Below are 262169 nucleotides of genomic sequence, written 5' to 3' on the forward strand. Positions count from 1 at the left end.
AGAATGGCTGTCATCTCCTATTGTTCTCGGTGAGACTGAGACTTCACTGCCAATAGTAAAGATGACCACTGCTTTCATTCACCTCATTCTCCATGTCTTCCAGTCTGCCTCCAACATACATAGCCACCATTTTTCCTGAGGGCGGTTTGGTTTCACTTTCGATTGGGAATAATGGAAGGCACTGGTAGTGGCCATTTGGCAAAGTGGTTTTTGTTGTTTTGTTTTTAACTAAAAGGAGCATGTAACCTCAATACTATTCAGAACAACAGGAAAAGGTGGCCATTTTGAAAGAGAGCTGTTCTTGATGAACCTCTCAGAAAATGTTGTCAGCCTCTCAAACTTTCAGTTATGAAAAAATCAAATTGTCATTAATCCTAAATATTTTCAAAAGCTTACCTATTGCATCAGATCCACTCAATATAGAGAGAGCAGGAAGGAAGGAGAAACTAGTTTGGGTTGGTGCATACAGGGAATGTAAGGGGTGCAGATAGGAGGTAGAATTTGAGGGGCATGTATGCAAGGGTGCAGAAAGTAAGGAAAGCCTAGTGAGGAATGTACAAGGGAATGTGAATGCCATGTTTGTGGGGGGGGGGGGAATACATTTCTTTATGTGAAACTTTCTTTCTTTAATCTGGGACCATAAACTCTTAAAAATCAAAACACCCCCCCTTTCACAAAAACCCCTTAATCATGTGGCTATTGCATGGTACCACAGAGGGTACAGTTAAGGTTGCTTGGATGCTCTGGCTGCATTTCTGTACTTTTTAGCATGTTTGAATTTCTTAAGTTTAACCTTTAAGGCTGAATTTCCTGAGTTTCTAACATTTTGCGTTAATTACAATATCCTTAGAAAGTATGTGACACCATTACTTACATTTATTCTTAAACTTAACTCTATTTTCAACATAGTCTTTTGTCTGGGAACATACACTTGACTTTCATTTTATCTAATAGAGTCATGGAAAAATTAAGTTTTTAAAGCCCCACTTTTTGTATATCAGGAGGGTCATTCCTCCTGAGCAGCTTTTTCAAAATTGTACTAAAGTCTTCCATTTACACACCTACCCACTGAATCATCAACTGGCTTGGACACCAGGTTAAAATTCTGTTACATTTGAAGTTTTGCCATTGACTTCAGTGGCAAGATTTGGCCTAATAGTGTGTATCTGTGTAAGTCCTACAACTCAGCTGTTCTGTCCAGTGATCAGCTCTTCTGTACTTTGGGGCCATATTCTGCTCTGTTACAGTAAGGCCAACTAAAGCCAATAAAGCCACTCTTACCAATGTAACTATAAGTAGAATTCGCCCTTGCTAAGGAGGAAAAGCCTTAGGCATCCTTTTAGAGGTTCCGACCATGCTTCCATTAAGAGTTTGTGCCTGTTTGTCCATAGGAGTATGCCACTGACATCAGTGGGAGTAACTTCAGAGCCGTAGACTTAGTTATGGTGTTTTCAGTTTCGGTACTTTCCTTCCAAGGAGTGGTAAAGCATGCAATAGCTGTCACCAAATTTTAAAAGAAGCTAACACCTAAAATAGAACAATGTTCAATGCCTGTTTTGTAAGTGTCTTCTAAGTTTAGGTTCCTACTTTCTCACATTTTGCATTGTCAGAAAAGACTGGAGGTGCAATGGTCTAGACTCTTCCTCCTCCCCCCCCTCGCCCTTTGGCTGCATCATAGAGATGCCGAATGTCCTGAAGGTTCCTCCCAGACCTATATTTACATCTTACTAGTTTTGTTAAAATGTGCGGATAAAAGTATGGACCCTTAGAATAAGTCAAATGAGACTCACTAAAATATGCACTATACACTGATAAAACACAACTGCATTGCTCACATGACAAAAGTGGTCACCTATTTGGAAAAGATTTAAGCTTCAATCTTGGCCCTAAAATAATTTTAAATAGCTTCTAATGGGATCTCCGACTTTCAGTTTAATATCCATACTTGTCAATTTGTATTGGGCCTGGGTTGGGTGAAGAAGAGAGTAGGTACTATAAAATGAGTTAAAACTACAGCCCACTTGTATTTTTGGTTAATATAATGCAGTACAGGTTACTATAATTCTTTGAAAATATATATTTAGTCTTGCAGTTCTGTAAACAATAGGAATGTACATCTTTACAGTGGTAATTTTTTCATGCCTTGATTTTTTTCAAACTTTAACATTGGTGCATTATGTATTTGCATATACTGTCACATTTGTTGATGTCTTATGGTTATCCCATTTCCATAATGCATTTCCAGTACAATAAGAGTTTACTGCTGAATAACTGCAGCAATGAAAATATTGGTGTATAATTTTGAGAAATTTAACTTACAATATAGTCTAATTACACACTAGACAGCAGAATGATGAAGTGTACAAACTGGAAGTTCAGAATAATTTTTTTTTTTTAATCTTGACATCGTGTAACCCAGAGTGTCTGTTCCTCAGATCTTTGGGAGCTCTTGCCTTCCAGGGACAATGATTCTGGAAATACAGTAATCCAAGAATGCTCTGAATAACTTCCTGGGATTTAAATTATCCATTCATTCCCATTTGCAGTGGTTTTCATCTTCATAATCCCAGCTTTCCCTCTCCCTCTAAGTAGCCATTTTGAAACTATAATGATCTATAGCCAGTACCCAAAAGATATGTAATACAAAAAAACTGCACTTCCCTTCAACCCTAACTACTATCCTGAGAATATAGCATCCATGGTACTTCCTTGCCATAGGACCAAGCACATGTCTCTGCATCTCAGTGTCGTATCTGATTCTTCCAATACCATAACCCCATGGCTGAATGCTGAACTGCCAGCCAACCATCCAGTTCAACAGCCTTCAACACTTTAAGATAACTTAATTTTTAATGCATACTTAAGCAGTCTTGTGAAACATAAATATGTTTATAGTATGGTTGAAGATGAGAAGGAGAAATTGCTGTGTGAAGGTACTGCATCCACAGCTAATTTTGGCATTGTATGGTTAAGAAGGCAATAGGTAAAATACAAGACTTAAAAGGAGGGGGACACGTTTAAAAAAAAAAAAAAAAGCTGAAATATTTTGTCTATTAACATCAAGACCTTGTCATCAGATGCGTAAAACTAACATGAAGGTGACCTGCAAAGGATTTTTAAAAGATTGACTTGTGCCATTTTTGCTTCTTTATAATATACAGAAAGCCTGAAAGACTTTCATTTAAAGTTGCTTTTTCTGCTTCTGATGAGTGTTCGTTTTTATGCACTTTTCATGAGAATTGTTTGAAGTGACTTAATTAATTTGTGTAGTTGAGTACTGCTGTAGGGTATAAAAATTACATCTCTTCTATGTTAATCCCAAAAGGAGTTAAGATCTTCGTTATGTTATGCTTTTGGTGCAAATCTACCTTGGAAAGTTTGCTTGTGTTTACAAGCTACAGTGAATTTTGGTTAACTATACAAAGAATTTTTCTTAAAAATGAATAATGGTTAACAAACCAACTGATGCCAAATAGGTTCTTTACATACTGCACTTTTCTAATGATCTGTTTAAAACTTCAGTGGATTAGAAGAATAGACATGGTTACTATATTATACCATGAAATGGTTAAATATTATTGCCAGTGTGACAGAACCATGGAGATACCATGCAGATACACACTACTGGTCATCCATATGACTGCACTTTTAGCCCACCACTGTGGTATCGGAGGGAAAGTAAGAAACAAAGATAATCTAACAGGTCTTGGCTTGTCTTTTGACAGAAAAATGCCACATGCATTCTTAAGCTCTTTTATCACATGCAAGCTTTCAGGCAAAAGTTACTAGCGTTCCAACAGGCAAAAGTTGACCAGACCTTTCTAAATTAAAGGAAGAATTTGTACATCATGAAATGTAAGTAAATTCCTCATCCTACATTTAACATTTTGCTCTATAAACTTAAAGCAGCATTCAAATAAAGGACTTTCATACTAGATATACTTACTGGTAAAATGTTGAAATAGCTGGCTGTGAATCAAACTCAGCAAGAAGTGCCTTGTGAACTCAATAGTGTAAAGCTTTCTTGGTATTATTCTATGAAGCCAAACTTTTGGTTCTGCAAGTGGAGAATTTGGAGTTTGCCTTAAATATAAGCAAGGATATTTTAAGTCTTCATCCTTTTTTTTATGGTCAAAGTATTTTAAAGAATTTTGAACTAGCTTCTGCTGAATTTCTTAATCCATTAAGTCTGCAAAAACTTTAAAACAAAGCAAAAGTATCATCTTGAGTTTCCTGGGGGATTATGTAGGTAGGTAATCAGTTATATAAGTGTGTCTTAATTTAAAAAAAAATTGAAAAATTTCCTTCATGATTTTGTTTAAGCATACGTGTCTTTGCAGTGATTTTTGAGCTTATTTTGATTTGGGGACTAATGAAGACTTCAAGATTCCAGTGTGTGCTAGAAAAGGAGTATTTCTGCTCTTCCATTCCAAACGGTATGTTAGAGGTTTGTATCTTGATTACTGAGAAGGTGAAAGTCACTCCAAAAATTATATTTGTGCTTTAGTGCTTAAAATTTCTTGGATAGGAAGGCGTTTCACTTCTAATTTATGTTCTGGACTCAAAAGTTGATATGTTATTTATCAGCTTGAGCTTATTTGATTAGTTTAATAGTGATGAGGTGGGATATGCTCCTTAGTCCTAATAAATGTCTGGTCACAGAATGATTGCGCATAGTTCTGGATGGAATTTTTTGTTCGAGAAACTTAATTGGGGGGCAAAAGTGAATAATAGTATTTTTTTTAAGTTAATAATCTGTATTGCACCTTTTGCCTATATTTAAGTTATTTTACTTCTGAATTAATTCATACCACTATATCTTTAAAATCTTTCAAAAGAAACCCATTTATTCGCCCTATGTTCTATTTAATTTGCTTTAGAACTTGTTACTGCTACTTGAGGAAAGATGACTTGTGCACGGTTAACAAATCAGTGGTTAAAAGTTAGCACAATATGTAAGCATATAACTTCATTTTTTGTGTGGGAGAACTATGTATACATAGCACAGGTCATTTGACATTAGTGCCGACAAACTTTGTACTATACATACTGTTGTGCTATCTATATGCCACACTTTATGGAAAATATTTTACAAACATTTTAGGACCCGATACAAAGACCACTGAGGTGAATTGGAATCTTTCCATGTATTTCATTGTCACTATCTCTTCTACCTCTCTACCTTGTAAAGCCAGTTGCCTTAGTTACTAAGCATCTAACTGCAGAATACTCAGAGAAAAATTAAATAAAAAATTTAAAACAATAATAAAAATAATCCAGAATGATTTTTCTGTACATAAAAATGACCTGACTTTTAGAGACTAATCTTAGGGTTCAGGATTAGTAGCAAGTATTGTGTCCTGTTAGAAAAAGCTGGGAAACTCCTCTTTCCAGCAGTCTAAACTTCTGTCAACTCTCTGCAATCTTGTAATATCAGACTTTAAACTGGTTGTTGGTTCAGAACTGAACATTGCCAGTCCTAAATCTCAAACCAGTGTAATTTTGTTTGTTTAGCTAATGGGAGTGGAAATGAAAAAGTGACTGAAGCTGCTAAGAGGTTTGGAATGTTAGAATAAGTTTCCATTGGATATATCAATGCCAAGAGGGCAGATGAGTTGGTCAGAGAAAGATAAATATAGTTCATTACATGGCTTTGCAATTTATCACATGGATGTCACTGATATTTTACTATAATTGTTGAGTAAGAGCAACATGTAGCCTTCGTTTTCCAACTCCTGAAGATTTTGTCCTGTGGAAGCCTTCCCTTTATTTATAGATAGTCCTAAAATAAATCTCATTTTATTCTTATCAAAAGGATTTAAAATGTTCAAATATGTACTGCTTTTAGGATCACACGTTGAGATCAAATTAGGGTTCCATCACTCATCCTCATTTCAAATCTTGAAGAGGGGGAAAATCTTGGAATATGAACTGGTATTTTCCTTAGGTATTCAAGCACATTTTTCTGCTTTATTCTCTAGATTTTCCAGAAGGCCTGACGTCTGTTTTATTTGTTGTAACGAAGATTGGGGTTATCAACTCAAGTGTCTTCAACAGCCCAAACTTGAAATCTGTCACCAGTCTAGCTCTAGCAAACAGCGGCATCACAAGAATTGAACCTAGAGCCTTTTACGCTTTCCATAGTCTCACCAAACTCAGTTTATATAAAAATAATCTGACTACAGTTATGGGTTCTTGGCTTTCCAAACCAGGACACTTAGAAAACCTTACAGTGTCTCAGAACATCATTCAGGAAATAGGCCCCCATATGTTGTCTAGTTTCTCTAACCTGACAACCCTTAATTTAGCTAACAACAGAATTCATATGATTGTGGGTGGAAGTTTGAAGAATCTGTCTAAGCTAACTTTTATTGATCTGTCTGGTAATAATTTATCTACCTTAACAAGAAATTTGTTCAGTGGGCTGATGTCTCCAGTAATGAAACTGGGGGACAATCCATGGAACTGTTCCTGTGAACTTCAAGATTTTGGATTTTTTTTGCAAGGTAATATAAAGCGTTATTTCAATCACCCAGAACACTTGGGCAACTCCAAATACATTCAGATAACTGGGAGTCTGTAGCCAGATAGCTAACTGAAGTGTGAAACTTGTTAGAAGTACTTTAGAATGTAAGGTCTGGCTAGTAGTGTTCAGGATTTCACTGTATATATAATAATTTGATACACCTTAAAGTATCCTTACCATAAATTATTTCCTTACTGTATTATTATTTATAGTACTAAGTATCAAAGTTGGGGCTACCCATGTTCCAAGATCATACCATGAAAACATAACAAACCTGAGAGAGAGATCTGAATTGCATAGTGATGGTAATTTGTTTCATAGTGTCAGAAGTATGTAAAAGGGGGATTGTGAGAAACTCTGGTAGTATAATATTGGGTCAGTGTTTGGAACAAAAGATGGTGTTTTCAATGAAAGTTGAATCAATTGCAGAAATATGGTACACAGTTTAAATATTACCTTCTTTCAGTTATTTCATACACTATTCCATACCTTCTGATTACTGGTGGTTCTTGGCCAACAGCTTAGAGAAACAAAATTCTTAAATGTTTGGATGGACTTAATCAGCAAACACTCCGGTGTTCTAATAGTTCAGCTGAATTATGTCTAATGCAGGTGAAAATAGTGTAGTGGATAACAATAGAAACAATGCATTGTATCATCAAAATTCGAGATGGGAAAGACTTACTAGGTGATGTAGACCATCCCCCTTCTGTCAGTGAAGGATTATTTCCTTATGATACACTTGAGATCAGAATCAGAGGCCAAAATGTTAAAACTTGAGTGCATTAAGTTAGGTACCTGAATCATATTTAGTCACTTAAATAAGTGGCCTGGTTTTCAAAGGTGCTAAGCCCCTGCTGCTCTGTGGGTACTTCAGCAAGCAATGGTGAGAGCCCAGGATCTTAAGTAGTCACAGGTTAGTCATGCACATTTGTTTTTACAGAGCTGATGAATGCTTCTGTGTTGGAAGATGCTTCATCTGTGGTGTGTCAGAGCCCACAAGCCCTGAAGGGAATTCCAGTTTGGAACATCTCTGACTTTAACTGCCCACCGAGTCTCATATCACCATCACTTGAGAATTACTTCTATAAAGTTGGATTGCCAGTGATGCTTCTATGTTTAGGTGTGTTACGGTGCAATTTTCAGCATCTTATTTCATACTGTGAAATGAATTTCAAATACAGGCTCTTAAAAGCGCTTCCCATCCTGTCTCTTCACCCCCCCCCCAATTACAGCAAGGGGTTACGCCCACAAAATGTGCACCTCTTTTCAAGAAAGAGGTTGCCTTGTTCAATGGCATGTTAATATGCAAGACAAACCCTGAAAACAGTCACAATTCCATTGCAGAAATAATGACGGTGTTTTTTTTTAATTTCCTTGTCTCTTCAGAAAAAATAATTCCTTTCAAATGTATTTTGAATGTATTTCAGTACTTAATGCTGTAATGTATACATTATTAGTATACTTAATTATGTAGTATAAGGGTACTCATCAAGTAAGAATTGTATTATTCCAGAAACAGATAGTTTGGGTAATAATAAGCCATTTGCCATATTACCCAAAGAGATAATGAATAAAGCATATTTATTATTCCAGATAAAAAGAGGCTGGGGGAAGTTTTTAAAATATGAAACCTGCTGCAGGTGCAACTTAATATTTAATATATTGTGTAAGTTAAAAAGAACATGCAAATAAACCACGTGGAAGATTGGTTCAATAGAGGATGTGCATAAAAGCAGAATTTTATGTTTAAAATAAACTTTAAAAAATATGAATTTTGGTCGGGGAAACTTACAAAAGAAATACATTTTCTTTGCTTTAGATCAGTGGTTCTCAAACTTTTGTACTGGTGACCCCTTTCAAACAGCAAGCCTCTGAGTGTGACCTCCCCCCCTTATAAATTAAAAAAAAATGTTTTAATCTATTTAACACCATTATAAATGCTGGATGAAAAGTGGGCTTTAGGGTAGAGGCTGACCGCTTGCGATCCCCCCATGTAATAAACTCACGACCCCCTGAGGGGTCCTGACCCCCAGTTCGAGAACCCCTGCTTTAGATTATTAGCTTTGGAGAAACAGTTCCATTTGTATTAACACAAATGGATGTACAATAAAACACAAAAACATTCTCAGTAAGTTTTTTTTCAGTTTTGCCACTAAATCAGTGTGTGCATTTATAAACAACATCAATACCATCCTTTCTCAATCTGGAATGAATTGATTATACAATTCAGCTCTGTCTTTAGGAATTTTTTGTCCTTTCCACAAATTCTCCACTAATTTTTATTTGATTTTTTTTGAAAATTGTAACTGCCTATCCGTTTTGATGAATTGTAAGATTATTTGTTTGAACTATTTTTGCAGTGTTTTTTTCATTTCTTTTGCTGCTTCTCCTGCTCTGGAAGGTGAAACAAGATAAAAAGCAAGTGCAGCCAGATAAAGAAGCTACTGTTGAAAATAGCCATGAAACACTAACAGGCCACCTTAACAGGATGACAGAGAGACTGAGGAGCAGAGGACTGTCAGATGAAAATGTACAGACAACTGTGAAAATTGACAAAACCCAACAAAATAGAATGCAGAAAACTCGTGCAAAATCTGCCTCACCAATTATGTTGAGAACTGAGTTTCAACACAGTAGTTCTCAACACCATAGACCAACTGATGAGAACCAGGAGGAACCCAAAACCTCTTATACAGTAATAAATGAACAAGCCTACATGAAAAATGAAGACTGCAACAATGTTATGGAACTGTGGTATTTTAATAGCTTGCAAGATTGCAATAAGAAGGCTATGTGTAGTCACAATGCAAACACTTCACCAACTGAACTAAGCATAGAAACCCCCCAAAAGGATCGTTCGGAACTGTTAAAGCAGTCATTGCAGGACCATGGAATTTCAGAAGTGTGTTGGAATGATGAAATTAAAGGAAGTGGTAATACAGAGAACGCTGAACCTCTGTTGTATTTAAGTGTTGCTAGTACAACTGAAGAGTCACCCAGTGTACCTGGCACTGAACAAAAAGGTGCTGTGAGTAGAAATGTAAATATGAGGCTGTGTTCTTTGAGAAGAGTTCTTACTTGGCCGTATGAAAAATGCAAAAGGTACGAAAGTCAAAACACTTTAAATTATGAGGATTTTTTCAAGGCACATTTCTGTATGCCCACTAGTGATCCTGGTGTCCCAGCAGCAGTCAGGAAAACAGAATTCAAAGATGAACAAAATCAGTATAATCTCCATCTACATACTGTAAAGGAACAAAAGGCAATTCATGATTACAGCAGTGGTAAACCTGAGTTAAAGAGAGAAGCAAAACCAGAAAACAAATTAGTATCTCCACTTAAGAAAGGAGCCAAGCAAATAACCACAATGGAAAATGCATGCATCTCAGTGCCTGGAAGAGGATTCAGAGGCTCTGAGACTGTAAAAAAAAACAAGAATAACAAAGATGTACCTTCGCAGGCTGGATTCTGCAATGACAATCTTGACTCACCAGCATCCTCAGACAAATCTGGTCACACCTCCTCCCCATGTGATAATACATTACTCAAAAATAATGAATACACCTTCATTGATCTTTTGCATGAAGTCGTGGAAAATCGTGGGAGGTGGACCAGGCAGAGGTGGAAACAGACCCATCAAGTGCAAATTGCTAGCCACTCCCCAATGAAATCAACGTAAACTCATTGCACTCCATCAAAAAATGTTCCATGTGCTATGGGCTGCCTGTTTAACCAAAATTGTTGTATAACATTTCAGTCGTGGTGAAACATGCCAGACTTGACAGTACTGGAAGCTGAAATCCTCTATTATACATACTTCAGGAGCAATGCAGACTGCTCCATACTGCCCTTCCAGAATGCCTTATCCATGTTTTGGAAAAGCACCTCTAAGGATGAGAGGGGACTTTTCTCCATGGCCCAGTCAATTAGTGGTGCCAAAAAAGGGTGACACATGTCATCAAGGTTTTTGTGATGTGATCATTTATTTACAAGGAGCTTGACTGAGACCCACCAAACTCATTTCATCTAGGCAATCAAACCGCTTTCAGATGAGTAATGAGTTTTGATCATTAATCATCTAAGGTAAATTTTCCAGAAATGTCCAAGAGATTTACGTACTGAAATAGATATGACTTAGGTACCTAAGTCACTTAGCACTTTTGAAATTTTTATCTCTAGGCTGGTTTTGCACCAGGGATGTAGAAAACTCCAAATCCCATTACTCCCCTCCCTGAAATAACCCATATCGTTACGGTTTTGATTCAAGCATTGCACTAAGTAGGCAAATTTATAAATTAGCCCTAGAATTTTCCAGCTGCCTAGAAACCGATAGTTCATGGCGTATGGAGCCTTTCTGCTCTGGTTATTGACTAGCTCTACTCATTGGCAGAGACCATTAGTAGCCAGGATTGTCAATCTGGCATATTCATGGGCACTAAAAATTAATGTAAAATTTTCAGTTTACTTGCACAAAAAATGAAATAACATGTATCATGTCATGCTAATAGGTTATATCCCCTTAAATGGATTGCTAATTGCGTGTTCTCTCTCTCGCTCTCTCTCTTTACATATATATATATATAAAATAAAAAAAAATCCTTACTACTAATAATGCAAAGATATCTCATGAGCTACAGTGGTATTTTATATGCACCACACAGCCTTTTTGGTAGGCTTTGCTAGGTTTTACACACTGTATTTTCAATTAATAATTTATAATATGACTAATAAACCATGTAACTAGAAATGTTTGTCTACAGTGAGCCATTATATATGGCCGATCTTCTGTAACATTAGATCTTGTTCTGCAGTCTCTCATGGATTTTCATGTAAGTGAGAACTGCTAGTTGTTAGTTTGTTTGCAATTACATCCAACAAGACACCTGCTCCATTTTTATGCTTGTATTTGCTCTGATTTAGGGCTGATGGCAAATCACAAAGAAATTATTCTGCCTGTTTGGATTTGTTTAGAAATATTGTAATTCCTTCTTGTTATACAGCTGGCACCTGCCTTCTCCCCACTCCACAGCCCCCGCCCCCCCCCCTTTTTTTTTTGCGGAGTAAGGATTTTGCTGAGAGTAGATTTAAAGTAAATATGTTTTGCTGTTAGGTTCACAAATACCATTCACTCACTCAAATTTATCAGTCTCTTTTCATTATTTAATAAACATTATTTCTGTTATATTTTACATTTTAATTAATGTAAATTCAGTTTGTTGTAATCTCCAAGAATGTGAATTTAATACAAAAAACATAGGAACCACCATTTGCATGGTGCTTACATGACCCCAAATGTACAATGCATCCTTGTACAAACAATTTATTCATAATGTAAAAGCATTAACTTCCACCAGCATTTATTAAATATGGGTAATCTCTAGCTGTAAACATCTCTTTCCCAAGGCAGGGGTTTTCCTGTGCTGTTGGTTATGGATGAAGTATGGAGTGTCATCTCTGTGTTTTTTGTATTTTGTTTTTTCTAATTCTTTTAAAATGTTACCACTAAGCTTTTTAATGTTAGTTTTGGGAACAGTCTTATTAATTCAGGAGATCACCTGTTTGAACCTGCCTCATGTTTTGTTAATCTGTAATGAATCTTAACATGGATGACTGGTCCAATTAGTGAACCATGTTTTCATGAAGCATAAATACTCTGACAAGTGACAGCTTTTTGTACTCAAGGGAAGCTGAAGTTTTTAACAGAAAAGTCCAATGCATTTCTGAAGATGAACTGTAAGTTCCAACTTTTATTAATTCTAGCAACAAATATTTGGATTTAAATTGTGCTAGGAATTCAGTGGGAAACTAGACTTGTCAGAAATCAAATATTGCATAAATATTTTCAGGCAGTGGTCAAAATGTATTCAGGTGCGATTTCTGTAAAGTAATAAAGTATGAAATGAGAAAGGAATGCTCTTGTGCATAAATGGTGTGTCATGAGCTGAAATTATCAGGAAAAAATAATATTGAATTATTACTGTAAAATGTGAACTCAGAAGTAATCCAAAAGGTTGCATGTCATATTTATGGAAATATTGCAGTTGTAGTGAATTCATTCTTGAGTTTCCCAAGTGTTCTAGGTAGGAAAACCTCTTCTCCTATTCAGGAAAGGCATTCCTGTTAGTCATAGAAGGGGTATATTTTTTTTTTAAGTAGGCCATATACAATTCAATACACAATTACTGTGCTAACGCTTGTAATCTGGGTAATTGTGCACATAAACCATAATGTATCCTTTTATTTGTGGAGCTGTAGTAACTGTCAATTCAAATTTGGCATTTAATTGCCAGCCCAACTTTTTAAAAGGTAGGTTGAGTGTAATCAATTTTTTTAATGAAAGAAGACATACATTTGCAGCTGCCTGAAACTGAAATCTACTTTCCACAAGACACTTTTCCCTCTTCCTTTATAGTTACCCAGAATTACTACAGTAAAGTAAATATCAGAATCAGCCTTCCTCAGAAAAATACACTGAAGATTAGAAATATTTTCAAAGGTGTGTGTGTGTGCGCGTCTAACTAGCTGTATGAAAAAAACATGCAAGTATTAAACCTGACTCTAGCATATTTTTGTTTTGGCTAATAATAGTCATATTTTTACTTGTAATATTTTTGAACAAGTTAAAAGATGAGTTTATAACCAGTGCAAATAAATCCCATGCCTGGAGTTATTCCAATATGTAGTCAGGTTATACAACACAAATGTAATTGTTTATATTCCCAGATGCTGAGAAAATGCCAGCAGTATGCTTTGGGAAGAACATTAATTGGCAGAATTTATATAGCCCAAGATGTGTGCTGGAACAGGGAATGGCTGGTGATATAGAAAACAATTCAGGAAATAAGTTAACATAACATGTTAAGATACATCATCTAAATATTTTCATGTTTAGTGATATGGTATCTGAATGTTTTCTACATCAAATGAGAAAACAAATTTTTCAAGAAAAATGATGTCATATTACAGTATATACAATCCCCATTTATGATACATGGCAACAGCGGTCCACACAGAGATTGGCCAGTTACATAGTGCTCTTTTCCGTTTTACTAGCTGTTACATTGCCTCAAGAGAGTTAAAAATACCCAAAATATTTCCTTAATATTGATTTTCCATATAAGCCATTATTATAGTTGCCATGGGGATGTTATGAGATGAATGGGATTACAAATGGGGCAGGGTAGCGGTCGGCAAGGCAACTGCTCTCTTAAGATATGGTGCACTCTATGAAATATTTGAAAACCCCTGCTCTGTGTGCGCATCAGCTAATAAACTACCTATGAAGAGTGGTGATATTTACTGAATTAATAAATATCATGGTATTCTACAATATGAATGCAGAAACTTTACTAGAAACAATCACCATCTAACTCGTATTATCACAATGTGTCAGTCAGTAGTGTGTATGGCACTTAATGTTGCAGAAAGTTGTACAAATATCAGAGCAATGTTAAAAAGAACCTTTGTTTTTAAATTTTCCATACCCAAGGGCCCTTTTTAATTAAATTACTTTTGTAAGCAGTAATTGATATTAAGGGAGACTAAAACATTGTTACAGAGAAATGAAAAGATGCCAAATACTCCTCTTGACGCATAGCCTATTAATCTATAGTATCCCAATAGATATAGAGCAACTATAGGAAGTAAGTCAGAATACTGCAGGTTTAAAAAGATCCTCAAAAAGAACTTTTTCTAGAATGTGTGTGTGTTTTGTAACTGGATTTTGTGTGTGTAAATAGGTATTTTGGCTCTTGCTAGTTTTCTTCTTCTGATTTTCCTGGAAGTAGCCCAGTCTTGTCCTCCAATCTGTAAATACTGCTCCACGGGGCTAGCAGAATGTGAACATGTCTCGTCACTTCAGGAAGGTAAGCCTTTATTCCTCTCCTGCGTTCCTGTTGCTACCAATTGATAGACGAGAATAGTAGTTAGTGGAATTCTGAAATTACATGTTGCTTTTGAACAGTGGTGTTTTATATTTATAAGAAATAGGTCTAGAAGTAAAAATATATTCACTTGAAAACTATAAAAAGGAAAAAGCAATTGCCATATAAAAGACACATTATCCAGTCCAGGTTGTGATGGAACCTATGAATACAGTAGTAGGCCATATGCCAAGTACAAAAGGATGGATATTTAGGAGAGCAGCACAGCAAGGTCTGTCTTTGAGTAGATCAATTTCAGTCATTGTGGTCTGATCCTCAGCTGTAGTCCTTTGTATTTGTCCAATGTAGTCTCATCCCAGGGCTGGTACCCAACTTAAATTAGAGCAGCCTCTTGTCTTCCTGTAGTTTAATTCCTAACACGTTCTTTATACCTCAGTCTTACCAGGTTTGCCAAACTCCACAGAGAAAATACTATTACGGCACGGAAACCTTAGCAAGATACCACCACTGTCTTTTCAGAATTTCCCCAGGCTTCATTTGCTCTCCATAACTGGATTTCTGTTCTCTTCGCTTGCAAACCTGACCTTTGTTGCAAAAGACATCAGCAGCCTGAGGAGTTTGGATCTCAGCAGTAACTGCCTGCTGAGCTGTGGGATTGAGCCTTTGGCTTTCTCTGGTCTTGGAATCCTCGAGGAGTTGATTCTTACAAACAATGCCTTGGATACGCTGAAAAGTTCTTGGTTCTTGGAGATGACCCTGCTCACCAAACTCCTCCTTTCTGACAACAAAATTACATATCTTCCTCCAAGAACTTTTGAGAGTTTGGCTAAGCTGAACGAACTCATTGTGTCTTCCAATTTCATTCAGTATCTTTCCATGGACACTTTTTATGGGCTAGCATCATTGACCAAACTGGACTTATCAAGCAATGAAATCCTGTTTGTTAATAACGATGTTTTCCAGCCTTTGCAGGCCTTGACGCATCTGTGGTTGTTTAAGAATAAGATGACTGCACTGGCCAGCATGCCAGACTCTCTTACCTCCTTGTCACTTAATGAAAATCCTTGGACCTGCAACTGTCATCTGGTGAGCTCCATGCAGTTACTGAAGGAGAAAGTTCAGACACCCAGTGGCCTAGTTTGCAATAGTCCACCGAGCCTGAGGGGACGCCATATGTTGAGTGTCGGGCCTGAAGTTTGTGCTTTTCCAACTCGCACAGAAAATCTACCACAGGAAAGCACTTCAAAATTTAACTCGCTCTATGGCTTCACAGGTAAACTCTAGCAATGCAACATAGTTTGGAAGCTGTTTGTTTGCATTGTTCATACTTCACATTAATCTAAAGGTGTAAATATTATAAAAAAATCTTCCATTTGTATTTGCTTAGCCTGCTTTGTGAGGCCTTTCTCATGAGCACCCAGTTCGCAGTCCTTGGGCAGGAGAGCCCCAAGCCAGGAATGGGATGCATTGTGGAACAGTGGGGAAGGGGAGCTAATGGCTTGGAAGGGGATGATGCAGATCCTTACTGAAAGTTCAGGGGGTGTGGATGGACTATCAGGTGGAGCTGCAGAGCAGGTGCTTTACAGAGCTGTGTGGTGAAAAACTTGCATGAAATCTGCCTGAATCGTGCTTGGTACTTGTGGATACTATTATTATGATTAAGCACCAAGTTCACATATAAACTTAAAAAATATAGCCATGAACGTGGTCTGACTCTCATCCTGTCTCCTGCAGGAGGACTTTTCTTCAGTTTCGTCATGTGTCTGATTGTCTATTTCATCACAAAACACTGGAAATATAGCAGAGTTGCTAATCAGGCAGAGGATGGACACATCTTACAGAAGGACTCTGTGGAAGAGTTCCCAAGGAGCGTGACCAATGCCCCTTCAGTATCCTCACTTCCTCATAGCTGTGTGATAAAAGCAAGTACAACAAGGGGCTTTCAGAAGGAAAGTGAAGCTGACACAACAGAAAAAGCACTGTGTGACCATTTGAACAACACGTCCAAATCCAGCAGAGAACATTCAGAAACAAGTTCCCCAGTGAAGATGCCTGGAGTGGCCGTGCTGCCGGCTCACAGTCCCACAGGTAAAAAGATCATGACGATCTGTAAGGATGGAATGGAAATTGAAAGATTAACTGAAAGTCCAGACAAAGCCACAAGCCCAGCACTCCAGCAAGTGGGCAGCAAAAATGTGGAGAGAGCAGTTGAAATCCCCAGATGTGTCAGTGCACCGGGCTTACTTCCTAATGTGGAGAAACAACCTTCTCCAAAAAGGGACCATGGTTTGCATTGCTCATCATTCAGCCATGAAAAAACAAGCCCGATGAGGGAGTGGATGGAGAATAGGGAACCTGGTAAGTTCAAATAAAGAGTAACAATGATTACTCGGAAAGAAAAGGAGTACTTGTGGCACCTTAGAGACTAACACCTTTATTTGAGCATAAGCTTTCGTGAGCTATAGCCACAAGTCCTCCTTTTCTTTTTGCGGATACAGACTAACACGGCTGCTACTCTGAAACCAATGATTACTCAGAAATGGTGGTGGGGAGGTTGGGCGTTTGTCACTTTGGAACGGGAAGAGGATAGGCAGCAATAGCTCTCGTGTGCATTTTGCTATAGTAGCCATTGCTCAGAGGCCCATTGCTCTGCAGAGTCTCAAGGGGCCTGCTGTTGAATGAGGTGGCCCATTGTAATGGAGACTGCTGCAAGAAATCTGCTACGACTGCGGAACCAGCAAGAATTCTCAGTGATGGCTACCGTACAATGGGAATGCTGATTCACTGAGCATCTTCATCCACCAGGATTTGTATATTTCCCTATACAGTATTAGGGTAAAGTGCTTTCAGCTCCACTGGTGAGGCATCACTGGAAGAAAATTTTTCGCTTTTAGAATTATGTCCTTATTTAAAAGAACGTGACCTTTTATAAATAAATTATTAAAATATTGCATGGCAATTACATACTTCAATCCCTATAACAAATCTAATGTGCTTTCTGCATTTAGTTCCTGGGTTCCGTTTCCAGTTCAAGTAGGGGGGTGGAGGGGTGCATGTGCTCAGTCCACACACTTGTGAAGCAATGCCTTTTCATCGGTATGCAGAGGTGTTTGTGTATTTCTGTGTTACAATTCAGTGGAGAGAAGTGAGATTTGTGCATATGATTAAAATATGTATTTACAATATAGATAAGTGCAGTATGTCAACTTTGTTCCCTCTGTTTTGCAGCCTTGGTGAAATATTTTGAAACCCAGCGGGAAGGGCAGGCTTTGAGTCCCATTACCTGGTTTTCTGGTTCTCAGTGTTCCCGGACTTTGGTAAACGTAGTTTCTCCAGCAGGAAGTGCTACACATATACAAACAGGCAGAGACCGAATTCACACCACCTCTAACAAGAGAAGTAAATCCTGGAGCCCCTTTCACTTCAGCATCTCCAGTCATTTAACAGAGGCTCATGGAGATAGTGCATCTAGAAGAAATTCTGAGAATGGATTTGAGGCCAACTCGGTGCATTCAAGAAGAGACACAGACTGCGAGACTTTATGTCGAGAACATTTTATAAAGAGTGAGTCCACAGATACTACTGAGGACAGATCCAAAGATCAAGGAATGAAAGAACCAGATTTGCAGAAAGACATCTATCTCAAGAACTGTTGCATTGCACAGAGTGAAAGCAACAATCAGGGAGAGACTACGAACACAGGGGATGTCAACCTCACTCCAGAACCTGAAGCACGAGCCAACTCCCCACTTTCAGATTTAGCCAGCCCTAGAGAATATGCTGGTGCCAGCAACCCAGATAATAAAGGCATTAAGCCTGCAGTGCAGGGCAAATTAGTTAGCCCCTTTCTTGGAAAAGAAGGTATCCATCCCCAGTCTTTCTATAATAATGATAGATTGAGAGAAGAGAGGCCCAGCTGTACAATACCCAGGAGTGAGAAACCTGACAAAGAATCTTCCTTAAAGAATAATAAATTAACAAAAGAGAGATTTTGGAAATACCATACAAATTGCTGCAATGAATTCCAGCCCTGCCCAACTGCTCAGAAAGTATTAAAAGAGCTGAAGACTGCACTTCTGACTTCAAGAGAGCAATTAGATCTGTCCACGCAGGCTCCCCCCTCTGACATGGATCTTCTGAAAGGTAATGATAGACTCACCATTAACCTTTTAGTTAAACTTTCCCAGAGAAGGGAAAAGCAGAGGCCAAAGAAGCAGCCCTGGAAATGACTGGAGATTAGTCACTACCATAAAGTGTAGCCATGCTGCAGTACCGTATAGGCTATGCACTGCTGATTTGGATTAAATTTACACCCAATTTTATGAAGAGGTTTTGCCTTCCGCAGCTAACGAACATCAGTCTGTGGGACTGCTCTTGCGGCAAGGGGGATCTGTGTGAGCTAATGCTAGGAAACAGTCTATGCCCTGTGCTGATGCTTGTGGCTGCTGGCAAATGAAGCATATTGCATAATAAAAGTCCTGGGCAGCAATGAGACTATGCAGGCTCTCTCTGCTTAGCATTATGCCCCAGCTCACCGCTGGCAGCAGTGTGCGCTGCAGGCCAGCAAGTGATTGGATGCCACTTGCCATGTATAATGTCAGGAGCAGCAGAAATCAATTTTAAAATACAAGATTTTAAAAATTTTCATGCCATTCAATAGATGTTTCCCCTTTCTGTTCTCCTTAGATCTGTCCATCAGCTATACAAATGAGTTAACGTTTGTTTTAGCACCTTGAAAATGTAAAGCACCACCACGAAGGGAATTTAGAAGTATTTCACCTGTAAGTGTTTTTAATAAAAGGCAATATATTTTCAGTTATTCAGTATATAATTAATTTTTGGAAATAACTGCCAAATGATGATGGCCAGCAAACAATTTTGTGAAACTCGACTATGAAGTATGCAGGTAAGGATAGCTTCAGTTGTGATCTATTGTAAGACAACAGGGGCTAATCATCACTATATTTCAGCTACAATAATCATCAGCTAGACTCAGGCAGAAAGAGTATTTTAACACACAACTTGAAAGGGTTTTACATCTCCTTCTGAAGCATCTCACTCCATCTACCACCAGAATATTTGTGTCACTGGTTTGTTGCTATGAATTGGGGACATGTATTCAGACACTTGTTACCAACCTGTAGAAACTGTGATAAGGAATTTTTAGCAGAATTTATAATGTGTCGTGGTGTTTTGTATTTAACCTAAATCTTACAGAACAAGAAGTGACCACAACTTTCCTTGCCCAGTATATAAACAGTGAGGAGCCACTAACAAACAAATGGGAAAAGGGAAACAATAGCACTTTGCCAGATGCACACGCTTCCTTTGCTCCTGATGGAATTTGCCATCCAGAGTTGCCTGGAGATGACAGTAAAATTTTTTGTGGACTTCCTCAGACAATAACTCTGCAGCTGGGCCAACAAACCAATATATCTCACCAAGAAGCTGGTGCTGAATGCCAGTCTTTAAGTAAGGCAATTGTTGAATCCATCAATGAATTTCAAGGGAGCACTGAAAAATGCATTGTAAAAGATCAGAGCAGGACGGTGGATAGTTTGGAGCAACTGCAGTTAGGAAATGCCTCTGTAGGTGCCAATAATCTCCTGTCCAGAAGATGTGGGAATGCATGTAATGAACATGTTGCCCAGGACTGGAAGTCTTTGGATGCAGAAACTGATTCGGATGCACTGACACAAACATATAATACTATCAATGAGCATTTTGCAGGAGGTGAAGAAGGTTGTGTTCCTGCATCTCCAAGTATTTTACACAGAGAACTCTGCCATGTTAAATCTCTACAACTCAGCGCTATGGCATCTGTCTATACTTGCCTCCCTCTCAGTGCAGATGAAAGCACCCTGGCGCCTGACTCTGAAACTTCCAGTCCAAATATTAGTAAAGTTCCTTTATTGGACGTTCACAAAGTTGAACGTAAAGGTGTAGCAGACAGAGAGCCCAACTGTTATTTCTCAGATGAGATTATTTCGGAGCAGAAAATGCACATTTCTCCAAGCGAAGAGAAAAGTGTAGGCGGACTGAGAGATGCAAGTACTGATGCTGAATTCATGCTTAATGAAAATGAGGGAGCTCAGTTTGATATAGACCAGGAGAAAACAAAGGCATTTCAATCTGACGGTACTGAGCACAATTCATATGAGTTAGTGAAAGTTAGCTCAAATGACACAGACGGCCAAAAGAATACTAGGGAGCTGTTAGCCCCCCGTGACAATTCGAGGATTGAAAATAAAACCTGGCATAATACTGACAACCGTCCTTGCAGAAGCTGCTTGGGAAATGCCTGTGCTTCTATAGCAGCTGATCGTAATGAATGTGACAATGCAGAATGCAGAAAGGAAACTGGCCCTGAGTCTCTCTGCCAACCTGCTGTATCAAAAGGGAGCAGATCCTTTACAAATCCTTCTCTTACTGTTTATGAAAGTCAAGCAGAAGAAATCAGTGTTGCAGGCTATGATGGTACTTTTTCTCACTCACGCCAGGCCTCCAGGAATACAGGAATTCAGCAATTTACTTGTAATAAAAAGGACAAGTTTCAGCTCCAGAATATACAGGTAAATCCAAAAACAGAGAATGAACCAGATATGAAATATTCTAACTCTAAATACCCCATGTTAGTGGCTGGCAACACAGATGCTAAGCTTTGTGTAGCAGGAGACAACCCCTCTGCCAGTTCATATTTAGAAAGCAGACAGCCCCTGGAGATTGGACTACATTCTAAGACCATTCGTCTGCCAGAGCAGTCTCACAGGTCTCTTCTGCAACAAGGTTCTGCACTTTCCAACCCATGGAAGAAGGAATTAGAGCAAAACTGGAATGAAAGTCCATCAGGAAAACAACTCAAGAAAACATATTGTTCTGTTTTCAGACTACCTACCGAAGGCTCATCTTTTGGGAAACTTTGCCAGAATTTAGACTGTACCATTGAGCCTCCTGATCTGAGCAAGGGAACATTCCCCACTACCCTACTGACACCAAATCCATATTTATTGGGACAAGAAACTGAAATACATGCAAATGGAGGGTCTTGGGCATTCAACCCTCAACTGATGGATAAAGCCACATATTTAAGTTGCCTTTATAATCCAAAGGCACCGAGGAAACAAGCAAATGAACTAAGTGTACTTTCTAATCTCCGCTATTGTAAAATTTCAGCAAAAGTATCCTTTGGTGTGGAGGAGGAGGAATGGAGGTCAGTGTCTCAAAAAAAGGAAAATGACCCAGATCAATTAATGAGTAACCATCAATATGAACCTCCTCCTAAAAAAGAAGTCACCACAGATAGCGACTGATGTAAGTATACTACCTGACTTTGGTAGAGCTTTGCACAGCTAAAATGTAATCAACTTGTAAAATGAATGGGTTTGTGTATGTAAATGAGGACAGTCAAAGATGACTCAAAAATACCACTACTGTATTGGTCTGTAGAGATACACGTAATGCTTTTCTATTACACAGTGATCTTGTACATCACTCTGGCCCTGTGTTTTCAGTCTGTTGTCTGTCTTTCAGAAATGTAGTTTCAAGATACCTGTGTATATAATTTTTGATCTTGAACTAATCAGAAGTGTTAAACATCCCATGAAAAACATTTAGTGGCATGCAAGTTTAGGCCTTACATTTGATGTACTCAGTGTAGTAATGTACCTCAGCCAGGTGCAACCTGTTCATAGATGTTTTGGAATTAACAAAGCTTACCTGCTTTAAAGAAGGAAAGGGTAATGCTTAAAGATCATGGTTTGTTTTTCTTAATTTTTAAACATTTTTGGAAGCCTGTGATTGTAAACGTTTCCACTTAGTTTTTTCCCTCTTTTCCATTGTGGATAGACAATGTTTGAATGTTCTGGAAGATGGACTTTTCTCTTGATTTTTGAACAATGAGTGGTTTCTTTGGGTGACCAAGACTTTACATACTGTATATAGGGGGGAAATATAGGGCAAATTGGGTTGGACCATTTAATATGGATGGTGCGACGAAGCATCTCTTTATCAAATGACTGGGGTAAAATCTTTTTTCTGCACGTAAGGATTAGATATTGCCCTTTGTATCTTTACTTTAAGGATTTTAATATTGTTGGTATTAGATTGATTTGGGCTGACATTTGACTGGAACACAACATTCATACAAAACATTATTAAATTAGGGGAGGGAGTTTTGAAAAGATCTGAATTTTTTAAAAAAAATCACAAAACATATCGCACAATTTTAGAGTGCTGCAAAATGGGTTTGGTGGCCTATCTGCGTTTTGGGATTTTGGAAGGGGATTTCTAATTGACCTCAAAATTACAGCTCACTTCCCCTTTCCAACCCCTTCAAAAACATTTACAAAAGTCTATGCTGTTGCTGCATGCAGCTGTTTCATTGTAACTTTATTTTTTACAGACCAGTGTGAAGCATCTTCACATATATTTGTACAAAAAAAAATCTCCAGTTGGCTGTCTACAGTGTATTTCAGAACATTTCACAAAAGAGGGTCCCATATGTGGAAAAACCTGGAATTGTAATATGTAATTGCTAATAAAAATGCATGCACTTGGGGACCTGGAGGAGTGTGAATTCCCTTCTGGGAAATGAAGATGTGACAGGTTTTTCAGACATATTTTACACACTTAGTCAAAAGGGGTTTTTAATGGGAAGTACATATGTTCTGTACACATTTTTGGCTATTCAAATTTCCCTTTAAATGTTGATCTACAAATTTAGTCCATATTTGCAGTATAAAACAGTAAATGGACATGGAACATGCAAGGAATTAAGTTGGCAGTAAATCTGTAAATGTCATTGCCATCTCTTATTTTGCTTATTTCTGCATTTTCCCCAGAGTCACTGGTTTGTTTGTTAAGCACAAACATACTCTTCAGAAAGTATGTGTGGTGGTGATTTGCTAGAGATTAGCCGCGCTAGTTCAATCAACTTCAGAGACTCTCTCCTTCTCACTCAGTAACTTTTGGACAACTGATGGGTAACCAAACGTGCACAAAACTCGTATCCTGCAGTGTGTCTGGCAATATTTTAGATACGTGTGGTTACCACAGGAGTGCTGCTATCCCCAGTGCCTGCCTTCTGGCTTTCATGGCATGTAATGTTGAGAGTTCCCATCTATACCATCTGACTCTTTTCCATTAATTTTTCTGAAATATCAAGTAACTAGACTTGCCCTACTCAGGCAATTATTCCTGATCACTCCTGGCACATTTCTTAGACCTGAGCTATTGAGGAAAAGCAAATGAACAAGCTATCCTTCTGAAGACATTTGTATTTTCCGAAAGACTGACAATATTACAGCCTTCATTATAGGGTATAAATTATGTATAAGAAAATTAACTGCTTTCTAAAACATAGGTAGGTTACTTCCTCATTAATCATGCAGGCATCTTTCCCTGTTGTACAGTATTTTTAAAGAGATGGCCTTTATATAACTTTGTGCCCGTGGCTGCCAACAACAGAGGTCAATACTGTACTTACTGGCTGTTGGATGAGCTATTGTTTCTTTCCTGAATACTTAGTTTTATGTCTTTCAAATAAGAACAAAAATGAAAATAAATATCTGAAGCAATTCTCTGTAGCCGTGCTGTTTCATGCCTCAGACGCTGGTTTGTGGCCAAGACGCTGTCAGTAGGTTTGTCAGTTTTATATTTACTGTATGTCATACACCATACTGCTGTTTCTTGCTTTCTGAACAACTGAAAAGCATTTGGAGCATTACAACTACATACGAAGGTGGACTTTGCCCACAATCCCCTTCTAAAACAGCGGTTTATAAGTGGACACATAATTTTCCCTTTGATGCCATAACATTTTCAGGACCATTACAAAAATAAAATATTTTGTTTTTACATTAGTCTTGTAACCAATTCTAAAGAAACAGAAAATTAAACATTTGATCTTAGAATTTCATCAGCTGTAGCTAAATATCTACAAGAGATATTTTTTACAACTCGTTAGAATGTTTACCATAAATTTACACCATAGAAATTTGTAAGATTTTAATTTGTAAAAGTGTCATTCTTTTTTAAAATACATGTATATATTAAACAAAATGAAGCATTGTCAAAGTACCACAGAACACAGTTAAGGTTTTTGGTATTATAATAAATCATGCATATTCTATATGTGTTGGTTTGGGGTTTTTTTATGTTAAGCATTATCATTAGTATATTATATTTATAATTTTTGCCAACCTAACTTACTGTTCTGCTACTCAGCTGGGTTAGCCTTAACACGTTGCCTTTTAGCACCCTTAAAATGTGATCTTTCATTTGGACGCGATCACTCAAACAAATACAGTACATCTTTTTTCAGCGTGTGCCGTGAATTCCTGTGCAATTAATTGATCGATCATTCTGAAAACGTACAGTATAATAATCCCTTACTTTATGACCGCACACCCACAAATTTGCATGCAGCAGTAAATAACCCCTAGTACTAAGCGCCTGATTTGTGATGGCTGTTTGGCACTTCCAACTAGATTTTAACATTAAAAACATGCATGGCTACAGGAAGTGCACTTTGTTGCACTGTCCCCACGTAAACTATATATTACTTCTCTCTACTTATAGAATCACTTCCTATTTACACACCTCATCAGCCCAGGGAACCAGGCAAATGAAAAGGAGTGCTCATCTTGCATGTACAATAAGCAGAATATACACAGGTAATATGCCTAGGCTTGGAAGGATTCAGTTTTTATCGGTAAATGTCAGTAAACATCAATTTCAGACAAAACCATATTTCCATCGGTGGTAACAGAAATGTACAGATCGGCAAAAGAAGAAAAGTGCTGCTTGAGAACTTACTACAGTTTGATTTAAGTAGATTTACTTTATCCATAGTGATAGGATATTAATAACTTGTATTTTAACAGCAGCAAAGATTTAACTTTTTGAATCTGAATGTCTACTGTCGTTAAATGATTGTCTGCTCCCTTAGTTGCCTGCAACTGTGAACATTTAAATCAGTAAAAACTTTAAACAATGCTTAAAAACAAACATGGATATTTACCATCAAAATTATTTAAAAAAAAAATCAAATTCTGCCAAGCCTAAGAACAACTAGCAAGGCAGACTGAGTCGAGAGTCTATAGAGTTGACCTGTAACGACTTTTACAAATAGATATTTCTGTGTCTAATTATGGCTTTGTTTCACTATAACCTGAGTAAAAAATAGAGATTGGGAACCCTCCAGAAGTTTGTAATTTAGACTTGGTTTAACATATTCACAGTTTAGAGGATTATCAAAACTATCTGAATCTCTTAAGTCTGCAAAATGACTTGTAAATCTCAAGAGAACAGGTGTGCTTGTGAGACTTCTGTTACTTCCCCTCAGATATCCTGCAAGAACATATTTCTCATGATACTTTGACACTTCTCGTCCCAGTGGGAAATAAATGGGAAGAAGAAAAACCTTTTTCACCCAAACATTTCAAAACTTCAAAAATAGTTATTTTTGAGTTTAGGTCTACAAATGGCTGAAGGTTCAGGGCTGCTTCCTTCACTTGCTGTAGATCCTACAGACCTTTCCTTCTAACTCTGAAAATTAACTCTCTTCACCATTGCGTGGATGAACAATTGAAATCTGAAAACAACCAGAATGTACCCATGGGCGCATATCTAGATACTCCAATGAACGTGTAACCCCCTTCATTGCCCAGCATTAGCCACATCGTGTGTTTATTTGTAGGCTTGTTTTTCTCCAGAGACACACAACATTGTACTGAGGGAACTTCAACCGGGAGATGAAGTTTACTTTCTTCCCTGTGTCTGGGAAACACAAGGCTTGCAACATATTAAACATTGCTGTGTGATTTCCATACACAAGTCTGTCTCATTCCAATTTTGATATGACAATTTAATTGAATTAAGAAACTGTATTAAAAGCTTTTTTGATTGGCAGCACTAACTACACAAAACCTAGTCCAGGTTTTAAAGTTTTCCTACATGAAGCCTATTGATCTGCCTCTTTCTTTTCTATTTTAAGCCTCAACAATCTTTGCAAAGGTGGGAAGATTTCATTTTTAGAAGGAAGGGCTTAAAAACACTTAAGTGCATGGACTACACCCCACGACTGAGGTGTGTGGCTGGAGAGAAAGAAAGCAGTGGTGCTGCCTAGTACAAGCAACTCTAACCACCAGGACCCAGAGATGGGTAAAGTGTAGAGAGAATGCATAACCCAGCAAACATTCCTTCCCACCAGCATGCTCCAGGGAGGGGTGCAGTATGCACACTGGAATTGAGGATGATATAAAATTGGCACTTTAACGTTTCGCATGCCAGAATATATCTTTCCTTGATATCTGCTCATGTCTACAAGCTTTGGTGCGCTCTGCCCTGTGGCAGTAGTCTGAAAAACTGGGCTGAAAAAGCCTTTTTCTTCATTGGCATGTTTCTAGGCCACACCAATGAGAGAGAGTGAGTTTGAACTACAGTGCTTGTTCCCATGATATTAAATTTCAGGGTCAGGAAGGCATTTAAGCAGGGACCTCCAGCCAAAGCTTGCTTTTCCTTTTGTAATGTATTATTTAATATGTGTCAATAGCCACTTGAGAATAGCCTTACAGGCTGAGTGTCTCTACAACGGAAGCTTAGGTGCCATTGGAACACCTAGATGAAATGGTTTACTGACAATAATACAAAATTATCACAGAGTCAGGAGTGGAAGGCAGAGCTGGAGGAATTGTCTCATCCGTAAGGGAAAAATAGGTTTCTATATTGGTTACCCCATGATTGCAAATGCCCGATATTAGGATTTTTCAGGAAATGAATCATAGGTTAACACTTTACTGATGATTCTGGACTTTGGACACAGATATTGCTGGTTTTGCAGAATTCTCTAAGCACTAAATTGTATTTTTACTGGCTGTTTAAAACTGCAATTTTAAACAACACAAACAACTTCTATTGTGTGTGTGTCAGTGGGAACGACTGGCAGATGTTTGTGAAAATAAACAAAGCTGCTGCATCCATTCATCTTTCAATCCCTGGTCAACCAATCAGTGATGTCCAGTGGAACTTCATGACATTGTCATTGTGCTTTACAGGATTTTCACAAAAATCCCTTATGTTTTAATATACTAATTTAAAAGTATATAAAGTCAACATCTTTGTTAGTCACTTGGCATTCAAATAAACCATTTACACATCAACAGTTTAAAGTGTGCAAAAATAGGTGAAAAATACATTGTTCTGCTATAGAAAGTTCTTTACCATTTAGTCAATGCAGTGTTAATAGGAGTTGGCCAGATGGTGCTATACTGACTAGTACTGTAAGGTTATTCTGTACATTCACATCTTTACTGTAGGCAAAAGCTACTTCTACATATAGTTTTACCCGGTTATAAAAGAACTTTGTCTCTGAGGCTCATAACAAAGGTGTTAACATTTTTGGTACCTCAAACGTTGAGGTAGCCTGAACAAAGTCTACTACCGTCAAAGGTTGAGCTTGCAGTTAATCAGTAAATGAGTTAAGGGGAATGACTGGAAAGACCCTTCTCAAACTTAAGATGATTTTGCTGTTAAGAAGTTGCTATTTAAAATAGGGGAGAGATTTTTAGATAAGAGACTTGTCCCCTAATAAGAGCAAAGACCACAATGAGCATAGAAACAGCATAGACAATAAGCGACGGTCTAGCCACAGCAAGACTAAATTCATACTCGTTGCATTATGGCCTTCACAAGACTAAGCTTCAGCGTTATTCAAAAGTGCTCTCGAGCTGCGGCAAAGGAGCATTTAATGCAATTTATGGGGAAACCAAAGGGGAGAGGAGGGAGGTATGTGGATGCGTGTACTGAGGTGGCATTAACCATCTTTGCATCTCCCCTGGGTGAATCTCCCAGCATCCAGGCTAGTTTCTGGGTCAGTTAGAGCAGTTTTAGGGGGAAAACGAAGAACCCGAGAGGTGAATAGCCCGCTTTGCTGAAGCCTCAGCAGCACAGCTGGCCTGGGCTTCCATGGCTGCTGCAAGTGGCCTGCACCATTAAAAATCAGGCCACGTTTACTGAGGTGTCTGAATATGGACATAGGAGACTGACTCTCGGCCCCTAGTCTGCATAAACTCTGTTTTTTTTAATCTTCCTTTTTAAAATTACTAAAGGGCAAGAGCTGGGCTGGGTGTTTGCTCCAGCACTTATTCCATTTTAGTGCTGGGAGAAAGACCACCAGCTACCTTCTGTGTTCCCTGGGCCAGCAGAGGCTGAGCTGTCATCTGTCCAGTTCCCCCGGTGCTAGCCACAGACAAGGTGCAGGTGGCTGCTGGTGTTTTTATGCACCACGTCCTGTAGCCCCTGCAGTGAGAGGGGTTAGACGATGTGGTGCTTAAAACAGCTGTAGCTGCCAGGAGCCATTGTTATGGGGCCATGCCCACTGCTGGGAAATGTTGAGCAGAAACAAGGCAGATTGCAGGCACCTCACCAGACTTCACCTGATGGAGAAATGAGGTCCCAGCTTGGCTCTGGCCAGAATTGAGGGTGCGGGGGGCAGAGTGTCATACTACACAGGGGTACTAAGGGGGCAATAAAAGAAGGGTGTAGGGGGGATGTTGAATTTCAGCAGCATCTTTCAATTGGGCCTCTGTGACTATAGCAGTTGGACACTTAGTGAAGGGCAAGATTTGGTGATACTGTAAAAGGAATTAAAATGAATTTACCAAATTGTCTGTGACCAGTTACAGGGTGGAGGGTTGCAAATGTCCAGTTCTGGACTGGACCGCCCTGTTGATAAGGGACCTCCTGGCCGCCGCAGCGAGCGGCTCTGCATGGCTTCCAGAAGTGGCTGGCATGTCTCTCCAGCTCCTAAGTTCAGGGGCAGCCGGGGGGGCTCTATGCGCTGCCCCCCCGCCCCGAGCGTCCGCTCCACAGCTCTTGATGCCAGGGAACCGTGGCCAATGGGAGCTGCAGGGGCAGCACGCAGAGGTCCCCGGCCCGCTATGCGCCTAGGAGCCAGAGGGACGTCACTGCTTCTGGGAGACTCCTGCTATAAGCGCCGCCTAGCACATGCACCCTGAACCCCCCACAATACCCTGCCTCAGCCCTGAGCCCCCTCCTGCACCCAAAATCCCTCCCAGTGCCCAAACCCTCTGCTCCAGCCCTGAACCCCCTCCTGCATGTCCTGGAGCCCCCAGATTTTCTCTTAGGGCCTAGTCCTGTAATGACATGAGCTCACTGGCATAACCTACCTACATGTGTTACTGTTTGTAGACTTGGCCTCTCAGTTATGAAATGAGGCCTATTGACTAAATTGTGGACCAGAGTTGCAAAGAGACTTGGCCGTTGCCTGTCGAGCACTGCGAGGGTCACTTTTAAGCACCTAGGGAAAAAAAATCACTGGGCATCACAAAGGCTGGTTCGAAGCCTTGGCACTCTAGTACAATGACAGGGAAGAGAGAGGCACCTAGAGTGGAGTCCACAAAAGCAGGCACGCTGAGCAGGCGGTTAGTCAATGGAAGAGGGCAATGAGAAGAGTGCCCTAGACCTGCACCCCTCTCAAGGAGGTCAGTGCCTAAATCTGGGTTGCAACGACGTGTCTAGCGCTGCTGGGAAGCCACAGGTGCGAACCCCCTCCTCCAGGCAGAGATGCTGCTACCCCCCAGATTTAGCCCAGTGATTCGTGCCCTCATCCAGGCTGTGGGAGACCCACATTCCCCAGGGTTAATTCCCCCCCTCTGCTTGGTAGGGAGAAAGGATTTGAACATGGATTTTCCACCTGCCTGGGGAGTGTTCTACCCCCTGAGCTATGGGACACGCTCATGTGGGTTTCCCACCATCTAGCTTGTTAAAGCCTGGTTCACTTGGGATTAAATAAGCATTGGCCCACTGAGCACGCGTGCTTGAGATGCGGGCCTCCCCGCTGAGTGGTGGGAGATCCAAGATCCAGTTCCCTTCCACCAATGACACTAAATAGTTATCCAGCATGGAAGAGCTGCAACCAAAGAGAGAGCTAAAGACACCCCTCTCCCCCCCCCCCACCAATCCCATAGCTCAGTGTCAGAACACACCCCACTCCAAGCCTTGCGCCCCCATCAAGCTGAGGCGGGGATTGAAGCTGTGGGGTCTCCCAGCTTAGATGCGTGTGCTAAGCAATAACGTGGGGGCCAGCAGCACTATGTCCTGTGGCCAGGGAGCCACTCTCCTGGATGCCCTCTGAGCACCTACTAGCTTGGGCGCGGCCCGTGAGCTGAGGGAATGGCTCGCTTCCCCTGGTTTGTGAATAGCGCTGGGGCACAGGCAGCCAGGCCCCCCAGAGTAAGGCAACAGCACCCATGCCCCGAGGCAGAATATTAGGCATGCAGGGTCTTCTACGGTGAAAATTTAGGCACCGAGTGGGTTGAGGCACCAGCTGAGCAGGAGTTTTGTGAGGGCCCAGGGTCACTCTTAGCGCCTACAATGGCAGTTAGTTCGTGGCCTATGGCCTTTTGTCACCAACTGCTTAGGAAAAGCTAGAGTAAAGCATTGTAGCTCAGCCCTAGCACTAATTCCATGGGCCTGCAGTGTTAATTGGCGACAGTGATAGTGACACCCCCCGCCCCACCCCCGGTGTGGCTTTAATGAAGTATTTAGAAGAGAGGTGCTGGCCACATTCGATCCAGCTGGCACTAAAGCTGTACTTATCTTCTAGCTAGGTAAGAGACTCTTCAGTTATCCTAAGCTGTGTGTTAATACAGCAGCCTTGTTTGTAAAACTGCATCTTGCCCCCAGGATACTTTAATCCTCAGCTATGTATGGCTAGACTAGGACGGTTGCCAGTTTATATAATAGTACCTGCCAGACAGAGTTGGTATTTAATATGCAGCGAAGTGGCAAAGTCCCAGGGTGGGTGCGAGCCTGAGGGCCCAGCAGCACTAGCCTGTTGAACCAGGGTTTCCATGTAGCTATGAACACAGATAAATGGCACAGGGATGGTCCTCCCTTGGCCGTTTATGAGACTTTAAAAGAAACAGTGGATTTGGCACAGCCTTTTGACAGAATGATAAATGTCCTTTGTAATGACTGTGGCATGAAGCCCAGTGCCTAAGGCCAAATCACATACTTCCAGCAGGCCTGTAGCTTAAGGGGTTTCTTGCCCCACCTCAGCAGCTTGCTGGAGCTTCCAAGGGCATGATTTGCTACCGTATCAGAACTGGATATGGCTAATCAAGTGAGTGGTGGCTCAATCACCTCTCTCCCTTCCCCATCTCTCTCTTTCCCCATAATGGAAAACAAGGCAGCAAACGCTGAAGAACATTCGGTAGCCTGCAGTGGGACGGATACCATTGAAAACATAAATAAAAAGGCTGCATGATCATTTTCTCTCTTGCCCTGACACTTCCCTGTCCCACTGGGTACAATGTGCCCTGCAGTGTTTAGGGGTGTTTTTCAGCCCAATCCGTCTCCTCAATCAGGTTTCAGTTGTAGGCGCTGCTCACTTCGGACACCTCTGCCAGTACCGACGAAGCCTGCTTCACTAGTTGCGGTATATATTCTTTTAAAAAAAGTTAAAAACAAATAACTGTATGAATCTTCGAGCCTTTTATTTGGCCAGCTGTCCTTTAACTCCGAGGTTTGAGTAGCTTCCTTTCTAAGCAGCTTGAATCCAGGTTGGGAATGACATTTCCTTAGTGCAGTGCGGAGGAATCTGCCAGGGCATTGGAACCCACTGACAATTAATGTTTACTGGACTTTGTCTTTTAAGTAGTCCACCTGGAATCCATTTTTGTCCCCAAGAAATTCATCCCTTTGGGTAAAGTTTATAGTGAATTCCCTTACAATTCCATGCATTAGCAATATGAGAAGACGACCTGGTCAGTGGCAAGGTTGTTTAGAGCTGCGTTTCATCTCTTGTTTCAGGATTGCATGGTCCAGGGTCCAGCTTGTTACTGCAGCTGCTTTTTCGACTGTGGGAGTCATTGGATACATGCGCTAGAGGGTCAGATCGTATTAAATACCTAGGAGACACACAGAACAAGTCCATTAGGGTTACCTGTACGTGGCAGGCACCTAGCTCACGCGTGACTATCATTTCCAGGCACACAGGCTTTCTTGGGGCAAGCTACACAGGACACTCTGCCCTCAGTTACTCCCACATTAACTCTGTTCCCATCAGTGGAGTTACTCCAGATTTACACCAGTATAAATGAGCAGATGTGACGCAGCGCATCTTCAGGGCAGACTGTGTGTATATCTTGCTACACAATTACAAGTACGATCATGGGAGGGGGGTATAATAGGTTCAGCCTTCCCTGGCGCAGCTGCCGCTGACCAGCCGCTGGACACCTGGGCTGTGGTGGAGGCCCTGCTCTGCCCCTTCCCTGAGGCTCCCGCTGCCTCCCGCTGCCTGGTAAGTCTTCCTCCAGTCTACCTCCCCCCAAGCGAGAGGTTCCCGCCGCTCACCACATCCCTCCTCCACGGCAGGGTCCCCAGAGCACGTGAATGACCTGGGTCAGCTAAAATCTCAGCAATATAGCTATTCAGATGACATTTAGCAATTTTCTCCCACAGTTTTACATTGCACTACGAACACTCTGTGTTAAGGTCATACATACACTATATCACTGAGTTCCAGGCGTGTGTCCGGCGGCGGATTAATCAGGACATAGGATAATGTGTTCTGATGGTCATTCATTTCATCTGCAAGGGGTGAAAAATGGAGTCATTATGCACGTGGCTGGAGTGATCACTGGTAACTCTTGGCTGGATTAGACAGGGACCATTTTTTAAATCTCACATGCACCTGAAAATGGGGAACCATAAGGGCTATTGGACATTTCCCAAGTCTTCCCAATGCATTACAATTACAGAAGCAGATGTGCTGAAGAATGTGTGTGAAATGGTGCGCTAAAATCACACTTCCAGCGTGTCTGCCAGGTTAGCCCTATGACAAGTCCTGCTACAACAGTGCTTGGTGGCTCATCTCTCTTTTTGGCTTGGTTTACTTTACCCACTACCAGGCCTTCTTGGTTCATCCAAGCCTGTCTCTAGCTATCCCAATGAAAGCAGCACTTCAAACAATATGTGCAAGACGGGCTCAACCCAGTTTGCTTTTGTACCTGGGTGCCTCCCACCAGACGAGCCAAAGCCTCACTAACATGAAAAACAGCACCACAAAAGCAGGTGGGGACAAACAGGATTGTGAGGCGCATCTTGCCTTTGGAGTCTATAATGCATTAGTGTGAAAAAAGCATTTGAACTTCAGCTTGTGGTAGCATGTTTTAAAGGAGGAGAGCAGGTTCCCTCCCCCTCTGCATAGACCAGGAGACAGGGGGCTGTAAGGTAGCCAGGCGGAATGGCAAGGCTGGTTTACAAGCAGTGCGCCCTGCGACCACTAACTCCTCAGAGCACCAGTTCTCTCTCTGGCGAATAAGAGCCCCCATCCCTAAAGCCAGGATTTAGCTCATAATTTGTGAGCACCCTAATCTGATAGCTGAAGGGCTCCCCTTCTGATCCTGCTCCTGGAATGGGCTGGGTCATGGACCACAGCTGAGCAGTCACTTACTGGCATGGCTGCATTTGAGCTGGGAAGGGGGGGTCATTCCCAATTCACTTAGATGTACCCACGCTAGCTCTGCTTGACCTAGCATGCTAAAAATAGCAGGGTAGCACAAAGGGCCGGTTGTGAGAGCTGCTCAAGTATGTACCTGCCTGGACCATATTCAGCCTGCTAGTCCAAGCTGCCAACCATGCAGACCTGAAAACAAAGAGCTGTGTTTCTCAAACGCTTGGTTCTTTCACCAACAGAAGTTGGTCCAATAAAAGATATTACCTCACCCATTTTCTCTCTTATAGAGTTTCCTGACAACCGCACACCCAGCCTGTCTGGGGCCTCCTTTTCCCCAGGATCCTATGGTCACACTCCAGAGCATGCTGTCCCTCACACACTCCACACAACCCCTACCATCGGTGATCCTTACGCCAAAGCCTCTTGTCTGTCCCCATGAATGAAACAAACATCTTCCAAGACTATAGGTGTTCACCAGAGCAAGGCCCTACGCTTGCCTCATTCGTTCCCCTGGACATTGGGGCTGGCTCCTGTACTTTCAACCATCACTTTTTCAAAGCGCCAGGCTGCTTGAGCACTTGCGAGCAACTGAAACCACTTGATGGCAGCCACCCAGCCCAGGTATTTCAGTGCTGGACAATTTTTAGTGTCTATCTCAGACCATAAGGCATCACTAAGAAAAGTAAAGAACTGGCTATGATGAAGTGGGAATGTTCTTAATGTTTTCTCTGAATACTGTGTGGGTGCCTCAGTTTCCCCTATGCAGTTCTTAAGTATCTAAGTGGTGGGATAAGGGTGTGTGATTGTTGCAGAGTCCTAGAGGGCCAGTGTGATGCTGTCTGCACAGAGAATGGCTGACACCCTGTCTCCTGGCAACTGATGGCCTGGGCCCCTCCTCTGCAAAGGTGCCAACTGAAGGTGTTGGAGAACAAAGAGATCAGGTGGAAAGAGACAAAGGCCAGAGGAGGGGCGGGAAAGTTTCAGTTTGGAGCTGGCTGGGAAAATGGGGGGCAGGGAGGCCAGAGCCCCATCTGGGCCTTCCTCCAAGACCGAGAGGTCCTGTTCTCTGTACCTACAAGCTCTGTGTTAGACCATGTTCCTGTTGTCTAATAAACCTTCTGTTTTACTGGCTGGCTGAGAGTCACGTCTGACTGCGGAGGTGGGGGGCAGGACCCACTGGCTTCCCCAGGAGCCTCGCCTGGGCGGACTCGCTGTGGGAAGCGCAAGGTGGGGCAGGGGATGCTGAATGCTCCAAGGTCAGACCCAGGAAGGTCGAAGCTGTGTGAGCTTCTTGCCCTGGAGACAGTCTGCTCACAGAGAGGAGGCTCCCCCAGGGTCCTGCCTGGCTTCCTAGGGAGTATTTCCAGAGCAGCGCCCGGGGACTCCGTGACACGGGTCTTACCTTGTTTTAATGCAAAAGGAAAAGTAACGTTACTCTTAGTGCACTCTGTGCATCTCACGCACTCCAAAACGCTCTCCAATGCAACTATAATACCCCTCGGCTGTAGGATTTTTACCACATTCTCAGGTTTCCCCTGTTTGTTATTTTAATCCAGTGGCAGGATTTATTTACATGATTATTTTTTTATTCTACCCAAAGAAAACTCATTGTCCTTTTAGAGCATATGGGACTGTAGCAAAGTTAGGTCCTTAATGATGACAGAATTCAGTAGCAAGGCTTTGAGTTACTAGCAAGTTCATCAGGAAATATTCATAGCCATCAACACATGCATATCATAAATTATCTTGTAAAACATAATACTCCATAGAACTAGCCTCATCGATGCTGACAGCAAGATAAGTGCGTGGGTATATTTATTTGCATGGTCTATTTACATCATGTTCATGTTGCACAGCGTAAATATCAGTGTTCTAAATGGTAGCTCCGGCTTGTTTTTAAAGTAACTGAGCAACAAGATCTTGAGTGAAACGAATGCAAGTACATCTCTTCAGCACTCAAGAAAATTATGCTCATAAACGTGTAGCTCCATATGCGTAAATGGGTTTGGGGGCTGTCAAACAACTAACATTTGTCACACAGTCACTGACAAGATGCGTGACGTACAGGGTGGAAAAAGGGATGACAAGTTAATAGAGAGGGAAGTCAAGGGCAGAGTAATGACAGAGACAGTCACATGAAATCACTATAAGGCTTTTCACTGGCCCTTCATCTCTAATATTAGTCTGAAATACTCCATCAGCACAGAAAACCATCTACTGTGCTTATTAGACTTTTGCACAATTTTTGAAATCGTAGTCAAGGTTTTATCTTAGAGAGAATGTTCACTGGTGCCACAGTCTTCTTGGATTGCAATAGCAGACCTTGCCTAGACAGAAGTTATCTCATGCATTTGTTTTCTTCACTTTACTCTTTCTTCTTCTATGCCTGAATCTCCCTACCACCACCCCAGTCTTTTCAATTCTTGTTACATCTCCCTTGGTTTTGATTATTACAATATAATTGATTGTTCCTTTAAAATGTGTTCTCCAGTGGGACTCCAGAAAATACTTTATAAACCAGTTTTTCAGGAAACAGGCCAAGACTTCTATGAGAGCAAGTCAAACAAAATATGAAATAGATTTGCCTGAGCAAAACGGCCAAATGCATGTGCAAAGATGCATGACCACAACGGACAGCAGATGTTTGATTTACAGGGCAGATGTGCCACCTGAATTTACGCACACATAAATACGCTCACAGCAGCTTGTGCACATCTGGTCAGCACAGAAGCATTGCTCAGAATTGCATGTACAAATAGTACGCAATTGTCCTCTCCTGGGATGCTGGGCAAAGTGATGTTGCAGAGTCGGCACCATTGATGCCCTGTGTATGGATGTAATGATAGACTTTCCAGTTACCAATAATCATTGCATCAGTGGCCTCCAGATGGGTACGTGTGTACAGCCCATGGCGCTTGAGGCTAATGGAAATCAGCTAAGCCATAACATTCATGCATTCTCTGCTACTGTGCAGAGCTTTGTGAAAACGAATATCTAGAACAGAGATTGATCTATAAACTGGTTGTAATGACTACACAGGCTAGCTATTCCTATGGCATCACTAATAGCTTGTTTTAAAGACCCTAAGCCACGTAAACACTATGCTGTGCTACAGGCAAAGAGGTCCTTTCACTCCCTCTGCATGAGAGATGGAGACATTGAAACCTCAGCGGTTGAAGGGTTTAATGACGCCCCGCACTGTAGTCCTCCTTCCTGAACCTTCTCATTCATCCCCCCATTCAGAAACAGACCCACGCAACCTGCCTGCCACCCCATCTCCTTCAGGGCTGTCAAGGTCTCCTTACAATGAAAATCCAGGAGCATGTTGGAGCTCCACGTTTCTGCTGGATCTGGGGCTGTGTTGTCTTTTTAACACCTCATACTCCAGGCAATTTGGGAGAAACAACCAGCCTTGAAAATGGCTACAATAGCCACCAGGAGCAGAAAACGGTTGTGCTTTTATTTCCACAGCTTGTGAACAGAGGAGTCTCTGAGGACCCAAAGACAGTTGAGATCTGGACAAAGGGTATTACTTAAAATGGGAGTCTAACACAGGGCCCCATCAGTGGTCCCCCTATTAGTCCCCTCTCTGCCCCTAGGCACACAGACAGCAATAGCCAGGAGCAACTTTCTTTCATCTTCAGCTGGCCAAGAGCCAGCATCCATTCCTCTCAGGTGCATCACAGCTACCTATGCCTCTTAGTTCCAGGGTGGAGCAAAACACCTTGGCTAAGATTAACCTGGAAGGCCACACCTTCAGCTAGCGCACTACACACGGCCACGATGCATAATACAAGTGGGCACCTTTTCAATAGCAGGTCACGCTGTAGTTTCACTGTCTACATTGGCTGCCAATTCACTTTTGCATGGATGAATTCCTGTAAAGCCCTAAGTAACCTACCCTAGTCTGGTCTCCAGCTCTCTGCTCCCCTCTGCCTCAGCATGTCTCCGCTCAGAAGTAACTCTTCAGCTATCTGTCCTGAGGGCAGAGTCAGTGAATGCCAAAGCGCATTCTCAGGAGCAGGTCCCCACCTCTGGGATTCAATTCCACATCATTCCCTCTTTGGGTTTCCCACTAATTGCTGGCCTTGGGGTCTGCTGACTATCTCCATGGTGATGAAGGAAGACGGATCAGTTGCTATGGAGGACTGTGAATCATGCACTCCTTTTTGGGAAGGAACCATTTGTTTGGTACCATTCTAACCTATTTCCAGAATACCACAGCGCTGAGCAACTGATCAATATTTATAGTGTCAGACAGTTTGGTTTTAGCTGATCACATCCAAATGCTTAGCCTTACAGTGAAACGGGAGCAGAAGCATAGTAATGCCATGAGAGCAGGGCGAGAGACATTTAAAACTTCTTACAGCTTGGTCATTACGAATGCACAGTTTGCCATATGACTGGGGAAGGAATGGGCATACCTTTGGTTGAGGCAGGTTCTCCTGCTCCATGGAAGCCGTTTTTCCTAGCAAAACCATGCATTAGACCAAAACACTACTAACCCACCAAGTATATTGCCATATCGTCTTCTCTGGATCAGAGACTCTGTTGTGCTCATCTTGCAGATATATGCTCGCTAGAACAATTTAGAGAGTGTCCAGATATAAACTTGGTCTTCTGACTAAAAACCTATAAGCTTGTAGATAAATATGGAATTCAGATTGGCTGAAGAGCCAAAAAATAATATTAGCATTAACAAATTTTCTGTAGGTATATTTTTAATTTCTCCTGGCTTATCAGGTTATAAGTTGAATTCATAATGCTCTGACCATCGAGGAAGCTACACCTTTACGGGGTAATAAATCAAAGGAGCTTCAGGCAAAAAAATGTCACTGAGACATGGATTAACAAATATGGATGGACTAGCTGGCAATATACTGTAACTGAGTGGGACTTCCATGAAACCACATTTGGGGCCATTTCTCTAAAGAAGCACACAATTTATAGGGAAATGCCAACTTTTCACCTTAAGTGTTGCCTAACGAAGGCCTGAAATTCAAATAGGTAAATTTTTTTTGCTCATCTTTGGGTTTGATTTAAAAGGGCCTTGGCAAAGGATTGATACATAAAGATTTGCTTTATATTTTGTTTTGCTGTAGCCATCAAAATCATATGAACTTTGATGACTGTAATCTGTAGTTAAAATCCCTTCCCACAGGTACCTCTCCTTAAATGCTTAAGCTTCTTTCAGCATGGCCTGTTTTCTACAAAGCTACACAGCATGGGCATGCTTCAGTCAGGAACTGAGTTACTGTTTAACCCAGTATGAAATTCAGCTCCCACTGAGAGATTTGAGTCAGGGGGTAATTGCAAATAAATCCCGTTGGGCTGGAATAAGACTGTCCTCTTGGAGACTAAACAAGGTGCTCAGATGACTAGGTAAAATGTGGGTGCTAACAGAATTTGGTCCTTGCTCCTTTGAGTCAAGTCAAGCATCCACAGATGACTTGGGGCTAACCGTTACGAACACCTGAATGGTTTTGGTTACACTTTGAGCTTCTCCTAGGGGAGTTTTGAAATAAAATAGCAACAAAACCTAGTAGAAAACAGTTCTTAAAAGAAATGATATAAGGCTATTAAATTTTGATCCTGGTACACATATTTTAAAAGAAGATAATGAAATATTTGCATTTCTATAGTGCCGTTCATTGGACGGCCCCAAAGTGCTTTGTAAACTGTCTCAGACTCAATCTTTCTGGCATCTGGAGAAGCGTACAAGTCTGGGGGCTAGTTAAATCCAACACTGAGGCCCATATTCCATAGCTTCAAGTGAGGTCGCAGTTTATCCCCAACCTGTTTTATTCTGCCAAGGGAAAAAAAAAATCTGGGTCCCAAATTCCCAATGGTTTCAACAGACATAAATCGAGTTGCAGTGGCTCACTTTGGAAGGAGGGCTTTTTAAAGAGGCAATTAACAGCTGTAATTTCCTTGAACATTTTCAACAAACAGCAAACAGTCACTGAATTTTGTCTCTCTGTGAGTTTATTGGATCTTCCATTTGTGGTGCAGATAAGAATGGTCCTTTTCCAATCCTCTCCCACAAATAAGTGCTAAAAAAAGACTCAAAATCCGTCTAAGGTGAAAACTGGCAAGAGGGTGTGGGTTAGACTTAATTGGCATGATCTTGTTATGCTGGGTGCAGTGAGTCAAGCTGGACTCCCAGCGAAAAAGAATTACCTTGCAAATATCCAAGGTTTACCCGATTCATCACATCACTGGCTGTTAAATTTGCTACATCCTCTACAGAACATACAGAGAAAAGGTACAGACATAAACAAAAAGAGAAAGAGAAAGAGAGAGAGAGAGAGAGAGAGAGAGAGAGAGAGATCAGCAAGCAGTGATTTGGCAAGTATTAGAGATGAGCTCCTGAGCTTTCATGAAAAAATGGGAAAAAAAAAAATAAAGGAAAGGGAAAAGAAGGCAGATCAATGCATTCTGTCTGTGAGGTCATGGATATTCAAACACCAACAGGTGACATGCTGTGATAATGTATTCAGAGCACTGTACCAAACACGACTGGTCCACTGACACATCACTGGGTCCAAAGGAGCCTTCGACTTCACAACATGTCAGCAGCACATTTCCGCCTCCTCCTCCTTTGTTCCTCTCCAGGTCTTCTAAACATCTAATTTAACAGCTCCCCACTCTCCTCAAGCCTGGAAATGTAGCATTCCAGCTGAACAAGACGGAGAGTCCAGCGGGGCCTAGGTGTTGCAGAGAGCTCTAAACATGGACCCATCCTGCAAACCATGTACGCTGCAGTATCTATATAGTCTAGGATAAGCAGGGTATCAAACTTCAGAAGTTAGCTCTAGTCCCCACCATCCAAAATATCACATCCAATTATTTGGATTTCATTTACACTCTGGGGTGCAGCATCCCACCTTGAGCTGTTATGAGTCTAATGGCTCCCACTGTGTGAGGATCTAGTTTCCCTTCCAGTTTACAAGTATTCACCCACCTGGACATTTGGCTGCACTTCAGAATGAATCTCCAGCGAATGCTAGAGGGTTGTGCAAGCCCATAGGAGCAAGCTGTAGAAATTCACAAGTTCGTAAAAACCCTAGACCTAAGAAAAGGCAGATGTACAAGTGACAACTACCTTCAGTCACTCTGACCTGTGTGACCAGCTCTTGGATAGCCTGTATTTCAAAGTCATTCTGGCCTTTGGTAACTTTACTGGAACAATCTTTCCATTAGGACATATAACTTTCCTGCTTGTCTAATATTAAAAGAAAACATGTTCTCTTGGTTCTCTTATTCTACTACTTGACACACTCTCTTGCTTCCCCTCAGATAATATCCCAGGGCATTATTATACTAAATCCATGTCAGTAAATCTGGATCTGCCTTGAAGGCTCCAGAGCTTACAATGGCCAACAACTGGTGATCATCTACCACAGTAATTCTTTGAGCATTTGCATGTGAAGAGGGGTGGAAACGCCAACATCTATGCTGCAGACTTTGAGCCCTGGCTGAGGGAGGGCTGCTAGTTCAACAGAACAAGCAGCAGAAAGTCTTGGGATATTAACTGTGGGGGAACAGCAGATTGAGAAGAATGTAATGAGGCAATCCTTCAAACCTATCATGCTAAAATGGGAATCTTTGCATTGATTTCATTGGATATTGGATTAGATTCTTCATTATCCGTCTCTCTGCCGCTCTTTAAGGAAACAAACTTGCTGGAGAATGGACGTCGCTCCTAGTTCTAATTCTGGGCTGTCGAGGCTCAGTGATGATCCATAGTGCTGGCATGTTGCCAGTGAGATACTAACTTGGACATCGTTAATCTCTCTTACTGCAAACTCTCCACTCACATACCTCTGTTTCCCATAGACACAATGGCACACAAGCAGATATCCTGCTGTGAGATCTTGTACGCAAGTAAACCAATTGGCAAGGGGATGCCTGCTCCAGTAGACTCTAAATTCAGGTATGGTAGCACTTTGAGTGACAAGGCGTGAAGATGACGACACTGCTGTCTCTGTAGCCACTTGGTTGTTCAACACAATGTCACTACACAGTCACGCAGATGTAGCGGTTTGTCTCCGTGTTTCTCGTAGCACTCTGATTCAGACGATCATAATAATAATATTGTTTGTGCTTGGTGATCACTCAGACTTTACTCTGTAAGGCTCTGACTCTACCAATGATTTCAGCGACGCTCTGCACACAGGCTCAGAATGTGCCAAGTTACAGGACTGGAGCCTAAAGAGCCATCCCCTCTCCTCTTCTTGATTTGATTAGCTACCATGGAAGTGAAATGAACTCATTGTGCCATTGGAACATTGTCCAAAAGCAGGGAGCAGAAGGAGAGAAGGGAGAAATGCTCCACAATTCCACATCCAACCGTAGAACTTCCCAGCTCGTGAAGGGTCCCTCAGAACAATACCTTCTACCTTAACTAGGCTTGTGGAAGTGGCTGGTGCATTGGGCAAATCTTTGTTTCCCTTCAAAGCCCCCACCCCAATTTTTTAAAATTTATTTTTAAGTTCTTTTCCCTCTCTTCCACATGTCTGAAAAGTTGCAATGATGCAAACAACAGAGACCAGAAATCTAAAATCCCTCCCGAAATGTATTGCCAGGCTCACGCCAGCTCCACAATCCCACTGTGCACAACGGTCCTGGCCCAAAGGCTCCAGTTACCCGCTCTTGGTTTGCATTATTTTGTATGAGACTGGAGCTATCTCCTGAAGGGTAGAAGCTTTTGTAGCATGGAGGCAAACAGGCTGTAGCACAGGATGGCTTAAAAGAAAAACAAACAAGCAAACAAGCACGCCATGGGCTAAAGATTTCATCATAACCAAGGGACAGATTATTGTCCAAAAATGGTGAGACACGCTTTTGGGTTAACTGCCAATTAAAATACTTTAGAAGAAATAATCATTGCACTGAGAGATTCTTACATTATGCCATAGTGTTATATCATACAGTACTTGCTTTACTGAGAGTTATGAGATAATTAAAGAATTATTAAGTTATACACACATTGAAGTGAACCACTCAGCTCTATAGCTACAGAAAAAAAATTCTAGGAGAGAATTTGCTGAAGGATTAAAAAAATATAATGATGGGATATTGCGCCAGCCTGAGCTCTTTTCTTCCCTGCTTTGCTAAGGGGATAGAATTCTTAGACAATAGCATTAGCAACTATTACAAATGGATATTTTGGCCAGCTTGATGATAGAGTGGGGGCCAATATTTTCAACCTTTCCTTAGCCAGTCATCAATTTTACAGGCACAAATAATAAATGAGTGAAATTTTGCACTTGTAATTTAGGTCATTTAGACATTTATTTCCCTTGTTATACCTGGTATTTAGATATTTATTGCACCTGCAAATAATTACAGATGTGCGCACAGCTATTTGTGACTGCTGAAATAAAGACCAGTGTCTGAAAACAAGTCCCTTTCCGTCTCAGTGCTGTGGGATTTATAAGGCAAGAGGACTGAAGGTTGATGGGAATGCCAAGTTTGAATGTACTATCCAGAGCTATGAACAAGCTAGAGGATCAGGCTTCATTTTGGAATTATTTTATACCCTGGACGTGTCTGGTTTGGTTCGGATAGATGGTAAGTTACATGATCAGCATGTGAATGGGGCGCAATGCTGGTAAAGCCATTAACTGTAAGCAAGAACGAAACCTACTTACCATATCCAGTTGTAGGTAAACCCAGGTGTTTCATTCGGTTTTTGACAAGCTCTGAAAGCTCTTGCCTCTCCGACCTCCTGTACAGACTCAACCTCTGCTGGCTGATCCACTCCGCTGTTTTGCTTGTGTGCTTGTTTCCTTTCCTACTCAGCCTGCGTGCCCACTGCATGCTTTTACGCCGTAGCAAGGGGTGCTCAGACTGGTCACTCGAGCAGGAGTTCCTGTGATGGCTTGTCTTGATGTTCCAGTGTTCCTTGACATCTTTTGTATCCTCGCAATCCTCGACATTGATTGAGATCTGCGACTGGAAGTCCCAGCAGTACATAAGGGGATGCACTAAATACCTTCCCGTTGAAAACACACTAAACACCTGACTCCACTGGGGTTGGCTGTGCCCAGCTCCTTGTAGGACCAGGTACTTACTTGGACAATGTATTAGTGTGATCAGCTACCATTCTTAAAAAGGGACTCCACCTTGGTCTACCCCTTTACACCAATGGCCAAATAATCAGCATTCCCCAACATTATGCAATATGCATGTTGAGACTGCTACCTCCTGGATCCCTCATGATGCTAGGTGGATCCTGACAATTCGATGGTGACACTTCATTTTCCTACTATCTGGTAGTGTTCTAACATTCACACCAAGGGACTGTTTCCCTATCTCTGAACCCCACCTCCACCCCAAAAACCTCTAATACTAGAATCTATGTAGGTGGTGAACTTGGAATTTAATAATAATAATAATAATAATAATAAATGCATGTAACATCACCGGCACAGAAGTTTTTATGGAATAATGTTATCTCATGATGGCCAAACTGCTGAACTTCCAAGTTTTCCTTTCATCCTCATGACAGATATGACAGCATATATCCATTATAAAATGTGAACCCTAATTGCATGTAGTCATTTATAGTGCCATGGTTTGCAGCATCTCTGACACAGGGATAGATTGGATTGAACTAATTGTCAACCTTCAGCTCCTTGTGGCAGTTTTCTATATGGCTTTCAATTCATATTTACGATTAAACATGTTTCAAAGTTAAGACTGAGTCACTAAACAACTATTCTTATCTGCCCATGCTGGGTATTGCTGAATTTTTCACAGCAATGCGTGATGGATACAGATCGTCATTACCTTGCTGAACATTAAGTAGGGCACTAAATTTTAAAGAAAACCAAAATTGTAACAAAGTTCTCACAGGTTCAATACAAACGTTACTCACCTGAGTTCTGATGTCATGAGGCTGCATTCGAAATAAAACAAAACGAAGATGCAATATGTGTTAGTGGTGAATATGCATCACTGAGTGTCCATCACATCCTAACTCTCTCTTTCTAGTCCTGCAGTCTGAGCCACGGTTTAAGATCTGTTTCAGAGTAACAGCTGTGTTAGTCTGTAGTCGCAAAAAGAAAAGGAGGACTAGTGGCATCTTAGAGACTAACCAATTTATTTGAGCATAAGCATAAATTTGTTAGTCTCTCAGGTGCCACAAGTACTCCTTTACTTTTTGTTTAAGATCTGTAAACCTGTCCACAGACAACACATAATAATTAATCACGGCTTCTATAGCACTTCCCCAGTTCAAAGCATCGCACAGAAGGTCGTTAACCTGTCTGTGGTCACACAATGAGCCAGTGGCAAGACTAGGATCCCACAATTACCCAGCTCCAAACAGCATTCATTACTTTCTATGCCAGTGCTTGCTTCACCTTCACCTTGTGCAGTTACCCAGGCTTGGCAGTGCAGACCACAGAGTATGGGCAATTGGCACAACTTTTACAAACTGGGTGGCCAGGCCTGGTGTTCTTGGTTTAAACTTGGAGTTTTCCTTCTCCTAGGTGGCTGCCTGCCATGTCTGATGAGCCCCACCTACCCTGTTTCTGTGCCAATACTAAATAATATGAAGATTTTTGAAATGGGTATTGTGGTAGCACCTAAGAGCCCCAGCACAGGACAGGATCCCCTTGGGCCAGGGGCCGTACAAACACAAACACCTCTGCCACCAGTGCATATTTGTCTTTTAACACAAACCCTTGTGCTATGTAGAAATTAGAAGAGAAGACCAGGGAATCGGCGAGCCAACCTCCTTTCCAGTAGCTGTTTCACACGGGGCTAGCGCATGCAAATTTATTACACCCTCCCCATTCAATCCCACTGCTTGGGCACCAACCCCAGTCAATCGGGAGCCCCCTTTGGCTGCTGGCAGCCTGGCCCAGCTGGTCCTTTAATAGAAATGTTACTCCATCAGCTGCTCAGATGGGATTTCTCCTCGCCTGGCCAGACATGATTGTACCTATAATGCAGTTCACTAACAGCTATAAGGTCAAAGCTGACAGTGCAAGGGACCAGGCTGACTGACGCCATTGCACACATTTTGGAAGTTCTTCTACATGTTATCCAGTGACTTATCCCTGCTGGGACCTTTCACACCAGGGCTGCAGCCAGTAAGGTTTTCTGCACTCTCTGACCCCTATGTTTCTTACCTCGGAGGTTGAGAACATGTGTGATTCAGTTCTGTAGATCCCAATGGGAATTTCTGCGCTGGAAGAGCAAAGCTTCTGGAAGAGACGGCCATATGTCCGGATCCACAGGTCATCCTCAGTGATTTTCATCTGGCCAACAGGGGAGAAAAATGTCTCTTTGCTCCCACTGAAGGGACCCCTCAGCCACAGGGCAATCCTGTCTTGATAAGGTCCAAAGCTGCAGAGCTTGGATCCTGTTCTAAACTTCTCCAAGGCTCAGGGATGTTGCGATCCAGGGCTTTTGTTTGATCCCACAAGAAGGGCAGGGGGGGTCTGTGAGGTTCCTATCTAACTCTCTTGGGATGGAGGTTGTTGTAAGGTTCAGAGTTAAGGGTAGAGCTTATTTCACATGACATGGAGAAACCAACACACTGGCCCAGTTGCTGTGATTTTTGTCTCTCTCTAGAGGCCAGCCCCCGTGACTAAAACAGTCTGCTGTTCAGTGACAGAAGTTCTTCTTTACTGTGGCTCAAGAGGCCTGTGTTTGGGGGCTGAAAGTCCCAGATTCAGTCCCCACAGAATGTTCACGCACACACCCGCATGCTTGTGTGACCCCACTGCATTACAGCTTGAAAGAGACCAACATCAGCACTTACAGCACAGAGGTAGCCAGAACCCGGCGTAGTGTCAAGGCCCAGCAGCAATCTCGTAATGGTGATCATGTAGTCCTTCACGAACGACTGACAGGAGAAATTCAGAGAGAGATCAGGCCAGAGAAAAGGTTTCACTTGTTCAACTGTTCACTTTAATGTACAAATGTATTGACAGATTGGAAAGAAGGTGAGATTATGTTCTATATTCTCTTCTATTTGCTTCTTATACTGTGCCCACAGCTATGGTATCTGGGCACATTCCAAAGGTGAATTCAGTGATGTGACTAACATCTGTCACATGTGACTCCTTCCTTCTCTCTCTGCCTCTCTTAAGGGGGAAAACGGCATGGGGATTTAAGTTTTATTTGTTTTAACTCATGATGCATTCGGTTTTTAAATGAGTGTCTAAAATACAGGAAACCAACATCATTAACAAGAAGAAAGTAAAATGTGCCCTGAAGAGGGATATAATGTGGACACAATGTAAAGTAGTTTATGCATCCAAATGGCTCAAGGGTCCCTAAACTAGACACTTACCACGTACCACACCATACGCAAAACCTGGGGGATGCCACACAGTTTAAAGGAGCGGTGGAAGCATGTATAGAGCGAGGAGGCTGATGGTAGAAATGGAAGGGCCCTCTTATTAGTGTGAGTGAGGCAGGTGATGGAAGGGTTGGACCTATAGTCCTGTCTATTCTCCAAATATCCCCATTTCTATTTTGCTTTAAATTGGCAGACTTTCCTTTGGGGAAGCTGATAGAAGCAGCTGCCATGTCCTAATTCACCCCACTTGGGCTTTAGCCATCTATCAAACAGAGTCCTGAGGATGAGTGAGATTGCAATGAATGCCTGGGGAACCACTGGGAGGTTTTACCTGAATCCTCTATCACAGAAGACTGAAAGGAAGGGACCCCTGCTGGGGCCTCTAGCTCTTTCCCCCCTGCATTAGGGTAAGACCTCTCTCTGGATGGGGACCCCATCTCGGATAGATAGGGATATGGTGCTGGAATGCCTGTTCAGAACCCCCACCCTAATACACCAGCAGCTGCAAGGCAGAAGCAGCTTAGCCCTCTGAAGCATTCACAGCAATACCACACAACCTGTTGGCCTGTTCTCACCTGATAGAGCAACGTATCCAACATGCTGATGCTGAACACTCTGCCGGCAGCAAACGGGAGCCGGAACATGAATGCCAGGTTGGAGCCATTCTCTCGCTCTTTCTATGGACAGAGAAGAACACGGTGTGAAAGTTTTTACCATTATGTTCACCACTTTTACAAGACTATGATACATTTTGTACAAAGTATGTCTGGTGAGGTATCATTTAAAACTCAATCTGCTGAACATTGTTGTTCTGGTAAAATGTGTGCATCAACATGATTACAAAATTTTACTATACAACATTGCTGTAACATATTCCAAGTTAGAAAAGGAAGCCCAAACCAGTTTTCAGAGACAAAGACACACTGGAACCCCCAAGCAGGTGTTAATGGACTATCACCTGCTTAAGCGGCCATTCTCTGGGGAAGGTGTGAACAAGAATTTTGCATTTCATCACAAGGACAGTTCAAACCTCAAGTCCACAAGAGACTGTTTGTCACCATGACTCAGCAAGGATGTTTCTAGCACAAGAAACTGATTTATAAAGAGGGGAGAAAAATGTTTGACCTCACTCTCCCCCTTCATCTCTGCTCATGACAACAATTCTTAAATAACTGAACTTGGGGCAGGGGGTGGAGTCCTGGCTGGGAGGCTTTTCAGCTGGTACAGATTGCCCTAAGCTTATGGTGAGAAATACCTTTTGCTTTTAAGTTCACTTATTTTAAAATTAAATTAGGCATTTAGCTTGCATTTTATCTTTTTATTTCTTTTGTAACCAGTCCTGACTTTTACACCTCATTACCTATAGTCACTTAAAATCTTTCTTTTCTTTCTTTGTAGCTAATAAATGTGTTTCACTGTTTTATCTAACCAGTGTGTTTAGGATAACAAGGCTGGTATGTATCATTGTCCATTGATGAAATGACAGATTTCCTATGAGCTCGTTTTGACAAGTAATGTACTGGGCAATACAAGATGCACATTTCTGGGACTAGAGAATCTGCTGGGGTTCTTCTGCAGTGTAATTCATGAGTGGCGAGCTAACACCACTCAATGCTGTGTAGCTGGGAGCAAGTTACACGCTGGAGGCTGGGTGTTAACTGGCCAGGAGTGGCTGTTCCCCAGTAAAGCAGTGTAAAAGGCATCCAAGGCCAGAGAACTGAGGAGACACAGCTATTCAGCAGCCCAGATCATACCCTGGGCAACATCATACGTGGAGATGGTGAAAACGATGATGCCAAGGGACTCTTAAAAACCAAGAGGACCTGCTTGCAATGAGCTCAGAGAAACAAGCCACACGACAGCCACCGCCCCTGGGGAGTTCAGCCAGGGCTCTTCCTTCTTTTAAATAATGCCATAACATTGAGATGTTGACAGAGAGATGGTTGACATTTTTTCATCGATTCACTTTTTGGATGAAAAATGGCATTTTGGTCCAAATGAACATTTTCTTCTTAGTAGGAATTCTCCATTTTTCCCCACTACAAAACAAAAACTGAAAACTGGCAAAGTTTTGGTAAAAAAGTTTTTGGTAAAAAGTTTAGACTTGCAGTTTTCAAAAGCCTTTTTTTAACCCAACACTGGTTTTTGAAAACCATAGGTTCGGGAAAAGGGGGGAAAGGGGCCTGTTTGTATTTTTCATTGAAAAAAAAAATTTTTTTCCCCTGAAGGAAATTTTTGGAGAAAAAACAAATTAAAAAAATCCCTACAAAAATAATTGGCCTCCTTCAGGCAGCTCTCGCATTTAGAGTCCCCGAACCAGCAAGGCACAAGCAGCAGCAGCGCTGGTGAAGTGAGAATCATTGAATCACAGAAGATCAGGGTTGGAAGGGACCTCAGGAGGTCATCTAGTCCAACCCCCTGCTCAAAGCAGGACCAACCCCAACTTAATCATCCCAGCCAGGGCTTTGTCAAGCCGGGCCTTAAAAACCTCTAAGGAAGGAGATTCCACCACCTCCCTAGGGAACCCATTTCAGTGCTTCACCACCCTCCTAGTGAAAAAGTTTTTCCCAATATCCGACCTAAACCTCCCCCACTGCAACATGAGACCATTACTCCTTGTTCTGTCATCTGCCACCACGGAAAACAGCCGAGCTCCATCCTCTTTGGAACCCCCCTTCGGGTAGTTGAAGGCTGCTATTACCTTGGAGCCTACACACCAGCCCAAGCTCACAGCTAGCAACAAGCAACGTGTCTGGATGCCATGATCTGACGTTGGATCCCACTCTCCAGAGACAGCTGATAGTTTAGCACCACAACCACCCTTTGGGTCTGCACCCTGGGGGCTCCTGCAGCAACGTCCAGCGGGGATGCATTCCCATTATGCAGGGTGTAATAACTAGCAGATCTATGAGCACAGCGTCACTGGTCAGTTCCTGCCTTGATCATCCCCCCAGCATGGAACACACGGAGGTGAGTTCTGTGTACTAGTTATACATTCTCCTCTCCCATGATCAGTGAAACTTGGGGGTGCAGGGGAGGGTTGGGAGAAAGATTTTTTCCTTAAGCAATATAAGTTTGCAGCATGTACAAATGCAGTCAGAAGACCTGCCTTTCTAGCCCGATGCAGTCAGCATCTCAGATACAATTTCCCTTCAAAGGCAACAGCAGCTATATTGTCTAACTGTCTAACACAACATCCATCACACACCCCCTGTTGGATACCACAGTATAGACAGACAAGGGCCCAGCTCTGGCATTTGCAGACATGGCTATCTTGAAACTGCGTTAACTTAATAATTACCTTTTATTCCCTGGGTGGCAAATTTCTGTCTTAACACTGGGGCCATTCAGATAATTATTAACACCAAACCTCAGATCTTAAGACTACTCCTGGATCCCCTAACAACAGACTCTGAGTGCAGCTCAGAATTAATAAAAGCCGCTATCGAATCTCAGCTGTCCTCAAGTGGTCAGAGAGGGAGTCTTGTATGGAGAGTGTAATAATGGTCAGGCAAGGCTACGGATGGGAGAGAATGAAGCTTCTCATTTCACCACAGGGAACTCTGGGGATCAAAACACTCGTGCATTTAACAGCTTTCCTGAGAGACTGCAGTGTACCTCATGTGCAGGGTCTACCTGCCATAAAATTAATAGAAATGTCATTATATCCGTTTGTTATTTTAAAAGAATAAAAGTCAACGTAAGCTCCTGATACTTACGATTTGCATTGCTGTAATGTTGCTAGACCCCCACCAGTCTAGGGGCTGCACAGACACAGAGTAAGTGTCTGCCCCAAAGAGCTTATAGTCTAATAAACAAGACAGAGCTATTGTCCCCATGGGAAACTGAGGCACAGAGAGGCTAAGTGACTTCCCTAAGGTCACATGGGGAGGCCATAGCAGAGCTGGGAATTGAACTCTGGTCTCCATGTCTTAGCTATAAGACGATCCTCCTTCTCAACAGGGTATGTTTCACGTCAGCCCAGTGACAGCACATTCATTGCTGATGTAATTGCATCCTACCAAGATGGTAATCTCTTGCAGTAAAGCCAGCCTCGCACTTACTCCACCACTGAAGTATGATTGATTCAGCTGGTTCTCCTGTGATGGAGAATCCCTTAGCTTTCTTTGGCATCTTGGTCCATTGCAGAACTTTGGGGGTTTCTGTTTCTCTTGAAGTTTAGGATGTACATGGAGCCCCTGCCCACTTGTCCTGTCCTCTCTAATCCCTGCGCCTTATTTATAACATCAGTGTTCATTTGCAGAGAGTTCGGTCTCTTCTCCGACGGAGAATCTGCCCAATAGTAACTGGATAGATGCTCTATCAGCCACAATGACAGTAAGGTCCAGCAGGACAGCTTATCTATGACAGATCTTTATGAACAGCCCCTAGAGCCCTTTCAGTTCAGAGATTGCCCATAGAGATTGGTCATTATGAGGAAGTTAGGAAAAAACAGAGAGAGATGGGGAGGTGGTAAATATAGTTCAGCGTTGAGTTTATGCTGGTTTTTATTCTCTCTGAATTGGTTCAACCACCCTTAATACACAACACCATGAATGCAGTACAACATACGTGTATGTGTGCGAGCGGGAGAAAAATGAAAATTTTTTACCTTCCCCTCAAGAGAGGGCACTCAGACCAGGCAGTAGTATCAGAGATGTCAACTGTCCTTGTTTTGACTGGCACAAACTCAGCAGAAGACCGTGACAAACTATTATTTCTTTCATTTGTTACAGCAGTCTGACAGGGTCAATGCAGCATCTCAGACACTCACGTGGTCTGGGTCAGTTATTCTTTGAATGTTTCCCCTTCCCATCAGCTGTTATTTCTACCCCACAAAAATGCCTAAGGAATATGTAATATAAACACTGAATGTAGTTTGATGCAGAAGTCTATTCTCGCAGAATTGTTTAACCCACCACCGCAGCGGGAGCATTGTACTGAGTAACTAAAATCAGACTGACAGCAGGGACAGCTTTGAAGAGTGGAGATGCTAGTTGCACTAACTAAGGAAACACAGAGACCCTAAAGGTCAATTGCCTGCATATTTGCGTGTCTTAGATTATCCTGGACGGATGTTCATTAACTATGGTGCCCTGCAGTGCACAGCAGGAGAGCACAGGACTATGAAGAACTGTAAATTAATTACTCATTACATTACCCTTCCTTCAAACACAGGCATGAAGGGAACTCAACAGGCTTCCTGTTAGCAAACACGTCTGGGAGGAAAAGCATAGACCCTCCTCGGGATGAAGGGGCTTCCTTACCTTTTCAAGTTTGGAGAGGGCCAAGGAATAACTGTCCTTTGCTCTGAACTGCATGAACCTCATATTGGATGGGTGGGTCAGCTCAGTGATGATGCTAAGGCTTGGAAACAGCCTGCAATGGAAGGCAGACTCATCAATGTCTGGTGCACGCGCATTCCAAGGGAGGTGGGGAGGAGGAAGCTTTCAGCTTTGAAATGTGGCCAAATAAAGAGTGGAAATGGCCTTGTGCCCCATCCAAGATCTGAAACAGGCTGGGGTGAGAGCACCAAAAGCTGTACAAGCCAGGCCACCCCCCATACCACCTCACTGACCCCCCCCTTTTAATTCTATTTAGTTACTGGAGTGACCAATAGGTGCACACCGACAGCGTGGCTGGCGATGCACAAAGTTGGGGATAGAGTGCAAGGACTTTCTTTATTAATTAGCATGCCTGTGTGCAAGGGCCAGATGCAGGCCATGTCAAACACAGGAGCCCAACTTGGGAACCCAGACCTAATATCCTCTGTAGATGCCTGACCCTGCAAACCCTCGGTGTGCAGAGTCCCCACTCACACCAAGGACAGTTCAACTCACTGCAGAAAGGGCCAGCTAATATAGGCACCTCCCACCACACCCTCTGCCTGGGCCCATTCTGAGTCTTTTGTTTCCATTAAGACAAATTAAAAAACTATAAGAAGAGAGGCAGGTGCAAACCACAGAGCAGAACCCATAGCTGCTTCTTACCGGAACATGGTCTGGACGTTGACAATTGTTTTTGCGTCTGCCATGTAATCCTCCTCTGCACTCATTGTGCTTTCCTTATCCACAACCACCAAGTTGTCAGCATAAATGATCCCACACTGCAGCAAACTGTCTAGGCTGGAACAATCCCCCAAGACAAAAGGTTGTGGGGGGTTAATCCATTGGAAAATAAGATGCTGAATGATCATTTGCAAACATACCCATGTATTTGCACAGAATAAACGCCCCGGCAATCCTGTGCATGCAAAATGCTACTGAAATAACCATAACCATGTCCAGTACAGACTAACAAATCCTAGGAGGGGGAAAAACTTGAGATGAAGCCCAAACTATTGTATAGTTGCAGGGTCTTAAAATGTGACAATCTCCCAACTTTAGCTGTGCCAGTTAGAGAACCCAGAACATCAAATGTATGATATGTCTGCTAGGTAAGAAAGAGTCTAACCTAACTCTAGATGGTTGTGCTCCGATACTACAGTGACGGGCGTCCACATAACTACCCGGACACACCGATAGAAAAGCAGTGCTAGTCTTGGAAGTAGAGATGGAGAAAACCATCTCCGAATTCCCCTGAAGCCCTGGGGAAGTTCAGCTCTGAATCCAAACTTCACTGCTGCTGTCCATGCCTATAACATGGGGATCAGCTAAGTAGGATGGGAGCAGCTACACACCATTGATTAGGCTGTAAGAGGCTGCATGTGAAGCCGATTATTCTTGGTAAATACTGGTCCTTATTGCCAGTGATACTGTGTGCCTGGTACGCAGTATAGCATCCCTTTGCTTATTTAATTTTCCTCTGCAGAATCAGGGCTATTTTCTCCTTTGATTTGCAACACATTGTAAATACGGATAGCTGTAAACAAGACACTTACTTATCGATAGTGCCTTCCATGTAGTAAACCATGGGGAAACAACAGATGGCTTCCAAGAAGTGGTTCTCAGGCCTGGAAGAAGAGAGGCAAACAGCAAGAAGGTTGATAGGGGCATTTTATACTAGTAAGCAAGAGGAAAAGAAATCAGGAGTGAATGCACAGACGTCAATGGTGAAAAACTGATGCGACAGGAGAATCAGGCCATCAGATTTTAGGTATTATATTAAAAATGCTAAAATCACCCATTTAACTCCTCCCATAAATACACAGTATGAAACACCCATTTGAATGCAAGGAAAGATCTGATGCAATGGAAAACAACTTTGGAAGAGTACTTGCTTGTTGTCCAGTAGCAATACAATTGGGTTTAACTCTTTCCGGGACCTATAGTATGCACGGAGAGGGACGATGAAATTATACAGGCCATTCCCAGCAGTCTCTGCTGAAACTATAATCAATTTGTTCTTAAACCCATAGGCCTTGGCATCTTCATAACTGTTGTGCTTGCAACCCTGTGCAGAGACAGAAAAGCACCGTGGCTCAGTGATCAGTCTATAGAGCTGCCCATCTGTCCTGACACTGTTAGGAAAATAAGGATAAAATGGCTGTTTTCTCCCCCAGGAAAGGGGAATCTTCTAACATTCAGACATGGCAAAAGCACTGAGCCAGCTTGGCTCTGAGCTGTGAGCTGCGCAGAAGCTCATGAGCCCCCAGAGTGAGAGAATGATCCTGCAGAGAGTTGATCTAGAGATGATTTGGAATGTATCCAAATTTCAACCTTCCATGTCTGGGCCTGAGGGCTTTGATGGCCCCACATCCCGGCTCACTTTCACTATTTTTCCTTTTTTAAGTTTTGAAAGTGAATTTTGTGCTGCGGGAAGGGATCAGAGTAACCAGTCCTGGAGAGGTTAGCTCTCTACTAACCGGGCCTAACCCAATACCAGCTCTCCCAAACTGCCCCACATATGCCTTGAACCTGACTCGCAGGGATACTCTCCCAAAGGGAGTTCAGTCTTTGGTCTATTCAGTCTTTGGTCTCACAGCTGAGACTTCTAAAAAGGAGGACAGTTATTGTAGTGGATTTAGTGATAAGGACTCCTGCCCATGAGGGACAAGGCCAATGACTTGTTTCATACACCCCTGGTTGACAGAAAGTAACAACTTTCAGCAACAGATGAACTGGGATGTGTCTGAATCAGTGACTTAGATCAGAAACATGAAAGTGCCTTTTTACATGACCAGGAGTACTTGTGGCATCTTAGAGGCTAACCAATTTATTAGAGCATAAGCTTTCGTGGGCCACAGCCCACTTCATCGGATGCACTGAATGGAACATATAGTAAGAAGATATATATATATATACATAAAGAGAAGGTGGAATTTGCCATACAAACTGTAAGAGGCTATTAGCCTGGCTATTAGCCTAATAGCCTCTTACAGTTTGTATGGCAAATTCCACCTTCTCTGTATGTGTGTGTGTGTATATATATATATATATATATACATACACACACACACACACACACATACATATAAAAATAATCTTCTTACTATATGTTCCATTCAATGCATCTGATGAAGTGGGCTGTAGCCAACGAAAGCTTATGCTCTCATAAATTTGTTAGTCTCTAAGGTGCCACAAGTACTCCTGTTCTTTTTGTGGATACAGACTAACACGGCTGCTACTCTGAAACCTGTTTTTATATGACCAGTTCCCAACAATGAAATCAAAGCTGGTTTTGGGGAACCCCCCAGGCATGCCCTGAAGTTCAGATGTTTCCCTTGTGGATCAACGCCTAGAGATCGACAAGCCTCTAACACGTCACTGAGACTAATTCTGAGTTTAAGTTAAAACTAATATGGTTCCCCTACATAGGGCTGGATCCTCAGCTGGTGGGAACCATCTATTCACACCAGCTAAGTATGTGTCCCACAGGTGTCTTCAACCTTACTTTTGCACTCCCGTTAACCTGCTGCTCTAACTTATGCTAGCTGAAAAAGACCAAAATTGGCCAAACTACAGCTGCAGGACTGATGCATGAAGATGTCCTGGCAAGTGGTGTGAGAGCCCATAAGTTGGCTCCATGCCGCTGGAAGATAATGCTTAAATGGGGGTCACTCTGCCAGGCTCAGTTAATCAGGCTTTCAGACTAAATTTCACTGGCAGGGCAATGAAAAGCAGCCGAATTGTACTAGTTTGGCCCCTCCTCAGAATGAGTTAGCTTATATTAAGGAAAAACAAGCAAAGGAAGAACAAAAGTAAAGTCTCACTGGGAGTGAGCACAGTGTCTGCTCTGTAACATGCTGCCTCGCAAAATGGCAGCTGCCACTGAAGACACCAGTTGTCTGGGAACTTCAAGGTGCAATACACAGAAAACAACTGGGTTATCAGTACAGAGCCATGTAATTATTGCTTAAAAGAAAAAGTTTACCACAGAAAACTAGAGAAGCTCCTGCATCTTTCAATAAAATGTTTCCAGCCCTCTCACAGATAACAGTGCAAGGAAAGCAAACGCTTTACAAAGCCACAAAGTAACCACCAGCAGACAGGCAAAGTGTCAAATCACAGCTCCCGCGTGCCTCATTCTGCTACACGGTGGGGTCTGCACAGGACTGGCCTGGCACGTTTCAGATCATGCACTTAAGCTTCTGTCAAAAAGCAGATGTTTTCACATTCTCGTTTTCCCAGGTAAGCATTACACCTATTCCCCTGGCAGCCACTGAAGAGGCTATATGCAGATGTAGGGTCTACTCTCATCCCTATCACTGACCCAGTGTAACTGCACTTCTATCTATCTAAGGTGCATATATGGCCCCCAAAGCCATACTGATCTCCTCACAATCTTTCATGTATTTATCCTCATTCAACCCCTGAGACTAGGGAAAATACTAATGTCCCCATTTTACAGATGGGAAGTTGATACACACATTTAATGACATGCCCAAGGTCACATACAAAATCTGTGGTGGAGCTGGGAATTGAACACCCAGACTTGTGTTCTCACCATTGGAGGCAATAATGCTGCCCTACCTTAGTAAAGTGCTTCAAGCCCCTGCCACAAATGCAAGTGCAAATAACATCACTGGAACCTTTAAATACTGTCACAGCAGCCTCTTACCTTGTCCAACCTCAAGCAGCAGAAAGGGGCTTTTACAGGTAGAAGGTGGCACAAAGTGGGAGAACTCCCAATGTAGGGCGAGTTCGGGGGGTAGCCTTTCACATATCTGCAGAGGAGACAACATGCATCAGGACACGTGTATATTTTTCACACACACAAGGAACACTTATTTGCCCTGGCAAACACATTTGTCCATACACAGACTGTTTAGAAACACTGGAACCTCATGGGTTTATGCAGATCACAGTAAGGATGTTTTATAAATTCTTCCAAAACAGCCTAGGAATTTTTCAAGATAAGTTTATTTGAAAATACTTTTGCCATTTCCAGGCTTGGGGAATATCTTTTAAAGACTTTGTTCTCATGGACAGCCAGAGAACTAAGCAGACTGTGGAAGATAAAGGCATCTAGAACTTTTAACAGCAATGGGCCTGAACCCACATCTTAAATCTAAACATCACAGAATGGCATAGAGTTTCAAGCCCGATACAGATTCACAGTCTCACAGCACATTTGTAGGCAGGTTTTTTTTAAACATAGTGGACATGCTGTAATTTGTGTTCCTGATATAACTGAAGGAATAGAAAGCTTTCAGCTTACAAGTAATTAAAAGTATACGTTAAATTATAAGCCAAATAAATTTGAGTGAGTGTGGACACATGCATCTGCACAAATTGTTTATCTTGTAAGAGCCAACACAGAGAGAAACACACACACACAAACGATTCATTAAAGCAATGTCACAAATGAATGCAATACTGACTGCTACTTTACATTAATATTTTTACAGCTGGAATCAACATTTTACTTCCCTAATGATGGAGAATGCAGAATACAATCCCTTCCCTGCCCCTGAGGTAGCAGAGGAAAGGGAGCTGGTGGGGAAATTCTGCTAAGTCCACAGAGTGCTTCTAGCTCAGTGTGACTTCTTCAGAGGTCAAGGGATGCTTCTCCAAAACTGCAAGCAAGGAACTGGGAATAAGGCAAAACTGCTTCACCGTCAATGTCTGACAAGCTAATGTTTGAACACACTGAACTGACCACATGGTGTTGCTCTAGCACTGTTTTATAAACATATTCATCACTGACATAATTTCTGCTTGGCTCAGCATGTCATTGCTGATAACATTCAATCACAGTTTCCACAGCAATATAGCAGAAGCAGAGTAAAAACTATTCTCGGGAGGTTAATTTATGCTAACAGGATTTTAGTGAAGGGTAAACTAATTTCATTGGGTTTGTTCTTCCACTCCACTGGAAAATGCAAAATACCAAGATGAGCCCTGCTGGCTATTTTAATAGACAGCACAGATCTGAGGACTTTTTTCCGTTCTCGCTGGTGACTCCTGCATTGCACTTCAATACTGGCCTTGCTCTCTTTGAAGTCAAAAGTCCCACTGATTTTGACAGGACCAAGATCAAGGCCTTAGCAATGTGTTATCAATAGTATAATTTAACGTTCATCGTATGGGAGTGCCCAGTGGCCTCAATCAGGAACAAAGCCCCATGGCACCAGGAGCTGTACATACAAATTATTGTTGTATTAAGTGTTAAGCTCTCGTGCCTGTAGCTTTTCAGTAATAAACAAAAGACAGATGCTTTTTTACAGCATCTGCAGGCAACAGCCAGGTGTGCCGAACCTGAAACGGTCCCTGATTCAAAGCTAAGCAGGCTCACTACTCTCCCTTTGTCCATCCCAGGGCAGACTCATGCTTTCTTTGTGTGTTTCACACAGGTGTAAATTAGCAGCTCAAGTATATAAGTAGGAGTCATGAGAAAAATTAACCAAAGGAAAATTTAGGCTGGATAGCAAGAAAAATCCCCTAATGCTGAAGCCTACTGGGCTTTGTCTTCCCTAGGGATGTACCCCCAATTCCCGCCTTCAGCCACTGATGTCACTGCAGTAGTACAAACTCCTAGTGTAAACCAGGAAAGCTGCACTTTATAATGGTGGAGCGTAACTCGGGCTCGGGGGTGGCAAATCCTTAGCATAGCGAAGGCATTAGACTTTGGAATGGTGACCCAAGAGACGTAATAGGGAAACCACTGCCTGGGTCACTGGAACTTAACCCGGAAAAACATTCGACAATACGCTGCGGGGAACAACTGTGCACTGGCTACGAGTCGGAGGAGCCAGATTACCTCTTAGATCTCCACCATCCCTAATTTCTGTTATTCAAGCAGCTGCCACATGAAATCATTTTATTGCTGTACATTTAACTGAGGCGTCCCTTGATGAAAAAGAAAAACCCACACAGAACGCAGCTCAGATTGCAAATTCCCTTAGATCTGATTTTATTGTTCCGTAACTCCAATCCATATAGGCAGGACTGTATGACTGTATTTTAGCTAGGGCCTGTCTAGGCATGATTTCTCGTTCCTTCACCCTGGGGTTGATCGAATTACCCGATGGCATCATAGAGAGTAGCACCCTTCAGCACAGGATCTTTGCTTTTAAAGATGCATGCTCAAAAATTGCAGATTGGTGCTTTTATAGCTCCAATATAGTTTATGCACTACAAATATTTTCTTCTTTGAATAACTGCCTTCTGCAGGGTTTCTTGCACCTTCCTCTGAAACAACTGGTGCAGACCACTGTCAGAAGCAGGCCACTGATCTGAGCTAGTCTGGCAATTCCTGTCTTTCTAAACCTCTCTCCTTTAATTTTTCTTTCTTCTGAACAATCTGCAGTATTTACTGTAGCTCTAACATAGGCTTGTAAATCTTTAATTTCCAGCAATTTCTGCAACTCTCAAACTTTTTTTTAGAGAGAATCTTTAATTCAAAATAAATTGAGATTTAGATGAATATATGTGTGCCCAGTGCCTTGAAGAAGGAAGAGACAAGATCAGTGGTAACTGTTAGATTTAGAGACAGGGTTATGGTAAACCCAGATGGATTGTTTACACCTGATTATTGAGGATTAACAAAAAACTGCAAAGAATGTGTATTTATTGCAAATTGTTGGGAGATGTCTCATTGTATCAACTCAAAGCACAGCTCAGAAGTGCAGCTTGCTTAGGTAGGTACAATAATTCAAATAAATAATAATAGAGGTTATCCCAATACAAATAGTAAATAATAGTCGTAGCAAGCTCACCAACTTTAAACTTCACAGCTCGGGTTTTCAAAGGAACCCAGGGTACTTAGACTGTAAGCAATTTGAGGCAGGTGTCATTTTTGGCATGTGTTTCTATAACAACCACCATCCTGGTCCATGCTCAGGACTCTTTACTCACTACCACAGTAAAAGTAATGAAATAATAATAAATAATAATAATAATGAATTAGTTGAAAGACAATGGTAATTGGACATATAAACCCCTTAAAGTCTTTTGAAAATCCCAACCCCCATAGGAGTTGATTGCTTATGATGATGCAGTGACACTAACATTAAGAGATGATGCTCTCAAATGGCAACTCACTCTACAACAGTAAGTCCTTCGTCATCTGACTGAGTCATCTCATCTTCTGACTGGTCGCTGAGCAGATCACAGGGCAGGAGGGAAGAGCTGTCTGCTAGCTCTAGGACCGGGGCAATGCTGGGCCGTCTGTTACCTGATCCATTTTCAGCTGGCAGGGTCAGCTTGCTGCTGTTAACAGGACGACATTCCGTGTTCTGCAGGTCCATGGCTACTGTACCTGGAAAAGAAGAGGGAGGAAGGACAATATAAATAGCAAAAAATAAATCCAATGGCACTGCAGGGAAGAAAGAACAGGAAGAACATCCAGTCGCACTTTGTATTAAGGTTCTATTTATAAACAGTCTACAAAATCAGCTAATAATGATGAACAGATGGTATAAGCATGTTACAGACATCAGTAGGACATATTATTGATGGTTCTAAGCACATCAGCATAAGGTGTTGCAGATGGTTCTAAGCAACCTATTGACCCATTGGACTCTAAAAATTGGTTACCTCTTTAATTAAGACAGCTATTAATAATTTCTAAATGGAACCTTGATATAAAGGGTAGCCAAACACTTATATCCCAGACACAAGATGGGGAGCTTTCACTAGCTCTGCCGTATCAGTAAGACTGCTTGCACTCATAAAGTTAAGCATGTACTTATGTGTTTTGGATTGGGGCCAGAACCTTGCAGGATTGAGCCCTTATACTGACAGAGGTTTGCTATAGAGCAAAACTGAATCTGTGTTCATCAGGGTAATGATCGGTATTTAAGGTGCTCCCTTCACTGTACGGCTGGGAAATATTTGCACCTCTTAGGCTGTCTGACACATTCACAATGACATCCAAAGCCATCGACAGGCAAGATTTCTATCCTTCATTGGGAATTTATAACATTGGTTTGATTTATAAAAACCTGGGGGGAAAAACATCTGCCAAAACTTGAACCAACCCATTCTGAAAATGTGGAGAACATTTACGCCCGAGTTTATCCTATTCAATTCCAAGGGGACATTGACTCTGAAGCCAAACAATAAACATGTAAACACACTAATGAACAATTTCATTGCTCGGCAGAGCTCACATGTCAGGCAAGGGATGATCAGATTATGGAGCTCTTGGCTGAGGGAAGTCTCATTGTGGTATATCACGGCGACAGAGCTGGATTTTGGGGGTGGGTTGAGGAGGTGTAACATCTTCCCTCAGTTTGACCCATTCTTATTTGTGATTCTAATTGCTATTTTTCAACTCACTGAATTCCCCGGATAGCACAATACATTTTCTTACTATATTTGAACTCAAACAACCCCATACTTGACCGGAACATTTGAGGGCAACCACTGTCTCCCATAGTTTCAAAAATGGGAACGTTCTGTTTGCTTGCATCGTTGCTATAGCAAGTATTTTGCTGCTTACGAACATTCTGGAGTCCTAATAGCTTGGTTCAGAAAAATCACATCATAACATACAATGTGAAATTATCCCCACGTGGCAGCTGCGCCCCTCCTCACGTGGCCTGGTTTCCAAGCAGCTCATCAGCAGATCTTGTGCTCTTTTTGGATGCTGAAGCAGTGACCCCACGATGGAGCAAGCAGCCACTGGCATTATGGGCTATAACTAAGCCTGTGAGTCTGTCACGGAGGTCATGGAAGCCATGGATCCACACACCCCAGAGCACCTGCGGTCCCCTCACCCAAGTTTTAGTTAGGGAAATGCAGTAAAAGTAATGGACAGGTCACAGGCCGTGATTTTTTGTTTACTGCCCCTGACCTGTCCATGACTTTTACTAAAAATACACGTGACTAAAACATAGCCTATAACGAATAGTCTGTGCTAGTCTTTTTCTGAAAAGTCTTAGCTGTAGAACTACAAGGCTTTTAAAAGGTCACCATACTGTTTATCATGGGAGAGATGATCAGAAACACTGAGGGATTTAGGTGCGTAAATCCCACTGAACTTCAAGTCTCTTCAATCCCTTACACACTTACGAATTATACCCTTGCCATCTACATTCCTCATCAAAGAATCCTCAAACATTTGAGAGTCAAAGAAAAAAAAAGTTTAAAACCTCTAATTCTTCTTGCATTCATAAATAAGTTCCACATTCCAAGTTCACTAAACTATGTCCAAGTTCTTGTTAAAATGTGGGTACAGCTTTGGCCACAATAGAAACTGGAGCAGGGATCCAAGGAGAATATTACAAGAATGACTGGAAAAGCGGCTTTTGTTTTAAACATGGATTAGTCAGAGTCAAATGAAAATGTCAGACACCTGGGAATTTAAAAAATACAATGAGAAGTCCCTGGCAAAATACCCATGCCAGACTAATACATCTCATATCCTTTTATGTTTAAGTGGAACACTTTGTATCTTTCCAAATGGCCGGTAAAAACCTATTTGTGTATCTATACAATAGCTTGGGTGGGTCGGATGTAGTCAGGAGCTGAAAAGGAGATCTATACTGCGTACAGTGGCTCAGCTACACTGATCTAGGTATCCTGGCAAACCTCCTGTAGGAGAGGCAGTTTATATCACGCTGCAGCCCTCATGCAGCAGCATCTCGGTGGTGGCTGAAGCGCCACACTGAACACATCCCTCTTACCAAGATCATGGGTTGTTGTGCGTTCAGGTGATTAGTTCACAGTTGTTCACATTGGTAAAACATGGTGCAATCTGCTGACGGAAGGGCCTCAAGATTTTCGGAGTGGTATTATTAACACCACCATCCACCCACACTGTGGACGGCTCTTAAGAGGAGCGTTTGTCCAGAGAACTCCAGGATCATTTTTCTTAACTCTTTCAGTTTTACCTTTACGAATCTCTCTCTTTCCCACGCTGTAATTCATAGCAGCGGGGAGCTGTTAGCCTCACTGATTCATAGCCTCCTGCTGTCTCACAAAGACAATGCACCTCCAGCCCCGGGCTTGCGCCTCTTCCTCACCCATTATAACCCCTGTCAGCTCCATCCATTTTGTAAAATAAGTGTGGCTCAATGTGGGGTGCCAAAACATGCAAAGCCAGAACAAAGCAAGGCCAGAACTTTACTCTGGAATGTTGCCATCTCATTAAATATTCAAAATGGAGAGTCTGGGTGGGATTTTTTAGCCCACATAAGAGAATTAGGCACCCAGTGACTTTCAGTGGGACTTGGGCACTTTTCTTCCTCACATCCTTGAAAAAAATCCCACCTCTTTTCTCCTACCTACTTGGGCCAAGATGTTCAGAAGTGATTCTGGGTTCCTCCATTCTTTGGGTGCCCACCTTGAGACTTTCCGGGGGGGAGGGGTGCTCAGCACTTTCTGAAAATCAGGTGCTTTTAAGGTGTATTGAGTTGGCAAATCAAACTCAGCAATCACTTTTGGAAATCGTGACCATCGGTGTTTCATGAGTCTTTGTCAAACGCAAATATTTTTAAATAGCTACAAAAGTGGTGAATGCCACAGTGAACAAAGTGCAGGAGTTCGGCTTGCTCCCCCTTGTTGCTAGCCAACTAGCTGAATGCTGAGTGACCTACTTGAAGAATATAATTTCTATCTCTCTCTCTCATCTGAGTTTTGAAAAGGCTCCCACTGAGAACAAGCCAAGTAACAAGAACATCAGCCAGTGCTGTTCAGCGAGGAGCTTTGTGTCTTGCTGCTGGGAGAATTTTTGCAAGTTTATGCTCGAGTGTAAATGGATAAATGATTTGTCTGAAATACCATCTCCTGTTGTGCCTGGCTTCTCCCGACAAACCCCCCATTTCAGGCTGCCCAGAGAGAAGCTGGAAAAAAGGATTCATGGCCTTTTGGAGAAAGTGCACCACGCACTTCAGCGCGACCTGCGCCATTTGCCAAGTTATGCAAGATAAACATGATTTAAAATGCAGATAACAGAGCCTATTCTTCTCTCCAAGGCATGGGGTATTTACGGGAGCAAGTAACTTTAATGCTAATGGACATGCTGGGCAATAACACAACTTAGCACCTGCAGGGAGTAATTGCCATCTGAGAATCAAGAAGGGGAGAAGTACCATTATCCCTGTTTTACAGAGTCATAGGTTCTAAGGCCCGAGAGGCCTACTGTGATCATCTAGTCCGAGCTCTATAGCACAGGCCCGAGAACTTCCCCACAATAATTCCTGTTTGACCTAGAGCAGATCTTTTAGAAAAACATCCAGCCTTGATTTTAAAATTGCCAGTGATGGAGAATCCACCACCACCCTTGGTAAGTTGTTGCAATGGTTAATTACTCTCTCTGTTAATTACTCCCACTGCCTGATTTCCAGTCTGAACTTGTCTAGCTTCAACTTCCATTGGATCTTTTTATACCTTTGCCTGTTAGACTGAAAAGCCCATGATCAAATATTTGTTCCCTGTGTAGGTACTCACAGACTGTGGTCAAGTCACCCCTGAACCTTCTCTTTGTTAAACTAAATACTTGAGCTCTTCGAGTCTTATCACTATAAGGCACATTTTCCAGTCCTTTAATGATGCTTGTACCTCTTCTCTGATCCCTTGCCAATTTATCAACAAACTTCTTGAAATGTGGACACCAGAACTGGACCCAAAAATCCAGTAGTGGTTGCATCAGTGCGAAATACAGGTGAAAAACCTTTCTACTCCTATTCAGTCGTCCCCTGTTTATGCATTCAAGGAGTATTTCAGCTATTTTGGCCTCAGCATCACACTGGGAGCTCATGTTCAGCTGATTATCCACCATGACCTCCAAGTCCTTATCCCAGGAACATGTAAGTATGGTCTACGCTCTTTGTTCTAGATGTATATATTTACACATGGCTGTATTAAACCACATATTGTTTGTTTGTGCCCAGTTTACCAAGAGATCAGATCACCCTGTATCTGGTGCCTGTCCTCTTCATTATCTAACACTCCCCCAATTTTTGTGTCATCTGCAAACTTTAGCAGTGATGAGTTTATGTTTTCCTCCAGGTCGTTGAAAAAAAAAAAAGTTAGATAGAGTAGGACCTAGAACAGATTCCTGTGGGACCCCACTGAAAACACACCTAGTTCACCCAGATTCCCTGGTTACAATTACATTTTGAGACCTGTCAGTGAACCAGCATTTAATCCATTTAATGTGTGCCATGTTGATTCTGTATCACTCTAGTTTATTCACCAAAATTGTGTGTGGTAGCAAGTCAGATAAGGAAATCGGGGCTGTCCATAGACACAGCCGACAGTGGCTGGTTCAGGAACAGAATGCTAGGAGGGAACATTTTGGTCAGCTGCGTACAGAGAGCTATGTGGGTAAAGCCATGGGCACCCTACCCTTTTTATTTATAGTTGTATGCAGCGCCTGAGAGCCCCCGTCAGGGAGCAGGACCCCATTGTGCTCAGGGCAGTGCAAACCCAGAACAAAAATACTTTCTTCTGCTGTCATTTTGTTACATCTAGGAGAGGTCGATCCAGCCAAGCCTTTTTCGTTGGGAATAATTCAACATAGTACTTAGCGGTGAATTTTGCTGGCAAGGTTACAGCTCACAGAGACCAGAGAGGAGGATGAATCATAGCAGATACAGCTGAGCCCGCTCAGGCCATGCGGTTGAAAAGCCAGCAGTGACAGAGCCTCACTGCTTTCCGCAGCAAAGGAATGGAGCTTCGTTACTATAAGCCCTGGAACTAGTCAGTGAAATATGGAGGCACAGCCTAAAACCAGAGGGCTACAGGGGACTACTGAAAAGCTGCTGTCTATCACCCTCTGCAATGACAGCAGAGCAGGAGAGCACCTCGCAGGCCAAGTGCAGGGAGTAGCCAAAACAACTGCAAAAGGAGAGCAGACCTTCCCTTCTGCAGGCTGTGGCTGCTGAGCTCTCTGTGACCGATTCACACAGTACCACAGTGCACTCCTTCTGTCACGCTGCAAATCCTATTTACCGTGCAGAGCAATGACCCAGCTCCAGTAGAAATACGTCCGAGGCAAACTAACCCCCGCCTCAGAACTGTCCTGTGCTGCTGCAACTCCAGTCTCGCCCAGGCATGTTCTCGCACTTCACAAGCGAGGCGGGTTTGGTCGAACCCTCCTGAAAGGGACAGCTCTGGGAAGCCAGCACTCCCGCAGACATGAGGCCTGGCCGTCCAACCTGGCAGATCCTGGGGCCTCATGAGACAGGGGATAGAGGCAGAAGTAATGGACAACTCCCACCAGGAATGGCTTCCGCTCCTTGCTAGTGCTTGGGCCCCCGCTCCCCTGGCAATGAGGCTCCAGCAGGAGCCAGGCTGCCAGTGGAGGCATCTCTCATGGCCGTAGAGTAGCAGAGTCTGCTGGTCGCAGCATTAACTCCCAGTGGATGCGTCCCAGGGGCAGCTGGCCGCAATGCCTTCTAGAGAAGCTGGTCCCTGGATCCACCCTTCCTAATTCCCACTGTGCACCCACAAAGGGATCTTTGTAGAGCACGAGGAGCTGCTGCAGAGGGGACAACATGGCCCTAAGTATCCCCTGCATACCTGGGCAGCTTCCCAGATTTCTGTCTCTCCAGTGTGTGGAAGAGAGAGCCCCATGCATCAAAACCTCTACCCAAGCCTTGCAGCTTTTCCCAGCACTCAGTTCGGCTATGAAATAGCTGTGAGCCAGGGTGAGAGCAGGGGCCAGCTGCATGACCAACATAAAACACTTTAATAACCTGCTTATGGCATTTCACTGCTAAGAGCAATTTTAAAACAAACGATCATTCACTAGGGGAAACAACAGGAAAACTACATCCTACTGCTCTGTCCCAGTGGCCTCTCTCTACATTCTCTTACTGTAGAAGCGGATGGCAAGACAAGCTTCTCCTAATGATTTCACTTAGCTGTTTGTTGAGTACCACCGACTACTTTTCCCAGCAAGAGCACGTATGATCCTGCGCTGGCAGGGAGATGACACAGGTGCACTTACAGAGCTTTCCCTCCCCAGTACACTATACTGCTTGCTTTTGCCAGAGGTAGGAACATGAATGCTCAAGAAACCACTTCAGGGGTTCACTCTGTCTGGGGACTGAAGCTGAAGACCAGCAATAGCATGTGCAAAAGGATGAGAGAAAAGAGCTCCCTTTTGCTCGACAGCACGTGGTCTGAGCTATTTCAAAAGGGTGGATACACAGACATCTGCTGTGCAAAGGGCCATGTGGGATTCCATCGCTGGCAATATTTTCAACTGTTTTTTTCTCCCTGCCTCTGTTTTCCTTGTAAGAAGCCAACGAGCCGAGTGCTACTGACTTATTCATTTGTCATCTGCACCACTGCAGAGTATGAGATCCTTCAGTGCAGATTAAAACAAATTTGCCAAAGAGAAATTGGCTCCATTTCTCCAGAGACCAAAAAGGGTGGGGCTGGATTCCCTGCAGAGGGGAAATGGGAGAAAGTTAATTTCCCCTGTGACTCTTCGGCTACTGAACAATAGACAGCAAGGAGGGGGAAGGGAAGTGTCATACAGAAGAGCAGGGAAAGCGGCTATTTCTGCAGCGAAGGGATGTTGGTAATTTGGAAGGTAGAAGGGAAAGGGAGAGAGCGTTCATTAATTACCATAGGTAACAGAACTGTACAGAGCTTGCTGTTTCCTTGGCAGCCTGGATCATTCCTAAGCCCAGAGCTCCCAGTGAAATCGATGAACGTGTAACTCAGGGCAGCATTTGTTTCTACTATATTTTGAAGTAGTACAATATCCTGGATCTGTCATATTGTTATGACTACTTAGAAGTTAGTAGCAGTTAGCACAACCAGGATATGCTTAATAGCATGCACTCTTAGCACTTAAAGCTTTTTGCAAAATTAGCTAAGCCCCAAGCTCTCTAAGAGGTAGGTGGTGTTATCCCATTATATAGATGGTGAAACTGCATCTATGCTTGCAAACTCCATAGCCACAATTCTCCATCAGTACAGCTCCCACCCATGATAGCACCAGCGGAAGCAACAGCGTACATATGGATCTGAGCGGGATTAGACAACAGGGTGATACAAATGCACAAGCACAACTGGAGACCTGTCGATCCTGCAGCCTCCTCTGTTGCTCTCAATGGAAGAGCAGTACTGGAGGTGAGAAAGTGTCTTTGCCAGCAAACAGCGTACGTCAGGGAGGTTAAGTGACTTGGCCGAGGCCACACAGCGCATCAGTGGCAGAGGCAGGAGTATAAACCAGGAATCCTGACTCCCCATTCTGTACTCTAACCATTAGACAGAACTCCCTGAAACCACTGAAAGTAGCCTGACTTTCTCCAGCTTTCACAACAGTTCAAATTCAGGTTTGGGTTTGGGTCTTGGGTGAAGTTTCTGGTTTCATCCAACCCAAAGGAGCTGGATCATTTGTGTTCAGCAGAAAAAGGATCGCAAAGCACTCTCGCTTAGTTGTGAAGGTGTTTCACATCCCAGTAGCCATGTGCTCACTACCAGACATCTACCACTCACAAAACTCCTTTGAGCAGGGGGCCTGGTTTGCTACCACAAAAGGAATTACTCACAGTGGACTCAACAGGAGTTAAACAAAAAACGAACGCCCCATGGAGACTAGAGTGAGGTTTGTGGGAGATACTGTCACTGCTCATTCACACAGCCTGTGCTACTTTCCTCTCTTCCATTGGGAGGGCTAGAAGGACTCACCCATACTTGCAATTATGCTGTGAACAGGCAGCCTGGATGGGCCGTCATAGATCCCTCTCCCGGCAAACCCTTTCTTCTTTTGCTTCTCCTCCTGCTTGAATATGAAGGCAGAGTTCTCCTCCTTGGTGATGTTAATGTAGAAGCAGGTGTCAGACGCTGTCATGATGTGCCGTGGCCCAGGGTTCAGCAGGATGCTCTTGTTCTCTTCCCTCCTGATGCCGATCAAGCAGACGCCATACCTAAGGCAGAAGTACAATGTGGACATTCAAGGCCACTCCCTAGAAAAGACTCTGTTTTCTTTTGCAAAGCTACTGCATGGGCCTCAGTGAACGTTTCCCACCAGCATCACTGACCCAGCGCACGGAAAATGGAAGCAAATGTAAACTCTCCTCTCACTTCGCAACTTTTCAAACCAATGTCGGAGGGAACTGGATTAATCCAGTCCCCACTGCCCTGCTATTTACCAAGAGAGTTAAACGACCTCGACCCGTGAGACCGGTACCAAAAGCCCCAAGGGATCCCCACACCAAGGCTTCGAGGTACTGAACCAGGCTGGCGCTCACTTTTTGTGTGCGTGGAAGGCAGCGTAGGTGAAGCTTTTCCCTTCGTATTCCATGAAGAACTTGCTGTCTCCCATGCGGATGTGGTATACTTCGTTGCCTGAGCAGCGCCCATACATCCTTTGCCACTGCTCCGGGGACTCCTGGCCTTCTCTGTAACCAGAGGAACAGAACCCTGCCTGTTAGGGGCTTGTGCTCAGCTCCACCACCATAGTGCGATCTCACTAGGGTTTTCCCCCCATCACCATGGTATCGGGCAACTTCCTGGAAGGCCAGCATGCTTTCCGAGCCCAAACCAAGTGGGGGAGCCTTGTTTAGGTTAAAGTTGGTCTTGTGGGAATTATGGGCCCAGTCCAGATGGGCCCTTCCAAGGATGTGTCAGTGGGGAAGCTGGTGGCCAGGAAGGGAATTGCAGGGGGGAATTGATGAGCCTGCGCCTTCAAAATCCATGCCTAAAGAGTCAGGCTCGGCAGGCCCTCAGCAGCGAGAGGTGGGTGCTGTGTTTGCCACCCCAGACTAAAGTGAAGGGCATCTGAACACCTCTGCCCCCGACCCAACTGCTCCATGTGTCACGCAGATTATTGACAACAGCCTCCCGGAATGACTGAAGACGACCCAAAGTTTGCTCTGCTGTCATCCTGTCTCACAGGACAGTCTCTGGCCCTTTAACACAAGATCATTCGTTCTCTCAAGGCAGATTTAAGTCAATATAGATCCAGATCTAAACTTTGTAGCTCAGACCCAATCTCTATTTTTAACCCAATGCAAATGTTAAGACGACAACCCCAGAGTGAAGAATGTGCAAAAATCATTCCCGCAAACAGAAGCCAGTTCATGACTAAAACGGCAGCACTCACTGGCCCCTGGATGTATGAACCAGCAGGGTGATGAGCGTGGAGGTTGCTGGGCAGACGCAGTTCAAAGCCAGCATGGCGTATTTGCACTCTTCCTCGCAGACCACATGATCTGAAAGTAAAGAGACAGTGCAATTGTTTCCCACTGAGCAGCACTTTCATTTTTCCGATTTACACACCTCCTACAACGTGTAATGTCCCAAGGATGATCTTCTAGCTAGCCAGTTGCTATGCATGGGAGGATGGCGGGGGAGGGGGTGCACAGCATGCATGGCTATTTGAGGATGCTGGAGATCATTTGTTTTATGTTCCAGTCCCTGTGAAGTCTGCGCAGATTGATTAAGCACAGAAGGGGCCACAGGGAAAAACATCTTGTTTCCAGTATGTACCATAGATGTTTTCAACTAATCAAAAACCCATCCTTGACGACACATGGGGAGCAATGAAAACGAGAATAAATGCAGGGAGGAAAGACAGATTCACAGAATGGAAACCTGACAAGTAAACAGAACCCAATCCAGACACTGCCCACCCCCAAAGGCAGAGTAAGGGGAGAGGGATGAATTTCAAACCCCAGGGTCTGGTCCATATTCATTCTATGAAGGACGAGGTAGCACACTGACAGCCTGATGAGCTGTACTCAATCTCAAGTGTTCTCTTTCAAGAAAAAAAATGGATCATTGTCCAAAAAAATAATAATCTGGTAACATACTTGAATTTAGGCCCAATCCTGCCACTGATCCCACATGGTCATTTGAGGGCAGAGAGATGGCAGAATTCACAGTCCAAATTATGCAAGTTTATCATGGGGATAAACAAACGCTCAGAAAAGAAGAAAAGCTCTCTCACTTCATTGTAATTTCCCTGATCACAGATTCTAAACTGTTCTGTACTTTACAACACTGTCGAACCTACAATCCCATTTTGGGACATTCCCCAGGAAAACACTTAAAAGACAAGGACCATACCTAAAAATACAAACACGACATTTTTAAAAGGTTTTCAGAAACTTTTGGCAAGGTTTAAAAGTTTGGTTGTATTTTGAATTGGTAGATACGTATCTGCCCTTCCTCATAATGGTCCGGGGGACTATTCTGCCAGTGACTTAAATCCTTGACTCACATTAGCATTACTAGATGTAGGAACATAAGAACTGTCATAGTGGGTCAGACCAAAGGTCCTTCTAGCATGGTATCCGGTCTCCAACAATGGCGAGTACCAGAGCTTCAGGAGGTGTGTACAGAACAGGGCAGTTGGAGTGATCCACCCTGTCTTCTGCCAGCTTCTGACAGTCAAAAGGTTTAAGGTCACCAGAAACATGGGGTTGCATCCCTGGACATCTTGGCTAATAGCCATTGATGGACCTGACCATCTCTAGTTATTTTCTTTTAACCCAGTTATATTTTTGGCCATTGCACCATCCCATGGCAATGAGTTCTACGGGTTAATTGTGCATTTATGTGAAAAAGTACTTCCTTTTGTTTTTATTAAACTCACTGCCTATTAATTTCATCTGTTTTTCTTTTGTGGGAATGGGTAAATAACACTTCTTTATTCACTTTCCCCACACCATTCATGGTTTTATAGACCTCTAGCATATGCCGCCTTAAGCGTCTCCTTTCTAATCTGAACAGTTTAATCTTTCCAGTCTCTTTTTGTACAGAAGTTGTTCCATCCCCTTGATCATCTTTGTTGCCCTTCTTTGAACTTCTTCCAGTTCCACGATGTCCTTTTTGAGATGGAGCAACCAGAACTGGACCCAGCAATGAAGATGAGGGCACACCATGAATTTATATAGCGGCATTATGATATTCTCCATCTTATTTTCTATCCCTTTCCTAACAGCTCCTAACTTTCTGTTTGCCTTATCAGTGTTGACTGGCATTTGCCAGTTTGCTGCCCAGTCACCCAGTTCTGGGAGAGCCCTCTCTTCACAGTCAGCTTTGGACTTAATTACCATGAATAATTTTGTAACATCTACAAACTTTGCCTCTTCACTGTTCACCACATTTTCCAATTCATTAATGAATATGTTGAATAGGACTGGTTCAAGTACAGATCCTTGGGGGACTCCCTTGCTTAGCTCTCTACATTATAACACCTGACCATTTATTCCTACCCTTTGTTTCCTTTCTTTTAACCAGTTGCTGATTCATCAGAGGACTTTCCCTCTTCTCCCACGACTAATTAGTTTCCTTAAGAGCCTTTGGTAAGGGACTTTGTCTAAGGCCTTCTAAAAATCCAAGTACATTATATCGATTGGATCACTCTCATCTTCATGCTTGTTGATGCCTTCAAAAGAATTCTAATAAAACGGTGAGGTATGATTTCTCTTTATAAAAGCCACATTGCTTCTTCCAACAAATTCTGTTTATCTACGTGTCTGATAGTTCTGTCCCTGACTATAGTTTCTACCAATTTGCCCAGTCCCTAAGTTAGGCTTTCCAGATCACCTCCAGAGCTCTTTTTTATTAAATTTAATTCCTGTGCTGTAACAGGTAGAGGATGGATATCCTAAAATAGCTGCTAGAAGGACCAAGAAACTAGAGTAGATCAGGGCAGTGGTGACACCAGCAGTGAGAGGTTCAGACTGGTGGCTGGAAGAAACACTGGAACCCATTGGTGGTGAGTAGCAACGAATATTTGGGAACATCTGTAGATTGGTGGCTGTATTCAGCAATAAGTCTCCCCTCGGGGTTCCTGGTGTGAGTAAGGCAGGCGGATCTGGCCTTCCGGGGGAAGCCCATATCTGCTCACACCAAACTCACCCGCAAACTTGACATGAAACTTGTTTTCAGGCTTTAGAATCTGAACGTAGAGGGGGCAGTTGGGCGCAAAATCCTTCACAGCCCAGGCTCTCAGGATGGTCTGATGGTCCTGATGAAAGAGAAAGGCAAGAGCAACGCTATAAGCATCTCTCTGGCAGCTGGGTAGGTTCCAGCACCTCCATGTTTTGGGCTTAATTCACAAGCAATAGTGCCTTGTGATCACAGAGAAACAAGCATGGGCAGGTTCACTGCAAACACCCAACCCTCCCAAGCTGCCCCTCCAGAACAAATGTGGAGTCTGGAAGTGAAACAGGAAAAACAGGAGTTCAGTCTAGGATTTGCACATTTCCTGCAGGGTCCTTTGAATAGCCCAGCCTTAACCTCCTGATATCCCAGATCAGTAACTGATTTGCTATATACACAGAATCTGACAAAGACCATACACACCAGGTACATGTTGGAATCTGAGTCATCCCAATACCAGCACGGAGGGTTACACACCTGCCCACCTCCCCAGGGATCTGATGAGAAGATATGCCTGAAATCTTGGTAAATAATTCAATATGAACATGCATCCAATGAAGTGAGCTGTAGCTCACGAAAGCTCATGCTCAAATAAATTTGTTTGTCTCTAAGGTGCCACAAGTACTCCTTTTCTTTTTGTGGATACAGACTAACACGGCTGCTACTCTGAAACCTGTCCCCACCCCACGTGAGGAGTGCCACCCTATGCTTAACTTGTTCTGTGGCCACTAGTCAAGGGCGGGTTCCTCCCTGGCTAAAGAAACAGACCTAGAAGGGGTCCTAAAGAGACCCTGACTTTCACTCTGCGGGTCACTTCCTCCCACATCAACCTGGTGTGTCCTTCCCCAGGCACCTCTGTTCATTCTCCAACCAGAGGGCAGCAGGCAGACCATGCCTCTCATTTAGCTGGTTCCAGTGACGTATTCAAACCGTATCGTCATTTCCCTCCAGAGTTTGTTAGATGATGCGCTTAAATTCAAGTGATTGAACCCCAGACCTCTTGATCTTAACACACAAGCTTCTACTGCCATCTCTGTTAGCAGCCTTCTCATCAATCTCTGTGTTACCAATTTGTTATTGCAACGGTTTTAGTAAGGTTTGAATTGATTCAGTAATTAAAGAGTACATTTCCATGAAAAATCCACACCCCTGAGAGACGTAGCAATAGTGACCTAACCTTTGGATTACATAGCACTAGGGGCCTCTCAGGGAGGTGGATTACCTACGCCAACAGGAGACCCCTCCAGGCAGTGTAGTCAGTGTCTACACAGAAGCGCTACAGCGGCACAGTTACAGAGGTGCAGCTGTAGTGTTTGAAGTGTAGACATAACCTGACAGGAATCGGATCAGCGCAGAGTTTCACAGAGGAAGTAAAGAGTCACTTGACCAGTCAAACACACCAAACTGCCCAAAGGAAACATGATGCACTTTACGTTTCATTTTAAAAACATACAGAAGAGCAGGCTAGGCAGGGACTGTCTAGAGTCACCTGAGTGTGTCTACAACATGGGAGAGGGGACCACTGTTCCCTCTAAACTGTGCACGCACACACAGATCCTAAACCCCATGCACATGGCGAAACACCACACACACAAAAATTTGCGCAGAAGAAATTTTTTGCGCACACGGCCTGGCAAAAATTAGAGGGAACATTGGAGGGGAGTCACCTGACTCCACAGACAGATGTTCAGGCTATTCCCTGAACCATGGGGAGTGGTTACCCTACGCCTGTTCTCTGTAACGTTACATCTACACTGCAATAACACCCCCCCACACACACACACACACAACACTGGGTCTTGGAGCCTGGATCAGCTGACTCAGGCTCGTGGAGCTGAGGCTGCAGGGCAAAAAGTAGCAGTGTAGATGTTTGGGCTTGGCCTGGAAGCCTGGAAGGGGTTGGGTCTCTGAGCTCAAGCCCAAATGTCTGCACTGCAATTTTCAGCCCCAGCCAGAGTCAGCTGATCCATGCCAGCTGTGCCATGGGTCTTTTATTGAAATGTAGACGTACCTGACCTGAAATCTCCCAGCTCCCTGTTACAAAGGTGCCATGCAGGCCTAGGCACAGGGTAGCAAGGACCTTGGCACAATGATGTTGATTAGAGATGAAATTTCAGCCTTCAGAGGCTCTCTCAATGGGGAACTCTAATGCAGAGACTCTGGATCCATTGAGAGCAGCTCCTCATTTCTGAACGATTTCCACTGACGTTTCTGGTGATTCACACAGGGCCAAACGGTGAAATCTTTATTGTCTCCTTACTCAGGAGTTAGCCTGGCAGGAGAACGCCTTGGGGACCTGGCCCATTGGCAGGTTTTTTCAAGCTCACGTGTTCTCTCTCATGGCCCTCTTCCCCTTCCCTGTGGCCGTGGCAAAGTCACAGTCCTGACCTGATGGCAGCCCACACACTTGCATGGTAACCGTGACTGTAAACTGGTCTGTGACCTCACTGTAAATCCCAGCTAACGCATCTCTCTTGCCCCATGGGAACATAAAGCCAACAAGAGTTCACTACTCGACAGGGACGTTCTGCTCTTCCCACCAGGGGCTACAGCCCATTCAGGCCAATAGTGGGAGCAAAGGTTCAGTCCAGAAAAAAACAAGACAGAGGAGAAACATGTCCTGGAACCAAACAGAACAGTCCGCAACTGAAAAGCTGGTGTAGCTGCAGCTAGCCACACGCGGTCTCCCCAGGCCTGTCTGGAGAAACTGGCCGCACTGCGGCTTTTTTCCAGTTTTATGCATCTCAGTAAATATGCACCAGCCGATGAGACAATCTGACACACAGAGACCATCACGAAAACAGCAAGACCAGCAAATAGGAACATGGGAATCTTTTCAGCAATACGGACACAGCCCCTTGGCACATGCATTAACATGGAAAAACACCGTGGGTGCAGAATGCCACCATATTTTAATGCAGTGGTTCTCGTCCTTTGCCATACTAGGATCCCCTTTGCATACCAGCATTCCCCCACCCCCAAGGACTATCCGTTCCATCCAGCCAGGACCTCTCTCTTATTTAGCACTCGGGGGAGAGCTGAGTGAGTTGTGACCTCCTGATAGCTGTTTATGGCCCATCCCCGCAGGTCGTGATCCCTGGGTTGAGAACCTCTGTTTCAATGCACCCCGCTTTAGATGTGGGTCTGACTCATTCTGGTGGCAGGCATTTGGGTATGGAGTCAGCCCCTGTGGTCAGCCCCTCTGGTCGCACAACTAAATTGGCCCCCAACCTCTCAGATTGCTCTTCCCAACCTCAGTGTCTTGTGTTGTTGTATCATGATCTCTTTGCCACCTGGCCCTTCTTGTGGAAAATCCCACCAGCTGTGATCTAACTTTCCACCTAGTCTCCTTCCCACAGCTTTATCTGGGCACGGTAAGAGACCCCACACTTCAGAACATGCATTTCATGATCACCGTCAGATACCTCAGTTCCTAATTCCAATTTCTTTAGGCCTCTCTTCTTGGGTATTTTTTCCACTGCATGCAGGGTGGGGATGTTTCTAGCTCACACAGTTCAAGGTGATCCCCAAAGCCCCAGCTCTGCCAATCCCAGCTTATGCACCATGAACACAAATGACAAAAGCATCACAAGGCAGCAAAATGTCACCATGGCCTGCCTGGCTGGGGAGCGGTAGACAGCCTGTCGCTAAATGCGCCTGTTGTTTTTGACACTTAGGAGAGAAACATTGGCATTACCATACTGGCTCACACTAGGACTCCCTCCAGTCCAGTATCTCTGTCTTCAAGAGCAGATGCTTCAGAGGAAAGAACAAGAATCCCTGCCCTAGGAAGGGATGGGATAACTTGCCCCAGGCAATGTAAATTAGTATTAGCATTGTAAGTTTGTTAGCACCTATAACCAGAGGTCCAGAGATCAAAACCAGACTCTGCTAACTGCCACCTCCTTTCGGAGGGAGGGTCTTTGGCATGGGTTATGCAGGAGGCCAGACTAGATTATAATGGTCCCCTCTGGCTTTAACAGCTATGAATTGCCAATAAGCCCAGCCCTGTCTTACCGCGGCCGTGCGGTCCGCCTCGTTTCGACTGCTGAGAATGAAACAGGCCTCTCCGTTATCCATCCTGAAAACACAAAGGGTTCTGTGAATCACGCACAGCCAGGGAGCTTGTTCATCTGACATGCAGTCAGCTAGAGAGTCTCCTGGCCTGGTTTCTGGGTGGTCAGAAAAGATGGCACACGTGGGCACTGCTAACGTTTGCTGGGAATCAGCCCTCCTTCCCATCCCTGTCACATTACAAGAAGGAGCAGAGGTAACCTGCAAGAAGGCCATTTCATGCTGCTGTTAGTAAATATGTAGCAAATTAAATACAACAGACTGGGAACAGCAGGGGTGTTATAAAGGGCCTGATCCCAGTTGTACCAGTCAAACCATGTGCATACTGTTCCCTTGGGGACAGTGACTTGATCATGTCTGTGAGCGTCCTGTGGTTACAGGCTGGTTACAGGCAGGGGGACGCCTCCAGGGGATGCTGGGGTTGGTGTGTGTCTGTCACTAGCCAGCACAGAGACAACACGGTTGGTGGCTTGCATAGCTAGAGGCTTTTGGTTTCAGGGAGCTGAGCTACAGCGGGCAGAAATGAGGCTGTTTCACGTGAAGGGCAGGTAGCGGCGAGGTGCCTCACAGCCCTGAGTACCTCTGGGGAGCATCATGCCACCCCCCACAGAGGGAGCCAAGAGGACTGCGAGCAGATGGCTAGCTCTCTGCACAGGCGGGTGTGAATGCCACAGAAAGCCATCCAGTATTTCTCCACGGTTTTATTTCAGCAGTGGGAGGACCTGGCAAGGCTCAGGTAATTAAACAAGGGAGCTTCTGGCTCTGGCAGGCGGCAGACACGAAACACTTGGTGAGCAGTGGAAAGCGGCTCTAATTGCCATCGTCATATCTCTGCATCTGTCTTGTCTAGTTCGACTGCAAAGTTAACTCAGGTGATCAGCACACGGGTCGGAGCAGCCACGCTGCAGAGCCAGACGCGAGTGTGCCCACTGACTGCATCCACACTGCCACTGCGCTCCCTCGTGTGACGCACTAGGACTTCTGGGGCATATCCCAAAGCTCTTAGCTCTGCAGGAAGCTCAGCCGCTCTATGATTCTTTCCCAGTGAATTGTGGGAGAACTTGTCTGGCACATGGGTTGGGGGGAATCTGAGAAGGCACTAGAGGACTATCAGTGCTCAAATGGTTAGCCTGCATTTGCATTGCAAAGAGGGCAGGCTACCATGGGGTTAGCCTATACCCCACAACAGGCCAGCTAGCCTGAATGCAAAGCACCAGCATACTCAGGGGAGAGAGTTTTGTATGAAGACAGGAGACAGATAAGGGGCTATAGCCAAGTAAAAGTTGGAGTTAACTCTGCAGTGAACACATGCCCTAGGTTTGTATAGTGCCTAGCACAAACAGTGCCGGTTCTCGGCCAGCCCTAGGCACTGTCGTAATAAACACGATTAATAATAAACGTGCACCAGGCAGGGCAGCAGGGATGGGTCATTGCTTCTTAACATTCTGCATTGGAAAGCAACTCTGCACCAGGATCCTACCCGGACTTGTCGGACACAGGTGGTTCCTTGAGTCACCAGAGATGAGAGAGTCCATTGTATGGGGAGAGCCACACAGAGCAGCACTGGGCAAAGGGAAAGGCCTGCCGAATGTATATACAAATCTGCACAATTATACATGCTAGAACTTGCCTGCTTGAACTGCGCTAGGAGCCTCTGGAAATGCATTTCCCAGGGCTTGGCTGAACTGAGGATTTTTGCACCGGAGTAACTTTATCAAAGTGCTGCACCAGAGCAAACCCCCAACAGACGTGTCGCGCAGGTGTAAAAAGTGACTTGCACCTGTGTGGCGTACTCTCGTTTCAGGTGTGTCTACACTAGCGGCTTGCCCCGGTGCAACTCCTCTGGGGCAAAACCCCTTAGTGAGGACAAATCTCCAGTCTCCCTTTGTGGCTCTGTGTGGACTGGGGGTGCGGGCGAGGAATGAACCTCACACTTAAAAGACACACAGGTGCCCCTCCACACACATTTTATCCTGGAAGAGTCCTGGCTGTGATAGTTTCTTGTAAGTGCTCTTCCTCCAGAAATGAGCAATCCACGTGAAATGCACAATATTAAATAGCAAGAAGCTTTACCACATTACTGCACCAAGTTCCCCTGCCCCATGCAGCCCTTACTTGTGTGGGGGCCACATCTCGCTCCAGCTAGCAAATGTTTCCTAATAGTTGGACCAGGGGGCTTGGACTTGCACCTCCTCAACTCCACTTCTGCCCTTACTGCTAACTCAAGTGTGCCCTGGGGCAAGTCACCCGAAAAATAAACACAGAATTAATCTACCTCTCAGGGGCACTGCGAGTCACAATTCATATTTGCAAAGTGCTTTGAGATCCTCAGGTCTAGAAGGGCAACTATTATTACCAGTTACTTTACTGGATACAGTTAGAGTTACACAGTTAGTAAAAGCAGGTTCTTTGGGGGGTTTTATTCTCTTTTATTTCTCCAGCTCTTGGGGAGAAGGAGGCATTGGACATCCAGGCTCTTGCATTTCGCAGGAGATGATAAATCTGGGTTTTTGTGGCTCCTGCTGTCAATTTCTAGGACTGGCTGCTGAATCCAGAAATAAGAACAAATTTCAATCCATTATTCTAGGCTCCTTAACAACCAGCTAAGTGTAGAGTTTCTTAAGAGAGTTCTACTGGGGTAGGATTGAATCCAAAAGGAACTAGTAATTGGCAGCCTTTAAAGAATTGTAAAGCCCCAATATTACATTTCCAGTCCACCTCTCAAGGCTTGTTATCCACAAAATGAAGAACACCTAGCTAGAGAGTTCAATTATCTGAAGTCTATTTTTCAGACTTTTGCAGTGATGGCAGAGAAAACTGACATCTGTGGTGCATGAATCTTTCATGACTGTTTAAACTGGGGTCAGACTAACATGCCAGCCTATGAGAGAATGGTGACAGTGATGTTTAAATGTGGGCTTTACTGTTTGCATCAGTTACTGTTATATCTTGAGCAGTCAGTCCTGAAATGGATGGCCTTAATAAGGGCTTGTCTACACTTGAAATGCTTCCGAGGCACAGCTGTGCCATAGTAATGCTTCAGTGTAGACATACCTACACCGACGGGGTCAGGGTGGAGGGCTTGTCCCGTCACCATAGCTAATCCACCTCCCGAGAGATGGTAGCTAGGAAGAGTTCTTCTGGCAACCTAGCACTGTATCCACTGCGGGTTAGGTCAGCTTAACTACGCCGCTCAGTGGTGTAGCTATTTCACACCCCTGAGTGATGTAGTTAAACCAACTTAATTTTCTAGTGTAAACCAGGCCTTAGTAAGCTGCTTTTCTTCATGGCAGCTTTTCACCTTTGTGTCTGGCTGATGTGAATTGTCCAAATTTTTAGGCAATAGCATACAAAATAGCATGCATTTTAACAACGATGGATTGTAGCCACTGCTTGGAGCTTTGCACTGTAATGTCCAGCATTCCTCTTTTAAAAAACTATATAGCTTAGATTGGCTATTGGGGCCACCCACCAGTGAGAGAAGTTTCCCTGCTGGAGTGTTTTGACTCTTTCATGCTTATCAAGGAAGCTGTATAACAGTGTAATCAATGCTACATTACAGATATGCACAGTTCTTGCTCTGAATAACAGAGAACACATATGCTGGTAGCCATAATAGGAGTCTTGGAGAGCTATTCCCCTCCAGTACCTCTGTTGGTCTTGCTAGGATTGGCTCTATACTCACTTTGCTCTCATGAGATCCTGATCTTTCAATGCAGACCCCTGAAGATATATCACTCGCTGAGACCACAGAGGAATCTGAAGGACCCGCCGAACTTGTATATCCATCTCTGTTGGACAAAGTATCACTACGTAGTAATCCTGAAAGAGAAAAGCTAGTGTTTGCTTGTCAGCCTGACAGTAAGATAAGTAAGCTTGGTAAGATAATTTCACTCACCAATTGAGCATGCAATTCTATACAGGTTTCAGCATTACACTATGAATGGTGTGATATCACTTTGCACCAGCGCTGGGATGTCACAAGCATTTGGAAGCACACACAGAGTTTTCCCCAATCATGTTTGCACAATAGCTCTAATGTAAGCACATCTGACAATTGAATTATTAAAAGACTGAACATTTGGCTCAGAAAAGTGGGGCTCTGTGTATTTAGAGAAATTAACAAGACTTAAAAAATGAAATCTATATTGAGCCAAGACTAACAATGACGACAGCGAAATCTTGATTGGTTCTTGAATTAAATGCAAATACAGGGTGCATGTGAGCTACTCTCAATAGTAGTGGGGTGAAAGTTACACCCATTCACTGAAAAACAGTGCTGATTAGACCTGATTATTCCATTAGGAGCTGGGTAAATCATCTGGGGTTCGACAGGCACACATTTTATTTATATAGTATAAGGCATTCAATTCGGTAAACACCTTCCAACATAAAAAACCAACACATTTATATAGGCGTATGCAATGTGCTTGGATACTATAGCAACAAACACTGCAGAAAAACCCGAACTAGCCCCTGTAGAGTGTGTCCACTGTTGTGGCATAGAGGCAGGTATGTACTGCAGGCTGTTGAATCTACCAGGACCACTACAACATATATTTCTTCTGTGATGTTTCCATATACTGATTCAGGCATTCTATATAGTGAATTGAAACCAATTACCAGACCATACTGAGGACTAATCTGGTTGAACTGATGTTTTTTACCTCATATGTGTTCCTGTCACATATCCTTTGCTTCCCTCTTCCATGCGCTAAGTGCCGGGTGGTGCTATCATTACCTTCAGCAACGTCTAGCGGCACCGAGAGCTCAGTAAGGACACTTATTAAACTGCTAACAACGGTTGCCCTGAAATAAGACACCACTGCCTTTACCTGCAGCCGGGGATGGGCGTAGAACTCATTCAGAAAGTCCATCAGGAGGTCAATCTTGAGGGAACTGACACAAAGGACAACGTGTTTCTCCGTCTGTGCTCGGTGGCGGCTGTAATTCCCTCCTGATTTCTGACGTTCCATCCAGAGGTACACAAGCTCCTCAAACTGCAAACAAAGGCAGACAGCTCCTGAGGTGAGACAGACTGTGAGGTGGGCTGAATACATTCAAACATTCAGAACACTTTCATGGTTACAAACTGCACATCCATAGTTATTACGTCCCCTGGTTAGCCACATACACCTGTGCAAGGTTAAGAGAGCTCTGAATAAAGGACAGTTGAGTTTATACATGTACAATGTTGTGTGTAATATACAGGAATGTAATCTGTGTTTAATGCTAGGGTGACGGGCATCATGCAAATGCCTGTAAGAGAGAGAGAATGGAGAAGACACAGATAGGGTAGACAGACTGGACACACACGTGTTAACCTATACACCCTCTTGGAAATGGGTTGCTTCATTTCAAGAAACATTAAATGACAGACATCCTGAGATTTTCTGTAGCGTACATGCCCTGTACAGTGCTAGGCATGCCTGTATTGTCACACATATGGCTACTCAACACACATGGCAAAATGAACTCACATCACAGTATGTGAACGTACAGCACAGCATATACAGAGCATTTCCGATTATGTTGGTGAATCTCTCTTGTGCTGGGGCAATGGTTGAGATTTCTTTTTGCTTATGGCCCTTTGTGACAAAATTCATCCCCACAGCTCTCTCGCATGCCATCTTAGCCATTTCTGGGAGGTACCTGCAAACGGTGACAATGTGCTTTCTAGCTATCCTGCTAGCGTGCGCACACGCACTTCTGACTGTTCCATTTAAGGACAGATGGGAAGGAAATTCATGTTGGCTATTCAATCCCAGAAGAAAACCTTTTCTGAGAGCATTTCCCTATTCCCCTCATCTGACACTAAGCAGTGACAGACAGTGAAAACTGCAGACAACAGGCTGTCATTGTCACATTATGCGGTTGGCTGGTGGAGAAGGAGCACTGGCTGGTTTGCTCCCAGACGTGATGCATCGAACGCCACAGCTCAGCCGTTGGTTGACAGTGCCTCAGAGCAGAAACTAAGTTCCCTCCATGCCCTGGGTTGAGAATTCCTCTGTCTCCTCTGGAAATCTCAAATCATGTTCCTGGTCAACTGGTTAGTCAGGTGGAAATCACCCTGCTGCTGGTCCTTCTCACGAGCCATGACATGCCAGCAACACCGGCATTTCTAATGTAGGCTGAGCGCATCTTTTTCTTCACGACTGTGTCACTTACCTGGAGGGGCAGCACGACGAGGGCAACACAAATCATTATCACCACCAGGAGCTGCGAGGGCCAGATCTTTGGGGTCACATCTCCATAGCCCACGGTGGAGAAGGTGACGATACAGAAGTAGAAGGACTTGAAGAGGGAGAGGTTGTCACCTGCTCTTTCTAAATGCTGGATGCCACAGGTTCTGGAAGGAGGGGGAAAAGGGAGCATGTGTCAATTAGGCTTTCACACGGCACTCCATGAACATCAGGTTCCTGATCCTGCAATGTGTAATGCCCTCCACTCCTACTGGTGCCGTGGGGGAAGAGGGCCCTCTGGTGCTTGCAGGAGAATGCCCTAGAAGAAGCCTTGAACCTACCAGACTCATGGGCAGAATTAATCCCTGGTGTATCACCAGTATGGTCAGTGGGATAAATCTGGCCAGCTTGACAGCACTTCTAGTTTAGAGGTTCGATTTGGCTCAGATAACCCGCCCCCTCAATTAACATGCTCACCAGAACGTTACCCCAAACCCTTGACATCAGGTACCACACTCCAGTAGTGCAATGCCACTTATGTAGGCAGCTTGGAGTCCGAGGCCCTCTGTTTCCGACAGAGTGTTGCCGAAAGGTAAACAGGAAGCTCATTCCATCCTTGATATGACTCAGATGACATTAAGGGCTCTCAATCTCATGACAAACCCTCTGGAACCAAGTAGCTTATCTCCTCAGTAGTCAGTCAGCATCACTTGAGAGGCATGCAGGTTAAAAGTCATCTTGGTGAACAGAAATAATGTAGAAGTGGCCTTGGAATTGAATTCCAGTGCTATCCAACAGGCCAGGAAATACATATAGAGTCACAGAGGGCATGAGCTGCTAAAGGCAAAGTGTACTATGGCTTCTTTTTACGTAAAAAGACCCGTCAGGATGTTTAGACCTATCATACTCATCAGCTTTACTTTGTATCTACTTACAGCTTAACTGGTATGTTACATTCCAGTCCAGATCAGTGGAGATATAAGAAAATGCCAAAAGTCTAATTAGACACTAACTACCTAACAATGGAAAGAGGTCCATGTAGTTCTAAGTGCATGGCGTAAAGGGTTCTGTTAATTAGCAGATGCCTCCATGGCCCATTAGACAAATGGCAATCAAGCAACCATGGTAACCTCCTCCAGATGAATAGCATATTTAGGAAATGCAATGGCCTTAATGTACAAGCCATCGCAGCTGAATTAGTGTCCAACAAATATCTCCCCTTCGAAAATCACCAGTATCTCCCTGGACATGACAGCACTTATTGCCCTGCTCTGAGCCATGTACACTTACATAAGCCAGCCAGGATCCTGGCATGCTCCAATTAACAAGTTTCGGATAAAATCATGTAATTAGAGACAATCATTGGCTCCTAAAACAGGAATTGATCTGCCTGAGGCTAAATGATCAGGAAGACAAAGCAAAGTAAGGAGACTCTCTGAGTCAGTGGAGCGCATCTGATTCTTTTATCAGCCGACAGCACTTCTGAAGATCAGGCTCTAAAAAAGTTAAAAAAACAACAACCCAAAATGCTACAAAAAGGTGTTCTGAACATTGAGGGTCACTTCCAGCTGGTGTAAAGTGGCATAGCTCCATCAAAGTCAAATGCTGATTTACACCAGATCTGGGCCTTAATCCCATAAAACTAAATACTGACCCCATTGATACCAATGATAAAAGCTCCCCTAGAGCTCAATGGACCCACGATTTGGCCCTGTATAATTTGTGATGGATGGAGATAAAAAGGCTTGGGAGCTCAGTTTGGTTTGGGTAAACAGCCCTAAACTATGATGCTTTGATCAATATATAGACCTCTCCAGAACTCTACAGAATCCAACTGGAATCAGACTGGAAAATTCCTGCTGCAGCCATGGGTAGAATCTCCTGCAAGTTTCCAAATCACAGTATAGGGTTTTGGTGCACTCCTCCAATGAAAGCCAATGGGAGCCAGGCAGTTAATCAATCCCAGCACCCACTCAGGGGCATGAGAATTCACCCCTACCCCAAACACTCTATTCTCCGTTGTTCAGGTCAACAGGAAATAGCACCGACAAAGTGCACATGGTAACTTATCAAGTCGGTTTAGTTGACTTTTCCATTAGACCTTTGAGAGCAAGACAGCTTCTGCTATGGAAGCCCCTTCAGCCGTGCTCCCCCTCCCGGTGTCTCTTTGTCCCCAAGAGCACCACGTAGGAGGGACTTTAACCAAGAGGGGGTGAAAACACCATTGAAACACCGTTGCATCCGATGAAGTGAGCTGTAGCTCACGAAAGCTCATGCTCAAATAAATTGGTTAGTCTCTAAGGTGCCACAAGTCCTCCTTTTCTTTTTGCGAATACAGACTAACACGGCTGTTACTCTGAAACCATTGAATCAATGCCACTTTTAGTAAAGAAGCTTCTGTCTCTCCCCCTGCCCCCCACCTCCAACAACAGAAGCAACAGCCAGTTAGCAAATACATGATAGGTTATCTGGACACTGACATCTTTGCCCTCCAGAGGTGAACAATATTTCCTCCCACTGCTTAAAGAGGAAACAAATATTTTTGCATGACGATGAAGAGAAGGGAAAGGAGTCAGAAAAAAAAAAATCAATAGATCAACACTTCTGCCTTTGTGTCTGACTGCTAGCAGCACGGCCACATGATGATTCTAACCACCTAGAAGAGCACTTGGCCTCAGATCATATCCACAGGGAACAGCAGTGTAATTGGTCTATCGTGTATCTTGCCACATGTCATCATCCGAGGGGCCATACTTCAAAGAGTGATTGAAAAACACTCTCTACTGGGCTGACTTGGTTGTGTTACAACAAAAAAAAAAAAACAAAAAACACCCACAACACATCATGCATCCAACAGAGGGTTTTTATTTTCTTAAGTCACATTCCTATGACATGACTGAGTCTGTTTGTCTCATTGCACGTTGGGCTGGAGCTTCATGTCAAATGGGTAGGAAACTCACAGCCTGCTAAGCAGCCTCCCTACACAACTTTCTGCTCCAGAAAGCTGGGCAACCTGCAGCCGGAAGAGGCTCTAACATGATTTTTCCTGCCACAGCAACAGGATAAAAGTAAGTGACACTCACAGAATAAAGTTCGGCCTATCACATTTCAGACCACCACAGTCTACCACCCTCTGTTAGGGCCCGAGTCACGCACATGACTCCTCACTGAGTAAAATGCTAAGCCCATACGTAAGCCTTTGCAGGATCAAGGCCTTAGCCTTTCCCTCCATCTATTTAATCACTGTCTTATGTCACATTATTTATTTCATGAATGAATGTGGCACGCAGCCAGGTCAAGGGTTTAGAAAAACCAAACAAAACTCCTTACCCTGTGAAAACAAGACACAGCAGGGTGCAAATCAGAATCAGCACCTGATTGAACATGGCGGATTGCGTTCTCTGTATCGCTCGGTGCAGGTCATTCTGAAAAAAGGAGAAGTCACACTTGGTGGACGACTAGGATAAATACTTGGATGCAAACCTGCCCCTCCATTACACCTTTGCAACCTTGCTGACTTCCAAAGGGTTGTGAAGGAAGCAAGTCAGGCCAGAATCTGTCCCTTTTAAAAAAGTATCACATGCATTTCTGTAAGGAATAAGTACTGGCCTATTCTGTCCCCAAATCTGAGACACTGCAGAGTGCAGCTCTGAAAATGGCATTGTGAGGCATCACTTCTGAATGCAGCCAAGTTGCGGGGGGGGGGGGGAGAGGGCCAAGTCACAGGTAAGGGCATTAGTGCAAGGGATGGTGCGGAAGAGACCAATGATGAAGAGGATCTAGTGACAGAGACTGGAGCGATCCTGTGCATGGAAGGTGAGGAGGAGGCAGTTAAGGCCTGGAGGTAGCAAGCCTGGGTCATGAGGAGGATGTAGAGATGACAGATGGAGGGAAATGGGAAGATAAATGGGAAAAGCCGTTTCTGTCCTGTTGTAACATTGCAAGCTCTTTGGGGCAGGGACTGTCTACGGGTCTGTGTTTGTACAATGCCTAGCACAGTGGGGCTGAATTCTTGGTTGGCCCTTATGCACAGCCATAATAAACATGAAATAAACAAAAATATAACTAACTAATAATAATAAATAATGCACAGAGAATTGTGCCACATGGCTAAGAGCCAGTTTCAAAGTACCCATTAACATGCAATTTAGAAGCATTCTGTGAACACAGTCTTAAGAATTCATCTGTAGTCCCCATGGGCAGAGCTTTCAGAAGGATTCAGATCTCCCGTAGAACTCAAATCCCATTTAGGGACCTCAGTAAGTGGCCAGATTTTCAGAAAAGTTTCTAAATCTGGTACTAAGGGTCACAATGGGAGCTATTGGGTGCCAGGGTCTTTTAAGCATTTGGCCCCAGTTGTGGGTTCTGTGCACTTGAAAATCTGGCCCTAAGTGTAAATTTGAGTCACCCTCTTGGCAGCATAATCCACAGGACAATAGGTCCTAGAGCACATCAGAGCCCGCTACCTCTTGATTTAAGGTAGCAAGTGGAGAGCATCAAGATACTCTCCAAAGATGGGGCATGGTTAAGGACGTCTGAAATTTACAGTTTCTCTCTCAATATTAGTGTAAAACAAGCATCCAGAAAGCAACAGTAAGGAGACTGCCAGGCTACTCTTCTGGTTACACTGGAAGGGAGCGGGTGATCTTTGGCTACTCACTATCATGTTTTCCAGGGCGTACTTGGCCAGCCAGCAGTTCAGAAAAACTGGAATAAACAAATTCCGTAAAGGGGACCAGAATATCTAGAAAACAATAGTTATTTGCGGGTTTACTTGAAAAACACTCACAAAAATCAATGCTCCTTTATTAAATAAGTCATTAACAGTCAATTAGCAGCCCTACTCCTAAGAATCTAAATTCCAAAGTTTTGGCAGAGGAATAGATGAGGATAATTGGCCTCAAAGGAGTACAGAAACTGCCTGTTACAAAGGTAGGGTCAGAGCCTCAACTGGCCAGAAGCTGGGAATGGGTGACAGGGGATGATCACTTGATGATTACCTGTTGTGTTCATTTTCTCCGAAGCACCTGGCATTGGCCCCTGGCGGAAGACAGGACACTGGGCTAGATGGAACATTGGTCTGACCCAGTATGGCCGTTCCTCTGTTGGTGCAAGTTGGCATAACACTACTGATTTCAATGGAACTACATTGATTCACATCAGTTCAAGTTCCAGACCTTAGAATAGAGCTTTCGTGATCTGCCCCAAGTCGCTGTAGCCGTGACTATACTAGCCAACTGCATGGCTATAATTGAGCAGTATTGCAAACTTGGGGAGATGCAAACACCTGAGACTGGCTGTGCTACATCTTCCAAAGTTGCTGACAGTGGTGGAGCTGAATTATGGCTACCAAGTTTGGCCATGATCCTGCAGTGAGCTCCCTACTGGGACAGGGGTCTTGATTACATCTGCCAGTATCTGAGTAGGTCACAAACAATGCGGTCTCAGGGCTGATGGCAGGCAGACCATCTTCCATACAATCCTAGAGAGTTATGCAACATGTTCACAACCAACCATGGAACCAGGAGAAATGCAGCCAGTCCTGGGTTCTGACATGGAAATGAAACCAGCTGAATTTCATGAAAAGCATTTTGAACCCATCAAGAAACTGGAAAATGTAAACAAAAATGAACATTCTCCACAGAAAGTCATTTGTTACTGAAAAAAAGATTTGGAGGAGAGGACTTGACCTGCTCTTAACATTTCCTGTCATTGGACAGATGCCCATTAATCATGGTTTCATAATGAAAACTTTGTAGCATAGCATTTATTGAAATGTGATTGGTTTAAAAATGTCAAGAGCAAACACTTACTGTGATTATAAAGGGCACCGTGTTGATCATTTCAAGGATGAATGAAATACGAAAAATCTGCTCCCAGATGTTTCCCTGCAGAATGAAAAAAAATTAATCGTTTAATTAAATAATCCCAGAAGAATACTGAAAAGGACAATTTAAAAGGTTCCGATTTGGGTCATTTCCAGTTGTTATGATGTTGTAGCAGCCAGGAGAATGCTGGGTATTTCACGGCAGGCAGAAGCAGCCCTGGTCCTTTTCCCAAAGAACTTATGATGTACATTTTAGATAAGACATGAGGAGCAAGCAGGAAGGTGATGAGATGTGGGAGGTCAGTGGATTATTTCTGAGTGAAGTTTAGTTTATGACACAGTCAGCAAAGACCATTAGGCTATCGCCTCCTTGAAGCAGGACCGTGTCATATTCTGCCAGAACACTGTCGGCACTCACACTGCAACCACGGAAAGGGTGCTAGAAAGAAGAGCAGGAGAACAAAGGGCCAGTGCACTGGCCTTTGACCTTGAATGGAGCAAGTTCTAACCCCGTTTAGAGGCCTCTGGATTTCCAGGGAACCATTCTGCTTTCAGGAGCAATTTTCCCAGCTCTCTGTCTTTTTCAAGGTAACTAGAGCTTTTTAAAAGCCTCCCTAGGGTTGTCCTCCCTCTGTTGCCCTCTGGGGTGGGTGGAGCAATCAAAAAGAATGGGAGACATCTGTTTACAACAGAGCTCTGTTCTGACGAACCATTGTATCCTGCTCACTACCAAGCGTTGAATTCTAACTTGGGAGGCCCCTGATTGTGGACAGACAAGCTTTCCCGGGACTCCTCGGTGTTCTGTTTTAGAGACACTCCAGATTCTCTTTGAGAAGGAGTAAAATGAGAGCACTTCTAGGGTTTTTCCTGGCTGGCCATAGGCAATTTTATACGGATATCTCTTTGGATTCCCCCATTCCAAAATATTCTGGGCTCTGTGCGTCTTTCCTTCATCCAGGTGGGTGCATCGGCAAGAGTCAATGAAGGGCTTAGGTAGGACATGAAATCAAATGTGAGCAAGGGAAAACTCCCTTTCTGCCCAGCTACTGGAATATATTTACTTGAACTTGTGATGCCTCAGAGAAAGATATACAAGAAAAGACAAATAGCCTCTATATTGTCTGAACAATTCCCACAACAGAGGCGAGAAGAGAATTTCTAGGCCTGATTCCCTCTTGCCTCATTTACATTAGCCCAAAGCGGTTGCAAAATGCCACCAAAAATCAATGTCTTGCACCCGCTTTGAACTAGAGGAAGTGATGCACAAAGGGTCAGCAATGGAGAATCAGGCCGCTCCTGTCTCCCTCTCTCTGCAGCCAGTTTGCAGAGCCTTCCCACCAGACACAAGACTGTAGAACCATCTGATTAAAGCGACAGGATTTTAGGGATCAGCTCATCTGCCTACAAGCCTGAGGATGAGAGAGGGCATCCAATGTGCTGCAAATCTTATTGAAAACCCAGATTGGGTTCCCTCTAAAGGACCCATGGCTGAAAAGGCCAGCGCTGATATACCCATCTACACACAGCATGACGAAGCTGCCCAGAAAAATATCACAGGCTAGAAAGATCAAAAGAAAAATGCTCCAGAGGACTCTGAGATGACTGTTATTGAGGCCTTCTTTCTCTGAGGGTAGGAGGAGCCAGAGTGACAGTCCTGTAGGTAGAAGTCTTCTCCTCCTCCACAGAAGAGATGAAGCAAGGAACGGCCCCCACCATGCTGCCCCCAACCCCAGCTGGTCGGAGAACCGCGATGGCTAAGAGGGTATTTCTATCTCAGTGGCTTCTAAGCTGAGGCTGCCACAAAAGGTGGTGGTTATGAGACGGTGCGAAACCAAATGACTCCGCCATTGCACACACCTGACCGGTAGCGCCCGAGGAGACTGGGGGAGAAAGGAAGAATGAAGGTCAATCAACAAAACGAAAAGAAAATCCATGTTGTTTGAAACGTGCCCCATTTGTGCTAGTCTGGAGATGCCTTTGTGGGAAATCTCAGTAAATGATGCAGAGCATAATCCGTCTGCCTGGGCTGTAATGAGAATAGCGGTGAACAGCTATGCCGATGTGCAGAAAACTGGTCCAAGGGGGTTTCAGGCACCTGGCAGAAGGGAGATAAAATAGCTGTTATGAATCTAATAGCTCTGTGGCAAAAGCGGAATTTACAGGCTCAGCCTCACTTCTGAAGGCAAGGAAGATTTAACATCGCAGCTGAGCTCCTGTCACAGGCCAGCTGGCCCTTTATGGGGAGCTAGGCTCAGTCTCGCCTTTGAGGGCTAAGCTACCCACCCGCAGCTGACCCTGACTGGCTGGGATCAGGTGGCTGTTTGGTTATCAGACCCAGCTGGGAAGGAGCCAGGTGATTTCCATACAGGTCTGAGAAAGCTCAGCTGGCGAGACAGCTGCAGGAGGGAGGTTGCCTCCAGGATCTAGCCCTGAAGGGAGAGGGTGTCAGGAGAGAAGGAGGCTCCTGAAGAAGGCCAAGCCCCAGGAAGCTGGCACGAAGGAAGACTGGGAATAAGGATCCAGACTGGGGGGAAGGACTTTGAGGGCGGGGGGAGCCCTGAGGTCAGTGGCTCGGGTAGGGGCTGGGTCCAAAGGGACAGAGCTCTGTGAGACAGCAGAGTGAAAGGTCACCCAGGAGAGTGGAAGGCCCTTTCATTTCCTTTGTTAAGTCCCTTTCCAGGGCTGAGCGGGACAGCTGCCGGACAAAGCCTCCCGAAGGGAAGCTAGACCGGACACCAGGGCGTGCTGTGGGGGCTGACTCTGCCACAGTCCCTTTTACAAAGGTCCGTCCATTGGGAACCACTTCTTCCCAGATCTTCCACCCATTTTGGACCATGTCGATGGTTGTGGCTAGACTCCCCAGAAGCTGGGCATGGAAGACAGGGGACGATCACCCCATGAGTGCCCTGTTCTGTACACTCCCCCTGAAGCTCAGGGATGGGCCACTGTCGGAGACAGGATCCTGGACAAGATGGGCCATGGACTGTCCCCACATGGCAGCTCTTATGTTCTCATGTACTCCACCGAGCACTCACACTGCTCAGTCCTACAAGGGGCAGCACACTCTGGCCTGAAGAAAGCATGGGATTGAAGTCAGTGAGACTCCTTGTGAGCTTAAAGGCAGTCACTTGCTTCCAGGCTTTGCTGGTGAACTACTGACTTGGAGTATTCAGCACCAGACAGGATCAATCCCTGTGACAGGACTCAGCAAGAGAGCTGCTTGGAGGTGTCAGGGGCCAAATGCTGGTAAGCATCTTTTATTTGCTGTATGAAACAAATTGACTTTCCTTCTCTTGCAGGAATATTTCCCTTGTGTGCCTACCGAAGAGTGTTTGTTTCAATTCAGCGAGCTCAGTGATGGGTGAGAGCTAGGAGACTTTCATGCGCATTAGAGATGAGATTCAAGCTGCAGAATTCAGATCCAAGTTTTTAATATTCTGATATTCAATGGGTGCTTGGATCTGAGATTTGTTAGACCTATTAAAAAAAAAAAAAAGACACAGGCCATTTGCAAAATTCAGTCCAGGTTTGAATTTCAAATGCCCACAGTAAAGCTGTGTAGGGAGCGATCTGAGAAGAGCAGCTGCTGCAGAGCGAGAGGGAATGAGAAAGGAAAGACTGCCATCGATTTCAAGGAGTGTTTGATCGGGCCTTAAACTTTAAATCCATTACTTGGAGGGCTCTTACCTTGTAGCTGAGATAGATGAGAAGCATGGTCTCTAGGAAGCTGATTAAAGCTACGCTAACCTGAAAAAAATATAAAAGAATATAATTGCCTGGGTTTGAGCTGAAGCATCATCGAAGAGGTCTGAGGCTATCCAGCCACTTAAATGGTCTCGCCAACTGAACATTCCTACCTCGTTTACAAACAACGAATATGAAAGTTGCCAACCACAGAGGCTGTGGGGACTTTACTGAACCCCAGGAAAATATGGGAGTGGCACAGATTGGGGATAACAATGGGAAATCCGCCATTTCCACTTCACACTTCTTTTGTCAAACTTCAGAGATATCTGCCTGCTCTAGACAGTGCTTGTATCAGTGCAACTATGCTGGCTGGGGGGAGGGGGTGATTATTTTGATTTAACAAATAATAATTATGCTGATACAGTCCCTAGTGTGGAGGCAATTATACCGATACGGCTTATTCCCTTTATACCCATAGAACTGCATCCACACAAGGACCTGTGCTGTTTTAACCGTACTGGTATAGATAAATCAGTGCCACTTCAGGGTTAGACAAATCCGTGGGCTGAAATCCTAGCCCCAAGGATGACAAGAGGAGTTTTACTATCGAGTTTAATGGAGATAGGAGTTTACCTTTTTTAAAAAATTCATCACAGGGAAATTTTTCACCAATAAAATAACTCAGAGTAAAAATAGCCAAACACGTTGGACCCATGAAGCCTTCCCTTCCCCCAGCCGAGAACATCTAAAGATCAGAGATAAAAAGACTGGGGCAGTACGGGGGGGGGGGGGGGGGAATGAACCTTCTCCGAGGTCCTTGATCCCCTGAACCTTATTTGGCTCACTGTAGACCCACATAATCCCAGGCTCTATTGAGCCAGGAGAGTAGAGCTGTGCAAAAAACTCACGGTTTTATCTTCACAAACATTTGCATAAACAGACTCTTATCTTTTCCATCGGCATTTGTAAGTTTCACCTAGGGTCATCTAGCTGCTCACAGCAGAAAAACAATCTATTTCCACTCACCAGTGTCCTCTGTTTATCAGTCTTCAAGGATTTGTTCCAGGAAGAAAGATGCAGAGAGAAACACGGATGACATAAAACAAACCTAGCACAAAATAAATACTGTACGCCTTTTGTGTGATGGATTTTCTGTGACAGCGCCTTAGAGGTTCAGTCACTTACCTGTATTGCCCATAATGGCATTTTTCTATCCACCCATAAGATTGGAGCCCTATAAAAAAAATTCACAGTGGTCCTAAATTGGAATCTGTTCTAAACAAGCCATTCAATGTTTTACCCAACAGGTGTGAAGTCAACATTTACTGATCTATATCTTTAACAAATTCATTATTATTATTCAAAAATGCAAAGTCTGCATCCAGATCTGAATTTCCTCAGAATCATGGGGCTTTAACCCTAGAGTGTGGTTCAGGCCCAGCTAATTCTGTGTCATTCCCTTTTGCAAAACTTCAGTAATAAAACTGTAAACCTGGTGAGACTCACTTCTAGAAATCCCAAACTTAGGCCAGATACATGAATGTGGGATGAGTTTTTGGTGAACCTGAACCAGTGGATGGATTCAGTTGAAAATCATCTAGAACTAAGCAGTTTAAGAGTGAATTCGGGTTTTGAATGAGTTGAATAACTCCTGCAAATTTCAGAGACTCAGGGTGCAAAGGGAATCAAACTGGAGAAGATTGAAGAACCCTCAACTGTAAGTCTTGACATTCACAAAGCTCTGGAACAGAATGTCTGGTGAACTAAATTAGGCTCAGCCACCTAAAACCCTGCATGTTCCAGTAGGAAAGACTGACAGGATCCATTAGCTGGAACCATCAACTGTTCTCACTCCAGGACAACTTTGTCTATTAGACTTGTTTTGCAGAAACTAGACAGAATTTGAACTGCAAACCTGGGTATTAAACCTCTCACCGGCTACGTGCTGGTTCTGACCCTGGACAACACAAACTCGCTTGAGGTGAAATTAATCTCCCATGCACATCCAGTCCTACCCTTGCAAGCAAGAGTGAGCGTGCTGAATTGTATGAGAGTTTTGTTAAACAGATTACTGAGAATACCCTCTGCATGGAGAATTACTCATTTCCAAAAGCAGAACAGTGGATGCTTTTCTAACTGTGCATCTCAATCCCTCTGTTACTGAGATTCATATTCTCTCTCTTCCTTTGTCAGCTGCATCACTATGGACAACCAGTGGCTACAGGTAGCCACAAACATCAGAAATTCATATTACCAGGTTCCCCATCAACTAGTTAGAGTGGAGCAGGATTTAAGTGCTATTAGCAACTTACCAGTTTATTTCTGTAGACGACTGGTTGAAGGTTGAGTAATTCTGCTTTTCGCATCCCCAGCTAAGACAAGAGAAACACAAACTAAGAGGGAGACAATCAGTATGATGCAACAGACCAGCCCAAGGGGCCAGTGAGAGAGAAAGAACACTCCAAGTCAGAGCCTGCCTCTCAACTTCATGAAAGTGACGCAGGTTGATACCAAAGCCATTGTTCCCAAAAGGAGAAAGAGCCTGGAAGCTGCAGAAACGAACTTGGTTGTCGGTGCTGGCTGTGCTTTCAGCTGACGTAATACAGCACAGTCTAGTAATAATAGTAATACCCAGCAATTAGAGTGGTTTTAATCCAGGAGGCCAGAGCCCATTGACTTCACTGAGAGTTGCAGACACTGCACCTATAAAGACCAGCCCCCAGGTGTGGCTAAAGCAGGCAGTTTTGCTGTATCACTCTGGCAGGCTAAAATCAGTCAGTCAATAAAAGCCAACCAACCCCATTTGTTCTAGAGGTCTTTTACCTGAAGTTAAAAGCTCATCCACTAATTCAAATTCTGACCAGTAGCACTAAAACTAACCCTCTGCTCCCAGCTCTCCAGAACAGTTAACCAAGAGCTAAGTTCAAGGGCCGCCACGATGCTAATGAGTGGAAACGGAAATGAATGCGAGTCATTAATTATTCTGTTTGGCACAATGCAGAGTGACGATACTGCACAACCAGGAAACACAAGCGTGGGTGCCGGGTAGCATGGCTCTTCACAATTAAGCATCCTGGACAAGTGGGTTGGGTTGGGTGCGGAGGGAAGACGACTGCAAAGCAACAATGCATGTTTCAGATGGTACCAAATTGGTCTGCACAAGTCTGGAAAGATAAGGTCGCCAAATGGGAAAAGGACTCTGGTATTGATGCTCAAAGTGAGCTACTGACTTACCAAGAGGAATGTTGGCCCAGTAGTTCAGTCACTAGCTGTGCCCATGGGAGAACCAGGTTCAAGTCCCTGCTCTGCCACAGATTTCTTGTGTGACCTTGGGCAACTCACTTGAGTCTCTCTGTGCCTCAGTTCCCCATCTCTACAATGGGGATAATAGCCCTGCCCTACCTGGCAAGGAGGGTGTAAGGCTAAATACACAGAAGATTGAGAAGTGCTTAGATACTACAGGAGAGAGGGTACATAATATAGAAAGACCATTGGAACGCACTTTAAACAAATTTCTCCTGGGGCAAGTCCCATCTAAACCTTGGGCTTTCCTGCATAAAAGCGCCAACGGCTAAAGTTAATTACAAATGTATTTTCTGTTGTTGGAACCCCAGGTCTAGCAGAAGCTAGGCTCATTAATCAGCTAGGTCTTTTATTACTGTTGGACCATCGCCTTGTATTTGTAAAACGTTAAACACGCCAAGCAAGATGCCTTAAGGTGCAAGACACTGATGAACCTCTCTGATGAAGTAGGTTATTTCTGAGGATATTGTTCCTTTTATTATTCTAATGGGGACTTAAAAGACTAGCTAAAAATTTAAAGTACAAGGTTAGGTTGAATAACATTAAAAACTGAAGTCAGAGATAAGTGGGTATAAGGTAAATTTCTTGGATTTGAAGTGCATTGCACTAAGTCTATTTGACATAGTTAAAAGTTTTCAGCAAAACTGAAATGTCTCCTGGAAACGTACTGATTTTGACTCAGCTGTCATTGGGAAAGCAAGCAAGAGCCCCCCCTGAGTAGCCAACAGACCAACAGTTGGGGCACTCACCTAGCATATGAAAGACTGAGCTTGAAGACCCTCCTCTACCTGATTCAGCATAGTAATATGACCCTGGGCTAGAGAGTCCATTTTTCATGTTTATTTATGAAATATTTCAAAAGGTCTCACTTTTGTTCCAATGAGAAATGAAAACAAATGTCAAAACCACAATTTTTTTTGCAAAATGGAATATTGTTCTCCAGCCAGCCCTAGAAAATACCTCCCAAATGCCATTGTCAGCAACACAATAGTAAGGAATCTAGTATCAATGTCCTCCTGTGACATGTCCGCATCTCTAAATATAAAAGCCCTTCATCTCAAACTATGCCATGGGCGGAGTTCTGGAAATAAACATCAATTCATCTGTAAAGCAACAACACCTAGAGAAACATTTAATCAAGCCAGCATCTGTCTGTCACCACCCTCTACATCCAAAACCAATCACCACCTGCCTTGCATCACAGCTTCTTGGGACATTCCTCCCCATGCCCAGAAAAGTCTAACACCAATATTTTCAACCAAGCTACATTTCAATGATGTGCTCTGATGCCTTCTGAAATATACTCATTGCGGTAGATCCTCAGTTGACATAAATTGTCATAGTTCCACCGATGTCCATGAAGCTGAGGTGCTGCCCCTCTATATACAAAGCTCTTTAAACTTCTTCCTGTTGCAGAGGACAGATGTGTCTTTCAACAAGAATTCAGTATTGTTATTTGGTGAGATGCATCCTAAAAAGGTCAGAAGAATTTTAAACGGCCAACAACTTTTGATAGCAATTTATTTTATAAATAATAAAGTAGATGGGTCCAAACTGACTATACAAGAATGAAAGAGTCTTTTGGGTCTTCACTGAAATTCACCCCTGCACATTTTAGGGCATCCTTAGAAACCCCTGAGGGTGGGAGGTGAGTGAGTGGCAGGTGTGATTTCCCCTCTGGGCTCATGTTATTTCTGTTATATAATTATGCTGAGGAATGTCATGAGATAAAATTTTCAGAAGTGACTAACTCTCACTGATGCTTAAATCCCATTGAAAGTTAGTGGGACTTTGGGGCCTAAGTCACAGAAGTATTTTTTAAAATGTTACCCATGGCGACTAAGGGAACGATCAGCAAATCATTAACATGGGCACTGAAACAAATCACAGATCTACTCTCCACTGCCACTGATCCAAAATAAGTTGGCAGAGTAAGGGGGAGCTCAGAGCACCATACCAATGTTCCCCACTGATGGCTGTTATCACTGTAAAATGCAGCATAGCAGAAGATGCCTCTAAATTAATAAACAGGAGATCGCAATAGAGCCCAAGCCATTGAACTTGCATTTCTAGGACAAACCAGCTGCTCCCCAGAACAACTAGCCAGGTAGACAGCAGTGAAAGGCACACACAGAGTATTGAAGCCATGCACTATTACCATGGGAGGATGCAGCCATGCTGACCAACATTTATTGCACACATACTGCACCCCACCACCACAAGGCTGAAGCCTCTCTCCGGACTGGAAAGGAGTTTTGCTGCAAGCAGTCTGGGAAATTGAATGCAAGAATTCAGCCTCTTTCACTGAGTTTTGGTACGTTAAGCCTCACCCCAGTTAATATTCACTCTTCATGCCAGTGGAGGCCTAAAGGTGTTAAGATACCCTTAGATAATGCAAATATATCTGACAATAAAATGCCTCTTTTAAAATCACATTTTGGCATGGACAAACAGAAGGAACTGTATCCACCTAGAAAGAGTGAGAGCATCTTAAAAGGCCAGGTTCTCTATCTGGCTGGGTTTTCACAGGCAAGAGAAGTTGGGATTCATTTTACTCAGAGACATGTGGAGACATTCTCCTTCTTCCAAGAGTCAATTGATTTGCCAGCTTCCTAAGAGAACTGGCCTGATATCAAATCCCCCAGCAACCCAGATGGTGAAATACTGTCAAAAATAAGAGGTATGGTCCAAACATAGGATGTGAATCCAGGAACTTCAGAGTTCTAGTTCTGGCTCCGACATGGACTCTGGTCACTTCACTTTCTGCCTACTCACCTCCTTCACAACAGTTGAGGGATAGGACAGAAGATGGAAAAGTTCTGTGGTAGTGCTAAGTGTCAGGTGTTTCTCCTTTCCCTGCCTTCACACCCAGATAAGTAGCCTGCAGCCTTGGCAAACAGAAGAATCAAAATGCTAATTGACTTCATTCTGTGCTGGGAGAAATTATATACAGATAAAAGGCAAAAAAGGGACACCCGCAAAGAAGACACACATTCAAATACTGGGCAAAGCTGACAAATCTAATCATCTGTCAGTTCAGCTCTTGAAATGACAACACTGATCTCCTCCCAAAAAGACCTAAACAGGATTTAGGGTAAGTGCCTTCAAGGATGTCAACATATAGAAAACGTTTGCAGGCTACGCTGAAGGCTTGAGCATTTGTCCCATGTCTGAAGGCAATTTGACCTGTGAGTCTGCAGCAAGGTAGTCAAGTAATTTTTAAAGCTACAGATGAAAGGGACCCACACTTAGAATATTGTTATTGGCATTGCTAAACTAAAACAGTAAGAAGAAAGTCACAAAGCACTGAACCCCTACACCCCACCTGAAATACATGAAGTAGCATCACTCAAGAGCTGGATACAAAGTAGAGCTGGTCAGAAAATGGAGGGAAGCCCATGGAAAATGCAGAGGTGTCCGTGAATAAATAGAAATCTGAAGTATTTTGATTCTGAAATACCACCATGGTGCCTCATGGGAGTTGCAGTTTCATGGTCCCATTCTCTTCTACAGGCTGAGTTCTCTGGTCAACATCCACCTCCCATGATGCACCATGGGGTCTCCTCTTTTGGGGAGTAGATCTTTTGGGGTAATGCATCACAACAGTCATGTGAACGAAGTCATATACAGGTTGGAGTTCTGTTCCTGGCATTTCTCCTAAAGTTGATGAGCTGCAAACACCATGTCTATGGTCTCACGTCTTCTCTTGAAGCCACATACTCTCAGGTAAGAGCCCTTGTTCAATATGTTGCACAAGGCAATTCAGCAGAATTCTGGCAAGAGTTTTGCCAGCTACTGATAACAAGGAGATGCCCCAATAGTTGTTGCAGGATTATCTGTTGCCTTCCACTTGTACAAGTGGACAATGGATGCATCCTTGTACTCCTAGGGTATAGTTTCATTGATTGAAAAAATTCAGTCAGCTTCAGAACCATGTGTGAGCCTCTGGACGTGTAGACTTCTGCCCATATAGCATCTGCTCCTGGTGCTTTACCATTTGACAGCAGGTCAATCGCTTTCACAGTTTCAGTCAGCGATGGGGGATCAGCAAGAGAGATTTTGATATTGATCTGCAGCAGTCGATCAATTGCCTCCTCATTAATAGATGATTGAGGATTGGGGATCTTGTTAAAGTGTTCTGCCCACCTTTGCAGCATCTTTTCTTTGTCAGTGAGCAGTGTGGTGCCATCGGCACTCAGTATTGGAGATGTACAACTCAAATGAGACTTGTTTCAACTTTTTGATTAAATTTACCAAAACATGTTGCTGTTTTTCAGCCAGCTTGTAGGGCAATCTCCATTTCTGAAACTCAGATGAAAATTTTTCCCAGAGCATTTGGAAAATTGTCTGTGAAAATGTTTCTAAATTTCTCTACCAGCTTTATTTTCCAGTGGGTTGTCCAGGGCTAGTGAACATACAGATTATTATATCATAGAGTTTCAAACAATGAAGCAAGACAAGACCACTTGAAGCATCCACCCTTCATCTTTGCTGTAGTACTAAAATAATTTTCACTATTGCGTCTCCTATTAACCATCTGCAAGGATGGTGACCTGACAGCTAATTGACAAAGTAACACGGTACGCAGGTATCCATAGACACACACAAGAGTTATTTCCCACTGCACAGAGTTCTGTTTGAGACAGTTCTTTATCTTTAGTTGTAAAGCTCACAGCTTTATTTTTCATCTCAGTGCATCACAGACATTTTGGCAGTTCTGATAAGATGACGGAGAGGTGATTTTGTCAAACTATATCAGAAGCATCTAAATGGATTTCAGACAGAACTTCTAGGGGCTCTGGGAAATCAATAGTGCTTCTGAGACTCGGTTTGAAACATTGGCTTACCAAAGGGGCCTCCTGGGATGCGCAATGGCAGCTCTATTGCAAAATCCATTTAGACTAATCGTTCTGTGTTAGTTCAGTTAGACGAACATGTGGAAACGGATCATTTTATGGACTGTGGTCCCAATGCCCAGCCCAACCCTCCAACACAACCACCACCAGCCCCTTCTAGCCCTTCTGCTTTCCCCATGGCATTCTTTGGGACCCATCACTGTCAACAGTAGTATAAGGATAACAAATGTACACTAAAAAATATGCCACAACTTCTGAGAGTTTCAGCGATCCCATAAAAGGCCTAAACAAAATACCCTGCTTTGTTCCCTCTGCAGTTTATGCTAATAATAATAATTGGTTTTAGGAATTCTCAATTCTATCAGACAAATTTGTTAAATTAACTGATTAAAAATGAAGAAAAAACAGAGCAGGAAGAATTAGCAATATTTTGAAATAATGTTTACAATAGGCAGGGAAAAGACAGAAGGTGATAATATCACTCCTCACATATCACTGCTCATTGAATTGTTGTGGGACTCAACCAAGGTGGAGGAACGTGAAATGTTCCTGTTTATGTTCACTACCGCCCTCTAGTGGACAAAACTTGACCTGCTTATACGTATGACCAGCAGGTTCCCTTTGATCAACAAGCTAGCAAAGATTGAAGGCCTGTGATTCTGGAGCGGGACACGAGTTCAGGTTTCCCCATGCCACAGGTGTGTAACTAGCTGGTGATCGTGTCCTGTTTCCAGCCACATCACTGTACCTCAAATTTAAGTTAGCATTCAAGCGTCCAAATGGAAAGGGAGTGAAATAAGTTATCAGATAAGATGAATAGCAACTCAGAAGAGAACACACAACGTGGCTGGAGAAGCAGCACTCTTCACCTTGTAAGAGGAAAAGAAGCAAAAGCAGATGCACGGCTATTGCCCACAGAAATCTCCTCGCCTCTGGATAGAAACCACTCCTTGAGGGGGACAGTTGGTTCGCTATGGACTATTCCCCATTGCAGCAACTAGTGAGACTCAGCACTACAGTGAGGAGAACAGAACATGAGATCCCTTTATCTGGGACTGGACTATGGTGGAACTTCTGAGGGTATCGTCACCCTCACAGCCACTTAATTGCTAGTAAACCAGCTCTAAACATGAAGTGCTGTCTGCAGACCAACAACACTGAAAGATGCTTAGAGACAATCATGATGGGAGCCTAATAAATACCTGATGATGGATTAGACAGATAAAAATCCACCTTACTGCGGCTAATAGACACTCACCATCCTATTCCCTCTGCTGGGTTGTCAAGTAGAACACGTACAATATAGAGAAGACAAGTGAGAAGCTTCAGGGAGAAGTTGAATAGCCGTATCCTTAGGCCTGCAATATAAAAGACAACAGGGTAAGAGGCTAAAAAGAAACAAACATCTTCCTCTGACTGTACTGCAGGGCTTCTGATGTATGATAGATACACAAAAAGATGCACAGTCATTCCGAGCAAAAGAGGGGGGTCATAAGAAAGTTGGAATTGCTGAATCAGACCAGCACGGCACCTAATGCAATATCTGGTCACTCACAGTGGTATTAGGTGCGGCAGAGGAAGACACAAGAAACCCTCCCACTAGGTAGTTATCAGATAACCTACTATCAGGGAAAATTCTCTCATAACTCTCATTAGTTAGAGGCCTGAAGCAAGAGGTTTTATATCCCCTTCCAAACATTTTAACCTTTATTGTTATAACTCTGATTACCCGCAATAATGTCTAATCTGGTTTTAATCACGCTTAGCTCTTGTCCTTAGTTATACCTTGTGGCAGTGTGTTCCACAGGCTGATTGTGTAACAAGTGAAAAAGGATTTCGCTTTGAGCTGATCTGAATTTTACAGCCTTTCCCTTTCAACATTCATTTTTGAAAAAGAATATCCTGACTCCTTGGTGACTATAAAATCTCTTCTGAAGTGTAACTTTGGCCCCGTTCTGCCAGGAGATCCACATGCGAGATGGAGGAATTTTCACTGGGTGCAATGGGAAATCATTATTATGGGACATTTTTTGAAAAGCTGAATTCAACCAGGCATCTAATTTCACAACCACAATCAACTGCAAATGATAGCAACGTATCTAGCTAAGGAACTTATATGGCCCCCATTACCACAGTTTCTTTACCACGCCAGAATCTTAATTGGTTTCTGTATTTATCCCTACAACTCCTCTGAGAGGCAGGAAATCGTTATTATGCCCATACTACAAGTGGGGAACATGCTCAGAGAGACTAGAGTCCAGATTCACAAAGGTATTTAGGCACCTAACTCCAATTTATTTCAATGGGAGTAAGGCACCTTGATACCTTTGAGGATCTCCACCTCACAGAGTAGGGAACTGAACCCATGCCTACTGAGTCCCAAGCTAGCTTCTAACCACTGGACCATCCTTCCTGTAATGGCCTGGATCGTCTGCCTGTGTCAATGGTATAGTTCCACATTCTGGCCCTAGATGTCTGAATAGACTCCTACGTTCTGTTTGCAACCACAGTTGATTGTGCCAGGAATTGGTGATGGACACACAACTAGGGGCCACTGGATATCATTTGGCCCAAAATCTTTAGAAAACACGGTGCCCATAATGGGGAGAGGGAGAACACCGCAGCAGAGGTCCCGTTAATGTTACTGCATCCTTGGAACATCTTTTTCAATTGTATTTAAACACCTATTATCCTTTAAGCATGAGAATGAACGAACACAGTAATTTATGCTGCTTATTATAGCATGCATGGTAGGATGGGTAATGATTGCTTTTCTGGCTATTAGTAGAGCTTGCAGGAGACCAGGAATGCTGTACGAACTTTGCTCGAGGCTTGTAGGGTGCACTCCACATCCTACACAGCTTCAAATAACGAGAAGGCCAACATAAATAAACAAACAAAAAGAGTTGGCTCTTTGCAAACCCCCTCCCCCCAGTATGGAAGAAAGGGATGTGGGCTGTTGAGGTTTTTATCCCCAGAATCAGCTAGCATCCATTTAATAAGACTCATACAACCAAGCTAGGGTCCAGTCTTTGCTCATCACATGGCTCAGTGGTTTGTAGGAGGAGGAACAGAACATTCAAATTGCCACTTTATCAACTCCCTCCTCTTCACAGCCAGTTTAGCAGGCTATTACTCAAATTACCAGTGAGAAATTCAGCACATTTCCATTAAAACCCTCCTCTCCTGGGCACCCGCTCTCATGCTACACACCAGCTATTTAACAAGTATATGACCCACAGAGAACAAAAGAAAGTGTGAAATTATAAAATTAGCTACTAGAGATTCCCTGCGGGCAGCTAATGCCTTCCCTCAGCCAGAAAATAAAAGCCTGATTCTTCGAGTGGAATTAATCTGGGGAGTCAAAGAAAATAGGTGATATTTCTGAGACAGACGAGAGGAATCCATGGCCTGAAATGTTTAGAAGGGAGGGAGCAGCAGCAGCCTGGAGGTTCCTGTCCCTAGACAAGAAAATTCCGGAGGTGGAGCTCACGTAGAGTTCCAACACTGTTGGAAGTTCAATCAGGGAGCCCCAGCCCTATAAACATGCCACTATTTTTAACAAAAATAAATCCAGCTTCATGCTATATTGTATAATGATTTACAGCAGGTCAGTTCATTCTCATCCCACAAGAAGTCGTCCATTGCCAGAACTTCCCAGGAGCAATCAATTATTCTATTTTTGTCACTCACAATCCCATCTGGGACACTTTCTGAGGTCTCACTGGTGATTGGTAAGCAGCAGACATAATAGCTCTTCTGTTTTGATGGAAGTGTCCAGGGCACATTCATTAATGTTTGTGTCAAGTTTAATAAAGGGTAAAAGAGGGCACATGACTCTCGTGAGGGTATGTCTAGACAGCCATCACTGGGTGTCATGGCAGCTCAAGCAGACATACCCGAGCTAGCTTTAAACTAGCTAACTCGGATACCAGAGCAGTGAAGTTGCAGCAGCCTGGCCTGTACAAACCTACCCAAAAACTCTGGGTAATGACTTGTAGGGTTGCCCGCGCTGCATCTCACGCTGTTACAGCTTCACTCTTCCAGTACCTGCCCTAGCCACATTAAAGTTAGTTCAGGTAGGTGGGCGTGACCTGCCCACTTAAACACTATTCTGAGGGTTTAAATAGGATTTAATTAGTGCACCTACCTTGTGCTGTCCTCTCCGCACAGGGGTGAATTTCACCCACACAGAATAGAACCTCATCGAGACAACCTAACATTTGCAGAGCTTCTCTTTGTAACATGGCATTTAAGACAACACACCCACGATGTTAAACCGGGAATCAGGGATGTCCCATGTACTGCTCTTTCACTTGTACAAGAATGTATAGCTTAAAGGGGGGGTGGGAAATACGTGGAAAATCACTTCCTATTAACCTGGGAATCCCTGAAGAAAAGACACGGAAAGACACAGGAGCCCTGAACTGGATAATAACTTGTAGGTGTACACAGCAAGGAGAAACGAGAGCCCCATAATAGCTTTAAAGGATGCAAATTTATTACAAGTTCATAATTAGTTTGTCAAAGATCCACTCAGCAAATGCATTTCAGAGTACTGTAACTGGCTGTATCATATATACAGAATATTGATTTGTGGTTATCATCATGAGTGAATATTAAGTGATGTAATATTGAGGTTCTTGCACATCTGGCTGCCCACATCACCCTCTTCATCTCTGTTATATTATATCTACGAGTGGTCATTACTCACAGTAACTAATTATTAATTATCAGGGGGTAGCCATATTAGTCTGTATCCACAAAAACAATGAGGAGTCTGGTGGTACCTTAAAGACTAAGATTTATTTGGGCATAAGCTTTCGTGGGTAAAAAACCCACTTCTTCAGATGCATGGAGTGAAAATTACAGAAAATCTGTAATTTTCACTCCATGCATCCGAAGAAGTAGGTTTTTTACCCATGAACGCTTATGCCCAAATAATTATCAATTAGTTTCCCATTCTGCTGCCTCTGACTGACATGAAGTCCTCAGCTTTAATAAGAATGAGACAGACGTGGTTATCCTAAACACCTGGAGTAACCAGTTAATTACAAATAGTAAACAGACAGATGGCTGACCCGTGGCTGACACTGGGAGCAATGTTCCCTCTAATTTTTGACAGGACGTGTACGCAAAATATTTCTTATGTGCAAATTTTTGAAGCAGAGTTCAAATTTGTGCGCCATGAGGCAAATGCACCCAAGCGAGTTAAAAAGCTTATACATTTAAAAAGTTTTAATTTGCAATTTGTGACAATAGTTTTACACCATGTTATTTTATAAATGTAATTTTTAAATACTTAGAAAAAGGAAATTTAACTTCCTTTCCCTTTCCTCCCCTTGCCAGCTAGTAGAATCTGGCTGTGTTGATAGATGGTGGGCAACAATGTCAAAAGTTGCCCGTAAATGATATTTCGGCCTGGCTCCGATGTAGTATTTCATTTTTTGAGTGCGCGGTGTTTCGCTGTGCGCGCGGGGTTTAGGATCTCTGTGCGCGCGCACTCACGCACAGCTTAGAGGGAACGGTGGCTGGGAGGGGTATAGCCATCTACGAGACAGTGCCAAGGAGCTTATGTACCAGCTTCCGTGAATATTGTGCCTGCTGACATTAAACCAGATTCCAGCTTCACTGCATGCGCGTGCCCCTTGAGTCACACATACATGTATGTTTCACCCCAATCAGAAGATTGCTCCCATTGTACACATCACTGCGCCACCTTGATGGCACAACCATCAGATGTTGCACTGCCCTGCATGCTGATCGGGTATACGATCAGGGTGAGAAGCAATGCAGAGAATAAAACCGCTTTACATCTTGTCCTGCACCACTGCCCCCCACCTGCAATATTCCCTCTCACTGGAACTTGCCCTGCTCTGTCCAGCCTTTCTAAGCTGCCAAATCTGATATCCCAGTAACAAATGCCTTAGTCTTGGGTCTCCCTCTAAGCTGTGGGCATCATAGAATTTAGTGGCTCACTACTTCTGGGGTAGACAAGCTTTCAAGCTACACTGAGCTCTTCCTCAGGTCTGGGAAAGGTACTTAAGAGTGTCACAGCTAAATACAAGATTGAACAGACAGAATATCTGCTAGTTACTTATGCTAAACTAAGGGACCATTCAAGGTGAACTGCACCATTAACACCCCTGTAGTCATAGGACAAATGTGGGGGGGGGGAGTTAGTGGGTTACACATTGTTGTAATAAGCCATAAATCCAGTGTCTTTAAGACCACGATTTTTATGGTCTAACAGAGTTATGAATTTAAGCTCTCAGGCTTGGATTTTGAAAGTGTTGTGCAGGTTTCCTTTGAGGATGACTGATAGGTCAGATAGAGAGCGATCGCTTTGTGAAAAGTGTTCACCCACAGGTGATAGGGTGGTTTTGTCTTTTATCATTTTCCTCTGAGAGTTCATTCAGGAGCACAGTGATTGTCTGGTTTCACTCACATAGCTGTCCTTGGGGCGTTTGTTTAGTGCATTGGATGAGGTATGCCATATGTTGTGATAGGCATGTGTGGGACCCATGGATCTTGAAAGGTGCGTTATGGGGGATGTTGTTCATTGTAGCAGTGGGGATACATCTGCAGGTTTTGCATCTGTTGTTCTGGCAGGGTCTGGTGCCGTTCTGAATTGGTGTCCTGGTCTGTGGGGAGCTCACTTCTGATGATGAGCTTGGAGAGGCTGAGGGGTTGTTCTGATCAGATAATAGGAAGAGGAAGAGCTTGAAAGCTGTGTAACTCGAAAACGTCTCTCTCTCTCTCAACAACAGAAGTTGGTCCAGTAAAAGATAATTCCTCACCCACCTTGCCCCTAATAGTCTGGAACCGACATGGCTACAACAATACAGCATACTACAGGGGTAGTCATTTCGCTTGTAAATCTAGAGGCGCTGAGCATCACCCCTGTAAAATGCAGCTAGGTGCCATAGTAGTGAACACTCTATAAATGCCGGTGATGCGGACAATAGAAATATAGGGTGCTGCTTTCCTGTCCTCCCTGTGGAATCATGTTCTTCTCAAGAAAGGAAACCCACTCCCACACCAGTCTGCTTTCACAGATGAAACTCGTTAACCCAGCTACATCTAAGGCTAACACGCAAAAAGATAGTCCTCAGTGCTGGGAACCGGCACTCTGAAAAATCGACATCAGGGTACAGAAGAACCCTTGAGGCAGCACTGCCAAGGGTACGGTGCTGAAATGTTGCAACCACTAGATGGCACTTGCTTTCCATCCTAGGACTGATGGAGACTGGTCAATGTGAGCAGCAATTTATTGCTCAAGTTAATAAGTATGCAAAAAAATGTATTATCCTACACATTGTAATCCATCACCTCCATACAAATATTGCTCAAACAGATTTGCTGTGGCTAATAGACCTGAGAGAGAGAGAGAGAATCTCTCTCTTTCTATTTTGTAGCCAGTTAGATTTTTCTTTTTCCCCCCGCTCATTCCTTTCATTTCAGATAACCTAGTTATTATTGTAATTACCCGGAAAATAAAACTGTCATGGAGTGTCTTGGTACAAACACTTACTTGATCTTTGGTTTTTGATGAAGAACAGCTTGAGACGTTCTTTAAAGGTGTTTTCATTTACATAGAACTCAACCTGTACCCTGTGAGCAGAAAGGAAAGAGAACTGAATTAACTGGGGCTGTCGTTAGTAAAGGTTTCATCTCAAAATCTTCCCACCTCTAAATACGTCCCATACCACCAGGTGCTGTTTCTATATTTCTCACCCACCTTTTCCAACAATCCATCCTGTGAACAAGATTTAAATAAGAAACCATTAGAATGCTGCACAGAGCAGTAACCAGATGTTACTCTGGGGCCCGATCCCAAGCCCGATTCTGCTCAATTTATGCTGCTCCTAAAGCACAAAAGGTCTGGAAAGCAGCCAAAACTCCTACGCAAACATTTACAGCCGAAAAATAGAAGATGTGCCAGGGTGTTGCAAGGTCTGGCCTGGGGCTATGCTGAACTATTCTGGCTCCAGGATGGGGAAGCTGCAGATGGCCCTCCTGCTCTGATCAGCTACTGGAAATGAGACCTTGCGGTGACAAAATGCAGCCATGATAATTACCTGCATACACATACTTTAAAAAGCCATAGCAACGCATTAACCTGTAAGACAGACTACGGCCTCTTAAACAAGCTGTGTGGTTAACCCAATCACCCCATGTGGGTACAAGCTGCTCCATCATGTCCCGCAGGACAACAGATTCTAGCTCCTCTAAGCACACAGGAAGAAAGTTCCTCAGCAAGTCAGGATCAAACCGGGAAGATCCATGTTAATACCGAGCGTGGCACCTACAAGCTGCTGCATTCAGAAAATTGGTGTGACCAGTTCCTTATGGCCATCACTTCACAGCAAGTGGGCAGACATGTTCTGCACTCACTTCCAGCGGCCACGTGATCAAGGGGAGCCTCCCACAGGCCACACTGCAGTGGCCTAGTCTGGCAGTCGCAAAGACATGGCTAGCTGAGGTGGAAGCACGCCATGGGCCATACAGGGGAAGGATCCCTAATTGGTGAGATCTCCTCAGCGGGCTCAGATCTGTGTAGTCATGACGATACGCAGCAGCTGAAGATCTGGCCCTTAGTGTTGATAATGGATCAAGTTTTAACGTAACCAGAGAGTTAGGAAAGACCTCCCTGCTGCAGCGTAGACCCTGACTTCCCCAAAGGCATTCTCTGCCCTCCGACAGCCATTTGCGCTCACAGCCCTTTCCTACAGCACCTAGGCAAAGGGAGCGACCGATAACACCTCACTCCTTGGCAACCCGTTAGAGACCCAGCACCATGTCACACATGGCAAGGGCCACAGCACAGAGAAACGGCCGTGGTTGCCTGACAACTGGCAAATGAAACAAAAATGGATGCATTTGTCAACCAAAGTCACCTGGGAATCCAAAAGTTCCCCATAACTTTTAACTTCTTGGGCAAAGGATAGATCACCCCACTCAGAGGAGGCGGTCCCCATTCCTGCCACACCCTACCATTACCTCTATCTGCTCTGGAGCAAACTACAAGTGCCTTCCTCTTGACCAAGCCCTTCCCGCTATCTGAAGCCCTCTGAAATACAGCACAATAAATCTCCCTGTGACGGCAGTTCAACCACAACGGGGGCTGCTGCAGCATCAGTGGGTGAGAGGAATGTGAGAGAGGATCTACAGACCCAACCCCGTGGATTTCGCTGGAGGATTTGCCTATGTGAGGACTGCAGGTTCAGGTAACAATACATCCATGTCTTGTTTTCGAAAAGAAAAACACGTGCCATTTTCAAGTTCCTAAGAGGATACCCACCAGAGAGCTAAAAACTGTTTTTAAAAGGTACTTGCCCATGTTACTTTAGGGCTCCCAGGTGAAAATATTTTATAGTTTAACCAGAAAATTGCACTGTTACCCAAACTAAGTAGAACAGCTGCCTTCTTTGCTGGCCATTGTCAGCTTATTAGCTACATGTTAACTTCATTATGGAAACATAATTAATGTTTAGTCTGATGAGACTGCTCTGCCTAAGAATGGTATGTAAATCTTCAATGAGACTGGCTGGATTCAGTGTTATTATATTGTTGCTTGTTCATCATGTAGTCAGTTATTTTATCTACTATTCAGTCCATTAGGAGGTTATTGCTTCAACTCACTGTATGCCATATTTTAACATGGCATGTTGATAGCGGATCTAATCTTGTTAAAGGCCACCAATGACTTGTTTTCTGTGTAATGTTCCAGGAATAATCCTTCCAAATTCCTGACCAGAACTTTGGAGCAACCAAAGAAACACTGCTTTCCTTGAAAAAAGAAAAGGAGGACTTGTGGCACCTTAGAGACTAACCAATTTATTAGAGCATAAGCTTTCATGAGTTATCTGATGAAGGAAGCTGTAGCTCACGAAAGCTTATGCTCTAATAAATTGGTTAGTCTCTAAGGTGCCACAAGTACTCCTTTTCTTTTTGCGGATACAGACTAACACGGCTGCCACTCTGAAACCTGCTTCCCTTGAGAATTTCTCCCAGGTTTTACACTGAGCCCAGTACAAGCTGGGAAAGGATTTTAGGAACTGAGTGAGTGCAGTGCAAATAGCCATCCAAGATCTGAAGGGCTTCCAGGGACTCAAGAGTCTACAAGAAATTCAAGCCAAAAATTTGGAGCACTGTTGCTTCACACATCACTGACTTCCAAAGTACTACATATAAAATATGAATGTCTTTCTATTTCAGGTAGAGGGTGGTGCCTGGTTTTGCATCGTGACTTTCACCCAGGTAAAACTAGATGAGGCTTGGTTTGTTTCGTTTTCACTTTATTGCAAGATTTACAATATTCAAATCTTCTCCAAATAGCTTCAATTCCATTACAACCTCCCCAACTCATACCTCATCTCTCCTTAACCACCCAGCCTTGCTCTGCATTCTGAGTTTGCTCCTGTACACTCAAAGATGAAAAGATTTAGGGGGTCTTTAACGCTGTCACTGTTGCAACAGAACGAGAGTGGTCATGAGGCGTCAGAGATTCAAAGGAACGTCCTCGTATGTTGAAAGGCAGGGCTTGCCCCTTGTAGCAGCTATGTTCAGCAGGACTGAAGCTGTTAAAAAACAAACCAAGTCTACAAGACGACAAATTACCTCTGTTGCTAAGATACCTGATTTGACCATTCCAGCCAAACCTCCAATTGCTGCCAATTGCCTCTGAATTTTACTTGACATCTGGGTATGTTGATGGTTTATTGTATCAAAGGAATAACAACGCCTGACAGGCAGGGAGTCTCCGGGGGACCTTCATCAGGCTTAAGGCTACAGATGGTGCTCGAAGGCCCTGAGGGGAAGGAGTAGCAATTAACATTAAATAAGGCCCAGATTCACCACAACAGCTACTATTCTACACACAAAACCTCTCAGGCCACCTTCTTCTCCTCTACTACCCCCGACAGATACTTCCTCCAAATCCTGTCACCTGTCCCCACCTATAGACTTGCTTCTTTCTCACTTGGACAGTCCCGGTCCACCCGAGCTCACTCGGGCCTGGCTCAACATCCCGTTTCTAAGTTGTACGGAGAGGAGAACTCAGCAGATTGTTCTGCCTCATGACGAAGGGAGATGGAAGCACAAGTGCATCAAACGCAGAGGTCAAAGTCAGGCAGGTCAATACCTAAGCACCCAGAAGCCGTGGGAAGGAAGGTTTCCCGTCAGTTACATGTGTTATTTCAGAATTTATAAGGCCAAAGTCCAACCCAAAGCCAAGGCTCAAGCAAGGTCTGAATTTTATCCTGGATCCTCTGCCTAAAGATCAAGAAGGCAACTCAGCGAATGCCCTGTACTTCAGCCATTGTTTGTGGCTGACCTTATAGTCACCTGAATAAATGGCACAATGGGGAAAAGGGAGGTGATTTTAATATGAAGTGCAAATCTCATGCCTGGATGCTGGTGCTAAAACTGAGACGGGCTGGCAGAAGTCAGAGTCACAAGCCTAAGAACCAACCTGAGGGTGCAGATCTGGGAATCCATCGCTCTGTTATCCAGGATGTGCAACCAAAACCAGTCCCCTCCCTTGCAATACCTGCATGACAACTGCAACTATTTCCATTTTCATCTGCAAAAGTGAGGGAATTGAAACCCTAGACTTGTTCTAAGATGCCCAAGGCTGTGGGGGAAGCAGAGTTCGACTGCCATAAAAGTATCTAGAGGCCTTTACAGACACTCTTGAAGCACCTCTCTTTGGCATTACTGCAGCTTCCCAGGTTGTAAATTACAGTTAGATTTGCTAATCAGAGCATAAAGGATTTTTCTGTAAATTAGCAATGGCTCTGTGTTTTATATTATAAGCAAGAAGGAGCCCATTAGTTACTATTAAACCTAGCAAAGCAGCCAAGTGCAGTGAATTAGCAATCTCTGTGCTTCACTGCATGCTGTCTTTAGAATAACTGCTATTCTTCTTATTATTATTATTATTATTTTTTAAAACAACAACAAATTACCAGAGATAGTTGAAATATGATTGGGGACTGAAATGAAATGACCCGGGCATGAAAGTGGAGAGCTGCGGTTGTCATGCCATCCTCCACTATCCCATTCCTTTGCACCTATGTAACTGCCTGCACATATGGGGTTAGGTCTCGCCAAAAATTCAAGGCCTGGCACAGCCTGGATGGGAAGATTATTTAAAAGGAAGCCGGGCTATCAGCTTTAACAGCAGGGACAGCTAAATAAATACTTATTAGGCAAGAATGCCGAGCAGCTGAGGCATGGAGAGCAAGAGGGTTTTTTTAGAAAACCTGGTCATGGTTTCAGAATCCCTGTCCAGCCAGGGGGGGTCTACCAAGAAGCGCTGACATTTTGATGTTACTGTCCCCAACCCTTCTGCTGGGAAGTCATGAGACGTACAGGAAGCAAAGGTCACCTTTGGAGTGAATGAGAGATCAGCTCCTCTGAGCTGTTTTCTGGTAAACTCTCTTACTAAGTTAAAACTATTGTTGGTGAATTTAGGACTGTTCAATTCATGTATAAATATAACTTTATGAATGGTAAGATCATCATCCCCAGTTACAGTAGCCAGGATGAAAATGTGGAAGGGATAGAAAAAACCTTACAAACTTCAGGCCACAAGCCGACTAACTTCCTGGGGCCAGGAAGAAACTTCCTTTCCTCTCAGGAATGTTATGCATGATCACTTCACACCTTCCTGTGAATGATTTGGGACTGGCCACTAGCACAGACCGGAGGCCCGAATGGACTGCTGGTCTGGTCTAGGACAGCAGTTCTTTGGCAGTGATTGGGTTATGCCACGTGGAACTAGATAACACAGTGGTAAGTCAGGCCCGGAGGGAGTTAAAGACATCAGCCCTCAAGTTAGACCAAAGCACACTGCTGCTAATCCTGCCACATCCCCAAAGCTACTGCTGAAAAGACTGCATTTAAGGCAAAGCCGGAGGCTTCTGGGTCATCAAGCTACATTCAGCCTCAGACACCAAGTCATTGGGCAAATCACTTCACCTCTCTGTGTCCCTCAGCCAAAGCAGGTGGAAACTGGGGGGAAGAAACCAAGGACCTTACAAGAGAGCAGATGCTGTTTTCCTGACTGAGCTAATTACAGAAGAAACACCCTGCTAGCTTGCCTGTACATACACTTGTGACTACAGTGATGCTGGCAGAGAGACTGCGCAATATGCCGTTTCACTGGCAGTATATTACTGAAAGATGGACTCCATAGCACAGGTGATAACAAACAGACCGCAGCTGGGAGATCTGGCATTCACGCTGCTCATGCTGCAAGGCGGGACGTGCTTACTAAGACAGTTTGCAGCTCTCAGCTTTGGGTGGAATGAGCAACTTGTGGAAAGAAATTTGAACAGACATTTATACCTCATCAGGAGTAAGGGCTGGAAAATTTACAGCATTAAGCAAGGAAATCTATAAGACACACAAAGAGCCAAATGCGCCCGTGCTGTAAGCCCATGGAGCTTCTCCCAGTGTACAGCAGGCCCAAAATATTAATGCCCTGAAAGAAGGCAGGAGGAGAAACGTACAGGGCTAGACGTGACTACAAGCACCATGCACCGCTCATCCTCCACAATCAAAGCTGAGAAGCTGGAGTTTAGAAAGCAAACAGAATTCCTGGAAACTCCAGGCAGTTTGTAGTTTTATAATGGAAAGAAGGATCTGAATTGAACACAGCTGGAATAATAGAAGCTACCTGCAAGCAACTTTGTCATCCTAAAACCCATTTTGCCTGTTTGTCAGTTGCTCACATGTTAGAAATGGAGACAGGGAACAGACCAACAGCCTGCAATGCTCAGATGGTGCAATACAATTCTGAAAAATGTGACATCGCTCCCGATGTAATGGGTTTTTTGAGATGATGAATATAGCAGAACTCCGAGAACCATATGCTGCTAAACAACATGCACACAGAAAAACTGCCAGGAAAAAATATCAGCAAAATTTCTGAAAGTATTTACATCGGCACAGTCTAAATGATGTGTCAGTTCCAAGCAGAAATAAATGAGAAGCTTCGTAAGAAAGCTCAGGCGTGTTAAGATGAATTATTTCCAAAGTTAGACTCACAAAACAATTTATCTGTGTCAGGGCACATTTTTTACAAATAAATCAGATGGCTGGAAATACTCACTACATGGCACGCATGAGCTCACTGCTCTCTGTCTTTGTTAAAACTTGTCATCAAACACGGCAAGCGTCTGGTCTCCAGCTAGGGCACTGATCAATATATGCTAATTCATCAGAGCTGCAGAGAATTAAACACATCTGTACAAAAGAGACGCTTTCCAAAAACATGGCCTGTCTTACAGAAACATTTGCGTTAGTTATGAAGAAACCAGCAGCAACGTCACTCTTAGGTTTCAGACAGATGGCGAGCTGATCTATGGCAGTACTAGTCACTTAAAAATTATGAATATAAACACTGATAGATGAAAGCACTGAATGATTATAGAAGATATTTCTCTATGTGACAAACGACTGTATGTATTCATCAGTTATAAACTGCAACCATACAAAGAAATGCTCTTAAGGCGAGCTAAAACGGCAAGATCTCTGCAGCAGGGACTGTTCTTTCTTTCTTTCTTTCAACAAGACAAAAGAAAGACAGACAAAATCGCAGGGTCTACACACTCTCATTCTTTGGGTCTGGAACCAAATTTTACAGCTGGCTCTGTAATGCTCCTAAGTTCCTGAACCAAAACCCCAAGTGCCCTGGGAAATTACCACTGGCAGTTCGAGTGCCTCTCCATTCTTAAATAAATAGAATAATTAAACTGTATCATTCAACAGCTGAGTTGTTTAGAATTCTCACCGGACCCTTCCCTCCCCCTTTCATGACTGTAGCAGAAGCAGAGAATTTAGAAGTGGGGTAATCATCAGAAAGTTATTGACATAATTATGGGAGACGGGAGGAGGTGTCAGCACCCCAACCTTGCTGGGCAAGAGGAGGAGAAGGCCATCCCAGCAAAGCACACAACCTGGGCTCTGGGATCAGGCAGTACTGAGTGTGTTCAAATATATAAGGGAAATGACAGGGATGAGGTGAAGGGACCCCACACAGTCCTTGGAGGGGAAATGGAGTTAAAACCCATCCCAAATGTCTGCACCCCCTCACACTCTGCAACCAGGGATGGGTGGATTAGCAGGTGCTCCCCCATAAATGCTCGAGCATCACGGGCAGCAGGACCTCAACTCCCTGAAGGTATAAACCTGCTGGGAGGGAGATGGAGAATAGAGGAGGAAACAGTGAAAACAGACTCCCAGAGGTCCACAGATGCACAAACTGCCACTCGCTCCTTCTTGCGACATTCAGCACAAAGTTGACGAGTCTGTTTAGTAAGCATTCAGGTGGGTAAATAAATGAGAGGTGTCACCTCTGCTTGACTTCACTTAAATCCCTTGCAAAGGCAAAGGTCTGCCTCTTGGGCAAATGATCCCCTCCTCCCTGAACCAGGGGGCAAATCCTCACATGGGTACTCTACACACACTCAAGCATGCCAAGGGCAGCAGCCCCAGCAAAGGCATCGAGCTCAGTCTGACCCAGAGCCAGGTATGTCCTGATTTGGAATAATGCAATAGTGGGGTTCGCACAATTCTGAGACACAAATACCGCCAGGCACTGTTTGTGCTCCACATTCAGCAGGCATTTTCAAGCACATCAGCTGTTAGCCGGAGGGCCTGATCGAGGCTCTCAGGCAGCTTCTTTGTTCAAGGAGTCATTTGCACACAGGGGATTGTTCAGAAAGGATTTATTTTGGTGGGCGGGGAAAGCAGAGATATAAACCCACCTCTGCTGCAAATACAGTTCAGGGCAGAATGTCATGGGGTGGGGAGGTTCCCATTACTGCCGCCTCTGGCTGAGAAAAATGATCGAGCCGTCTTTCAGAAAGAAAGAAGGCAAAGCCCAAGATGCAGCAAGGAGGAACGTTTTGCTCCAAGTCATCACGCCCCTTCCACGGACAGGATTTGCCAGGTGGTGGGTGTATTATTGATGCATTCAGAGGGAACCGGGGGCAATCTTCCTGAAGGTGAGTTAGCATGGCAAATAAAGCAGCACGTTATACTCAGGGCGAAAAAACCAGGCCCCGCTGTTAAATCACCTGGTGCTTTCAGGCTAATGCACACATGGATGCCTGCGCTGTCTGGTGCTACCCGTTCAGGTAGGAAGCTGCAGGTCACCTCCTGTAGCTGCAAGCCGGCAGGTTACCATCTAGCAGTTACGTTAAGTGCCCAACTCAAACGAATGGGCTGCCACTGCACAAGGCGAGAGCTTTAAAAGGGAAAAGGTGCAAAGTCCTGTGGGTAGCTCAGTGTAAGTCACCATAAATAGCAGGAGCTGCTAGGCTGCCTTTCCCCTCAGGCTCTGCCCCCTCCTTTCAGCAGACGCCCTCGGGCCCAGTTAAAGAGAGAGCTGAGTGAAAGGGACCAGCTATTGCAGGTGCCTCCCTCTCTGGGCACCCACCTTGAGGTCTGGTAAAGGGGACTGAGGTGCAGAAGGTGCTGGGCACCCTCCTCTACCCCGGGCTGGCTGGGGTAAGTACCTGCAAGGGGCTGACATTTACCCCAGGCAGGGCAACTCCTGCAGCCCGCAGCTAGCAGCATCAGGAAGGCAAACATGGGCCACTGCTCCTGTACGAACCACAGCCGGCATCCGGCAATGGCTGCTTAGAGCCTCCCACGTACAGCACTAAGCAAAGAGAGTAGGCACCATCATCAGTAAAATACCCCCACCAAACCAGTCTCCTCGAACCGTCACTCAGCGATTTGAAGACAACAGGGCAGCTGTGTTCTTCAGGTTAAAAAAGCCTCCTTCTTGCCCTGAGCTACCCATAGGACTTTGCACCAACTCCCCCCTTCCCCCGCAAAAAAACTGAGACACCCAAAATCACTATAGTCATTTTTAAAACTCATGGCTAGCGCTTTGAAAGATTCACCTGATCAACAAAAGCACTGGGAAGCAATGAGAGGACATTAGGGTACCTATATGACAACACCAGACCCTTGGAGCAGTGATTCAGTCCCGGGGTCAGGGGCATGACACCATTGGTACAGTGGCATTGTGCTCACTTACACCATGATGGGATTTTGTCCTTGGACTCTCCTATCTATCTTTACTGATTATTTATCGAAGGCTTGTAGACAGATTTTTTTTTAAAAAATGACACATTTAATTCCTACGTAAATCAGGATCCGACATCATCAACTTGAGCTGGGCATCATGTGGACAAGCACCCCACAACACAGACCTCCTAATGAACCTCAAACTAGACAGACAGTCCCCCTGCCATCGCAAACCCACAGTGTTTACCACCCATGCAATGGCTTTTTGATGTAGATGAATTTAAAGATCTGGATACTCACTTTCTCTTGTTGACCAAGCAGAGTTTGAAACTGAACCCATGGAGATTTTATTTCTGGGAGAAATCTTGCAGCATCTCCCCCAGTCTTTCCAGCCTGGATCCACCCTAGCTGGACTTGTTTTGACCCACTCTGATAATAATCAAAACAAGCCTAGTTAAAAGCCGATTGCTTGAAAGTACTGTAATTACTGTCATTATGCACTTCATAATGCCTGAACAACTTCATTTTCGTAGTACAGGCTTGGTTTCTTTTTGGGTTTTTTTTTTTTTTTGGTACTTTATTAACCTAGGATCACAGGCAATTTGTTCCAAGAAGATGAGCTTCCAACAAAAGACATTTGCGTATCCTAACAAGTACAGATCAAGCTAAAAATGAGCACCGCTCCAATCTCAGGAACTAAAAAGGAGCTGTCTGGATAACTAGGAAAAATAAGCAGTTTCATATCTCTGCAGATCTCTTGTATGATAACGGTATCATCCCTAGATATTTCGGGAGAAGGTGAAACAAAAAAATGTAGCCCTCTTTCCTAAGGAAAAAATGGGGCTGAAAAGTTAACACAAATTAATATGCAACACAAACAATAGCAGGACACCGCACATAAAGCTACAAAGCAGAGCTCTCCCAGGTGAGGTGGGAAAGAGAGGGTTAAAAAGAAGATGCACTGTTCCAGCAAAAACATGAGATCCAGAATTTTTTATTTCCATGAGACTTACATGGATATTTCAGACTGGAAAGTCTGCTTACAAACTCGTCCCACCTCAGGCCCTGCGCCACGACTGACTGGCAGATCTGCACAGCACAACCCTCCTCAGATTCCCTTACTGCAATGACAGCTGGGGATGTTTTGAAAACCTAGAAGGCTCCAAAAACTACTGACCAATCAAAAGAGTGGGTTAATATAATGCCAGCTTGCCTTGGATACTGCTGCCATCCAGATGCTTTTTAAAAAGACAGGGGGAAATTCATTCCTAGAAAACCAGTGGAGCTGCAATGGGGTTCATTTAATCCCTAGTTTATGATGTTTTCAAAATTCAATTTTTATAATACTCTCAGAGGAGGAAAGAAGGTGTTGAGTGTAAAACACAGGACTGGAACTCAGGAGATCTGGCTCTGCCACCAACTTTGTGTGTTACCTTGGGCAAGTTACTTTATCCCACTTTTACAGAGAAGTTTTGTCACTGGGCATTGTGAAGCTTAATTAACATTTGTAAAGCTCTCTGCAGTTCTTGACTGGAAGGTGAGAGGGAATAAATGCAAATAATCATTATTGTACCTTAAAAGACTCTTTTCCCCCTCCCAATTTGGCAAACACTGGAATTTTCTTCTCTCTAGTTCAAGCATTTTTTCATATGCACATGGCTGTTTAATCACACCACCAACTAGCAGTTCACACATCTTTCTGCAACAAATCATCCCATTATCTTACCACTGTCATCCTCTGATATTAGCAACACAGTGAATCCGGGAACTGTGTTGGTTAGTGAACCAACCAGAAAGGGGGAGCAGAGATACATGAGCCTTTGTGAGCGTGTGGGAACATGGGACATAGGCCTGGAAGGGCTCTCCTGTGGCACTGAGTCCAGTCCTGTGCTATCACAGGCAATCCTGATATATCACCCAATTCTGAAACTTATCAAGCTCCACCCTAAAACCAGTTAGGTTTCTTGCCCCCACTTCTACTGAAAGCCTATTCCAGAACCCCAATCCTCTGATGGTTAGAAACCTTCTGATTTCCAGTCTAAATTTACTCATGGCCAGTTTATCCCCATTTGTTCTTGTGCCAACATTGCCCTTTAGCTTCAAGAGCCACCCCCGCCCCTGCTGTCCAGCCTTTCTTCCTCCCTCCATGTATTTATAGAGACTAGAGAGCAATCGTATCTGCTCTCATCCTTTGATTTGCTAGGCTAAACAAGCCAAGCTCTTTCAGTCTCCTTTCATATGAAAGGATCTCCATTCCCTCAGTGTAAGAGGGCCCCAGTACACTGCAGCTTAACCATTATTTAAATGGCTTTATTCTTGTTTCTTCACATGATTGAAGTTTGTTCCCTGGATATATACTAGGTTTGTTTGTTTTCGCTGTAATAATTGTGCTGTTTGCATTCAGTAGGTGAGTTGCTTGCTGTATACGCTGAGGCTTAGCAATGCACTTGTTGCACACATAATGTAAGCCTAGCCTCGAGTTTGCAACTACAGACCAAAACAGAGAGCTTGTTTGAAATGAGATGGTGCCACCCAGCATGAAGCTGCATGGGAGCTTCTTGATATTACCTACATCAGTGGTTCTTAAACTTTTGTACTGGTGACCCCTTTTCACACAGCAAGCCTCTGAGTGCAACCCCCCTTATAAATTAAAAACACTTTTTATGTATTTAACACTATTATAAATTCTGGAGGCAAAGCGGGGTTCGGGGGGGGGGAAGGCTGACAGCTCGTGACCCCCTAAGAAATAACCTCACGACCCCCTGAGCGGTGATGACCCCCAGTTTCAGAACCCCTGACCTACACCATGCTGCAAAGCAACAGCTTGCAACCCTGTTACTTGGGTCACTGTTAGTCAAAGCCAAGCAGCAATCGCGCAGTTCTAAAATGTAAATACTGCAAAACCTGGAATTTATGTCTTCTAAAAGCCGATTTTATGGCTAGAGCCAGGTTGTTTTAGGTGGAAACAAGGATGGAGCAGAAAGAGGGTCAGACCTAGGTGATCTGGAGTTGCAGCTAGCAAGAGATGTTAAGAGTAACAAGAAGGGTTTCTTCAGGTATGTTAGCAACAAGAAGAAAGTCAAGGAAAGTGTGGGCCCCTTACTGAATGAGGGAGGCAACCTAGTGACAGAGGATGTAGAAAAAGCTAATGTACTCAATGCTTTTTTTGCCTCTGCCTTCACGAACAAGGTCAGCTCCCAGACTACTGTACTGGGCAGCACAGCATGGGGAAGAGGTGACCAGACCTCTGTGGAGAAAGAAGTGGTTCGGGACTATTTAGAAAAGCTGGACGAGCACAAGTCCATGGGGCCGGATGCGCTGCATCCAAGAGTGCTAAAGGAGTAGGCGGATGTGATTGCAGAGCCATTGGCCATTATCTTTGAAAACTCATGGCGATCGGGGAAAGTCCCGGACGACTGGAAAAAGGCTAATGTAGTGCCCATCTTTAAAAAAGGGAAGAAGGAGGATCCTGGGAACTACAGGCCAGTCAGCCTCACCTCCGTCCCTGGAAAAATCATGGAGCAGGTCCTCAAGGAATCAATTCTAAAGCACTTAGAGGAGAGGAAAGTGATAAGGAACAGTCAGCATGGATTCACCAAGGGCAAGTCATGCCTGACTAATCTAATTGCCTTCTATAACGAGATAACTGGCTCTGTGGATGAGGGGAAAGCAGTGGACGTGTTGTTCCTTGACTTTAGCAAAGCTTTTGACACGGTCTCCCACAGTATTCTTGCCAGCAAGTTAAAGAAGTATGGGCTGGATGAATGTACTATAAAGGTGGATAGAAAGTTGGCTAGATTGTCGGGCTCAACGGGTAGAGATCAATGGCTCCATGTCTAGCTGGCAGCTGGTATCAAGTGGAGTGCCCCAAGGGTCGGTGCTGGGGCCAATATTTTGTTCAATATCTTCATAAATGATCTGGAGGATGGCGTGGATTGCACTCTCAGCAAGTTTGCAGATGACACTAAACTGGGAGGAGAGGAAGATACGCTGGAGGGTAGGGATAGGCTACAGAGGGCCCTAGACAAATTAGAGGATTGGGCCAAAAGAAATCTGATGAGGTTCAACAAGGACAAGTGCAGAGTCCTGCACTTAGGACGGAAGAATCCCATGCACCGCTACAGACTAGGGACCGAATGGCTCGGCAGCAGTTCTGCAGAAAAGGAACTAGGGGTTACAGTGGACGAGAAGCTGGGTATGAGTCAACAGTGTGCCCTTGTTGCCAAGAAGGCCAATGGCATTTTGGGATGTATATGTAGGGGCATTGCCAGCAGATAGAGGGACGTGATCGTTCCCCTCTATTTGACATTGGTGAGGCCTCATCTGGAGTACTGTGTCCAGTTTTGGGCCCCACACTACAAGAAGGATGTGGAAAAATTGGAAAGAGTCCAGTGGAGGGCAACAAAAGTGATTAGGGGACTGGAACACATAACTTATGAGGAGAGGCTGAGGGAACTGGGATTGTTTAGTCTGCGGAAGAGAAGAATGAGGGGGGATTTGATAGCTGCTTTCAACTACCAGAAATGGGGTTCCAAAGAGGATGGATCTAGACTGTTCTCAGTGGTAGCTGATGACAGAACAAGGAGTAATGGTCTCAAGTTGCAGTGGGGGAGGTTTAGGTTGGATATTAGGAAAAACTTTTTCACTAGGAGGGTGGTGAAACACTGGAATAGGTTACCTAGGGAGGTGGTGGAATCTCCTTCCTTAGATATTTTTAAGGTCAGGCTTGACAAAGCCCTGGCTGCGATGATTTAGTTGGGGATTGGTCCTGCTTTGAGCAGGGGGTTGGACTAGATGACCTCCTGAGGTCCCTTCCAACCCTGATATTCTATGATTCTAGTGTCATTTCCCAAGAGAGGCAGCTCAATCCCACAGAGCTCCATTAGGGAGCGATCTGGTCATGGCTGGCACATCCATCTCCAACAGCAGTGGCTCTATCAAGTGCCAGTATAACCCTCCATGAAGCCCAGCATCATCCGTATGCTCTAACTCTAACAGAGCAGCTGGTATGTTATAGCTGATCCTGTCACTGCTAAACAGTGGCCTCATAATCCCAGTCTAAAAGGGGGCCAAAGAAAGACAGAAACCTCAGGCGTCTCAGACTCCGGCTGGGATCGGATTCTTCCAACCTGAGCAGGTATGTTCATCTAGCACTGGCAGTCTAATTCAAAGGGGAAAACACAAAACATTCCAAGAAATATCACGTGTTTATGTTTGTGAAAGGCCCCAGCTTGGCAGCCTATCACCGGAGGTCCCGTCCCATCACTAACACTCTGTAGAGAAGCTTGCCTTGACCTTCTCCAAAGTGAAAAGATAGTCTCCATGCCTATTTATTATTTGGCTTTGGTGGAGGCAGCCACGGGAAATGCCAATGAGCGTCAACTACAGCGGTGATCTTTGGGATGTAAGCACCACGCCAAGACACTGAACGGGAGATATTGGCTGCTAGCCGTCACAGATCGGCTATGTGCAATTGTAGGCAGTTTCATTATACCATCCCATAGCAGAACAGGAAGGGAGAAAGACAGTACAGAGATAGGAGGAGAGGCACAAGGCGTAAGCTGAAACGTTCAGAACCCACAAGGGGATTGCCAGGGACATAGCCAACTAAGCCAAGTCTTATGCCAAGATGTAGGATTGGAGGAGGACAAGCTGGGAAATTGAGAACAAGAGACACTAACCCAGAGGGAATGGAGTGTAAGGGGGAAGACAGACAGACGCACAAGCCCACGCAATCCCACCTTCAGAGTCTTTTGTTAAACAAGCCTTTCCAAATCCACATTTTAAGACTTAAAAGAAAAAAAAAAGAAGCCTTCAAACCTGGGAGTTTGCCAAAGCTTAAAACACTGTTGCAGACTGCCCACACTTTAAATAAGCAGTAATTGAACAATTATTGAAATAAAGGAGGCTATGTGCTTCAATGAAATTACATCAACTCGCTATGGTACAGCTTCAAATAAAGTGTCACTGAAAAAAAAATTTAAAGGGCAAACTGACAGAAGCAGTGGGACATAGGATACATTTTTATGGGGGTGTATTACAGTAGCACCTAGAGGACCCAACCAAGATGAGAGTCCCATTGTGCTTGGAGCTGTACAATTCTGTAACCAGAGACAGTCTCTGTTCCAATGAGTTTAAAATCTAAATACTCAAGGGTTGGGAGAGGAGACAGTCCCAGAGAGGGGAGTGATTTGCTCACCATCATCACTGGCAAAGTGGGGAATAGAACCCAACTCTCCTGAGCCCAGCCCTGCACCCCATTCAGCAGCCCACGCACCCTCCCCTGTGTCAGGAATACATTCAGCCTTGGTATCTGGAGGCAGCAGAATGCTGCCTTACCTGCCTTCACTATGCCCCCCTTAAAGGCCATGGGAGCCATCAAGGAGAAATACAAGGACCTGACCCTGTAAGCAGATTCTCATGAGCAGTCCTCACTCACACAAACAGCCCCATTGAAGTCACTGTAATGAAATCCATGGGCTTACTTCCACGATGAAGGGTTTGCCGGATCAGGCCTATATCCATTGCCCATTCCCCCCCCCCCCCCGTGCTGGCTGTGCAGCCAAAGAGTGCAGATTCAGGGAGACCTGGGGGCACACAGGGAGAGATCATAAAAATTACTCCATGCCTCCTAAGCTCTGTGTGGGTCCTGCCTAGCTCAGGAGGCCCATGACCTTGCTGTGGTTCAAGTTGTTGCAGACTACTTTGTTCTGCTAGATCAGGTCCTTGGTGCACAAGACTTTTCACTCCCTGAAGCCCCAGAGCGTGACACTTCACATCCCTCTTTCCGTAGTGCCGGTGGCTGCATTTTGCAATTTTAAAAATAATTGAAACAAGTGCGATACCTGGGTTTTCTCTGCTCACCAGTGAGCCTGCAGAGAGTGGCATCTGTGAGGAACTCAGAATCCCTGGCTATATTCTCTCTCTCAATGAACCTTTTCACCCAGCAAATACACTGATGGACATTTCCCAGACCAAAGCCCTTCCCGTCAGTCTGAATGTCTCTACTCCTAGAGGAGTGCCATAAAGAGCCCATAACATAAAGCTTATGCTCAAATAAATTGGTTTGTCTCTAAGGTGCCACAAGTACTCCTTTTCTTCTTATAAAGAGCCCATAACATTTCTCACTGCAGCAGTCTCTCCACTGAATCTCTGGGATGCATTTAAACAGACACACACGCACACTGCAAACTGAACTAAAAGGAAACTTAAGGCTGATGCAAGCATCCAAGCCCAAATCAGCTCATTCAGCCCAAAGAACACAGCTCCACATGGTAACAAACATGCTACAAGCGGGGCTTCAAAAGAGAGCTTTCGGAGGGGACTGTTCCCTGGTGAGGGTACCAGCCTGGGGTTCTAGGAGGTGAGCTCAGTTCTCTGCTCCACATGCGACCTGAGGCAAGTCACTGAGCGTGACATCTTCAAAAACACTTCTGAGCCTAAGCCCCGTTTTAAAAAGTGACACAGGCAATTTACGAGCCTACTGGAAGTCAATGGGAATTTGGCTCTTGAATCCCTACATTGCTTTTGAAAATAGGGCTGAGGCTCATAAATCATTCCGGTGCTTTTGAAAAATGTTACCCATAATCTCTCTGGGCATCATCTCCCTATCTGTACAATAGGGCTAACAGCACTGCCCGAGCCCACAGGGCCTTGTGAAGAGAAATACAATAAATGTTGTGAGGAGCTCAGACAGTCCAATAATGGCAAGCATACAAGTACTATTGCTAGCTCCCAGGCATCACGCAGCGAAAGACAGTGAGTGCTTATTATATTTATACTAGAGTCAGTCTGAATCCAAAAAGCTGAATCCAAAGAGCCTGTCCTTTCAGGAAGCTCAGATACAGAGGCAAACTCTGCAGTTCCAACCCTGGCCTAACCAAAAGCCCCTAACTGGGCTGTGGGTCTGCATCCAGCTCTTCATGGTGAGCTCAGTTCCCTCACTAGTGCATATGCCTTATGTTCCTTGGATTGTAAACTCTTTGGGAGTTGGGACAGTCTTTTTATTCTGTGTTTGTACAGCACCTAGCACAGTGGGATCCTGGTCTATGACTGGGGCTCCTACGTACCACCACAAAACAGATGAATGAACATCATAATAATAAATAATCCTAAAATTCTATAGGGTGAAATCCTGGCAAAATGCCCATGGACCTCAATAGAGCCAGGATTTCACCCCTAGGCTATTGGTTGGCAAAAACACATTCTATAGTCTGCAGAAGTGCCACCCTCTACTAATCGGTTGCAATTGGTATTTGCTCCCCTTCTGCACAAGCAAAAAGATCAGTGTATATTGGCCAATATCAAATCCGGTTAGTTTAAAGAAACAACATAACGTGATTAAATAAACTAGCCTTCATTGTTTTGTTGCATCTGTAGGCTGCTTGTGGGCAGAATCTTATTATAAAGAAAGCTAAAATGCTATAAAAATGCCTTTTATTAAGTGATTTGGGGGGGGAGGGAGGAAGAGACTTTTGGGGGGGGTGCTCAGGGAGCAGAAATTGCTCCTTTAAACTCCAAATCTCCTGAGCCTCATAATTGACAGCTTTGGTGCAGCTCTGCCTGAAGAGTGTGAAAGTAGCTTTCCTTTCATTTTCCCAGCTAACTCCCTTTAGATTTTTTCCTAAATCCAACGATGGCTCCAGCCATCTAGCACGATGAATAATTGGGTTTTGGCAAACGCCCGGGAGTTCTGCAGTACTTCAGAGGAAAGAGTAAATTTCTGTGAACCAAGAGATCAAAGGCTATTAGATGATCAAATAAATGTAAACCAGTGGTACTAAGCAGAAGATTTTGATGTTCTACATTGACTCGCGTGTACTCAGTATTCCAAAGCATTTACAAAGTAATAAGTCAGTTATAGGCAGAGCACTGGCTGAGAACAATGAAGATGTTATACATTTAGGAATTCATCACGCATAGTTTTGGCCATTGCATACTTTTTAGTAAAGGAAAAGAATGTTTGCCAGAATTCAGGGTTACTCTTCTTGGAAAAAACCCTTAGGAGGGGACCTGTTATTTGCACCTGGAAAGGCAGAACGGACCTCACTTCAAGGTCTCATTGGACTCTAACTTGATGGCCCATCTATCTAAGTTTTTATAAGGTCACCCACCACCATGGTATCAATGCCTGTACAGTTTACTGGAATATTTTTGAGCATGTGCAAGCTTCATTAATAGCAAATAGCTTCTATGTTAGAATGCCAGTTTGACAGAGACAAGGGAAATGCTTCACCTTTTGTAAATACCATTGAAAAGTCTGGATGTAATTAATATTGCAGGGTGCCTTTGGAAATACCCACTACAGACACTGATAACTGACCATATACTCATGCCTGGTTTCGTAGAGCAAAGGAAAAGCTATAGATTTGGATTTAGGCTTTGTTGAGGATATAACTTATTACTCTTAAAGTGTTTCTTCTGTATAATAAAGATAAAAACTTAGACTCTAAGCTCTTGGGGCAGGGACCATCTTTTTGTTCTGTGTGTACTGCACCAAGCACAATAGGATGCTAGCTCCTATGTGCTACCGCAGTAGCGACAGTTAGTTATAAAGGAACCATTCTCACCAAAAAACAAATGACACTGTGAAATCGGAACCATGTGGAATGGAAGGAGTAGGGAATTTACAATGTGGAGCTGTCAATTAATAATGTTGCCTAGACGTGAGTTTGGAGACAGGCATGTCCGATGTGTTCCTGGATCTCATTACAGGAATGCCAACAAAAGAGCCACAGACATCAGCAGTCCCACCCTTGCCCAGTAAAGTGGCATAGAAGTGACATAGAATTCTTGTGACCTGATTTTGACTTCATTGTGAGTTGTGGATACTCAGCAAAGGACTTAAGCAATACATGAGCCTTGTGCTGACTTTTTGCCCATGGGTAAGTTTCATCCTTGGTCTTCAGCACTAAGCAGGATTTGGCCCCTAGTATTACATTCAGTGTCTCTTTAAGTTTGGTGCATTCACATGGAATACCTGCATAGATTCAGTCACGAGAGTGCAGCAGCTATTGTCGTCAGGCTCAAAGACTCTATTAAAAGCAGAATAATCCATTACAAGCTGTTAAAATTAAAACTGACCATCGCTGCGTGCAGTAGCTATTACCATAAACACTTGCCTGAGCAAAGAATGTGCAGCCACGAGTCACAAGGAAAACCACATCATCCATTTCTTTTCTATTTGTATATTTTCATAACCTGGAAATGGCATAGGTTCAGTTGTGTGGGAACACAAAGCATTGGCAGTTGAGGGCAGAGAGAAGTCCCGTTTTGGGTGGCTTAGTGTCCAGTCAACGTTCACGTCAAATCCCCAGTAATATTAAGGGGAGTGAAAGGCACACATGAAAAGGGGACTAAAACCCCGGGTTTCTTAAACACAGCTCTTGCATGGCCAAGAAACTCATGCAATTCATGCAGCTGCAAACTTACTGTGAAAGTGAGGAATCCATACTGAAATCTTCTGCATGTGGCCTACAGACACAGAGTAAAAGCATCATAACAAAGGAGACAAACATCAATTATACCATAAGGGTTACCGGGGGAATGGACAGGGCTGAGGGGTACAGACCTGTTAAAGGAAACTAACATAAAACAGACAAAACCAATCATTATAATGGGCCAAATTCAAAGATATGCTATCAAGATCAATGGAGCTGTATGCAATTATCTGGGGTAGAATTTGGCCATGTGTCTCTTAATATCCTGATCAACATACTATTTACTGTGTATTGGATGTTAGGCATCAAAGAATATTCTGTAATGAGATTTTTGTGGGGGGTGTTTACTTTTTTTTTTTTTTTAAAAGGCCCAGCTATACTATATTCCTACGCATGAAAAAAATAAAATGTTATATTTTTTGCAAATTATATTGCTGCACTATTTTAATACGTCACATCTGTTGGGAATAACTTTTTGGTGTTTCTCACAGGTTACACACCGGATTGATCCTGAATGCATCTGTTTTTATTTTACATTCACTGTGCATTAGACAAAAGGAAGACAGACAAGTAACAGAACAAAGAAGAACAATGAGGGTGGTATTAATGGCACTAATGACAGAAAGGGGAGATGGGATAAGAACACAAGGCGCACGAAAGAGAGTAGGAGTCAAAGGAAACATTGAGTTCCAAACAGCCCTCATGGGATTTGAATGTTCATGTACTGTACATTTCCAAAGTGTAGCTGAGTACTACCTGTGCCAGTTTTCAGGTACCCTTCTCTCTTTTTGTAATGGCTAAGTGTCTTGGTTCTGTTCAGAATCCAGATCCATCAAAAGCTCCTATTCCTCAGCACTGTAGGGCACTATAAAAAGTCATTGATCAGAAGGCTCTGCTACATTAATACAAGTCCCCACTATCTTTAATCTGAAGGCAGATCCACACAACTGCCTTTTCTTCCAGAAAACCAGCAGCCTGCACTGGGCTCTTAGGCTCTGGGGATGACAGAGTCTCCAGGCATTCTGTCTGCACCAGCCCAGGGCCTTCAAAAAACCCAAAGCCAAGCTGAATTTGGTTCCAGAGGGCATTCAAACCATTGTGCTGTCTTCACACTTTCTGGGCTGCCATCCCTTGGCCATTAGTTTAATCAAGATTCTGCTTGGTACAATCAGGAATGCTGAAACTGGACCAGCCCCCTGAAGCATGTGTGAAGCAAAACACCATAATCAATCAGTTGCCACAAGGACCTAAAAACTGGTCTGGTTTTGTTTAATACTTCTCAGGAAAAGCTGAGGACCATTAAAATTGACAAACAATTTTACGCTGCTGAGGACTTACTCCATGTACCAAAAATTAAGATTGCTGCAGTTGGGGCCCAATTTTGTTTGCCACAGAACCCAGGCAAGATTCAGCTCCCCAGATCCTTTTGAACATGGTCCTGCAGAGCTCACACTATGGCCTTTTGCTCCATCACTGGCTCCTGGGAACACAAAGTCCCACAAGGAGAGTAGCCTAAATTCAAATAGTCCACTAGCTGAACTTCACATACGCCAGTACCAAGGAAAAGTGCAAAGGTAAAGAGGCGATCTCAGGTAAAGACTCCATGATGGGCTTCCATTAGCACAACTGGGGGATTCCCCAAATAATCCAGTCCCCACACACCACTCATCCCATGTCCCTCACCTGCTGTAAAACAGAGCTGGGATGAATCTCCCCATAAACTGTTCTCCATTTCCTCTTCATTCCCTAGGTGCATGTGTGGGAGGAAATTGAGTTCACTCTGGCTAAATGATCGTTAATTCCGGTAAGGACTGTGGGATCAGGGTAAAATTTCACTGGCTTCATTTCCTTTGAAAGAGACACATCTCACATGGCTGTAGCCCAAGCACCGTGATTGAAAGGGCCTGGATCTGCAGTCATTACTGAAGTCCCTGGTAGATTAGTACAAGTGAGGGAGGAAGGATGGTCTCTTTGATCAGGATGCTATCTTGGACGTGGGGGACCCCGGTTCAATTCTCTGCTCTGCCTCAGACTGTCTGCGTTACCCTGGGCAAGTCACTTTCGGCTTGTCTGTACAGTTAGAATGGGGCAAGCTGGGGTGTAAATCTACCTCACACCAGCCTGCCACACACACACTGTTCCCTAGTGCACTTGGATCTTCTCCATTTCAAAGTGCACTAGGGGACTGTGTGTGTGGCAGTGGGGTCCCCCCAGACAGTGAGGGGTCCCCCCCAGCTTGGCAGGCCAGTGTAAGGTAGATTTACACCCCAAATTGCCCCATGCTGTTCGCAGAGAAACATAAATCCATTGAAGACTGCGAGGTGCTCAGGTACCACAGAGCGGGGGCCAGATGAGTCCCAGGGAGAGAGAGTGAAGGAAATCTTGAGTAAGCAAAGCAGAGCTGAGACCCCTGGGATAAGTGTCAGTGGATACAGACTCCTGATTGGGTCAGGGCTACCAGCTGAGCCACTGGAGCTGGTTAGAAAATGCCAAGGAAAACTCAACATTTTTGTTGACATTTCAAAATATTTCAGCCACCCTGCATCCTGGTAAAGAACCTGCCAATTTGTTTTCATGAAAATTTCAGAAGGAAAAATTTCAAAACAATTTCAACCAGCTCTTCCTGTCACCTGACAAGGGCCAGGCGCATCCAGCAATTCCCAGTAGAGGCCAGACACTACACTGGGGTGCCCTTTTGTAGTACGTGCAGTAGTGTTTGGGTAAGTAGAACATAGTGCTTTGAGCACCAGCACCATGCTATTCGACTCTAGCCTGTACTCTAAATGGGCCAGCGCCCTTCAGATGATTGCAAGTCCTCATGCCAAATGCACAAACCACACACGGATCAATACTCAGAATACACAAGGATTGTTTGTGGATAAAGGAGGAAGCACGTCAGTGTTTGTGTATTACCAGAGGCCACTGAGCCTCTGGCTTGGGCTTCACTACCAACGTATGTTGGTATAACTACACCGCTCCGGGGTGTGGAAAATCCAGACCCATGAGAACTGTAGGTATACCAACCTAACCCCCAGTGGAGAGGGCGCTATGTTGACGGGAGGCCTTCCCTCGCTGACATAGCTACCATCCCCTGGGGAGGTGGATTAACTACACGGACAGGAGAAGCTGTCCCGTCACCACAGCTAGCCTCTTCACTAAGCAGTGCGATGCTGTACACATAGACAAGCCCTCTGTGAGGCAGCAGATGCCACTGTTGGTTGAACGATCCATCTATTGATTCATGCATTCCTTATGATACACAGCGCTAGCTCACAGCTGGTTTGGATAGAAATTACCTCCCAGCCCCACCACCTCCTCTTTCTTCTGGCAACGCATGGTTCCAAGTTTTTTCCCCTAGGCTTAAGCAAGCAAAATTACACAAAACAGACGATTTTATCTGGAGATTGTCTCTGATGTGACCACATATACAAAGTGCTGGACAAAAGCTTGTCTCTCTCACCAACAGAAGTTGGTCCAATAAAAGATATTACCTCACCCACCTTGACTTTCACTGAAGGCTGAATTAGCTGTTTGTGCTTTGGCCTCTAGTAAGATGAGTACCTTGCAAAACTCTACCTATGTGAACTATTTATAATTTAAGTGCGTTAGCCAGAAAGGGGCAGCATTTCTCCTGCCTGGGGCCCAAGTTGGCACTTCTCTGTTAGACAGATTCAAATGAGGTCTTACAAGGACTAAAACTATTTTACAGATAGCATTGTGTGTGTTCTTCGCCAGCAAAAGAACAGACAGCCCATTGGGCTCAGTGCAGCAGGCCAAGGAACCTGCTCTTAAAGGCAAAAGAGAGTCACACATGCAAAGAACATGCAAGGATCATGCCGAATAAAAGATACTTGCATATTCCATTCACTGATTTTTCCATTCTTCCATTCTTGCCAACTGAACCTTGCCACTTCACCCAAGAAATACAGGACACTGATTACAATTCCATCCAAGATTATATACCATTTATGGGCTCTGCTCCACTTCTGGAAACCTTCTACATCATTTCCCTCCAACAACATATGGTCACTGTTTACCATCATCTAATACCAGAGTCCTTTTATCTTATGCACAAACAGCTAATGTCCCACTGAGCCCAATGTGACTGCAACTCACTAGCGCAGGGTGGGCAAACTGCAGCCCACGGGCTGGATCTAGCCCCTCAGGGCTTTGGATCCGGCCCACAGGATTGCCCCCTGGGTGCCATAGGGCCCGCGCCGCTCTCAGAAGCGGCCGGCACCCTGTCCCTGGGGCCCCGGGGGGCAGGGGAAAGGGCTCCATGCGTTTCCCTTGCTTCCAGGCACCACCTCCCAGGAACAGGGAACCTTGGAAAACGGGAGCTTCGGGGGAGGTACCTGGAGGCGTGGCAAGGGCAGTGCGCCAAGCCCTGTGGCCCCCACCCCTTCCCCCAGGGGCCACGCAGCGTCATGGTGCCAGCTGCTTCCCAGAGCGGCACAGCGTGGGGCCAAGGCAGGCAGGGAGCCTGCCCTGGCCCTGGTGCGCACCGCTGCCATCCTGAAGCCACTTTAGGTAAGCAGTGCCGGGCCGGAGCCTGCACCCCAAATCCCTCCTGCACCCCAAATCCCTGCCCTGAGCCCCCTACCTGCACCTCACACCCCTCCTGCACCCCAACTCTCTGCCCTGAGCCCACACTGCGCCCTGCACCCCAACCCCCTGCCCTGAGCTCCCTCCCACAGTCCGCACCCCAATCCCCTTCCCTGAGCCCCCTCATACACTCCACACCCCTCCTTTGCCCCAATCCCTTGCCTTGAGCCCATCCCTGCACACCGCACCCCCTCCCATACCCCGCACTCCCTCCCACACCCCAACCCCCTGCCCTGGCCCCGCATACAATTTTCCCACCCAGATGTGGCCCTTGGCCCAAAAAGTTTGCCCACCCCTACACTAGAGTCTTGGGAGCACACCTAACCAATGCTTAAGGCGGTGGGATGTTCGGATGACCAAGATCTATAAAACCTTAGTGACAGCTCACTGCCTTGTCTGCCATGGAATGGCTACAGCCTCAGTTCAGAACACAGACCAGTAGGCTGCAGGACTGACCCTTGCTACAGTGGCATCCCAGACTCCCTGTGGACTAGGAACCAAGCCTGTGTCTCCACACCGTGGCTCTCCCTTACTTTTGGGCATAAGAATCTTCATGATTCAGGGAGAATGGGCTCAGCAGGAATCCTGGGTTAACTCCTCCTAGATGGTAACCAGAGGTAGGTAGAAAGGACTCATTTTTAATACCTCCTTAGAAGGCTGTGAAGCATCCCAGCAGGTGGCAGGGGAATGAGCTCAGTTCCTTGCAGAGCACTTGAACCCAGGGCATTCAAACCCAACAATGAGAATGCTACAAGCTGAGCTAAATTGCTGCGCATAATTATTAGGAGTTATAGTCACTTACAAGAGAGAGAATAAAACCCGTAGCTGGTGTCAACACTCATTAGTAACCCTAAATGAGGATACAAAATAATTCATGTGTCCCATACGAGCACAGCATGAAAAGGAATTTGAGAGGCATGTCAAATCATCTTCTTTATGCATACCTAATTGTACTGATACTTCGTTCCGGCACAGCACACACAAAGCACTGGCTATTTCAAAGGTAACACACAGCAATGAGGTGGAGTTAGAATACACACCCTAATCTCGGAGTAATACGTTCAGAGCCAGACCTATACCCCCTACTTGCTTGTGTCCAGGATATGGCTCAGTAATACCAGCATCTCTGACGGCCACTGTCGGACTCCTCAGGTGGCCTTTTTAACATGGTCACTGCCTTATTAAGGTTAAATTAAACCACAAGGGGATGTTTCCAGATCTAGGTGCAATAAAATCTCTATATAAACCACGAATCTGTCTTAAGGAATTTTTTTAATGTCATTATCACTTTCCTATAGATGCTGTTTTAAAATAAAGCCCCCAGAGATTTGGATTCATGTATTACAACATGTACCAGAAGAGATGAAGTTTATCCAGCTCTAACTCTGATTCTGTTTCCCAGCTGCTCTGTCATATGTTGTAAGGTTACATCAGTTACTAGGGAAAAAGGATTTTTTTTTCCATGAAGTGATCTTACTAGGACTAAAGAGAATTCTACACAGATCACCTGGTTCTGTATGCTTCAGATGTCTGGGAAATAGCAGCCAGTCAGCCATGCTCTCATGGATTTTTTCTTTCCTCCTCCCTTAGGAGAAAATAAGAGCGATTAAAGGCAGAAAACTATCATTTTTCTTCTCCTGTCTATATTCTACGTCCTGTCAATTTGCACCATTCTACTTGCTGATCACCACAGTGCACCATTAGCTTTGCAAGTCCGTTCTCTTGTTGACATTCTTTCACGGCAAGTTGTGATCATAGCAGCACCCAGAAGCATGCTAGATGCGTTAGATAAGATAAGGTCCCTGCTATGAAGAGCTTACACTATAATATTACATGTGATACAACAAATGAGAGTGACAAACAAAAGACCAGGAAGGGCTGTGGGGAAAGAACTCGGGTTGTAAGTGCTAACATTAGACAGTTACTCAGTTCGGTTATGGGTACCTCTAGATGGCTCCGTTACTGTATAACATGCACACGTGTATGTTAATTAACTGACTTCTGATAGGAGACCAGCAGGAGTGAGTTTTTAGATGGGATCTGAATGAGAAGAGGTGAGTGGCCCGGTGAGCAGGATGGGAGAAGGCGTTCTGGGCATAAGGGGCATCACAGAAGAAGATACTGAGGTGGTTTTGGGAGGAGGAAATGCAAAAGACATCAGGGTTTGTTGTTCAGACAGTACTCAGAGTTTCTGATGAAAGGGATGCTTCAGTGTCCCACGCTACTGGAGTGTCCCCGGAACATACAGCCTATAGAAAAATGGACTTTTTGCTAAGAATTTGGTGCTTTCAAGAAGGTACTCTGCTTCCATCTCCAGAAGAGTCACTTTGTGACTGATCCAAAGCCCGCTGAAGTCAATGGGATGGTGCCCATTGACTCCAGGAGGCTTTGGATTGAGCTCACATCCATGAGAAATTGACAGCACAAGGTTCCCCCATATGGTCCTCCATGGCTCAGAGAGGTGACACCCATGAAAGCTTATGCCCAAATAAATCTGTTAGTGTTTAAGGTGCCACTAGACTCCTCGTTTTTGTGGACTAACATGGCTACCCACTGATACTTCATCCCTCCTTTAGTGCTCTAAACTGCTGCAAGCCCAACACCACAGCCTGGGAGTCTGAAATACAGTGACTCAGGCTATAGGGGAAAAATTAATTCTCTTTGCAGAATTACACTCTCATCAGTTTAGAGAGGAAAAGAAATAGACAATTATTTTTTCCTGAAGGAAGAAAATAAATCCATAAGACGGTGGCGGGGTGGTGGGGGGTAAGGTTAGTTGATATTTTTTAGACATCTTGTCTGTGCAAAAGCAAGAACTGTGCACTGTTCTCTGCTGGTTCCCCTTTCATCATTCTCCATGTGACAATCAATATTGAAAACGTGCTTTATTCCGTTCCCCCTACTGAATAGCTGCCGTACCAAACACACGACAGATCCATCAAGAAATATAACAAAGAGAAGACATAACAATGCCATTTGGGGGAGGTTTAGTGTCACTGAGTTGTGCTTTAGGAGCCATTCCCTCTAGCACAGTTTAGGTTAAAATAACAAAAAAACAGAAAGTTGCATTAAAAAAAAAGAAAAGAGTGAGTCAAAGGGAAAGATAATAGCTTCTTCGGCTAAATGGAATCTAAGGGTTCTAGAAGTGCCCCCTTGTGGTTTAATTTAGCCTTCATGACTCTCCACGCTTGCCAGACATGGGGACCGCTTTTAATTCTGGTGGCAGGAGAGTCACAATTGCTGGTATGAATAGCGGTGATTTTGATCATGCGGGTAATAATCACCGACAAGGCAACAGATGCGGCTGTAACAATTCTTCTAAAGGCAGATATTCCTGATGCGACAGGACGGTGCACTTGACTTAACATCCTCAAGGATCAGGCTGTTGGGTGATGAGGGAGGCAGAGGCTTTAACAGCCCGTGAGTCACAGATGGTGTAAGACCTTGAGTAGCAGACCCCAGGGCTGCTGAATGGGTGTTTCGTCTAGAATGGATCTTCCAGTCTTGCTTTTTGGCTGCTGGGCAGCCAGGGGATTAATCTTTCCACCACACTGCTGCCATATCCCCCAGCTCAGTTCCAATGTATTGAACCAGCAATGCTCGAGGAACTTTTTGAATGGCATGAGATTTTCCAGGCACTTTAGGCACAATGCTGGTGCTTTCAGGGACTGGATGCAGGAAATCAATGGACACTGAGCTCTGGGGTTCCTGATCCAGACTCCACTTGCCTACAGTTTGATAAACCAGCCCACTTCTGCTTCCCTCAAGACACTCAGAGGCCCCCAATATTTCTGCAGGAGAAAAAAAGTCTGCCAGAAATGCTGTACCCTGGTGTGGCACACTCGGGGTTAGAGCGTGAGTTTAGGCACAGCCCTGAACAAGGCTTGGTGCGTGAGCTGCATCACCCCAGGAGTAGCCTCAGACACCCATGTAAGTCACAACTCCTGCCTTGTTTCCTCCCTGCTCTAGAGGCGGATACCAGCAGAAATCACCATTCTCTCCACGTTGGCTCAGCTACTCTGGCAGACAAGCTGGGTGGAGACAATTCTCTCCCCATTCATCTGCTCTGGGCAGGGAGGAAGTGGGTGGCATAATGCCACCTACTCCTGTGTGCCCAGAGGCAAGGTCTATACAGCCAGAGTAGAATTAAATCTTCTCTCTTCCGCCCTTCCCTGGGTATGTTACCAGAGTAATGATCTAACCCTCACATCACGGGGAACCTAAAAGGGAAGCCGTTTGCACTACTGAAAGCTGGGACCACTGAAAGGCAGATGCTGGAATGAGAATGGACACTGAAATGAAAACAAACAGGGAGACAACTGCAAACGCTTGCTGCGCTGACATTTTAGCTGCTTTTGTTAAGTGTGGTCTTCAGCGTTTTCAGTGTCAATGCTTCCGTTCAGAGCACGGCTATTAATGCCATCTGTGCTTTGACTGGAATGACAAAAGCTCCTACGCCCGTGCCTAACTTTAAGTACGTGCATAAGCCGCATTGACTTTTAGCGGAAATCAAGTACATGCTTGAAGCTAAGCACCCACTTAAATGCTTTGCTGAACATGGGCTTTAAAAAGCAGCAATGGCCTATGAGAGTGTAACAACAGGCTGTGGCCTCTAGAATCTCAGGCCTATGGTTTGCCTATGGATTTGAATCCCTCTGCCATCAAGGGCAATGGTCTGTCAGTCTTTTATTTCCCTATTCCCAGAATCTCCAGCAGCAGCCATCAATTTCTTTACATTAAAAAGTAATGCAAGTGCCCAGCTCTGTGGTTCACAGCAGGATAGCAGCTCAGTCCGTGACTAGAACTGAGAAACGGGGGGAGATTAGAGAGGTAACTCAATGGTAAATATTGACACCTCCATATCACTTCTCTTCATAGCACTCATTCTCCCCCTGCCTCCTTGCAACCTTTTTACAACTGTTTTGTATTTTAATATTAAATGTAGCAAGTGCTCAGCCCCGCTTGTGCTGTTAGCAGGAAGCGAGTGGAGAGGAATTCTCTCCGAAGCGAGTTTGATTCTTGGTTTTGGGAAATTTGGGGGCATCAAGCAGGCGTGTTAGTGCTTTTCTGCCTGGGCTAGTGTCACTGCAGTTAATATTATGCTTGTCTTTTATTAGTTGTGTTGTGGTAGCACCTAAAAGCCCCAGTCATGGACCAGAATCCCACTGTCCCAGGTGCTGTACAAATACATAACACAGGCACTTGCCGTATGTAGGTCTCTGGCAATGCCTCTAGCATTTAAGTGGCTGATTTCATTTAATCAAAAGCTGTTGAAAACACTTCATTGCAATGATGCATGATTTGGAGCTGGAGGTAGAAAAGGGAGCACTATCCTGCACTGGAGGGTCATCACTTCAGCCCATTTCCAGGTGATGCTACTACTTCAATAAAGCACATTCCAAAACATCAAGGGGAAGCCACAGGGGTACTGCTGATGGCTGTATTACAAGAGGCTCTATCCCTTCTGAAACGGGGTATCAAAATCCCACAGAGTGGCACAACACTTCTCAAACGCTTTCCAGGCCACTGTCAGGTTGGAGCTCAAAGGTAGCTGTCCAGCAAACGCCTCCTGAAAAACTGTGGCAGCAGCAGTAAATGCTGGCCAAGAATTAAAACGTGATCCCCCCAGGCCTACCAATCCTTCACGGTGCACTGACTGCACTGAGATACCAGTACAGCCCACTAATGTCTCGTTCCATAAATCATTTGTAGCCCATCGCAGTAGCCATCCAAAATCAGTAGGGCTTAAACACACCATTTGAACGGTGAAGTTCTGCAGTGCCTGACACTGTATATTAGGCCCAGCCACCAATTTAGCATTTGCTGCATTGACAAAGTCACTCATCATTCAGTTCCACTCACACACCAGCCCATGCTAATCAAAACTTCTCCCGCAGCACACATTTCCAAAGATACATCACAGTAGACAAAGATCTGTCAAACTAAAATATACACAAATTAATTAACAGGCAACTCCAGGCCGCAAGACCTGGCAAAGAAAAAAAAAAAAAAAACCTAGGGTCCTTGAGTAAAGGGCATTTAGGGACACAGTGTTGGAATTATGCCGGTCAGGAAGCCAGTCAGATTGAACAGCTTTTACGGAGCAGGATTCCCCAGGCAGACCAATCATCAAGCTCATCTAGCTCGAAACTCTGGGCCTGATCCTGAGAGGTACCGAACGCTGAAGTCAATGGAAGCTGAGGGGAATTGCACTTCTTGGGATCAGACCCTAATTTCTCTTCTCCTCAGATCTGCTTAGTTTATTGTGGAAAGGTTTTAGTCTTTATATGATGTATAAACTTTCTGCTGGCTTCTGTTTGTGGATTAATCTCCCCAAACTCCCTTCCTGTAGTAAGCAAACACACTGGGTCAATTATTCTTTGTGATGTTACAGAGACACCCTGATCCACTTCCAAAGGACCCTCTTTGCACAGAAGTTGCAATGATTTTTTCCCAGACAAACAAAGCTTCCTTTATCAGTCCAAGAACTTCTGGCTTCCTGTGGTGCAGATCTCCTAACTCCAAGGCCTTACCTACACTACCAAACATTGTAGCTATAATTCTGCATTGGTGATTGGTCACAACGGTGGAAGCCGAAGAATATCATTGTTACCACTGTGTAAATGCTTAAATTCTGTCTCCACTATTGCTGGCATTGTTGGAGAACTGCAGCGATGAAGTTTGTCAGTGTAGATGCTTTAAAACAGCTGTGGAATGGTCACTCGATTAGCCTCGGTAACTAAAGTAAGCTATTAAGAAGTGAAACATTTTTCACCAAGGAAAGCAGTATTGATCCATTACTGAGATTTCAATAGTTTTCCTCTGATGGATTTCAGTGTACAAGAAAAACAAACCAAAAAAAGACAGAGCATCCAATTGCCCCATACTCAACTGAAGATAATTTTTTAATTTTCTTTAGTGAGTTGGAGGATAGTAAATAATGGCTGAAAGTCATCATGGAGATGACTGGCTGTTGGCCGACATAACAAGCCCTGTCTGATTCCAAAAGTCTAGGTGTTCATCTCTCAATTGGCATTTTTGTGGGCAGTCTCTGAACGAGAGGACAGGAACCCGGATTTCCCTGTTGTTTCTAGAGGTAATTCCTGTGCAACAGGGTTGAGGCACATCAGTGGAGACACATGAACAAAGCCTGAGCTGTTTTTACATGTGTCTCATCAGTCCTTGAGCCTGTGAATTCAGCATCTTTGGCAAATACATTTACATTGACATGACCATTTTCCTGCCCCACACAGCTGAAACACTAGGCTTGCTGTTGTGATGCTCTGAGAAAAAAGTACTTTAATTCATATCAAAAATTGGCCTTTTTAGCACTACTCACAGAGATAATAAACCTAAGTGTAGGGTTTCAGTAAACTAGTACAGCACTCAAAGGAAAACCATAATTTGTTAATGAGAAGCCACATGGAATTTCCCCAGCTGTAAACAGAGACAAATACACATGTATGAAATGATCCAACAAGCTCAGCCATCCTCATTGCAAATTAGATTATACACATTGGCAGTGAGGGTCTCTTCCAGGCCCTCCGTTTGCGTTCATTTTTCCACTGACTTTTTAAAATGCCACAGGGACACATTTATGGGGACAAAAAAGCAGATGATCTGGTTTTCTCCAAATATATTCCTGAGTGATTGATATGCAATGAGAAGACTATAAAATCAGAGGATTTTATCAGCCCGAGCTTCCTGAGGAAGGAGAAAAATGCTCATAATAAACCAAACACAATCGAAAAAAATTGAGAACCCATCTGCCCAGCCCTGAGGCAGATCCATCAGACTGTCAGGGTAAGCCATGACAATTGCCAAGATTTCTCTACTAGATTTGACACATATGCACTTTCACCTAGCTGCTATGCAGCTTTATTTCCAATACAAATCTTGATTTAATGACTCCCCTTCTCTCAGCATTATCAAAGCCTAACTCAAGCCACTGACCAGCACTGTCCAAATTCCAAACAGAGATGGATGCAAATTAAACAAGTTGAAAAAAATCTAACAGGAGTGAAATTATTATACAAACTGCAAGGAAAAACTGACACTTAAATAACCTGAGGGAGTGAATGCTGAATTGTGGAGTCCTCTCACGTGCCACCGAGGTGTGTGCGGGGCAGAAATTATCCATTACAGTTTGTTAATTTTATTTCCAGATTCTTGTATGGCCAGGTGCCCATTTCTGTGAGCCTCACAGAATGACAATGGGCACAGGCCCACGAAGCGAAAGAACATCTTGTTCACAAAATGGCACAGGAACTGAACAGGAATTTGAGTGTAATGGACAGAAAAGTAACTCTCTCTGGGATTGCTTTAGCCACTTTTCTCAGGGCAGATTCTGAGACCACAGATAGATTTAAAAATACGGAAGCAAGACCCTCCTCTCCATCTAAAAAAATAGGTCAACATTAAACTGGAAAAAATACTGGAAAATATTAGGGTTGGTTGAAAATTTCCCATCAAAACTTCCCCCACTATCTGAAAATTAAGTTTTCAGCTAAATAAAAATGTGGATGTAAAAGTGTCTCCTTCTCTCAATTTTTTTTTTCATTTTTCAGCTGAAGTTTTCCAGTTTGGGGCTACAGGGAAGGCTCTTTTCATCCCTTGCAGCTGTCCCAGAAATGAATCACAACTGATTCTCACAGCAGCTCTCCAAAGGTAGGTGTAGCAGAATAATTCTTGTGTGGAAACTGAGGATACAAGAGACTAGCTCAAGCCACTCAGCAAGATGATCCGGGAGGTCTTTTCCCTCTCTAGTTTATAGGATCCTACAACTACCATTAGCCACATCCAGGCCATGCCCAGATGAGCCCTCCAGATAAATGCCCTGAGCAGTAGAATTCAAGGGTGGACTTCTAAATAGCAAGTCTCACAAGTTACAAAAATAAAAATAAAATCCAGCCATGAAGCAAATTAAGTTCTGTCTTGGAATCACCAGAGAGAAAACGATTGTGAAAACAAGGGATTTTTCCTTTGGCTTAAATTCATCAGCTCTCTCAAAGATTTGGAGGGCCAGCGTTATCCAGCGTTGGCGAGGGAACCTTATCCAGCTACTTGCTATTGCCACAGCTGCCATGTTCCGCATTGTGGCCATTATTAGAGTATGGTTTGCAGCCTTGTTGTAGCTGTGTTGGTCCCAGATTATTAGAGAGATAAGGTGGGTGAGGGAATCTCTTTTATTAGACCTGAGCTCTGTGAAACTCAAAAGCTTGTCTCCCCCACCAAAGTTGGTCCAATAAAAGATATTACCTCACCCACCTTGTCTCTTGTTAGAATATAGAATAATTGCTAATTCTACATCAGACACCGCCCACCTTTGGAGATCTGCGGGAAGTAACACTGGGCATTCTTCTATCCCGTGCTTCAAAATCAATTAGCATTGCTGGATAGAATCACCAACTCCTAAACATGCAGACTCAGGGTTGCCAAGATGTCATGGGAGAACATGAATGCGGTTTGAATTTACTGGGTGTCTGTGCAACCCGCCTCCACCCTTCCATAAGTGCAGCCTTACAGCACTATGAGGAAAGAAAAATAGAAGCGCCAATCCGTTGGTCCCATGCCACTCTGGCAGCCAAGCCCAGGTCTCTGCATCTGACTGGAATGCATGAGATCAAAACCTGCCTTTCAGGACACAACAGAGGGAAAAGCTACTTGAAAGGGCCCCAAGGCTTGACAGCTAACTGCTGCCTAGAGTAAGAGGAAGGCATTGTCGCTTCTGAAGCCATTGCTGACAAACATTAAAAGATTAATTTGGAGCTACTGGCTGACATGAGAACCATTTAGTAGATGAAGCCACAAGGGCGGCGAACTCCAAGAGAGGTTGTAAAGAGAGAATGCTGTCCGCGGCATTCCGAATGGCAGCCATGGCAGCCTGGGATTTACTATAAGCTGAAAGACAACAACTAGGTGATTATTAGAACAAAAGGGAACAATAAAACCTCACTTGATGAGGAAAAGTAATTGAACCTCTGCTCACACTGCACAGCAGTGTCTCAATGTCTGGGAGCCTTGTACCATCACTAGTGCACTGGGGTAATTCTGCCCCCCTATTCTGTGGCTATGTGCATGTCTACACGGCGATAAAAGACTCATGGTCTTGGCTGGCTCAGCTCAGCCAGCTCAGGCTCACAGGGCTATAAAACTGCAGGCTTGAGCTGGAGCCCAGGCTCTGAGGCCCCAAAAGCAGGGAGAGCCCTGCCTTAGCAGAACAAATTTGATTCCACAGTTCTGGGGCAGAATCGAGGCAGCAAGGAGAAAAGAAATTCCATGCATCACAGAGCCCAGCTTTGTGGGTGCCTCCACACCCAGGTTTGTGGGGATAGTCAAGATGGGAGCAGCAGCAGTGTCCTAACTTCCATGTCTGCTCTGAACAGGGCTAGTTGACATGATGGTCAAAACATGGCTAGCCCTTGAGTACTTATGCTCCCTCTATTGCAACATCAGTAGTAGCAACACGGGGACATTTCTGTTTAAAAAGGCTAAATAAAGGTAGACACTCCTTCATTTCAGGGCAGGCAATCACTGAACTGTGACTCTGGAGACTTGGATTATATTCCTGGTTCTGGCCAGAAATTACATGTGACCTCAGGCAAGTCACATGAATCTCTCTGTACCTCAGTTGCCTACCTCATAGGGACATTTGGAGGCTAAATTCCTCAGTGTTTTTCAAGTGCTTTGAGATCCTCAGTTGGCAGATGTTACAGAAATGCAACGTAGCAATCATAAACAAACAAATTAATTCCCAATAAATGCGGAGAGGCTCAGAGAGCAGTAATCTGAAAGAACCACTCCTAAGAGTCAAGTATTCAATCCCAGGGATGAATCTATAAAGAAGAAGCACTTCTGCTACGATGCGTCAGTGTCCTCAAGGTTTCTGCTCCAACATCCTGCCCATTGGATACATTTCAGTGGGCTAACTTTGGAGGGTTTGGCTTTCTTTCCATTTAAGAAGGGGGGGAATTGGAACATCTGTAGTATCTTTTTGCAAGCAGACAACATTTGCTCTTGTTCAAGAAGGCTGTTCCCTCCCGCAATACATTTTCTTACTACTCTGGAGGTTCTCCACGCCCCTAGAGATGCTCCAAGACACACTTTGGTAAATTCGTTGCCCTAAAAAAGCACTTCTCCTGCAGAACAACTGCTCTCCAATTTACCGCCTTCATTTCAAAGAAGAAATTTACACCTTGGTATCCCTGGTACTTTCAAAGATAAGAGAACACTAGTGCTAGTTTCAGAACCATGCCAGTCAGGAGGTCGTAAAACTCCCAGTGCTTCTAGGCATACAAAGGTTGTGGGAATTCTGCTCCAATGTGTGTGGGGGAAGGGAGCGGGGGGAACAGCACATGAAATGGTGTTGCTTTCATCAGACTGCAGACTGCCTACAGCTGAAAAACCCATTTTCTTAAAGCATTAGATGGCCCATGGACCTCACCACATTCTGAGCCAGTAGTTTGTCCAAAAGAATAGCTTGGTGTGGAACAGAAGACAACATAAAAGAAAGGAAAGAGGAGGATGAGGGAAACGCCTACAAGGAGGGGATGTAGAAAACAGTCCTTTGGGGGCATAATTTTATTGTCTCTCAGATTCCCCACAAAGATGTTCATTAGAGACTTCCTTAGTACCCAGCCCACCCAGATCCATGGGGTGTGGGCTGGCGAGAGGATTTGGCCCTATGGAAGGGGCTTTACAAGTGAAAAGTTACACAGCTGCCATGAAATGAGGCTTTGTTTGAGATATGTACTTTTCAAAGGGCATTCTGATTCACACGTCTCTGTGCAAGAGACCCCATTTTGGTGCACCACTCCCTGGCCAGAAATGCATAGCCTCAGATACACAGCTATCATTTTGGACAGTCACATGCCTCTCCAGTCTAGTGGAACTGTACACCACCAGGAAGTGTAACTAGCTAGGTTTACATCAGTCAAGTACGCAGACAATTAATGGAACAAAATGAGAATTCTCTGATCATTTTGAGAAGTGTCAGACAACAATCTTAGCACCAGCATCAAAACACATCAATACAAAGTACTGGGGGCAAGACAAGGCCACATTACTGCCACAAAAAGCTGACATTTAGATATTTAAGAAGCGGTCAGAAATTTGCCCTTTTCCTTGGGATTCAGTCATAAATGTAAATTACTACTCAAAATATTTCATGTTAATTCATTTTTACAAACAGCATTGTGCAAGATAGCTAAGCAAAAAATTATGCTGCCCAATGCTCTAGGAATGGTTTTGAATTACTTTGCAGAAATGTCTGGTTCTCCAGGGGTTATACGAACTTGCCAGTGTTGTCTTCAATACTTCAATTCATTACCAGATTCTGTTTACCAGACAAAAGCCGCAATATAGAAAATGGCACTATTATTGTGCTTACCTTGCGGGGTTTTTAATTGACACATTGCCTTTATCATAGTTATACCAAGAGGAGGGGGAGACTGATCCCAGAACGGAATCCACTGTCCAGTAGTCAGGGCACTAGCTTAGGGTTTGAGTTCAAGTCCCTGCTCTGCCACAGATGTCTTGTGTGACCTTGAGCAAGTCCCTTAGCCTCTGCCTCAGTTCCCCCTCTGTAAAATGGGGATAGCGGAACTTCCTTACCTCACACTAAAGCAGGATAAATGGATTTAATATTGTGAGGTACACAGACCCTATAGTATTAGGGGCCATATAAGTACTAACATAGATAAATCACTGAGCCTAGATCCAAATCCTCAGGAAAGAAAGTTCAGAACCAAGGTTTGGCCACATATATTTGAATATCCCATATTGTTCTCATGCAATGAAGTACATAATGAGAGGATGCACAGGCTATGCTATATGGAAATGTGCCCATTAACTAGACAGCAATGAGATGGATGTTAGATGAAAGCCAGACTCATAACCAAGAATCATTTCATAGATACCATAAACCATTGTATTGTATATGCTTGTTAACAGCAGGTGATGAAATCCTTCATCTTATTTACTAACTGCTCTTAGTGTGAATTACTATGGCTGTCATCTCTCTCTGCTTACAGCCAGAAACTTAGACCATCTGCTGTTCATTACCACCTACCCAGTGTATACACAGATATTGTAACCAGACTTTAGACACCAAGCATCGTCTTCATTTGTGAGACAGGCCTACCTTCAACATAGCAGACACTGTTATTCTGGGCCCAAAGTCTGGCCTTCCTATGGTCTCCAGTACAGCTCCTGCCCAGAACGACTCGGGTGAGACATGTGGGGAGTAATTAATCAAGCATCTGAACTAAACCTACACTGATCATAACCCGGACACCTGGGTTACTCTGTCCGGAATGACCAAGTCGCAGAGAACCTGTGAAATGTCAACTCCTCAGAGTTTGACAAAGCCTGGAACTTGGCCGCCCCTTTTCTCCCGTATGCCTGGCTTGTAGCACTAACTGTTCATAGATTCATTCTGATTGGCTACAAGTATTATCACTGTCTGCTGGTGTCATACCCATCTTTTAACTGCCTACGCCATATAGGTCTGACAGCACATGGTTTAGATTCTACGTGGCAAGCATGCACCAGCAAATTCGTTAAGGGTGACTAAGAAAGTTTTCACTCTCTTCAATTTTCCCAGTGGAACTGGATCAAGCAGAATTTTATAAAAGCCGTCTCACCCACTGTGGAAAAAATGGTCTGTAAGTCCATCATTAACATGCAGCCTGAAAACAGAAGAATGCATATGAACACTAGAACAGCTCTTAATCCTTTGCAGCAGCAGATGCAAAATGCTTATAAACTTCTGCAGCACTCTATGGCCCCCAATCCTGAGATGTCTGATTGCCTGACTATTCATCTTCACAACATTGTGAGGCATTTTACAGATGGGAAACTGAGGCACAGAGACACTAAATAACATGCCCACAGTCATGCAGGAAGTCTGTGGTAGAACTGGAAACTGAATTTGGGAATCCCAAATCCCAGACTACCACCATAACCATTGGGCTGTCCTTCCTCTCCAAGCTCCCTTTGCCAATATCCCTGTAAGGTGGAGAAATACTTTTCAGAGGTGGAAACTGAGCTGCAGAGAGGAATAGCGGCTTGGTCCAAGTTCACTCAGTGAGTCCATTTCAGAGCCAGGAAAAGAACCCAGATTTTCTGATTCCCCCTGCAGGGGTTTAGCCACACAACGAAGTCCTCACTCCTGGCATTGCATCTGGGAAGATTAGAAACTTTCACAAGGGAAGAGTCAGTGACAGAACCTGACAGAGAGGAGGTGCATGAAAGTCTGACACCATTAGGAATTAACTCCTATACAAGAGCTTAATTTTACAATGGTAAATTAAAAATATTTTCAAGTGAGATGGAGTTGAGCTGCTAAATTCAGTTCTGGATCAGGAACTGGAGGGAAAACATGCACCCATATACACCACTCATGCCCCCCAAATTCAGAGCTGTTTGGATCTGGGCTTTGGGATCAACCCATTGTTTGCTTATATAGGTCTAAAAAGCTCCATAGATACCGTTCTTTGTTCCGGGCAACCATAACATAAGGCTGATATGTTCAGCACAACAGTCACATCATACAATACAACATAAAGTGTGGTGCACCTGACCTGCACACAGAAATATCCACCAGTCATAAATTTCAGCTCTTCCAATGCTCAGCCCATGCCCTCCCCCACAGCCTGGAGAAAAAGATGGCCTTTGTAGAGTGCTCACAGGTTAACAGATCTGAACTCTGGAGAACCAAGGGGGGAAGCAAGTTCCAAAACAGAAATCTCACAGATAAAACTTCGCCAGCAGCTTGAGCATTGCTGCTGATCTCAGCTGGGGCGATCTGGCCCAAGGGGAGAGGCGATTTCTCAGGTAACCAAGGCCAAATCAATTTTGTAGGTTACACACTATGGGAACCTACTTAAATTCCTGCTATGGAGACCGCACGAAGGAAGCAGGCTACAGCATTCTGTGCTCACTTCAGTTTCTGAGCAGCCTTGCATTGCATAAAATCTAATCTAGAGGTATATGAACATTGCATTGCATGAAATCTAATCTAGAGGTGGAACAAACCTGTGTGACCATCCCTGCATCAGAGAAGGGCTGCAGGGTTCTTGTCTGACAGATATATTTAAAAAAGCACATTAAAAAGCCATCTTTGTCACAGCCTTGATCCATCACCGTGCTAGACCCAGCTCCAAAATCCCATTCAGGGCTGTGATTCCAACATCCACATTCCCCAAACTCAGGAGGGTGGGTTCAGACCAGTCTCCCATTGCCTCAAAGCCGAAAAGATGAGGGCATGGGGGGAAGGGAGGTGAAATGCCAAAGACACGGGAAGAGAGAAATGATTCTACCAGCCAGATGCAGCTCAGTGAACATGACTCAGGAAAGCCAAAGCAAATGTGTATGGTGAACTCTTACCAAACACAGGGTCAGAGCCAGGATACACAACACCTCCTGACTCAGTTTCAATCCTCTGGGGGTTCCAAAGAGTAACTATTGTATGGGTCTCTGTCCCCAAGGTGTCGATCCCAAAGTGTCTTGATACAGTTGGATGTGAACCCTGTAACGTAACAAGATACTTGCTGCTCTAAGTGCCCGTCTCTAGGGAGCTCAGCAGCTGACATAACTGTGTGACACACCTGTTCCCTATCTCCAGCTTTTGTGAGACTCTGTAAGGGGCAGGAGAGGGAGCAGGATTCTACCTGTCAGTTGCTGGTGATCCTGTTTCTCTTTTCTGCACCCAATGCCCTAGGCTGATATTAAAAAAGCCGAAGAATCCATTTAATATATTGCAAATAGAGTTCAATCTTACAAGACCACATTTGCCGGAGAAAACCTTCTGCTCAAGAAATGATAAAAAAAAAGACTAGCTCTGGGGGTTATTACCCAAAAAAGGGAATTTTAATACTGACTGTGACATGGAAGTGTGTTTGACAGCAGGTGGAAAACACACACACACCTACTCAGCAGCTTGGTTGTTAATATAAAAGGGCTTTAATCGACTTTGCAGTCACAGTGAACCTCTCCGCTGGTCTAATTGCATTTGGGAGCTTGCAGAGAAGTACAAGTCATTTGTTAATGCCTGGCTGCCCCCCTCGGGGAGGAATCACCACTGGCTGTTTAGAAATTACGCTTCCCAAACACTCTGGGATGGTTCTCCCTTCCGCTGAAGTGCTTGATCTTTAAGGGATGTCGAGGTTAGACTGTTGCTATTTTCCTCAGTGGAGTGCTGGGAAGATGCCAGCCAGGAATCTAACTGTTTTGCTCACGGTGGCAAGTGGCCAAAGCAAAGCTCCATTTATTTGTTATTTTTTGTTTGAAAAGAAAAAACAAGCAAATTTTCACTTAGAATTTAGCTTTTGTTAGAAAAGGGGGTTTAAACAATGGCTCCGAGTCCTCGGGTTCAATTCACAGCTACTTCTGCTCAGCCCTTTGTCCTTTTCAAGCTAATAAACTGAGCTCTCTCCAGTGTTCCATGGAGAGAGAAGGGAGGGTATTTCAGAAGGGGCCTTAAACACTAGCTATTCTGCATGCACATTTTTGATCTCTTAAGATTGCCTCAGGGCAACTGGCCAAAAATTCTCCTCTTTCCCAGCTGCATGCACAGGGTAGGATTCTGTTGCAAAATTGCTTTTTTGTATTAAAAAAAAATCCATGTATCTGGTATGTCAGGGAAATCAGCAGCACATGAAATGGGAAGGTACATCCAAGTGCAAGTATTTTTATGTCCTACAGCCTGCCAGCAGCTGCCTACCAAACACAGCCACCTTAAGCCTGCCCCAATGCAGTTAGGTATTTAAAGCATGAACTAGGTTGGATTCTTCCTGTGGCTTCTCAGTGTTCCTTCTTGTCATATGTTCCCTTCCGTGAAGTCCTCCCTGCACCATTAACTCCACTCAATACAGGAAAGAATGGCTGCAGCTGAATCTGTTTAAAGTTCCCCATTTTGGTTCCCACATTCAATAGCCAAGCTCCACAAAACCCTGTTTCTAGGAACAGTTAAAGTCATGTGTCCTAGACAGAGCCAGATTCTGCACTCTGTTCCACCCTGCTGGGCTCAGGGAGGTTGCCCAGGCTGGAATACAATCAGCCCAGATCAGCCCTTTGAGACATAGAAATAACCCCAATGGCTCTCCTATGTACTAGGGCATGAACTGAGCCAATCCTTCGATGTCCCAACGAAAAGTGCTCCGAGTTCTGTACACCCGGGAAAATACAGGTCTCCCGCTTCTTCACTTTTAGATGTTCAAATATCAAACACCTGAAGAATGTATTATTTTGAAACAAGCCCACCTCCATTTTTCTGCACTGGATCCCGAGCCACCATGTTGTTATGGCTGAAATCACTGAAATGTGAAATATTCAGAGAAAAATAAAGCCTACGAGTCTAAGCCACGGGCTTCAGTCTCACAGTGAACTAATCTGCACCCCTGGGAACAGTCTGTAATATTTTTGTTTTTAACTTCCACCACCACTTTATTATTTCAGCCCAGACTCCCAGCAACAATTCTCATAGCTCAGTTTAGCGGGACTGCCAGAGATTGGGCAGCGTCTGGCTTTGGAGGAGATGGAATATCTTAAATCAGCCATTCACCACTTCAAAGCAATCTTCCCTCTTTGTTACCTGTAAGCGGCAACAGTGATGCGTAAAACTCCTGATTCAGACTGCCAACTTAGTTATCAGGAAGTGGCACACACAGGAAGGAAGCAAATCAGGGACAGAATTCAGGAAGCCATGGTCAGTACAAGCTCTGAGGGCTAGGCCAGGGTTCAAGAGATCAATCCATTCTTCCCATAGGCTATGAGCAGTTTCCAGCTAATACTTTGCGCTCTACATCTAACCTACAGAATGTCAAAATCATCTCTTAGTTCACTTCAGTGGAACTGCAGCTGAGCCCTTGTTTATATTGAGATTTGAGCCCCTGTGATTGGCATTGGTGCAGGGACCCCATGCCTACCTTAGCGGACTGCAGAAGTGCACCAGCTGCAAGCCCACTGATGAGGCCTACAAGGGGAATTGGGTCCAACATGTTTTCTTGTTGTTACCCCTCCCACTGCCCAGAGGCAGCACTCCCACAGATATCCTCTGGAATGTTGATACATGTGATGGTCTCCTCTAGAACCCCTGCAGTTTCATTAATTCTGCAATGGCTCTTTCCCCCCCCCCAATGGGACACTGGATCTCCCCCACACACACACACATTCCTTCCTTGTGACAGGTTTGCCCCAAAGGGGGGTGTGGAGTTCGTATCACACAAGGAAGGAAGGGTTGGATATCTGGTCTTGGCTCCCAGCCCTGGGCCAAGAGTGCTGGGTAGGTGGAGCATTGAGTCCCAGAGCCTGGCAGAGGGAGGATGCCCCTTGTACTTCTCAGTCGGTATCTTTCTGGCTGATTCACAGCAGATGGGCTCCTAAGGGCGTTCCAGCAGTAAGTGCAAGGCCCTTTAAGGACACAATACAGCTGTAACCCAAGAGCCCCACCACCACTGGGAAGAATAAGCTGGCAGGCATGAACAGCCACAGAGAGTGAAGCTAGCTGCGTTGACAGCTCTGCCAACACAGAATCAGACCTACCCTTCTAGGCATTTAGGTGTACTTCCCACAGGACTATGTATCATGCCGAGCTTGTAAGCACCTTTGATGAAGGGGGCATAAGACAAGCAAACTGGCAGAGGGGAAAAACGATCCTCGTTGCACCACGGAGGGCGTGGAAGAACGGTGCTAAATGAAGTGAGGCTCAGATGGCTACCGCGTGCTGAGACCACAGAAGCATGCCTGCTGTGGTTCTAATCTACCTGCATGCTGCCTATTTGCAACTTCCCAGATATTTGAGACCATGCCTCACCAAGTCAGATGGCAAAGACCCGCTAGATCACCAGGTGGAGGGCACACGTTCCCCTGAGAGGGAATGTATACAGGGAAGCCAAGACTTGCGCTCGAGCTCAGCCAGAAAGCCAGCTGCTGAGCACTCCATTCCGGACCCTTGGGAGTGCAGTGTCCACACAGCGCAGTTCTCTATGGTATCCCCCACCCGCTCATGCCACCGGTGAGAGGAGCACACCGATTCCAATGCCTTGCTTCGAGGGTACGTTCCTTTCTCCGTCTGTTCCAACTGGGACCACGTCAGCTAATTCCACAAGTGTTGCTATTTCCCCCCTTGCCCAGTGACATATGGGGAAAGGCTGCTTCTGAAATGGCTAATTTCTCCCAAGCAAATGCCAAACAAGTAAAACCTGACATGGGCAGAAGCTTTCCTACTGTGACTCATTTGCTTTGGAAGGCTGAACTAGAAAAAGCACAAAATTACACACTGGGAAATACAGTACATGATCAAAAGTGAGATAACCCGTTTGTGCTGATGGGGTGAAAGGCTGAAAATAAAGGGAGAATAAAAGGAATACAACACAGAACAAACAGAACAGAAAGTGAGGGACCACATCTGCATCTTTACCATAATCAGGAAACACTATGGAGGAAGAAGCCAGGAACTGAATAATGCAAGTGCAATATAGAACAATATTCTGACCCGTCTAAGAAATGGCTCATAGCTCCATGCACAGAGCAGCTGTGTGCTTACAGAAAGAGGCTGCAGCATTTGTATATGCAAGTGCTTTGATTATTTTCATGTGTGATCGTACATAAATTATTCCTCAGATGTGGGATCATGCATCTCTGATTCTAGTTCAAAATATGGTGCATAGGAACAAAGCACAATATTGTGTTATCACCGTAAAATAAGCTTCATTTTTATACTGCACAGATAATGTGCAGTGCAAGTTAACAGTTGTGGGTAGCAGCACTGGAGGTCTCAGTGCTGCCTTTCAGATCTGCTTTTCCTAGTCAAAGAGACTATAAAATTTTCAAAAGCAACTGGCTTTCTCCTGATCCTGCTGCCTAATTCACAATTGAACATTAGGGGTTGAGGTGGGTTTTTGACATGTCTACCAAAAGCAATGCACTCCGCCACCCCCAAGAGCCGCTGACTGCACGGATTTGTTCCTTATATTTAAATAAAAATGTGCCACCACCCACACCCCTCTAAACCTCATGCACCACTGCAGCCCTGCAATACCTTTGTCCGACATCACTCCCCAAGGATCCCATCCTCCGAGCTGGTAACAAGGGGCTGACCCCATGGACATCCTCTGTCGTTGCTGGTGGGACAGTTTTTACATGTGAATTGATCTCGGATGGGGAATTCTTCAGCTTGGCTCTTGCCATTCTAAGAGCTTTGGATGCCTCCTACTTCCTCCTCTTTTCCCCCAGATCTCTCTCATACATAGCAATCTTCATACTGCCTGCAGTTCAGAGCTGTCGGCATGTACCACCTCCTTCCTCTAGTCACTCTCCCCACCCGCAGCTGCTCAGTGGAACAATCCTGCCCTGTAGATTTATCTTGGTAGCGAGGGAAATTAAGGAAAAGTCTATGGTCGTGCTGCTGTTATGAATCGCGTGCCATGCAGTAAAACAGCAGAGATGACAAGAGATTCATAATGCAGGAGCCTGTATAATGGTTTCACTTCATAAATAAAAAACATCATTTGTTTAGTGCAGTATATCCTTTGCCTTGGCTGGCTGATTATTAAAATGACGGGATTGGTTTTATGACTGCACCCAAGACAGCAGTGGCTTGTGGGGCAAGGGATCACAGAAATTATTCTCCCTTCCCGTAGGTGGGAGATGTTATTTCCCTCTCCCTCCCCCCAGTTTCTTTTTGTAAAATGTCCGAGTGTGAATTTAATGCTGGTAAATGACAATCTCAGAGGCTGAGTCCTCACACAGCACAGGCTTCCCCCACATTGCCCTGTTTACACACTTTAATCCGGACTCAAAAGGAGCACCTGTGTGGGTGAAGGGGAAGTCCATTCAACACGGGCCATTAAGTCCTTGGTCTGGCTACTGAGAATGCTACCATTCATTAGCACCCATCGTAGTGGTCATTTTGGTGATGTGGGCACTATCCCCATGAAACTGGACTTTCACCCATCAACCCCACTGCTCCTTGTCCCTTGAGCTACCATCAGTTGCAAACAGCTTTCAGACACTACTGGTTTAGGCTGGATTCAAACCAGTGACTTTTAAAGTAACTGGCTCTTCATCCCACTACCAATGTAACCTGTGTTTCTTTGGTTAAAATACAACTTTGTTAGACAAGTTCTCCAAGAATGCAGAAAAGTAAATAAATCTTAATTACTAATAAAAATGTCACTCACATTTTAGTTATCATCCAGGAGGTTCCCACTGATATTCCTCACTTCAGATCAGTTTGCAACACATCAAACAGGGGCAGGAGGGCCTAGTTGCCTTCAGGATTCTGTTAAACAACTCTAGCCAGGTTCATGCAGAATTTATATATTCAGGCCAGCCAAGCGTGCAGTGGGAGTTTCAGCACGAAGGACAGCACCGAGGGAGCCTATTGACCATTTATATGCTATTTACTTTAAACAAATATTTAAGATGATATGTGAGAACAAGTCTGAGGCCCTACCATATCCTGTGTGTTGCTAAGCTGCTATCAAGATTCCACAAGCTAAGCAAGGTTAATGAGAGTCAAGTACTTGGATGGAAGACCTCCTAGGAAGACTTAGGTGCTGTATGAAATATCCTTGAGAGATTAGATGGTGGTCTACCTTCCCAGTCGGTGCGGTGCCACTGTGACATTGGCGCATTGTACTACAAGAGTTGTAGTAGAACTTTCTGGAGAAGACTTAAAACCAACTTGTGGTCACTACAGCTTCCACTTCATTTTTCATTCATCCACTGTCTTGGCCAAATTCCCACTCTGGTAATTCCACTGGGGTCACCTAAAATTCCTTTTGCCATTTCAGTGTTATAGCAAGTTATTCTATACTCCCTGCCCTGAAACCATTGTGCCCTGTGCTGTTTCACTGCAAAAAGCTGGATTGGTTGCATTGGCAGTCAAAATTATGCCTCCTCCACAGGAGGGTTGAGCAGCTTAGTCCAGTCATATCTGAAAAGATGAGGAGAGAGCTTGAGACGGGAGAACACTGCAGAGGCAATCTTTCCTCACTCACCTGGAATGACAGGAGGAACGGGTAGTGCCGGAGAGCTGCAGTGTGGAGCTCTGGTGGGGATTATATTTCTTTTGTCGCTGCAGGAGATTTGCAGGGCTGGTAGAAATATTTCAAAAGAAAGTTGAGCTCCTAAATAATCAAGAGTTTTCACAATAAGGTGTCTGCTTTCCCCAGAAAAGTTTGATGTTGAATCAAAAATCTAAAACCCCAACAAACTGAATCTTGGTGTTTTGACAGAGGGTTTTGGTTTGCTGTTTTTCAATGAAAAGTCAAAAATGTGTTGGGGGGACATTTTCCAGCCAGCTCCAGTTATTGGATTTGATCTGAGAATAATAAAGGGGTGTTGATCTATACGTTACTTTTGAAATACTGACCAGAGCACCCACCACTGTGGATTTGCACCAACCTACAACAGATTCAAATAAAACCATGAGAAAAATGCAGACTAACCCTCCTTCACTTACGTAAGTGAAATATTAAACTTAAACCCTGATTGTTATTCCTATTATTTTGAGGTGCAGAGAGGCTCTTTACCTAAGATACAAAGGGATGTACATGGCATAGCTGGGACGAGAGCTCGAACCCAGTTCCCTGCTCCGACGATGAGACCACATCCCCATTCCTTAAGGGGACATCACTATTAAGCATATTCTATAAAAGTTTTTCCCCCCCAACATAAAATAGATACAAAAGCAATGCCAATTACTGATGTGCCAGCTCTTAAACAGCCCCATATACACCTTGATTATCCTTACACAGTAATACTTTGCAACCAAGCCTTGCAATTGGTTTCTTACAGTCAAACTATTCACTCATTCCTTACATTAATTGATTACATATTCATAAGCATGAACACAATTGGTGATATACAGCTTTAAGCAAGCACCTAACATCAGTGGGACTTTTGCTGCAGTTTGTGATTTTGACAGGAAATCGTGCAAACTTCAAGAGCAAGGTAACTGGCAAAACAGGAAGCTGTTCAGACTGCTTGAAAGGGCAGATGCTGGGCTGCGGGAGCATGGGCTTCCCTTCCTCCCCATGAGCAGGAGCTGCTTCTGCCTGGGGGAGGCTTGGGGTTAGCGTCTGGCTACACTGCAAACCAGGGATTTAATGCTTAATTACTACTTTGCAAGCCCACTACAAACTGCTGATTTCTCATTTCAACATTTGCATTACCCTGAGACCACTGCTGAGTGGCAGACTGGAGAAAAAGAAATGGAATTGTTCAGAAAAAGTCATGATGGGTATAACAGTTGCTGAAAATGTGACTGAAAAGAAAGGATTTCTCATTAGATTCAACTGACTCCATGGCAAATGCACCTTTAATATTTTGCTTTTGTTTAAGTAGTTTCCAATATTGGCTGTCAAAACTCCTTTTGTGCAGCCATTCAACATATTAATAATAAATGTGATCATGCATGTTAGAGCTATTCAATGGAACAAGAGGGCTTTAAAAATTACTATAATAAATGCATTTGGTATTTATTGAAAGCTGTTAGAATGGAGAAATTCTCTAAAAATCAGCAAGTTCAAAATAAATCTTTTAAAAATATGGAGCTCTAAGTAAGCTATATAGCCCATAGGAAAACTTTAAGCAATAACAAAGAACTTTCCTTTATACACTACATTTTGCTAGAAAACTTTTATGCAACTGAATTCATTAGTATTTAACTTATGGACATTTATTTTGTTCTTATGTGTGCTTCTCCATGGAGGAAGGTTGGGTTCTTTGTCCAAAATAAATAGATATTACAAACACTTAAAGAGATACTCTAATTATGACTCATTAGAATAACTTATCTGAAACTAAAAACTGGCCTCACGCCTCAATTTGAATGTAAACTCAATTGAACAGCCGGAGAATTGGATGGTTTTCCCCACCCGAGCCCCATTGCTATACTAAAATCTTCCCTTGGCTCTGCTCAGAGACACGTGCCTGGCTAGCTAGAAACGTGCTCTGTACAAAGGTCAGTATGGGTGACAACTCTGGTTTGGAAACATCAACAAGAAAATGGAGCCCCGGAAGCCACTTTTCTTTTGCAGCCTTGGGTCAGTGAATGCATCCAAGACACAAGCACAGCTCTGACCAGATCAGAGGCTTAGCCTTGGAAGGAGGGACGAAAAGTAAAATTAAAACATTTATACGCAGTTTAAAATAACTAATTTGGGGAGAAAAAATAATCAGCAAATCTTAAGATTCAGGCTGACCTCCAACAAGTCACCTGAGAAAAACAAACTCCTAATCTGTCGCATAGGACTGCTGGTCTGGGCACTGGGAAGGGGACTGGCAGCTGCCAAGAGTAGTGCAGAGTTCCAGTGAGATTAATTTGGAATGCATTGTGGTTTGTAGCAAGAATCCCCTGCAGCAGTGCAGAAAAATCCAGTCTGGATTTTTACCTACAACAGTCACAGCAGTGAAACATGCTGGCTAACTCAGGACTTCATCCAATGCCCACTGAAGTCACCAAAAAGATTCCCATTGGTTACAATGGACTTCAGATCAAATCCAACGTCTGCAGATCTCCCTTTATATGATCATTCATATGGAATGAGGCAGACAGACATAGTCATTTGAATAGTCTCATACCATTCCTGCTCTCACATTTTAAGAGTATTATTATGTCTTCACCCACACACAGCAATCTACATTTACAAAAAGTCAGCCCAGAACAGCTAGCTGGTTTCATAACATAGGGTCTACAAAAGAATCCATCACTGTCGACTCATGTTCATACTGTCACTTCCTGAATATGCTACATACACAGCCATTGCAGTCAGTCTTCTTTGCATTGGCATCGTATTCATGGAGAAGGTTTTGCCTTGCTTGGCTGCCCAGCTGCAAAACTGCACACTATTTCACTTAACTGCAAGCTCTTCAGCACAGGAAATGCAACTTACCTATGTTTGCAAAGTGCCTCAAATTTAACAGTAACGTTCAAATACTTAATCACATCAGAGATTACTAAAAATATTTCAAAAACTGGCCTCAATCTCTCTGTGCTACCCATTGGCTCGAGAATTTTGCAACAAGTACATACCATACTGCACTGGCCATTTATTGACCAGGTATAGTGTCCTGAACTTTCAGAATATATTTTGCAATGAGTTTTTCAAGCTGTTTATGAAAGCCAGTGTGCAGCCCTGCAAAAATAACTACAGACTCTTATCATTTGTGCTCCAGCTACTTGCTGGCTGGGTTCTTCAAGCAAGTTTGCAAAAAAGGAACTGTGTAAAAGCACATGGTATGGGCAGAGAAGAACAGGCTTGTTGGCTGAACTTGCAGAAAGCTTCCTACTCAGCATGACAGCATTTCTGTGTCTACTTCGCAATAACTTTTGAACGCCACATCTGATCAATTCCAAAATTTCAGGAAATGTTCTAGGCACCAATGGCCAGAACTCCATTCATTTGGGGTTTGTTTGTTTTTTTGGGGGGGGACGTGGAGGGGGAAGGGCACGAGATCAGAAAACTGAAAAAGTGGAAAATGGGGGGCATATGGAACAGTCGTTGCTTCAAGCGCCTCTGCAATTGTCTGTATATCAAACACAACTGGTGGATGGCACCACTAACACCCCCGGCACCAATCCCAGTCTGAAATGGCTGCAGCAGCCCTTCCCACGGCCCCATGTCTTGCTATGCAGCGTGGGGGAGGAGTGTCCCCCGCTGCCAATCCCAGTCTGAAATGGCTGCAGCTCCCCTTCCCACGGCCCCATGTCTTGCTATGCAGCATGGGGGAGGAGCGTCCCCCGCTGCCAATCCCAGCCATTTCAGACTGGGCGCTGCGCCAGGGGAGCAGAGGGACCGGGCAACCCCCCCCCCACGCCCGCTGCTTGCTCCTGCCAGCACGGGACTGCAACGCCCAGCTCCGGAGGGCAGCAGCAAGCCCCCAGGCATGCTCACGGGGAAGGAGACAGGAGGCAGAGCTGATCGGTGCCTCCACGCAGCTCCAGGCCCCTCTGGTTACTCGGCAGCAACAGCCAGGCTGGGCACCCCGCCAGCAGCGTGACTTGGTCCGACCCGTGGGGACCACATGAGCCCTGAGGTTGGCGCTGACATCCTGCCTATGCCAAGACCTCCGGCGCAGGGGCAGCCCTAACTCTGCCCAGGCAGACACAGCCCAGCTCACGCCATGACTGGCCCGGTGCATACATGAGTACACGAGTAGGAAATTGTTTTATTTCACTAACTACAAATTCTCTGCTTTTTTTTTTTTAATTTTAAACGGTCAAAAAAACAAACAAAAAAAATTGCAAAGTGTAAAAGCCACACAAAAAAAGGGGGGGGGAGCAAACATTTTTTTTGCTTGGGGTGGCAAAAAACCCAGAGCCGGCTGTTTCTACTAGGGTGGAAAGAAGGTTCTCTGGCAGTAAGAAGCCTGCGAACATTAAGAAACCAAACTTTAGGCTGAGCTACTAGGAAAATCGACATCCAGACAATGGAAATCTTCAGGGAGTGCTTGGACTTCCCAAGATCCTTACTAAATAAATCAAGACTTATCACAGTAGTAATGCAAGCATTCTCTGGCTTTCAGCAATCAGGCTAATGACTACTTAGAGTTCCACACACTCTCTGGCATCGCTGTAACCCCTGACCTTGAGCTGGTTACCAGCAGTATGATAAAATAACTCCAGATGAATTACTCTTCTGTGTAACAACATTTTTCCTCGTGGTTACAACAAATGAAGCACAGCAGCAACTGACAGGAAAAGTGATGCACAACGTAGTCAGAAACGTGCAATTCATCAGCAGCACATTGTAAAAGGTTGAACCTGCTGAAAAGCACAATTTGCAGAGATGCCTAACTATTGCACTTACCTCTCGCTGGAGAATGTGTTATCAATAGGCAACATCCTCAAATGTGCTAAGGACCCACAAAGTCTCCTCAGAATCTGACCCATTTGGCACAAGAATCCTGGATTCATGCAATTATTTTTTTAAACAGCTATAGGGCTCTGTCCTCCAATGGATGCCATGCATAAATGGAAGAACATGCATCAGTGTGCTTCTTAGATTACTGTGGAAATATTTTCTCTCCTTGGAATATATTATTGTTTTTAGGAAAATAGCAGCCTCTGCAACATCCAGAATGGAAGTATTCTTCACCCCTGTTTGCTGCACCAGGAGACTGTTCTCTTTCTTGACGCTGGTACGTGTGCCACTTGAGTGGATATGACAGAGTTACTAGTAGCATGTATTTTCATATACACAAGACACAAAATTATGACAAGCCGGGTCTTTAAGGACATTGCGGTTTGCATTTGGAGAGACAACCTAACAACAGAAAAGTTACTGTTGGTGTCTATTAATGTGAAGCTCCGCCACTGACAGAAATGAGTCAGCGTTCTCCTTGAGAGATCCTTCATTCAGGTGTGATGATTTATGGGAGGTGGGTGTGTTTTGTGTTTTAAAGTACAAACCTCGGTGTGTTCTCTTGTGTAGTAGAAGGAAAGATCACTAGGAAGTTCTCGGTTACTTGAAATAAAAATAGGATCTCCTAGACATAGCCTTCGTGCAATTTTCCACCTCCTGCTGGAGCATCAAGAAACTGCAACAAGACAGCACTAACTACATTCTAACCACAGATCTACCACCTTCTGGCCAAACTAAAATCTCTGCCCATCTCTCTGACATCTCTTTGTGGACATTTAATAGCCAGCACAAGCTCACCGTGGCTAAAACTAGGCGCTATGATACCCCAAATAAATAACAAACAACACTACTACCATTTCTGCAGCATACTATCTCCTTCTGCCGTACCGGGAACATCAGCTAGTCAACTCAATCTGTATCATAATACTCTATAAGTCAGCATTATACCACCTCCTATTGCAGCATCAGGGAACTGCCACAAATTCATATGATTTGCCGCAACGCAGGATGTGTGTGTGGCATGCCACAGAAACAGAGAATTTCCATGGCCTTTGATGTTACTGGAAGTTGCGTGGCTACTCAGCTGAAGCCAGCTGGTGAATGTGACTTTAAGAGAGACTTTATTGCTTAGATGCTGGCAATATTTATTGGCAGAGAAATTTAACTTACTGCTGTGAATATCTGATGGGGAAGGAACCGCTCACAAGATTCTGCAGAACATATAGCCTGCAATAAAGAAACTGGCAGTGTGAGAAAGGATTGATATAAATCAATGCAAAAGGAATTTAAAATAAAGCAATGTCGTAAAGTTGCAGGTTGTAAATGTCCCCGCATGCACTGGATGCATGCAGAGCAATTGTTGGGACAGAAGGTTGAAAGCCGTTATTGAAGAGAGAGCTCCCACAGAGCACAAGACATATCCTCTTCATTTCTCCTCACTCTCCTCCCCCCCATTCTTCACTCACACAAGACGTGCCAGACACCAGGATCACAGCTTCGTAAATTCATTGGCCCCGGCTACTTACTCCCCACAGCAGGATGGAGCATTCGGGCATATCTAACTTGGCCAATTTCTCCAGAATTCTGTTGGAGGAAAAATTATGGCTGGTATTTACGGCTGTGAAGAAATTTGCTAATGGGAGCAAGTGGCTGCAGCGAGTAGTTTAATTAGTATCCACACATCATTTAAGATGCAAGTCAATTCTAAGGGAAACGAGTATGCAGGAATAAAAATATTTACCTCATTCTGTATCAGCGTCTTAGCAAGGATTTCATCATACTCTTGCAGCGGAGAGAATCAAACTGCCTCCTGCTCCAAAGGAGTCCCTTAGCAAGTGTACACATGCGTAGCTTAAGAATTGCTTCTGTCCCCTGGCTCTAGCAGGGTGAGCTGTGGAATAAGGTGGGGAATGAGAAAATCTTCTTCGTATACGTGGTAAAGAACAATCCTGCCAAGACTAGGTATGGAGGGGCATGGAGGAGGGAGAAGAGAGAATGCCCAGGATTGACATGGTGTGGAGTCATAGGGGCTGGAACTTGGGGTGCTACCGCACCCCCTGGCTTGAAATAGGGGGAACAACCCAAATACATGGTTTTCCCCTTCTGCACCCCCCACTACCAAAATTGTTCCAGCACCACTGTGTGGAGTGCTATCAAGCGTACGGACATGAACCTTGGGGTGGTGTCATAACCCACACTTCGCAGCCATGAATGCATTGGGGCAGCTGGCAACATGCCATGCAGAAGAGGAGAAGGCAAAACCAGAGTCACATAGATTTGCCTTCATCCCAGTCCTAGGGTGCCACTGAGAGGCGTTACCGGAGCAGACTAGCAAGACAGGAGCTCCAATGCCCCAGGTTATGAGTGTTCACATAACAGCAGCAGGAGGTCACTCAAACAGCCTGACACCCACAGTACAGGGAGCAGTACAGGGAGTTTTCACAAAGGACCTTTCAGCTGCCGTGTGAGCTATGCAAATCTCCCCAAACTGGTAGCAAACAAACATGTATTTGAGTATGACATACAACAAAGTTTGGGGAATTGAGCAGAAGGAGTGAGATAAGAAACTAAAATCCCCAGACAGAATAGCTAACCAATGATTCTCAACAGGACAAACAGAATCCTGCTACTGCCATGGGTTTCACACAGACACAAAAATCCTCCAGGATAAGTAAGGCAAATGACAAAACTTTATAGCTTTTTATTTTATTTAAAGTGAATTTATGACACCACCGTGGGTTCGGCTCTGGTGGCTAGTTTCAAGCTCAGAGTGAAAGTCACCTCTGCTACTTGCTTCAGATTTAGAGTCTCTAGGAACACAAAGCCCAAGGATAGTGACCACACAGACACAGATTCATAGATACTAAGGTCAGAAGGGACCATTATGATCATCTAGTCTGACCTCCTGCACAATGCAGGCCACAGAATGTCACCCACCCACTCCTGCGAAAAACCTCACCTCTGTCTGAGCTATTGAAGTCCTCAAATTGTGGTTTAAAGACTTCAAGGAGCAGAGAATCCTCCAGCAAGTGACCCATGCCCCATGCTACAGAGGAAGGCGAAAAACCTCCAGGGCCTCTTCCAATCTGCCCTGGGGGAAAATTCCTTCCCGAACCCAAATATGGGGATCAGCTAAACCCTGAGCATATGAGCAAGATTCACCAGCCAGATACTACAGAAAATTCTTTCCTGGGTAACTCAGATCCCACCCCATCTAACATCCCATTACAGGCCATTAGGCCTATTTACCATGAATATTTAAAGATCAATTAATTACCAAAATCATGTTCACATTTACAAGGTCTACTCTGTTTTACAAGTTTTATTAAAGTTACAGTTAAAGTTATGATCACCCAAGCATATAGAAACGCTAATCTTGTGGCATAGGGTCACAATTCTAAAACCCGTAATCTTGTGGCATAAGGTCATTCTTTGGTCACTTAGCTTAAGAAATGCTTGACATAAGTAAGGACTAGTACGGCTAAGTTAAAATCTTACAAGCCTGAGCCTGTAGGCCTTGCATTTCAGCCATTCTTACTTAGATACATAGTTGGCCTCGGCACTACTGATCAATCTTATTCTTCTATAATCCTACAATTTAACTCTATTTAGCACTCAGTGATTATATAGGACGTAGCAGGCTAGTTAATCATAAATGAACAATAAACTAAAATCACTGGCTATGGCTTTGACCCAGTTTCCTCCCAGCTCCAGGCAAGTTTAGGGCATTGTTTTGGTTTGTTATTTGAAGTACTGCATGTGAACTGCATTTAAATATAAGCTACGCTTTATAGCTTGTATTCACGAGGCATTGCCATGGCCTTTTACGATGCTGTGTTACTACAGCTAGGTCCAAACACCACTGAAGTCTACAGAAACACTTTCATTGACGTCAATGGCCTTTGGGTCAGACCCTTCCTGTGTCCCTGGCAGGCAGTCTTGAGCTGAATCCATGTCTTGGCCGCTTACCTGAATCCCAAATTTGTATCACAGTAGCATCCAGAGTCCCAGTCAGAAATGGGTCCCTCCCATGCTGCGCTCTGTACAAAGATGAACGAAGAGCCAGTCCCCTCTTCGACATGCTGGGATAGTAATGCATATAATACTACTAGACCACAAGAGTGAAGGAAAGGAAAGACAAGGGTAACTGTACTGGGCTTGTGGGGGGTAAACTAAGGTACAAGGGTGACTGGCATCTGGTGGGTGTTAGCCTGTGGCTCAAGGAAATAGAAAAAGCAATTACACCAGGGGTGTGTTCTGGTTCTTAACACATTGTGCAATGAGCAGACGCAGAAAGGGAGGCACAGACAATACGCCCAAGGCAGTTAAGTCACATCGTTAGCCAGCTAAGAATTCCCGAACAGTTGCATTTTTAAAGGGCTCTTCTCTCTTTAAATTAAAGAATATATATACACTTTAATGGCTGAAAGTGCAGCTTCCCCGCAGTGCTCTGCCGATCATCATGCCGGGCTCACGAGCATGCATATTATGCTCTCTGCTGCATTTGTCCCCACGTGTTCAGTTCTCCCAGCAAGCTGCCAAGGCTCAGTAAATTTCTTTTGCACAACAGGCCAGTAGAAATTCACTGTAAACCAGAGGGGTCTCTTCCCATTGTGATTTGCCCTCTGAGTATGGGCCTTTTCCCTCACATTTGCCATCTAAAAATTATCACCCCCCACACTAAGGGCTGACTGATTTTACCGGTTGTAATTATGCTCTCAAATAATATCCCACTGTTTCCTCATCAGCGAACATGGGAGATAATTGTTTTTATCCACCTCTGCGGAGCCCTTTAAGATCTATGGGTGGGAAATTCTGTATGAAGTGCAAAGTATTATTATTCAAATGTCATTAAAAACATTTCAGGGGAAAGTACAGAACCTTAGGAGACAGCGATTAACCTGAATGGTTGTTGCTAAAAATATGAACCATATTGGAGACTTGGGTTTCCATTTAGCAGCCTACAATGGTTCTGTTTACTGCACAGTTAAATGCCAGGGCCTATATCTAGGCGCCCTTTGGAAGAACAATCACCTCTAGTGATTTGCACTCTATAGTGATTACCCTCCTGTAGGGATACAGCTGTAAACCATCTGTGGGGGAGAAGCTAGTCATGTCACTTAACGCCCTTCTGAAACACAATCAGATACTGTGGTGATGAGAGTGGTATAAGACGCTAAATAGAACAGAATTGGTAACTTGATGATAATAGTAATCTCCCACTATTCTGAGGCCCTTTGAGATCTTTGGATGAATAGCACCACACAAGTATAAAGGCGTTCAAGACAGACCTATATGCAAGTGGCAACTTAATTGGCTAAATGGCATTCGTTCACTTGCCCTATGTACTTTCCTGCAGCTTATCCTGACAGCACAATTGCAAAGCCCTCAGAGAGCAACTTTAAAGAGAAAGCACCTGGTTCTTGCCAGTTGTAATGGGGTGCTACTTTCTGAATCCTGCTTTCAAGTGCTATAGTGTTCCATTACATTTAGTTGAGTACATCTGATCAGTGGATTTTCAGTTACAGTTTTAAAATGATGTATCAGTGAATAAAGGTTTACATTTCCTGCAGGAATACCACAAAAGAGTCATCTGAGAAGACAGCATCAATACTGAATGAGCAAACCACAATTGAAAGTTATTACAAGAAATGGCAGAAGAATTAGTGACTCGGCCCTTTTGAAAAAGTTTATAGCATCTGTTGCCCATTCTGGCTCTTCCACTTATGAGCTAGGGCAGCAGGAGCTGTCAGGGTCACCCCCAACTAGTTCCACAGAACCACGTGTGGTAAGAGCTTTCCCACAAGGTGCTGAGCATCAGGGAGAGTGAATCAAAGCAGTACCAACAATGGGAGGTGGGGGGAGTTATACAGACAGAGAAAAAAGGGCTGGGTCGGGCTAACATAAGACTTATCTCATGAGCCTCACTGGAGCTCCCTCCAGGCAGAGAGGTCTAGCAAACTAGGCTTGAGTCTGGGAATCAGGAACTCCCAAACTCTGTTTCCAGCTCTGCTGCTAACTCAGTGGATGGCCTTCAGCAAGTCACTTCCCCTCTCCGGGCCTCAGTTTCCCCCAGCCCAGGCACCATTCTTATCTACCTCATGGGGGTGCTGGAAGCAATAATTCAATGATGTATGTGAAGTGCTTTGAGGCGATAGAGGGGCAGGCGCCCATTGCTGTTTCCAAGGGCTGAAGTATTAACACCAGAATGCTGCATAAAAAGAGGCTACATTTCACCATGATATATGATGTGTTGGCCAAATAACCACTAACATCCGTCTTCCCCTCAGGTGCCAGGGAGTTCCACAGACTGACCTCCAAGGGTGACACCTTGAGATCACTGCAATTAGCACTGCACTAATGCTGAGGAGTCCCCGTCATGGGCCAGGGCCCCACTGTGTTAGGTGCTGTATAAAGACCTCCCCAGCCTTCATTAGCCCACCACTGTCAACCTGCATAGACAGGAGTATGTGCAAGTTCCCCCAAGCGTCACATGCGTTTGGCCAGAAACAAAACACTTCAACCAAGAACAAAATACTGGATCAGAGAAACCTGGAGAGAACCCCAAAGAGGTCAGGAAGACTGAGTCATTTTCCCTAATGCTTTTCAAGCTACATTTATTCAAAAGCATTTGGGAAAAAAATCCCATTCACTGCAACAGCCATTTGATCTTGTATTGGCATTACGCATATCGCAAGTTAGTGCTAATGAAAAATATATGAGCCATTGCAGCCTGGATTCTGTGCAAAGATTGCCTCTGGATCCAGATCAGTTCTCTTCCGCTCTCCTGAGACTGCAGTTTGTGATGGCTATGCTGCTATTTTACTCACTGAGAGAGAATCCGGGCTCCTAATCCACAGATTCATGTTCAGTGTTCTACAATGTCAGATCTTCCCCGGAACGTCCAGCACTCCAGTTTCCAACCATGGGGAGGAGAGCAGAAAAAAAACCTGTGAGAAACTGACATTCACCCTTTCTCTGCTTGTGCCCCCAGAACATTTCATTGATCGCAGCAGCAGCGCCAGTGGGAATTGATATCAGTACAATGTTAATGGGCAACACAGCAAGGAGGTATCAGCAGAGAAAGGGTCAATGTCAATTTCTCGCAGATTGTCTCTCTTTCTTCCCCTCCCTCCCCTTAAAAACTGGAGCACTGGAAGGTTTGGGAAAGACCTGACATTTTAGAAAACCTGGAAGAGGTTGCAGGGTTTATTTAGTGATAGCAAAGGGAGCAGGAAATTAAAGCAGGCCTCTGAAGAATTGGGTTGATGAGTAGGGGTAATTACATAAAGTGAGAAAACGTATACAGAGTGTGCAGATAAGCAGGAGGGGAGGGTGTGTCTGCCAGAAGCAGAGCTTCTGATTTCAGGTGCATCTTGCTACTTAGTCAGAGTTCTCCACACAGGTATCTTATGCTGTTTCAGGACTTTTGCTTGGCGGGGGAAAGAACATCCCATTTACAAAACATAGGGTTTTCCTAGCAATCCAGTAATACAACTGCGTTTTTTACAACTTCATTCATGTCAACAATATCCTAGCACATTGTACAACATCCAATAAATATCATCATGGAGCTAAAGTAGTAAAATAGCAGAGACGGCGCATGCGTAGGCAGTTTCTGCAAGGAAGCAAAGATGTTCTGAGCCAGGATTTGAAAGGAAATGGAGAGTCTATGAGGCGAAGTGACATAGAGAGGCTGTTCTGGGCACAGGAGTTGCAAAGGAGAAGATTCTCACTCTGTCGGTGCTAAGGCTCTGTCATGGGACAGAAGAGGTGAAGTTAGCAGAACAGAGGGAGCAGCGAGGGATAGGCTGAAGAGTGAATCTACGCTGGCAATCGAAGAGTCCCAAAGGGACAGACAACATGATGGTAAAAACTAGAACATTGTCCACCACTCAGTTTCCACCAGGGCAACCAATGTGCCTCAGTATACACCCAGGGGGATCAAATCTTTCGGCAAAATGACAATTCAGTCTCCAGATCTAATCAGGCATTTCTGCTGAGGCCACCTATGCAAAAGAGAGCCAGTTAGTGCTTTCCGTGATGTCAAGATCGGTCCTGTTCGAAAACATGCCAAGACCCCCAAACCCATCTTCCCTGGCTCCCTGAACAGTCATTGGAGGGGCCAGGTTGAGCTCTGCAAGCTCACAGCTCATGTGGTTTTATGAATGTACCAAAGACAATCCTCGTCACGGGGTGCTCTGAGAGGCTCCCCAAATGTATTCCTTAGAAGAGGGCCTCGCCTCCCTTCCCATGCATAACTGAGAGCAGGACTGGACCTCATTAAAGGCACTGGTGCTGCAGAAGCTAACAGATGACTGAATTTAGCTATCGCGGGTGTAGTATATGCTCCACTTTCTAAAACAGCTCCCCATCTAGCAGGAAAGTTAGAGAGAAGTCATTATATAATGGAGACACGAGTGCCCTGGGTATTGAATAAATTATGAACACACAACCGTCATCACACCCATTACAAATGCATTTGTGCCTTCTGGAGTCTGGCTCAACAACAATGCACATAAAAGCTGTGAAATAAGTATACAGGGCTTGGACTTGTTTAAAAAAAGTCATTTTGGGGGAAAAAAATAGACAAGACCCAGCTTATGCGCTAGATAAATATCCACTACAAACTCATGGTGACCCAGCCAATAGCTTCCTACTTTAATAATGCATTTGACATAATGCCACAGAAAACACTCAGATCTCAGGGCTTTGCAGTGAGTCAGCAAAGATCTTCCAAATTTTTCTTAACAAAGCCGCTGACAGATTAAAGTTGCAGGAGGGAAAAAATAAATAAAAGGAATGATATCCAGGCGACTGTCAGAACAGACATCTTGCTGCACAGAGGAAAACAAAGAGCCTCTGGGTAAAGCCTCAGTATACATCTGCAAGGGAAATAAAAAATATATTCTCTGTGCTATCACACAACTAATGCAAAGCAGTCAAACATTGCCAGTTCAGCACAGTTACAGGAGAGCAAATAGAAGTCTCATTAACAAATGAGAAGGATTTAATTATGTGGAGATGGGGACTCCATCAAGATAGATAGGTGAATCTTTGCATGCAGCTTTGTAAACAGGTTCTCAGTACCTCTGGCCTAAATGGCGCCATGAAACTGAAGAGCAGAACGGTGATTAACAGGGGAGATAGCTTGATCTCCGGTGAAGGGCAGGATAAAAAAAAAAAAGCACATTTATAAGGATTAACTGTGTTTCATAGAAAGAATTGTCAATATAAAAACAAACCAAAAAGGTCCAGGGCTGGATCTTCAAGGTAGGTAAATTGCCAAAGTTCCCCTGAGCTCCATAGAGCTCCTCCAATTTACACCAGTTTAAGATCTGGCTCCAGTGTGTAAGCCACAGGGTGGATAGCGCTCAGCCAGCTAAACAAATACAAAGATGCTTTTTCATCTTTCTCCCTTAGGACACAGGACAATAGTCATGAGACTTAGCACGACTATCGATTTTAAATTTTCAAAGCACTTTGTAAACATGAATAATAAATAAGCAATCGGTCTTCTCCACATCACTTCTCACTCCTGCCAGTGAGGCAAGTACCATCTGTAATTGAGAGCGAGAGAAACCTGAGACAGAGAGGTGCAGGGGCAGATCCTCAAGTGGTGTAAATTGCCATAGCTCCACGGAAGTCAAAGTTTCGCCTGGGAGTTGAAGTTAATGGAGCTATGAAAATTTCCTCCCACTGAAGATCCCTGAACAACTTGCTCTCCCATCAGTGGCAGCACCAGGAGCAGAATGCAGGACCATTCACAGGGGCTCCTCATAGCAGAATGTGCAGAAAGTCCCACCCAGCTGATGTGGGAGTTGTAGAAAAGTCACAAATCTGTAGTACAAAATGCCCAAAACCAAGACACAATGTAGCCCTCCAAACAGGGCTTCAGTGGGACATAGGTGGCAGCCATCCGCTGGCTCTCTGCACAGAGGTGGATTCCTTCCTTTGAGCAAATCCTCTGTGCTGGTTGAGAATACACCCCTGTGACAGAGACCCCCTTGGGAGTACTGAAACTACCTCTGAGCTCATTTTCCCTGCCAGCGTGGGACTCCAGAACCCTGCCTTGTTGAGACAGACATGCTAGCCTGCTGCAACACAGACCCAGGGTCTGACCCATGCCCCCAAAGCTGCAGACTTTAACTGAAAACCACTTGGCAGGTACTCCTGTCTCCAGCATCCAGACACCCAGCTCCCAGTGGGATCCAAACCCCAAATAAATCCGTTTTACGCTGTAGAAAGCTTATACAGGTAAACTCATAAATTGTCTGCCCTCTGTAACACTGATAGAGAGATATGCACAGCTGTTTGCTCCTCCAGGTATTAATCACTTACTCTGGGTTAATTAATAAATAAAAGTGATTTTATTAAGTATAAAAAGTAGGATTTAAGTGGTTTCAAGTAATAACAAAGTCAGTTACCAAGTAAAATAAAACAAAACACACAAGTCTAAGCCTAATACATTTAAGAAACTGAATACAGGTAAATCTCACCCTCAGAGATCTTCCAATAAGCTTCTTTCACAGACTAAAAGAATGAGGAGTACTTATGGCACCTTAGAGACTAACAAATTTATTTGGGCATAAGCTTTCGTTGGCTAAAACCCACTTCATCAGATGCATGGAGTGGAAAATACAGAAGGAAGAGAGAGAGAGAGAGAGAGAGAGAGATACACACACACACACACAGAGCGCATGAAAAGATGGGGGTTGCCTTACCAACTCTAATGAGACAAATCAATTAAGGTGGGCTATTTTCAGCAGAAGAGAAAAAACTTTTGTACTGATAATCAGGATGGCCCCTTTCAAACATTTCACAAGAAGGTGTGAGTAACAGTAGGGTGTCTACATTTGGATCAGAGGCAGTCTCTTCCCGGAGGAGCTTGCACTCCTAACAGATAAGACAGAGACAGGTTTGAAAGGGGAAAAGTCACAGGGATGGAAGGGACTTCCCCAGGTATCCCAGTGGCAGAGCTGGGGATAGAACTAAGATCTCATCACTTCCAGGCCAGTGCCCTGCCTACCCACGGGACCACTCTAGTGGCCCAGCCCAGGCAGTGAGCCACCATGGGTAGAAATGCTGGTAGTACAACTGGGGCCCGCGCTCCCCGGGGCAAGCCCAGGCTGCCTCACCCTGCTGAGCGCTCTGCGGCCATGGGTGTCTTTCTGACACTGCAAGCGATGGTGGGAAACGTTTGCAATATTTGCCTGTGTGTAGACAAAGGCAAAGGGACAAAGCAGCTTTGGGAAGGTCAGCCTTTGCGCCTTGTTCACTTTCAGATTATTCTCATATCTTTTTGTTTTAAACACTGACCTGGAGGAAAAACACCCTTCTGGAGGAATTCTATCGAACTGAATAGGGATGAAATCTATAGGGTATTATCGACATTTAATGGGATAGCCTTAAAAACTAGAGAATTATTCCGCTAAACTCTTTGTGTTTTTTAAAACCATTCCAATAAAATATAAATGTGACCTTTAAAACCTGCATGTAGATCCTCAGATGCTGTAAACTGGGCAAAGCTGCATTGGCTTCCAATGGAGCAACATCCATTTACACCACAGGTCTGGAGCAGACCCCTGGACTTTTCATGTGTCATATTTGTCAGTCAATACAATAGGAGTTTTGGGTGATGCTTTTGGCAACTCACACAGGGCCCTGCAGTTGTTGATTTTATGGGCCAAACAGCTGTGACCACTTTACACTGAAGTAGAATCCTATATTTTCTGTGCACCATCACATGGTCGGAGGGGATCTTTCTGGAAACACCACAGCAGCTCCTGTGAGCTTTGTGAACCCTTCTTAATTTGAGTCTAATATCAACCTTGAATATTTGGGACTTTGCAGTATGAAAAATAAAAGTGCATTTCAGCTCACCATCCGCACAGATCCTCTCTTCATGGGACACACAGACCATTAGCAACCACATCTGTGAGCAGAACGCTGACTCTCTGAACGCCCTGCGGAGCCAAAACGCCATTGAAACTGAAATGATGCTCAGTCCATTTCTCTCTCCGCCCTCCATGCACGCTCTGCAAGCTGTGCAGCCCTGCGAACAGCTCATTGATGGGACGCAGGAGCACACATTCCCTCTTATGAACTAACATTACCTTGTTAGTTTATAAGGTGCCACAGGACTCTTTGCTGCTTTTACAGATCCAGACTAACAGAGCCACCCCTCTGATACAGATTCTATAAGACACTCTACACACATTCCCAAGTGCACCATGTATTATTCTGATTTGCAAGCCTGAGGCAGCTCTCAAGAGCCTGAACAAGTACATACTATAATTTGCCCACATTGGTGCACAGCAAAAACTTCTTCATAATTATCACCTGCAATCTGAGTGGCAAGTTCTCCCACTCCCTCATATTTCCATGACTCTGTACATCCCAACAGATCACAATGGCACTCCTTCCCAAAGGCAACTGGACTGAGCAGCAGCCAATCAGTTAACTGGCCCTAACTACTATTAGGGAGCAATTCACAGCCATCCGTGCAATATAAGTTCTTTATACTAAGCACTTCTATAGCACCTTTCCGCCAAGGGTCTGAATGCACTTTGAAAACATTAACTAATTAATATTTACAATACCTCTGTGAGGGATCTACAGAAGAAGCTTTACTTCACTCGCAACTTAACTGCAACCACGTCTGGGGTGGAACATAGATGCGGTTTAACAGCACACCACTTGCAGCACTGCTAGAACACACTTTATGATAAGCAGGGGAGAATACCATATCCAATGGAACAAATGCAGAAGAAATGTAGGGAGGCAGAACAGACTTATCCAAGTTAGAACTTGGCCAGGACCACAGGGTTGACATTCGTATTTTATTGGAAAGTGCCAAAGAACATCAAATGACCATAAAGGGGCAGGACCTGGCTTTTGTTCAGATAGGACAATACCTAGCACATGAAAAGCCTAGAGGCAGTCTTGGTGTGCCCCACACTGGTGCAATTAGTCCTTGTTATCCTTAGAAAATCTACCTGGAATTTCAAAGGTCCAACAGTCACACATCCTGCTAATCATTAGGAGGTAATAAAACATTATAACTGACTTTGCAGTTCTGTAAAGCTTTTCACCCAAGGCTCGTCCAGGATTTTGTAAACACGAATTAAGCCCCGCATCTCCCCTTCCTGGCAGGTACCTTGGACTTATCGCCAGTGTTTACAGGGGGTGACCTGAGACACAGAGAGAATAAAGAATGAAGCCTACACAGCAAGCCGATAGCTCAAAAGTGAAGAGAAAACAGGAGTTGATCTCCCAGCTTCTTCTTCCAACCACTAGGCCTCAATGTCTACTGATCTAATTAAACCTGAATCTTTAAATACAAAAATAAATAAATCAGAAAACAAAAGGAGGTTTTACAATGCTCTCCAAAGGTACACCCAATATCTAGTAACACAGCTCCTAGGGGACTGCTGTAATAGAAGGGGAAAATCCTCCAGCCTTGCAGAGTGACTCCACCAGAGGTTTCAGGGTATGGCACCTACAGCTCTGCTGTAACAACCTATGGTACCATGGATACAACGCAGCGACCGTGTGCATTTATAGACCCCCAAAGCGCCATCTGTGCTTCCCACTTCCTTTCAGAAGAATAGCACAACAGCAAGGCCATCTAGTGGCAGCTGAGGGGAAAGTGGTGTTGTGCACATCACCCATATATGTTAGCAGTGACAGCAGCTTTGAATGACAGATACCCTTCGAGACCGATGAACTCGTAACAGCACTAACCTTACTAGCTCATCAAATGGATCTTGTGGGACATGTGCTACAAACCTGGTCTAACCCACCCTTCCGTAATGTGCTGGCACCTCTATCAACTAAGTTTTTTGCAGTGTTGTTGTGGCCATGTTGGTAACTGGATAGGACAGAGACAAGGTGTGGGAGATCCTGAAGAAGAGCTCTGTGAAACTCAGAAGCTTGTCTCCACCACCACCAGAAGTGGGGCCAATAAAAGATATTACCTCACCAGCCTTGTTATTCTGCTCCTAGGGCAGCCAGCAGATGGTACTCATGCATTACAGAGCTAGCATTGGCTTGGGGAGAAGGATTTCTGCTCTCTCCCGTCCCCCAGGCACACATCCCAGCTTGTCTCAGCTCATGTAACAAACAGCAAGAGCTGTAAATATCTAGCATATTGGGCTGCGGCATTAAGACTTCTCACACGGCCTCTCTCATTAACTCTTATGACACTTTGCATATTCCAGGATGCCAGCTAAGTGACTGCTTAGGAGGATATGAATGAAGGCTAATCAGATCTTTAGGGGTGATTAATATCAGCTGTAACAAGTATGCAATTGACACAGGCAGTTTGTTTGAAACTAATAAATAGCCCATTAAAGCTAAAGGGCAGAGCTGGTGGGAAAAAATAATTTCATGAAGAGTTTCAAAATATCAAAGTGGTTTCCATTTTGCAGAGGACACATTTTCCATTGTTTAATTAAATCTTCTACAGTGATTTTCAACAAAAAAATTTATCATATTTTAAATCAAAAATAAGGTTTCTGGGGGTCTTTTAAATTAAACTAAGAACCAGATTTTCAGGTATGATTTTGATTACAGTGCTTGTAGAAGTTTCGGAGGGAGTCACAAGAAATGGAAAACTTATCTTGATAACTTTTCTTGAAAAGTTGCTTTTCTGCAAACAGGCCAATTTTCAAAGACAGGAGATGGATCACTTGATGGTTGCCTGTTCTGTTCATTCCCTCCGGGGGCACCTGGCACTGGCCACTGTCAGAAGACAGGACACTGGGCTGGATGGACCTTTGGTCTGACCCAGTAGGGCCGTTCTTATGTCCTTATATTAAAAAAATGTAATCAACTCTAGTAATTGGAGTTAGACACGTGTATTGGGACACAGAATCTTCAGCTTCCTTTCCAACCACCACCCGCCCTCCCCAGCTCACTAGGTCAAGAGTCCCTGTGCCATTCTAGTTGCTCTTTACTATCCATTCCCCATTTCTATAGTAATTCTTTTTTAAATGACAGTATATAAGATACAGAAAGCAGCAAATCCTTGCAAAGAAAAACCCACAGCATTCCACAGAAGTGACCCATAAACATTCCAGTTTGCAATAGTTTTATTAGCACGTTTTGTGGCTGATCATTTAGGGTTATTTCAAGGACAGAGCCGTACAATGAGTTGTGATTGATTTTTAAGCACAACTCACCTTTTTACATCAGTGGAGAAATTCAGCATTAAGATCAATAGCATAATATGGCCCAATTTTCTGCTACAGGTTGTAAAACAAAAAGGCATTTAATGTCTGTAACTTGCTGGATGCCTCTAAAAAAATCTCAAGCAAGGCCCAATCCGGCAATGAACTTGGAACAAAGGGACCCTGCATAGTCAGCTCACTGCAGGCTCGGGGCCAGAGGAATTAAAGGGCAAAAACAGAGTTTGGGTTTTTTGTAATATTACTGTAGCCACATAAATCATTATCATCAATATGTAATTACAATGGACCTTACTTATAATATGTATAAGAGTAGCAGCCGTGTTAGTCTGTATCCGCAAAAGGAAAAGGAGTACTTGTGGCACCTTAGAGACTAACCAATTTATTAGAGCATAAGCTTTCGTGGGCTACAGCCCACTTCATCGGATGCATAGAAAGGAACATATAGTAAGAAGATATATATATATATATACACACACATACACACACACAGATAAATTGGAAGTTGCCATACAAACTGTGAGAGGCTAATTAGTTAAGATGAGCGATTATCAGCAGGAGAAAAAAAACTTTTGTAGTGATAATCAAGATGGCCCATTTAGACAGTTGACAAGAAGATGTGAGGATACTTAATTTAGGGAAATAGTTACACATAGACTCATTACACATATTAAATCTATTTCCATAGAAGTTAAGTGGGGTTAGTACCATTGAAAACAATGAGGCATCCTATGGGCACAAGGATCTGTGTGTGCTGCTTTGTTTACAGGATCAAGGCCACAGTTCTCTTGTCACGTCAACCATTTATTTATTTGTGTTCCATTATTCGCCTAACATCTGGCTGTGGGAAAAGCGAGCAACATGAAAGAAAGCTGTAAAAGATGTTAAAGTTTGCTCTGGTTTCTTGACAAGCTGTTTAAAAAAAAAACCCCAGCTATCACCAATACTGGGTTACGCCCTCGCTTTGACACACCAACGTTCATGCATTAAAATGTGGCCACATCCAGTGTGCATGTCTCGAAGCACTGCCATCTCTTAAAAAGAAACCCAGGTTTACACACTGTGAAAATGTATCTGGCACAAAAGGTTTTGCACCCACAAAGTTAAGAGGGTTTGGGAAACAACTGAACATGTTCTGATCTTGCTTTTTCCACAATCACTACAATTCGTCCCCAAGACAAATGGACTCCTCTCCCCCCAAAGATTTCTATTGATTATTTTGTTTATGTTAATGAAGTCAAATCCCTCTAGATTTATGTAGCATGCACACACAGAGCAAATTTATCCCTGGGGGTGCCGATTTCAGTTCAATTCAGCAGGCCAAATTCCCCACCCCCACACTGGCAGGCACTGGGAAGAATTTTATCTTTCATAGAGCCGTAGGAGAGAAGCTGCACATTACAAACAGACTGGACAACCATTTTCCGAGCTCATGCAACCCTGGGGTTTCCTGCAGCAGAAAGGCTCAGCAATCTGTCAATGAGAAGGCTGCCTTGGAACTCATTTCGTTAACCGATCCAGCCGTTTTACTGGACTCTTTCTTTCCCCCGCAAGTTCTGCCCTGGCCACATCTGGGAAGTCCATTGAGAAGTCTCCCCAGGCCTTAACTCTCAGCAGAGCTCTCTCCCTGATTCACTAATGCCAATTCACCAACTCACAGGGCCACAAAAATCTTCGTTCTCAATTCAACCACCTCAGGCCATTTCAATGTTCCCAAGGTGGGGTGCTGCTATCAGCAAAACAATGTCTGCTGCCCCCATTTGGTCAGTTGGCACGCCTTGCCCATCTGTTAGCATGGCTTTTTGCCTTTCCACAAAACTGAATGCCATTTGGACAAAGACAGTTCTGACTTGGGCAGCTTGTATGACATGCATCACAGTCATGTCTTCTGCAGGAGGTCCTTCCCATGCGCTACCTCCTCTCACTCCTTCACGCCTGCTGTCATTGACATGAGACGCCATCCATAGTGGGGAAAAGGTCAGGAGCATTTCTGACTGCCAGCAGAGAGCTGTTTTGAAGCAGGGGAATGGGAAGAAACACATGGGCCCCGGACACGCTCCACCCAAATGCCTTCTTTCCTTGCGTCCATTTTAAAATATGCATCAAAGTACAGACATACGTAATCCATCTTACTCAGATCCAGCACCGTACGTTACTTTTGGGAGCACCATTTGGCTCACGCTCTGTTTTTCACTTTAATTCCACAAGCCAAATTTAAACCGATTGGTGACTAGCCTTCCTTGCATCACAGTCCCGCCATCTGGAACTCCTTCATAAGAGCTGTCAAGGGGAGTCTCCCTCTGTGTTAAAGGGCAAGCTTTTGCTTTAAAAAAAAATTGCGTTGATCACTGAGTTTTGTTCTCTCCCCCAACTTTGCTCAACTCATGTTATTGGGAAACAACATGCAAAGGGCTTCAGGACCAGCAGACCCTGCTCTGGATACATCTGTGAATGGAACCCTTTGGGCATGTGAATCCTTTTTGCAGCACTACAATGCTCCCAGTCAGAAAGCATTGTCCCCCGCACCAAAACACATTTACAAATAAAGAGAGATATCTCCTGTTTGAGACCAAAACTCGCTTGTCTCAGTTTTGGCACACTAGCCCTAGACAGCCAACCTCTCAACAGACGTTGGGCAATTCTAAGATGCCACACGTGGAGTGAAAACAACCCAAACAAAATGACTAGATTGAGCTTTAAAAGCATTTTGGGGAAAGACGTAAAGGCAGAAATGTTAGCATCAGCTCCGAAAGAGGATTATGAGGTCTAATAGCCCCTCATTTTATCATATATTAATCACACAACACTTTCAATGATGGGGTAGTTATAATCTCTCTCCCCATGGGGAACTTCTCAGCTCATGTTAATATTTGCATACAGACTTTTTGAGATGGCAACAACAACAAATTAAACCTGGCCTGGGCAGAGACTGGAAATGTTTTCCCGACAAGGGATAACCCCCAACCTGCTAATTAGACCATAACAGAGATGAAGTAATTTATGTACATAACAGTGAACTTCAGTAGAGTGATAGGTGAAATGGCAGGTGTGGGAAACATACATACGTACTTCAGAAATCTCTCTCAATTCTTATACTACACCGGTCATTGCACCAATAGAGAAGGACTTAGTGTAGTTCATTCTGCAGATATTCTAATTCATATGTAGCCCCATCCTGGAGGATGCCCAGAGTTCTGGCAACATGCATTGCATTTCACTTTATGAAGAGTATGATAGGGAGGCAGCATGGAGTAATATGGGCCAGGACCCCGGACAAGGAAACAGGAGACCTGTGCTCTATTATCTGTTCTGTCATCTTTCCATGCAGCTTTGAGCAAGTCATTTAACCATTCTGTGCCTCAGTTTCCCCAAAACAAAGGAAACAAAGGAATTACATTTACCTGTCTTTGCAAGAGAGGTTGAAATGCAACAATGAAAAGCATTTGCAAGCCACACACACCTGGCCAGATCCCAGCTACCATATGTACAGGGAAGAATGAAATGCACAAGCTTTTCATTCTCTCCCAGTCAGGTGTGTAACCACCAGAGCTGTGCAATGCTCACTGGTTTGGATGTGTCCCAGATTCCACCACCTGGATGCACTGGACTAATCACCCAAAAGGGATTCGCTTATCAAAACTCAGCAGAGCTCTAAACACAACCCAGCTCCCTGCAAATATTTGGAAGGAGAGGGCCTGTATCCCCCTTTTTTTTTTTTTTAATTGCTATTTAAAAACAGCCACACAGAGCTGGACTGGCTTTGTATCACATCTTATGAGATGCAATATTATTGCATAGGACGCTGTTATATGCCATTTCTCAACACAACCCTCAATTTGATGCTGATTACTGAACAGTGCAAATTAAATACTGAAAAGCTAAAGTCACCTCATGGCTGCAAGACCCTCAGAGTCATCCCATCTATTATGAATTATCTGAATTACAATAGCACCGAGGGGCCCTAGCAAAGGATATGGGTCCCACTGTGCTTGAGGCTGTACTAACAAGCATGGGATGTGGACGGTCTCATGACTGGGCACAATCTAGACCAGGGGTGGCCAACCTGGGGCTCCGGAGCCACATGCGGATCTTCAGAGGTTAATACGCGGCTCCTTGTCTAGGCACCAACTCCGAGGCTGGATCAACCAATGTGCCAGGGGGTGCTCAATGCTCAACCCTGGCTCTGCCACGGGCCCTGCCCCCACTCCACCCCTTCCCACCCCCTCTCCTGAGCCTGCCATGCCCTTGCTCCTCCCCTTCCCCCCCAGAGCCTCCTGCACGCCACGAAACAGCTAATCAGGAGGTGCGGGGAGGGAGGGGGAGGCGCTGATCGGCGGGGCGGCCGATGGGCGGGAGGTGCTGGGAGCAGGGGGGTGAGCTGATGGGGGGCTGCTTAAGTATTACTGTGGCTCTTTGGCAATGTACATTGTTAAATTCTGACTCCTTCTATGGCTCAGGTTGGCCACCCCTCATCTAGATTCATGAAAACACACAGTGTATGAACAAAATCAGCAGCTATGGGGAACATGAGACAATTTGTGAAAATTGAACTCCAGGGATTTTCAGTAACTTCTGAGACCAGGAGCAAGGTGCCACTCCAAGACCTTGTCTACACTTGAAACAGTTTGCCACTGTTGCTGTACTGGCATAGTTATGCCAGCAAATCCTTCTAGTGTAACATACCTAAGACCAGTGACCGAGCGCTTTTGCCGGGATGGCTTTTACCAGTTCCCCGAATGAAATAAGCTATATCAGCAAAAGGATTTTTTTTGCCAGTGTCATCTAGCACCTGCAGTTCTCTCTCAGGGACAACGACAGGGTTACCAGTGACCAGTCAGCTTTCACAGAGCATGGTACATTTATTCTAGGACACAAGCACCACAGGGAAAACATCTCGCAAACCAGTAGTCAGCCTAGTTGCATGCTAGCTTACCACGCATCACCCCACTTCCACATGGAGACCCTGGCAGGTTCCATTTCTTCAGACCCATCCAGCAGGGTTTTGCCCTCTTAGTTACAATCACATGTCAGTTTTTGGATCAAAAATGAGGGATGCTCAGCCAGTTCAGGCTGCCTCTTTATATCATAAGCCTCTTGAACCTGGTCTGCATCAGTCTATGCAATTGCCTCAGGTAGTGGTATTTCTTCTGAATTTTTTCCTGGTCCCAAAATGTGCAGTAATTCCCACGGCCTTTGATTTTACTTCTTGAGAGAAGCTTGGTAACCCTCCCCCACGGAGCTAGCACATGATCCCAGGCTCAAACATTTATAGATACAAAAGTTTATGACTAATCCTGGTGCCTACGATGTCTGGCCCATCCCAATATAATTGTGCTTTTTTTTTAAGTCTCCACACGTCCAAGGCCTTGCATCTGCCACATAAAGCACTTGTTGCCATATTAATATTGCTCACTGGAGAGGCTACAAGGCATGTCCGATGCACAATAGAAGCTAAACTGCAACTGGAGCAAGACTACTGTCTCACAAAGGTTGTTAAAACAAAGCCCACCTCAGTCACAACCTGTTTGAAAAGCAGCTTCTCCCAATAAGGTGGGAGCGGAGACCAAGATAACACCCCATAACCAATCATGTATATTCTCTTCATGGAGTGCTTTCAAATATACGAATGAAAAGCATTATGGGCAAAACCATGACACACCAACCCACACTGAGTAAGCTGTGATTATTCCCAGTGAAATAAATGGGACTACTTGCTGAGGAAGGGACTATTCAGGTTGAGTAGGGGTATCAGAGAAAGTGCTAAATGTTATTATTCCTGGAGGCGTACAGAGGAGAAAGTTAGCTGCTCTACCAGAAGAGAAGCTGATGTAATCTCAGTAGGTTATCTCCCAAGAACCTCCAATATTTCAGGGGCTATCCACTGCTTAACATTTAAATGCATGCACATCCAACTGAAGTTGTGTAAAGCTACAACCAAAACCAGAAAGAGGTTTCAAGATGGCAGTGAGTCAGGCACGCTATAATAAAAATTGCAATCTTCCTACAAATTCAGGGAGCTTAATTGGACAGATATGTCATGTTCGCATCAATCTCAAGAGGGCTCTGCCACGATAAGAAAGAACAGAGAGAGAAATAATTTCTAACAAAAATTACAACTGCAGCAGTAGATATGAAATATGGTTAAGTAAACTGACCTTGTTAAGGGACAGAGACAGAGCAATTATATATGCGACAGGTGCCATATGATCAGAGCAGTGGTGCCTCGCAGGTGAGGCCGGACATAATATCGGGAGACCTAAAATGTCAAGCTGTAGCTTAGCTACTAAAACAGTGACAGCAGGGACAAATTTTGAAGATTAAAAATTTAATCAAATAACTGTGCTCAGTGTGAGGGCAAGTGAGTAAATGTTTATACAGGGAGGAGGGATGCACAAAACAAATGTGAGCATGGGGGATTTTTAAGCTGCCCACACTCTGAGTCAGCTAACAGCATTGACATCACTACAGAGAAAAGCATTTGCTTCCAGCCGCAGCAAACAACTACTCTTTTGTTTAGTTATTCCTAGAATGTAAGAGCAATGGAGCATATTCTGGGAGCTAGTCAAGAGGATAAAGGAGACATTTAAATAGAAGGAACCTGAGGCATGTTTAGGAGAACAGTCGAAGTAAGGGGACCGTGCACAAGGCCAGTTAACAAATAAATGGCATTCATGAGCATATTTGCGGCTGGCAACAGGACCCCTACAGCTGCCTGTAACAGCTCCATAGAAAGAAAAGGGAGCTGATTCACCACTGCTTTATTCCAATTTTATATTGGTGCAACTGCAGTGATATCAAGGGAGTTTCCAGTTTCACCTTTGTGGAGCTTCATTTAAATTAATAGTGTCAGACTGGAGTAATGTCACAGGGAAGTAAACCCAGGATTTCAGAAGTGCTCATCCTTAAAATCTGAAAAGGAATGAGCAGCAAAGTTTGGCGTAACAGAAGCTTATTATTTATATGAGAGTAGAATAGAGAGGCTGCAGCCAATCAGTGCCCATCATGCAGCCCACTGCTCAGACACATAAGAAACAGTTCCTGCCCCCGAAACCAGCTTGCAGTCTAAGTAAATAAGACAGAAAAAAAGAGAGGGAAGTGATTTGCCCATGGTCACACAGACTGGCAGCCATGAATAGAACCCAGATGTCCTAACTCGCAGTGTCCTATCCACTAGACCACACTGTCTTTGCTGGGTTTTAAAAAATTATTTCAAGCTAGAAAATCTTTAGGGAAATAGCAGTTTGTAGGACAGCTGGAAGGAGAACACACTTTACCAAATACCAATATTGACAATAGCAGCTTTTCCCCTTCCCCATTCCCCCAACCAATGTAGCAACCTGCATAGAACTTGAGGGATGAGCACATGCTGAAGGAGGGAAGAATTTGGAGGAGGCACCAGGAAGTCAGTCTGTGTTCACATGGTTGGAATGCTAGCTACAGTTCCAGCATCTGTGTAAATAGTTCTCTTAATAAGGTGCCAGTTCAGTTTTAGAAACATGGAGTCCTTTAATGTTATCACAGTACATAAAACAGCCAAGATTTTTTTTAAATGGTCTCCTTACTATATAGAAAGGAAGTGAAAGAATTTGTCAAATGGGAGATTGTTTTGTAACCCACATACCAACATAACAAACCAAAGAGGCAAAACTGTAATTAGAGTGGTTAATGAGAAGGCGGAATGCTGGAACTGGAAGCTGGAGTGCAGCCCTGAAGGTGCACATCTGCCAGAACCTAATTGCTTGAGCCCCAGCACCTCTTTCTTTACAAATTAAGCCCTGGTAATGGCCTCTCTGACTCAACATCTCCACTCCAAATAGGTCTTTGCTCCTTTGCCTTTGAAGACTGCTCTCCCTCCACTGCTTTATCATTTCACCCTGGGAGTGGATCACTGATGTCATCCATTGAACTCACTGCATGCTCACAATTTACACTACTTCACTGAACCACCAGGAGATGCACATACCACTGCCAAGGGGCCAATTTAGCTTATTACTGTAGCCCTCATCCTTCTTCCACACATGTCCTGCCTGCTGGTGGTTATCCTCGCTTGGCATGGCTTAGAGTAGATTTTAACCTCTTTGAGGCAGGGACCATTCTTACTTGCACTACAGTATTGCAGAAGCACAGTAACGGGGCATGGCTCCTCTCCCGCCTTCTTCCCCACAGAACTGCACAGACTCCAACAGCTGTGTCTTCATCGAACCCTTTAATCGTCAGCTGCCTCCACCATTTCCACAGCAGTCTATTTACAGCACAAACAGCCCTGTCCCCAGGACTGATGGGGGACAGAGGTCTCCCGCCGCTGAGGCCTCCATGTAACTAGCCCTCCCCTTCTTGGGCACTTCCTTCTTGCCTCTTTATCAGCCTTGGGCTGATGGGCTAATTAGCTCCTTATCCCAGCCAGACTGATTGTCTAATTACCCCACCAGTTTTCTCTGGGGAACTAATTAACATCTGGGTGATCAGCGTGCAGGGTCACCTATTCCCTTCCTGCACACTGTCACAGGCACCTACCAGGATTGTGGCCCCCCTGGGCTTGACACTGTACAATCCAAGTTTGGCACACCTATGGGGTGCTGCAAAAACAGATGGACAAACACGAGAAAAACATTTCGTATGGGGAGCCTGGGAGAGACCAGGTGTCCCTTCCTCCCAATCAAAAGAGGTGATTAACCTACAAGAGTGAGACAATTGTCTGAAACACACATGTACATACATGTGTGTGCAATGTTACACATAACAAACACTCTCTGACGGCAAGGATGATGGACGTAAAATATTGTTGCACAGTAGGAAAACATAGCTCCTAATATTTCGATACATAAGCTGAAGTCAATGCTTTGGGCAACATGCAAAATCAAGCCTGATGCAATTGCTTTAGAAAATACCCTAATCCTGATAATTCTCTGGTCTGTACAGGGAGTACCTCTCCACTCTTATAAGCAGGAGGTGCTCTCAAGATGCCAGTTCCTAGACTTCCATTCTGTCTGTCAGTGAGCAGCTTGACCAGTAACTGCTTCCAGAAAAGGAGATCAAAAGAAAAACAAAGATCACTCACTTTAATGAAAGCGACTGAAAAGGAGAGCTGTGTGGGAAGCAGAATTTCCATTTTGTGCGAAATTTTGCAATTTTAAAATTTGTTTTCATTTTGTAATTAGAGCAAAAAAGATGAATTTTGAAATTTCCCATTAAATGAAATTTTTTAACAAAATATTTGCTTTGGGTGAATTGAAATGTTTCATTTCACTTTCAACTGTTTAATTGTTTTAATTTTTTATCATATAAAATAAATTTCAAAACAAAATATCAGACATGAAAAACCAGAATGTTTCGATCTCATCAAAATGTTTTTAAAATACATTTCAACCAGCTTCACTTACCAGCTAAGGGTGCTATTCTGGCTCCATTGAAGTCCATAAGAGGTCTGCCACTGACTTCAGGAAGGATTTCACCCTAAAACTCTGAACGATATTTCCATAGGATTTGGTGGGCATTGCAGCTACTGTGGAAAGCTGATCTGATGGACTCTCGTTACCTTTGCCCAGTAGTACACATGCTGTGAGCCTTCCCTGCCCCAGATAACCCCCCTTCTGGGCACCACTCCATTTCTTGCATGGAGGAGGGGGTTTTATGACATCTTAGTCTCACATTCTCCAGGATTTATTTATCTCCACGTTTACCGCACTGTTTCACTCCTCTGCTGGACTCCACAACTAATGGTGTGAGTTGGTATTTAGAGCAGAGAATAATTCTCTCAAATGCTGGAGAACTCTCTAAGGTAACTTCTGCATAGCATGGCTTGACCCGATCTGGCAGCTGGCCTAATTTAAAAGGTTGAGATACAAAATTATCCAAGTACCAGAAAAGCAATCTTTCAGATTCTGAACTGCTAACAGAGTGTTCCTGTACATCCTTGACAGCTCCAAGGCTTTAATCCTATGCTACTTTGAATGAGTCTTTCACAATGTTATTCTGCATTCATCCAGTGTTTTTGTTTTTAAATAAAATCTTATTCTGGGGGACTGGATCGCATAGGAGCTTGGCAAATGGCTACTGAGCCTTTTACATGAGGATCACCAGCACTAATTTAGACAAAATCAGCTGGTAAAGGTTAGAGTCTCACCCTCAGATCAATATACATGGCTCATAGGAAACGAAGTGATGTTTTCAGTCCCAGGCTTAGCAGAAAGGTGTCTCTGCCACTGAAGCCACCACCATTCATAGCATCAGGACTGAGCCTCCAAGCAGGGACCACAGGCTCAGGTGCATGGAATTGCCCTGTCATTTTTCCAGGCGTTTGTGGAGTCACGTTGCTGGGACAGGACAAGGGGAAGCTGTTTCAAGGCCAGAAGAGACCATTCAGTCACCTAGTCTGACCTTCTGTACAACACAGGCTATTACATTGCACCCAGATACCCCTATACTGAGTCTAGTGACTGCAGTTAGACCAAAGCATTTCAGTCCTTGGGAGACTAAGCAGTTGCGTGCCACAGGCAGGAAACAGGCGAGACCAAGGTGCAGCAATGCCCGAGGCCTGTGTGATGGCAGGGAATTGATTAGGTGAGATGGCTGCCCGCCTCTGGAGTTAAAGTGTGCTTTTCAGTCTTCAGGAGATTGAGTTAGAACATAAGCCACGTTACAATAGGCCGTGTGTTGAATGCAACAATAAAATTACAACTAATGCTCCCAAGAAAAGAAAGGAATCACTTTATGGGTATCACGTCCCATTCAGTACACTGAGTACAGCACTTAATGTTACACTAAATTATAGTGTAATGTTTAGTTTGGGTACTTTGTAAGAGAAGAAAGAATGTTACAGGATAAGAAATGTATTATTGCATTAAAATCCATAATATACTTGCAAATTAACAGCTCCTGTCCAAGAAGCAAATATGTATATGCAATAATGACATACATAATAGGAGAAGTACCTGATTTCAGGAGATAATAATGTGCTCCCTAACTTCATTTTTTTCTCAGTAAAGAACCTGGATTACTGTTTTATGATTTACAGAGAATCTGTCCGATTACAGTAGCCTTTCCTAACTGAGCACCCCTGCCTCAGTTTCCCTCTCTTCCAGGCCCCTCAATAAACACTGCGCAGGCTTTTCTCTCTTGGCCAATAATAACCTCTGTAATTATCCTATGCCATTCGAAACAAAGTCCTTAAAGTCCAAATCAAAGTTCAAATCTTCATCCTTCCCTGCTCTTCATCAAGCCTCTGCCAAGCCCTTCTGCCTGGAGTCTTTCCCTGCTGTGGCAGCCTGTTTGAGTCATTTACTCCGCCTGGGGAGGCGAGTTAGCTATATCCATCTTTCTTTAAGAGGCCAGCCACCCTGTGAGAGTAGCCATTAGGCTATTGGTACTGTGCCTTTAAGAACTCATGAAGTAAACTACCAAGCAAAAGTAGAACTTGCTGCTGTTTTGAAGACTGTTGATAATCTCCAGTCCCTGAACAGAGCAATCCTCTTTATCCTGCTACAACAGCAAACACCAAAGAAAGCTCTCTTCATTCTATTACAAGTTGTGTGAACTCTCTGCTACTTTTCATAACAGACTTTACCACAGCTTTCCAGGCAGCAGGAGTTTCCCATATAAACTGATGGCATGATCTGGCCCTAATGATGATAATGACAACAGCCTTCAACACATTTCAAGGCTCCTTTGACAGATAAGGTGCACTTGAAGCACAACTACACCGTAAAATGACACAGGTAGTATGTTCTGGGTACCTCAGATAGCGTTAAGATAGTGAAAGGCCAGCTGAGAAACTCCTTCAAAGGAAAACCCCTCCAAATCAGCATTCTAGACAAAAGCATAGCACAAGAGAGGCAAAACGGTCATGGAGAAATCATGCACAAGACCAAAACCCAGGAACTCTGGAGTTTAATCCTAGTCCTGCCAGTGACTCACTTTGCAACCTTAGGTAGGTCACTACCCTCTCTGTGCCTCAGTTTCCCCTGTCTCTAAAGCAGAGATAATGACCCAACACACAGATATACTATGAGGATTAATTCTCTTATGTGTCTACTGACGTTATAAAATGCAAAGTGTGTTGCTTTAATTTACTGTGAAAGTGTTTGATAATTGTTTACTAGATTTCTGCCAAGCAAATCAGAAAGTTACACCCAGTCCAGCATTCTAAAGCTGTTCGATAATTTACTGTAACTGCTACTAATCAAATTTAAATTAATAAGAAGTCCTTGTATATAGTGCAGCAGAAGAGATTCTTAGTACAACACCACATTTGCTATGCAAAGTAATAGCAATGTCTTTGATATTGATCCAGCTTGGTGCCCCTGGAATCAGAGGCAACCGCAGCATGGAAATGGAAAGCTGTAGTAGCTTCAGCATGGAATAAGTTCTCTTTTCTCCTGATAAGTGGCGCTGGAATCAGTTTTAGACAAGTGGAATATTAATCCTTTGATTATTATTAGCTGGGCTTCCTAGAAACACTAGGCCTCTGATTCAAATTATTTGTCCTCCTACCCCTCTACACATGTATGCACCGGAACCAGGTACAAGGGCTGCATGCTCCTCTGCAGAGGGAGGGGATTTGGTTATTTCCTTTAGGGCCAGATTGTGTCTCATCCCATCATGGCTGCACAGAGGAGTAAGGGAGAATCAGACCCATGCGCACACACACCCCCTGCATGACTGTAGTGGGGCTCCCCACATCTTCAATCTAGGGGGGAGTAGGGTGGAAGTTCAGGTGCTGCATAACGGCTCCTCACCTCCCTTGAACAGGTGGTTAGGGAGGAACCAGGGTCTTGGTTGTCACTCCCAACACACCAGCCAGCAGATCCGAACAGCGCAGTAGGTGGGGGAGTAAGTGCCACCCTTTTCAGGGCTGCAACAAATTCCTTTTCCTGAGAACAAGTTGGGGGCAGGATAGACCTACGAGTTAGAGTGAAATGGGGAGAAGGAAGTGGCGTTGCACCTTGGACTATTCCAGTTAGTAAGAGAAAAGTCTAAGTTAGAGCTACTGCCACCAAATTGCCTTGCATACCACCAGTAGCATAACTCTACGAGAGTCCCGGGATGAAATTCTACCCCTACTGAAGTCAATGGCAAAACTTCCATTGACTTCAATGGCGCCAGGATTTCACACACTGTTGAAAGGGCAAATGCCCAGGTTTGTCCTTGACACTGTTTGTGGATATGGCCTTGCGCCCGGGATTCTTTTATGGCACAAGAGAAGCCTTTCACACCTGGCCATTATAGATCTGTGCAGTGACCTTATGTGCAACCATTTAAGCTTCATTTTATGGGGTAGGTTCCATGGCTATGTTTCATGCCTCGAGGATGAAATGTGCCACCATCCACTATTCTTTGTAAGCAAGTTAAACTGCTGTCATTCAGACTGCATCAGCTCTGACAAGCCCCAGGAAGAAAGTCACATCTTTAACAGGAGTGTGCACAGCTGGAACCATTGATTATACTCTCAATGGACTGTAATCACATGCCTAAATCAATCAAGGAAGTCTGGCATTATTTAACTACTATGCTGCATTTGACCTTGGGGAGTACAGCACCAGTCTAAAAGATTTCTTTGCTGTCAGTTTTCATTCCAATAGTTTCGGTACGCACAGTGATAGCTGCAGGACACTTTGCTACATTAAACTCTCCAATTAAAATATTCTTTGTATGTTAGATAAAAACCAAGGACAATAAAATCCCAGCGTTGTTCATGCAACATAGATTAGTTTTTACTGAAATCAGACATACAATAACCATTAAAAATTACATATGACAGCAATGTTACTGCACAAGGTTGCCACCTGACTCCTTAGTACTTCTAGCACCATAAGTGTCCTTTGTCCGTATCTGATCTTTATCACTTTACTTCTATGACTGTATTATTTTCCTTTGGCCCTTCAACCTATCAGATCTATGGGCGGGGCCAGATCCTCATCTGATATAAGTTCAACAGAACTAGCCAGTTTATCCCAGCTGAGGAGCTAGCCTTCTGTCTTCCAATATTCTACATCTAGACCTAGATCTCAGTTATATGTGACATTAGATTTTCATTGGGGGGAAAACAAATTTAACATAAATTATAAAAACTAAAATAATGCTAGACGTACTGAGAAAATACACCATGGAAAGAGGGACATTTGAGCCCTAGCCTAACTGAAAATCAATATTCTTCCTTTTCCGCATGGTATATGATGTATACACAGTATCTCTCAAAGGACAACTTCCACTCACTCCACTGGACTTGGTGTTGCGCTTATTCTCAGTTTCTGGCCCTTGCTAGTAAAAAAAGTGCGAACAATATTCATGAAAAGAATAATGGTATCTTGTTTGTAAGAATTTTATATATAATATGAGCAAATGGTACTTCTATTATTCATCCATTAGCTTAATAAATTTTACTAATATTCCTACAGATAACAACTGCTTTCCTAATCTAAGGGAAATCTGGCATATTCAGTATGTATGTAGAAAATATCAACTAAAATGTTTTTGAAATGGCATTTTCAATTAACACTTCAAGTCAATAATTACCACCTGAACCCTTCACAACAATTTATAAAGTAAATAGCAATTAAGAATGCCATGTATTCATTAAAAATCTACAAACAAAACAAAAATATCCTTTTTCTGAAGCTGTCCCGAACTGTTATACACCTGCTTAGGAGAGAATCACAATGACTTATTGAGCAATTTTAGCCTCATTTAGTTTGTATGTGTACATAACACATAGACTGCAGTGGCAGTCAGAGATTCTGTGCCCAGTATGAGATCTTGAAATGACTTGTGACTCCATTAGAAAGAATAACCTGTAGCCCATATTAAATGTACTAATAGCTTTGTATTTACTCCGGATAACAGCACAATTATCCCTTGTCACCACCATGCACTTCTCTCAGAGGAAGATTAATGGTGAGGGGTGCAAGATTAGCATGTTAAATGAGGCACAGTTAAGAACCACATTGCTGGAGTTTGAGAAGGAGCTGGCAAAAGCTGGGAGCCCTGATATCAAAACACGGATAATAATACAAGCAATAGAAAACATCACAAGTGGGAGCAGGGTGTAGAAGAGAGGACTGGCAATTCTGGGAGACTGAGCCCCACCGGGTAAGGGCAGCTTTGAAGACTGAAATTGAGGCAGAACTGAATGGGAACACAGATATTAAGTTAAATGTGCATCTCTAATATGGACACAGAGAAGGGTAAAAGAAAGCTCGATAGTAAAAAGTTTACCATGTGAACTTAGCACTGTGCAACATAGAAATATGGAGGGGCATCTATTTGATCCAAAGGCAACATTCCTGGCCTTCCATGACTCCATCCTAAGCTCTCAATTATTATTAATTACTTGTATTTTAGTAGCACCTGCAGGTTCCATTGTGCCAGGCAGAGTCAGAAAGAGTCCCAGCTCCAATCTAAATAGACAGACAAAGGGTAGGCACAGACAGGGCAAGTGATTTGTCATGATGCAGGTTAACGTCAGAACTGAGAGCCCAAGATTCCCAAATCCCTGGCCTGTGTGCTATCTGATCCACCATCCTGCCCTAATAGTCTAGGCATACCACAAAATGTGCAGTATTTCTCACAACGAGATTTTTTTTTAAAATGTGTCTTAACTTTTATTTCTGAGACACACTGCGCCAGGTGAATACAGCTGCTGAGATCACCTTCTCTCCATTCCCACCACAGACAATAGCGCTGTACCTTGTACTCTTTGTTGGATACAGCAAATTAATGTATGCCCTGAGTATTACTTACAGCAAGATAGGCAATAAGTGTATTTTTGGAAGTTCCCTGACTGCTTTTGGAAGTTCCTTGCCATTTGCTTTATAGTTAGAGCCATGTTGAGGAATCCATTTGCAACACAGATGCACTCATAACACAGTTTGATTTTGCCTGTGTTGGTGGTACAAAGAATGCTATGAAAAGTCATAATGCAGCCATCCAAAACTCATCCAATAAAGACTTCTGACCATACCATCAGAAATTCCTTTTGCATCTTTAAAAGGATGCTAAAATTAAAGTTACAGTTTGACTAACTCTAACTGCTTTGTGGCTTGTTGTTGCCAAGAAGGCCAATGGCATATTGGGCTGTATTAGTAGGAGTATTGCCAGCCGATCGAGGGAAGTGATTATTCTCCTCTATTCGGCACTGGTGAGGCCACACCTGGAGTATTCTGTCCAGTTTTGGTCCCTGCACTACAGAAGGGATGTGGACAAATTAGAGAGAGTCCAGCAGAGGGCAACAAAAATGATTAGGGGGCTGGGGCACATGACTTACAGAGGCTGAGGGAACTGGGCTTGTTTAGTCTGCAGAAGAGAAGAGTGAGGGGAGATTTGATAGCAGCCTTCAACTATCTGAAGGGGGGCTCCAAAAAGGATAGAGCTTGGCTGTTCTCAGTGGTGGCAGATGACAGAACAAGGAGCAATGGTCTCAAGTTGCAGTGGGAGAGGTCTAGGTTGGATATTAGGAAACACTATTTCACTAGGAGGGTGGTGAAGCACTGGAATGGGTTACCTAGGGAGGTGGTGGAATCTCCATCCTTAGAGGTTTTTAAAGCTCTGCTCGACAAAGCCCTGGCCGGGATGATTTTGTTGGTGTTGGTCCTGCTTTGAGCAGGGGATTGGACTAGATGACCTCCTGAGGTCTCTTCCAACCCTAATATTCTATTATTCTATTTTGCTACCAGATGTATCAGAAGCTTGTTCACAAGACTTTGGAAACATTAAGAAATATAAGCCATACACCACTTCACTTAAACTGGAAATATCAGGCAGTTTATTATTACTAATCAGACTTGCTTAATTCTTTTCAGTATTAGTCCCTTGCTAGATTACTGTCAGCCTAAGAACCTTCTCAACGATGTAAGGATTTAGGATAATATAATCTCAGTTATTAATAAATGTTCTAAACTTTCCTTTCCAGGTATTTAAATTGCTTCTCTTAGCTTTTTTCCAAGCTACTGGTTTTCCCTGGTGAAATACAAACCTTGACATTATTGAAAGCATTGGTGTCTCAATGCACAGTTGCCCTTCATTCTTCCCTTTAATTTCTCTCTCTTTGGGGAGGCTAGCCTGCCAGGTGACCTCCTACAGTTCCAACTTCTACAATGTGCTGCCTGGTACGTTTGATAAAATGCATCATTCAGAAACAGCTGGAAATCAAACTTCAGTCTTAAGTGCAGTGATAGATACAAGCAATGCGCTCAACTTATTTGTATTTCATTACATGACAGCTGTTGAAAGTATTTGACTAGTTACTAGATAGCAGATAACTTTTGGCTTAGTGGGAGTAGAGTCATTTTAATCTCATGCTGTGTGATCTCGCCACTCTATGACACTATTTTTCCGTAAGAGGTAGACAGCACAATGTGATTTGAACTATATCCGAAGTTCAAGAAAATATGATCTTACTGTTAATTCTGTCATTTGTATTATTTTGTATTGGTATAGGAACAGGATTTAGGGGTCTCAAATGAGACTGAGGGCCCACTGTGTTAGGCACTGTACCAACATGTTATAAGAGACCAGCTCTCCCCTGAAGAATTCATCATCTAGAGAAGAGGCAGGAGAGAGGGAGGGTGAGCCTCACTTTTCAGGTGGGGACTGAGGCAGACAGAGGTGAAGTGAATTGCCCCAAAGGTCACGCAGGAGGAGGCAGAGCTGGAAATTGTACCTAGATCTCCTGAGTCACAGTCCAGGGCCTTCACCCTAAGAGCATCCTGCCTCTTTTAATAAAAAAGGACACTAACCAATGAGGAAGAGGGTGCATAGTCTGAAGTATTGTTAAAGTGTAGCTTTGTAAGCACCGTTCAGTACTGTGTCATCACAGAAATAAATGTCATTAACTTCAGGATACATTTCAGTATTTTCAAAGAAGCATTCATATTCTCTAAATAAGTCACAGAAATTTGCCAGTGTGCCTAGTGACAATCATATATATACAGGATAGCTTTAGCTACAGAGAAAGTGAGTGAGGATTCAGAGCAATTGGTGAAGGATAAGGAATTGTGCAGTACTATACAGCATTACACTGAATGATGCATTCAAGAAGAAAATAATTTCCTTGTTAGGGATAACTTGCAAAACTGCAGAGTGCAAGAGGTAGATCTTATAGTGATACGGTGTCCCTGTAGCCAGATAAAGGAATTTATTTATAAACATAATCTGGCCCATGATTTAGACATAGCACTTAGTGACAAATTTAAAAGCTGGAATGTGGATAATCCCAAGAAAGGAGGAAGAAAATGCATCGCAGACCCATTAACCTGGAAGAACAAATGAGAAGAGTTTACCTGTGGTTAAATCCCTCTGAGCACTGCTATTTCTTGGTTATGCAGCAGGAGAATCTCAGATGCAAAGCAGAAGATGCTGAAATCTTTACATAGATGGCACTGCATACCTTCCACACATGAGCTGTTAGAAAAATCCTTGCAAATACCAAAAGGATTCTTGGCTGATAATTAGATTCAGAAAAATACACTTAATCAAAGTGACACCCTTACTTCTTGCTACTATAAAATGGGCCTTGTGGCTCTCTGCATTGATTTTCTGAAAATATCTGCTGGCTGTTTAACTTGGGCAAAGAACGTGATCCTTATGGACCTGCTTTCCAGACACAGTTCTGATTTTTTTTTTCTTTTTCCCACTCCCCCAGCTGACCGCTCTGCCCAGGGTAAAACTGACAAAGAGTGGGGTGTTGGAGGCCAAACACTGATATAGTCAAGAGTACAAAGATACAGAGGGAAGCTCTTGTGGCATATATCCATATTTATCAGTTCCACAGATGTGCTTTCTCAGCTGACTTTAATCAGTAAAAATCAATTTCACTTTAGAACCAGAAACTTTCATTATAAATTCCTGTCTTACATCAACAATGGATTGTTACACTCAGTCCCTGCTCCTCTCCTCCAGCACCCCAGCTGACCATGCTCCTACAGGCACATGCTTGCAATATCATCTAACAGAGGATTCCAAGTAAAGCGGCGTCAGAACTTTATCATGTTGCCAAGTTAGTTAAAAGGCAGCAAAACATAAGCAATGAGCATCCCCCTCCCGATTTCACTTCAACTCCCATCAGGTTTTGTCCTTTTGGCATTGGCTCAGATATAAATGAGCTCAATAACATTTGTTTTATTGCACAGCTTTATTATATTCTGATTGCTTTGACTGCCTGCATGGCAACAGAGTATCAGTGAACCATAAAACAGCGGACTTGCCATGCCAGATCAGACCAAGGGTCTGTTTACTCCAGTAACCTGTCTCTGACAGTAGCAAACATCAAATCCCTCAGAATAAAGTGCAAGTGGGCAATTAGGGCCTGACCCAAAATCTATTAAGGTCAGTGGACGGGCCTTCTTAGAGCAACCTACCCAAAGAGGAAAATTCTTACCTATGCCTGTTAGCGGTTGGCTTGTACCCAGAAGCATGGAGATTGTGTCCCTTCTAAATGAAATTTAATCCTATGTTAGGAATTATGGATGTCCTAATTATATATATATATGTCTAGTCCTGCTTTTGAATCCCACTAATCTATAGGCCACAATGATACTCTGTGGCAATGAGTTCCACAGATTAATTATGAGTCGTGTGAAAAAGCATTTCCTTTTTTCCATTTTAAATTTGTTGCTTTTCATTAAGTATCCGCTTGCCTTGTGCAGGAGGAGAAATAATATATAGGAGCACTCAATTCTGTACGATTCATTATTTTCTCTACTTTCATAATGTTTCTTCTTATTTATTTCCTGCTTGATTTATCCCCATCCTCTATCAAGGCTTACTAGAATTCTATTTTGCAATTACAGTTTCAACCAGTTTACCTGTTTGAAGGCTTATTGTGTAGTGTTTGCATCTTCAACCCCACATCTCTTTTTAAAAATAGGTACAACATTTGCTACCCTTCAATTCAGTAGTTGATTTCAATGAGAGTTTGCATATATTTGTTATCAGCTCAGTCATTTCATTCCAAAATTCCTGCAGAATTTTTGGACGCCATCTCTGCTCCTACTGCTCTTTAATTTAGCTACTTAGTTATTTGCTCTGACACCTTCTCTTCTGGTGCCTCAATCTCATCTTTCTTACCTAAATCCAGTGTAGGTGTCTCCCCAACATCCTCTGTGGTGAAGATGGTTCAATAATTCTCCAGCCAACAGAAATGCTTTCTAATAAGACAGAAAGCTAATCGCTGGCTTCCTTTCTGAGGCAGGGTATTCGTAGCCCTTTCAAGTTGATGCTGCTCGATAGGTGTGCATCATTTTTTGAAAACATTAACACTCTGGGGGAGCTTCCAAAAAGGCAGATACAACACTAATTCTTTTACTTTGCTCTTTTAAATAAATCAGATAGTTTGTTCCATTGAGAGTTTGCTATTCACACTCCAACTCTAAGACCCGGATTGTGGCCTGCATACATCATTATTTAAATTGTCCACAATGGCCTGGGCTGTTCTCACAGGGACTTTTCATCTGATATAAAACACCACATTCCTGTCAAAATTATACCAAAGCATTTCAAGGCATATTTCTGAACTGCTTGATATTTATGACAGGTTTCAGAGTAACAGCCGTGTTAGTCTGTATTCGCAAAAAGAAAAGGAGTACTTGTGGCACCTTAGAGACTAACCAATTTATCTGAGCATAAGCTTTCGTGAGCTACAGCTCACTTTGAAGTGATAAATTACAGCTCACTTATGCTCAGATAAATTGGTTAGTCTCTAAGGTGCCACAAGTACTCCCTTTCTTTTTGATATTTATGAGTAAGTATAGGAATGCCAAAAATGTTTCCCCACTTTGCTCTGCTAGTCTAACTCAGCTAAACATTAACCTGGTTTGGAACAGGCTAATTTACTAGTCAAAATTACTCTAGAGAGCTCGATTCATCTCCAAGATACTATGATCATCAGTCCCTTGAACTGTACTTGGTCCAGGAGAGTAGAATTTTCAAAAGTGTTCTGCAGGGATCTAACTGCTGCCGCAGAAATCAATAAGAGCATTGACTTGACCCTTGTTACGTGAGCATGGATTATTGACATGAGCAAGGATGACAGGACTGGACACTATCAAAGAAGTTAAATATTTCCAAATACAGTGTAGAGTTTTCAGTACTGGCAGGTTGAGGTGGAAAGCCAAACAACTGGATAGAACAGCACCAAAAGCAAGTGAATTAAACAAAGAAACAAAGCTAATGGGTTTGCCAAGTTAATACAGACACATCACTCTCAAGCGAGCAGCTTCATACTAAAACTCAAGCTAACTTCTAAATCCGAGACACCTGTATCCAGACTAAAGCAGAGACTAATGACCAGTGCCAAATGAGAATAAAGAATAAACACAAAATCTGCAGTGACTCAAAAATTAAGCAAAAAGAAAAGGAGTCCTTGTGGCACCTTAGAGACTAACCAATTTATTTGAGCATGAGCTTTCATGAGAGCTGTAGCTCACAAAAGCTCATGCTCAAATAAATTGGTTAGTCTCTAAGGTGCCACAAGTACTCCTTTTCTTTTTGCGAATACAGACTAACACGGCTGTTACTCTGAAACCTGTCAAAAATTAAGATATTTCACATCCATTACAATGATTTAAAGATGGACAACAGTAGAACTGTAATGTTCATCCTTATAAAAATCACTGTCGTATTTTTTAAATTCAGATATTTTATTGTGTGACAGTCTATTTCCAATCAAATTCCCATTTTCCCTGAATAAAGCCATCTTAATGGACATGATACATCTACATCAGTTTTAAGTAGTGACTTCTAAGGGCTTTTCAAAACATTGTGAATCAAGCATTCATTCTTGAGAATTACCAGTTCTTCTTATGCAGCTATTATGTGATGGATATTGTTTTAACTGGTTCTTTAAAATATAATTTATGAATTATATCTATTACACACCAGCACACACCCTTTCCCTTTTTGACCTCCAAAATATAGCTTTATAAATTTAATCTACAGGTTTGAAAGAAAGCTTAAACACTGTTAGAAAGAGATTTTAATTCCCAACTTCAGACATTAATAAGTTAATTTTATTGCCAGATAGTTTCACTTGTTAAGTACTCCAGGTATTCCAAGCGGCATTGTGACATGACTGCATGGTTGTCTTTAAAAAGGTACACCCCAGTTATTCATAACTATCCAAGAGTTAATAACCCAGCAAGGTAAGATTTGCTTCACCATGACAGGGCTAGCTATTTAGGCATTCAACTAATTTGTGGGAAACAACCTAGAATATTGTAGTTTATCTCTTGGCATTATAGCTTCTTGGTTCTTTTTCCATAAATATGTTTCACTGGAAGGCAATTCCTTATTCATTTGTTTTCACTGATATCCTAAAGGAGATCCCTTAAGTCTTTTCTTCTTTTGATTTACCTTTGCAGACCTGTTAATCAATCACTGCGAGTGGGGAGGAAAAGGAAGCTTTCAAATAAAATCCAAAAGGCCATATCCCAAGCCAGTCCAAGAAGCAAACAATTTTGCAACATCTCCAGCAGTCCTTTGCAATCGCTCAGTTCAAATTAGCATCATCGCTGCAGACAGAGCCTGGGAGTTAAGTGCAGCCAGCACTGTACTCTTAAATAAATGCAAACTCTTCAACCCAAACCACAATTTCTTAATAACCACATGGCCTCCAAATCCATACACCGTGGGATCTCCACCCACAGTGAATCACAGAATATCAGGGTTGGGAGGGACCTCAGGAGGTCATCTAGTCCAACCCCCTGCTCAAAGCAGGACCAATCCCCAATTTTTGCCCCAGATCCCAAATAGCTCCCTCAAGGATTGAACTCACAACCCTGGGTTTAGCAGGCCAATGCTCAAACCACAAGCTATCCCACTAGTTTTTTAGCACCTGAGGGAGCTCCCGGAACCTTCGCGCGTCTCCATTAGATCCCGCACGGAATCCCACTCCCAGTGGGTCAAAGAAAAGAACACCCCCCACACCCCTACCCCCACTGCCCAGTTAATCCCCCTTCGCCTGCAGCCGGCCGCTGCCCCTTAAGAGTCCCTGTGATGGGAACGTGCCTTCAGCACCCTGGAGAGTTCCCTGGGCGCAGCCAGCGGGGCAGCACCTAGGCGAGCCGCCTGAGAGCAGCCAGCACCCCCCACCCCCTCACACCCCCCCCCACACACATGCCCTTTGGGCCAGCATCCTCTCCTCCAGCACCCCCCAAGCCCAATGAGCTTTGGCAATGCTCCCTCTGCCCCCCGCCCCTCTCTACCCTATGGGCCAGCAACACCCCAGTCCTACTCCCTCTTGGAACCCCATCCCCTGGGGGCTAATATGCCCTGCCCACCCTATACTCTCTGTGCCAGCCCCCTGCCTCCTCGTCCCTGACACCCCCTGTTCTCCCCCGTGCCCTGGGGGCTGACACCGCCTGTCCCCCCCGTGCCCTGGGGGCTGACACCACCTGTTCCCCCCGTGCCCTGGGGGCTGACGCCCCCTGTCCCCCCCGTGCCCTGGGGGCTGACACCCCCTTTCCCCCCCCGTGCCCTGGGGGCTGACATCCCCTGTTCCCCTGCCCTGGGGGCTGACACCGCCTGTCCCCCCCGTGCCCTGGGGGCTGACGCCCCCTGTTCCCCTGCCCTGGGGGCTGACACCCCCTGCCCCCCCGTGCCCTGGGGGCTGACGCCCCCTGTCCCCCCCCCGTGCCCTGGGGGCTGACACCCCCTGTTCCCCTGCCCTGGCGGCTGACGCCCCCTGTCCCCCCCCCCGTGCCCTGGGGGCCTCCCCTACCTGTCGTCGTTCTGGAAGGCCTGGTCCCCCAGCAGCAGGTCCCGGAACCGGTAGCGGGGCGGCAGGGGCAGCACCTCGGACTCCAGCTCGTTCATCTTCAGGGAGGCGATGTCCAGGATGACCCCGCTTCTGCTGCCGCCGCAGCCCCCGCAGCCGCCCGGCGACGAGAGCCTGCCGGAGAGAAGGGGACGGATGGAGCCGGGCGGGAGCCTCTGCCCCAGCAGCCCCCGGCCCGGGGATCACCGGGCAACTAGCCCCCTCCCAGCCCCGCCGGGACACTCGCCTGCCCGGCCCGCGGGAGCCCGCCTCGCTCAGCAGCCCCGGGAGGAGCCGGGACAGCCGCGATGTAGGACTGGACGTGGGGAGGGGGGAGATCTGGGGGCGCAGGCTTCCCCCAGCCCCCCGCTCGGCACGGCACCGCGGGGAGGGAGAGGGAAGTGGCGGCTTCCGCTCGGGTCTGTGTGGCTATGCCCGGCCCCCCACCTCCTCCCCCGGCACGGCGAGCAGGGCAGGGCTTCAGGGGACGGGAAAAGCCCAGCAAAGCCCGCCGGCAAAGCCAGGGCAGCGCGCTCCTAGGGAAGGGGCGGCTGGGGGAGCCAGAGCTGCCGCGTGGGAAACCGAGGTGCACTTTCCCCGCTGGCGACGCTGGCCCTTCAACCCCTCGAGCAAACCAGCATCCAACTAACAGGCCTGGGCCAGTCCTCCGGCCATCAGCCACATGCCCCGGCTAGCAGGGTGTATTCCCCCAGCTCCTGGCAGCCCGCTGCCTTGGAGAAGGGGCCGGGGGCGGGGGCGGGGGGCTGCCCTGCGATTGTCTGGAGGCCGGATCAAAAGCTGGGGTTCTGGCGATACTCTGAAGGAAAGTGCTCCAGCTAGCGACAGTGTGTCTGCAGGATCCCTGCAGCCTACACGAGCGCTCGTCCCTCCAGCTCCAAAAGGCTGAGGAGAAAAAAAAAAAAAAGAAAGAAACCCGGCTATTTTAAAACAAACTTTAGGGATAAAAGGAGGGGAATTCAATCGCTCTCCATTCCGCTGTGAGCTACTAATTGCCTGTTAAAGAGTTTGAGTGGAGGACACTACACGAATGGTTAAACCAAGCCAAAATTGTTCCCAGATTTTAAAAAATCATGTCTATGATGTCATGTCTATATAAGCTGTGTGACAGTGTCCCTTTAAATCAGCTCTCCGAGGAAGTCACTCTATGCCAGCATTGGTGTAACTCAGGCTTCGCGGGAAGGCTGGAGGAACAGGAGAGCCTTAGAACTCTATGGAGGGAGAAGTGGCAATGGCTTGGCAGGAAGTTCCTGTCCCTCTCATCCAACATGCTATTTTAGGGCTCAAAAATGACAAAGGCTGAATGACTCCTGTATTGTGACTTAGGTTTAAAGGGCCTGATTCAACACACCCAGAAGTTAATAGAGAAACTCCCACTGACTTTGAATCAGGTCCTTAGACCACAACATGCATGGCCGATAGGAATACAGTGACAGAACCTCAGAGCATGATTCCAAATTGGTATTTACAAGAAGACAGCTGGGATGGCGGCCAGGTGGCAGAAAAGCATTCCAAGGTCCTTCACACCATCTCACACTTGTTTTACACCAGTAGTAACTCATAATCCTCTAAGATAACTTGCCAGTTGACTAAGTTATAGAACTGCAACGCACCGCAGTTCTTAAGGGTGTAGAGGAGCAAGTGGCATACAACATTGCTGCTGAATGCAGCCCAAGAAGCTAACTGAACTCATTCCTCAGCACTTTGGATCAGCATCTTCCTCACTGCATTTACCACAGTCAGTCCTATCCCTTAATTCTATAATCAGGGGCTGTCCGACTCTTTTTTCCTGCCGCACACACAATGAAAGCCAAAGTCTGCACTGATTGGCACTCCATGCAATCCCTTGGGCCTCAGTAAGGAAATATAGGGGTATAAATCAATTCAGAATTTGGCCTTGTATATTGAAATAGGTTGAAGTGAGAAGTTGAGCCAAATTCCACTGAAATCAAGGAGTCCCTCTGGGTTTACACTGGTGTCAGAGCAGAAGTTGTTCCAACTTCTTTGATCTTACAATGTAAGGAGAGATCTAATTATAATTTAATGGCAAAGCCCCAAGCTGAGGCTTTCCTGCAAGAAGAATTTAGCTCTGGTGTTCTGCAAGTTGCTTTTATTTGGCCACATCCTATCTATATTTAATAATTATAGGGTGAAATCCTGGCCCCAGTGATGTTGGATCATATTAAAGAAGTTCTGTATTAAAATCACAAATGAGTTTGATTCCCCATAGTTTAAATTCCAGGGTATTACTAATTAAGAGGTCTCTTGGTTTTTGGTGCTGTTTCTCTCCCTCTATTTGTGAAACTTGCAAGCTGCTAACTGTGTTAGTACATTCTAAGACCAAGTCTGTTCTCAAAGCAATTCACAGAGAGAGAGACTCAAAGCAATACTCAAACAACAGAAACAGCACCCAGAGACTCCCCGCCCTTTTGTTGTATTAACAATTGTGATTAAAATAGAGATAGAGGATGGATGTGGATGGATGCTTGGTGTGGATAATAACTGAATGATCAGGGAGGTGCCAGCCTAAGAATCCAGTGTCCATTGACTGAAGAAGGCGTCAAGTGGAAATAACCAGAGGACCCCCCCCACCCCCGGAGGGCAGACTGGAATCCACCCAACAGCCTCAAGAATGGGAGAACCAAAGAACAAGCAGCACGGAGCCGTCAGGAATGTGCTATCTGCTGATTGATTCAGCAACAGCAGGATGAAGCAATTCCCATAGACTGGCATAGGAAGAAATTCCTATAAAAAGAGACTCTAAAAAGTGAGAACTTGGGGTCTGATTCTGCAAACCAACTTCCAGGAGCATCAGATGAGCATCTGACAAGGCCCTGCTCCCTCCTCATGTCCAGGCCACCTGGCCAGTGGCTTGGCATAAGCAACTCTAAGGCTGGTAACTATGATAACAACCTTGCAGAACCTGTGTGTGTGTGTGTGTAGGAATGTATGAATAAATATGAGATTGAATGGAATGTTATAGCTGTAACTAACTGCTTACTATGATTCTTTCTGTATTTACAATAAATTTTGCCTTTTTCCCTTTAATAAGATCCTGCTGGTTTTTAATTTATTGGTATAACAGTGAGACCAATAGCAAAACTCCCATTGACTTCAGTGGGGCCAGGATTTCGCCCCTAGAATGGATGCTAAGGGAAATACTAGGGTTATTGATTTTTTTCATCTCTGCATAGGATAGTGTACACATAAAACTAGAGGAGTCAAAGCTCTCTCTTCAGTCGTGGACGATTACAATTCCACTTGCAGGGCATTTCCTCTTTCAAAGGGTGAAATCTATTGAACAACAAGTTCCTGTTTAAAAGAAGATCCCATTCCCTTCCCTAGAGGGCATATAAACTGTTAAGGCTCCAAGACCACACACAGATATACACAGTGCCATGCAGAAAGGGAGCATTCCACTAATTAGTTTCCAGTGGGCAAATAAAAGCCCCAATCCTGCAAATACTTTATGCACATATGTACTCCCATTGAGTTCAACTGAAATATATGAACTCAGGGAATTACTCACATGTGTAAAGTTACTTATGTGTGCAAGTGGTTGCAGTTCTGAGCTGGTGCAGAATTTACTCATAGAATCATAGACATTAAGGTCAGAAGGGACCGTTATGATCATCTAGTCTAACCTCCTGCACAATGCAGGCCATAGAATCTCACCCACCCACTCCTGCAACAAACCTCTCACCTATGTCTGAGCTATTGAAGTCCTCAAATCATGGTTTAAAGACTTCAAGGTGCAGAGAATCCTCCTGGGGGAATTCTGCACCACTGTGCATGCATAGAATTTATGTCCCCCGCATATTTCTTTGCTTCCCTGCAGAAAACCGGCTTTCTGACAGGGAAGCAAAGGGAAGCCACAAGAGCGGTCATTGTGACCCTCCCCAGCAGTATGTTTTGGGTACCAGGTCAGCCAGCAGAGATGTAAATCACTGAGAGGCAGTGGGAGGGACTGGGGAAGACCCGGCTGGTGGCTCCGACCCTGCGCCAGGCTCAGCTGCTAGTCCTGGCTGGGCTGGGGAGGACGGGACTTCCTCTTCCACTACACGGCATCTGGGGCAAGGTCAGACCCACCCCCAGATTTCTCCCCCAGCTGCAGGAAGCTCTGCAAACTCCCTCCCCACCTCCCACTTCCTGCACCCATCACTCCTCAGTTGCAGGGGGAGGGATCCCTGAACAGGGAGCTGCTCCCCCATCTGCCCAACCTCCATGCAGCCAGACCCCCTCATACCCAGACCCTGCTGTCAAACCTCACCCCAGCACTCAGAACCGCCCCCCCTTGAGAAGCCCCACTCCCTCTGCACCTGGACCACCCTGACAAGCCACCCGCACCCGGATCCCTATCCCACCAAGCCCCAACCAGCTGCACCTGGATCCCCATCCTACTGAGCCCCACTCCCCCAGCATCTGGACCCCCTGTCAAGCTCTATCCCCCCCCAACCCAAACACCCCCCACACTGAGCCCCAACCACTTTCACCTGGACCCCCTGCAGAGTCCCATTACCATTGCACCCAGAACCCCACAACAAGCCCCTGCGCATCCAAATCACTCCCTGGCAAGCTGTGTGCATCTCACTGTTGGAGAGAGTGCTACTAACACAATACAAGAGCTTTCTAGACCCCGGGATAACCCTGTCAAGGTCCACTGCATAACATTCATAAGAATAAGAAATTTATAATGCCAGTCTCTCCAGCAAGTTGGGAATTCCATGATGTTGGGATGTCACAAAATAGTCAAATCGTGTTCCAAGCTCTAGTGGATCAAAGTGCCATAGCCAAGAACATTTATTGCCTAGTAGTCAAACAGCAGTGGAAAACAACTTAACATGATTTATTGTGGTTTAATTTCAATCCTTGCTTCCAGAACCATGTGCAAGTTAAAATTTGCATGCAGTGTAAGGAGTTATAACAACATGGATTAATGAGGTATAATTTTGCTCCGACTCACACAGTCGGTTTACTCCCCAGCAGTGATAACCTCACACAAAGACTGGGGATAGAGTTCAGCTTGAGGTCTTGGGAGCAGGGAGATGGCTGGACTGAAGCTAATGTGATCAGAGAGAAATTAATCTGTTTTATTGTAGATCTGGAGCTAGACACAGTCAGTCATTCTCTTGTATTTGTAAACATGATCTTTTAGAGTCTGATTTAAGAGGAAGCTGACTGTTGCATCAGCCTTGGTTTTCGTCAATAAAATTTTTCACATATGGGCTGGCAGAAATCCTGCTCTTCTCCTGCTGTATTTGAACACAGGGCACACATAGCAGCTATGCTGCTGACAGCACCATCATCAGAGACTGAAAATACATACAAAAGGACCACACGCATCCCCTGCAGGACTCCAATGACTTCTCTGGAGCTGAGCCAAGGATATTCTGGCCCACAGAGTGTTCATCCGATGCATCTGTGTGCCAACGGGAGCCCTTAAAGTGCTGTCAAAGTAGCACTGAGCTTGTCAGGACCCAATAGTCCAATTTTGTTTGTAGGAAAACGTCTCAGGGCTCAGACAGTTGTTTGAAATACATTTTAAAAGCCATCGATTCTTTTGGGGCACAGGAAGTTTTTTGATCCAGATGTTGCACTGACTGGTAACAAGGGATGAAGGCAAGGGTAGTGAAACAAGAACAAGGAATCCTTGACACCGTCTCAGTCAATCCTTTGCATGCTGTGAACCACATGCAGAGTGATGTGCACTCATGCTCCAGAGCATAAACCAATCACAAGCTGCCTAAGCTCAGGAAGGAACTTCCTCTCTTGACAGATGCCATAATTGTCCATTACACGGCTTCTTGCACTTACCTTGAAGCATCAGGTACCAGCCATCATCAGAGAGAGAACACCACACTATATGGGCTACTGGTCTGATCCAGTCTGGCAATTCCTATTTTATCTACACAATAAACAGACCCACCTCCTAAAAGGGGCTGACCATCTCCATCTCCACGGATGTCCATGAACATTGCTGGTTGCTTAGCACCTCTCAGTATCATGCCCATTGTTAGGACATGCTTCTAAATCCTTAACAGCAATGTAGGGCCTGGGGATCCTGCAAAGTGTCAAGTGCCCTCTCCTCACTGCTGTTAAATATGCACTTCTGGGTCCACCTGACAAGATTTAAAGTGGGAGCAGAAAGCTCCGAGCACCTCACTGGACTGCCCCCCTCCACAAGAGCCAGAGGATAAACAGAACAGAGGCTGTTACCTCCTTCTAATAACAATCTGGACTTGAGTCTGATGCACCTGCCTAAACAACCCTCTGTTATGACCCTGTTTAGTTTGGGAACTCAGAGGAACAAAACCAGTGTTGTGTGGGAAACCAATGCTCAGCACAGAGGCTTAACCAGCCTTATCTCACTGGGACAGCACGTACCATCCTCTAGCCAAGGGAAAGGGGCCTTGCTCCCTCTCCCCTCCACCAGCTTCAGTCCAAGAAGTCTGTGTGCATCTGATCGAAAGTGAGCTCCCAACACCTGATCTCATTAACCCAACCCAGCTCTACTTGGCCAAAGCAGAACCACTGTCTTCGGCTTCATTCCACTGTGCATGCTGTAAAGCCATGGCACATTGCGGGGTGTCTGTTGTCACCCTCTAATGACTGGCTGTAGCCTACAGAGAGACAAGGCTAATCACTCGTGACTGATGGTGGAGCAGTAGGGATGTCCGAGTTTGGAGCCAGACTGCTTGGCCTCCATCCCTGCTGATGACAGACACGTCTCTGTGTCTGCAGCACAAAGCACTGTTACCGTTGAATTCGCTGGTTTGGCTGGCAGAGAAGCTATGCTAGGAGCTGCCTGCTAGGCGTAATAGGTACATTCATCAGAGGTCTGCCTAGTGGGGTGGGATGTAAGGGGTTCACACCCCCATTCACAAACTGCCCTTCTTGTGTCATTCCAGGACCTGTGTCCCAGCAGCTGCTGACTCTACAGGGCAACGTGTCCAGATTCCCCTCAAACAGCAGGAGAATATTCTCTTTGGACTGCCTTTCGCCGGCTGCAAGCAGCCTCTGCAGGCCCCAGCCCACTGACAGCACAGAACAGCTCACTCGGCTGTCGGCCCACCCTTGACCCTCTCCGTTCCCTGTGCAGAGAGCATCTCTTTCATGTCAGCAGGGTAAGCAGAGATATGATCTCGGGGGGCTCTCCCAAAATGGACAGACCTGGCTTTAGGACACGGCAGCTGTTAGAAGCCCAAGACACCCACCCACCCCTCTTTTAATCAAGTGGCTGTGGAAGGGTTAATTTGCAGGGCAGAAGGCCGTCTTCCACCTTAGTCTTTTTAGAAGGAAATACTAGGCTGAACCCTGAGATAGGGCGTCCTTCCAAGGCTCTGCTTCCCTTTGGCTGGCCTCCCATTGCCCCTCACAGCCATGGCCTTTCAAGATGGCTTCTCAGACAGCCCGCTTGCTATGGCAGCCCTCCCCACACTCTGACACCTCCTGGTGACTGGTTTGCTCACGGTCCCAATTTCAGCCAGTGTGTTCACTAGACAAACGGGCCCTCCAGCTTTTTCCCTCAGTCAGAAAGCAGCCATGTCAGTGGGACCAGAGATCACTCAGGCCATTCTGATCCCACACAGCAGCAGGGCTTCACCGTCACCTTTCACAGAATCATAGAAGATCAGGGTAGGAAGGGACCTCAGGAGGTCATCTAGTCTAACCCCCTGCTCAAAGCAGGGCCAACAGCAACTAAATCATCCCAGCCAAGGCTTTGTCAAGCCAGGCCTTAAAAACCTCTAAGGATGGAGATTCACACTTCCGGTCTTTGTTTCCAACCACTTCCATTCAGGAAGGGTGGGTCTTGTGGTCAGTGCACAGACCTGCGGTTCAAGGGACTCACATTCAGTCCCAAGCTCTGCCAGTCCATCCGTGTCAGCTTGGGGGAATCTCTTCTTCACCCTGGATCTCAATTTCGCCCCATATGTAAAATGAGGATGATACTGCCCTATCCCAAGAGAGGTGTTTGTGGGGCACTCTGGTATTGCAACAATGGGCCCAACATCCTGCGAGTACCTATAAAGAGATTCACACCAACGCACCAGCCCTGTCCTCTCCCCATATGCGTATTCTGATTTTCAAAGATGCTGAACAATGCCAACTCCTCTTGAAGTCACCTGAGCTGCGGATGTTCAGCACCTTGGTACACTAAGCCAGGTGAGTCTTGGACTTACTGGAGTGGCTTCCTTTTTGATCTCTCTTCTCCATCGTCACAGCAGAGGCATCTCTCACTTCCCACTTACTCCTCGCTCTCACTTCTTGGTAAGAACAGATCCTCCAGGTGCTGGGCTCTCTCAAAAAGTCATCATCGGCCCTGGCCTCTCTGATGAACAATAAGCTATTCAGGAAATTCTGCCTCCCCGCCTTTAATTTTCTGTGCGTTTTAAAGAATACGTACAAATCACCATCATTCCTGGCTTCTCCTCCCACAGCTCTTACGGTTACCTGGTTACAGTTGCTTTTCCCCTTCCTTTTCAGTGACATCCCTGTGGGGGTCTCTCAGTGGCCAAGTGCGGAGGGGAGACAGCACCCTCCTCCTGTGTAAGTGACACACATTGGCTAAAACCATCAATGCAGGCTCCTTGGCAGTGAATGGAGCAATGAGCAGGCATGCCAGAAAGCAGTGGGGGTACACTAGCCCAAACAAGAAAGGGGTGGGGGGTAGGGGCAGAGAAGCTTGAGAAAAGCAACACACACACACACACACACACACACACACACTTCATGAATGGAAAAGTCAAGTGTGAAAGCTAGACTAGCCCCTTGGGCAGCTATAGCTTAGCCTCAGCATGTCACCTAGACAGACACTGACCTTGGCAGCTTTATGGGAGTGAGATTTCCACAGGGATCACTGCTCAGTGAATAATTCCTTACAATCATTTTGGGCACAAAGAGGTTTCCTCTGTCACTGTCTTGGCAGGACATATTCTTCCACCTCCCTTTTTATTGTTCAGAATGAAAACTCCAGTCTCTACTCGCACTGAGCTTCTCCCGTAGCTGCCCCACAGCAGGCTGGAGCCCGGAGTTTCCACTGTAGCCGTCCCCCAGCAGCTAGGTGCATTGGACTTCTATAGCGGTCCCACAACACACCCGAGCACTGAAGTACAGGAATTAATTCCACGCTCTTATCCTCACTGCCTGATTCTCCTCACAGCTTCCAGTGCCAGGCAGGGCTGTATTACACAACCCTGTGTGCCGACAGGTGCAGCTGTTTGTTTGGGGGAGAGACAAAAATTGCTTCTTCCCTACCAGTTTCTCTTTGAAGATCCAGCGTTCGCCTCTTCTCCCATCACCCAGCAAGCGCTCGACAAAACACAGCGCGGACAACATGAAAACACAGAGGCCGTCTGAGCATCAGGTGCGTCAGCAGAAAGGCAGTCTGGGCTCAGACAGCTCTCTTGTATGTAGCGCACACAGAAGTCAAGCCCATCACTGGCTCTCGCATGCTGCTGGAGCCGGAGCACGGAATGCTGCGTGGAATGCTCCAGGCTCCCAGCAGCCATATGGAGTTCATTTGCATGGTACAAAGCTTCGAGTCCACATGGCCCAGATCCAAGAGTCACGCAGTGGTCAGTCAGCCTCCCACACAGATGCCTGTTCGCCTGTGTGTGCTCAGAAGGGCTGTTCTGATGAAGGCAGTGTGGCCAGCGACACTGTCCCTGCTGGTCAGAACTTATATGCAAACCACGGAGATGTATCAGAGGCCAATACCTGTGGCTACCAAAATAAGACAAAATAAAAGGGAAGGAAAGTCTCCTCTCCTGTGCTGTACTCTCCCTTGAGTCAGTTTACGGTATTAAGAAACTACCTAGAGCTGAACAGCACAGGAATTTTAAAACCACGCTGATATATTACATACTAGAATGGAAACGAAATCTAGCACCCTCTCAGGAAACATTTTCTTGTCTATCAGGTAATTAAAACAATTGTGGCTTTTCTGCCTTCTGCCCAATGAGTAAAACCTGTTTTTTGTTAAAAGGGGGGGTGTGTAAAGGCACTGATTGAAAGTGGGGTGTGCCTGATGATGATGTTCCTGCAGAGAAGTCCACCAGTGCCTTGATGCTAATACCGCTACCAGCACCCTATTAGAGGAGGTCTTCAAATATTTAAAGAGCCATAATTAGGAGAGAATATAAAAAGCTACTGAGCTGAGCACATTACTCACTTCATGGTAAGTAATGCACTCATTTGTCATGGCTACCTACTGACCAAGTGATAAGGTAATTTACTGCACTGTTGCAGCAGTTAGGATCCTCCTAGATACTTAAACAGCCCCGTCACCATTGTATCCAAGCATCTCCAAAGCACTTAGGGATTTGGCCTCCCAACACCCCTTTGTGGGAGGAATGGCTCACCGTGCCATTTACAGATAGGGATGCGAGGTACCAACCAGAGACTTGTCCAAAGAAATCTTTGGTGAAGCAAGGAATTGAAGCCCAGATCTCCAAGATCCCAGCCTAGTGCTTTAACCCCAAAGGCATCCTTCCTCCCCAACTCACTGCTAAATCACTTCTAATGACAAAATGCACTTCCATGGCATCTTTCATCTAGGGATTTACAGGGCCATCACCACAGCAGTAAGAGTGCCTCATCTCAAAGTCCTTCATAAAGCTATTAATCAAATCTCCCAGCAGGTGAAAGGAGCACGTCAGTATTATTATCCCCATTTTTCCTAGAGAGACATTAAACCACAGTGATATTAAGCGTCTTTCCTGGTGCCCATTCCCCGCCAGGTCACAAAGCAAGTCCTCTACGTAGCCTGGAATAGAAACCAGGAGTCCTGAATCCCAGTTTCCGCCTCTGCCTATTGCACATTACAGTCCCTCTTGCCCTGTTTCAAAGAGAAGGAAAAAAAATACCCTTTGCCCAGTTTTCCATAAGAAAGCACAATATTAAAAAGGTGACAGATCTGTTTTCTATGTGCCCCACAATTCCCAGCTCGGCTAAGGGACAGTCCATGCATAGTGGCAGCAGACTGGACTCTTCTCTTTAAGAATAAACAGCTCTTAAACAATTATGTAAAGCCTCCTGAAAAGTAAACAACTCTGTGTTTTAGTCTATGCTCGGAAGCCTTTCTTGGTAGGAAACCACTAAAAGAAAGTGTGCCGGGTTCCGTCACAGAGACCCGCTTGGGACTATCACCTGATGTGCTGAAATTACCTCTGAGCCCATTTTACCTTCCAGGTTGGGACTCCAGAACCCTGCCATGTTGAGACAGACATGCTGCAACATAGACCTAGGGTCTGGGCCGTGCCCCTAAAGCTGCAGACTTTAACTAAAAACAGCTCAGCAGGTTACCTCTCTCGAGCACCTAGACACCCAACTCCCAATGGGATCCAAACCCCAAATAAATCTGTTTTACTCCATATAAAGCTTGTACAGGGTAAATTCATAAACTGTTCCCCCTCTGTATCACTGATAGAAAGATGTGCACAGCTCCCCCAAGTATTAATCACTTACTCTGGGTTTATTAATAAACAAAAGTGATGTTATTAAGTATAAAAAGTAGGATTTAAGTGGTTTCAAGTAATAACAGCCAGAACAAAGTAAATCACAAAGCAAAATAAAACAAAACAAGCAAGTCTAAGCCTAATACATTAAGAAACGGATTACAGGTAATATCTCACCCTTGAAGAGGTTCCAATAAGCTTCTTTCACAGACTCAACTCCTTCCTAGTCTGGGCCCAATCCTTTCCCCTGGTACAGTCTTTGTTAGATCCAACAGACTTCTCAGGTGGTAAGCCAGGATTTTCTCTTGACTGGCCACCACCTTTGTCCTGCTCCACCCCCTTTTATAGCTAGGGTTGGCACAAGGCAGGAATCTTTTGTCTGTACTTGTCCCCACCCCTGCCTCATCAATGGAAAAGTACAAGGATTAAAATGGATTCCAGCATCATGTGACATGATGGTCACATGTCACTGTAAGACCCCCTAGTCTCCATTCTTCCTGGGTTGGCCCACATGTACACAGGAAGGTTTGCAGATAAATAAACCATTTACAACCAATTGTCTGGGTCAATGGGAGCCATCAAGATTCTAAACCATCATTAATGGCCCACACTTTGCATAATTACAATAGGACCTCAGAGTTATACTTCATATTTCTAGCTTCAGATACAAGACTGATACATGCATACAAATAGGAGGAATATATTCAGTAGGTTATAACCTTTGTTATGATACCTTACAAGAGACCTTTTGCATAAAGCATATTCCAGTTACACACTCATAAGCATATTTCCATAAAACATATGGAGTGCAACATCACAGAAAGATCTAATGGTTAACACAGGGAACTAGAAATTGGGATTCCTGGATTCAATTTCCAGCCTTGCTGATTTTCTGGAGTCGTAGTTTGAATTCTCAGCCTCTTTGCTTTTGTGGCTCAGGCCCGGAATGTTATTTGAATATAGCTGGGGAAGGGAGGAAGGAGTTGTGGTTAATTTCTTCCATTAGCGAGATGGAGCCTGTCATAAATATAAAGGGAAGGGTAAACCCCTTTAAAATCCCTCCTGGCCAGAGGAAAACTCCTCTTACCTGTAAAGGGTTAAGAAGCTAAAGGTAACCTCGCTGGCACCTGACCAAAATGACCAATGAGGAGACAAGATACTTTCAAAAGCTGGGAGGAGGGAGAGAAACAAAGGGTCTGTCTTTATGCTGCCTTTGCCGGGGATAGACCAGGAATGGAGTCTTAGAACTTTTAGTAAGTAATCTAGCTAGGTACGTGTTAGATTATGATTTCTTTAAATGGCTGAGAAAAGAATTGTGCTGAATAGAATAACTATTTCTGTCTGTGTATCTTTTTTGTAACTTAAGTTTTTGCCTAGAGGGGTTCTCTATGTTTTGAATCTAATTACCCTGTAAGGTATCTACCATCCTGATTTTACAGAGGGGATTTCTTTACTTCTGTTTACTCCTATTTCTATTAAAAGTCTTCTTGTAAGAAAACTGAATGCTTTTTCATTGTTCTCAGATCCAAAGGTTTGGGTCTGTGGTCACCTATGCAAATTGGTGAGGCTTTTTATCCAACATTTCCCAGGAAAGGGGGGGTGCAAGTGTTGGGAGGATTGTTCATTGTTCTTAAGATCCAAGGGTCTGGGTCTGTAGTCACCTAGGCAAATTGGTGAGGCTTTTTACCAAACCTTGTCCAGGAAGTGGGGTGCAAGGTTTTGGGAAGTATTTGGGGGGAAAGATGTTTCCAAACAGCTCTTCCCTAGTAACCAGTATTTGTTTGGTGGTGGTAGCGGCCAATCCAAGGACAAAGGGTGGAATATTTTGTACCTTGGGGAACTTTTTGACCTAAGCTGGTAAAGATAAGCTTAGGAGGTTTTCATGCAGGTCCAGCCTTGCTGACCTGAGAGGTGGTTCCAGAGAGGATGGTTCTAGACTATTCTCAGTGGTGGAAGAGGACAGGACAAGGAGTAATGGTCTCAAGTTGCATTGGGGAGGTTTAGGTTGGATATTAGGAAAAACTTTTTCACTAGGAGGGTGGTGAAACACTGGAATGCGTTGCCTAGGGAGGTGGTGGAATCTCCTTCCTTAGAAGTTTTTAAGGTCAGGCTTGACAAAGCCCTGGCTGGGATGATTTAATTGGGGATTGGTCCTGCTTTTGAGCAGGGGTTTGGACTAGATGATCTCCTGAGGTCCCTTCCAACCCTGATATTCTATGATTCTATGATTTTCTGGAGTTGTAGTTTGAATTCTCAGCCTCTTTGCTTTTGTGGCTCAGGCCCGGAATGTTATCTGAATATATCTGGGGAAGGGAGGAAGGAGTCGTGGTTAATTTCTTCCATTAGCGAGATGGAGCCAAATGACTGAACCTGAACTTTTCCACTCTGCATATTTTACATAGATTTTACGTGACCCTATTGGGGTGGCGCCCAAAGGTCCCAATCAGGATTGAGCTCCCATCATGTTGGGTGCTGCCCAAAATACGGCCCTCCCCCAGAGAGCCTGCAACCTAACAGTGAAACCGATGCCCAAGGACACATACCGGCGCAGCAGATGGGAACAACCTCAGGTCTCCTGACTCCCAGCCCAGTGCGTTATCCATTGGACTACACCGCTTCCTCAGTGTACTGTTAAATAATCAGCCAAACCTCCATCCCCCAACCTCCCAGGAAAGTTAATGACAGAGCGAAGCAAGTGCCTAATACAGTTGATCAGAATGACAGGCAGACAATAGAGCATAATGGTTCATTCGCAATCATTATAGTCTATTGTGTAAATATGCAAATACAGTGCAATTCAGTTTAACTGATCAATTTCTGCACCCTTATTTTCCTATGGCCACATTCCTTAATATGTTTGTCCTTCACCCTCCTGGGTCAGATTGGAAGGGACTTCTCCAATCTTCTCGCTTTTGCAGCTGAGTGGAACTCAACTGGAGTGGAGATAGCTTGCAGGGATGCTAATTAGAGCCAATTAAAACTTGACTGACCTGCCCTGGCACTAAAACGTTCCTGGCAGAATTCGCTCTGTCCTTGAAAGGTCAAGATCGGGTTCTGTGTACGTGACTTGGGAAGCTCATTGTGCCACAGATCTGCATACAAGGATCATTCTGGTATAACACTCGGGGTGGAATCTGCCCACACAGATCCATAAAATCAACTTTTCTGCCATATAATAAAGAGCACTCATCCCCCCCCCCCCACTGGACCCACACCAGCAAACAGCATAAGAGATCCAGCCACCAACCCCTGGTTTAAAAGGGAAGCATCGGTGGCAACATGTTTCTCAGGAGAAGACTTTGACTTTGGGATTCATTCCCAAAAAGAGCCTTCTGGACAGGCTGCAAAGACCATTTATTTCTCTAGGCCTTGCAGCAGGAAGAGGGAGAGCGTTTCGGAGAGGGGTTCGGGGGGTTTGTGACAATCTGGCTGGCAGACTGGTTTGCTGGGGTTTGTAGCGGGGCGGATTACAGGTAATATCTCGCCCTGTAATGACAAGGAGCAGATAGAACTTCAGGCCACAATTTTCAGCAGTGACTTGGGATTCCAGGTGCTTCGACTGTGAGGGACCCCGGTGCAAGACACCTTAAAAAGGGGTCTGATTTTCAGATGGTGCGAGCTCCTGCCCTGAGGTCCCTTTGAGATGTCCCAAGGTGGGCAGCTAAAAATGGAAGCACCCATAATCACTAATCCTTTGAACATCCCAACCGTAAAAAGTCCTTTTGTTGGTTAACGATAGTGAAATAAAAATACACACAGTCCACAGCTCATGTATTTAGGCAACTCATGTATAAGAAGGTGACTAATGAAATGCACCATATATTAGCACCAACACAGACTCAGCGGCATAGCTTTGTCTATCCTAGGTGTCTTTTTCACTCTGAAATTTCCCAACAGGGGCAGTACCAGTGTAGACCACCTCTAAATCTGAATCCTTCCCACAACATCACACACTGCTTAGGGTATGAATAAGGCTCCACCATCCCTGCCTATCCTGAAGGCTGCACCTTGAAGCAAGCAAAAAGGCTTGTGTGTTCCCATGACCCTGACAGCTAGTAGTTTTAACTCTGGGTAGGGCCACTCAATCCAGACCGGTCAAAGGGGGAACCAGAGGAAAAGCAGTCCACTAATCCTCCATGCTGGGGGTTGAGCAATAGGCCAACAACCGGTGTTCCCTCTAAGGTGCACGGCTGCAGGAAATGCCCACCCCAGAAGCCACGAGTACCACTTAAGTGTTAAAATAAATCTGCTTTTTATGAGCCTAGCCGCTGAAATGCAGGCTGCCCTGTGCACAGCACTGTGGCTCTAGGCCTTTTTTGAGCAGCTAGAGACCTGTGCCGTGCACGTAGCCCTCTTGCACAGGGCAAGGGGCCTTCGTTCTCAGCATGGGGTCCGGATCGTAATGAAGCCAATAGGTTTGTACAAGCTCATTTTCAAAATAAAGAGCAGATTCCCAAGGAACCTTGTGAAGGCAAATTCTGAAAAGGATTCACATTGCTGAAACTGAAAGACAAGCCGCAATTTGCCACGTTCCTCACCAACAAACTCTTCTCCAGATCCAGTTTAACCCTAGAGAAGATTTTGATAGCTGCCAGACCCTCTGAAAATCACCCAGGTCCAGAACTGAAATGCTGCCAGGCCTTTTGTTAGAGGGGTGCTAGCATGCACTGCTCTAATAACAGGATTAAGTTCCATGCCAATCAACTGCTAATGAATTTAAGCTCTAAACAGATGATTAAAGTAAAAAGACAGCAATTCGCATGTCAGAAGCTTCTGATAGAGCCTTGGCACAAAGATCAACCTTTATGCTGCCACTACCTGCACAAGAGGATAAAGGGGATATAAATCCTATTAGCGATACAGCAATTTCCCACCAGGCCTGGCTCTCCTCGACCTTCCTATTTACATCCATTTTTCTGACTGGTCCCATAGAATCATAGACTATCAGGGTTGGAAGGGACCTCAGGAGATCATCTAATCCAACCCCCTGCTCAAAGCAGGACCAATCCCCAATTTTTGCCCCAGATGCCTAAATGGCCCCCTCAAGGATTGAACTCACAACCCTGGGTTTAGCAGGCCAATGCTCAAACCACTGAGCTCTTTCAGCAGTGTTTACAAACACATCTCAAAATGGAGTTTCCTGGTCCCTTGGGTCATTTATTCCATGGGAACTAAGAGCACGTCTGACTTCCCACAGCACAGAAAGCATCTTGCCTGTGCCTTGCTTTTTCGAGTGGGGTAAGTTGCTCCAGGAATATCTGCCAATGCAGAGTATTACTCAACACACCCAGAGAAGCTATGAAGTGCCAATTCCTGTGACTGTTGTGCTGGGAAAACCCTTCTCTCTCTGTAACCACATCTAGGTGGGGGCAAGGAGCACCATGCCAATGCCTCAGAGTTGCAGGTCCAGCGTGTGCGACCTGTTCCAGTAAGCAAAGGGCACTGAAAGTCAGCAAATAATAGAGGGAAATGGGAGGGGGAAGTGCTTTCCCTGACCAGACACGTGTGTTCAGCTTTACAGCAAGGAACAAAGCTGGGAAGAGGTGGGAGGCCGGCTTTCTAACCTACATATAAGCCCAGGAAGTTGCCAGAGAAGAATGAATGAGTCAGTCATTCCAGCATCCTCTTGGGCTGATTTAAAGGCAGCACCGATGGGCTTCAAAGAGAATCTCAGGCAGCCCTTGAAGGCCAGGGTGGAAGACGTCACTGTCATGGAGAACTGGGAGAGCGTAAAACGTTATTGTGGGCCATAACCACACTGAGCAGGGGCAGCCTCCTACTTTGCTGTTCTTCTGCTGAAGCTGCTGCAGGACCATTCTGGAGCCCAACAATACCCAACATCTGGAACTCAGCACATTTAACGCTATGGAACCGATATGGTGAAAGTAACTCAATACAAGGGAAACCCCAGAAGTCCTTTCCCAGAGATATACATGTGTGTTAGGATGTATTCCGTTTTCAGCCTCAGCAGTTCCACCTACTGGTGAGCTCACTGCAATGTGAATATCAAATGGCTCAGGTGATCGCAAGCATGACTGAGAAAACCAACTCACAATTCCTCTTTATCTCTGCTTTACAAGCACACTTCAGCAATGACTGGCCTTGTACTTTTATGGTGTTCTCAACAGCTAATCCCCTATGTTGCAATTATTTCTGAAGCAAGAAAAGGCCAAGATTCCATTCCAAGAACTGAGATCCCAGCTGCCAGCCAAAGGAAGAGAAGCTGACAAATCTTCCTTTATTTTTTTAAATAAAGGTGAAAGCAGGTAATTATGTCCGGAATAGTTAGTTACTAACAAGTAACAGAGTTTAATTCGGTGCAAGTTCTACCAGATGGACTTTGCCCTACTCAGAAAATGGAAAACTTAAAGACCACTGAGTGTGCCTTCATCCCAACTATAGATACCATTCTGCGGTGTTTATTACATAATCTATGCAAGACCAGCTGCACTGTGTCCCAGAATGTGACACACCTCAGTAGGAGCAGGATGGCTTCCTAGGGAATTTCTTTACCTCACTGAACAGCTCAGACATCACAGCAGAGGGACAAGGCACACTTTTAAAACTATCCTTCACTAGCATGCATGCAAGACCCTATAAAACAGCTGCTTTGTCCCACCTAACACTCAGGCCCTTGGCACAGCACTGACTCCAAGTTAGATAAATATTCAACTAAAATACAAAGTACTGGAAGCTGCGTGGTCTAATGAACTGGGTACCAGAGCGTCTATTCCAAGACCCTCACCCAGTAATTTCTTCATCAAGTCCATAATTTCTGGTTGAGCTACAGCAGATCTTTCAGAAGGATACTCATTCTTGACTTAAAGACTCAAGTGATGGCAGAATCTCAACTACAGCTAGGAGAGCAGGCAAACAGCTTCCTCGGGGTCCATAATTAGCCTTGCCTGGATGACCTAGGAAATTCCTAATGAGACATGGAGCATTTTACCTGAAGGACACTACTTTGAACCCTGCCACGGTCACGAATGAACAAAAGGCATAATCATCTACTGGCTGCTTGATGATCTACGTGAAATAAATTTAGTGGGTTCCTGTCCGGTTCATGGTGGCCAAGTGGAGAAGGCCAACCACAGCCAGCATTAATAGGCACAACCATCAACAGAGACCAAAGAATGGAAGAACATACAACCAAACTGCCTTCTGGCTCCTAGAAGCAGACCTCTGAATGAGGGTAAAGCACAGTGGAAGGACACTGCTGCATCTCCTCTGCTGATACGAAGGGTTGTTTGATCAGCTAAACTCACTTCACAAAACCAAACCAAACCAAAAGAGGGGAAAAACCTACCACATGTTTTAATCTAATCCTGGGAAGCCAGGACCATTGTAGTCAATAGCACCATTCTCAGAGGTGCAGTTTCAGTCATTCTTAAAGACCTCTCTTATTGCCAGTCTGGGACCTAATTCTCAAGCTGTTACTTTGGAACAGTTGACTCAGTCAGTACAGCTGCACGCCTCCCCAAAACACCCTGCTCCCCAAACTAATGTTTAGTATCTAAACCAGCCCAATTGTATCCTTCCTGACTACACATAGTTCTACCTAATGTACTCCAAATATAAACAGAAGCATCCAGTATTCCCAGAGACGTATCAGCAAAATCTTCAGGACGGACTGACATATCTTCGGTAAGAGAGGCTAAAAATATGTGAGAAGACATGAAAAAAGCCACATACGTCTTATGCAAAGATACAACTTTCCTAAACAGCTTCTCCAGCAGAAACAGCCTTGGCTTCACCACCTGTCACAAGTGTCGTCTTGCTCCTCCTCTTTCTTTTGAAATAAACCATATGCACTGGAGGTAGTATAGAGAAAAGCCAACTCTCCAGATGCTTGAGTCACCGTCTCTCTCTGGTTCTATACTTGTGCAGGTTATTTTTGTGTGAGCCTTTTCTTATGGCTGCTAAGTCCTCGTCACTACTTATCCGAGTTCCCTTACATGGTCAAGAAGGAGAAAAGAGTTTCTAACCCAGAGGAGACAGTGCACTGCCCTGGCTGGCTGACTGCCTTGCTGTACAAATATTCACAACATTTCCCGTGAGACAGGAAGGCAAAATTTAAGTTACTTATGCCCTCTGGGTGCCAAGAATTGCTGAGCAGGATGTTGCTGGGCTGGACATATTTTGCAAATTAAAGCATACTTACAATTAACTCCTTGCTTTCTCTTTGGAGGAATCTTGCAGGGCAAATACCTTGGGAAGTATTGCAGTGGAATGGGGTTCTAATCCCATTACTGTTGCACAAAGAGGAACAAAAAAAATTGATAAAGACACACACGCACCCAGAGCGGCATGCAGGATAACATTTGGGACAGACATTGTGAGAGAGGGGAATGACCAATTTCCTCACTTGCTCTTATTTTCCCCTACATTTCAAGACAATGGGGAAGAATTTGGGCAGGTGCCTGCTATTGACCTTAATGGGGATGGCATAGCCAAAGTCCATTTTGACAGGAGTGTGTTGACACAGGATTACATGGTTTAGATAAAGGCTCAAGAAGACAAAGTATTCCTGGTCTAACTCTGTCATGTAAATAAAGGAGATGGTGAATGCAAAGGATCATTCCCTTGCTGTTCTAACATAAATAAGAGGGCTGGGGCGGTGGGGGGGGAAGAGGTGCCCTGCCAGTGTTTGATCTCTGTACACAGATACCCAGGAGCATTTATGCCAGGGAATTTAAGAGAAACCTAAAACTCAGGAGGGGGAAGACAGGCATGTTAGGCCAGGAGGCTGCCCTCTGCTCCTAAAACATCTTCCGTCTTTCATTCCCCTGCACACAGAAGTGGTAACGAATCTACGGCCACCACGGCAGACAAATACACCACAGCATGAGACAGGGAGAATGAAACCAAAGACCCTTGGCTCCTAAAGTAAAAGAATGCAAGGTAAGCTCTTTGAGGTAGGACCGTCCTTTGTGCAGCACCTAAGACCAGACAGTCCTTGCCCATGACAGGAGCTCCTACATGCTGGAAGCCGCATGGAAGCTATTTAAATATACCATAATGGAGCTCAAACTCAATATATACCCCAAATGGGAAAAAAACCTACAGGACTCAAACCCAAAAAAACACGCCACCATGGCTAAACAGCAGAGTAAAAGAGTTACAGGCAAAAAGGCATCCTTTAGAAATTGGAAATCAAACCCTAGTGAGGAAATAGAAAGGAGCATACACTCTGGCAAGTTAAGCAGAAGTATACTGAGGCAGGCCAAAAAGAAATTTAAAGAGCAACTATCAAAAGGCCAAATAAAAATGCAGTTACTTTTTGTAAGTCCATCAGAAGCAGGAAGCTGGCCAAACAGTCAGTGGGGCACTGGACAACGGAGGTGCTAAAGGAGCACTCAAGGAAGACAAGGCCATTGTAGAGAAGCTAAATGAATTAATTGCATTGGTCTTCACTGCCAAGGATGTGAGGGAGATTCTCCCATCTGAGCCATTCGTTTTAGGAGACAAATCTCAGGAACTGTCCCAGATTGAGGTGTCATTAGAGGAGGTTTTGGAACAAATTGATAAATTAAACAATAAGAAGTCACCAGGAGCAGATGGTGTTCACTCAAGAGTTCTGAAGGAACTCAAATGTGAAATTGCAGAACTACTAACTGTGGTATGTAACTTATCACTTAAATCAGCCTCTGGACCAGGTGACTGGAGGATAGCTAATGTAATGCCCATTTTTTAAAAAAGGCTCCAGAGACAACCCTGGCAATTACAGGCCGGTAAGCCTGACTTTAGTATCAGGCAAATTTGTGGGAACTACAGGAAAGAACAGTATTGTCAGACACATAGATTAACACAATATATTGGGGAAGAGTCGACATGACTTTTGTATAGGGAAATCATGCCTCACAGGCCAGTTGATATACTGCTCTTTGTATTTCAGAAAGCCTTTGACAAGGTCCCACCTCAAAGGCTTTTAAGCAGAGAAAGCCATCAAGGGACGAGAGGGAAGGTCCTCTCATGGATAAGTAACTGGTTAAAAGGTAGGAAACGAAGGGTAGAAATAAATGGTTAATTTTCACAATGGAAAGTGGTAAATAGCAGGGTCTCCCAAGGAACTGTACTGGAAACTGTGCTGTTCAACATAGTCATAAATTATCTGGGAAAGGGGATAAATAGTGAAGTGGCAACGTTTGCAGTCGATACTAAATTACTCAGGATAGTTAAGTCCAAAGCTGACTGCGGAAAGGGATCTCACAGAACTGAGTGACTGGACAACAGAATGCCAGATGAAATTCAACACTGATAAGTGCAAAGTAAGGCACATTGGAAAAAATCATCCCAACTATACATACAAAATGATGGGTTCTAAATTAGCTGTTACTACTCAAGAAAGATCTTGGAGTCATTGTGGATAATTCTCAGAAAACCTCTGCTCAGTGTGCAGTGGCAGTCAAAAAAGCGAACAGAATGTTAGAAACCATTAGGAAAGGGATAAATCAGAAGATATCATAATGCCACTATATAAATCTTTGGTACAGCTACACCTTGAATACTGCATGGACTTCTGATCACCCCATCTCAAAAGATATATTAAAATTGGAAAAGGTACAGAGAAGGGCAACAGAAATGATTAGGCATATGGAACAGTTTCCATATTAGTAGAGATTAAAGAACTGGGACTGTTCAGTTTAGAAAAGAGACGACTAAGGGGGAATATGATAGAGGTCTATACAGTCTCAAATAGGGTAGAGAAAGTGCATCAGAAAGTGTTATTTACCTGTTCCCATAACACAAGAACCAGGAATCTCTCAATGAAATTTTGAGCATGTTTAAAACAAACATAAGGAAATACTTCTTCACATAACACACAGTCAACCTGTGGAACTCATGGATGTTGTGAAGGCCAAAAGTATAACTAGGTTAAAAAAAATTAGATAAGCTCATGGAGGATAGATCCATCAGTGGCTATTAGCCCAGGTGGTCAGGGATGCATCCCCATGCTCTAGATGTTCCTAAAGCTCTGACTGCCAGAAGCTGGGTGACAGGGGATGGATCACTAAATACATTTCCCTGTTCTCATCATTCCCTCTGAAGCATTTGACACTGGCCACTGTTTGAAGACAGGATACTGGGCTAGACGGACCATTTGTCTGGCTCACTATGGTCATTCTTATGTGCTACTGCAATACAAACAGCAGCAAATGATTCCATCTCTTGAGGTACAAGTCTTATCAGTGGCAAGTAATGTTAGGATTTAAGTCTTCCATAAATTGCAGCCACTAGAGGGGCATCCCAATCTCTCTCTCACACAGAACCCAGCTGCAAATTTAGGAATCTGTTTTTGCTAAAGGCAAGATAGCCAATCAGCCATCCTGACAGGTCAGAGAGCCACAGGGAAAAACAAGAGTCACTTGCAAAAGAGAAAACCAATTTAACTGGGCCTTCAGAGGGTTAGAAGCAGAGAAAGACATTTTTTCTTCCAGAGAATGAAAAAAAAAACCCACACATTTTACTGGCTTTGTTAACATTTTAAACGATGAAGCTGCAAGAGGAAGCCGAGCTACCATGGATTTGCCGAGACACACATGGTGTGGAGAAGGAGGGGAAGTATTTCTCCTTTTCTAATACATGATGGGTATCCTACCCTCATCAGATATTACTGTTATGTGAGAGACAAAAATGGGGAGAGCGAATTAATGAGTCGTTCACATGATCCAGAGTTCAGACCCATTTACAAATTACTCGCTCAGTTGGTGGTTTGAAAATTAATGACTTCTTATTTAATATTTTTTCTTCTTCCCCCATTTAACCTTTTAGGAGTGAAAGAAAATCTCCTTGACTTGTTATGAGCAGATGTGGCTCTGAAGAAATCCATCCTCACTAATGATAAACCAGTAGGCACAACACATCCAGATTTCCTTGTCCAATTAGAATGAATTTATATGCAAGCTTAATGTGCCTAATTACCCCTGTCATCGGATGAGTATAAGGCAATTTGAATAGCAATGCCAGTAAATATTTGTATTGATGTTATCAGAATGGATCTACCAGGAAAAAGTAGAATGCATCAAGAACAAGCTTCAGTTTCAGTGAACATATTTACTACTGCACACACACAGAGTGGCCTCCTCTAACTGTTTCATAGGTGAGCGATTTTCAGCATTTATATCATAGCCCCTCTGTGTTACAACGTATACCTTGGCATAAAAATTGTTCCAAGCAAAAACCTGGCACAGGAACTCATTGGCAAAAAGGCTGCATTCCCCTTCCCCCTCCCCCTTCCCCTCCCCTGTGGATTTTAACAGCTGCTGTTCTCTTAAATTGTGGGGAGGCCCCCAAAAAGAAAGTTACTTTGGCTTTTGGGGATGTTCTGTGTTCCTCGTATATTGTAGCTCAAACAGCGCCCTTAAATAAAGTACAGCAGGCCATTAGCTCACAATATGGACCAAAGCTTTTAATTCCCCATTCAGTATTGACTGTGACACACAGTAATAGCAACTTTCTCTATAATGACTCCAAGAACAGATTTAATATGAAGGATCCCTAGACACTCTTTCCTACTTCATCTGTATGTAACAGTCTGCCGGAATAGCTTGTCTGAGCACTGAAGTAGAGGAGTATGGATTCTTATAATCTAAGCTAAGAGTCCCCAGTAGAATAAATCACACTGTGCATTTTATGAGAAGGAGCTGAAAGTTCTTCATAACCTTCGTTATGCAAATTGTCTACATAGGCATTAGCAGGATGGTTAAAATCCATGGGTTTTTAAAAGTCAAGGTATACACCATCCCCTCACTAACTGCAGTGAGCTCTGCTCCGGCCTTAAAAATAACCCCCTATCCCTACATGGGAGTTTATAGAAACAGTCTGCAATCTGTTTGTTACAGAGCATTCCAGCCCCCTCCTTCCCCTCTTTTTTTTTTTTTTAATCCCATTCAGAGGCAAGAAATGTCCTCATTCTGCCCTAAGCCAACAACAGCCAAGGAGCTGACAGCTAAGACTGAAACTCTGTTGCTAACTGATAGCACTGGACCCGATTCTGCCCTCCCTTACACCTACACGACCCCCTGGAGGTCAGTGGTGTAACTGCAGGCAAGAAGGTTACACAGGGGTAATGAAGGATAGAATTTGTCAGCTGATCTGTGATTGGAGCCCTTAGGCGCTACCCTCATACAAATAATATTTGTCCCACTGCCTCTACAGCTAGTAGGGTCTTTTTTCACAAGGACTTAGAACCTGGGTGATATTTCCATGTAACCAGATGCAATTCCTATGTGAATATCACCTGTGTTCTTCATACCACTGGAACAACTCCTGCCCTCAATTTAACCCATACAATGCCTCTGGCTCGATTTACCTGCTGGTTTCAATAGGATTTCACAGGCATAATGGAGGGCAGGATTTGGTGCACTACATCTAAACTCCCTTGGATTTCAAGCTTTTGTTTTCATGTGTGTGGACAGTGCTCAGTCCATTCTAAGTGCTACCAGAATACAAATCCCAACTATTAATCCTCACCAGATGCAATTCTGAGGCTCAGAGGAACAAAATAAGCATGATGTCTCCATCTTTCACCCTGATTCTTAGTGTTAAGTACATGAATGCCCACTGCAAACAGCAACTTTCCATTCCTCTAGCTCCTTTCACCCTGAAGTGCTTTCCTGACTGTTCTGTATGAGGGATCACTTCTCCAGCCATTGAAAGGCAGCCACCTCTGCTGTGGAACATGGCATCTGTTTATATATTTAAAAATCAAAAATATTCCTATGTCTAACATATAAACATAAGACTGCAAATCTCTGCTTTAAATAGAAAACAACTCAGCCTTAGCTATGGGGCAGCAACCAATGCCTTCACAACATTAACACTAAAGGCAGAAAGGTGGAAAGGGATGAGGGCATTTTCTACAATTGAGGACACTTTTGCAGCCCAGGGCAATGGTTGGGAACCAAGAAGCAGTTAGAGATCCCTTGCATTGCAACCCTAAGTGCGTCCTGCATGTCCCTCAGGACATGCATGTCTGAGGGCAGGTTGTTGCAGAGAAAGTGCTTATTGTTTTTGGTAGGGGGTGTTAGTTTTTCTGCCTCCTCTTGCAAACCACATGAGTCTGGCTCAGCAAATGCTCAAATTAAAAGACAACAAACCAAACAAACTAAATACACCCCCAGCAGGGGTTTGCAGCAGTCCTTACAAAGAAGAGGGGCTCACTCCAAGGAGGTCACCTGTGCTGCTGGAGAGCTCGGGGCAGTGTTTCTCCATGACCAGTCCGTGAACCGGCACCGGTCCCTCAGATCTCCCTGCCACAGTTTAGCAAGGCAGCAAGCCGGTCCCTGGTATCAAAGAGGTTGAGCTAGAGAACCAGGCATGGCTCTAGGGCTAGCAGGGGTCTCTCTGAGTCCTGATGTGACTTCCCGGGTTCACTGCTCACCCATCTCCCGAGTGTCCAAAGCAGAAGGGAAACGGGGTGGGAGGGGAGCGGCACACAGAACCGTAGGAACTGCAAGGGACATCTAGTCTGACGCCCTGCCAAGGGGCAGGATGCATTAAAGAGGCTACCTGTGAGAGCTGCCATCATCGAAGACGAAGGTCTGGTTAGTGTAGCACTCGGCACACACAGACACCCCCCCGGCTGCCAGGGCTTGCCCATCTTGCTGCTGAGCCGTTGACTTGTAGACCCCCTGAAGGCTCCTCTCTTCCCCTGAGAAAGGCATCTGCAGAGCGGTGAGGGTGCCCGGTCAGGCGACACGGAGCCAAGCATGGGAGTGCTGTGTGGCTGGAGGCTGCCCAGGGCTACTGTTTACAAGGAGAGTCCGGCTCCAGGCGAGCCATTGCCACTGGTCACTCACACACCTTACCCCCTCGCCTGGTAGATTTTCATGGTTCAGGCAGTGCCTGGGGCTGCAGCTCTTACGGTCCTGGTGTCTTCCCAGCCTGGGTTTCTCCTCGCGAAGCAACAAGTAGCATAAAGTTGAGCCTCATTTAAATTAAAAAATGGACAAAAAAACAACGCAGGGATCAGGTTGATTTCACTGCCTTAAATGCAATAGATGATCCAAATATTTGCTCCCAAGCTTGTCTCCCCTTTCCCCTGGGGTGTTTGGGAGAGCTGTAGGCTCGGCAACGAGAGAAAGTCCATTGCAAGCAGTTGCTCTCACCAGACAAAGCTGGAAAGGAGGCAGGAGATACCAGTTTGCTCCTTTTTCCCTGAAATATTTGTGTGTGTTTTTTTAACAAAATTGATTTTTCTCCCCTCCTGTTTTCACAGCTTTTTCAGATGCATTTCTCTCCTGCACGATGGCACCATCTGCGGGCCACTGTGAGAATCACATAGGCAACAAAGCCAGCATCCCTTTGCCATCTCTGCCATGCAAAGTGCCGTGGCCTTTCCCAGCTCAGGATATTTCCTTTTAAATATATTAACATAGGTTTCTGATCAATCATCCCCCCGACCATGGTGGTTTTTATTAGCTGCCTTCTCTGAGGGGGTGGAGAGTAACCTGTTGTAGCCCTGGCCCCTGCCTCCGGGATAGAGGTTGCTGAGGGGACAGGAAAGGAAGAGGACTGCAGAAATCAGCTCTCTTTTTCCCTCCTTTCTGGAGAGTGCGGAACTGCTATCACCGGGACTGCTTATGGTTCTCCCTGGGGAGCTATGCAAGATCATCCACCGAATTAATGGTGTCTCCATGCCACTCCACACTGTCCTGAGAAAGGTATATTTTTATTTAGAGCCTAGCCTAGCATTTTGGTTAACACTCTGTCCCCATTTCCCCTCCCCCCCAGGGCAAAAAGCTGCTAGACTCCTGAAAAGTGTCTCTGCCTTGCTGTGGGATGTAGACAGAGGATTCCTTTTTGAATTATGTGCTTTGTGTGAACACACGAAAAAGAAACCCTGGAAACCAAGCTACTTTTGATCAGGAAAGGGTTAAAGGTTCCAATGTAAGGGCACCTTCCCTCCAGTCGAAGTTCAGACTAACATGAATCCAATGCCCAGTCTGACATACTGACACTCATTGAGCAAAGCCACCTTTGAGAAGTTGCTCTGTCTAATTGGCTTCAAATCCAAGGGCATTTAGATGTAGTCAGCCAAATCCTGCCCTCATTATGCCTGTGAGACCCGACTGAAATCGGCGGGTAGCTGCAGCCAGTGGTACTGTATATGTGCAGTTGAGGGCAGCTGTTTTTCCAATGGTATGAAGAACATGGATATGAACACAGGAATTGCAGCTGGTTACGTGGTAATATCACTCAGATTCTAAGTCCTGGGGAAAAGGGACCCTACTACTGTAGATACTGCTGGGGGACAAATATTATTTGTATTAAGGTAGCACCTAAGGGCTCCAATCACAGATCAGATAGGCGATGTACAAGCAGAAATCAACAAGAGGGTTCTTTCCCCAAAGAGCCTACAGTCAGACTCATCCCTTACCTTAAGAGCATGGGAAGTCTCACAGCTGGACCTGAGCAGCTGCCAGCAAAAGAACCTTCCCAGTGCTGCCAGCCGCGAAAGGCACTTGCTCCAGTGCTTGCTTACCAGGTGTCAGAGTGAAGTGCAGGGAGCTGTCTGGAATGGCACCTGGAGACAACAGGGAATAATGTGGCTGTGCACGGAGGAAGATGGCTGCAGGGAATCATTGCTGTCAAGGGGCAGGGAGTCCCAAAGCCAGGGGAGTGAGAGAGACAAGCTGTCAGAGAAGGGAGAGGGTGTCAGGGCATTTGAAGAGGTGAGAGACAGAGACAGCTCTAAAAGGAGGGGGGTGTTGTCTAGTGGTCGGAGCAGGGGACAGGGAAACAGGATGGCCAGGGTCCATTCTGTCTCAACACAAACAAGTCCCTTCACTTTCCCGTGCCAATTTCCCTCCCAGTAAGAAAGGGGCTAACGCTACTTCAGTTACTCTCCCAGGAGTGTGGGGGAGTTCACAACTGTAGGATCATTGGGTGCACAATTAGAGGGCGAGCAATGTCCACTCCAAACCATAGCTTATTTATAATAAGGAAAAAAGCCCACACAAACGTAGAATGGCTCGACAACCACTAAAGTACCAAAGCAGCTTAAACAACAGCCCCCTCCCCGCCCCCCACTTCCCAGTACAGTTACACCCAAAGAGGAAAAGGCTGAGGCAGAATTAGGCCTCTGAGCATGCTCTGTCCATACTGTCAGGCCAGGAGGGAGCAAGTTCAAGAGTTGGGGGTCTGCTGCTGCAAATGCCCTGCAAACCCTGCCTCACCCATGTCACCTGATGGACTGCCAGCTAAAGCATTGCAACCCATTGCACCTGCGGCAATGTCCCAAGGTGAAGGCCACAGGAAAGTCCCAAAGCACATAGGGCCTGTCATTGCTTGTAGATTTGTGCCAGGTACCAAAGATGTCTGGCTTCAGGAGACATCCAACTAATGTTCTGGGAAAGAATGTCTGGGAAGCAACTGCAGCCCCCCACAAACCTACCTGCGTTGCCTTCATGAGGGTAGTCTGGGACCATGTACTCACGGCCATCTTGTCCAGCTTCAGAGCATCCACTTCCCATCAAGAGTGACACGTCGTCATCCTCACTCCTGCGTTTTCTCAGGAGGCAGCCGTCCCGTACTCCCAACATGCATCAGCCACTGGCCCCAGGGGAAAACGCCCACGCAAATGCTCTTGGGTGTATGAGTCTTGCTGGGACTGTACATTGTCTCTCTCTAATTTGGGCCAGAAAGGAAAAGGCATCACAACTTCTCTTCTTCCTCCTTCCTGTCTGTATGGGCTCTCTGACACTAGGAATAATGAGAGAGAGAGAGAGAGACGTGATTAATGCTCCATGGCCAGTTCAGCCATGTGACACTTCCTGCCCCGTCATGCTTTTACACGTCTTTCCCGGTGCTTTGCTAATAGCAACAATATTCTTCACTCACCAATTGCCTCACATTATCAAGTGCCAACTGCTAATGTGCTGATCTGTAAGGAGAGGAGGTGGGTAACGTAACGGCTTATTAACATGCAAGGTGATAACACAGAAGTGGAGGCGGAATTATTTAAAATGGCTACAGTGGGGGTGGTTAGGTGAACAAGAACTAATGGCTGGAAACTAGGGAAAAAAAGAAGAAAAACCCAGAGAACTCTTGCACTCAGATGTTGACTCTCAAGTCATCATGTCAGTTACACAGTGGAATGATCTCCCATGGCAGGTGCTTAGGTACTATAGAGAAACCTTACACAGATCCTGGAGCCAGCAGCTCTAACTGGATTCAGATACAGTTTAAGTAAAGCATTTAGAACCTGATCCAATTCCTGTTGAAGTCAATGGAAAGGCTCCCACTGGCTTCAGGGGGAGTTGGATCAGGCCATTTGTGTAGGCGGTTAGAGGCTTGTGCTGCGGTAGACAGACTGGATGATCCAGGTGGTGTGGTCTGGTTCTCCCTGTTACGAATTACCCCAGAATCATTTTTGACTGCGAAAAATCCCATGTTACAGAGACAGGATTCTTGGTCCCGTGGACAGGATGCTGGCTTAGGAGACCTGGGTTCTCTTCCCAGTTCTGCCACTGGGTTGCTGAGATACCCTGCACAAGTAATTTCCCTGCTCCGAGCCTCAGTTTCCCCATCTGTAAAATGGGGATAATGATGCTGACCTCCCTGATAAAGTGCTTTGAGATGTGTGGACAAGAACTATAAAAAAGCTAAGCATTATTCTTCCTCATTCTGAGCCTCTCTCGCGGTCATCTGGGTATTCTCTCCCACTCTGCTCTTCTTTAAGGCTGTAAAGTGCATTAGGGCTTGTGTGAAAGATGCTCCAGCAGGGTAGGCTGTGTTGTTTTGCAGTGAAAGAGCAAACTTCCTTCCTGCTTTTCGTTTTCTGGCATCTTCTTGTTTCACGTTGCGGGCTCACACCCAGACGCCATCTCGCTCCCAGCTTTCAGCATGCGCTGATGCTAGGCACAGCCCATTCCATTAACATCTTTAGCCTTGCAGCAAGAATTGGCTGCCACCCAGACCTCAGAAGACATAATTTAGATAAGGAATCCGAAGGGAAATCACCCACTGACCTATACGAGATGATTACACAACGAGAAGCGCTAATAGGATTTTAGTGCATCCAGTCCACACTAGCGATGCTCTGAATCCGAGTCGCAGAATATTGTTAGTGCATGGGTGTGCCCCCGACCTGTGGCTGGCTACGTTCCCTCTAATTTTTGACAGGCCGCATGTGCAAAAAAATTCTTCTGCGCAAGTTTCTGTGCGCGCGGTGTTTCGCCGTGTGCACCGGGTTTAGGATCGGTGTGCGCGCCGTGAATGTCACTCACACATCGGACTCAGCAGCCACCAGAGAACTCACTGGCCCATGCACCATTGTACACAGCCCAGCCCCTGTGGAGAGCCGTGCGTTTCTGCCGTGCAACTGGGCGGGGGGGGATAGATTCAGCTTGGCTCGCAAGGTGGTTTGAGGAAGGGAGGCAGTGGGCGTGGGGTGGTATTTAAAGTCTTATGCTGGGGAAGTGCCGTGAAAATGGGCACCATCTCTGCACTATCAAGATGCTAGAGGAGACGGCTCCCGTCCAGGAACAGCTTTATTTCTGTCAGTGCAGTGAAGGAGTCGAGCATGTGTTGTGTGGAAATGCACCTCAGACCCCTCCTTCCCCACCCAAAGGGATCCAGGGAGGGAACATTCTCGGGAAAGGGTCCCAAGCCAAAACCCATCCAAAATCCCAGATCCCCGTTTTGCAGCATGAGCCCAGCACTTTGTGAGGGCTGCTTCAGAGGAGCCTTGGTTCCCCTCACCACCTCGACTCCCCTCACCACCTCAAGTCAGACTGGCCTCTTCCCACCCCTGGATGTGCAGTGAATCCTGATACTCCACATCCCTCCCTACATTCCCTATATGCCCCAAGCAGCTCTGCCATGCCACCTGCAGGGGTTCGGTGTCAGAACATTGCCGGGGGGGGGCTTACGAACAGGGAGATGGTTAGTGTGCTCATACACAGATATAGGGTAACAATGGGTGGAGAATGCCTGTTCCAAACGAATGGGAAGGGAAGCTGTGACTTGCCCAGTTAGGCCTGTATTAGAGGGAGAGACGACAAGCCCTGCAGGCTGGGGGCTGAATTATTCCTACAAATAAACCTTCCAGGGGACTCATCTGAGCAATCCAAATCCACCGCCCTAAACAAGACAAGGAACAGGGGAGGGAAAAGATGAATGACAAAATCCCACAGGAAAAGAAGATAATGACACCACCATGAAAAGAGAGGACATAGCCCCGGGGACAAGGTTAGGATCAGGGCAGGGAACCCTCTCTGGTGCAGGGTAAGGGTGGAGGTCATACGGCTGCCTGGGTTAGGGTTAGGGTCAGGGCCAGCAGAGCTGACAGGGCGATGGTTCCCTGGGGCAGGATTAAGGTGTCAGGACTTGTAGGGCTCTGAGATCAGGGCATGTCTCCGTAAGACTTTGTACAGGGTAATGGGCTCTGCTTCTGACTGGCACCTTGGGGCACGACCAACATAACAAACAAAACCAATTTACCAAGCAGACAATAGGAAATGATTAATTTCAAAGAACGGACTCTGCAAAAATATGCAACCTACAAAGAAAAGTCTCCTTGTCATGGAAATGATTATTATTTTAAATTATAACATTTAGAACCATCTGTAGAGGATTGTGTCCTGATTGTGTATTAACATGTTAATGGCAATCTGCATGATTAATTTCAGCCAGTAGGACATTTATGTTAAAATAGAAGCAGTCAATCAATCATTTTGTGCATTTTAATGGTGCTTTGGAAGCTTTGCCAAAATGTAGGTGAAGTTTAGATTGTCAATATCCTATTTCAGTTGGAAACACGTGACATACAGTAGGGATGAGACTCCCACATATACAATAAATACTTTTGTTATAGGCTGGAAGAACAGGGTCAAATTCTGTTCTCAGATGGTTACAGTGGCCTCCTTGTGAAATTCCAGTGAAATTAGGCTTTGAGCCTAGAAACATTTGTTAACTGGAGCAGTGTTTACTGCTGAGATCAATCTCCTAATGAAGTATTTGCAGGATTGGGCTCTTAGGTTTCATCGAATTTAAAGCCAGAGGGACCACCAGATCATCTAGTCTGACCTCCTGTTTAACACAGGCCTCCAACACCACCCAGATCCCCCTAATACTGAGCCAAATAACGAGATAGACCAAAGCAGTTCAGTCCCTAGGAGACCAAACTGTTACGCATCCCAGGCCGAGACAAGGAGACACCAAGGAGCACCAAAGCCTGAGGCCACTACAGGGGCAGAGAACTGATTAGGTGAAATATGCCCAAATGAGCCATGCAGGCGATCCATGCCGCATGCTGCACAGAAGACGAAAAACCCCCACGGTCCCTGCCAATCTGACCTGTAGGAAAATCCCTTCCCAACTCCAAATCTGGTGATCAGTGTGACCCTGAGCATGCTGGCAAGATGCACCACCCAAGCACCTAAGAAAGAGGATTATGAGCTCCTTTGGACAATCACCTACCTTTTCATTTGTTCTGTAAGCACTATGCACAGTAAATATTAAAAGTGACAGCCCTGGTCCTGCAAGCTGCTCTGCCTGGGCAGATCCCTGCACCCAAACTCACGGACTTCAGTGAGGCTCCATACAGATGCAAGGGCCACCTGTTCGGAGTCTGTAGCAGTGCTGCGACCAAAGTCAACAGGAGCCCCATGTGCACATCATCGAAGGGCAGAACTGACCCACAAAGTCCACTTGCCAGAAGGAGGGTCGTGCCCATAACACCAAACATGGTGTATGCAAGTCAGTCCCCCGCCCATGACAGGACTTGCCCGTAACCATGCTTGACCATGATTCTGAAAATTAAAAGCCAGGGGACTTCCCAGAACCAGTCTCTAGCCTTCAAAGAAGCCTGCTAAGTGACAGTAAGTCAGCTAGCTAATCAATTTACTCCAGGAATCGAATCTCTACAGGAGAAGCCACTTGCTTTACAATGAGAGCCATGGGACTTCATATTAGCAGCTGCCCATCTACCCACTCCTCCTTTGGACAGTTCAGCTTCTGTCTTGCTCAGACATACCTTGTGGTTTGCTTGATATCCTTCCCACCCATCCCCCATTCCCTTAGAATCAGTTTTTTTCTCCACAGTCAAAACTTTTCTACACCAATTTTGGCTCTTATAAAATAACATGGTTTTGTTACGGCAACTAACTTGGACAGAATAGGTCTAAAATTGACAGTAACTGAAAACCACGGCATGCATTCTTGAGTGATTCCATGACACTGCTCTTTCAAAGTGTGAAGAGGAGTGATTTATTGGTAAATTTTTATATCCTGACTTCTAATTGTTTGGCCAATTACCATTGTACCCTCCGTTAATAGTCCTATAGTTACTTGTTATTTCTGTAGTTGTTTATACGCAAGAGTTTGATTTTAATTTAAAATAAAATTATAGACTGAAATCAATCATTTGTGGCTTCATTTAGTTGGGAAGTGTAGTTATTTAGGAAAAGGGGCTGGAAATCAGGACTTCTAGGTTCACATCTCAGCTTTACCACTGACTCACTGAGCAATTTTGGGCAAGACACGAACTCTCTGTGCCTCAGTTTGCCTCCATTTCAAATGGAGATGAACTCTATGAATTAAGATCAGAAGGGCCATTTATATCACCTTGTCTGACCTCTTGTAGACCACAGGCCATTAAATAACTCATGTTTGGCTAACGAATAACTTCCAGAAAGGCATCCAAACTTAAATTTAAGACATCAAGGAGTGGAGAACCCACCAATTCATTTGTTAGTTATTCCAGTGGTTAATTACCCTTACAGTTTGCGCCTCATTTCTAATTTGAATTTGTCTGGCTTTGGCTTCCAGCCATTGGTTCTTGTCATGCCTTTCTCCACTCGATTACAGAACGCTTGGCATTTGCTCCCTATGAAGGAATTTATACACTGACATCAAGTCACTTCTCCATCTTCTTTTTGATAAACTGATTGAGCTCTATAATCTCTCACTCCGTGGCATTTTCTCCAGACTTCGAATAATTTCTGTGGCTCTTTTCTGCACCCGTCCAATTTTTAACATCCTTTTTAAAGTGTGGACACAGCACTGGACACAGTATTCCAGTATCGGTCTCACCAATATTGTACACCAAAATAAAATCACCTCCCAGCTCATTCTGACTAGTCCCCCATTTAGACGTCCAATGATCGTATTAGCCCTCTTTGCCACAGCATCACTTTGGGAGCTCAGGTTGAGTTGTGTGACATACTATGGCCCCCTAAATCCTTTTCAGAGTCTCTGCTTTCCAGGATACAGTCCTCCATTCTACAGGCTTGGTCTGTATTTCATGTTTCTATCTAGATGTATAACTTTGCATTTGGCTACATTAAAACACATTTTGTTTGAATGGGCCCAGTTTACCAAGCAATCCTGACCTCTCTGTCTGATTGTCCTGTCCTCAGAATCATTTACCATTCCTCCAAGCTTTGCATCATCAACAAAGATTATTTATCAGCAGTGACTTTATAATTACATCCAGATCATTGTGAAAAGGTTGAATAGCATCCGGCCCTGTGTAACCGCACTATATGTTTAGAGTTCCATCAGTTAGCCAGTTCTTAATCCAGTTAACAATGTGCTCTATTGATATTGTGTAGTACTCTTTTTCTAATCAGAATGTTGTGTGGTACTAAGTCAAACCCATTACAAAAGTCTATGTATACTACATTTACAGTTACCTTTATTAGCCAAACTTGTAATCTCAAAGAACAAAAACAGATTTCTTTGACAAGACCTCTTTGCCATAAAATCTTGTAGACTGGCATTAATTGCATACCTATCCTATGATTCTTTGTCAACTGATTCCTGTATAAGTATTTCCATTTATTTTGCCCCAGACAGTTGGCAGACGGTTACCCAGGCCATCCCACTGCTCTTTCTGAATATTGGCACAACATTATCACTCTTCCAGCCTTCTGGAATTTCCCTGCTATTCCAAGATTTGGTCAAAATTAACATCAGTGGACTAGAGATCTTCTGAGCCAACTCTTTGAGGACTCTTGGATACCAGTTATTTGGGCCTGCCAATTTAAACATGTTTATCCCTAGTAGATGTTGTTTAACACCCTCCTAAATTACTAATGGACTGGAAAGCACTTCATCTTCACACTACCCATTACATATTACAATACTTACCTACTTCACAAGTAGGTAGGCTTACTTAATGTTTGTAAAGCACTCTGAAAGCCCAAGATGAAAGGACTACTGAATGTGCACATTACTATCATTACCCTGTTTAAATAATTTTAAGATCCTCTGGGCTTTGGAATGTATTTATCTCTGGCCATAATGACCCCTATACTTATAGAGTCCAAGTATGACTCTCAAAGTCATTTCATTAAAATTAGAAAACTCAGATGAGAGCAGGCAAAATGTATGTGGTGAAAACACAGTTCAAAGTCTTTACAGAAACTGTTCAAGCTGAGGCATAATATTGGATGCATTCAGCTGCATCATTGTAAAAGCTCTTTGAAACAGTAATGATGGTACAGCTTCTTGTTTCTGAGCAATAAGCATCTCATTAATAAAATAAAAAACAGGTCACTTGTCGTATTTACTTTACCCACTCCATGCTGAGCCTCCTTCTTTCAATTTGTTGCCATTTCCACATCTGTGCATCTCTTTTCCATCAGAAAAGATCTGCTCCCTCACGCCTTGAAAGATGGCGTTTAAACAAAGGCTGCTTTGCAGCCTCACAGTTACATTTTGCTTCCTCAGCTTCGGGGTAGTAATTCATACTTTGTCACAACTCACTACTGACCCAAGTTTTTGGTAAAAATCAAAAGCATTTTAGCAAATACGCAGAGGGAAAGGACAACAATTCTAAGTCCAGGCAAACCAGCAGATCATAAAAAACCATGGAAATCCATCAGACAGCACCGCACAGTGGTAGACAGACTATCCCAGGGTACGTATGAGAAGAGCAAAATCGGATTTGGAATTAAATGGCTCCAGCTGGTAGGAACAGAAGCAGCCAAAGTTGGGACCTTTGGACACTCCAGTCAAAACTGCAGAACATTCTGTGACTTTCTCTGTCCTATGCTATTTGCTCCCCCTCCCCCCAACCCCCGACGGTTCAGCTCAACTCTACACCGGCCCCTCCTACCCTCTCTTCCCCGCCCTGTCCCCCTCACCCCACCCTTCCTTCCCTTTTCCTCACCCACATAAATGAACTTATCTTCGCACCCCCTCTGTGAGCCAGGGAGGTGATATTATCGTGATTTTACAGATGAGGAGTTAGGCACAGAGCGATGCCCGCCAAAACTGTCAGAAGTCTCCACTAATTTTGGTGCCCCATTTGAGACACTTGGGGCCAGATTTTTCAGCATGCTTCACATTCCATCGCACTCTGTAGGTTCAAAGCACAGTTTCCAGTCACGTCACATGCCGCTGTGACTGCTCAGAAATCTGACCCCAGGTATCCCAAAGTGGGTCTCTGAAAACGAGGAACACAAGCAGTGTCAACTGAGAAAAGCTTTGGTTTAAATGCCTTGCCCAACATCACACAGGTAGTATCTGGCTGAGGTGGGAATAGAATTCAGTTCTCCAACTGCCTAAATAACTAGACCATCTTTCTCTTGCAACAATTCCCTGCCTTGTTCACTGCACAAACTTCTGTAACCAATGAGGCAGGAGTCCTATATACAATAGCCTCCTTCACTAAATAACTCGGATTCATTTCCTGAGCACCAGCCATTCTGTGCACTGAACGAGGCAGCGGTCTTGTGGGAGGGGGGAGAATAGTATGTGATCACATAAGACTCTCTCATAATGCATAAGTACTGAATTATGGTGACACAGGTAACCTTAATTCTGACATTTCCTAGTTTTTGAGTGCTTGGACTTTGCAACCTTTATGTTCTTTAACAGTAGCTTTTTAATTTCATTTTTCAGATTTAAAAAAAAAAAATCTCAAAAAACAAAAGGCCTCACTTGGAACCATACCGACCCTCAAGTGGGTCATCAGCAGAGTTTGGACCTTTAGACCCCACCACCCTGTCTTCTCCTTCTGTCCTTGCTCCTACAACATACCCTTGCAGCCTCTCTCTGCCCCATCCTTCCTCCCCAGCCTGACTCTGTCCTCCCTCAATCTGCCCCCCCAAGTTTGTCTGAGCCCCTTCCCCCAGACCCATTGCAGCTTGTCTCTGCCCATCCTCTCCAGACTGCCCTTGCCCCACCTCACCCCTCAGCATTCCAGTCTGGCTTCTTGTCCTTGGAACCATTGAGAGCGCAGGAGAGAGCCAGTCTCTCTCCTCTCCATTGCTATGCTCAGCATCCTGGTGGTAGCCAGGAGGCCCAAATACACGGAAAAAAGCCGGCTTGGCTGGAGCATGCTCAGTGCAGACAGAATCTTGCTCTAGTGAGCATGTCTGAACGGAGATTTTTCCAAAGTTTTTAACTTGACTAACTTGGGATGGATTTTCATAGGGTTGGCAAAAGGCACATCCCTGACACCAGGGTGACGCCCGACCCCCCACTCTGCCAGATTTCAGGTCCCTGCTCCGATACCTGGAGCTATAGCTTCTCAAGAAAATAGTTGTAAGACATTTTTTAGCATGGGCAAAACCTTGTGTTTTCCCCTAACCTTGTTTTTGGAAATGGCTGAACTACTTTTATTTTTATTTTTCTGCTGAAACTAATATCATCACCTTCAGGCAGACCCCTCCTATGGAAACCTCCAGCCCAAGCAGTTATAGTTTAGCAAAATTATAGGCAACTAAAAAGTGTGGGGTAATGGAAGGTGTTAGGACACTGCAACTATAGGCATCACTACCTGCTCCCCCAAAAGTAATAGCCTAAACCCTAATGTAACTGATAGTGTTCTGGTTATTGCAGTATTTTGTATGTGGGATTGGGGGAGTAATGTCAGAACGTGACTGAGAAGTGTTCTCCAGTTTGCCTACCATCCTGGCTACAGTCAAAGGTACGGTGCCAGGCACCATATTGGGTTGCACTGGTGTTTCAAACTATGTGTCTCTGGAGACTGGTAGCCAGGAGCTGGAATGGAGAACCAGCAATAAAAAACTAAGGCAACCATCCCCACCCTCCACCCAGCACTGAGTTGAGAGGTGAAAAAACACACCTCAGCTTCTTCCTTGCGTGTCTCTCGTTTATGTCCACACATGCTGCTTGGCTGCTGGTGACCCATAAAGTGGTTTCTTGTTTTCTCAGCCCCCTTCTGTTGATTGCCCAGCTCTTGGTCTGAAAGAGAGGCTGTCCCAAAAAGGGGATCTTCTGCTGACCCAGCTTCAGAAGGAGGCATCCCTGGATACTAACCAACTCCAGCTCAAGAAGCAGAATGAGGTCAAGGACAGACACAGGAGACAAAACTCTCCAACACCCCGCCACTCATCCCTGCACACTATGGGGGCCCAAGAGAGAGGGAATCTGTATCCCTGAGGGGTTTATTCGAAAGCCAGTCTCTGCCTGGCCAGTGCTGTATTAAGGTAAAGAGCCTCTGCCCCTACAGCAGCAACACCCAGAAAGAGAATCTCCAGCTGAGTATTTCTCTTTGAAAATAATAAACTTCTGACAAATCTATGAAAGACTTTAATTAAAAACCAAAGTGCTTAACAGCACATTGGCCCTACTGGAGGCCCAGAGGGCAGGGAGCCATTGTCTTGCTGACCATGGTTATCCTGCTATTTTGCTGACTTTGAAAAACACCCTCAGGAAGGGCTGGCTGTTACACTAGGCTATAAAAACAGTCAGCCCAGCTGGACATAAATGGCAATTAGCAGCAGTGGGCTAAAGTTATGAGATGTTGTATATTACGGATAAACATGTTCTCTCTTGACAATTGAGAAGCAGGCTGTACATGTCCAAGTAACGCTTTCCTGGCCTGAATCCCCTGCTAAGTGGAAAAAGGTTAGTGGCAAGGAGATTGTTGTAGGTACATCCTGCACGTGGTCTGCATTAGGAAATGAACGCCGTCAGCTGCTAGCACCTCCGCAAACTTCTTCCCCTGGTTGATGGACGAAAGGGTGACCTGGCTTCGCCTTGGCGATGACCATGAAATACCTGCAGCGGTTCACAAGCTCTTCCCAGCAGAGCAACGTTCAACTGTGAGTGAGAAAACAAGAGCTTTCCTAGTTCTGCTGGACCCCACAGGCATGTGCTAGCAAATAAAATCCTAAGAGGCAACAATATCACCTCACTCATGCACATACGTTCATTCCCCTGCAGCTTCACCATTGCCATTCCACTGCTGGTCATTTCCTAGGGGAGCAGCACTGTTTGGCAATTCCAGGTTCCACTTTTCCAAAGTAGATGAGGTCTCTGTCTTGGTCTTGGGTTTGGCTTCACAAAAGCAATCAGTTATTATGCCGTCTCCACTCTTTGGACTCAGAGCTCTCTATGCTCAGCAAAGGCCTCTGAACCCCAAGTCTATAACACAACTGGCTGCCTGCACGCATGTGAAGCCCCTTCTAGGCTATGGGGCAGGACAGGGAGTTGCCCAGCAGCAGCAAACCAATGGACAACAAACTGTCTAGTAGGCAATAACAACCTTCTAGTTAGAGCAAGGGAAATGTTTAGACACCTTTGTACAATTAACCTTTCTGCAGTGCTTCAAGGACACAATGCTAATGTGGGTGCCAAGGACTGCTCTTCTCTAAGGTAGACAGGCTCACTTAGCACCTTGGTCTCACTTCTATGATCTGTGTATTTTTAAAAGACAGATTTTAGCTCCCTCTGAGAAGATGTGTCATAAATTGCAAAGAACGCTGATGACTGACAATATTGGCAAACCTGTTCCAGGAGGAGATGGAAGAGAACCCAAAACAAATACATAAAGGTGAGTATAACTTTTCTATACAATGACTAGTAAGAATTTCTTATCATACAGTAAAAATCCATGGGGCACAGTAAATCACATTTAGTTTAGCAAGCTAATGTTATAACTATTTTGGACACACTTGTGGAGCTATTTAATTTTGCAAAATAAATTGAAGAGTTCAATGAGATATTGTAATTGCTGAGTTTGGGAATTCCCAAGCCCCCTGCGCCTTAAAACGTACTGAATATTCTCACATGGAAGCCACAGTAAAATTGGTCTAAAATAATACCTGTTGCCAACTTTTATCTTTGTGCAGGCACAAGAAGTGGAGGAGTCATACCCCAGCAGCTTCTGTGAATAGCAGACTATCCATGCAGGCCCAGGACTTGGTATCAGAGGCCTCCAAAAACGTTGCAGTCCCCTTAGAAATCACCTCGGGAATGTGTGGGCCAAATGAGGGATGTAGAGTTAAAAATTTAGCAAGCTCTCAGCAGAGGCGACATGCAGTTCCCTTTAATAAATAAAGTCTTTGCCAGCCTGGTGGTCTAATGGCGACATTACAGGGCTCTGACTGATGCCTGGCATGAACAGTCACTGAGAAACGCTTGTTTTGTTTAAAGCGGACTCTTGCCGACCCTCATGTTCTCGAGCTCCATCTCGGCTCTTACCAAGTGTGTGGTCTCACCCAAGACACAGCAGCCAGTACAGCAGCTTTGCAGCCCCACCGGTGGAAGCGGAAGTGTAGACACGGGACAGGTGGGTTTGGGTATTTTTACCACTGACACACCTAGCCCTGTCATGAGCCTGGTTAAAATACCTGGTAAAAATGTGCAGTCCGGCCACACTACAGTTACCACTGACAGAGCTGAACCCCCAGGGAGTTGACAGGTGTACAGAACCTTTGTGTAAATGTAGCCAGGACAACAGGAGAACCGTTCAGTTAATATGGCAATGACATAGTTCAGTCCCATCCACACAATTAAGACCAAACACTGTTCTAACATGGCCCAGGTACAACAGTGTTGTAGCCCAGGGCTTATTCACGCAGACCCCAATAAGTACACAGTGGTGCGATGTGTTTCCTTTAGTCTTGAAAGCTTTACACCCATTTCCCATTAAATTACGCACTGGTTTTCTAATTCTTCTTTTGACTTCAGTCAAACTGCATCTGGCCCTTTGTAGGTAAATGTTGCACAGTTGGTTGATCAGTTCAGGAAACTGGAACAAACCACTTCTGCTTGCAAGCTTTGGCTACCTGGACACTATTTACTTTTGGTTGGTGTGGATCCTAAGCCCAGAAAGTTCAACTGGTGTATAAATATCAACTGAAACGTTGTTTCTCTTCTTAGGAACTTTCAGCTAAATGAATTTGAGACAGGTGTCCAAGCCGTGCTGTTACCTGTCTGCTGTAGATGCAGCTTTACAGAACCAGTGTTTCCTAAAATGATTTCAAATGTATTTGCTGTGCTAACCTCATTTCCTTCTCCTTCAGCTCCTCATTATTAATGTAATAACTAACTGGCTCTATAGTTTTATTTTTAGCTTCAGGTAAGGATCGTGTTCCTGCTAAAAAAGAATGACCCAGTTAGATATATGGCTGTTGCAAAAGAGCAAGCTTTGGATGCAGGTTCTCTACATCAGCTGTTCCCAGACCTAGAGCAGTTAAATATTCAAGGTAGGATCAAGATGGCTTTTTCCTAATGTATTAGCTTGGTTTTTCTGATCTCTTGCTAGGTAGGACTAGACCTAATTAAACTCATGTTCTGCTTCCTTCCCAGACATTATAGCTTAGTGCTAGTTTTAGCAATACCCTGCATGTGTAAAGTACCTTTCAGTGGATCTCAGACACCTCTATATTGATACAGATTAGGGAACTGAGGCATAGAGGCTTGTCCAACAAAACTGGACAAGCCAATGGCAAAGCAGAATCCAAGCATCTTCCCTGCTCTCTACATTTTGTTCATCCTACAAGATGTCCTTGGGTGGAACTGGTACTCGTTTAACAGGAAGTGACAGGTTGTCCTGGAGGGGGAGTGACATTAACAGCACTTTTAATTTCTTACTGGGTTTGTTTAACCAAAAGGATGGTAATTTAACTTTACCCACATTGACAGTCTTGCAATAAATCCACTTGTTTGCTTGTAATACCACTATCAAAAAAGTTATGGTCTTTTGAGCTTGTTACTCTCATAATTAAAGTGTGGTTAGAATCTTTTTATATAAATATACATAAAACATAATTACTGTATAAAGTTCGTACTCATAAAAGTGAGAGCAGCTAGAGCCAGAGATAGGTCGAATGTTACCTACACTGCTCTGACAGGTGTCTACAATTTTTAGTCTGAGGCTTCTACTGCCTAAAGACAGACAATTCTGCCAAATTAAATAATGGTTTTGCAACGTGGACTAGCACAGAACCACTTTGCTCACTCATACTGACTCGTGAGCTGCACTGGGATTTGAAGCCACATCTCTGGAAAGAGTTGAGTGAATCGGCAGTTCCATTTGGAGTGAGTGAAGGAAATAACATTGCTAATTTAAAATATTTCAGCTTCACTTTGATTCACTTTCAGGTGTAGAATACTTACACCACCTTTAGAAAGAGTCTGTGAACATCATTAAGTAAAGCACTCTGACATGCAAGATATTAATACAGACCCTTGTGTTGCAGTGTAGTTCATAAAAATCTTCAGAGTGCAACCAGAGCACAATATACAGCCACAAATATTTTCAGTCCACATAAAACAAAACCAGCTTCCTTCTTAAGAGCTACAAACATTGAGACTCATGGCTCTTTTGGATGAAAATTAGTAGAAATTCTCTCGAGCCTGAATAGATTGGTTTTCTACCTCAAAAATCACACCAAACAAGTCAAGTAGCTGCACAGAGAAGATATCTGCTCTTGGGAACCTAGCGGCCATTCCCTTTCAGCTTGGTACAGTGGGACCCAGAAGCACAATGTGTCCCATAGAGCTGATGTGTGAGGGCACTATTGTCCTCTTGTGGGCTGAAGATGCCAGGGTTGCTCAGCGGCTAATCATTTCATTGACTGTTCTGTGGCTTAGCTGCCCAAGAAGAGGCCTAGGTTTTGGAAACCCACTATCATGTGTGTGCAGGTGCAGCCAGCCACCAGCGACGGGAGCTGTATTGCATGCAGCCAGCATTCTTTAGTCACTGTAGGACAATAATTTCTAAAACGGATCACTGTAAATTGGGTGAATCGCTCAGAGCCATTTATGGGATTTGCCTGCTGTCCACCACAGCAATGGCATGAGCCTTGCCTGCTAGTATTCTGAGGCTGTGGGCTCCATTATGCGTTAAAGCCCACACTAAAGGGGTTAGTGGAGGAGCAGCTAGGGCTGCTGCAATGAAACCAGGGTTCTTGCTTGCATCGTTCCTTGCTCTGTAATGAAGCCTCACAATTGCACTTCAGATGAAACCCCCTCTGGTATTAAGAGTCCCCAGGGCCTGGGAGCATCATGAGCCATTTCGCAGCCGGCTGGAAGAACTTGCTCTGCCTTCTCCACTGCAGAAGCAGTCGCCCCTCCTGAAGGCAACACCCCAGAGGTAACTAACCCCTTCTCAGCATGCCTCTGAATCTACTATAGAGGAGGATATGCTTCCCTCCAACCCAGCAGCAGGCTTGAGGAAATCTGCGCCTTGTGAACTGATGCTCCTAGAGCTACCTGTCAGAAGTACACATAAATAGCCAAGTAAAGCATCAGGACCACGTGCTATTAGCCCTCTCCCCTGGGCTAGGCACTGTTTCCTGAGCCTAGCTCAGCAAACACTGGGCCCCGTCCTGAGAGATGCTGAGCTCCGGCTGCAAGGTGCTAACACCCTCAGCAGCCGCTGAAGGAGCCCAACCCCTTCCAGAATCACACCCACCTTTTTGTTTGAAGAACTAATCCTGGCATCACCCTAGCCCTAGAACTCTCCTAAGAGAGTGGCCTCTGTCCTCTTCCTCTCCCCGCCCCCCTCAACGTGAATTTAGTGCCCATGACAGGATTAATAGTCATGACAAGACCCAGGGCAGTAGTATCTACCAGCTCAGCCCTGCTCCACCCCTTCTGGAAAGGGGTTGTGGATCTGGCCCTCTGACTTTACTTACAACTGATCACAGCAGCATAAAATGTGATTGTGTTTCAGATCGCAGTCCAAGTCTGAAATACTAGACACCGTTCCTTTTCCTTGCACCAACCCTGAGCCACACACTGAGCCATGGTGGTGCAACATCCCTTGCACCGACACTGAGCCAAGGTGGGGTGAAAAAGGCACAGCTGTCCGCCAGGCTAGTGCAGAGCACAGAGATGGCGAGGCTAATGTTATCTGAACTCTCAAGAGCCAGATTTTGACTACTACACCAGGTTCACTCCATGCAAACCGGCTGCTCCGGCATCCCACTGACACAGCGGAGATGGAGTGCACTGTGGGGTGCCCAAGGGCCTCCCCACCGGGAGCAGAGCCAGCGTAGCTAGTTGTATGCCACCCCCCAACACAGGCAACGTGTCCGAGGGGAACGGCTGGGGCATTCCTACGTCCTAGCTGCCAGAGCGCCCCGAGGGGCTAGTGCAGCTGAGGCACAAAGACAGAGCAGTCGCTGAAGCTGCTTCCCCCCCGCCGGGGGAGTTGCATTGTCTTCTCCCCTCCATCCCTGCACTAGACTTAGCCCAACATAGGGGTTAATTCTCTGGGTCTGCCCTCTGGCTGAGCTCTCTAAAATGTGTCTGTGGTTTAGTTACCCCAGGGGGTGCCCAGTATTCGTGAGGGTTGCGTTCCTGAAAAGGGCGATGGATACCGGGGAATTTTTCCCCATAAGAAATAATGGCCTGCCCCCTCCTCCATTCCCAGCCTGCCTTTTCCCGCCCAGTTCTGCCCCCTCCTCTGAGCACACCCCATCTCCGCTCCTCTCCCTCCCTTCCAGCGCCTTCTGCAGGCCGGGGGAAGCACCCAAAGAAAAGCCATGCAAAAGGCAAAGCAAGGGATGTGTGGATCAGGACCAGTGTGAATCAGAACATGTTCCCCTACTGATGAGCAATGGATACGCGAAACGATGGATAAGGGGGAAGACGTATACTCATAGCTCATAGTGGTGCATGATCACAATTTTGCTGCCACCTCACTGGAGGTTCCACGTCTGCTTCCAGAGCTGGGGTTCACATTGGCTTCAGGAGGTGAGCAGCTTTCCAGAAACAAACCTCACTCATTTACAACGCAGCCCAGCTCAGATCCACATAGCAGCCAGCAGGATTCATCCAGTGTTCAGGACAGATCCTGACCCTTTCTTTAAGGACCGATATGATGATTGAAGGGGAAACTGGGAAGCCAAATGCAGCCCTGCACACCTGGCTTCTCAGGAAGACGTGGAGATGGATTTCCTAGCTGTGTTTAAATTTGAAATATAATCGGGATACGGCACAATGGAAGCCCAGGTCAAAGGGTTACCGTTAACATTGCTTGTCCACGGAATGTTTATGAATCACATTCTGTGGTGCTTGCATGCAGCTTTCTGAGAAGGGTCAAAGATTAGTTAGTTTTGTAAAACATTCTGAAGGCGAAGAGCGTGGTTGTGATAATAAAGAAACTGCCTCCCTCTAGTTCAAACAAGTAGGTCATTCCCTCACCCTAGCTGTCCAACTTGGTTATGCCTCATGCAGTGTGGCGGGGACAGGTTTTTTTCTTTTCTATGTACGGGAAGAGAAACAGATAAAACTGTGGGAGGCAACGGTGAGGATGAGTCAGAGGCAGCAGGGAACGAGTGAAAGTAATTTTCTGGGGAACTAATTAATGCTGTTGGAAAAATTCAGATTTCGAGCATGGCTCAGTTCTTTGGAACTGAATAACGATTCATATAGGGATGGTTTCGTTAACCTCACTAATTACAGTGTAATTAATTCCTGTGGGGGTTTACGGTGAAGCTTACCCAGATACCATATTGTCTTTTCCCCTCTCACAAGGAAAGAGCCCTCTGAAGGAGGAAAGCGATTTGACCATCGTGTTTGACAAGAGAGGGACACGCCATCATCATGCAAAGGGATTGGCGGGGGGCGGGAAGCCAGATGAGCTCTTGGCGCTAATAGCGGTACAAAGCTTGTCACTAACTCCGAGCTTAATGCTGAGGCTTTGCTAGAAGGAAAGGCCTCGAACGGTTCCTTAGCTGGGCACAGCAGGGCTTCCAATTTCAGCTAACTAATGAGTGCAGCAGCGATCCAAGGAGTCCTTTTCTGCCTCCCTAGGCATGTGTCTTACAACATGAAGTTCCAAAGCACCATTTACCTGCAGGCTGTTGATGAAGGAGAATGGGGGACAGGACGCTCATATTTCTCCTGAGAGAGGAAGATTTGTTTCCTCAAAGTCATACTCCATGCCTGGACAACAGCCCGGGGCATTCAGTCAGGTTAATCACGTTCGCGAAAGTGACTGTGAAGCAGGTAGAGATTTTCTGCAGGGAGAAGAACCTCTGCTGCTGTCCCAGCACCAGTTCCATGCTATGCCAATACTGAAGGTTAGCTTCCCCCTGCTACACGTTAGCCAGCAGCCCCCACCCGGCAGGGACCCGTATAGAGAGACGGATAGATATTAGCAAACATTGGTAGTGATACATTAGGTTTTTTGTTCCTGAAACATCTCCCTGCTTTTAAAAAAAATCTGGCTCTCCGCTGAATCAGAATAGCATTGTACCATAATAAAGCCAAGCATGTTAAATAGTTGTTTGTATAAAAAACATGAGGGGGCATTTTTCCTTGCTAAAAATTAAACAGAAGGGGGGGGGCTCTTGAAGAGCTCCAGTCAGTATTATTTATTAGCTGTATCACAGCAGCACCAAGAGGCCCATGCCAAGATCAGAGGTTCAACATACCAGATGCTGAAGAGAAATTAAGTAACTTGACCGAGATCACACAAATTTGTGACAGATCTGGGAACCAAGCCCAGAACTTGAGGATCAAGTCCAGAGCTTTAACCACATGGCTCTTCTTCCAGCCAAACAGCTACACTCCATACATGAGGAGATACATTGCAAAAGAAACTGCTACCACCACATCCTGGCATGATGATCAAAGCATGAACTCTTTAAATGGAGGCTCAAGAAGACCCTGTGCTCTACAGTCCCCATGCCTTATGGAATTCCCCTAAGCACAAAAGGTTTAAGTAACTCTTTGAAGGCACCATCCCAGCTTATCCATTCTGCTGCTGCTCTCTTTCCTCCTCTCCGGCTTACACTACCATCCCACAAAACCATACTTCATCATTAGTGTTCAGTGCAGTACAGGATGCTTGGAAAGTTCTCAGCTCCTAGATGGTCATTTTCAGCACAGCCACACCTCCATCAGGATGACTGGTCTTGGTATTTCCAAAGGGTCTGCAACAAGAAGAGGCTGTAGGATATTACAGAGTCTCTATTCAAAAAACTATGGGCCAGATCCGCAACCTGCGAGAACTGACAACCCTCAGCTCAGGTCAATGGAGCCATGACTGTTCACAGCAACTGAGGACCTGGGCCTTCAGAGATAACTTTGCATTCTCTCCCTGCCATTATTTGTTCTGGGCAACTACTGGAATAAGTGGCTCCTGTGTGATATTCCCAAATTGGCTATAAAGTCCCTCACCTGAAACATACTTTTCAGCTGCGTGTTATCACTGTGTTGAAAACTCTTATCACAGTCAACGTGGTGTCAAGGTGATTGTACGTCTGTTCTAAAATAGATCGCATCATTGTAATGGAGTGAGTCAGGATGGTGCTTCAATCTCACCCTGTTTTAAACGGCCACTGGTGGCCAGGCCATGTTCCCATGCAGATCATGTTTATGAGAGTTCATATTTGGCCCTTACAAGTAGCATCCAAAAGCTGGTGCACTGTGCCAGGCTGTTCCAGTGAGTGGATCCCCAGAAAGGCCCAAAGAGCGATGGCACCCAGAGCATGAAGTTTCCTCCAACACCTGCAAGGGTCCACCTGGAACCAGGCTGAGGCAGGATGATGTGCTAGGGGAACGCTGCGCGGCCACCACCCACGCTGCACTTGTTCTGGACAGAAAAGACTCCCCGACTCTTGTATTACGGGTCTTTCCTGATCACTAACATGAATGACCCATGTGCAACATGGGATTATTTTAAAATCCAGTGTGGATCCAGTCAGCTCCAGAGAGTGAGTTTCTTTGTTTGGAGCTAGTGTTAGGCCATCTACAGGCTGTAGTTAATTTTCTAATCTGTGGATTGGAGGGTCATTAACCCACAGGGTTTCCGGAATGATTCATATTAACAAACCCAGGCTGTAAATACAATTGAGTGAGTGCGAGGGCAGTTAATTGAGCAGCAAAGGCCGATTTAAATAATCAATGCGGCATCGATTTACCTCCACTTGTTGGCATCCAGGTCAAATGCTTCCACGGTGGTCACATGAGTGACACCATCAACCCCCCCGCCCCCGATGGCCAGTAGGTATCCATTGGCTGCGGCAGCTTTCACCTAAACACAAATCCCCAGATTTCAGAACTGAGGGTAAAAGGAACAAGCCAGAAGGGGCTTAAAACTAATCTGGTCTCATGGTGCTGAAGAGCTCTAGAATATTTTCACACTGTGGGCAAAAATAAATGGAAAGGGAGGGGATGAGACCCTGAAAACTGGGCTGTTTCCATCTGTAGAGACTCTTAACAGCTGTTGATCTTGTGCATTACGCTGGTCAGTGCTATGCCCAGAATCCGCACAGCAGTGCTCTCCGGCTCTGTTGGTATATTCGAGCCCCTCTGCCCAGAAAGAAAAGAAATCATCCAAAAGCAGGCCTGGCAATTTGAAAAGGAAAACAAAACAGGCTTGGCATTGACTAGGAGCGAATGGAGTTTAATATCCCAAACCACTCAGCTCATGGAAAAAGGATCAGAAGTAACAAGGGCAGGGACTGGGATGGAGGAAAAGAGGCAGAATCTACTAGAGATCCGCCCGCAGTGCCTGTGTAATCTGACATCTCTATTAAGATGATCAGCAGTGAAATAGTTATCAGAACTACTGGCATTCAGCTCCATTGAGCGGAATAGGGCAGTTCTTCCATCTCTTAGCGCGATCATATCTATTTGCAGCCTCAGCAAAGCAGCCCTGCTTCTTCACAGACAGGTGGGCAGACCCTCTTGGTTTTGAAAAGGGAAGCTTAAATTCTGCAGAAGCTGATGAGAAGCCACCAGACAATACCACTGAATGTCTGCCCAGCCCATCTTCTGAGCACACAGTGATGACTCTGGATGCAGAGATTCCTCTTCCCATCCCATCCCTCACTTTTCAGAGGTTTTTTTTTTTTAAATAATCAAATTCCAGCTGTTGTGTAGCTCTGTAGTCGTGCAGAGATTATGCTTCTCTGCAGGTGGCACTTTCAAACACAATTAACATGCAACGAGCAGACAAAGCTCAGAACGTGCTCATGAGGGTGATGCACTGTCTAATTTTCAGAACGACAAGGCCGCTCACCTTCGCTAAAATACATTAATCAGAGTTTTACTTCATCATTGCATATGTTTGCCTTCAGCAAGGGAAAGGCAGAAGAGAAAATACACCGGAACAAATATCCTTTCCCCAGCAGGAAGAAACCAAAAGGTAACCTCATTTGGATGAGGTAACTAATACAAAAGAAATTTATAAATTATTAAATTCACAATATTGTTTGCTGCTTCTTCCTGGGCACTGTACTCCATATCCAACTGTTCAGTTGTGGTTCCCATTGGGAACACACTCTATCTGCCCTATGTGTCCCAAACTGGCTGATGATTGATCTCCGAATGAAATTTGAGGACTTGGAGGTTTATCTGCACCCTGAATTATTTGGGTCCGGGTTACCTGAGCCGTCATGTCTCCAGATTCAATGGGAGAGAAGAAGGTGCTCTTGGTGAGGGGCAACCGACTCTGGAATTCATTCCTCCAGCCCAGATCTGGAGACCTTCAGGTCATGCTGCACACCCTGTCTGTTTCTCCAGCCTTTTCCTGAGGAGGAGGGTATGTCTGGCAGGGTGGATGGAGAAGGAAGGGCATCGGAGTTGGGTAACATTGTAACGTTAACCCAAGACCACCGGCACAAAACTGAACCAATCTAATGGGCTGGAAACAGCGTTCTGGTTCTGACTTTCTGCGTGGTCTTGAGCAAGTCAGTTCCCTGCTCTGTGCCTTGGTTTCTCCATCTGTTGCGCTTAGGTTCCTATACTGTCCCAGCACAGTGATATCCACACCCCACCTGTGATGTGGGAGTAATAATGAACTAGACCCCCATTGCAAAGCACTACAGGATCCTTGGATGGAAGCTTGAGGAGTGTAAAAGACTGTTCGCATGCAATACCTTATTCCTCTTTGATTTCATGGGCATCATCGGTGACCATTCATTGGTGACTGGATCAAACCGCTCAGCACTGCAGAGCTCCGTGAAGTCATCGTGGCCACTGACAGTGTAGATTTTCCCTTGAAGCATAGCACAGCCAAAATTCTCTCTGTAGGTGCCCAAGGGAGGGCAAGAAGACCATGCATCCTCCTCTGGATTGTAACGTTCCACTGGGAGAGAAACCAGAAGAAAGATGCCCAGGAAAGAGCCACAAGATCCTGGGTTCTAATCCCAACTCTGGCCCTTGTGTCCTTTGGTAAATCTTAGATGTACTTCTGGGAGCTTGGGCCAATCTCTCAATCACTCTGTGTCCCAGTTTCCCCACTATCTAATAGGGAAAATAAAATTTGCTTACCTCACAGGAACACTCAGAGGACTGAGTCAATAATGGCTGCAAAATGCTTTGAAGATTAAAAGCACCCAGCTGCTAAGCTTTGTTACTGACGCACAAGAAGTTAAAAAAAATCCACACACCCCCAGGGATCAGACAGCTAGGAGGCTGCCCGCCTGGGCCTCCGTTAAACGGATTGAACAGTGGAAAGGATTCATAATTGGGGAGCAGCAAAGGGTGGCCAGGTCTGAGCATGGGCAACATGGAACCATCTCTGACTCCATGCTGGAGGTGTCACTGGAGGGAAAGTGGGGGTGGCGCCGGGGGCTCTGCTTGCTTGGGCCAGCTTCCTCATTCTCTCCAGGTGGCGGAGGGCTCCCTCTGCTTTTGGGGGGAAGGGCAGGGAGGCAGAGCAGTGGAGAGAGACTAAATTGCCATAGAGCCCCAAGGCCGAATATATTGGTGTGGGCATCAATGGGAATCATACACTCCTCTGAGACGGGGCTCATTGCTCTGCCAACTTAGCTCTGTTACCTGAATACAGCGGAGACTGGCCATCCGAGCCCCCGATAGCATAGACGTAGCCATCTAACACTGCCATCCCTAAGCCCATGGGTGCCATCTTGCACCACCTGTTCCCACGAGGATCATACCTAAAACAAGGGGGAGGCAGTCAGGAGTGCGGGAGAATGCCCCAGACTGTCCCAGGTACGGCACATGAGAGCTTCTTTCTGGGCTAAGTTACGAGCAGGGTGTCTGGAATTCAGCCTGTCTCTATACAAGGCCCCCTGAGAACAGGATACACACGTTTCCACTCACAATCCCTATCAGACAAGCCCTGTTTGCCCTCCTCTGTCCTTTGGCTGGGGGATCTGTGCCCTTTCAGAAATCAAAACAGGAGAATTTAGTGCTGGCGAAAGGTGTCAGATTGAAGAGCCCAGGAGACCTAAGCCCTCTGCCTACAGAACAGGTTCCGACCAGCACCCAGACAGGAGAGCAGACTGCTGGCCATCTTGTGAATTACAAACCAGAATCCTCCATGTCCCAGCTCCCCTGATTGGCGGAGATTGGGTGCCTCATGGCTGTGGAGGACATCGAGTCAACATTGACACCTCTCTCCATATTAAACAAAAGCTCTCTAGCCAAGACGGCAACTTCAGTGGCTGTAACAATCCCAGTTGTTCACTATGAACTCAGACATTGGCAGCCCTACAGAGCACAGTCCATGAAAGTTATGTCCCTCCGCACACGGGTTCCGATACTTTTCCACAGTGCTGAGGTGTACCATCCCATCACGGCCTCCTACACAGTACAGATAGCCGCCCAGCTCTGCTACGCCCATGTCTCGTTTGCCTTTGCTCAGGCGGGCCACGCCACATCTCCATTCCTGTGTCATGGGGTCATACCTTGTGCAGGGAGAAGAAGAAAGTTTTGTTTTTGTTTTTTAAAGGTGACAAGGTGGCAAACGTCTCACATGCCATGCAAGGAAATGTGGGGTTAGAAACGATACATTAGACACTAATTAGTGGCCGCGTTTGCACTCCATTTTCAGGTGGGAGTGAGTCCCTTGCACTGACTATTCTGAGCATTGTGTAGGTGCCTGCACAGAATGGGAATTCAAGAGGAAGGATCGCCTTGGGATTAAGGCCCTAGACTGGGAGTCAGAAGATGCGAGTTCAATTCCCAGCTCTGCCACAGACTCCCTGTGACACCTTGGGCAAGTCCCTTCATCTCTCCGTGCCTCAGTTTTACATCTGAAAAACTGAATTGGTGAGAATGAGGAATTTGGTACAGCTTGTGAAGGGCTTGGGTACTGTGCTGATTAGGAGGTGGTCACAAGTATACATGGAGCAGCCAGTCAGTAGGTGACCATCTCTCTGCTATGCATACAGCAATGCTTTCCACAGGGAATATAATGTTTGTTTTAATGTGCTGGGTATATCACTCTCCCTAACAGTACACCTATAATGCAGGTAGTGTTGCCTAGTGGTCAGGCCCGGGTATATTACTTAACCTTTCTGTGCCTCAGTTTCCCCATCTGTAAAATGAGGGATATGATACTGATTTCCTTTGTAAACTGCTTTGAGATCTGTTGATGAAAAGCCCTTTATAAGAGCTAGGTAGTATTATTATCATCAACAAAGCTCAGTTTTATTAATTTAAAAATTCTTAATTTAAGAAATGATCCTGTATTTAAAAGAAGATACGTACATAGAATATAGATTTAATAGCATATGGTATGGATCTAATTTAAGGCAATGGAGGAGGAAATTAGGGTGCAAAGTGGGATGTTTGGTATGTTGTGGAAATTAACATAAGAAGTGGAAAGCTCTCACTGTATATCACTAGGTGGGCTGGTTTTTTGGCAAACTGATATCTCGGAAAGGAGACAGCTCATCAGGAATAAACTCACCTTAGGGTTTTGCAGCCTTGGAAAGACAACAACACATTTCTAACATGCTAGCACTCTCTCAATTCTACTTATATTTAGCAAGGTTTCAGAAGCTGAATGTAGCACTTATGGAATGAGCAGAGGGCTTAAAGTAGTCTTTACCAAGCAGTAACTGGTTGTCAAAGCTGTCATTAAACTCAAGCAGTAACTGCAGCCACCAAAGATATAGGGGAGATTCTCTATTCCCAAGAACCCTGTATGCAAAGTGTAGTTAAATGCGAGGGATGTGGTTATAAAAGCATGTTGTCAGCTCAGCTCTAGCCACTCATTAAACAGAAGAAATATCTCCTTTGCATATTACAAATCTCAAACTCACTTGTCTTTCATATGTCAGCATTTTTTTATTAATGATGAAGACTTTTTTTTTAAAAAAAGTCTTCAATTTCCATTAAAAATAATTCTAAAGATAGCAAGAGAAAGACAAATTTTGTACAAATTCAATTAATTAAGCCATCTCCTTCCACTGTCTCCCAACCCAGCTGGAGAATTGTGTTCAGAATTGTTTAGAGAGGGAGCGTTACAGTTTTAAGTAAGGACCTTACACCTTTGCTGACAACAAGTGAAATCATTTTTCACGGCCTAGTTTACTTATCACCACTGTTTTAAACATAGCGAACAGCTTCAGACATGTCGCTTTCTACTCCATTCCACTTACTGGTTCTTATCCACTAGCAACATGCTGCAAAGTTTGGGCTGTAAGCACTACAGGGGAAAATTTATTGATTTTTAATGATCTATACTCCCTGTGTGACTTTGGGAAGTCGCTTAGTTTCTCTGTGGCTCAGCTCCCCATGGGTAAATGGCAATAGCCCTTTCTCCCCCCCCCCCCCCCCCACTTTGTCTGTCTTGTCTATTTCAATTGTCAATTCTTTGGAGCACGGACTGTCTATTACTATGTGCATACATGTGGGCCCCCAATCTCAGCTGAGTGCTCTAAGCACTATTGTAATACAAATAGATAAAAAGGTGCAGTGTAGACATACCCGAGGTGCAAAGGGATTGCTCCAACACCGCAGCATATTAACGGCCTACCCATCTGTCGTTAGTGGATGCTAACTCAGTCACAGAAATAAAGCGAAACAGAGTAAAGGCTTTAGAGTTCCAGGGCAATTACATAACGCAGCTAACACCTTCCTGCCTGAGGCAAAACAGCTTTCAAATATTACATCAAAATCCCATTTTGCAGGAGCAGCATTCTAGGAGACATTGTTTCCACTTCCCCTAATCCTAAGAACCACCACATGTCTCAGGCCTTTAGTTAACTTGTGGGAATCGAGATTGTTCAGGCTCCAGACTGGCTTGACTTTTGTCCATTTCACAGATTAAAGTTCCCTCTCGTTTCCATTAATCTTAATGGGATCAAAGTCTTTCCATTAACACTAAAGGCTTTTCACTTTTGCAAGCTGAAAAGCAAGATGTTATTGTTATAAAAAGCACACGTGTTGCATACTCCATTAGTCTGAACCCTGGATTTGCATGGGAGATTTCAAAACTATCTAATCCTCAGAAGCCAACACCACTTGTATCATACTTAGAACACAGTTATTTTACCCTTCAGCACTCATTTCTGCTCTTCCTCAGGTTTCTAACTGAGTAGCTCAGCCAGACTATTTAGATCAACAGAATCGCCACATTCTAAGAGCTCAATGTGGGAGCAATAGGAGCTGTAGATCCCTAGCATCATCGTTCAGCTTTGAGAAAGAGCCACGGGTACAGCGGCAGGTGCTACTGTTCTCCATTTCTGAATGCACAGCTTGACTTCTTGGTCACCTAGCTTTCTGCATTTAGAACATGCCCATCGCCACGGTATCTAGGCTCCCCGTGCACAGCTTTAAAACTTAGCGTCATCAAAGAGACCTCACTGGCTCCCAAAGGTGTTGCTGTCATTCATCGGTGTCATAGGGATGGGTATATTATCACCCAGGAAGATAAACCATCCCATAAGAACTCCAAACACTAAAATTCTCTTTCCCAAATTAAACATTTACTGATGCCTCAGATGGGGAAAAGCATAGAGGCAATAATACTGCTTTGATCTGGAGCTTTGGGGTGCGTTTTGCTGACTGTTATTCTGGCTCCCATCTGTACAGCCAGGGACAATTCAAAGACAGGTAGGAAGCGTCGTCAGTTTATTGAATTTTTACATCTACAGCATTTTCTGATGGGCCATCAGCTGCTGATTATTGAGAGGCCTGAAGCAGCATCTTCGCTTGGGTTATTAAATTACTATTGCAGTGACTGATTGGAACGATTACTACAATCGCAAGGCAATTTAAAATAAATTATTTCACCACTGAGTATTGCAACCACCACACTGAGCATAACTGGAACCAATTGCAACCGGGAAGATGCAGTCATGAGCTTGATTATTAATGTTTTATAAATACGTAAGTTACAGTGCCAATATTTTTTTTAATGGAAATGGTTTTGAATGCTACTCTTCATTTGGTCAATATGTAGTTTGGCAGGGGGTTGGAACTTCTGCAAGGAGGAGTAGAGGTTTTCAGAATTTTTTTTTGTTTAAATGGGAAAAGATTTTCCGATTAGCTGCTTATTTTTAGCGACAGAATTTAATGGACACTTTTCATGCTGATTGCCAGCTTGCCAAGGTACAAAGAGAAACTCCTCTAACAAATATGAATGTTTTTAAGCTTGAGCTATTAGGTGCTGCCATTCCAACCCAGATGTAAATAATATTTAGAACTAGGCAATCTCCACTTTAAAGTGAACCTTCATTGAAACAATATAGCTGCTGCACACACTTTGCCTCTTCTCAGAAAGCCAAGGGGAAATGTTATATTAATAAACTTTCCATACCCTTTTGCGCTATGAGCCATCTCTCCATTCTAGAACCTGGGACACAGACAACTCATAGAGCAGAAGAATTAGCTAGATGGGGAGAGAGTATCTTCCTGAAACCCTGTTCTTTATGGTCCTTCATTTAGGATTAAAATATCTCCCCAAGAGATGTTACAGTTCCTCTGTCTGCAGAGATCTGGACATTTACCCACCTATTGGGGGATTATTTGTTACATCAATCAAGAAAAACACAACAGTTAAGCAACATGGAGGCAATATCACAAGCCCACTCCTGAAGTTCCTAAATAGGCAACCTCACCTGCAAACCAACTCCATGGGCACACTAATTGCACATAAGTGTTGCCTCGCAGTTAGGTAAGCAGCATGAAGACCTATAGGTAAAAAGAAAAGGAGTACTTGTGGCACCTTAGAGACTAACCAATTTATTTGAGCATGAGCTTTTGTGAGCTACAGCTCACTTCATCGGATGCATACCGTGGAAACTGCAGCAGACTTTATATACATACAGAGATCATAAAACAATACCTCCTCCCACCCCACTGTCCTGCTGGTAATAGCTTATCTAAAGTGATCATCAAGTTGGGCCATTTCCAGCACAAATCCAGGTTCTCTCACCCTCCACCCCCCCACACAAATTCACTCTCCTGCTGCTTCTCTGTGTGTATATAAAGTCTGCTGCAGTTTCCACGGCATGCATCCGATGAAGTGAGCTGTAGCTCACGAAAGCTCATGCTCAAATAAATTGGTTAGTCTCTAAGGTGCCACAAGTCCTCCTTTTCTTTTTGCGAATACAGACTAACACGGCTGTTACTCTGAAACCTATAGGTAACACATTCAGTGCTTACAGAAGTTAGACACAGGACTGACCTACCTGAGCTTTAGATCCACAGTTGAGCTCTGGATCCAAAATCACCCCAGAATTTGGGGAGCTCCAAAGCCAGATCCCCTCTGAATGCACCCACAGTTGAGATGATGCTTATTTTTACATGCCCAGAACTATACTGGGTGCCTGACAGTGCAAATGGCTGCATCAGGTCCCTTCCCTTATGAGCTCACAATCCAAATGGAGACAATGTTGGGGTTTAGCCCTGCAGGCACTACTCTCCTGCTGGTAATAGCTTATCTAAAGTGATCATCAAGTTGGGCCATTTCCAGCACAAATCCAGGTTTTCTCACCCTCCGCCCCCCCACACACAAACTCACTCTCCTGCTGGTAATAGCCCATCCAAAGTGACCACTCTCTTTAAAATGTGTATGATAATCAAGGTGGGCCATTTCCAGCACAAATCCAGGTTCTCTCACACACACACACCCCCGCCCCCCTCCAAAAACCACACAAACAAACTCACTCTCCTACTGGTAATAGCTTTTTAAAGAGAGTGGTCACTTTGGATGGGCTATTACCAGCAGGAGAGTGAGTTTGTGGGGGCGGGGGTGGAGGGTGAGAAAACCTGGATTTGTGCTGGAAATGGCCCAACTCGATGATCACTTTAGATAAGCTATTACCAGCAGGAGAGTGGAGTGGGAGGAGGTATTGTTTCATGGTCTCTGTGTATATAATGTCTTCTGCAGTTTCCACAGTATGCATCCGATGAAGTGAGCTGTAGCTCACGAAAGCTTATGCTCAAATAAATTGGTTAGTCTCTAAGGTGCCACAAGTCCTCCTTTTCTTTTTGCGAATACAGACTAACACGGCTGTTACTCTGAAACCCAAGACAAACTTTCAAAGAGTGTGAGTGGCTTCAGATTTACTCCAGATGAGTTTATTCTACTATCGCTAAAACAGCAGTGCCTTTGAATGTGCAGAACTGTAGTAAGTGGGGTCAGAAGAGAAGAAGATTACTGGGGGCGGGGGCAGAAGGGTTATGGCTGCTTTAAAGACAAGTATTGAAGTCAAATTAATAATATACAAATTGGGTGCTCCTCTCCCACATTAGCCTTTCATAAAATCCACGGTACTCACCCTTTGTCTTCATACACACCCATCCCTGTGCACTGAAGGAGCTCCTAGCACAAAGAAGAGGGTTGGGCTGACCACATCTAGTCCAGATGGAGCCTAGAGACTTGTATGTCAATCCACAAGCCAAAAATAGGAATACTTTGCATGCTTCAGACCATAGAGCATGTGACTGCACTGAAATTCCATTCAATCCATTGTTCCCCTTTGCAACAAAACCAGATGTCCTCCTATCCCAGGAAGATAGATGCCCAAAGTCATGGTGAGCAAATACCTATCAAGCAGCAACAGTATCCATCCCAACTACTTTCCTCATTTGCCATTAATTTAGTTCTTAACCAAGCTCTGCAATTATTTCTTCTCTCCTTTAAGCAAGTCAGGTGCAGGGGAGAACTGAATGAGGCTTAATACATTGCATAAAATGAAAGACAGAATGGCTTAAATTGGCTTATTTCAGCTTGACATCAATGGTCTGAGTTGAGGGCTTTCAGCACCTCGAAGGATGATCAGACTAGAAGTGACCGGTGATGTGACCACTGAGGTAACACTTGCAAACATGCCCTGTTAAACATCCACTGTCAGGGTGCTAGAACTTCGGGAATTCTTGATTCCAAGACTATAACATGCAAAGAGAGAGACACCATTTAAAGGAATAACCCTCAAGACACATTTGCTGCCCAACCCAGGGTGAAACACATACAAAATGCAAACCGGTAAAGAATGAAATGTGCAAACATTTGCATACACCGAGTCGCCCAGTACAGGAGACTCAAGAATCCTTGGAACTGAATGAATATTAAAGGATGAAAATTTGCTAAGTCACCTAATTTTCTATGTACCAAGACAAATATATTCTTTCCTTACTGTTTTCCAAGAAGCACAATCACAAATCACTCTGAACTAGGAGCATTTTTGAAGTGCTAATACAGAAGACCTCATCACTTCCCGCACCCACAGACATTGGATTGTACTCCACTGCAACCCCCAACATGATAGGGCTCACACCAATGTGACCACACTGACTCTGGTGGAGTTACTCCCGTATACCACTCGCACTAGCAGAGGATGCCAAGTTATGGTTTTGCACAATTTTATCAGTCAAAACTAAAAGATTAGAGATGGTTCTGATCCAGGATCCTGTTTATCTGCATAGCTCATTGTGTGGTATCAACAGCAACTGGGTGGGAAATGGTTCTCCCATCCCACAACATTTTTCAAATATATTTCAAAAAAATTTCTGATCCCAAATTGGGTCAAGAAGTCAATCTCAAAATTTTTCACAAATCAAAAATTAAAAAAAAACCACAATTTGGTTCAAAATAATCAAAAAGTTTTGTTTGGATTTTGACCAATTTTTATATTTTGTTTTACTGTAACTAGGTTACATTTCAAAATTAAAAAACTCATTTTGAACCAGAAAACTGGAATTTTTCGTTTTGAAAATATTGAAACAAGACGATTTGACAATTTAAAGAGAAAAAAAATGTAAAAATTTCCAAGTTGAGAAATTAATCAAATCTGACTATTTCCTGTGAAAAATTTGAGTTTCAACAAACTGGCATTTTTTATTTAAAAAGTTGCATTAAAAAATTCCTGACCAAGTCTAGCATGAACCCACTTCTTCACGTGCTGTTAGTATCTTTATGGACAGGACACTATATTGGGACACTCATGTTCTTCTCTTCCCCAACCCCTCCCCACAGTAGCTACTGTAGGTAGCATGTAGCTTATGAATTACTGAGCAGAATCTCCACAAGATGTCACAACAGAGTCTGACCCTCTTCCCATCAATGGAAAAACTCTCAGAAGCAGGATGAAGACTTTACCAATGCAGCAAATGAGATGCGACATTTGCTCTACCCACTGTGATGCGTTGTTCAGAGTAAGTTTCCTATTAAAACTCACTTGTGATGGACTTTCACCCTGCTGGGGGGTTGTATTTTGCCCTTTGGCTGCAATTAGTCCCAAAGAAAAAATTTTCTGACGGCTGCTATGGAAATTGAGTAAGTGTGGTTAGGTCACAGGGCTAGGAATGGAGACTCCTGGGTTCTAATCCTAGCACTACCACGGCCTCCTTTTATGGATTTGGAGAAGTCATTTATCCTCTCCGAGCCTCAGTGTCCTACCACCTGTAAAATGGGGTGCGCAACATATCTGGAAGGCTTAAGTAAAGTTTGTAGTATGCTTTGAAGCCCTCTGATGATATGCATTGTGCAACTGCAGAATATTATCTCCACTTCAAAGACAGAGAAAGAACGTTCCTGCTGCCCTAAGTAGGGCTGAGATAAGATTCTAGATAGGGTGACCAGATGTCCCATTTTTAAAGGGACAGTCCAGTTTTGGGGACTTTTTCTTATATAGGCACCTATTACCCCTCACCCTCGTCCCATTTTTTGACGGTTGCTATTTGGTAACCCTAATTCTAGAGGAAAGTCATGGTGGGGTTCAATACCCAATGGTGACAAGTTAGATACAATCAGTTTGACTCATTGCCCTAAGAGCTAAGATATGTCAGTACAGATGACGGGCTTTTTAGGGTGACCGGATAGCAACTGTGAAAAACTGGCACAGGGGTTGGGAGGTAATAGGTGCCTATATAAGAAAAAGTCCCACAAAACAGGACTGTCCCTTTAAAAACGGGACATCTGGTCACCCTAGCTTTATATCCCAAGAAGTGTAAAACCGCAGTGAATATATCCAAAACCTCTTAAAGGACAAAAATGAAGATAAAATTAAATGGCATGGAATTATCTCTACTCAGCTACTACAGAACACGATACTTGGTGCTTCAACCTTCTGTTTATGAGGGTCATCGATTTGAATTCCAGCAAATAGATTCCAGAAGCTAAAAGCCCTAAAAATCTAGGGGAATTTCCAGACGAGCTACATCAGGCTGTTTAGAAGCAGACACGTGCAAAGCAAGTTATCACTGGACTGTATGATTGGCATCAGAACAGATCAGCCAAAGCTTTAGAGAACATGATATATTGCAAAATGGAGAGAGTAGTTAAAAGGTTAGTAGGAGGTTTGAGGTCACCAGTGCATTTCAAAAGGGAAACACTCAGCTTGTAGGCTTCCCATTGCCTCCTAAATGGGACAGGAACATCACATTCTGATTCAGCTGAGCTACACTCAGGGATTTCTGAAGCCCTGATCACTGGTTGGGTCCAAGCAGCAGGGAAGGAGCCATTTACTTTACGAGTTTTACATTTTACGGGCAGGAAATTGGATTGGTCGCTCTGCTCTGAGCCCGTGCTGACCCCAGTGGGCCTGCACATGAAGGGGCACTGAGTTACTGGGGGTGCCATCTTTCAGACATGGCTTAAAGCACACATTCATTTCATCCAGGCTCCACCTCCACTCCTTGTGTTAGGGACATTCCCATGCAGTTCTGGTCGCCAGCAGCTCCTCAGTGGGGAGCACTGCCTACCTGGTTTGGCTCAGGTACTTTAGTATCTTCCCCCCCACCTCCTCTGTACTGTGTTTTAATTGCATCTAGCCTCCCTCCCCACTGCCTCGGCTATCCCTGAGAGAGAACTTTGCTAGTAGAGTTTAAGGAAATTTACCCCGATCAGAGCCATGTTTGGGAGCCTATGCCCTCTCGCTGTAAGAAATCGTCTGCTCTAAAGTAGTTTTAAATTGTAATTAATTCAATTAAACCACTAAGAGTCAAGAGGAAAACAACGTGGGCTGGCTGGCTGGCAGCACTGAAGTGACGGACTGGCAATAGGAAATGCTGCTTGCAGGGATATCAGTGAAGCACAGGTAGGACTGGGAGGGTCACAGTAGTCTCTCTTATCAAGTGCTGTGGCAGTTTGGTGCTGTGGACCCAGATCCTCTAGACACTTGTGACCGAGGGGGTTGCAAGGGGCTCTCGCCTAGTGGTCATGGTTCACTATAGTGACTGTTCCACCTAGTGGCAGTAGTCCAGGGCAGCAGCAGTCCAAGGAACAGGGGAACCAGGTGAAAGTGGGCCCTCCCTACTCCACTGGGTTCCAACCCAGGGCCCTGTGAAGCTGACTCGGCTGCTCACCTATCTTCATGTGGTGTTCAGCTTCCCTGGGTCACTTCCTACTCCAGTCTGCCTCCCATCTGACCACCGCCTGACCCTGATGGTCTGGGAGTATTATTGCTGTTCCTGAGCTCACCACCAGCGACAGTCAAAACATGTTGAAAGGATCAGAGACCGAATACCAGAAAGCATTACTAGTTTGAAGGGGAAAAACATTGTAGCAGGGAATTGTCACAAATATAAAGGGAAGGGTAAACCTCTTTAAAATCCCTCCTGGCCATAGGAAAAATCCTCTTACCTGTAAAGGGTTAAGAAGCTAAAGGTAACCTCACTGGCACCTGACCAAAATGACCAATGAGGAGACAAGATACTTGTCTTCAAAAGCTGGGAGGAGGGAGAAAAACAAAGGGTCTGTGTCTGTCTGTATGATGCTTTTGCCAGGGACAGAACAGGAATGGAGTCTTAGAATTTAGTAAGTAATCTAGCTAGCTATGTGTTAGATTATGATTTCTTTAAATAGCTGAGAGAAGAGCTGTGCTGAATAGAATGACTATTCCTGTCTGTGTGTCTTTTTTGTAACTTAAGGTTTTGCCTAGAGGGATTCTCTATGTTTTGAATTTAATTACCCTGCAAGATATTTACCATCCTGATTTTACAGAGGTGATTCCTTTACTTCTATTAAAAGTCTTCTTGTAAGAAAACTGAATGCTTTTTCATTGTTCTAAGATCCAAGGGTTTGGGTCTGTGGTCACCTATGCAAATTGGTGAGGATTTTTACCAAACCTTCCCCAGGA

General features: G+C 44.5%; 4 protein-coding genes across 5 annotated transcripts; 2 read left to right on the forward strand and 2 right to left on the reverse strand.

Moving 5' to 3' along the window:
• The first annotated feature begins 3704 nt into the window (after positions 1 to 3704).
• On the forward strand, positions 3705 to 11078 carry LOC311531955 (uncharacterized protein). The gene is made up of 5 exons (XM_084649865.1): positions 3705 to 3855; positions 4341 to 4436; positions 5982 to 6506; positions 7470 to 7649; positions 8890 to 11078. The coding sequence occupies exons 1-5, from the start codon at positions 3849 to 3851 to the stop codon at positions 10206 to 10208; spliced, it is 2127 nt and encodes a 708-aa protein (XP_084505991.1). The 5' UTR covers positions 3705 to 3848; the 3' UTR covers positions 10209 to 11078.
• Positions 11079 to 11170: 92 nt separating this feature from the next.
• Positions 11171 to 21898, forward strand: LOC311531954 (uncharacterized protein). 2 transcript variants are annotated; one of them, XM_084649863.1, is made up of 6 exons: positions 11171 to 12262; positions 14269 to 14394; positions 14849 to 15685; positions 16147 to 16770; positions 17641 to 18555; positions 19630 to 21898. In XM_084649863.1, exons 1-6 carry the CDS (start codon positions 12256 to 12258, stop codon positions 21720 to 21722), a joined length of 4602 nt encoding a protein of 1533 aa, XP_084505989.1. In that variant the 5' UTR covers positions 11171 to 12255; the 3' UTR covers positions 21723 to 21898. The 2 variants fall into 2 exon arrangements, with proteins under 2 accessions (XP_084505989.1, XP_084505990.1); XM_084649864.1 differs by having other exon boundaries at positions 11172 to 12262; positions 16147 to 16500.
• An 8514-nt stretch (positions 21899 to 30412) lies between these two features.
• Positions 30413 to 199311, reverse strand: KCNT1 (potassium sodium-activated channel subfamily T member 1). The gene is made up of 31 exons (XM_084649953.1): positions 199202 to 199311; positions 108869 to 108948; positions 102593 to 102692; positions 95488 to 95547; positions 94361 to 94409; positions 93176 to 93235; positions 89475 to 89549; positions 88322 to 88405; positions 86992 to 87086; positions 83648 to 83828; positions 82315 to 82479; positions 81165 to 81301; positions 77423 to 77486; positions 73382 to 73490; positions 70617 to 70725; positions 69763 to 69912; positions 69200 to 69438; positions 60644 to 60860; positions 57219 to 57324; positions 54439 to 54611; positions 54100 to 54171; positions 53210 to 53344; positions 52487 to 52598; positions 47795 to 47896; positions 46677 to 46760; positions 46042 to 46170; positions 44781 to 44801; positions 43552 to 43855; positions 40076 to 40138; positions 32943 to 33027; positions 30413 to 32345 (listed from the first exon to the last, which is right to left on the reverse strand). The coding sequence occupies exons 1-31, from the start codon at positions 199294 to 199296 to the stop codon at positions 32219 to 32221; spliced, it is 3582 nt and encodes a 1193-aa protein (XP_084506079.1). The 5' UTR covers positions 199297 to 199311; the 3' UTR covers positions 30413 to 32218.
• Positions 199312 to 246779: 47468 nt separating this feature from the next.
• LOC311532181 (uncharacterized protein) lies at positions 246780 to 251530 on the reverse strand (the record flags this gene model as incomplete). Its single annotated transcript, XM_084650433.1, has 4 exons — positions 246780 to 246812; positions 249765 to 249973; positions 250669 to 250787; positions 251397 to 251530. The coding sequence occupies 4 exons, from the start codon at positions 251528 to 251530 to the stop codon at positions 246780 to 246782; spliced, it is 495 nt and encodes a 164-aa protein (XP_084506559.1).
• Between the last annotated feature and the right edge of the window lie 10639 nt (positions 251531 to 262169).

The sequence above is a fragment of the Lepidochelys olivacea genome (genome assembly GCF_965140295.1).
Source record: "Lepidochelys olivacea isolate rLepOli2 genome assembly, chromosome: 16".
Lineage (NCBI taxonomy): Eukaryota > Metazoa > Chordata > Testudines > Cheloniidae > Lepidochelys > Lepidochelys olivacea.

What these genes read in the sequence shown, in the direction of transcription:
- KCNT1 (XM_084649953.1), bottom strand. Translation starts at nt 199,296, where the DNA reads ATGAACGAGCTGGAGTCCGAGGTGCTGCCCCTGCCGCCCCGCTACCGG. An exon ending in ACGCCCATCCCCGGCTGCAG is followed by an intron (nt 81,302 to 82,314) that starts GTAAAGGCAGTG and finishes TTTCTCTTTCAG; the next exon opens with GATTACTACGTAGTGATACT. An exon ending in ATGGAAGGCACTATCGATAA is followed by an intron (nt 53,345 to 54,099) that starts GTAAGTGTCTTG and finishes GGATTGTTCCAG; the next exon opens with CCTAGACAGTTTGCTGCAGT.
- LOC311531954 (XM_084649863.1), top strand. An exon ending in TGTCTCGTCACTTCAGGAAG is followed by an intron (nt 14,395 to 14,848) that starts GTAAGCCTTTAT and finishes TTTATACCTCAG; the next exon opens with TCTTACCAGGTTTGCCAAAC. An exon ending in TGACATGGATCTTCTGAAAG is followed by an intron (nt 18,556 to 19,629) that starts GTAATGATAGAC and finishes TAAATCTTACAG; the next exon opens with AACAAGAAGTGACCACAACT.
- LOC311531955 (XM_084649865.1), top strand. An exon ending in TTTTGGATTTTTTTTGCAAG is followed by an intron (nt 6,507 to 7,469) that starts GTAATATAAAGC and finishes TTGTTTTTACAG; the next exon opens with AGCTGATGAATGCTTCTGTG. An exon ending in AGTGATGCTTCTATGTTTAG is followed by an intron (nt 7,650 to 8,889) that starts GTGTGTTACGGT and finishes CTATTTTTGCAG; the next exon opens with TGTTTTTTTCATTTCTTTTG.